Here is a 225,452-nt window from a genome sequence, read left to right as displayed (position 1 = left end):
CAGTATAACACGCTGCTGCTCCGCCGTGAAACGCGCTGTGCGTTTTTTCTTGTCGCTCATGTTTGTGATTGGCCGGCTGCCTCAGACTCCGCCCCTTATACGTGCGCATTCACGGCTCTTGATGAGGCAAACCTGGATCGAATGAGCGAGTTGATAACCAGCGTCGTGATACCGCTTATCCCTGATCACCATGATCTCAATTAGTGTAGCCGGATAGGTCTGAGCAATCGAGGGAAAACTGAGCTTGCTTCATGATGCAGGCCTCTGGTAACTGGCATATGTCAATATTTGTCAGAATAGGGAGGCATGTAAACACCTTATCCCGCCTACAGTTCTCTTTCCATAGTAATATTCAGAATCCTCTGATTCTTTGTGCATACAGGGATATTTTTGTGAATGTGATACTTTCTGTCTAGCGTGTATGTATGTGAGCCTATGAGCATGGCTAAAGTGTGTGTCTGTGTGCATGAACATGTGTTGTGGACAGACAAAATAATTTTCTGCCTTTGGTCTTAGAAATTAAATGTTTATTGTTTGCACTTTAAGGACAACTCATTACCTGAATACACAACCTTTGTTGTTTCATTGTTTACAGTCATAAATTACATAAATACCGTATTTCCCCAATTAATCGCCGGGCCACAAATAGTCGCCTGGTTCTTTTAAACGCCTGGGGTCTGCACGCATTTCGCGTATTAAACGCCCACCCGAATAACCGCCAGGGCGATTATTTGCATCATAATGAGGTAACCCAAAATAAGGCTATTCACCTTATTTTTGCAGAAGTAAACAGTTAGCCGCACAATAACTGTGTGGCACTTCCGTTTTCTGTCAAAATAAGAGCGCTAGCTAACGTTAGAAAAAAAAGGGTGTACCGTAATCTTAAATCGACCGACTGTAAATATGTTGGACGGCAACTGTCATCACAATAATGGCCTGGTGCAGGTCTGTGCAAAAAATAAATAAAGGCCTGCAGTGAATAGCCGCCTGGTTCATTAAACGCCTGGGGTCCAAGTTGATTTTGCGTATTAAACGCCCGGGCGATTAATTGGGGAAATACGGTACATTAATGAGGCACTTTCAACTTAAAAGAAATCTATATTAACTCACCAGTTTGTTAAATTAAATATCATTATGCAAACCACTCTCATGACAAAATAGCTAGCAAATGTGAGTTAAGTCTTTGGGCTCTATCTTCCCGGCGCAGCGCAGGGTGGTGCAGTGAGGCGCACCCCGCGCAGAGCTAGTTTGGACCAGCGCAGCCCGAGGGGCGCACAGTTTGTTATTTTGGCAGACCGAGGTGCACTGAGATGGGAGTGGTGGAGCAGCAGGGGGAGGTGTCGACAGATTCAGCTTGGCGCAGTGACAGTTTCGTGCCAAAAGGCTTCACCGAGGTGCGCTCAAAGCTCGCCATCTGAAACCACATCTACTTTCAGTGCAAGGCAGAGCGGAGCTGATGTAGTGGAAGTTTGGCTGACAGGCAGGCAGTGCACACACGTCACCAAACCTCACAATCAGCACAGACGGTGCCAATCTCCTTTGATCTGACATCAGTTGTGACGGGACAGTCGATATGGAGATAAATTTATGTGGTATAGTGTTTTTTGTCAGTATTTATTGCATTGTTCATGTGCCTGACATTCCATAAACCTGCCTGTGAGGTTTTGGTGACATGTGCACACTGCACGCCGGTCAGCCAAACTTCTACTACACCGGCCCTGCTCCGCCTGCGGCAGTAGACCTCCATGTCAATTGTGTAAACTTTCATTACGCCTTCGCGCAGCGCATTTTAAAGGCGAATCGGCTGTGTCAAACCCACTCCACACCTTCTCTCCTCCCTTGCGCCGGTAGGAGGAACAGCGGAGTAGCTTGCCAAAATTTCTGTGCTGTGCTTCGCCCCCACCTCGCCTGGTCTGCGAAAATAGAGCCCTTTATGCCAAATATGTCTTTCTTTCAAAATGAAACTGATATTTTCCTGCTCTGGCTTCAGAAATAAACGTTACAAATATGAAGTTATATGTGTGTTCTTTTTTGCCATTTGTAATTCTGGATTTACAAATTTTGCACAGTTTCTAAACACTAAGAACTAAGGCCCTATCTTGTGCCACCCGCTACCCGTTGCCACTACCCGCTACCCGTGAATTGTGCATTTAGCAGCTTCCGCTATCCCTAAACGGTATCTTGCACCCACACTATCCGTTATGCCGACTCCGTTATTTGCGCCTGGAGGTGTGTCCGTGGGCGTGTTTCATGCGCTATCCCTAAAGTTGCTATCTTGAAGCACACAGTTTAGGGAAAGCTGATAGCGGGTGGTCCTGACCACCTGCTATCCGCTATTTGGGCTTTTACAAGGGCGCACCCAGGTGCCTTCAATGCACGTCTGTCACGGTGTGACAAGGGCAGTGGGATGTGTCCATAACAGTAGGCCGCTATGGGTTTTCTATTGTGTGAAGGTTTATTTGTTTGTGTGTAGATTTGGTTTGCTGTGAATTATGTTTTTATTGCAGTATTAAGTTGTATGGATTTTTTTTTTGCATGGACTTTTGCATGGACTACCGGGATGCCGTCGGAATGGACTGAGTATATTACTCATATAGACTGTTTAGAGGAAAGACTGTTTTAATTGGACACTTACGCCAGCACGTTTTATTGTTTTATCATAAGCCAGCAGCTGTGCTATATTTTTATTTTGAATATTTTATTTGCCCAATCTACCTTGTCAATAAATTAGTTTACACATAGTTCCACCTCTGCCTCTTGTGTGTGTGTGGTGTGACCCGGGGATTTTACTCAATCAGTACAACCTTGTGACACGTCCACTTGGACACATGTGGCTCCACCTCCCGAATTAACTCGCCTATAATATAATATATAATATATATATATAAAAAGCAGAGGTGGGTAGAGTAGCCATATACAGTACAGGCCAAAAGTTTGGACACACCTTCTCATTCAATGCGTTTTCTTTATTTTAATGACTATTTACATTGTAGATTCTCACTGAAGGCATCAAAACTATGAATGAACACATGTGGAGTTAAGTACTTAACAAAAAAAGGTGAAATAACTGAAAACATGTTTTATATTCTAGTTTCTTCAAAATAGCCACCCTTTGCTCTGATTACTGCTTTGCACACTCTTGGCATTCTCTCGATGAGCTTCAAGAGGTAGTCACCTGAAATGGTTTTCACTTCACAGGTGTGCCTTATCAGGGTTAATTAGTGGAATTTCTTGCTTTATCAGTGGGGTTGGGACCATCAGTTGTGTTGTGCAGAAGTCAGGTTACTACACAGCCGACAGCCCTATTGGACAACTGTTAAAATTCATATTATGGTAAGAACCAATCAGCTAACTAATGAAAAACGAGTGGCCATCATTACTTTAAGAAATGAAGGTCAGTCAGTCCGGAAAATTGCAAAAACTTTAAATGTGTCCCCAAGTGGAGTCGCAAAAACCATCAAGGGCTACAACGAAACTGGCACACATGAGGACCGACCCAGGAAAGGAAGACCAAGAGTCACCTCTGCTTCTGAGGACAAGTTCATCCGAGTCACCAGCCTCAGAAATGGCAAGTTAACAGCAGCTCAGATCAGAGAGCAGATAAATGCCACACAGAGTTCTAGCAGCAGACCCATCTCTAGAACAACTGTTAAGAGGAGACTGCGCGAATCAGGCCTTCATGGTCAAATAGCTGCTAGGAAACCACTGCTAAGGAGAGGCAACAAGCAGAAGAGATTTGTTTGGGCCAAGAAACACAAGGAATGGACATTAGACCAGTGGAAATCTGTGCTTTGGTCTGATGAGTCCAAATTTGAGATCTTTGGTTCCAACCGCCGTGTCTTTGTGAGACGCAGAAAAGGTGAACGGATGGATTCCACATGCCTGGTTCCCACTGTGAAGCATGGAGGAGGAGGTGTGATGGTGTGGGGGTGTTTTGCTGGTGACACTGTTGGGGATTTATTCAAAATTGAAGGCACACTGAACCAGCATGGCTACCACAGCATCCTGCAGCGACATGCCATCCCATCCGGTTTGCGTTTAGTTGGACCATCATTTATTTTTCAACAGGACAATGAGCCCAAACACACCTCCAGGCTGTGTAAGGGCTATTTGACCAAGAAGGAGAGTGATGGAGTGCTGCAGCAGATGACCTGGCCTCCACAGTCACCGGACCTGAACCCAATCCAGATGGTTTGGGGTGAGCTGGACCGCAGAGTGAAGGCAAAGGGGGCCAACAAGTGCTAAACACCTCCGGGAACTCCTTCAAGACTGTTGGAAAACCATTTCAGGTGACTACCTCTTGAAGCTCATGGAGAGAATGCCAAGAGTGTGCAAAGCAGTAATCAGAGCAAAGGGTGGCTATTTTGAAGAAACTAGAATATAAAACATGTTTTCAGTTATTTCACCTTTTTTTGTTAAGTACATAACTCCACATGTGTTCATTCATAGTTTTGATTCCTTCAGTTAGAATCTACAATGTAAATAGTCATGAAAATAAAGAAAACGCATTGAATGAGAAGGTGTGTCCAAACTTTTGGCCTGTACTGTATATACAGTAGTAACCACTATATATACAGTAACCTTTTAATTCACTGTTATATAGTAACCTTTTAATTCACTGTTTAAATGTCTCTTCTGGCATTTATTCCTTATATTCCTTATTAGCGCATATCAAATCAGATAATGTGTGATATGCATGTGTAAACAGAATAATTCAAAGAACTTGTAATTGACTTTTTTTCTTGTCTTTGTGTGTGTAATCAACTAGTGAATTTTTATAGTGATATCTGAAAGTAAAATGTTGAACCCCTTTCCCCTGTGTGTTAAAAACAGTGTTTTTTGGTAATTTGTGGTCATAAATAGGTGATTTTCCAAACTTTCCACCAATGGGATTTCTTTGGACTTTTTTTTCCCTCACTCAGGACAAACTGAGGATACAGAATCAGTTGAGTTTGCTTCACTTACAATTTGTCCTAGGTTTTTTCATAAAATGACTGGACTATAAGTCTTACACAGGCTCTAAACCACTCCAGTGTCTGATGTGTTATATTTTCTCTGATTATTGATCCGCTGAAAACATTACCATCATTACGTCAGTGACGTCCGTCTGCTGCACGGGTGCTGCTACTTCAGTTGGTCAGATCGGCAGAGCAGATGCTTTGCGTAATGCAACAGGTTGTTCAGAGCTTTATCGTTTCTGCTAGCTTGACGTTACATACCGGTACGTCTGCGCTGAATACACCCCTGGTGTCGGCCGGCACCGGCCGTAGCACCGCACGGTGTGCGTGGCCACCCGGTCAGGTCAGGTCTGCCAGATATGACAGGTGCCGCTCCGGCTGTCAGTTGGACGCATTCTGAAGGAGGAAGTTACCTCCTAAACTGTCAAGGTAAATAAACATCCACAGGGTTTTCCCTGCCTTATAATTTCTTAGGCGCACCGCCTAGACGTTTTCACCGACCGCCTAGATCAAATGAACGAGGAAAGGGGGAAAATCTGCAGCTCCTTTAGGAATCTGTTGTTGATGCTAGCTTGGATTGTCTGGAGGGAGTTAGGCGGGCACTGGGCCATATGTCATGAAATACTGACAACGGAATTAACCAATCACTGCAGCGAATAGTTTCTGCTTGAACGCTGAGAGGATGGCTTTCAGCCGCAACACATCCACTGTAGGCTAGGCGGTGGTGGAATGTATGAATCGCCTAGCGCGAAAAACACAAGCGCTCGCAAACCAGTGATCCATTGGCCATTTGGGTGACTTGTGTGAAGCGTGCAGATTAGCCAAATAAAACGGAATCTATTTTTAACGCGGAACAGCAGCGCACTGACATAGATGGTGAAACAAAGTGAAGAGTTGTCACTCGGCTGTATTTTCACTGGCTAACAGCAGCAGACTGGCTTAGCTTGTCTATTCAGAGAAGAGGTATCACTTCAGGTACATTTTTTTCAAAAACTTACTCAAGTTAATGTAACGGAGTAAATGTAACTCGTTACTACCCACATCTGATAAAAAGCCAACTTGCTTTAGCCTCAGTTGAACCCCTGAGAAAATCTACCTCCCCCTCTCCATCGCGGGTTTAGGATTTAGGATAGCGCAGCCTGCCCTTAAAGGCAATGGCACCTGGCACACTGATTGGTTTAACTGGCGTAACGCCCAAAACACGCCTATTCATAATAAAGCGGGTAGCGCAGGTGTTTTAGGGATAGCGGGAGGTGTGCAAGATAGCAACTTTTACGGGGGAACGCCTCTTACGCAATGCTAAATCCTCAAATAACGGGTTTAGGGACTCTGGCACAAGATAGGGCCCAAAATGTGAAAGGCTACAGTGAAATAGTGGCAAAGGGAGGCAGTTATATATTTAATAAGGATTAATTCTCAGTACATATGCAGAATGCAACTGATAGCTATAACAAATATGTAAATAGATGAATAGTAGAGTTACTGCCTTCATCAGTTAAAGGATGGAGCTTGTTGGCAACACTGATACTGGCCTCATTTATTTGATTTATTGGATTAATTTTTTATTTTATTTTTTTTTTTTGGCAGTATTATCCTGAAATGTGTTGTCTGGGCTTATGATAACACCAACAATATGCGATGACTAAACATAAATTCTACATGTATTTTGATGTTTTTTTTTTGTTTTTGTTTTTATTTAGTTTTTTTCATGTATCCTGTATATCTTGGAGTAAAAGAGAATTGTGTTTTCGGTTGTGATTGGTTGAATGTTTTAAAAAGGTGATAAGGTAAATCAGTAATCACTACTCATTTTCTAAACAGGGACTGGGGATATGCTGATGGCTCATTTTTGACAAGATTCTTTAGATGGATTCTATGTAAGCATTTATATTATGTGTGAATGAGGCCAGTGCCCTGTATGAAACTGTCATGTGGAGTAATATCACCATTCTGCTGACTTGTAGCTTGCTCTGCTCCAAAGGCATTTTCCATGTCAACAGGGGGAGTGCTTGGAACCATCCATCTTCCATTCCTCTTCTACCCTCTAAAAGAAACCGTGGGCTAAGTGTCAGATGACAGAAGATCCTGTTCCAATTTGTAGTTGACACTGATGCGCACAATGATTCCAAATTCAACTATTCCTCCATGTTTGTGTTAGAATGTAAAGTGCATGCCATTTCTCATGTTACAGCACATGAAAGGAAGCACACTAGCATATAAATCATATTACTGTCAAAATTTCTGAGCTTCACCAACATTAAGTGTTTGCACTGACTTTCTAAAAATATAAGATGACAGCACTTGTATACTTAGGCATTTATCCCACATGAATTTAATATACAGTCCCATGGTCATCTGTAACCATATACGCAGTGATAAGCCACGGGTTAAAGCACACAGTGTTACAGTGATGTACAAGGCAGAACCTACAACTGCATACACAAGGCCATATTTCCGTTCATTCACCCTCCATTTCTCAGTCCTCAGGGTTTGACTGATGGTGTACAAACACTTCCAACATTCACTGTGTTCACTCACAAGAGAGGGGGTGAGGGGTCAATGGCAAACAGTACATGCAGTCTTGGCTGGCTTGCCATATATGGTAGTTTGCACAGAAATTGGGACTTGAAATATGACACAATGTGAACATGACAGAGCAAGTCTCAATGCTTTTTTATGTTAATATAGAAAGATGTTTTTCATACTGTGTTATCTTTTTGAACAGGAATTGAGTGTTCCACTCAGAGCTTTTTAACACTTCTTTATACCGCCACACTTAGTTGCTTGAAGATATAGCATGTAGCCTGTTTTACAGAGTTCTACCTAGTTTTGTGATGTGGACAGTTTCTATTTTTTTTAATCTGTCTGTCATACCTGCAGTGTGCTGCTGTGAGACAACCTTTGGGGACTGAGTTATTTTCTGTCTGTCTACAGCACCTACTGACCAAGCCAGCTAAAATAAGGAATTACTCTGTAGTTCACAAATGTTTGAGTAATATCAAATCCATTAAGTGGCCAGCAAGTTAAGCATTTGCTGACCCATAGTCTTTGGAGGTGCAGCTCATTCTCCTTGAGAAAGCATACATGCTCCACCTAGTGGCAGCTGATAGCTGCACAGAGCAGCTCCAGATACTTTCAATAGGCGCTTTTGTGGAACTTCCCAGCAACACAGGTTTTTGGATTTTTTAACAGAATTGTGGTAGAACTGTGTTTCAAAGAGTCAAACAAGGAACAGGTCAATGACAGATATTGGGAAACATAGGGGAATTACCTAAAAAATTCCCAGAGTTTCACTTCACATGCAAGTATGTTAGTGTGAGTGTGTGTGAGTGAGGGGGTTATAGGAAGTGATAAGCCACACTGTTTCCCACTGCTTAAGTTTCACAATCTTGGCATCACTTGGATGTTTGATTCGCTCCCAAGAGACAGAATGCTGTGAGAGTAAAGCCAGTAATCCACACAGGGGGGGGAATGAACTTGTCCTCTTTTTATTTTCAGTGTTTTTTTTTTTTTCACTACACCAAAAAAACAACAGATTTTTTTCTCCAGAAGCACTGCTGTATTCCAGAAATACATGAAAATTGTTAGCCAAGACCATGGTAATTTCCTCCATATTTATATGTATAAAGTTTATGTCCATTAAAACCAGATTTCTGGAACTGACATATAACTTTTTGCACCATGTAAAGGTATCCAAGTCTAATCTTTGACTAATAAGAGGATGCTTGATTTGTAGTTGTAGACATTTTATAGCCCTTTATCAAAAGCAGATATCTAAGGGGTTTCACAATACCAATACCCACATAATTAAAACAACACCTCCAGCAAAATCTTGTAAAAAAGGACAAGACTCACAGAGACAGAACCCCATTTTAGGGCAGGAACATAAACTAAATACTTGGGATAAACACAGAATGAAGCCACATCTTGAAACAGTTTATATACACACATGGACATGCACACCAAACTAATTTCTTTAGACCCACTCACATAAACAGACACAACCAATAAAAGACTATGTTTTGTTTTACGAAGGTTATAAATATTGATGCCCTGTAATTCTCAGTACACAATACACCCCTGCACTTCTTTCTCATCACCCACATTTGTCTCTCCTCTATCTCCCCCTAGTTTCTGTTTTTGAAATTGCAGTACAACACAGATGTAATTTATCCCTTTTCTGAGGAACATGCGAATGCATACAAAGAATAACTTGATTGCTTTACATGTATATAAAAGTGTAAACAGCTGCAACAACTCTTTTGACACTGTCCATTGTATCCCTCCTAATGCAGAGCCATTAGTCCATTGTGATCTACTTTCTGCACTTGTGATGCAGCCTGGGTCGAAACAGACACATCCCAAGTGCATTTTGCCAAAATATACTTGAGTTTCATAAATTGCAATGTGAAACTCAAGCATTGTATTTTGATGAATCCTTGTACACAATGTCAAGTTCTCCTAACTCTGACAAGTGGCCTTTCTGAATGGGTGCTGCTTTAGTCCTAATGGCTTACACCTATTAACTTCAGGCACTGTACCATTTTAATCCTCATGAATTTCAGTGCCTCCTCTGACACAGTAGACAGTATAAGACTAATTTACCTTTTTGTGCATAGCTTGTGTTTATGGAGCCGCACTGGATTGGTTTACCTCCTCCTTCACAAACAGAATCTCTTCTATGGAAGTGTACATAGGACAATGCTGTTTGGCATTTCATATTCAAAGACTTACCCTGCTGTACAGTGGACAATATTCAAGTGTTCATTTCAATGTGAAATTAAATTGCAATACAAACAGTATAACTTTATTTTCAAGAGGCCCAACTCTTAGTAATGTCCATGGTGTGGAAATTAAATGTTCAACAAGTATATGTGGGCACAGTGTTCAGGTGTCCACCTTTTGGCCATGAATTGCCAAAGTTACAGTGCCTAATTTCAGACTCATTTTTTTTTCTTGTATTTAATGGCTAAAGCAAGAAAAAAAATCTGAGCTGGTAGACAAAAATATCTGAGAACTTGAGATCCACTGAAACAGGCGGGCATTGTATAGGTAGTTCATCTATCAGACATACTGTACAAATGTTGCTGCCACACTCCTTATCATAGAACAAATGCAGGGTATGATTTGTTTCAAAAACTGGCTTCACATCATGCAGATTCTGGATAAATGTTGACCTCAATTGTCCAGAGTATTCTGTCATAATATAAATTTTGTCTTTCTTTGGCAAAACTTACATTTAAGTTGCATGATGCAAGTCCCATAATTTCAATTCATATGTACAACAAAATGACAGTAGCTGCAAAAGATTCTAACTATACATGGAGGCAACACATCATGTTGTTTGGTTATCCTGTAAAGCAGTTAAGCAGTAAGCTTAACTGCCTTAAAGTTAAGTTAAAGTTAAGTTAAAGTCCTCCTAAACTTAAGTTAAAGTCTTCCTAAAGTCCTCTTAAAGTCTTCTTAAAATTCAGGAATGACACGGGGGAATGTATACACTGTATGGACAAAAGTATTCAGCCACCTACATATTACATGTACAGGAGATCCATAGATAATAGTATGAAGTTGTTCCCTCCTTTGCAGCTATAACAGCTTCCACTCCTCAGGGAAGGTTTTCTACAAGATTTTGGAGTGTGTCTGTGGGAATTTTTGCCCATTCATCCAGAAGAGCATTTATGAGGTCAGACACTGATGTCGGATGAGAGGGCCCGGCTCGCAATCTCCATTCAAAGGTGTTGGATGGGGTTGAGGTCAGGGCTCCGTGCAGCCAGCCAAGCTCTTCCACATGAAACTCACCCAACCATGCCTTTATGAACCTTGCACTGGGGCTCAGTCATGCTAGAACAGAGAAGGGCCTTCCCCAAAGGGTTTCCACAAAGCTGGAAGCATAGAATTCAAAATTAATCCAAAATGTCTTGGTAAGCTGAAGAATTAAGATTTCCCTTCACTTGAAATAAAGGGCCTAGGCCAACTCCAGAAAAAAGAAGCTCAGAGCATTATCCCTTCTTTACCAAACTTTACAGTTTGCAGTAAAATGCAGTCAGGCAGCTAATGTTTTCCTGGCGTTCATCAAACCAAGACTTGTCCATCAGACTGCCAGATAGAGAAGCCTCCTTGAAACATCTTCTGCTGCCCCACTGACCATCTTGATGACCAATGACCTTGATGGCCATCTTGACCCTGTGATGGCCGGCAAGTTCTTGGGCCTGCAGAGGGACTGCCCTGTGAACCATCTGCATCCCTCCTCAATGGGCTTGCACCTCATTCACCACCTGATGCTTTGGCATTCCTCCATTAGTTCAGCGTACTTTGCCTCCTTGCTCTCATTGGCTTCTATGCAGGCTACTGTCTAATGAACAGGGAACATCAAATGTAAACGAATATTAAGAATTTCAACTTGAGTGTCTCCAAATATATAGATTTCTATATCCATTGTATTGTTAGCCTATAAAGCCACCTGGTTGCTTGTTATTCTATTAATAATGATAAAATCAATTCAGTAATAAATAGAACAAAACTATTTTTTCCCCAGACTCCAGTTAAGAGAACACCCAGTGAGTTCATCCTTACACACTCAAAACACATGATAAATCCTATTTTTTCCATCTTCACAACATGTGAAAGATTTAAGTGTGTTGTTCCCTTTCCACACCGTGTCCAAGCTTGTCCACATCGTCACCTGTAGGAATCATTTATTTTCCAGCTCTCTTGACTAGGCCTACACAGAACATCATTTTCGTCTTCACTAATTCAGACATGGAATACAAAACTAAATATAATATACACATTCATTCAACCTTTATTTAATCAGGTAAGTCCCATTGAGATTAAGATCTTATTTTCAGGAGACCTGGGTACATAGGTGCATCCACAAGCAATCAGTATAAAATGTAAAATATTAAGTTGAGAATGATTAAAATAATAACACACAATGCCACATAATAACAGCATAATAAAATACCACAAAAGCAGCACAATAAAATGTCAGGGAATATTATGAAAATCTGGGAATAAAGTCCTTGCCAACAGAAGAAAATAGAAGGGATGACACAGTCCTTGAGACGCACGGTTTGCCCAGTTCTGTCAAAGTCCTCTGCTTTAAAATGACAGCTACAGAGAGCTGTGGTCTCAGTGGACTTAACTTCCTCCTGACAGCTATGGCCCAAGCTTTCCTAGAATCAGGATCTTTCGGGAACCTTTAACAAAAAACAAAGCCATCAGCAAGCCGTAACATTAACGGTAGCTGAATGATGCAGCTAGTGCATTAAGCCAAAGTTAGCAGCAGGGGCAAAAATCCCATTTCATTATTGGGGGGGGGACAACAAACAGCAAAATTTCTGAGAGTAATTGTTGGGGGGGGACATGAAAAAATTGCTGTCTGGCACAACTGTACCACCCTCTTTCTCTGTTACGCTCCTTTGAAACTTGCCGTACAGCGTTGAGCGCTCAGTATGTTCATATGTTTTAAATAATGCTATTAAACGCAATAAAAAGCAATAATCTTTCTTTGCTCACTGTTCTATTTCCACTACAGTCCGTCAAAATAGCTTTACAAGAACTAGAAACTCAAAATAAGCTCTAAAACCAGAGGAAATACCTTGAATAATCCAACTACATCAAACTATTCTTCAAAAAACAGATTTATTGTAGCGTCAACAAAAAACAAAGCAAGATATGGGATCAAATAGTGACATACAGTATATGTTTGAGCTGTACACTGTCCCTTTTAGAGCAAATAAGAAAATGAAATGAAACTATGGCACAAAATAATGCAACTTAAAATGCAAAAAAAAAAAAAAAAAAAAAAAAAAATGGATATCTATCTAGAGACAAATTCAAAATATCAGTAAAATATGAACTATTTCTGACATTAATATCCTGACAGACTTTTTGAAAGAATAAAAAGCTCAGTATTTGCTCCTCCTGTGGTCTGTCCTCTCTCTCCCTCACTGTCCTGCACTCGCTTCAGCTGGTAAACAATCATTAGCTGTTAGCTTAAACAGTGAGCTGAAAGAGGCAGGGGAGTCATAACTTTTTAACACTAAAAAAACACACTGTTTTACATTTATAATTTATGCTGCTAACATTGCTTTCCAGACGTAGCTAATGTTAACACACTCAGCTGAACATTTTTATTAGATGTCAAAATATCACATTCATCACCGGCCCACTTTAGATCACGACCTATTATTATTAAAATCATGTAATTATAACCTTACATGTTAAGCCTACAATAGCGCACTGTTTTGTAAAGCCTTGTAATTCAGTGTATTTTTCTAAAATATTTCCAGTTCAGTGCAAGTAAGGGTTGCTTCACAATGTAGATTTATTTCAGCACATCTCCAACATTATTCTTTATAACACATCCTTTTCAACAATATTAGAATCTATATTCTGTTGAAATACGTGTTCACAAATATCCAAACCTTAAAAATTAAATAAAAGAATAAATAAAAAATATTAAATATTAAATTAAAAAAACAAAAAAATAAAATAAAAAGTGTTGCACTTTCTAATAACACTATCATCTCTTTTTCCATCAAACAGTTCCATCACAACTTATATTTCACAAACATGAGAACATGAGGGCAAATCTCCAACACTATTCTTTACAACATCACAATGTCCTTTTCAGCAATATCAAATATCAAGCAAATTAGTGTTCACAGATATCTAATCCTTATGAATAAAGAATAAAATAATTATTGCACTGTTCTCTGCAAGTTTGTTATTCACAGTACAACATAACTTTCTAATGATGACATTATCTTTTTTCCCCACTGCATAAGAGTAGTTTCAAAGAAACATGGCCAACCCTAAAACATTAAGCCTGAGCAGTGCAGTGGTCTCTGTGACTTTGTTTATTACAGTATCATTGTCCAAGGACATGAGAATTTCTTTCTCAGTGCACATGAGCATGAATGCCTCAAGTTTCTTCTGGGTCAAAGTGCTCCTGAGTCTGTTTTTTATGAATTTCACTGTTGCGAAACTTCTCTCACAGGCTACTTGTGTGATGGACAGTGTTAATAGCAACTTGTAGGCCAGCCCAATCATATGCTAGGCATCAGTTAGCAGATTGTACTGAGAGAGGATGAGATGAACACAAATGACACAGTTTTTACAGGAGGAACAAATTTTGCTCTCTAGTTCAACATCCTGCTGTTCCATGGAAGGATCCTCCTCGCTTCCTTGTGGCTGTCCTGACAGTGTAGCCCTCCAGAGGGGACATCTTTAGTCTGTCCCACTGACATGCAAGGCTGTAGAGTTCACTACATAATGTGCCAGCTGTAGCTCTATTGTCAAACTTAAGCAGACATTTGCTTATTTCTTCCAGAGCTGAGCTGGGGAGTCTATTGTCCCTCACATGAGCAAAGTTTTGAGGGTCTAGACAGGCAAAATCTGAGCAAAGTTTTGCATTGGCAGAAAACCTTCTATGGATACTGTCTGTCACTGTGTCCACAATGACATTGTGAACTTTGACCTTGAAGTCAGTATCAGCTGATCCTTGCTGCTCATCTTCTGCAAGCTCTCCTGGCATTCTTTTCTTTTTTCTGAACATTCTCTCAGGAAGGGCAGTCTGCACTACCAGCTCACACTCTTCCTCCTCTTGCAACTTTCCATTAGCCCACTTCACAAACTCATCAGCTGCACACTTAACTCCTTCAAAGTCCCTAGCACACTCCCTAAGACCCTCCTCTGTCCCCTCAACCAGATGTTGAGCTGTGATGATATCCATTCCCCTTGTCTGTAAGTATTTTGAAAAGGGGGATGTCTGCTCAAAAATGCAAAGGAAAATTTGAGCAGTGAGCACTGTCTCATACCTCAAAAGGCCTTCTATGAATCCCTTTGCCTTGGCCCTCACAGTTGGCTGTTGTGTTCTGTCATCTACAATGGTTTGTAAAGTCATAAGCACTTCAAGAAACAAGGCTCCCTGAGGATTCCCAAAGCACCCAAACACTTTACTTAGTGCCTGATCCTTAGCCCACCACCTGGTTGGTCCTATTGGGCACAGTCGTCTGTGATGCTTGTCCTGACTCATCTCTTCCCACCTCTGCATGCGTTTGTATGACTCTCTTAGGAAAACTGCTATATCATTAAGCAGCGAAAAGAGGGATGCACTTTCCACAACACTGCCTGTTGTGTCTGCCAGTACAAGATTCAAAAGATGTGCATAACACCATATATGAATCTGATTGGGGGACTGCACAGAGAGAAGTGTAGAAAACCCCCGATACTGTCCCTGCATATTGGCTGCACCATCTGTGGAGTTGCCTACACATGTGCCAATATCAATATTAAGCTCCAGGAGAACCTTTTTCAGGAGCTCTGCAAAATGTTGCCGTGTAGATGACTCACAGTCCACCATAGCAATCAATCTTTCATGAATGACATTGGTTACATATCTTAGGATGATGGAGCACTGGTCTTTGCTGCTGATATCTTGTGTGGTGTCAATTTTCAGTCCAAATTGACACCACACAAGATATCAGCAGCAAAGACCAGTGCTTCATCAGTTGGCTGATGACATCCACAACTTTATTGAATGTGTCTTTTGACAGCAGTGTAACTAGAGACCTTCTACCTTTTGCACCAGTTTCATGCTGCTTCTTGCTGTTTTCTATGCAAGTGTTAACATGCTGTTGTAGGCAAGTGTCATATCTTCTCAAAAGTAGAATCAACTCTAAGACATTGCCATGATTAACAGCAATGTTTTCTAGGCTGTAAGCTGCCTCCTCTTTATCTCCCCTGTAGCTAAGGCCACATTTGCCGATAATTTTAATAACATCCACTATGCGCTCCATCACCTGACGTTTCTGTTTCACTTGCTCAGCACGCAATGACATTTGGTTGCCAGCCAACAGGCTTTTCACATCTGCCTTTTGTACATTCAGAAAGTAAGCATCTGCACTATCTCTGTGTGTCTTACTTTTTTTGTGTTCCACTATTCTTTGGTGAATGTGTTTCCAGTCTTTCATGCCTCCCTTTATGAAAGGGCCATCACTAACCACAGGTGCAAATGCCAGACAAACAGAACAGTACAGAGACTGATTTTTTTCACAGTAAGTGAGCCACTTGCGGTTGGTTCCATCTTTGCTATTGAAAACTTTTGGTATAGCAATATTAGTGGTTTGATGAGGATGATAAGAAAAAAATGTATGTATATCCTGTGACTGAGGTCGAGCAAAGTAATCAAAACTAGCAACAGACTCATCTTCATCTGTCTCATTCCTAACTTGTTGTTCAGGGTTCTGCTGCTGAGCTGCTGCCTTTGTAATCAGTCCCTGAGTAGACGCTGCTCTCCCTTTCACACTTCCTCCAGTTTCCCTAGACTTGCCTGCACCTGTATCAACATAAAAAATAATAATCTGTAAGGCTTTAGCACATTTGATATGGAAAACACATTTTGACTTAACCAATTAACATATTTTCAATGCCAAAATATGCAGGCTTATTTCATATTACTTTCATCCTACTCCCTTTCAATTGTGGGCTTTGTGTATTTACTATCTTACTTTTAATGATAAAAAAAAGATAGCGGGTCACTACTATCGTTTGGGCATACAAAGTGGTTATATTCAAGTGGCCCTTTATTTGTTAAAATTCAGAAACTGTAAGGATTACATGCATCCTGGTTGTGGGCATTGTATTTTTGTTGTTGTTGTTGTTTTTTTGTTTGTTTGTTTGTTTGTTTTTTGTTTGTTTGTTTTGTTTTTTTGCTTTGTGTTGTTTTGTGTTTTTTTTTGGTTTGAACATGCATTGGCTGGCCAAATATTTATCAGAAGAAAAACATTTACCATTCACTATGCGAGTCCCATCATGATATCATAAATCAACACAGAAAAACATTTACTATTCACCATACTTGAATATCTGAAACACAGTCAGTAAATGTTAATCTCAATCTAAAAAAAAAGAAAGAAAAAAAAAGAAATGTTGCTTCAAAGATTTTGCTTTTGAAATGAACATCTTCCAAATAAAAGTAGGATAATAAATGAAACTGAAGCTGAAAACTATGCACCTACACATGCCTTTATATTTGGGTTACTTTTTTTCTTAGGCTGTTATATGGATAAAGATTTAGTTCTTCTCTCAAATGTCAAGAGAAGGAATTTTAAATGTCTCTTCCTGGGTGAACATGCTTCTAGTCTCTAGCCTTTGTAGGGTAAATTGGATCCTTTATGACATTTTGCCTCATCCATGAGAGTCAGAGATAGAACCATCAGAGTTTAATTGCTTTTTCATCCAGTTAATTTTACGATTCCTTTAGAACAGTTTAACTGCAATCAGTTTGCACCAAAGAATCCACATGCTATGATACTGCAACACAACTTTCATGTACAGATAAGATGGAAAATTTGTAAGGACACATAAATATTTCATTCCTCTAAAACTGTTGGCCTGGGCCCCCTTGCTATTGTTTAAAGTGGTGATGTGAGAGGAAATGAACAAATAGTGGATGGAATGAAAATGGAGCCATTAAAGCGACTCATGTAACAATAATACTGCATTTGACGATAAACAGACTTCCTGTTCTTGTAATATCTTTTGAAGTGTTTTTACTGTAAAGCATACATTAACATTGTACAATAGTCTAACTGGGTTATAACTGAATCTTTATGGCGTGGGAGCTCTATCTGGTGCCCCCTAAGGGCGAACAGTGGGTACTCGTGATGCAATAAGTAAACTACTGTAATCTCCCAGACTGCAGCTTCACACACATGCACACACACACACACGTTGGTAAATAAGAATGCAACCTGATTTTCATCAGGCTGCCGTTGTTTTTAAGGGATCTAAGCTGTGAAAAAATAAGCTTTTCACAACATGTTTTTTATTTTATTTATTTATTTATTTATTTTTTAACAACTAAATGAATTTTGTACTCGATATTTTGTGATAAAAACTGTTATAAACTTTTGACGTGCCATAGCTGGAACAGTGGACTTGGTACCCAGTAGGTTACAAGCCCTGGTGAAAACGAGCTAATGAAAGAGAACAAACCAATGCCATCAAAATAGCATAATGTCCCTGTCAGGCCGGGACATGCGTGTTTACGCAGAGCACTGAACGCCCACTATCTTGAGATGTTAGAGAGGATTGGCTGCTAAAGATAACAGCTCGTCTATCCGCTCTGTGATTGGCTAGGCTTCTCTTATCCATTACGTTATGCTTACTCCACATACACAGGGAGCTGAAGAGAGGGAATACGTAATGGTTTGATTCCCCGTGCCCTTGCAATGGTCGTCATTCTGACATTACTTGGCGATTTCCTCCACCGGGAGTTGCAATGAAGGTATGCTTATTCATCTGGAATACACGGAGGATGTGAGGTGATGTGACTGCTCGGTTCATTAACGGTGCCGTTAGATTGCAACTTGCGTAGCATCACCAGGATGTGGGGAATACCACCATTCTAATGTGCATTGGATTGTTGCAGTCAGCTGTGATTAAATGATGGAAATACGCCTATATCACGGATATGCCTATTTTATTATATAATGGAGCTTTGTGTGCTCCTCAGGATTAATTGAGCTGTCTGCTAGCGAATACTTTTTTAGGCTTATGAAATGAACGGTATTTCGATGTTTCCTCCTGGCGACAGGGTTAGCCTGTTTCCTGCGTCGCTTGCTGTGACTTGAGCTAATTACAGAGCTGCCTTTAACCTCAGTGTACTGGTCGCTTCACGAGCAGTGCACTATAGCCAATGGTGCGATGCCCATTCATCGTCAGACTTTAATCCGCTCTAATGAGATAGAGGCTGCAGTCAGTGAGCGCCAGGATTTTTCAGATCTGTCTCCTCTAGATCAGGATCACACGCCTACAGGTCCGCCGATGTCAAGATGTGGTGGCCCAGTTCACCTCTGTGGCCCGAACACCACGCAGGGAAGGTGAAATACTGTCTGACATCTGCAGCTCAGAGCTTGATGATAACTGTGATGAAGATGATGATGTCATTTTAGCTCTGGTGTTTAGTTGTGGTGGCAGGAGGCTATTCATTCTAATCATCCCCACCACTGTTCTCATCATAGTCAGTGTTCCAGAGGTTTGTGAGGAAAAAAAACAACTGGCATCACCTCTAATGTTACTGTAGTATTGTGTATTATCAGGCATCTGGCAATGTCAATGAAATAATATGTGCAGCTGTGACTTAAAGAGGATAGTCCTAATTTAGAAAACATTTGAACAATCTTACTCGTGTGTTGTGCAAAATAAGGGTGCTGTGTTGTATTTAAAGTTCATCTTCCTGTGGCACATCATCACTGTGTCCCAGAGAGATGGTTTTATTTTATTGACTAATCTGGGTTTAAATTGAAAAGCAGCTTTTCTGCTTATGAGGAATGGATAGAGTCAGCTGAATTGCACGACCACACATCACAAAATAGGAATGGCAGTATGCGTGATCAGTCCCATTTTTATCAAAGATAGATATTTATCCTTTATATCAAGATGCATGGTTAATTTTGTATATTTCTCTCAGTTTTGCTGTAATATTCAAAATAATGCTGCCATTCCTCCATCCCAACAGTGAATAAGTGTGTAGGTGTAATGCCTCAGTAGCAAGTAGGCTATTCACAAATTAGTGCTGGAATTATGTGATGTAATATGTGTAATTGCAGCTGTTTATGAATGTGAATTTGTCAGTGGGTTATGCTGCTAAATGTTTTGTTATCTAGTCTCAGTTGTCAGTTCACTCCAACTCATGGGTCGTTAGTACTGTAGATACAAATGTGTTCTGCCTATCTCTTAAAACCCTAAAGAAGGCTCTGTCCAAAATGTTGGTCAATAAATAAAGCTAAGAAAATGAGTTGGAATGTTCTGCATTCAAAATTTGTATTGCTGTAACCAAAAAAAAAAAAAAAACAGAATCGCAATCCAAATCACTGGTCTTGATCAGCCATCATTTTCCACCTCTTGAGTACAGTGTGTAAACCTGTTATGTTGTGAACATATTTTATTTCACAGTTTTCTCAGTAGCATTCTTTTCCTGCTGTATAGGATTTTTCCATCTGCACGCATCGGATCTTTCAGTGATGCAAGACACTGAATGAACACCTTTTTTTGTTTGTTTGTTTGTTTTTCTAATAATCTTACTTTCCAGTCTCAAGTTGGAGGAAGTCTTGAACAATCAGACTGTTGAATGCTCACTGTGTGGTCTCTCCACTTTATGCCAGGGAACAATAGGAGAAAAATTCAGGAGCCAAAGAGGAGAACACAAAATGGGAGGGAAAAGTGAAGGGAAGTGAGTGGTTGAATAATGTGTGATAGTGCAGAGCAAAGAGATGTTGTGTTTTTTCATGGGGAGTCTCCAAGAGGATCGTAGCAGTCTTTATGCCATTCTTATGCCATTGACTCATTTATATATTCATGCATGGCTATGCCTTACTTGTAAATGCAGAATCACAGCACTTCAAAATATTGTGGCATTCAGCGAGCAGAGCCTTGTTTTATCTGGGCCTTTTTGGCATTATTTTTTATGAATTCATTTGGTCTTACAGGAGAATCAAGAGTCAAATGGAAAGCACTTGTGAAAAAGCACTGATTTCAGCAGTAAATATGATCAGTAGAGTCATACAGCCCTGACAAACTAATGATAAACGTTAGTCACCTGAAGTCAATCAAACGGTGTTGGGTGGGTGACCAAGAGACACAGAAAACATTCATAACACATTTGAGTGATTGTTGTTAGTGGCGCCTAGAGCAGGAATCAAATGAGGTGTTTTGCTTCTCAGAATGGGTACTGATCAGAAATAGAGCCTTGGCCCATTTTGGATTTTAACTCGTATGATGGCACATGTTTGTATAATGCAATTTTTGAGATGAGAAGAAAACCCCACAGATTTTAAGAATAAGAATAAGAATCCTTTATTGTCACTGTTAACATTGTCGTCAACATTACTGTGAAAATTGGTTTAGCAGCTCTACAGGCGAAAGCAGACATTATATAAATAAAAACAGTGTAATAACAATATATACAGTAATAACTATGTACAGCAGAATGTCAGTAATAACAGTATGTACAGTAGGGTATCAATATATACAGTGTAAAAAATAGATATAATAAATACTGGTTATTAATGATGGTAATTATGAAGATAATGATGATAATTATGAAGATAATGATGATAATTATGAAGTCACATCACAGTACAGTATGTCCACCTGTGACCTGACATACACTATGTCCCTCTTGTGATCACTTCCTTATCTAGTCTTCAAGATCCAATGGCAATGCGAGGTGTGATTGGCACTCCCCCCTGTAGAGTTTACAGTATGTTAATTGAGATGACAGGAATGTTTTGCCACTGGTGTGATGCTAGATAGAGCTGACTTCATGGCAAAACTGCCATTACTCATACTGGTGAATCTAGCAGAAAAGGGGAGAGAAATTTCCTTCTGAGTGACTGGATTCCCACATTTTTTATAATTTATTTATTTATCCTTCATTTTCCTAGGGTAGCTGCTCTTTTCCTACAGTTTCCTGTTCCACATTCACAGTTTCTAACACTCACGTACTGTAGTTTTGAGACTATAAATAATACACATTTAAGTATATGCAAACTTCAATATCAAAATAGTATGAAAGAAAAAGAGCATGTAAAGCCAGCTTTACACTTAATGCCACAGGTGACTAATTCATGTTGTCCATGTGACGTTTTTATTGTACAGCAGTTTTGTAATACACATATAAAGGGGAATACTGTGTGGAACTGAGCTGCTTCTGGCCAAGTTAACTGAAGACATTTTCGAAATAATCACATAGCACCGAAAAAGAAATGGGAGCTGCTACATGCAAACTTACATTTTTATTATGATTATGGGCGCTTTGCATGAAATGCGAAGAACACAGCTTTGGCAGTTATCTTACAAGCAGCAAAGGCTATGTATTTCAAGTGTCTTCTTCTTATCCGCTATGCCTGCCTAAGGAAGAGAAGACTTAAGTTTCAGGAGTTTCAAGAGAGTTTATTGTCATTGTCAGCAATGAAATTGCAATTGCCTGCCATGTCAATAAATCAATCAATAAAAGATCATAGTCTAAAAGCGATGCAACATCAGTAAATAAAAATCCTTTACAAATAGAGCGCATATTTATTTTTTATGCTTATAGGCGTTCACTATAAGAATATAGTGAGCGCCTATAATAACGAAATTTGCCTATGAAGCAGTTCCCATCGATTTTACTTTGTTATTTGTGGGGCTACTTAGCTTGACTGAATGTCTAAAAAATCATCTAAAATATGAATTCACAAATCATGAATAGACATTCAGTTTGCTGAATGAATTCATAATATGAACAGCCGGGGCAAAACTTATTATCTTAACAGCACCAAGATATTATCATAAATATGACTTGGACAGCAGCCTGCATACAAATCAAACTTGACACAGCAAACATTGCAATGCAAAATAATCAAACAAACAAATGAGTGAGAACTGATCATTAGCTCTGACAAGTCAACTGACTGTTTTTCTGCTCAGCATTATGGCTTGCTGACTGCATCAGGGGAAGACCTTCTTCCTCTCAGTGTGACTTCACATATAGTGCTTAGCTCCTAGATTACATAACCTAGTGGCAAAGCAGATGGGTGAGGTGGGATCACAGGCTTTTGTGGTTAGAGCAGCACAATGCCTTATGAAGAGATGTAGCCTGTGCTCGAGAAATCTGTTGTGTCCTGCAGTGAGCCGCCCAGAGCTTACAGTATCCTCATGTCAGCTATTGATTCTCTAGACCCTCAAACAGAAGACATATTCTCTTCCTTGTCCTCCCCCTCCCTTCTCCTCTCATCAGTATGCTCCAAGGAGCTGCGGCTCCGATCACGCCATCTTTGCTCCCTGTCTCTGGCCAGTCTTAAGGTCAACAAACAGGCCATGTGAGATCTTCTGGGCAGGCACACGTTTTACTTTACTGGTTGAGTGCATTGGCTTCAGTTAGTTTGCACTCTTACCAGGTCATACATAGGCTGCAAACATAATATCACCCTTGCAATTCTTCCATTTTCCCATCCTTTGTTCTGTAGTTCTGCATATTGTATTGGTTTTATTACATTGTTGTCATGAAGGAATGCCATGGCATTACTGTAAATAATGAACTTTTTACGTCACCTGCCTTTTTTGACTAAATCATTGATAGAAGCTTTTAGATACTACTTATTTCTAAATTCAGATACATGGAAAGCACTCTCACTAATGTGCTGTACAAATTCCTTCCTTCTCTCTCTCATTCTCTCTGAGCCTTTCTCACTAACAAGAATGAAAATGAGTATCCTATTATGTCAGAGGACAGCAGTTTGAATCAACTTGGTGTCATCATAGATTCCCAAATGATTTTTCCAACAGTTTTTACACAGGAATAATCCAGGATCTGAAAGAATATGTATGGAAGTTGCATCTGATGGGTATACTTATGCTGGCAAATTTTGTGAATAATGTATAATGTGCGTAATGAAGACAGATTTTCTATCAATGATGATGTCAAAGCGAGTTTCTATCAGTGATGTCAAAGCTGATTCACTAATTAACAATAGGGGTGGGACAAAATATTGAAATAAGGATACATCCTGGTACTTACTCTTGTAATACATTATCAATACACACATTTGCTCAGATGCACATTTGAGCTCCCACGAGGCATGTGTGTTCCTGGTCTTTAGGTATTTTATGTATCATGTATCGTTATCATAGGTAAAATTTTGTGATGTTATTGTATCAGTGGTTACCCAGTGATTCCCCTAATTAGCAATCAGAACTTGTTCAGAAGTGTTTAAATCTCTTTCACTTGGTTTTATTGTTTGTGTATGTGTCTCTGTAGGCAGGGGCCTCGTCCATGTGGGCGTCATGCTGCGGGCTGCTGAACGAGGTGATGGGCACGGGCACGGTGCGGGCGCAGCAGCCAGGGTTCGGAGCAGGGGCAGGGCCTTTCCGCTTTGCCCCCAGCGCTGGGTACTCTACCTACCCCCCCACCAGCTCAGGGAGTGCCGGACAGTTATGTAAGGCCTGCGGTCTGGCCTTTTCTGTCTTCAGACGCAAGGTATGGATGACACTGATGTATTGTAAGGTTATAGCACCAACATGTTTCAGCAGTTTGCCTTCATCAGGGTGTCATATCGTGACATTTTATATGGAGAGAAATATGAAACATTCATTTATTTAATGTTGGTGCATTAAAAAAATCTCCACTTTAACAAATAACTTAATTCAATTAAGCATTAAAATCTTGTTTTTCTTCAAATAAGTGAAAAAAATCTGCCAGTGGGATGAGATAATCCTGCTCGTCTCCAGTGCTGTTTCACTTGTTTATTGAATTTTCTGGGAACAAGTATAAATATGCTGAAACAAAGCAGAATATGGCAGATCAGCCCATCAGCATCAAGAAAATGACACTTGATTAAGGACTTGAAGAATAAATATAAAGAATTTTACATGCAAGCAAGCCAGCAAAGTAACAGAATAGCAAGCATAACCGGGCAAGCAGTCAAGTAATCAGACTGAAATGCTAGACAACATACAGCCTTCAGACAAACACATGGGTGACATGACAGAAGAACAAAAAAAGTCAATGATATACATTAAATGGTACAAAAATCCAAAAAGCAAAATTTCGGGGGAATTCTATGTTCCCAATGAAGTGTTTGGTCTAGTGAAAGAGCAGATGAAGCCATATGACAAACTGTGATGGCAGCGGGAAAAGTTGTTTTCAATTGAGACAGATTTCTGTAAATCTGGAAGGAAGGCATGAAATATGAAACACAACGACACACTTCCTAATTCTGGCCCTTCCAGGGTCCCTTGACAAGTCGACATGCCACAGTTTAATGGCACAGCCTATCTGAGCGTCTGGCAGCAGGACATACTGAGCCACTGCTGAAAGCCCTGGAGTGCCCGCTGCTCTCCCAGCTCACGGCTTCACATAGCTCTATCTATATCTATATCCACACACTAGTTGCTGTTCGAATCGCAGGTTGAATCCCTGGATACTCACATTTGTGTGCCAGCATGATATTTTCGCAGCCAAAGAGGAGGCACCAAGGGATTAACGCAAATGATTGAAGAAAGTATCTGTTGCTATGCAAATGTGCTTTTGTTATCCAGAGCGAATTTGCACACGAGTGATAAGACAACATTTTCTGCCACATACAACCTTCTTTCCTGCCCATTCAAACTGTCAGTCTACTGATCTGTGATAAGCCTGTAAAATGTCAGACACCACCAGTGGTTCCAGATAGTACGTTTACTCTTTCCTTCGCGCTTTCTAAGAAAAAAAAAAATAATGAAGCTCACAGGTAATGGACCTTCGTTATACTGGTGCTGATGGATCATTTTACTGCATGCTAAAGCAATGCTAGTCTTGTTGCCACAAGTGGCAGCCCATAATATCTGAGTAGTGCAAGCTTTTGGTGCAGTTTGCACAAAACCAGACAGGCCCTAACTAGTAGTTAAGCATCAGAAGTAACACTGAAGGGAAATGTGTTGTCAGAAAGCATGTATTAAAAGGATACTTAAGCTATAATGCATCATTTTTTGTATCAAGTACTCACCATTTGCTGCCTTCATTCCCTGACAAAGAAAGCTTTACTTGCAAGCCTTCATGGAAGACTCTTGACAGACTCATGTCTGATCCAGTGGGAAAAACTGGATCCATAATTTTATGTGCTTTTACAACAGTAAAATGCTATCAAAAGTTACGTTTAAAAAGCTCACACTCACCATGCAGTATAATCTAAGTCTCCAGTATCCAACTACATGCTCATACAGCTATACTTCTCAAATACATGTATTTTCACCCAAATCTTGAAGCAAAGACCACTCCTGCAAAACGCTCTCATGCACAGTCATGAAGTGTGCATGCAAAAGCACGTTTCACTGGATGAGCAGTTTGGATGGACGTGCTCATGCATGTCTGTATATGGCATGATGAGTGTGTGCTTTTTATGCAGAACTTTTGACTGCATTTTGCTGTTGTAAAATCATAAAATTACATACTTTTTTCCACCTTGGATCAGAGATGCCTAGTGCTTTTGGAATATGAGTTTACCATGAAGGTTTGCGAGTAAAACTTTCTCGGTCAGCAGCATAGCACATGGTAAGTACTTGATCGAAAAATTACAAATGATCTGTGAAGTATCCCTTTAAGGGCTGTTGAAAGTAGTGGCATTAAACAATGATACTGAAAATGAAATGCCTCTAATGAGGGTTCATGTCAGGGGGTGTTGCTTTGTTTCCTATAAACCAAGGGCCTGTAAAGCCCTTTGAAACAGTAAACAGTGATTAAGGGCCCTAAAGAAACTTGGTCTTGATCAATGGGTAAGACTGGCTGCTAGAATCCAATATAAACTGAATGGCTGACACCGTGATCCCACTTCAGCCTGTCTGTCTGTCTCTGCTCTCCCCAACAGCACATCTGCTGTGATTGTAAGAAGAGTTTCTGTGCCCTGTGCTCAGTGCTACAGGAGAACCTGCGCTGTTGCACCACCTGCCACCTGCTACGTGGCACAGCCTTCCAGAGGCCACGGCTCATGCAGCTCCGCGTAAAAGACCTGCGCCAGTACCTGCTGCTGCGCAACATCCCAACAGACACTTGCAGAGAGAAAGAGGACCTGGTCGACCTGGTGCTCTGTCATCAGGGGGCAGGGGAGACCCCAAGACCCTTGATGGAGGAGGAGGAGGAAGAGGAAGAGGACGATGAGGAGGCACATGAGGAGGAGGAGGAGGAGGAAGAAGAGGGAGGAGCTGACACAGACAGTCTGCACTCACCTCCCCACTCGCTGCACACCTCCCCCCACTCTGCTACACGTTCGGCCTCTGAACAGTCGGCCCTGTCTGCCTCTCAGGGAGATGTGCTCAGCCGGAGTGACAGCTCAGGGACAACCAGCCAGGTGTGGCAGCTTCTACACAGAAAACACACAACTGCTATCTACTGCATACTAGGGCTGGGAGAGTATGCTTAGCTCCTGACACCATACTGTCACAATACTTGGGCCAATTCAATATGTTTTGCAGTTTGATATTACCATTTATTTTTAATTATCCTCCAGTTTGTGGTTGTAAAGTTTCCTGAAGCTGTGATTATACTAGAGGTCACAATAGGTCATTTTATACAGTGATGTCAATTTTCAAAGTATGGTCTCACTACATTTTGGGCGCTAACGGGGCCGGTGTGGCTCAGGAGGTAGAGCGGTCGTGCGATAATGGGAGGGTTCCCGGTTCGATCCCGAAGTGTGAAGATACTGAACCCCTCACCGCTCTTATTGGACAGCTTGGCACCTTGCATGGTAGCTTCTGCCACCAGTGTGTGAATGCGAAGCCAACACTGTAAAGCACTTTTAGTGGTCAGTAGACTAGAAAAGCACATAGAAATTCAGTCTGTTTACCACACATGAATCAAATGTGGCTATCTGAACCGACAGCAGTCTCAGCTTTCCAGTCAAACCCAACTGATGCAGCTCCAAGACTGTTTAGGCCCCAGTCTGCACAAACACACCATTTTACAACAGGCCACAAGAACACATGTGGACTGCAGGGTTTGTGACCCAAACTGCATGGGATTAACTTCAGATGGGTGTGTCTGCAAAGTGGAGACTCAATTTGCCAGTTTATCCTTCACCAAAATTTAGCCAAACTTTTTTTCTGACCTCCACTGCATACATGGTCACAGCACCAGGTTCACAGCATTATATGTTCTATGGCCACATACAAACATACCGTATTTCCCCAATTCATCGCCGGGCCGCAAATAGCCACCTGGTTCTTTTAAACGCCTGGGGTCTGCACCCATTTTGTATATTAAACGCCCACCCGAATAACCACCGGGGCGATTATTTGCATCATAATGAGGTAACCCAAAATAAGGCTATTCACCTTATTTTTGCAGAAGTAAACAGTTAGCCACACAATAACTGTGCGGCACTTCCGTTTTCTGTCAAAATAAGAGCGCTAGCTAACGTTAGAAAAAAGGGTGTACCATAATCTTAAATTGCCCGACTGTAAATATGTTGGACAGTAACTGTGATCACAATAATGGCCTGGTGCAAAAATAAATAAAGGCCTGCAGTGAATAGCCACCTGGTTCTTTTAAACACCTGGGGTTCAAGTTGATTTTGTGTATTAAACGCCCGGGCGATTAATTGGGGAAATATGGTACATGCACATGATCTCACTCAAACACATCTGCCTCTCCACTCATTTCCATACGCCTTGCGTTTTTGCCATCCGTCCTCTTCTGTCCAGCATAGTTAATTTCAGCGGTGCTGTTATCAATATGACAGCTATCTGTAAGGTGACGTCCTCCTTTCAGCGTCCTAACTAGCAGTGGGCCTCTCCTGCATGTGTTCAAATGCTTCATTTAAATCAGTAGTAGAGCCTTATATTCTTTTTTGCTGTCTTTGTTTTTTCTGGTGTTGTTTTGCATTTTTTGCACTAACTTGGTCTGGAACTTTGTTCAAACGTTTTACGACTAATTGTCTGCTACATTTCTGTAGATTCATTTTTACTTTCTTCCACATGGAAAAAACGAAGTGCTATAGTGTCGGTCTCACATCCACGTGACAGCTGTAAAGGGATGCATTTGCTGTGTGTACACAGCTCTCAGGCCAACCAGTGACAGGGCTAAAGTCCTTTGCCTTTTTTAGGTCTCTTAGGCTGAGTCTGTTATGTAACACACAAACAGGTTGATAACTCCCCCCGGCATCACAGCTGCAACCAAACACAGAGAAACACAACATTCCTGCTCTCATCTATCTCATCGGGTTTCCAATCGAGTTTATTTCTGAGTTTATTTATAAAAGGTCTAAAGGCACAAATAACCAAAGTGAAGCCCAAAATGTGGACATAAATAAATTACGTTAATACAAAAATCCATTTTACAAGTTTACAATACAATTTTGCCAATTTTCTGTGAGGTAAAGAAAGCTAAATAGTTTCAAATAAAGAGCAAAAGACCGAAGAGCAAACTCCTTGGTTCACTTGCCAGTGTCTGATGGACATCCAGATTTTACCAGACACTTATTTTACCACTTTCATTGTAAATTACATTTACAATGGGCATTTTTTGTGACCATTGTGTGACTTGTTGTCCTTAAATGCTTGTGAAAGCTTTTAATCACAAGAAATCTGACATTGATCTAGAATCACTGATCTGGTTTATCTATCATATTAATATATTAATATTGTTCTCTAGTCATTTTTTGAAAGTCGGTAGGTTTCAGGTTATTTATTTTTTCAGATTATTTCTCACTAATTTTCAGGACATTTTTGATTTTTTGGATTTTTTTTTTTGGCTAATGTTTCAATATTTTTTAAAACAATAATTTGTTAATTGCCCTGTTCCCTATGCTTTTTGGAAAAAATCAATTTGCTCTCGTTTCAAAGTGTTAAAATTGCTTCCAGTTTGAAGTTTTTGTCCCTATCACAAATTAATTTAACGGCCCCTTATCTGAGACGTAAATTTGGCAAAGTGAACACTACATCGTCATGTTTTGCTCTTTTCCTCCCTCACCATTTTGCCATCTTAAATAATCTTTTCTTAGATGTCTCTACTTGTTTTTGTTTACTGTGTTTGTAGCTTCAGCAGGCCTTTTCACGCCAGCCCTGTGTTGCCACAGAACTGCATGCATTATCATTTAACCCACCATCATGTCTGCTGGACTAAAAAATCTACCCTCCACTGCAAAGGTTTACCTTGCAGGTGGCAGGTGCTAATTTACCACGCTGGTCTTAACTTGTAAAACGCTGTAACAAGGAGGTTTGTTGTTGCTTAGATTGTTAATGTTTCGACCCGTGGAATTGAGAAACCATGTATGACAAATCAAGTCATGTTTTTTGAGATTCAGTTGTGTCACCGATACTGATTAACACAAAACTTAGTGTTGTTTTTATTTGTATTATTTCTTTTATTGGTATTAGTTATAAAGTTGAAGCTGTAAGTTGAGTGAATGGGTAAATTATTAAAGTAAAGATGACCTATCTTATTAACCTCAATGAAGAGCGAAACACCAGTTAGGAAATTTTAACTGACATGAATTATCTTCAGTGTGTTGTTTTCCATTCAATCTCAGGAGCATGGGGATACTCCAACAGTGTCGCTGTTGAACCTGGAGCCCACTGAAAATATCATAGAGGTGAGAAATGTCCTTGTTACATCGACCCAACAGAATTTATACTGCAAGTGTTAAGTGTCAAGCTTATTTTGTGCCAAGAGGCTTTCAAGAAATCCAGCACTGCTGTTGAGCTTGTCACCATCGCTTCAATTTCTGTGTGGCCTGCAGGTCAGCCCAGCAACACAGAGGAGGATCAGGGCCTCCCTCTCTGATCTGGACAATGAAGAGGCTATAGAAAACCTCTCTGTCCGCCAGCTCAAAGAGATTCTTGCCAGGAATTTTGTCAATTACTCTGGCTGCTGTGAGAAATGGGAGCTGTTGGAACGAGTGCATCGCCTATACAGAGAAAATGAGCAGAACAGGAAATCTAGTAAGTAACCGGAAATATTGCTGTTGTTTCTGTGACTTCCTGCAGCCCTTTGTAATTCAAAAGTGCGGGACATTATGTAGAAGAGTAACACTTAATTTTTTTTTTTCGTTCTAGTGGAAAATGTGAGCAACAGCATAACTGCAGGTAATTATTCTTGTTTGATTATACTATCATTTTGCCTTGGTGAGATACAGTGCATTGAGAAAGTATTCAGACCCCCTTTACTTTTTCACTTTTGTTATGTTGCAGCCTGATGCTACAATCATTTAAAATTTTTCTCTCATTAATCCACACTCAGTACCGCATAATGACAGAGTGAAAACAGAATTTTAGAAATCGTTGCAAATTTATTAAAAAGGAAAAACTCACATTGACATAAGTATACAGACCCTTTGCAACAACACTTGAAATTTAGCTCAATTTAGCTCCCATTTCTTTTGATCATTGCTGATATGTTTCTACACCTTGATTAGAGTCCACTTGTGGTAAATTAAATAGATTGGACATGATTTGGAAAGGCACACACCTCTCTAGCCTCACAGCTGACAATGCATATCAGAGCAAAAATCAAGACATGAGGTCAAAGGAACTGCCTGCAGAGCTCAGAGAAGGCCCATATCTGGAGAAGGCTACACTGAAGGTTCCCAAGAGCACAGTGGCCTCCATAATTCTCAAATGGGAGAGGTTTGGCAAAACCAGAACTCTTCCAAGAGCTGGTTGCCCAGCCAAACTGAACAATGGTGGGAGAAGGGCCTTAGGTTAAAGGTTACCAAGAACCCAATGGTCACTGTGACTGAGCTCCAGAGATCCTGTGTGGAGATGGGACAAAGTTCCAGAAGGACAACCATCACTGTGGCCTCCACTGATCTGGGCTTTATAGCAGAGTGGCTCTCCTCAGTGCAAAACACATGAAAGCCCACTTGGAGTTTGCAAAAAAGCACCTGAAGGACTCTCAGACTGTGAGCAACAAGATTCTCTGGTCTGATGAAACCAAGATTGAACTGTTTGGCCTCAATGCCAAACATTATGTGTGGAGGAAACCAGGCAGCGCTCATCACCTGCCCAGTACCATCCCAAGAGTGAAGCATGGTGGTGGCAGCATCATGCTGTGGGGCAGTTCTTCAGCAGCAGGGACTGGGAGACTGGTCAGGGTTGAGGGAAAGCTGAATGGAGCAAAGTACAGAGATATCCTCAATGAAAACCTGTTTCACAGACCTCAGGACTTCAGACTGGGCCGAAGGTTCACCTTCCAACATCACAATGACCCTAAGCACATAGAAGACAACACAGGAGTGGCTTAGGGACAACTCTGTCAATGTCCTAGAGCCCAGCCAGAGCCCTGACTTGAACCCTATCCAACATCTCTGGAGAGACCTGAAAATGGCTGTCCACCGACGGTCCCCATTCAAGCTGACCAAGCTTGAGAGGATTTGCAAAGAAGAATGACAGAAAATCCCCCAATCCAGGTGTGCAAAGCTTGTTGCTTCATACCAGGGATGGGCATTTTCAGTGATTTCAATATTCGAGTACTTGAATTACATTATGAACGAGTAATCGGTTACTCACGAATTATATATTTTACCGTAAAAATAAATACGGGAGGTCCGTACTTAACATTGGTTCTGCTAGTGTTTACACGGACCTCCCCGATATGGCCTGTTGTTTACTAACTAGCAGCAGGTTTATGGCTGTCAGAGAACATTCTTACATCATACTTAACCATTTATGTGAATAAACAGCCTACACTAAATAATAAACAGCCAAGTGCAATTCAAATGCATTTATTGAACAACCGCAACAGGTCCTTCAATCACGCTGTTGCAACATTCAGTTGCCAAATGTCACAGAGGTATGGACTTCAGTTCTGTGTTCCTTTAGCATGTAACTCTAAATCAACAGCCTAAATCATAGCAGACTAATCTCCTCCGCCCTGGTATCATCACATTGGTGTGTGTTAACAGGGCTAGCAAAAGATGTGGAGGAGGCTGCTTGTTAGCTGTCTCCACTGTTTTCTCCTTGTGCTTTAAGTGCACGTGGTTAAGCATCAAGCTCGTAGTTCTGTGATATATAAATTTAACGCCACATATCTTGCACTGCATGTTATCCAAACCAACACACTGCGCAGGTGCACGCATAGTAAGACGTTACTCGTCCACAACAAGTACTCGAGTACTCGAGTAATCATACCCACCCCTATATCATACCCAAAAAGAGCCGAGGCTGTAATTTCTGCCAAAGGTGCTTCAACTAAGTATCAAGTAAAGGGTCTGAATACTTATGTCAATGTGATATTTCAGTTTTTTCTTTTTAATAAATTTACAAAAATGTCTACAATTCTGTTTTCACGTTGTTATTATGGGTTACTGAGTGTAGATTAATGGGAGAAAAAAATAATTTAAACTATTGTAGCATCAGGCTGCAACATAACAGAAGTGAAAAAGTGAAGGGGGTCTGAATACTTTCTGAATGCACTGTATATGACCTTGTCTTTTACACATGCATTTATATTTATATGCATGTTCAAATGAATAAATGTTAATATACAAATAAAGTTTGCTACTTGTCATAATGTGGTCCAGTAGCATGTAATACATAAGAACCATGTGGTTGCAATACTAATTTTGTTATCTTCCTTGTACTTAAGACTAATAACATATTTTTGTTTATTACCGCCTATTTTCATATGTAAAACAAGTGGTAGCATATCCTCCACGTCTCTGCAACAGTGGAGTCGGAGGTAAGATGTTTTTATGCAAAGGCATGTGCCATCTCCTCTGCATAGGTACACTGCTCATGCAGTTATCAGACACATGATGCGTTTCATCACCAGTAAAGGCATGTTGCAGCCAATTTACCCACTTGATCCTTCATATCATCATTCTCTCTTGCCTGTTTCAGTTACTTTCTGTCACTGATATCCCTTTTTCAGTGTTTACCACCCTGGTTCATCCTAAATATCCTCTCATTGATGTGTGTCTCCAAGAGCTTTTACCTCTTTAGGACCCCCATCGTTATTTTAGTAGTATTGTATTTCTATCAGGTGTAATCACATTTGCAAGCAAGTGTCCCAGAGACACTGTTGCTAATATAAAAAGCTAGCTCACTTAATATACTAATTGCAGATCTGGAGGGATACCAGACATGCTGCAGCCTTACTGGCTTTTTCCACAGTGCAAGACATGGGCATCATTAGCCAGAATCAGATCAGTCAGTCAATCAGTCATTTATCAGATACTGAACCTCTATATTAGAGGTGCACAAACAGATTGATTTGCGGTACTAAAGAAAATATTTTCATTGTTTTTTGCTGTTCTTTTCTTTGGTTTATTGAACAGAATCTAATTAAGAAAAAAGTGACAAATTAATCAATTCTCAGAAACATATAGCCTAAGTTATGAAATTTTGCTCCACTTCACTGTTTTATTTAAAGGAATATTCCAGTGGTTTTGGCAAAACCGCCTTTTTTCCGTTTTCTCCAGACTGAGACACGATGTTGGATTGGTATCCAACATTGTGGATCACCTCTGTATGTCCAGAGGATCAGTTCCTATGGGTAGCATTTCCTGTTCGCTTAGCATAAAGACTTGAAGTCTATTGGAGTAATTAGCCTGACTCTGTCAAAGTAAAAAAATAAACCTTACAACAACTTCAAAGCTGCCTTATTTCATCAAACATCTTGTCTCAGTCTGGGGAAGCACATTCCCCTCATTATGTGCATGCTTCACCTTCTCTCATTTGGCACTACTGATTCTGTTAAGAGTAGTCTGTGGAGGTTCTCAGTTATCCAGGTCATGGTTATACACACAGAGTTGGACAAGTCCAGTGGCCCTCGATTCAACTCTTTGTGAATCTGTTAAGACTAATAAACATTTGACTAGTTTAACAGTGTAACTGGCCAGTCACTGATTTGTTCACTGATTGAAAGCATGCATTTTATGGTTTAACAGCCCCATGAGTTGAAGCTGCACACCTGGTTAGGCACCATGGGACTGTACAACATCTATACTTGTTCAATACGACATCACTGGCCTCTCTGGCCCACAGTCTTAACAGGGACAAGACAGAGACACTGCAACTGGAAAATAACTTAATAACATGATTTCATCCACAGATGGTGTAAGAGCTCAGCTGGCCTCCGATGACAACCTGTGTCGTATCTGTATGGATGCTGTCATTGACTGTGTCTTGCTGGAATGTGGTCACATGGTAACCTGTACCAAATGTGGAAAGAGGATGAGCGAGTGCCCCATCTGCAGGCAGTATGTGGTGCGGGCTGTGCACGTCTTCAAGTCTTAAAACTCTGTGTGCATGTTGGAGCTGCCTCAGGCATGCACATGCTCAAACCTTGAGTTAACAGTAAGAATGAACGGGCTGTGCATGTCCCCCAGGGCCTAACGAGGCAGCGGGCATGTGCATCCCCCTGTCTTTATGCCTAGCTCGGGCCTCGAAGCCAGACCGTTGCCTATGGCCTACCACAGTTTGTTTTCCCCAACTAACTCTTGCTCCAGCCCCCCCAGCCCCCCAGCCCCCCAGCCCACCCCCCCGGACTCTCAGCTGCACTGGGACACACTCTTTCTTTTGTCTCTCATAACCACAGCCAAACCCCAACACCACTTGCTACTCTGTTTTCCAATCCTTTCCAGTGTTTCTTTCTTTTAATTTAGTTTATATATTGCTGATTTACAAGCAGGGAGAGAAAAGAAGGGGTTAAGTGGTGACCACTGCTCTTTGTGGTGAAGAAGCTGCAGTGGAGTGATGAAAGAGACACTATCCCAGGGGTCAGTGTCGACATGGTTTACACATTCATGCCACGACACACCATGTATGTCCGTCAGTGTTCTTTAGGATGTGCAATATCAGAAAAAACTATACTTCTGTGTGTATGAGGAACTGTCTTTTCATTTATCAGAATAGCGCTAACAGAGTACTTGCACCGTGTCATCTTGTCTTACACACTGCAGGGTATAAGGTGCCAAACTCCATGCCTTCAGTCAGTTGTATTTGGTAAGGTTTCACAAAATATGCATCTCATAACCAGCAAGGGTGATAGTTTACTTGATTTTTTTCAAAGGAACAATAGAAATTAAGTGTTTACATTTAAACCTTTTAACACCCTCACTGTGCAGTCTGATCTGATCATTATTTTGTTGCCCTCTCATCTAAAAATACATGCAGAAATGTAAGGTCATATTGAGAGAGACCATTTATGCAGGTCTGCTGAAGTAACCTACAGTATACCATCATTGTATATCTGTACATCATTTCCATGTCAGATTTTTTCCCTATACATTCTTGATTTTAAATAACTTAAACCAAGCAATTTCTTTCTATTCCCAAAGTCTACAAAGTGTCTTGTTTGCTTGTGTTGTTCATTTATGGTGTTGAAACATATACAGTAGGTTATCAGGTGCTACTTCCTCTGTTCTGAGCTTAATATCAGCATATACCTTTTTGTGATGTTGTTGAGATGTCCTTTATATCCAGTCTACTATGAGAGGGAGATGAAGCAGATTTCCAAACCTGATTTACTTTGACCTGTTTATGCAAATGAAACACTTGTTTTCCTGTCATAAGGTCCAGTTTACTCAAATGTCACTAAAATAATATGTATGCCTGCGGTATGTTAACATAGACAAAACAGCTGATCACTGTTAAGTGAGTCTTATAGATAGCTTATATTGTTCTTTACTGATAACTTGTTATTATTAAATGTATATTTTTCCATTTATTTGGGAGATTGAATTTCTTTAAAATTCTAATTAGTGTGGAGGTGAAATCTGCCATTTTTCAGAATGTATATCCACTGGATTTGGTCAGATGCATTTCTCACTCTCCAGTAAGAAAAAAAAAAAATCCTCTGATCATGTCACATCTCACAATTAAAGCTGAGTCATGATCTTGCTTTCTAGCATTTTTGTCCTAGTCTGCTTGAGATCCAAAACTGGCATTGACACTTGCACTGTAACAAACACTGTCACTCTGTAAGCCTGTTTGTTGATGCTGCTGTTTCTCAAAGATGTCATTCATGGGCAGCTGTATCAGAGTAGGGGGATATCACGAGCACTCATAATCCTGAATCTTTATATTTTGGAATGTTGAACCTTTTTATTTTGGTAAACAAGAGAAAATTATTTATTAGATTCAATAAAATGCAGTACTTTAAACCAGTAAGTAAAACCCTGCTCTTCTTTCTGCAGTGAGTGATATTGAGCATTCAGTTTAATCTTAAGCTATCAATATTGGTTGGCAGTGGCTGGCACATGGTAAATTTCCCCTTATAACTACCGACATGAAAAATATGAAAACTATTGTTAAATATTTGTTTACCAACTCATATATATATATAAAATTACATCATTAGGCATGAAAATTATTGAGTTGTGTTGTACTGACTCTTAGATTTTGTATTTTAGATTTTGTATTGGTATCTGATTTTTTTCACCAAATTGTTGTATTAGTGCCTAAAACTGTCATATGGTGTGACATGAAAGTTATTGTATATCAAATGAAAATGGAGTATAGTTTTCTTGAGTAAATCATTTTATCACAATTCTTTATCCTGCATTTCCTGGTTCAAATCCACTGAATTTTGTATTATTTTTCTAAATTATCATGCAAAATAAGGCATCTATCCTAAATCTTTCACTATATTTTAGATAAATTCTGACAAACTGTTGTAAATCTAAACAAAATGCCTGTGACTCTTGCTAATATTGTTTTCCATGTGTTCCACTGAGATTTTTAGGATTCATCACTAACAAAGCCTTTTTATTGTCATAGTTTTCAGTGTCACACCAAATGACATTGTGTCACACCACAGGATGAACTGCACCACACCACTATTTGTCAATGCAAAACTGCGTATTTTTCAGTTCAAGAAAAATCACACAAAATGTGGAACATTGTGCCACTAAACATTGTACAGCAAATAATTACTGATAACAAATTTAAATTTTCAGTTTTAATTTCAACTGATTTCATTTATTACAACTGTAAATGAGTAAATGTGTTAAAAAGCAACTCAGTCTTTCTTGTTATGTCAGCTGAAGATTTTGTCTGCATGATGAGCTGCAACAACTGTCTGCTACACCCCTCCCCCCACAGACAGACCCTTCCCCCCTCCCCCGACTCTTTCCCCCACTCCTCTCTTTCTCTACCTTTCTTCTTGTCACTGTCTCTGTTCTTTTCTTTTTTCTGTCTGTTCCCTCTCCTACTGTCTCCTCCCCATTCCTCCTCTCATCACTCCTCCTCTCCTTTCCTTTCCTTCTCTCCTTTCCTGTCCTCATGTATTTTCTCATCTTCATGTGAATAAATAAGCCATATTTTAAGAGCATGGCAAACCCACTGCATGGCATAGGTTCTGATATTCTACGGGCAATTTGATGAGATGACAGAAACTACAATCTGATTTGTTTGGCCAGACAAAGGCATTTTTCTTTCAAAGTTGTTGCATACTGTTCACCTGTAGCTCCTCCCCACCACTATGCTCATGATTTGGCCCACATATGGTTTGTCATCATAATTCACGTTAACAAACTATCCCTTAGTGTATATTTCCGGTTCATCTGAATTTATCTCAAGGTCAGGTCCATGAGATGTTCTTACTGGACTTGGAGCTTCAGTGGCTTGACTCAGCACATGGAAGGACAAAAAAAAAAGGACAAAACATACTTTAAACTCAGCTATTAGTGATTATTAGTTATAAAATATAAGTATAGCCTGTTAGCTACAATAAATAATTACTATGTCTGTAGGAAAATACAGTTCAGTGTGTCTGTCACACCATATGATGCAGTGTCACACCATATGAGGTTTCATGCACTTAGCACAACACTGGACCTTGAGGTTATATGCCAGCATGCCAACAGCACACCCACTGCAACATGGGAACTTAGATTTAAATGTAACAGTGACAAAAAGGTCAGTTATTAATTCTGGAACAAGGCTCTTTGGACAGCTGAAATGAAGATGAACTTGTACAGAACGATGGGAAGAGCAAAGTGTGGAGAATGAAAAGAGCAGCTCATGACCCAAAGCAGAGCACATCATCTGTCCAGCATGGAGGAGGTGATGTGACTGCTGATGGCAGTAGCAGGATGAATTTTAATATTTATAGGACTATACTATCTGCTCAGATTCAGCCAAATGCCACAAAACTGGTAGCACAGTGCTTCACAATGACCCAGGGCATACTGTGAAAGCAAGCCAAGAGTTACTGAAAGCAATAAGTGGAATATTCTTTAAGGACAAGTCAGTCCGCAGACCTCAACCAGCTGAGCTGCTTTTCACCTGCTGAAGACCAAACTGAAGGCATAAAGACCCACAAACAAGCAGCAGCTGAAGGAGCTGCAGTAAAGGCTTGGCAGTGTCTCAAGGGGGGAAAGCCAGAATTTGGTGATGTTGTCCATGGGCTCCAGACTTCAGGCAGTCATAGACTGTAAAGGATTTTCCTCCAAATATTGAATATAATCCTTATAATTCTGGTTATGTATGATATACAGTACAGGCCAAAAGTTTGGACACACCTTCTCATTCAATGCGTTTTCTTTATTTTCATGACTATTTACATTGTAGATTCTCACTGAAGGAATCAAAACTATGAATGAACACATGTGGAGTTATGTACTTAACAAAAAAAGGTGAAATAACTGAAAACATGTTTTATATTCTAGTTTCTTCAAAATAGCCACCCTTTGCTCTGATTACTGCTTTGCACACTCTTGGCATTCTCTCCATGAGCTTCAAGAGGTAGTCACCTGAAATGGTTTTCCAACAGTCTTGAAGGAGTTCCCGGAGGTGTTGAGCACTTGTTGGCCCCTTTGCCTTCACTCTGCGGTCCAGCTCACCCCAAACCATCTGGATTGGGTTCAGGTCCGGTGACTGTGGAGGCCAGGTCATCTGCCGCAGCACTCCATCACTCTCCTTCTTGGTCAAATAGCCCTTACACAGCCTGGAGGTGTGTTTGGGCTCATTGTCCTATTGAAAAATAAATGATGGTCCAACTAAACGCAAACCGGATGGGATGGCATGTCGCTGCAGGATGCTGTGGTAGCCATGCTGGTTCAGTGTGCCTTCAATTTTGAATAAATCCCCAACAGTGTCACCAGCAAAACACCCCCACACCATCACACCTCCTCCTCCATGCTTCACAGTGGGAACCAGGCATGTGGAATCCATCCGTTCACCTTTTCTGCGTCTCACAAAGACACGGCGGTTGGAACCAAAGATCTCAAATTTGGACTCATCAGACCAAAGCACAGATTTCCACTGGTCTAATGTCCATTCCTTGTGTTTCTTGGTCCAAACAAATCTCTTCTGCTTGTTGCCTCTCCTTAGCAGTGGTTTCCTAGCAGCTATTTGACCATGAAGGCCTGATTGGCGCAGTCTCCTCTTAACAGTTGTTCTAGAGATGGGTCTGCTGCTAGAACTCTGTGTGGCATTTATCTGGTCTCTGATCTGAGCTGCTGTTAACTTGCCATTTCTGAGGCTGGTGACTCGGATGAACTTGTCCTCAGAAGCAGAGGTGACTCTTGGTCTTCCTTTCCTGGGTCGGTCCTCATGTGTGCCAGTTTTGTTGTAGCGCTTGATGGTTTTTGCGACTCCACTTGGGGACACATTTAAAGTTTTTGCAATTTTCCGGACTGACTGACCTTCATTTCTTAAAGTAATGATGGCCACTCGTTTTTCTTTAGTTAGCTGATTGGTTCTTGCCATAATATGAATTTTAACAGTTGTCCAATAGGGCTGTCGGCTGTGTAGTAACCTGACTTCTGCACAGCACAACTGATGGTCCCAACCCCATTGATAAAGCAAGAAATTCCACTAATTAACCCTGATAAGGCACACCTGTGAAGTGAAAACCATTTCAGGTGACTACCTCTTGAAGCTCATGGAGAGAATGCCAAGAGTGTGCAAAGCAGTAATCAGAGCAAAGGGTGGCTATTTTGAAGAAACTAGAATATAAAACATGTTTTCAGTTATTTCACCTTTTTTTGTTAAGTACATAACTCCACATGTGTTCATTCATAGTTTTGATTCCTTCAGTTAGAATCTACAATGTAAATAGTCATGAAAATAAAGAAAACGCATTGAATGAGAAGGTGTGTCCAAACTTTTGGCCTGTACTGTATATAGTTTGTCCCATTCCTTCTGAGCCTCTGAAAATGGGGTGACAATGTTTTTTTTATTTTCTCTTAAATCTCTTCATATTTTCGGACACTGCTACTGTCACAACCATAACATGTCAACACCGTCACTTTTGGATAAAAAATATTAGATTAGATTATGGAATAAATGTATACTTTTTAAGAAGAGGTCTGATGTAGGTAGCAACAGGGGGTAAACAAGCTGGCTAATGTGAACAACTCATGCTCATCATGTGAACAAGCAGGTTTTTGTCACCACCGCCAGACGTCACCACCGTCAGGTTTTCTGTCTGACGGTGATGACTGAAGTCTGAAAAATGCTTATAACAGTGCTCAGGATTGTTATTTTTTGGACCAAGTAGTTAAATAAAGTTGTTAAGCAAGAAGCCATTGACTTGAGTGGTATACATTTTGGAATTGTATGTTGTAATGAGGCCACTGTCACCACCGTCAGATTAGTGTCACCACCGTCAGAGGCAGTTATATTGGTTTTAAATGAATATGCTTACAATATGTTTCTTTGGTGCTGTTGAATTATTAAAGTATTAGTCTCTTTTAATACAAAAATATGTTTTTCAAATTAAAAAAACATTACGGTGACGGTGTAGACAAAAAGCCTAATAACTGGAAAAACGTATATTTTATGAAAAAAATGCTAAATGAGGAGGTTGCACCGGTACATTGCTGAATAGCCAAGACCTTGGCCTATAATGATATACCTTCAGATTTTGTAATTTAACTCACTTTTTTTTTTTTTTTTTTTTTTTTCAAAATTAAAACCTGTTTTATCCAAATTCCCAAGAATCAGTACACTGGTAAGCGCTGTATTATAATTTTTCTGGCATTTGGCTGAATCTGAGCAGATAGTACAGCCCTATAAACATCAAAATTCATCCTGCTACTTCCATCAGCAGTCACATCATCAACAAACACTAGTGAGCCAGTTCCACTGGCAGCCATACATGCCCATGCCATAACACTGCCTCCACCATGCTGGACAGATGATCATGGGTCATGAGCTGCTCCTTTCATTCTCCACACTTTGCTCTTCCCATCATTCTGGTACAAGTTCATCTTCATTTCAACTGTCCAAAGAACCTTGTTTCAGAATTGGGCAGGCATTTTTAGAATTTTTTTTTTTTTTTTTTTTTTTATTATTTATTTATAGTATTCTCCTTCACCTGCATAGACAACTCTGTGTTGAGGGCTCTGATAAACAGCCACCAAAAGTAAATGCAAACACTTGGAATGAACTCCCTCTGACTGTGTGTGTGTGTGTGTGTGTGTAACTGTATCACCTGGGGGGTTGAGTGTCTTATTCTGCATGTCAGTCATGTCTTTGGCTGTTCTTTATTAAACAAAGAATTCCATATTGTTTATTTGGTGGTGACACAGATGGCCTTTCCCCAATGTGTGAACCCTCCTGCTGCGGCTTGGGAAGTGTTATCTGTGTCCATTTGATTAGAAGGCCTTTGATCCTTTGACTAGCAGTCTTACTGAAGCTCGATGCTAATGGCTAACTGGAACCAAAGCGCTGCTGAGAATGTTTATTCAAAGATGTTTCACAGGCCGTAACTGACGAATGCCAGTCCAGCTCTACATGGGGAGTGAAGGTGTTAGAGACCAAAAAGGTGATAAGGACACCTTATTTCAGCTGCTAGGGAGGAACTGATATGATCGGGAAAGTTCTGTCAGCTTCCTCCAAAATAAACAGAGAGAGAGAGAGAGAGAGAGAGAGAGAGAGAGAGAGAGAGAGAGAGAGAGAGAGAGAGAGAGAGAGAGAGAGAGAGAGAGAGAGAGAGAGAGAGAGAGAGAGAGAGAGAGAGAGAGAGAGAGAGAGAGAGATGTATATGTATAAGTTGCAGATAACCAAAAAAGAACAACATTTAGACAGCTCAGTATTTAAAATCAATTTTAATATCTCAAATGTCATGTAATTCTCCCTAGAGGCTTTACTTTTATATATTATGTACAGTTAGACCATACACATAAATGTACTAAAATATTTCATATTATATCCAGGAGACCTGGTGACATTATAATTTCATTAAAAAAAAATAATATCAAAACATCCCTCCACTGAACTGCATATCCCTATTGATGGGGAATTCCATTGAAATTAATGGTTTTGCAGAGGTTTACCAAAAACTTAACAAGATTTTTTTATTTTTTTATTTTAGTGAATCATGAAAAGGCTGAAGATAAAGAAAATGCGATGCTATTCTTAAAGAAACTTTAGTTCATCTTCTCATACCAGCATTTTCCAAAACTTACAATACTAAGATGATCACTATATGTCTGAGAACAACATGGTGTCTATAGTTTCTTCAAGCAATTTTAATAATATGACCAACTTTGAAAGATGCCTTTTTATTAAAATTCCTTAGAAAAACCTAAGACAACTTCAGCTTAAGACAAGGGTAACCACAGGATTGTACTGTTGCTAAATCTATAGACTGCTGTGTGAGTAGACTCCTTTGCTGCATGCAGAGCTGAAAAGATTCTTCACACAAAGCGCCAGTGATGCTCACATGTAATGTACTTGGAGACTGAGATGTAGCTACAAACTATTAGCAGAATTACACACTGGCTTTGAAAATATCTGCTATTATATATATGTGTGTTGTGTGTTGTGTGTGTGTGTGCATATACATACACACACACATACATATATAAATATACACACACACACACACACACACACACACACACATATATATATGGAGAGAGAGAAAGAGAAAGAGATAGGTAGATAGATATACATACACACATACACAGTTAGGTCCATAAGTATTTGAACAGTGACATGGTATTTATAATTCTGCATCTGTACACCACCAGAATGGATTTGAAATGGAATAATCAAGATGTGATCGAAGTGCAGACTTTGAGCTTTAATTGGAGGAGTGGAAAATTTTTTTTGTCATTAACCGTTTAGGAATTTCAGCCACTTATATACATTGTCACCACATTTTCAGAGGCTCAAAAGTAAATGGACTAGCTATACATAACATACATAAACATAAGGATTATATTCAATGTTTGGAGGAAAATCCTTTACAGTCTATGACTGCCTGAAGTCTGGAGCCCATGGACAACATCACCAAATTCTAAGTTCCTCTCTTGAGCTGCTCTGCCAAGCCTTTACTGCAGCTCCTTCAGCTGCTGCTTGTTTGTGGGTCTTTATGCCTTCAGTTTGGTCTTCAGCAGGTGAAAAGCAGCTCAACTGGTTGAGGTCTGCGGACTAACAAAGCAAAGATTTGGGCTTTTAAAGGCAGTGGTCTTAAACTTTTGATCAGCTGATGAACAGCCTATTTCAGTTTAATGGTTGTTTGCAATAAATTGCTTACCCCCTTTTTTTTTTTTTTGGTCTCAATCCCATTTCTTCTTTTTGCATTTTGAACCTCTACTTAGAACCTTTTTAAGATCCAACAGTGCAAAATGTAAATTCTTGCAATTTCTCAGCTGGTCTTAAATTTTTGATCAGGAGTGTATGCCACTTCTGCCGTCCTACCAGTTTTGTGGCATTTGGCTGAATATGAGCAGATAGTATAGCCCTATAAACATCCGAATTCATCCTGCTACTGCCATCAGCAGTCACATCATCAACAATCAATCAATTCAATTCAATTTTATTTGTATAGTGTTAAATAATAACAAAAGTTATCTCAAGGTGTTTCACAGAAACCCAACAGATATTGGCTAAATCCATGGACCAACATCTCCCCTAAGAGCAAGCACAAAGTGACAGTGGCGAGGAAAAAAAACCCTTTTAACAGGGCCAAAAACTTTGAGTAGAGCCCAGCATTTCATTCTCCACATTTTTCTCCTCCCATCATTCTGGAACAACTTAATATTCTTTTCATCTGTCCAAAGAACCTTTGTATTTGTTTTTTTGCAAAGACTAATCTGGTCTTCCTGTTCTTGAGTAACACCAGTGGTTTGCACCTTGCTGTATACCCTCTATTTATTTTCTCGTAAACATCTCTTGACTGTAGATTTGGACAATGACACGCCTACCTCCTCCAGAGTGTTTTGGACTTCCCTGGACTTTGTGAATGGGTTTTTCTTCACCAGGGAAAGAATTCTTCAGTCATCCACTTTAGTCTTCTGTGGTCTTTCAGGCCTTTTGGTGTTGCTGAGCTCACCAGTGCATTCCCTCTTTTACAGGATATGCTAAACTGTTTATTTGGCTTCTCCTGAAGTTGTTGCTATCTGTCTGATAGATTTTTTTCTTTTTGAACATAATGATGGCCTCCTTCACCTGCATAGACACCTCTCTGGAACGCATCTTGAGGGCTCTGATAAACAGCTAATAAATGCAAATGCAAACACTTGGAATTAACTCGAGACCTTTTATTTTCTTAATTTGTCATGAAATAATGAGGGAAAAGGCCACACCTGGCCATAAAGCTGCTTTAGTCAAGTGTCCAGTTACTTTTGAGCCTCTGAAAATGGGGTGACAATGTATAAAACTGGCTGTAATTCCTAAACAGTTAATGCCATATTTTTGTTCAACCCCTTAAATTAAAGCTGAAAGTCTGCACTTCAATCACGTCTTCATTACTCCATTTCAAATCCACTTTGGTGGTGTGCAAGAGCAAAATTATGAATACTGAATCACTGTCCAAATACTTATGGAGCTAACTGTACAGACACACACACACACATACATATATCTATCTATATGTTTATATCTATCTATCTACCTATCTATAAGATAAGGTAGATTGATCCAGATATAGATCGATCTACCTATCTAAGTATATATATAGATATCTATATAAACACATACACACACACACACACACACACACACACACACACACACACACACCAGTGCAAATAGCTTTTTACTTTTTCCTCTAGGTATTACATCAGAATGGACACAGTAATATAGTATATAGTCCTATAGAAAGGAAAGACCATAGTGCCCATGTCCAGTAAGAAACAGAACACTGAGACTTAAGATAAAATATAAAAACACCCACACAAATACAAGCTATCATTGTACTATACTGGAAAGAAATCCCCATACCTTTGCCTCTCATCAATGAAAAGCTTAGCAGTAATGCAAATTGATTAGAAATGGTACCATACAGTACATGAGTGCATTCAATACGGCACATAAATTTATGTAACACTTTCTGATACAAAAATATTATTCTATAATGCATTACCTTTGCATTGGAACAAAAACATGAGACAGTTTATAACACCAAAATATATAATGCTGAACATAAACAGTCCATCTGAAGAAATAAATAACTTAAACACAGGTGCAAAAATGTAAGTAAAACAACAGCAACGACCAAAACATTTTTGCAATTTTCAGGCAAAAAATGGGATCCAGATTGAGTTGTTGTTTTTTTTTTCTTTTGTTTGTTTGTTGCAAAACATTCCGGCTTGGCTGCACAGATTCCCTTCTCATTACTTCACAGAAGACACTTCTCCTGTTTCTGTTAAGTGGCCCACAGAGACTTGTGAAATACAACATCCAATTAAAAAAACCATGAAGACAGCCATCTGCTGCCTCCATGTGGACAGTAGTATTGCCACTTGTGTAATGTGGCACAGTCTTCAGTGCTCCTCCACCTAACTGAGCTTTTGCAGTAGTTTCTCCTCTGTCAGTCCGAACTGCACACTGACTGACATCTCAGCAATGAACTGTTCACAGCCCTCCTTGCTCACCTGTTTACAGTAGCGCAAGTCTATATGGCATATGCTTCCACAGCGCTTGAAGTAGGTCAGTGACTGGTCTGTGACTCTGTTGCAGACTACAGGGAGAAACAGGGTCAGGAGAAAAAGTGATGCATAACATGTCACCCCTACCAACATAATCTCTTAAATACACAGATTAATCAGTCCTTCAAGTTATTCTAAGACATGAAGACCAAAGGTCTCCTCATGGCAAACAGTATTAACAGGGAGTAAGGGATGAGAAGGAGACAGGAAATGTACAGACTGTTGCACTCACTGGAAAGCTTATGTTTACCTGCCATAATACTCCTTCTATCATTTTCCTATTTCTTCCAACAGCACTAAACTAAACTCTCTGGAAGATGAGAAATATGGGATGTGATTAGATATGGCACTTGTTGAGCATCCTCTTTATTATAAAGGGCAAAATAAGTTTTTTATTTAATCTTATACTCAGATGGGTGACAAATTAAAAAGAGTGAAAGGTAGTCACATTGAGAATAAAACATTTGTCAGGTTCAGCTGGGTGACAAATGAAAGGAAAAACCAACGTAAACTGTTTTAGTATGGTGGTAGGCCACCATGCGACACCAGAACAGTATACTGGAGGGATGGAACAACATTCCTCCAAAAACTATTCCCTTGTTTGGTGTTTTGATGATGGTGGTAGAGAGTGCTATCCAAAGCCGATATATCCACAGGGATCAATAAAGTATTTCTGATTCTGGTTCTGATTCTGAGCACATCAGTCTAAGGTAAATCATATTCACAGTCACCAGATCTCAGTCCAGTTGAACACCTATGGGAGCTTGTGTTTATCGTCAGAGGAAGCATAATGCAGGCAGATTTATACAACTAGTTTGGATGCAACCTAATTTTACTACCATCTACACTGGCACTGTCTGCTCAAAGTAAGCCTCCTACCTGACAAGTTGATGTCCGTGAGTGAGTCTCTGGTTGTCGTGCCTGCAGCGGTCAAAATGTTGACAGACTGGTCAGTGACATGATTGCAATAGCTGAGGTCTAGCTTGGATAAAAAGGGCATGTAGCGGATGATGAGGCGTAGAGAGGTATCTGTGATGTCCAGCCCTGTCAGGCGCAGGTCCACCACGTTACGCAGCTTACTCCTGTTGTCTAGCTGACCTACAGAGAGAAAAAGATTGAGAGAAACAGGAGAAGAGAGCGGGGAGAAATAGAAATGGTCAGTCTATTGAGAAAGACAGAAAGATGACCAAAGTAGATGACCAAGGTTAAAGGTGAATTTGTTTGGTAATTTATTTAATTTTATATTACTGTACTGTAGGGCTGCACAAAATGGACAAGAGAATAACATCTTGATTTTTTTTTTTCAAACTTTTGGATTTTAATCTACCTACCAATACTAACTGATGAGAATCTTTGCAGGATGATCAAGTGACATCATCATCGTGATTTTCGCATGCACTTCTTTCTGGGCATGCATGTTCTGTGTAGATAGGTGAACTGGGGTTTGTTTGACAGTGCACTCAGCAGCTGTTATAAAGTTATACATAATCAAAATCTTGATTTGACAATTCAGTTGTTTTTTGGATAAATTTTAAACATAAAATTGCATTAAGCGATTTATTGCTCCATCCTCATTTAATGAAGACTATCTAGCTATCTCCTGATAAACTGCCAGTTAAGCAACAGCAACTGATAATTCAGAATCATGTAACTTTCCATCATGTAACACAGTGATCACATTCAGAGTTAGGGTATTGTTTTACAGTTACAAAGCTAGACGTGAAAGCAGCTTAAAAGACAGTCAAAATCAAACAGTAGGGAGCACTTCAAGATCTGAGAGGACTTGTAGAAAACTCCCAGATTGGATTGTAAATGACACATACCTAATCTCACTAATTTGTCCTTTTACAAGCCTTTCCTTGTGTTAACCACTGATTATTTTTCAGATTATTTTGATGCAGTGAGAGAAAGGTGGACAGGTACCTGGCCTGTTGTCTGTAGGGGGAGACAACAGGTCCCTCATCTGAGCATCTTTTAGTCCTTCAACCCATTGAATGTCTAAAGTGCGTAGAAGAGGACAGCTAGAGGTGCAAAGGGCAGAGACCGCCACCCAGGAGCATCCTGACAACAGCAGTACACGCAGACCTGTAGCAACAAGGACATGCAGCATGTTAAATGAACATAGTTACAAGAGACAGATTTTTATGTGTGGGATTTTTGGTGTATCTCTGTAAAGAAAAATCTGTTCCAGTGACCACAAACACCTACTGATTATGAACCTTCATGATTCATACACTAGTGCGCATCAACAGTGTCCCTGTTGAAATTGAATGGAACTTAAGATTTGTAGGCATTCACATTTCAGACTCCCTCTATTTGTCTCTAAACAACAGTTGGGGCACAACAGAGAATACACTTTCCGAGATGTCTTGAAAAATATGGAATGTCCACAAAAGCCCTGGTCAATTTCTACCAGGCTACCATAGACCCAAGCCCAGGCCCAGCCACACCAAACTAACATAAAACAAGTCGCTGCAACAAAGGCAGACTGTTGCATTGCAAAATCTGCACTTAAACACACCACAAAGACGACAGCACAAGGGCCAACTGGCATGTCCATTCCACACCAGCATGAGAGGAGATAACTGTCCATACCAGCAGGTGGCAGCAGTCTATATTCATTATTCAAAAAGGCAATCTGGAATACTCAGGAATGAAGATATACAAACTGTAAACAGAGCATTTGCTTACCAATTTCACACTACTCTCAGTCACCACAGGCAGTTTCGTAATTTAGCTCCTCCTCATCCAGAATATGTCTGATAAGAAGTTCCTTCTCGTCCTCTTTCGCTTTCAACAGGTATTTCTGCCTCTGTAACTGTGGAGTCTACATCCAAGATGGCACAGCACCTGCTGCCACCTGCAGATGTCCGCCCCCCAGAGCTGGGTTCTGCTCGAGGTTTTTGACCTTGTTAAAAGGGTTTTTTCCTGGCCACTGTTGCCTTGCGCTTGCTCTCAGGGGAGATGGATTTGGCCAATATCTGTTGGGTTTCTGTGAAGCGTCTTGAGATAACTTTTGTTATGATTTGCCAAACACTGGCTGACAGCCAGCAATCGGCTTGGTCTGACACAACCTTGAGACAACAAACAACTGACAAAGCTTCAAAAAATCATTGGAACTTCACTGCCTCAGCTTCAGGATATTTATTCAACCTGCTCTGGATGGAAGGCCATTAGTATCATGGAGGACAACAGCCACCCAGCACATGGTCTGTTCTTACTCCTTCCCACAGGAAAATACTTACACAATATCAGAGCTTAGGTGGTCAGGCACCTTACATAAATGCTCAGTGATTCTTATCTTGTGTGATTTCTTACTTGTTGTTTTTGTTTTTGATTTATTTATCATATATAGTTTAAAGGCTGGGAGAGCCAGGGCACATGCATTTCATTGTATCTGAATGTACATGGTACTTTTTAAGTGTATATAACAGTAAACGTAAGCTCTGAACCTTGAACCCATGGCAAGCTAAAAATTCTGCAGAATCATCTCAAAACAACATTTAAATGTGGCCTATTTTCTATTTTTCTCTCTTCAAGGGGCTTAACAAACATACACAGATGAAATAACTATGCAAATGTAATTACTATAACTGCACAATCCAGAAAAGAAAATTATAGATATCAAAGAAAAGCATCTCAAGCATTCAGGAGCCCCTGGGGATACAATTATCCATCTAGAGAAGGCATAAAAAGCAAGTACTGAAACTCCAGCTCATAACTGAAAAACTCATACAAAGACAATAGCTCAATTCTAATTTCGAAAACAAACACATGTATTCAATGGATAAATTGCACCTAAAATACCCTAACTGAATGGATACTCTGTTTAAGTTTGCAGTTTTCACAATGCAATACACCATGACACAAAAAAATCACCACTTAGCCTTGTTGCTCAGCTGCTCATAAAAAACACAAATAACAACTGCAAATACACCACACTCGTCATTATGTAATGATATTGAAGGTAAGAAATCTTCTTAAACTGTTAATGCTGGTGGAACTAATTCTGGGATGGACTTAAGTGCAAATCTCAGCCTCACAGCTGAAATGACCCAGCCCATCAGAGCTACAAAAATACAGAGAAAACGCTTGAAATTTACCTCCCATTTCTCTTGATCGTTGCTGAGATGTTTCTACACCTTAATTAGAGTCCACCTGTGGTAAATTAAATTGATTGGACATGATTTGGAAAGGTGCAAACCTCTCTGTAGAAGGCCTCACAGCTGACAATGCATATCAGAGCAAAAACCAAGCCATGAGGTCAAAGGAACTGCCTGCACTGCCCAGAGACAGGATTGTTGCAAGGCACAGATCTGGGGAAGGGTACAAAAAAAATCCTGCTTTACTGAAGGTTCCCAAGAGCACAGTGGCCTCCATAATTCTCAAATGGAAGAGGTTTGGCAAAACCAGAACTCTTCCAAGATTGCCCGGCCAAACTAAGCAATCACAGGAGAAGGGCCTTAGTAAGAAAGGCTATCAAGAACCCGATGGTCACTCTTACTGAGCTCCAGAGATCCTGTGTGGAGAGGGAACAAAGTTCCAGAAGGACAACCATCACTGTGGCTCTCCACCGATCTGGGCTTTATGGCAGAGTGGCTCTCCTCAGTGCAAAACAGATGAAAGCCCGCTTGGAGTTTGCAAAAAAGCACCTGAAGGACTCTCAGACTGTGAAAAACAAGATTCTCTGGTCTGATGAAACCAAGATTGAACTGTTGAAACATTATGTGTGGAGGAAACCAGGCAGCGCTCATCACCTGCCCAGTATCATCCCAGCAGTGAAGCATGGTGGTGGCAGCATCATTCTGTCAGGCTGTTCTTCAGCAGCAGGGACTGGGAGACTGGTCAGGGTTGAGGGAAAGCTGAATGGAGCAAAGTACAGAGATCTCCTCAATGAAAACCTGTTCCACAGCGCTCAGGACCTCAGACTGGGCTGAAGGTTCACCTTCCAACATGACAATGACCCTAAGCACATAGGAGACAACAAAGGAGTGACTTAGGGACAACTCTGTCAATGTCCTAGAGTGGCCCAGCCAGAGCCCTGACTTGAACCCTATCCATCATCTCTGGAGAGACCTGAAAATGGCTGTCCACCGACGGTCCCCATTCAAGCTGACCAAGCTTGAGAGGATTTGCAAAGAAAAATGACAGAAAATCCCCCAATCCAGGTGTGCAAAGCTTGTTGCGTCATACCCAGAAAGACGCAAGGCTGTAATTGCTACCAAAAGTGCTTCAACTAAGTACTGAGTAAAGGGTCTGAATATGTCAATGTGATTTTTCAGTTTTTTTCTTTTTAATAAATTTACAAAAAATTCTAAAATTTTGTTTTCACTTTGTCATTGGGGGTACTGAGTGTAGATTAATGAGAGAAAAAATGAATTTAAACGACTGTAGCATCAGGCTGCAACATAACAAAAAGGGAAAAAGTGAAGGGGGAGTGAAAACTTCCTGAATGCATTGAATATCAGTTGTTTAAAAATTGTACAACTGTTTAAATAGTATAGATCTACATGGAGGAACATCACACCAGTGAAAGAAAGAGACGGGGAAGATGACATGAGACTTTAGGTCATGGATAAGATTAAAACTCTAAAATAATGCTGCTAGTACACAGTCTTATCCTTTCTTTATTGTGATCCTATGAGCACCCACATTTGTAGACATTAGGAGTGTGCGGGGGCACCACTATTTGTATTTGTGTTTATTTTGGGGCAAAATAATTCAGATTCGGATTTGGAAAAAAAGTGGGAGTGGCTTAAACTGTGAGTAATTCCTGCTCATGAAAACTAAACCCACTCTAAGGACTATATATTCTGTAAATCAAAAGAAATATAATATTATTCACATTTTTTGAGCACAGTGACTGTTATTGTCTATTCTTTTGGTCTATCTCCATCCACTACACAGGATGAGATGTAGTTTCTGTGTTAATGCTACCTCAAATTAAAGGGCTGGATGTCAAATATGTCAAAAATAGTATTATCCTTCACAAGTAAACTCAGACTGAAGAAAATTCCTGTTTTATGTAAAGCCAAACTTAAACAAATATGTCCAGAAGGGTAATTTATTTGGCAGAAAGCCATTATTCTTTACTTGCCAAATATGCATTTGGATTTGGGTGCATCTCTAGTTGATGTGCATCAAATAATTCAGTACATTGCAGACTAAATTGTGATTTTTGAATAATTTTTGAAGCTGTTGTACAGTTTGAGATATTTAATTTTTATTGTGAATATTTGCCCTCTTTCACTTGAATGGAGTCATGAAGTGAGCAGAACAGTTTGCTTTTTCAGGTGGTTAACCCCTGACAGAGACAAGAAGAGGGCAAGTCTCAGACATTTTTGGTAGTTTGGTTGGTTGACTTAAGGTATCTGTCCGTTGATCCTGTGAAAAGCCACTTGACCCTGCCAGTGCCAACATCAGTGCCTTGTCATTCAAAAACACATGCTTACAGGCGTATCCATCATTTCTTCCCATTTTCTCTCGCTTTGTCTCTCCACAATCCATTATTTTTGTGTCTCTCCCATAAATCGCTCTGTAGTGACCACTGCAATAACGCATTGCTTGCAGCAAAGCTGTACACATTAGAGCATTCATTACAGGGTGAAAGCAAGAATGGTTTCAGCTGTTTTAGAACCTGGGAAACCCAAATCAACAATTGTTGATTTTTTTCAGCATCCTCCTTTCTCTCTTTCTACAACTGCAGCTCATGCTTAGTTCACATGACGTCTGGCAGAATTTGTTTACCTGGCAGTCTGTTGATGAGCCAGCTGAGCTGTTTCTTGGAGATGTTGGTCCAGCTGAGGTCCAAAGCTACTGGCTGTCTACGGATAATACCACTCAGCATGGGGGGTGTAATGGACTTACAGCGGTTGAGATCAATGTGCTTCCAAAGCCTCTTATCACAGCACCTGGGAAGGCACACAATAGGTTTAATACATGCTTACCGGGGGAGGGGAGCGCTGTATGATGAACTTCTCAAGGCATCTTTAAAGCTCCACAGAGCTTCAGGTTCATGACATCTAACGCTCACCATCTATTCCAGGTCCTGCAGACACGCATGCAGACACAGAGATCCCTGTGGGTTAGGTGACTGAACACTGTCATCCACACCTCCCTGCGCATGATGTGCGTTTCCCCATCATTCAGGAGTAGTCTGTCAGGTGGAGGACTGATGGGTGGGGGTCGGATCACATGGCGCTCCATCTGGATGCATTTTGGTGGTGATCGACAGGGAATTGGGCGGGGACATATAGGAGTAATTGGTGAGCTTCTATTGAATCCCAGAGTTGAGTACTCACGTGGCGTCCCGTTCATCTCCCGCCCCCTGTGGTGCAGCCAGTCACCCAGGTCACCTCTGCCATTATTGAGTGGCCATCTTTGTTTTGGCTCCTCTCCCTCATTCTCAGGCTCAGTTTTTACTGACCTGTGATTCTGATTGCCCAGGCTGTCGTCTGATTTCAAAGGTCGTCTGTTCTGACTGGCCAGAGCCTCCTCAATTTTATTGGGCCTACAGCTCTGATTAGTGGTTGCGTCTTCTGTTCTTAGTGTTTTACTGTTCTGATTATTGAAAGAGTCCTCACTTTTCAGTGGTCGTCGATTGTGATTGGCTGGGCTGTCCTCAATTTTCAATGGTCTGCGGTTCAGGTTGGCCACACAGTCCTCTGAACTGAACTCTTTGCTCAACTCTTTGTTGGGGAAGCGACGGCGTTGCTGGCGAGCCTTAAGCTGGCCGCAGCTCTTTTCCTGGCCATCTCCTGATTCGCTGCTTGGACCAGCTCTGGGAGAGTTGGAAGATGACTGGTCTCTTTCTCTAGCTGCCAATGTTCTCAGCAGTGGATTCAGCAGAACTTTGGCTTTGTCCTCTATAATGCCATCTTTCTCCTTTGTCAATGCATCTTCTTCCTCTTCGTCATCTTCCTCTTGCTCTGCTTCATCATCGTCCTTTTTTTCATTCACATTATTCCTGTCTAGGGGAAACCTGTCTTCCTCTTCCCGATCTTCATGGTCATCTTCGTCATCACCATCATCGTTCTCTGTCTTGATCTGTTGCAGCAGCTTCGAGGTCAAGGGATCATCTGGTTTTGAGAGCTTCTTCTGAGAAGGAACAGAAGGAGCAATTATTTCTTTTTTGCATCTAGTGCCTAGAAGCTTCTCTGAATAATTACTTATTACTTATTACTCATTACTTATTTTCCTTTGTGGTTTCACAGTGCTTTTAGAAGTGAAGGTCATACATGTTTTGAAATTCACTTTGAAACTATTTCTAGAGATCTGTGGTTTGCCATCAACTCCGAGATTACATACTGTTATGCAATCTTACAATAATTGTTCTCATGATTTGGCTGAAATAATAATTTTTATCTTAACTTGTTTAGTTGCTAAGACCATCACAATCTAAAGATTACACATCCAATAAACTGTCTGTCTTCCAAACTCCAGTTCTCCAACTCCGCCAGCATAGCTAAACTGTTTAAACCTTTATAACTCTGGTGTCCCAAGCAATGTCCTCTGTTTTTTAGGGCAGGTCTCAGAGGGGCAAAAATCACTACAAGCCAGCTCCCGAGGGGAAAATTAATTGTTTTGAGGGTCAGATCACTGGCTTGGTCAGATGTCTGGGTGACTATATGCACACTACCTGATTCATTTGGGTGCTCAAAGGTTAATGTATTTTGTGATAATGCAGCCCAAACAGAACTACAAATCTTAAAACACTTTATTTCCAAAGCTACTGAAACTTTTAATGAATCTAGATTCATCCTCACATCACAGGGATTAATCCAGGCATGAGTCCACTCTTGAAACATCTAGAGTTATGCTAAATCGTGTCTGAAGTCTGGCATATTATCTCAAAAAACATCTGTTAACTCTGGCCTTTGGTCCCTGTTAGCTAGGCTAGTTTCTCTTTTGGCTCTTCTTGTGATGTCTGTTCTTTCTGTCTGTTGTTTTCATCTGATGTGTTCTTTGTTTTGTAAAGCGTCCTTGGGTGCTTTGAAAGGCGCTATATAAATCTAAGTTATCATCATTATCGTCATTCTAAAAGTGCTTGCTAACCAGTAATGATGTACCACTCTCCTACTTTATTGCTTTACAGAAAGAACATCCTGGGCTGATTTGTTGGCCTTTTGTGTTTTTTCATGTTCTCTCCATGTATATGTGGTTTACTCTGGGTGACCCAGTTTCCTGTTACATTTCAAAGACATCCAGGTGACTGAGAAAATCTAACATTAGTTAGTTATTAATGGAAATTTGTTATGGAATATAGTTATGAATGGATTAGTTATAAATGGAAGTGTGAGTATGGCTGTCTATGTAGTGTTAACCCTGTAATAGACTGGCTACCTGGGTGTACAATCATCAAAATATTTTTTTTCTCCTCCAAGAGGAGCCAGGCCTCCACTCCTAAAGATCTCAGGGCTCTTCTGCTTTTCTTCACACGTTAAACCAACTGTGATTTCCTATGTTCACTTTTCTTACATTTTTTGTCAGGTCCCTCTTCCATGCCATTTCCAGAGATGCCATTTTCCTTCCTTGACCTATATCCTATCCAGACTTGTCAAATCCCCTGCAAGAAATTTCCAGAAATTTTAAGTTGTTCCCTTGGATTTCCACACTTCTCCATCTCAGCACCCCTAAACCCAACTTCCAGACTAATCAGGCTTCCCGTCCTTTCCTATTTACAGCTTCCAAAGATGCCAGGTCCCCTGTCTGAAACCTAACCCAAGTCAGCAAGCACATCAAACTGAGAGAGGAGAGTTTCCCCTGCGTAACGCCAGTTTAATCCTGTTTCTTACTCTGTCAAGGTTATTTCATCAGTGTGCCTCTTTAGATATCTCTATCAATCCAAGGAGTGCTACCTGCTGAAGATACATGCAGTGTGATCTGTGTCCATAGCAGAGATCAAGGGATACCATAACTCATAATACTCTCTTCATACTCTCTTGGGAATTTCCCAGTTTGGGATCAATAAAGTATACCTACCTACCTACCTTCAAGGGCTGGACTGAGCAACCGAACCTCACTAAATATAATTATTGCTACCAAATTTCAGAAAAGGTGTCCAGTGTGGCCTCTTAACCTTTGAATTGGACTGCATATAGCTAAAACTGAAATACCTACTTTGCACCCCATTGCAACTGTAGTTGCAACCACTATTAGTATTGTCGTTATTGCTATTATCACCACTATACTAGTGGTGATGTTGAACATTGTTCTATGTCCTGCAATGTGCTCCTCCCTCTCCTCTCTCATCTCTCTCTCTGTTCATCTCTCAACCCTTCCAGTTGGAGCAGATGGCCGCCCACCCAGAGACGGGCTCTGCTCGAGGTTTTTGGCCCTGTTAAAAGGGTTTTTTCTTCGCCACCGTCGCGCTGTGCTTGCTCTTGGGGAGAGTTTGGTTGATGGATTTGGCCAATATGTGTTGGGTTTCTGTAAAGTGCCTTGAGAAAACATTTGTAATGATTTGATGTTATACAAATAAAACTGAATTTAATTTAACTGAACTGTAACAAAGACCTCAACTTGTTTCAGTGGCTTTACAATTAATCTAAGTAAATATCCTAAAAACAGTAGCATTCGTTTTGATCCAGTCAGACATTTCTAAATGATTTACGAAACTTTACACAGCCTCCACAATAAATATGTGTGAAAGGAGAATGTATGTATAATAAATGTATATGAGGGCCAGTATGAATTATCTTGTACTGCCCCTCATACACGCACCATGAACACAAGAACAAATAACACTCTCTCACTCACCCACGCACCCACGTACATACGTACGCATGCATGCACGCACACAATTTTATGATGTGTTTGCTCTTTATATGCATTTATGACCAGTGTTCTTTAAAACACTGAAAACGTCTCATCGTTGATATTATGGCACAGTATATATAATTATTTATATTCAAATATAAAATATATTTAAATATACTTTTTCTTCAAGTTTTCAATCTAATGGCATTTTTTAATCTAATTTTGATATCATAATTGAGTCTATTCATTAATTCCTGCATTTAATCTTGACTTGTTTGAGCCATTAAATGGCTCAAGCGAAATACATTTAATCAACACAATGGTTGTTGATGTTGTTCCTCTTAGAAAAAAACTTTTAAATATGCATAATATTGAATGGGTCTTCTAACATTAAAAAAAAAAATCAGTGTTCATATATAGCCTGAATTTGAATTAAAGACTTACCAGTGAACTGGAAATGAAGTATCAGTCTCTAATATAAGTGACTCAGTTTATCAATGATAGTTGCTATTTAATTGCTGTTCATCATACCTCCTTTACTCTCTTTGATTCCCCAGTCTCACATCTTCCACTGTAGTATATTCCACTGTATCTCAGTGGAAAAGACTGTAGTAATTAAACTCTTTAGGGGTCAAGTTTCCAAATATTGAAGAGATTATCAAAGCCCTATGTGTCTTGGCCTTATTCAAGATGACAGGATTACTAACTGATGAGGTTCTTGCCTTCTTTTTAACAACGACAGGTTCATCATTGGTGTCAAACAGTTTCCTTTTCTTCCGCAAAGGGTTGTCCTCAAGTCTTGGCCGGGGCGTGCCATCCAGAGACAGTAAGGGGGGGCGCTTCTTTGGAGGCTCCTCATCTTTCCTCTTAGGGATTTCCTCCCGTTCTGTCTTCCTCTTCACTGCAGATGTCATAGTCAAAGCAGTTACACTGGCTGCAGCCACGCTGGGTGGGTCAGGCTCCTCTTTTATGTCTCGATTCAGCCGTGGTTCTTTCAGTAGCGAGCCAGGAAGGTTAGATGCATACTTAAACCCAGGCCCTCTTTTTTGCTTGAAGGCCAAAAGGTGAGATAAGGGGGAAAAAAAACTTTATATCGTTTGGTCTTAGATTTTGAGATATGCTAATTTTTGATCTTTTCATAAATCAAAAACATTAGAGAAATATCCACACAGATGCTTACTTTCCCTGTTTTTCCTGCATGGTTGCACTTTGGACACTCCCAGCAGTTTGGCAGCTCATCATTTACCACTCCACCAGAGTCTTTCACCTGAACAAGACAGCAGCATCAGAGAGGCTGTTAACTGATGGGAGACAACAATGAAAAGAAACACAATATCTACGGAATAGTTTAAGAATGGCTAAAGAAATGGAAATGAATACAGAATATGGTTTATGTTTGGGAATAGTACACAGGGTTCCTATACGTTTCCTATTTAAAAAACTCAGACTTTCTCAGACCTACATTTCCAGACATCACGGTGGATTTTTTTTTTTTTCAAACCATGTCTACCATCTCAGATTACTGATATGATATGATAGATACATGTTTATCAAGATTCCAAACGTTACATGTGCTAGTGGCTTCATCACTTCTCCGCCTCACATTGGAGGGTTGAACAAACAGTGATGAGACACCAAGTACTGATGATGCTTTCACAAGAACAATGTGCTTTTTCTTTTCCATGGCCCTAGTGATAGCTAACTCGTCCCGAGATGTTAAATGATTTTACACACAGTTTGCAACATGCTTTTTTCTCTCTCTCTCTCTCTCTCTCTTCAGCAAGCGCCTCCATTGATTCAATGGACTGACGCTGGAATTGCTCTGCCCGGCCAATGTCTGCTCCGAATGAGAACCAAGTCAAAATATGTTGCTTGTATGATTTACTATGGCAATTTCTGAATGCTTTAAAAAACAAACAAACAAAAAAAAAAACTATCTTTAAGAAAACTGAAAATTCCACACTTATGAAGACCTGGAAATGATCAAAATCCTTTTCCATACTTTTTAATACTTTTCCAGACAGCATAGGAACCCTGAATACATACTCAGTAGCAAAAATACTTTTATTGAGTAATATACCTTAAGACAATTGGGATGAACAATCTCGTTACAGATGGAGCACTCCATAAGCATGAGATTAAACTTTTCCTCATCGTCCTCCACAGTATCCTCCTTCCCTGCCTCTCCACAGATGAGACACACTGCGGTGTGGGGCAGAACAGGCTGGGAGAAACACAATAAGCTGAACAGGAGGTTGCTGTATCAAATTATGACCATTAGAGACAGGAAGCTCTTATATGGTGGATTAACAAGCCAGCTAGCTTTGACTTCTGTGTGTGTGTGTGTGTGTGTGTGTGTGTGTGAGTAATTGTCTTTTTGGTCTTGATTTGACTCATTTTGATTTCATTTCATTCAACTAATTGACTGATTAGAGCTAATAATCACCCACTCAGTAACCACTGCACTCCTAGGCACCCTGGAAGGGATTTCTTTCCCTTTTTGATATCATAGTCCAGGTGGTAGGCTATAGTTTTCTTGTCTAGTGATCTTTAGGTTTTGTTTACCCTCTGATGTTCTCTCTGACAGTTAAGTATATGCTAAGTTTATCTGATTTGTTGTTGTTGTTTTTTTTACTGTTTCTTCACCTTCACTGCAGTTAGCTTAGAAGTGGTATATATGGTATAGTGTTTTTATTTTATAGTTTTGGTAGCTATTTAGTGTTGCTCACCTTTTGTTCGAGCCTTATTGGAGTAATAAACTACATTTGGAAGTTTTCTCCTGCCTTTTGCCTCTGTGCATCTGGATCCATACTGAACTCTTGTTAAACTGTAGGCCTGTAAAGCCCCTTGAGACTCTGGCAGTGATTAAGGGCTCTAAAAAATTGGACTTAATTCTGCATAACTGAGCAGTATGCAGAGATAGATTAAACAGCATATAAATACTAACAGACAGAGGCTACAATGACTCACACACTATACTATATACACTCCTGATCAAAATCTTAAGACCAGTTGAGAAATTGCAAGAATTTACATTTTGCACTGTTGGATCTTAAGAAGGTTCTAAGTAGAGCTTCAAAATGCAAAAAGAAGAAATGGGAGTGAGACAAAAAAAAATTGAGTAAGCAATTTATTGCAAACAATCATTAAACTGAAATAGGCTGTTCATCAGCTGATCAAAAGTTTAAGACCACAGCCTTTAAAAGCCCAAATCTTGGCAAAAATGTGGATTCAGTGTCATTTTCTGTCAGGTGATCACATGCATTGCACATGCATTGTACCAGATTTAGCCATCAGGCTATTTTGCATCTGTAGTCCATAGAAAATAAAGACACATCTGTGCCAGCCACCACTATAAACATAAACATAAAGGGACGCACTGCTATCTCATTTTTACCTCATTCAACCACACAATTGTTATTGTCCTACATTACATAAAGGCATGTAAGAATCAAATATTGATCTGAGTGAGTAGGAGAAGGTGAAACAGTACAGGAGTCCTATGATTTACTCATTAATATTCCTTAGGACTTAACTTCTAGATATTTCAAAATGATGAGGTGAAGGACCAGTGCATCCCACCTCAAGAGGTTGTCTGAAGAAAGCCCAGGCAGTATGATGTTGCAGAACACTAACTCTCAATCTCGCCCAGGGGATCATTGATTCTTTCTATGTCAACATTACCAACATTTTTCTGGTAGACAAATTAAAAGGGAATTCCACAGAATATGCTCTTCCACTGGCTAGGATAGTGTAGTCTATGTGAATTGGAAACCATGGAGTTGTGATATAATTTGTGGAACTGTGAATAATACTTTTTCATCTATTCATATGCATGTACAGTATGACATCATAGATTAAGAGGCAGGACAACTTCCTCTTCATAGCTACGGAAGGAAACCGTGGGTGTTCAGAATCAAAGGCCCTGTTCTCCACCTGGCATTAAAAGGCATCTGTTCACACCACCCACTAACCTGCGTCTTAACATTGTGTCTGACCTGCCCATTTGTGATTGGATCTCACTTTCCCTCTCTATAAGCAAATAAACATGTTCCTTTCCTGCATTTTTTTCTTTAAGTCATGTCAGTTCAGGCTCAGATTATTCAGGGTTTATATAGGAATCCTCAAGTTGAATTTACTACCTTTTACTACCTTTTTTACTACCTTTCAAATATCTTTTACTACCAACACGGCACATATATTATCCAACTTACTTAAAGGTATAAGTGGTTTTTAACCCTCTGAACCCCAAGCAGTTTTGGGACGTTTTCTGCTCCCCTTACATTTTGGCTCACTGTGGGCTTGTTTTTCACTGCAACTACAAGTGCTGCACCTCTATGGAAACAGCACAGCTGTGGCTATCACCTGAAGCCATTCAAAAATGTCTTTCACACAGTATGAAAGAGTTATAGTGCCATAAATAATAAAAAAATAAAAAGGGCAAACTGATTTTTTTGGATAATTTATTTTACAAAAATCGAGAAAAACTGGAATAAGTGTACACAACATTTTTTCAGGTGCCCACAAGTGTCACTGATCCAGGAAAAAAAAAGTAGGGCTTCACATGATGTATTTTCTGAAATATTAACATTTTTCCAACCTGTATAAGCTTAGGCGTTTTTACTGCCTGGTGCCCTTCCATATTACTACTGTTACCAACACACTGAAATTCAGTGAATTTTTGTAACGCGACTGTTGGGCTCACCTGAATCAATCAAGATGTCTCAGATCCGCTGAAGACCGCAGAATTTTCTGTTTTTTGAATGATCTGGATTGAGTAAACGACTATTTTTTGGCGAATTGTTGAATGAAGCATGTATAATAAAATTATTCGAATGAAAATCGCTTTTTTAGCCTTAGTTTCGTCCTTTTTTCTACCGCTAAACCGAAGTCGGATATGTTGCATTCAGGTACCGTCGGAAAATTCAAATTCCGACGAAAAAATAGGTTTTTAAAGCTTCCAGCTATGATAAACGGTTGAATTTTGGCGATTTTTTAAAAAATACATGTCTTTCCATCCCGCCCGCGGGTTTGGGGTTCAGGGGGTTAAAGGATATAAAGAAAATGCAAAGAGTTTTGAAAACACCAGAGCCAGGGGTGTAAACTAACTTTTTGGCTCACTGGTCAAGGGGACCAGTAGATGAAAAAAATCTACCGGCCAAGCAAATTTTTTTAACCGGCCAAAACAACAAATTGCCTTTTGTTGTCCCATATGCATCTGTTTTAGTACTTTTAATTGAGATAACAGTATTATATTGAAAAACATGTTTAGAGAAGAGGCCAAAGTAAGATTTAAAATACATTTTAATATTTTGTTGTTGTGAACAATTATTTTTATTTACATTAACTCTGTAAATATTACTAACTGTAACTGCAAATATTAATAGAACAAAATAACCTTTATAAATAAAATAAATCTTTTTTTGTAAACAAAATGGCATTTGCAACCAAAAAGGCAGTCATATTTCCCCTCAGACATCCTTAATATGCCAAGGTAACCTAAAACATGGCATCTCTAGTCGTCAGGTCCATCCATGAAGTCAGGCCGCCTGCCTCTGACAGAGCTGGACCATCAGGAGATCTGACAGAGTGTCCCAGTGCGTCGCGTGTCGTCCTTCTGAGCTGGCTAGGCTAACCCTGGGCTAACCTCACAACATGTGACGCGACGTCGGGGGAGCTATTTAAGTGTGACACACAACAAACAGGCAAGGGATTATTTTAGGCGCATTTGGCGAGTGGCGACTGCTAGTTTACAGCACTGCTCAGAGCTGTGAAAACTTACATTTTCCCATTTCAGCAAGTGGCTTGCTCACACATGAGCGCAACATGCGGCAGGTGAACCAATCACGTACACGCTACAGGGTGGCAAATGCAGTCAGGATCACTGATTGGCTATCAACGCCGACACAGGTCCTGGTGTCCTGCTCGCACATATTTTTCGTTTTAATATTTCTTTAATTAAATGAACTGTAAAGAAAAAAACAGCATCAATGGAAAAGTCATAATATATTGAAGGGATGATGAAAAAAATTACTACCAATTAAATTTGTGTTAGTTACCTTTTACTACTTTTTAAGGGCCTTAATTTGGGCTCCTTTTATTTACTACCTTTTACTACCTTTTACAACCCCGTGGATACCCTGTTATTTAATTATTCGAGCGGGTTTGAGAGGCTTGGGTTCGCTGTGGTGTATAAATCAACCTGAACCTGAAGGTGAACCTTGAATGTTTGAATGTGCACGTGGATGGGGACTCTTCACTGTCATGTCTCTGAGGTGTGACAGAAATTACAGACCAGATTAAAAAAAAAAAAAAAAAAAAGAAAAGAAAAGAAAACTAAACCCTGGGGATGGTAAAATGAGCTCATATTCACACTGTCGCCTGTAATATTTCTGTCATAATTACTCAAATCATGTCTTTAGGGGAGCTCATATTAAACGGAGCTAAGCTCCTCCTGTTGTTCCCACCCTCCAGATAGTGTTTTTATTCACTGAACAGCTGCTTTATACCCAACCTGCACTTCAATGTACATTTGGCCTGCCAGCTGACAGTACAGCTGTGCTGGACAGAATCAGGGAGGATATTTTTTCTGTTGGAAAAGTGACGGTCTGGCCAGAGTTGGGGTGTTAGGCTGGACCAGAGCTAAGACAGTGGACGTCAGGTGAGTAGGCGCTGTCTGAGACACGTGTTTATACTTCAAATGCCATACAGACAAAAGCTTCCAAGGCCAACTCCGAATGTGACCTGAGCAATCAGGTGTCAAGACACACTGAGAACACATGCTGTTTACACCTGGACTCAGAAGAGGAAGCTTGTGACAGGATCACTCAGGATGGATGTTAATACCAGGTGGAAACAGGGCCAAAAACTGCAAACAGTGAACTGCATCCTTTCCTTTATTCATAATGTTAAGTTTTGTGACCAAATAGTTACATCCATTATTAATCCATGATTACTGCCCGTGTGTATTTTTTCAAAGAAAATAAATACCAACATTATAAGTGAGGAACTTACTGCAATGCACTGCCTCATGATGCAGGACTGTTTCATCCGGCCTGGCCCACCAAACTTCTTCATGTCTTTACAGAAGTGGCACTCTCCGCATTCTGTACGTAGGCATGCCTCACACTTCCGGCAGCGTGTCCTTCTCCTCCTGGCACCAGAAGTTCCACGACTCACTGACAGTTTGACTGCTGATGCAGGGGAAGCTGCCATCTTAGGTTTTGGCCGGTTAGAAGGCCGAGGCTGAAGGGATGAATAGAGAAGAGTCAAACATCTTACAAGAGAAACCTACAAATGTTTGACCGCGAGGCTTAAAACAGCCAGATCAATCAATTTAGTGAATTCTAATGTGCTAAGTCTGAAGCAACAATGTACTATAATTTTGTTTTCCAAAGGAAGACTTTGATTTCTATGATTAGAGATACCTTGGCATGATTATTCTGTAATTTAAAAAAAAAAAAAAAAAAAAAAAGGTTTTCCATTGCTCTATGTCCATTTACTTCTTACGCCATGTTATGTATCAGGAAAAGGCAGAAGTTCAAATGTCCAATAAAATTATTGAAGTAAATGTTAACTTGTTGTAATAAGGTAAACTTCACTGATATTTCTTTTGTTATTCCTAACTCTGAGTCAACAATTAGTTCCCAAAACAGACCAGTACAAAACCCACACACAAACACGTATCCAGAGTCATAACTCTGCTGTACATTAATACATATTACGCACAGCTGCTAAAGCACAAAACTCTGTGCTTTGTGCACAATACTGTAAACAAACACATCAAAAATAGTCCCCAAGAGGCTGTTTGCCTGACATCTGTTGATGTCAGGCAATTTAACCCTGCCCCCTGCTCTGCTTCTATAACCCAGGTAGAGTGGGAGGGGCATCACATAGGGGACACATGACTAGTTTATTTAATTGAACTGGATTATGGTGAGAAGATGTTTTTGATCTCCATTGTTACTGACCTTGTGCTACATATTCTGTTACATTTTGTATTCTCTCCCTCCTCCCTCTGTTCTCCATGCAGTCAGTGTCACAACACAAACAGGAAGTAGTTTTTATGACATCAAACCCACTTACAGTACCATTTATGACATATCAGACCTTGCCTTAACAATTCAGTGAACTGTTGTGTTGAAATATTGCCAACCCTGCTGTGACAAAAGCAGAGCAGAGATGAGATAAACTACAAGGAATGCAAAAGAACAGCAAAAGTACACAGCTTCAGGACATGAGGATCTGATTTCTGTAGTAACACTGGCAGTGCAGATTTTTCTAGCATCAGCATAGCAACAGCAATGTTCCATTCCTTAACTGAATAGTCTATGACACACAGAGATTTGTAGCCAATGAGAACTGTAATAAGACACTCAAACTAAAAAGAGTGGAGGCTCAATCCTATGCACGTTTTAACAATTTACTATAAAAATGTCCAAGAAGTAAAATGAGAGGCATTCAGTTAACAGGGAGGATTAGAGTGGGATATGTGTGTGTGTGTGTGTGTGTGTGTGTGTGTGTGTGTGTGTGTGTGTGTGTGAATCTGCATCAATCTGAGCGTATCCATTGGGATTACAGACAGGGGGCTTGTGCCAGAAGAACACCAAAATGAGACCAGATATGCAACCACGAAAAACCAAGTGCCAGCTTCTGAGGCCAATCTCTGTCCCAGCTTCTCTGACTCGCAAATAACAACTAATGTTATGTCCACTGGCTGATGGTTCATTTGCTCAAATAAGGTTATCTTAAATAGTCCACAGTCTAAAGGAAAATGTGCCTACCACAAAGAAAGAGGTTCCAGATAGATATCTATATTGTCCTCTTTATCCCTCCCCCTACCTCTCTGCTAAGCAGGCAATCTCCACAGCAAATATCACACTGGGCACAGGGTGGAATGACAGGAGAACAACAGTTAACAACAGTTCCAACAGAGAAACAAAATGCCACTTATTAAAGGAGCTGGTGACCTAGCACTCATTTTTTCCCTTCCATCTCAGGGGGCAAGTAGTAAAATATATTTCTGATAAAATATGTAAGCCATTTTGACAACAATGTCACTGATAACAACACCACAGCTTGCAGCAGTGTGCATGAAAGAATTATGAAAATATGGCAGTGATGCACACTATAAATACACACCTCTCTGTATAGCCCATTTCCTCACATGGGTACAACCGAGTAAGAAAGACATGAGTACAAGTCACTATATTGGAAAAAAGTGATGTAATTATAACGCTGGTCACTACGTTTTGACCAAAAATATAGATTCCATTTCTTGATTGGCAGCAGACACTACTAAGTGTACACCGATATGGCCTTAGAAGCCCTTGTGGAACAATGGAGCACAATGGAAATGTATTACTGTACATAAGGTAAACAGTGTCCCAGAAACAACTGAAAGGCACACAAAGTGAACATCAAATTGTGCTATTTGAAAATGCTCCCATCACTTAATGTGCATTGGGACAGAGAACTTCAACATCAAACAACTGTTCAAAGTATTGTTGTTGTAATTGTTCAAATGCTATTTACAATTGACTTGGGATATTTAGTGGGAACCTCTGATTCAAGAACAAAACTCATGAGTTCCTGGAACGATTATCAAGTCATTTAAAAAATCTGTTATGAAGGACCACTGTTATTGGAAATACTGGAATGCAGTTTTTGCAGGAGTTAAAATGAGCTCAGATGTCACAGATATGAAAAAAGAAGCATGAAATGTGCAACTTATAACTGTACAAATAAAACATGTGGATGGAATGTAAATGAAAAGCCGTGTGTCCTCAGGAAAAGCAACAGGTCTTCTTCAGCAGTGCCAGCTCTTACGGTTGGCTACCCTTCACTTACTGTTGCAATCAGTTCAAAGCTCTGCTGCTTTCATGCAGACCATGCTGTGAAGATGCTGAGATACTTACACTATTTAAAAGGGAATTCTGATGGTATTATGAATTTACCATCAGCCAATGTGGTGGTATTAGCTGCAATAGTGAACCAAGTTGCAGTTCTGTTTTAGCTGCTTTGCACCAAGAGGCAGGAGTGAATAGGCAATGACAATACACAGCAAGTTATCACCCTAATGCACAAAGTTGTTTTTTACTATATTTTAGCCTACGCTATATAGAACAGTTACTCAACAGTCAATTTCTTGCAAGCATTATAAAATGTGCTGAAGAAAAACCTTGACATGACCACAGTATTTTGTGCTTCAAAAGACAAGCTTGATTTAAAGACAGAGTCTTGCTGAGCTGTAAAATCAAGAGCAGGTGTATTTACATGACCTGAAAAAGTAGCTGGGACAAAAATTTTGACATATTGACATTTGTCAATATGTCAAAATGTCAAAATGTCAAAATAATTCATCTGTAGTCAGTGTTTTCCCAATCACAAATTGGGCCAGTCGATTTATATAAGGGCATAAGTGATATGGCTCAGAAGTATAGCTGTGTACGGAATATTAGAGAAGGATGAAAAACAACAACTCAAGAACTCAAACTCAACAAAACATGTTCTTTCCTCTGTAATCTACATACCATCTTGCACTGTGGTGGGACTTATCCTAAACAATATTTTGCAATTGTGTTCCACAACTATACTTTCTCGTGATGAAAATACCGGCCCAGTAATCTAACAGCTTGATTGGTTTACTGTCAGACATATTTAAACATGCTTAAACAAGCACATACCATGAAAGAATGGGGGAGTCATCTTCTATATCTGCTTGTAATTTCTGATTCTTCTGTAATCACCCCTCTGAAACAACCAAGAGCTGCCCTGAGGATGTGAGCTGTATAAACAGAGCCTTCTCCTCTCTTGCTGCATTTACCTGCCAAAACACACCCAAACATCCATACACACACAGAGCATGCAACCCTGTCAATAAACCTAGCAGTGAAGGGCATAAAGGAAAGACCAAGCATGAAAGAAACACTGAATCTATGTATTTCTCTTCAGGTGGCTCCATTTCCTCACTGCCCTTTGATGCTGCACAATCCTCTGTGTCTGGTAGAAACATTCCTCTGGTTGCCTCACTCTGCCCGCCTGCAGAGGTTTAGTGCACTAACCTGCTCAGCATCTGAGTCGTAGTCCTCATCATCTGCGCTCAGCGACATGGCCATGGCTGCTTTTCACACAGTGTCCAGCTCACAGCAAACTGACATGGCTGCAGTCTCTTCTCCTTCTACTACTCCTTCTACTGTGTACCGTACAGCCCTCCCTCCTGCTCCATAGCTCCACAATGCTACAAGCAGATGCAGGAAACACAGAACTGCAGAGAGCACAGGAGCCTGCCTCATGAATATACACATTGGCTCCCTGTGAAAGAGGAGGAGTGCTGGGAGGCAAATGGCCAATAGGAAGCCACGGTGGATATGATACATTATAATATGTGCTAGGGGTGTCAGTCTCCCTCCACTGAGGAGAGCGAGTGCAGAAATTGTGGGGTCATATTCATGAGCAGTATACTGGGGAAGGGAGAGCAGGGCCAGTACAGCCAATAGAGACAGATGGCATCTCATTACAAAAGGCGAACACAAAGAGGTCCTACGACCAGCAGCTGGCCTTTAGAAGGATGAGTGGGGGGCGAGCAGGAGGCTGATTTTCATCAAACCAGTGGAAATCATTTACATATGTTGATATATAACGCATCCCATCCCCTGTTAAGTATTGTCTGGATCTCACACACCTCTTGGATTTGTTTGGAGCATATATTATGAATATAAAGTTAAAATATATAAATATAGGTAGACAGATAGATTGATAGATAGATATATACATACATGCATACACAGATACAATGTTAAATGTTTTTTTTTGTTGTTGTTGTTGTTGTTGTTTTGCTGTTTTTCAATGCAGTGCAAGAATGATGACATTTAAAATGTCCACTTTGCTCATGACCTACAACAGCAGACTGACAAATTTTTCAATTTGTTTTTAGGACTTTTATTTTTTGTAATACAAGTCCTTTATTACCACAGTGTCAACTGATCAGTTGAAGCTGTAAAAAACTAATCTTGCAAAGTGTGCTTTCACATCTGATATAATATTTTGCCTGAATTTGTTGCAATTGAACTCTAGTGCGGTTTAGTTCAGGTGTGAAATCAACCCAATGCAAATAAAAGAAGTGCTGGAGTGATTACAGATTTCATTAACCACATTCACTATTTATGGAATTTCATATTCATTGACAACTTCACACACTAAGTTATTCACCCATTTGCTGAGGTGGACTATTATATGTAGTTGCAACTGAACTTTGCTGAAGTGACTACAAATCTCATTAACCACATTCATGCCAATGCTTAACTTACACATTCACTGATTATTATCTGTAGGTATAACCAAATTTTATATTCAACTTAATAAAAAAAATCACAGTCGGCTTTATCTCCAAATCAAGAGCACACAGATCCCCAAGTTGAGCTCCCTGTCTGTTAAGGCGCTGGAAGGCAGAATATCTTCCAAAAATACTGGACGTCAGATTTTTAATGTGCTTTTCTACATCTGTGAAGGGTGGCTTAAGGTGGGTGAAAAGCATGTGCACACTGAAAAAGTTTGATTTTTGAAAGGGATGTAACCACACATTCTGTTTATGATTTGGTTTGAGACATAATACTGTGTTTGTGATACAATATTAGTATGGTAGTTTGAGAAAAATTGGAAAAAATCCTTTTTTATTTCTAAAGGACAACAAAAACAAAACAAAAATGCAAACCATATACAGGTTATACCATATACTAGGTTTCTTTTTTTTTCTTTTCTCTTTTTAAAAAAAGGCTTTGAGACATTCAAATGCCATTTCAAATCAAATTTGAATAATAACCCCTAACTAATCCTGAAGAGCGAGCCAATCAAACAAAAACGCAAAAGTTTGTATCTGCACATCCAGGGAAATTCTCTCACTACAAACAAAGAAGCACAAAGAGAAATGTCTACATTTTCAAGACTTCTGTGACTTTTTTACTGAAGTAAAATACATGATGTACAGTGACCACCCGTCCCACGTAGCGCGTGTGCGTACAGCGTTTGAAGCACTGGCGGTTCTAGGGAGGGGCCAACAGGGGCCAGTGCCCCCGTAACACTGAGTCTGGACCCCGCTGAATTAGCTGAACTAATGCTTCTTCATAAATTGTTACATGAATGAAGGCTGTATTTTTTCTCATTTCATCTGATTTCACCTGTTGCCTGTTGTGTGTGTGACTTCACATGGGATTTTATAATAAATGTATGACTATACTGCATTGTCTTTGCAAGAGTCGTGCATATCTCATGATGTCAGTCATCTAGATTTCTAAATATAAATGCAGACCGGTGCGCTCCACAATCTCATCCACAATGAAGGGCTGCGGCGGCTGAGGGCTGCACCGTGCGCGCGCTCTGTGAAAGCTGCTTTAGAGCGATGCACCGCTGGAAATGGGAGTCAGTTTTGTTGATCTACGGTGAAAACAGCGAGCTCGAAAAGTTACCAACCAACCGACGAGAGGCAAGATTTTAGAAGCAGGACTTTGTACTAAGTGAGGAGTTGGTCTGTACTAAGGTTACACTGAAAAAAGGATGTCTCCATTGTTTCTGTTTTTTTATACTTGTGTCTCAAATGTGATATTTTGAACCATTCAATTTGGTTACAATGGGTAATCACTAGTTTTATGGAAATACAAAAATCAGATATAATTTTGAGTCTTTGTCTTTTTTGCCCCGGGTTGAATGTGCCCCTCTGACAAAAGCCCTGGCCCCAGCCAGGCCCCTTCAGTGAAATTGGTCTAGAACCGCCACTGGTTTGAAGCCCATTTCATGCGTCCCGCAAATTGAGACCGTGTCCTGCATAATCAATGCTTGCTCTCAAAAAAAAAGCTTGTTCGCCCTATCCCCCCGAGCCCCAGGCAGCCAATGTTAAAAACCTAACATTACTTGACAGTTCTGAGGCCTGTACCATAAAGCTGGGTTTGGGCTTAGCGAGCTAACTTCAGGCTTAACCCTGGGTTTTCTGTACCATAAAGGTGGCTTACTTTTTATCAGGCTACGTTGCCGTGGTAACATATGCTGAACACCTAACCTGCTCCAGAGCAGGTTAAGTTCAGGATAAGAGCTCAGCAGGTAGAAAAGCCCCACCTACTGACCAGTCAGCTCTCTTGGAAAATGGCCCCTTTCTTCTTCTTTTATAAAATTAAAATTAATACATTTTACAATTCTTCTTGTATTTTTTTTTTTAACTCATGACTCCGCACTGCCCAACCAAAAATTGATCTTGTAGACTGATGTAATGATTTTCTAAAAAATGTTTTTGAAAATAAATGAGGGGGATTTAATTCAGAGGGTTAAATAAAAGTCTGATAAAATACACACCAGCCTCTGGGCTCCTTTAGGTTTCCATTAGTTTGCTCATATTTAGTATTTAGGCTGTCTGCCCTGAGAAGTCCACATGAGAGTTGGTGCCAAATGTTTTACAGTCTTTAAGTGACAGTGAAATAATATTTTAACCAGCAGAATAAACACGAGGCGTCAGATGGTCTATAAAATGAAATATCAAAATGAGTTGAATCAAAGTGACAATTCTGACAAAACTCAAACTGAGGGCAGAGGTCCAGAGAGGGTCGCCCCTCACTGTTAGAGAGGGCCAGTTCCTCTGCAGGAGTGTACCGCTGAGTGGGAGACACACAAATGTTAGTGTAGTCAGATCTACTCGTGCCGTCATGGTGGGGAAGTAATATTACAATCACACTAATTTACGCATTGACACAGTCGGCGGATTATTGATTTATATTCCTCATATTTATTTCACATTAATGAGTATGTTTACATGCACACCATATTCCGGTTCGGCTCAATATTCCAGCTAAGGTAAATGCGCTGCAGCAACTGGAATATTCCGTTTACATGTCACTTGGCATGCCCCCGTGTTTCGGCGTATTCCACTCTCTGACGTAATGCGACACTCAGCCGCGGGGGGCAGCAGTACACGTATAGGCGTCTGATCTGCCGGAAATACAGACGAAGAAGTCTTCTTCTTCTTCTGTCGCTAGTTCTATGTTTTCTCCCATCGATATCCTCCATGATATTTAAGTCTTTCATTAACTGAAGGCGGACTGCAGTCTCCTGGCTCTTGCTGCTGTTCGCCCTGCCGTTTTCCCCACTTGCAGGTAACCATAGCAACAAAGACGCCACAGAATTCCTTGCAGGTCAAGCATGCGCAGTCGTGACTGAATATTCCGGTTCGGGGAGTTTTCCGACTAAGGTGTTTACATGCCCCAATATTCCGGTTGGAACAGGAATATTCCAGGGGTCTTATTCGGAATTCCAACCGGAATATGACCTTAATCGGGTTCAGTGTGTGTTTACATGACATGTGCGCAACCGGAATATTGCGAATATTCCGGTTAATACAGGAATAAGGTGTGCATGTAAACGTGCTCATTGTCTGCTCCTCCGTCGTAAAGATGCGGCTCTGGTGGATTTTTCCTTGTCTGCGATTGGTCGCATGCAGCAAACCCCGCCCTTTTTATGTGAGCGTGCACAGATCTAGATTGGAAAAGCCTGGCTTGAATTAGCGAGTTGATAGCCGGCTTTATGGTACCGAAAATCCAGAGTGCGGATGTCTGGTTAAGTGAAGCCAGATAAGTAAGAGAAAGCCCGGCTATGTTAATCCAGCTTTATGGTACAGGCCTCTGGTCCCGACCAGTTATGAGTTAAGTTTAACCCCGCCCGGCTATAAAAGCGGCGCTATCTCACCCAGGTGAAATAACAAAGTAATTTTTGTCCGGTGTTTGGTGACACATATGCGCAATGCAGGTGTACTATTAGTGGTGCACAGACTTCACGTTTGTTAGAAATATTTCGTTGTATCACAGACTTTGTTATAGTAGCCTACTTTTTTAAAGGAAACCCCTTATATTATAACGGTGACTGTCACGGTATCCGAAGGTGATGATTGGACGGGAGCAGCCCGTGGTGATTCAAACGCACTCCAAACGCCACTTATTCCCATTTAGAAAAAAAGATTTAACAAAAAAGGAGCAAACAAACAACAGAAATGGCTCCATAATTCTAGTTCAACTTCAAATGTAACGAACAATTATCTGAAACTACTGACAAGTAGCTCTAAGCAGCGTAAATAGTGGTCAAAATTGTCATGTAACCATGGTAACCACCGCCTGCTCCGTCCGACACTGCTAGACTCACCCACACACACCTTCAGTCACCTGACTTCACCTCAGGCTTTACCTCCAATTCCTAGGCAACACTCCCATAAGGCTACTGAAGTTACATATTTCTAAACTAAAATTCATAATACTGAATGAATATTGCAGCAATTATTTAAAATGGCTATAACAGTGACAGAATCCCCCTTTGTGCTTCCTTTGAAATTAATCGCCAGCTCTCCTCTCTCGCCATATTTGCAGCCGCAGTGTTGCTCTTAGCGTTAATTTTATTTTTGAAATTTTCATAGCTTTCCATGAGGACAAGCTGCTCATCTTGCGTGAAATATGCAGCGCGTGAACGGTCCATTTTTCGCGGAAGTAGAATCATATGAGGCCAAAACGCCCCCTTTTCTGTGAATGCGCACAGAGCACAAAGCTGACAGCCGGACTTAACAAACCTTGATGAGAACCACCGTCGTGATACCACTTAACTTTGACTGGAGCTTTAGGTTTTGTTGAGCCTGATAGTGAACACAAAGCCTGGGGATGTTGAGCCTCCTTCGTAGTACAGCCCCCAGGAGTCCGTTTCACAAAGCAGGTTTAGTGAAAACATCGCGCACTTCCCTTAGTGCACTGTCTGTAAGTACACTTAGCTGACAGTACACTTACCGGCACAGTGCGCGAATTTCGACAGTGAAGGATGTCTCAATTGGCGCACTTCCCGTTGTGTATTTACCGGAAATGAAGATCGCCACAGTCGGCATCAGGCGAGCCGACCGCGGCACCGGCCGCTCACCTGTCAGATCCGGCAGACCTGACCAGGTGGGCGCGGTACCAGCCGGAGCCGCAGCCAGCCCGCCTGATGCCGACCAGAGCCACGGCCGGCTTTGGTTTTCGTGGTAAAGTTATCCAGAAGTAGACGTGTACACATCCTATCTTCAAAATAAAAGCATCACCACTGCTTCTGTACTTTGCACAATCGCTAGCTTGAGAGTTATCCGAAAACGTCGAAGCAATTTTCAAAACAGGCGTTATTTGGACAAACTGACCACATATTTGGAATCTACGTAGTTACTTTCTCGCCTGAAAAAAATTAAAACTTAATAATGTGACATATTAACAGTCGTAAAACGAAAAGTCAACTCAGCTTTTTTAGGGAGCCACTTCCGGTCAGTGGTGCCGTCAGGGTGAGAAGTGTCCATCGTTCCACACTCAACTTTTTGACTGTTTTGAGTGTACATCCGGGTATTTGCAGTGCACTGCATTTTGTTAGTATTTTCAGTGTGAACGCACTTATGCACTCAAAATACTAAGTGTAAGTGCAGAAGTGCGCGATTTGAGACACAACATCTGAGTTTTCCATTTCACAAAGGGAGGTAACTCAAAGCAGAGAAAGAGGGGTAACTCTAGCCTGTTTCACAGAGGGAGGTAACTTAAGCTCTCGGGGCCGGATTCTCTAAAAAGTTCTTACTAATAATCATAAGACGTTTCGTAAGATGAAAAAATCAGAAGTTCATAAGAATGTTCTCAAGTGCTATTCCCCATTATTTTCTTAAGAACTACACATTATCTTGCGAACTTCTTGATTTTTTACACTTGCGAACTTCGCAACTATCTTCCCAGGAAGGGCCAGGGGATCCATCCAGTCTCTCAGAGGTCTTTCTGGATTGCCCTCTTTAGCTGCAACCCACAGCAGTTCCATCTAAAATACTACAAAACAATATCCATTATAGTCTCAATTTTGATTTGATGTTATAAACGTGTTTTCTCAAAAACTGAGATACATAGCCTACTTTGTATTGGACAGCAATGATATTACTAACCTATTAGTCAATAGAATCTAAATATAATTGACACTTGAGTGGTGTCCTCATATAGACTCAGAAACAATAGCCTATATGTGTCTAAATACTGGCTTAGATATTAGGCTGAATTACAGTTTAGATAACGATTATCTCTATGTTAACTTATACTATGTAAAATTATTAAGGTATTAGCCTACTACATTAATCTATGTTATATAATCAAATTTGGCTTTAAATTAATCAAAGATGTTTGAAAAATAGCTTACCTTCACACAGCATGTGGTTAATTAAGACAACCTTTACCTGTCTTAAAGTTACCATACTATTAAAAAAAATAGTAAGATAGCCTAATTTATTTCAAGAATCCCATTTATTCTTAAGAAAAAGCATAAGAATAAAATTGCGAGCATTCTTAAGATCTTTTGTTTGGGTTCTTAAGATATTTTGTTTGTGAATTCAAAAATATCCTGATGTGACAGATCATAGCTATAAACGCAAACACTTAACTATCGTTTATTCAAATCTTTTCAAAGGACTTGAGCACATTCATGACACCCTGAAAAAGAACCAAACTGATTTTGGTGACCCCATGACCTTTCCTGTATCACTGTTATCAACCAAACTCTAGCTAGAGGGACAACACTATAGGCATGTTGTGTAAAACAAGCTGTCATCCATCATTATTGTTTTACAAGTCCAAAAATCCAGTTACTCTCCATTGTTTACAACTCTCAAAAGTTATATTGTGATTTCTGTGTTCTACAAGGTTATATTTAAGATATTCATCAATGGTGGCACCCAGACTATACCTGATCACAGCAGCATGCCATCCCCTCCCCTTTCCTGTCTCTCTTCTGTCACTATCAAATTCAACAGAAATGCCAAAAAAAACAAAAAAAAAAACATCTTTAAAAAAAATAAATAAAAAAAGACATTCATGAAGCTGTAGAGAATGGATTAAGGAAAAAGTACATCATATTGACATGTAGCCTAGCCTGTGGTCCTGTAAAACAACAAAAGTGAAAGTGTCTTCATCAGAAAAACAAATTTTCACTTTAGCTGTTGTTCAAACTAAACTAACTAATGTGGGACCTTGCAGTGTGACAAAATATAATACAGCACAGCTGGAGTTCAATTATTCCTGTGAGCTTGCACACTGAAATATGTTAACACTAACACAATACTGACACTCTGTAGCACAAACAGCTGTGATATAAATGAAACGCAAAAATAATTAATTTCAAAGAACGTATTATTTATGTCGTTAGGCAATGCTGCAGCCTGTTAAGTCAAAAATATGCAAATAAGTACATCTACTGCTTGAGAGAAGGCAATGAGTGAGAAAGAGAAGAGGATTACACCTGAGCCAGACTGGTTACCTCTACCTGGATCTGTGTGGCTCACACACATGTGCTGTCCACACAGACACCTTTGCTGCTGCAATGCTGCAACTGACACCCCTGTCTTTTTACACTGAATTTGTCGCTGATAATGGCCAGTTATAAGTTACTGGCCAAGTCGGAAGATGATAGCAAAACGGGATCAATACCCACTCCAAACTCAAATGAAACATCCCAAATGATGACGAAAAAAAGGAATGCATGATTGTTATCGGATGGATGTGCTACAAACCACTGAAAGTAAATGGTTGCACAGAACTGAAATTGCACTTTCATTACATCTTGTAAAGCCAGCCTTCCCCTGCATGTAGCCTTACAGCGTTTTAAATTTCACTTTGGTGCATAAGAAGGATTAAAGAAAGTCTCACACAGCAGCATATATACTCTCACCTTTATAGTTTTCTTGGGCCAGCACACCACAGGAACACCACTGATTGCTAATTTAGGGTCATCATCTGCATGTTCTTTTAAGAGAACCTGGCCAGCCACAAAGAAAAAGAAAGGCAAGGGGGGATTCTGTCAAATCTGTTGTATAAAATTCTATTTTTTAGTGAAGCTTAATTGCTGTATCTTACCTTCATGTCTTCCAGCAGGCCCTGTGGATCCTCTATACCCTCTGGAACACATTTCTTATTTTCAGGCAGGGCCTCCAGCTTCTCAACCAGGGCCTGGAGTCCTTTCAGTTCAAATTCTGTCAGGTGAGTCCATTTATGATGTGACTCTGAGCCTGGAGAGTCAGAGAGAGTTTTGGGGAAATCTAGAGAGGTGGAAGTGGGAGCACAGCTGTCCTCAGAGTCAATGGTTAAAGCAGCTTTTAAGTGTTGTGGGCTAGGAGAGTCATTGGTTTTGCCCTTGCCACTGTCAGGGGAGCAAGGATCATCCTCAGTAAGTCTCTCTGATTTTTCACTCTGCTCCTCTCTGACCTGCGTCTCACATGAGTCCTCATTCATGTCCTGGCTCCTGGAGTCAGAGGAGGGGCTCTCCGTATTTGTTTTTGCTTCAAAGTCTGAAAGGAAAAAGCGAGGCAAAATAACTATAGCAAAAGTGTTATAGGAAAGGTTAAATTTTGTTCATCTCATGTGCCAATCTCCCTACTAAATTTCTCTTAATTTAGAGGGATGCCATCACCTGGAGAAAGATCTGACAAATACCAACAAACCGCGAGAAGTTAAGGGCCCACTCACATTAGGCCATTCGCGCCATGCCCAAGCACGTTTGACCCCAAAATCTAGATTATTTGACTCGTGTGAGCGCTCCGGTCTGTGCGTGATTAACTGCAAATCACCGCCTCGCGCAATCAATAATCAACCATGTTGTCTGTGTCGTTGTCCGTTGTGCTGCTTCAACTGCGTATAAACAAAAGTTGATTTATGATGACGTCAGGCCATGCGTGTGTCGTATTTCTGCGTGATGACATACGTACCAGAAGCAACCTTGCTTCAGTACGATTGGGCTTGGGGTAATGTGAGTGCAGGCCAGCAGGGGACTGGGGAGGGGGGGCATTCATGCTTCAGCACAATACAGAGCAACTGGGCCTAATGTGAGTGCGTCCTAAGAGTGCCAGGTCCTTAGATGATTCCCAGGATGACAAATGATAGCAAAATGTTAAAATAGGCCTTGTTAACCAAAATGAAAAATTGGCTCTTGCCCCAGCCTATCCAACACTTTTCACTTCACTTTTCACTTTTGTTATGTTGCAACCTGATGCTACAATAGTTTTAATTCATTTTTTCTCTCATTAATCTACACTCGGAACCCCATAATGACAAAGTGAAAACAGAATTTTAGAAATTTTTGTAAATTTATTAAAAAGAAAAACTGAAATATCACATTGACATAAGTATTCAGACCCTTTACTCAGTACTTAGTTGAAACACCTTTGGCAGCAATTACAGCCTTGCGTCTTTCTGGGTATGAAGCAACAAGCTTGGCACACCTGGATTGGGGGATTTTCTGTCATTCTTCTTTGGAAATCCTCTCAAGTGTGGTCAGGTTGGATGGGGACCGTCGGTGGACAGCCATTTTCAGGTCTCTCCAGAGATGATGGATAGGGTTCAAGTCGGGGCTCTGGCTGGGCCACTCTAGGACTTTGGGCCTGTTTCCACCACAGGAACTTGGGGATCATTTTACGGGGCCGGGGCCGTTGGTGCGTGTCTCCACCGCCGGAACCACCCGTAAAGGACAGAGTTCCGGAACTTTTACAGGGTCTAAACAAGTCTCTGCCTTGGAGTAGGTACTCAGAACGGCCCCAAAAAACTCATATGCTTCATATGCATACCTTAACAATAGGACTGCATACAGTCCTATGCCTGAATTAATAGCCTACACCTCTTATTTTTCCCGATTTCCCAAGCATTTATATGGGCTAGGCAAACTTCAATCCACATGATAAAAATTAATCTATGGACCACCAAAGTAACGTTTGACTGTTTAATTAAATCAACTTAACCACGGTTGGAGGGGGTGTGCTCCAGTACAGTACGGGCGCTCATGGTACGGGCGCTCATGCACGAGCACATGCACAGTCATGCACGCAGCGTGCGAACGTGGATACAACGTAAATCATGCCGTCCTCCTGCTTCCGCAAAATAGTTTAATGCGCGCAGCGCGATTAACTGCGAGTCGCGGCATTGCACAATCAATAATCAACTAATAATGATAATCAACCAGATCCAGCACACCTGACCGGATGGAGTGGAAAAATTTACAATAGAAAACAAGTCAGATTTGGCGTGAGATTTCTCTCTCGAGCGTGAGAGCGTGAGATTGAGGCTGAATGCGTGACTGTCACGGCCAATGCGTGAGAGTTGGCAACCCTGCTCTGCCCTCTCAGTGGAGACAGGACAGTTGAGAGGGCCGAGCGAGAGGACGTTTCTGTAGTAGCTCCTGCCCCCCAAATACTACCAGGAACTTCTTTGGTAGAAATGGGCCTACTGACAGAGTTGTCCCTGAGCTACTCCTGTGTTGTCTTGGCTGACCAGTCTCCCAGTCCCTGCTGATGAAGAACTGCCCCACAGCCTGATGCTGCCACCACCATGCTTCACTCTTGGGATGGTATTGGGCAGGTGATGAGCACTGCCTGGTTTCCTGCAGACATAATGTTTGGCATGGAGGCCAAACAGTTCAATCTTGGTTTCATCAGACCAGAGAATCTTGTTGCTCACAGTCTGAGAGTCCTTCAGGTGCTTTTTTGCAAACTCCAAGCGGGCTTTCATGTGTTTTGCACTGAGGAGAGCCACTCTGCTATAAAGCCCAGATCAGTGGAGGCCACAGTGATGGTTGTCCTTCTGGAACTTTGTCCCATCTCCACACAGGATCTCTGGAGCTCAGTCACAGTGCCCGTCAAGTTCTTAGTAACCTTTCTTACTAAGGCCTTTCTCCCACCATTGTTCAGTTTGGCCGGGCAACCAGCTCTTGGAAGATTCCTGATTGTGCCAAACCTCTTCCATTTGAGAATTATGGAGGCCGCTGAGCTCTTGGGAACCTTCAGTAAAGGTAAAGATTTTTTTTTGTAGCCTTCTCCAGATCTGTGCCTTGCAACAATCCTGTCTCTGAGCTCTGCAGGCAGTTCCTTTGAGCTCATGGCTTGGTTTTTGGTCTGATATGCAGTCAGCTGTGAGGCCTTCTATAGAGATGTGTGTGCCTTTCCAAATCATGTCCAATCAATTTAATTTAGCACAGGTGGACTCTAATCAAGATGTAGAAACGTCTCAGCAATGATCAAAAGAAATGGGAGGCACCTGAGCTAAATTTCAAGTCTTGTTGCAAAGGGTCTGTATACTTATGTCAATGTGATATTTCAGGTTTTCTTTTTTTTTTTTAATAAATTTGCAAAAATTTCTAAAATTCTGTTTTCACTTTGTCATTATGGGGTACTGAGTGTAGAATTTAAATGATTGTAGCATCAGGCTGCAACATAAAAAAAGTGAAAAAAGTGAAGGGGGTCTGAATACTTTCTCAATGCACTGTACTTCTTCACCTAACAGCTGGATAAAGATGTTCAAGAACAAAACAGAATTTGACTTGGGGGCCACCAAATCCAAGCCACGCTGACACAATGCCTTCCCTATAACAGTATCCATGGGTTCACATGTAATTTTGGTAAACATCTGCATTACCTCATTTTACTTACCCATCAGCACAGGCTCTCTGCTGAGCTCCTGAGAAAGGTAGGACCGTTTGGTCAGGCAATGCACATATCTCTCCAAGACATACCAGCACATCTCATGATAGAACGGGTAGCGGAACTTGGAATGAACCTGAAAACAGTGAAAGAATTCTGGTCTCACAACGCTATTTGCACCTTAACGCTCTTCAGGATTCACCAACACACACAAACCCACAAATTCACGCTTCTTTGGGCTCAAGCATACCTCACTTACTTTTACATTTGTATTCACTGTCATTTTCTCCATTCCATGATGATGCAAATAATTGTTCTTTGACTACTTCCCTGAGTGTCTCTGTCAATTGGGATCAAGCCTACTCTTCCCCCACAGTATCTTTCATTCTCTTAGACTTAGACTTAGACTTAGACTTCTTTTATTGTCATTGCACAAAAAAACACAGCAGTGAGATTTTGGCAACGAAATGTCGTTGCTTGGCTTCCGGATTACAGCAGAGATGGAATTGTGGGACCGTTTAGGTATATATAAATATAAATATTATACATAAATATAGTCTATATAACTGGTATGATATGGTCTATATAACTAGTGCTAAAAAACAGGAGCTAAATAGTAATGAGTGCAATTTAGAATAGCTAGATAAAACAGAATGTACAACAACAGACTAAACAGTGTAAACAACTGAATAACCAGTATAAATAATAATGAGTGCAATGAGAATAACTAGATAAAAACAGAATGTAAACAACGGACTTAGAGGAGAGATGGTAGAGGAATGTACTGCAGTGCAGGTCAGAGTTCAGGCAGATGGCAGGGAGAACAGCCAGACTCCTACCTTGGTCCTATTCTCTATCTCATAGATGGTGAGCTGCATAGGAATGTTAAAGCTGTGAAGAATGTTGCCTCCAAACACCAGCGTGTCCACAGGAGTGTAGACAGCATGGATCCACCCTTAATCACAGGAAAACAAAAGTAGAGGACAAACTAAATGTACACATACCTGTATATATGATATGTGGGATACAGGGTTCATTTTGACAGCCAATTTTGATTTGATTATGTATTGTAGTTTTAGTCACATTTTAGTGACTTTTGAATTTTGTTAGTTCTAGTCTAGATCAGGATTATCCTCAAGCAATGGGCCGTCCTAATTTTTTTTTCTTGTTGTAGTTATTGTTGGTACTATCACTAGTATCATTATGATTATTATTATGATTATTATTGGTGCTATTATTACTATTGTTGTTGCTATCACTACTGATATTGCAGCTGTTGCTGTTATCACCACTAACATTACTATACAGCTTTTTGTCCAACTTGCATCATACTATGTTTTGCGATGTGCTCTTTCCTCCTGAGGTGATTTTTAACTTCAGTTTGGCTAAACAGTGAAAAAACACTGACAATCATTCATACATCTGGAATTTCAATGAATTTCTGGCCTTCAAGGATGCGTTTTCAACAATCTGATGTTCACAACTTCATCCATGCTGATGATGATCGATGTGTGGCTTTGATCACTTTCAGTCCCTGTGTTTTTTGTGGATATTGCCCTGTTTTTTAATTTTTTTAATTTCAAGGAATTTGATTGTTGCACAGTTACAAAAAAAACTGTTTTGTTATTATTCTGATTTAAATGTCATGGATTTTTGATATGCTTTATAGAACTATATTTCTGATTTTATGATCTGCTAATCCTCCAGTTAATAAGAAAAACTGAAAAAGAACAGATTTTCCAAAAGAGTTGAGAATTCTTAGTCTCAGCAGTTTGTCAATGAAAATGAAAGTTTTATTCCACTAAATCTTTTTTCACTGTAAATTCCTCATGACATTGTTGCTGACCTTGAAACACAGATTGATGTATAATCCTCACTATAGCTTCTTGCATTTTGCATTTAGCTATTGTTTTTGTACTGTACTTTGTATAAAAAGTTTGCCCATATATCTGTTCCCTTCAAAACTGAGGTCAGGGGCTTCATTCATCTATTTCTGGCATTTTTGTCTCTTTTTTATTTGTTGACCAAAACATTATGATATTTCATCATAGTTTTGTTAATAAAGGTTCATTTTTGTTTAGTTTTCATCTAATTTTCATTTGTGAAAAGTTTTAGTCAACGAAATGAACACTGGGGGATAAATGGGGGACAAATGCAGACAAACGCACTCATGTGGTCAGATAAAGGTTCATTTAAATGACAATGGAATCAGCTCACCGGAAGGAATGAAGAAGGTGTATCCTTGCTTGAGCTCTACTCTCTGGCATCCATCAGCTCGGTCTCCCAGGAAGATATCACTTTGCTTGCCTGATAGGACCCAGTCCTCATACAGGGCCAGGTTGTGAGGGGTTGGAGGCACCAGCCAGAACACCTGGACAGAGGAGGAAATTGCTAATAACACTCATGGTTATTACAAATAATGTCAAACCAGTCAGGAGATTTATCCATCCCATTACTTAATAATCCCCTTGCACTCTTTTGTCTCTTTACTGACTTCTGCTGGTCCGTATAATGTCATCACTCTATAGTCCACAGGTATACACAATAACTAGGAGGCAGTTACAGCAGTCACCAGTCCTCCAATTTCCTATTGCATCTGAAAACACCACTCCTCAGACTTACATTGAACATTTGACAGACAAGGAGAATAAACAAACTAATGGGGGGAGAGGGCACATATTTTCTTTGGTGTAAGGAAAAATCTGCATCAGCAGATAAGCATCAGCATCAGCAGGTGCAGCTGCAGGTAGTGCTGGGCGGTATGACCAAAAATGTATATCACGGTATTTTTCAAAATTATATCGGTTTCACGGTATATGACGGTATTTTCTTTTTTCATGCACGACTGGGTGTTAACCACATTTTCTAATGATTTAGAGAAGAATTACTGCGGTAAATTAACTTAGAATGACCTATTTTACTGTCATGAGGACTGAATACTGGATTAATGTCCAGACAACTAGACATTAATGTCCAAGTTGTCCACCCTAGTATTAATACAGGTTTACATGGCAACACAAAATGATGCAAAGAGGTGGCACTCATGATTCTAATGAAGTGAAGGAATCAGAATGCATGACAGTTGCAGTCAAAATACAGAACCTTTTTATTATGCAAATTTAAGGCCACTTGCATTAATATGCATACTGGTTTGACTGATTTAACAATATGTTAAAATATTATTATTATTTTAAAAATGTGAGTTACTTATCAAATAGACCTAACAAATCAGCTACCAATGAATGTGCAGTAGTACGCGTGTGATAACATAGATTGAAAAATAAGCCGAAGTGAGTGCAACTGCAAAAACAGGTATACCGCCCAGCACTAGGTGCAGGTGCAGGTATCCCTGTTTGCCTTTGTGATTGCTTGATCGAGCTTGAGGTAGAGTAGAACAGCCCTACCAAAAATTACGAAGAGGGGGAGAGGGGTAATTCCAAGAAAAAATACATGGATATTCTCTGAGATTAAAGCATTAAATTGAGGACATAAAACTCACAGATTGAGAAATGAGAATGAGAAAAAATTGAAAATTCTGAGATTATAAAGTCACAAATATATGAAAAAAAAAAACTCTTTACTTTTTTTGATCAGGGAACCACATGGCTTTAGTTTGTTGAATCCAATTTTTGGCTCATGGTTCCTTGATCAAAAATTAACATAACGCTGTCTGTCGTGCTACATAATTTATGAGAGAGTATTATAAACTCACTTTCTGTCCCTTGAATACATGATACCAAACCGAAGTTCCTCCAAAATCGATGTGGAAGTCTGTGTAGCAGCCTTTCACACTCATCAGACAATACCTACAGAAAAATTAATGAATAAAAAAAGACGTATTGATCATACGAAGTACATGATGCAGACCTACTGCAAAACATGCCTGCCAGTAGGCCTGCATCACCTCCTCTGGCCTGACAGATTGAGACACCGAAATCAAAATCATAAACAAATAAACAGACATAAAAAGATGTGTTCTGCTTCTGCCAATGGTTCTTGCTCCTAAAAGCTTCTTCTTCTGCTTATTCATTAACTCAGGGATCTATATTGCTGCCAACACAGTCTTGGATGGATATGATATACCTTTGAGAGACAATAAATACGGCACATGTATGTCTTCATTTTTTTTTTTTTTTTTTTAACTATTTACTCTAACAAGCTCTTTAAGATTTTTGATATTGCATGAAACCCCTCATCCTTAAGCCTTGGGCATTTAGGTTATGCTCTCAAAAACAACTCTCAATTGACAATTCTTAACTCAGAATTATCAATGAGTCCTTACCTTTTCTTTGGCCAGCATCTTAGATATTTTAAGATATTTAACAAAATCAATTGAATAGAATAAAATCATATCGAATCACATAAATTCCACCTTGGGATTACAAAAAACTTTAAAATAATGAAAGTAACATTTGCAAAATAGGAGTGGTTTGACATCTGAGGAAAGGGTGTTATGATGAAAACTCAAAGGCTTTGAGCAGCATATTATGTTTTGCAGTTTAACAAAATATGAATATGCTTTAGGCCAGGATGCAAGGTAAAATCTGTGCAATAAAAAAACTGCACTGTATAAGAACCTAACCTAAGAACAGCACTAAGAACCTAAGAATAGTCCAGATATACCATTATAAATTGACTTATTAATCTCCAAATGCAATTTCAAAATAAGTGCACCAACAAAATGCCCTCCACAGCTCTAAATGCCATCTCTGTTGACAATCTAATCTCTAAGACCCGTTACAAAAAAAAAAAAAAAAAAAAAAAAAACAGATAGCAACAGAAATCACTAACAAGAGCTGCTACAGCAGAAAGGATCATTCACAACAGAACAGCTCTCCTCTGGAAATTAACTGAGGAATTATTCCATGATGCTCCATGGGCCATAAATCATCCAGATCCTGAGATGAGAAGACAGGAAACATTAGCTCCACTTATAGAAGGATACCTAACCCTGACTACAGCCTATCAATGGAGGAACATATAGTTCAACAGTATTACTTCATCAAATTACTTCATCCTTTTAAAATGTTTGTGTATCAAAATATTGTGATTTATTCTAGCAAATGCTGGGTAAGCAAGGAGTAAGTTTCTTGGTCTACCATCAGGAGACAGGCTTCCTCCTCTCTTCTACTAATAGACCTAAGGAGATATCTGTATGGCAGCAACTAGAGCAGAACCTGTGATCAAGGTCATAATCAACACTCCAAACACAACGGAGCAGATTATGTGATTTGGCTTGCAGGGGAGAAAATGATAAACCAGAGACAGCTAACTATCAAACATTCTATATTTTTTACCTGTAAAAGCTGTAAAATATACCACTACTCCATAGTGTATAAGTACAAACAGGTTAATGGACTGTCTTTTAGCTGCCTGCTGTGGAGGTCTCTTTTTTTTTTTCAAGTGTTTTAAGTATACACTTGGCTGTTTTTTTTTTTTTTTTTTTTTTTTCATTCATAGTCTGACATGAAGCTCAAAGATAGCATTCTCAGGCAGAGAACACAATGGAAAAAGCAAGTTCTTCCAAAAGAGTCATACCTCTGCACTTTAGGGTACTTCATCTCTGAGATTACATTGGTAGCTTCTGTCTGGCTTTGTTTCAGGTCAGGTGGCCACATGTTGTCTACCCAGTCAACTAGATCAACCTGTGACAGAATACAAGAACTGCACCATTAGCAATGAATTGTTACTCATTTGGTGTTTGGATTTGGCACCAGTTTTGTGACCTTCACATAATCCAGGAGAACATCATGCTGACAGTTACCACAGTGGGCCGCTTGATGAGGTTCTCCAGCTTCGTGTGGCTGAACTCTAAGCTGATGACATTGAAGAGCTTGTCCCGCTGTAACTCTGGTGTCTCATAGTAGCGGACAAACTGAGCCATGCTCATTTCTGAGCCTTTCTGAGTGCTCACATCCATAACATCCACCGATCGACGACTGCCTGCCAGCAAAAGCAGAGCAAAATGAAATTTACCTGATAGCACTTCTGCCTTTATTCCTATATGATTTAATCCACATGCAAGTATTAAAAAAATCGAATGTGTTGGACAAAGTTACATAGACTGACAACATGACATATTTCACCATGAACAACTGCAGTAGTTCAATATACATGTCATTCATCACCTTCAGCCCAAGGTGGAGTAATTACATCCCAATCTTGTTGAGACTTTATTCTTACCTCAGCTGATTTAAAGACAAATGTATTGGAATATTTTTTTTCAGGAAAAAATGAATTTAGGGGGTTGTCACGTTATGATTATTTTAATATTAAAATCATGGGCAAAAATTACAAATTAATAGATGTTAAATGGAGTAGCATTTCCACATACATTAACCATAAGTATCTGAACAACACACAATATTTATAATTTTGCTCGTGCACACCACCACAGTGGATTTGAAATGGAGTAATCAAGATGTGATTGAAGTGCAGACTTTCAGCTTTAATTTAAGGGGTTGAACAAAAATATGGCATTAACATTTTAGGAATTACAGCCGGTTTTATACATTGTCACACCATTTTCAGAGGCTCCGGTCTGGAGTTCATTCCAAGTGTTTGCATTTACTTTTGGTGGCTGTTTATCAGAGCCCTCAACACAGAGTTGTCTATGCAGGTGAAGGAGAATACTTTGCAAAAAAAAAAATTCTAAAAATGCCTGCCCAATTCTGAAACAAGGTTCTTTGGACAGTTGAAATGAAGATGAACTTGTACCAGAATGATGGGAAGAGCAAAGTGTGGAGAATGAAAGGAGCAGCTCATGACCCATGATCATCTGTCCAGCATGGAGGAGGCAGTGTTATGGCATGGGCATGTATGGCTGCAAATGGAACTGGGTCACTAGTGTTTGTTGATGATGTGACTGCTGATGGAAATAGCAGGATGAATTTTGATGTTTATAGGGCTGTACTATCTGCTCAGATTCAGCCAAATGCCAGAAAAATTATAATACAGCGCTTACCAGTGTACTGATTCTTGGGAATTTGGATAAAACAGGTTTTAATTTTGAAAAAAAAAAAAAAAAGAAAAGTGAGTTAAATTACAAAATCTGAAGGTATATCATTATAGGCCAAGGTCTTGGCTGTTCAGCAATGTACCGGTGCAACCTCCTCATTTAGCATTTTTTTCATAAAATATACGTTTTTCCAGTTATTAGGCTTTTTGTCTACACCGTCACCGTAATGTTTTTTTAATTTGAAAAACATATTTTTGTATTAAAAGAGACTAATACCTTAATAACTCAACAGCACCAAAGAAACATATTGTAAGCATATTCATTTAAAACCAATATAACTGCCTCTGACAGTGGTGACACTAATCTGACGGTGGTGACAGTGGCCTCATTAGAACATATAATTCCAAAATTTATACCACTCAAGTCAATGGCTTCTTGCTTAACAACTTTATTTAACTATTTGGTACAAAAAATAAGAATTCTGAGCACTGTTATAAGCATTTTTCAGACTTCAGTCATCACCGTCACACAGAAAACCTGACGGTGGTGACGTCTGACGGTGGTGACAAAAACCTGCTCTTTCACATGATAAGCATGAGTTGTTCATATTAGCCATCTTGTTTACCCCCTGTTGCTACCTACATCAGACCTCTTCTTAAAAAGTATACATTTATTCCATAATCTAATCTAATATTTTTTATCCAAAAGTGACGGTGTTGACATGTTATGGTTGTGACAGTAGCAGTGTCCATAAATATGAAGAGATTTAAGAGAAAATAGCAAAAATACAGGAGCCTGAGTGGTCTTGAAGCATGCAGTAGAGCTGAAGGTTTGAAAAGGGCTCCTCAGGAATGTAATTGACCTTCTAGTTGTAGAGTTTTTTGTTTTGTTTTTTCAAATAAATATCTGATGGTGGTGACGAATATGTGGGACATATTTTGAGCAACCACAAAATAATAGTAAATATTGTTCAAAACCCATCATTTGTAGTTTTTAATACATATTATGATGTACTCTTTCATGTGGTAAATATATTATTCAATGAAATTATTACTTTTGGTTGTTTTAATCAAGTTGATATGATTATCTCCTATCTGAGGACAACTGGTTTTGGAGGCAATGGGCCAACATATAATCATTAAATTAATAAAAATTAAAAATAAACCTATAAAAGAACCTTACAAATGTGCAAAGGACACACTGATTATACCCTTGATTCTTTTTATTCATTAAAATGTTGTAAATTTCCAACAGAAATAGCATTTTTCTTAGTAAGACATGATTTATCCAAATTCCCAAGAATCAATGAGTGCAGATTGATAATGACCCAAAACATACTGCAAAAGCAACCCAAGAGTTACTGAAAGCAAAGAAGTGGAATATTCTTTAATGAACATGTCAGTCCGCAGACCTCAACCAGTTGAGCTGCTTTTCACCTGCTGAAGACCAAATTGAAGGCATAAAGACCCACAAACAAGCAGCAGCTGAAGGAGCTGCAGTAAAGGCTTGGCAGAGCATCTCAAGAGAGGAAACTCAGAATTTGGTGATGTTATTGTCCTCCAGATATATACATACATACATACATATATGTGTGTGTGTGTGTGTGTGTGTGTTTACCCATTCAGTTTACCCATTCCTTTTGAGCCTCTGAAAACAGGGTGACAATGTACAAAACTGGCAGTAATTCCTAAACAGTTACTGCAATATTTTTGCTCAACCCCTTAAATCAAGGCTGAAAGTCTGCGCTTCAATCACATCTTGATTGATTGATTATTTGTGTATGTGTTTGTAGCATTTTCAAAGTACTTACCAACTAAGCCTTTAATTTCACTGACAGTAAATTCTGGATCAGGCATTCTGTGTATATTTAAAAGACAGGGGTGAGTGATATACTTCACTTTTCTTTGGTTGCCAATTTTGAGCAACTAAGCACAAAATGATTTATTATTCAGCAGCTGCTGCTGGTGCTTTATTCCACTCTATATCCATATTCACAGAATATTAGTATATTTCACTTCTATATTTACTGTATACCCTGTATAACTATCTTCATTTACCTGCTGGAGAGATATTCTTTGCATTTGCATAACTGCATTTTGATTTTGTACTCTATTTGGTGCATGTTTATTCCTTACTATGTCTGTGAATGTGAGCTGCAGTACATTTTCCAGCGACAAACAATAAAATATGTGACCTAATCTATCCTATGTAGCAATGAAACTTTAACACCGTTTAACACGGTCAACTGACATGGTGGAGATTTGTCATGACATTTCTTAGAGAATAAATGACCTTTTACCTGATCCCCAGGCCATCTTTCTGTTTGAAAATGAGTGGTTTCCTCAGAGCCTCTCTCTGAACATATTCATAAGTGAATTCTGTAAAGCAGGGAGAACGCTGTAATCATGTGAAGAAAATTTATTTTTTAGGGAATTAATCATGTGAATTCGAATCAAGAGGAAAATGTAATGTATACTACCTTTACCGTCCATCATGTGGACAAAGTTTGCATTATAATTATCACTGGCAAGTTTTTCCTCCAGGTTGAACCCTCTGATGTTTGTGATTTCTTCAACGTCAGACAAATCCTCGTTCTCGTCGTACATTCTCCGGCAGATGGAGCGCTACCATTAAAAAAGCAGAACATATAGCTAGACAACATGACAACAAAACCGCTGAAACACGCGTGGAAAGCAAGTAACGCAAGCTCTTCCAGGCACAATAGCCCCACTCCAGAACACTGTGAGTGGTACAAGATGCTAACCTTGATTATGTGGAGAGCCTAGGTTTGACGAGGTCTGAAAGGCTCTTATGTCTTGCATAGCAGAAAATACTAAATAACGCTTTGACGGATAGCATGAAGTTAGGTGCAGCACAAAAACAGCACATAGCCGATAACGTAATAATTAAATGTTTTCTGGCTCTCGGTGTCCCGTGAATATTAGTGCCCCGTGATATTGATTCCTCTCCGACTTGCACGTTTAACTGTCACAAAATGTAGAGGAAGTTACAAAGTCTAGAATGTGATGTAGACTGCTGTTTTTACACAGCAACGCAACATTCAAGCTCAAATACAGTTGCACAGCGTTCACATTAGCTTAGCTAACTAATTAGCTTGCTGCCAGAGTCGCTTCACAAGCTAGGTACACAACGTTAGATGCTACACACCAGCCTGCGTCCAGATTCAGCACACGTCTCCACGGTGTGGGCCATCGTCAGCTACCAATGTGTCCAGTCACTCACTTTCCTAAAAACAGCACATTTAGTTAAAGAAACACTTAGCATGCTTTCTGCTTCAAAACAAGGGAACCATGTTTGTGTTGTATTACGTCATCGCCACCAAGAGAACCAAAACATTGTTGGACAACGTCATGTTATGTCATCTCACTCCATACAACTGCTTTTAGGGGAGAAAAAAAAAAAAAAAAAAAAAAACAAGATGACATTATCGGGACCAACGTTTGCTCCGCGTCGAGGGCAAAATGCATTACTCTGGCGCCCGTTAACGAAGAATGACTGAATGCACTGTATTTGACACGAAAAAACTGATAAATGAGCCCTCGTACCAAAACGATAATAATTTCCCTTTAATTCATTCTATTAACGTTATTAATTATAGAACATTAACGTGATCTGCGTCACGTGGTGCCTGTCATTGCCCAGTTAACTGAAAGTTTCGATTAAAACAAAATCACGGCTATCAGTGCGTAGTTACTGTGGTAATGACTGTTAACTAAATGTGTTCACACGATTGTCTGCAACCCGACAGTTTATTCTGGCGGATGTTCCATTGCAGGCGCGCAGGCTTGTGGGTAATATAAGGTGCGGACCGTATAGCACACTGAAGACTTGCGGTGGAAAAGAACTTCAAAGGTTTGCCAGTACGTCTGTCCTGCTGCAGTTACCGAGTTTTAGGATTTAAGTATAGCCAGTTGACATGTGAGCGCTCGTTTTAGTGTTCCGCAACAGAATACGTTACGGTATCTACGTCGTTGCTCGCTCGGTCTGTTGAACATACGCGCAATGAGTCTGAACGAGCATTCGTTGCAAGCACTGTCCTGGAGGAAGCTCTACTTGAGTCGAGCTAAACTAAAGGCTTCGAGTCGGACATCAGCTCTGCTTTCTGGATTTGCAATGGTAACGTAGTCAACATTATCTGGATCAGTCACAAGACACGTGTTCTCTCCATGATGAGTGCTGACAGTGTGTAGAATGTCATGTTGTCCTGTTTTTTCCAGGTGGCAATGGTGGAAGTACAGCTGGACACCAATTACCCGTACCCTCCTGGTCTGCTCATTGCCTTCAGTGCCTGCACCACTGTGCTTGTTGCTGTGCACCTTTTTGCTCTGATGGTCAGTACCTGCATTTTGCCCAATATAGAGGCTGTCAGCAACGTCCACAACCTCAACTCTGTGAAGGAGTCTCCACATGAGCGAATGCACCGGCACATTGAACTGGCGTGGGCTTTCTCTACTGTCATTGGAACCTTGCTCTTCCTGGCTGAGGTAGTGTTACTCTGCTGGGTCAAATTTTTACCTGTTAAGCACAACAAGTCCACCAATAGTACAATTTCATCAGGTGTGGCTGCTGCTATCACTTCCACCTCTATTATGGTCCCCTTTGGTTTAGTCTTCATAGTCTTTGCTGTGCATTTCTATCGTTCCCTTGTCAGCCACAAGACTGACAGACAATTTCAAGAACTGGAGGAGCTATCCAATCTCACCAGGTTACAAAATGAGCTGGACCACCGGGGGGAATCTTCTATCATGCAGTCTCCTAGCTCACATTTCCCATAGACGGGCATAGCCTTCTCTGGCCTGTTGGGTTTGCGCCGAGCCAGGACAATATTGGCTTCTCATTTTCACAGGAATGAAGATAACTCACCCAATTGTTGTGAAGGTTAATTTTTGGAAAATATTTGTATTTTGAGAAAACCATATATTTTTAATCAACTGTGAACACACAAATGTGCCATAATGCATGTTACTTGAAATCAGTAGTAAATTTAAAAAAAAAAAAAAAAAAGGTCTTAACTGTCTCATTGCTTAATTTAACACCTACTTTATCGCAGACATCTAACAAATACCATGGAATCATCAGAGCTTGGCCTGATGCATTGGTTACCTGCACACCAGTAGTCCAAAAGGAAATACATTGATTTGTTATTTGCCTCAATGTTTTATGAGTATTTTACTTTTGCTCTTTGTGTATGTTTTATTGTAATGCTTGCTGTTTGCATTTGAGGTTCTGATTTATTGTAATGCATGCTGTCTGCATTTTCTGACTTAACACATGCCAAAACTGTACTAGGATGTTTGCTAACATTTTAAGCATAGGCTGTGGTGTTAAAATAAATACTTTTTACTAAATGGTATTCTGACTTTCAAAATATTTTGGATGTGCTATATCAAAATATACCATATCTGCAGTTACATTTGACTTACAATCACTGACATTGATCATACATAAGTTGTAGACAGAAAAGGAAACTTTGAAGTGAAGGACAAGGTTAAATCCATAACTGTAAGTGTGACAAATAATCAGATTAATGCTTGATAACAAAGTGAGTGAGTGCTGTGTGATAGTCATAGTTATTATAGTCATATTTGAACGAGTAATTCACATCACTTGAGCTTTTTATAGAATTCAGGCATTAAGTGTACAGGTTAATGACAAGTCATTGTGGTTAATACTATGTGAAATTCTGTACATTTTTCATTTTCTAAAGACCAAACAGTCTACTTGTCTCATAATCATCCTGAATTCGCATTTTACTTAGTTGTTATGCACTCTGAAAGTGTCACCCCAGGAGGGCATTTTGAAGCCATGCTAATGCAGCAGACATTCAAAATGAATGTAACTGGGATAGTATTTTTTGTAACAGAATAATTTAGCAATAGGCACATTGAGTTTTTTTTTTTTTGGTAAATGGATATACTTAAGAAAATACTAGACGAGGAAGTGGTTCAGTGTGGAAGTGGTAGTAGTGATGCATTCAGAAGTGGAAGTCAAGGTTGTCACCAGGAGTGACCAAGGGTGCTGCCTTTTCACCACAGGATGCTGTTATGAGTATTTTTGTTGGGGTGCTAGTGAATTAGTGAAGTGCCACTTGTGTATCATTGTGTTGATGTAACAGTTTACAAGGACTATCAGAATTCAAACATCTATCAAATCCGCTGTAACAAAACAATAACAATTAGGCAGATTTTGCTTTGTGCACATGATATGTTGAACTATTTTGATTAGGGATCACTTTTTCCCCAGTAGTCATCGATTTATTGTCGTTACTAGTACAGCCCTATAGTTTTCTTGTACCTTTCACAAGATTTCAGGCAGTCTGGGTTAGTTCACAATGGTACAATACTGCTGCATCATATTGCAGGGTTTGGTGTTGGAATGTAATTCCTGTAAAACTGGACTGCATCCAGAGTTTGGACTCGCTGTTCATCCTCTTAGTCTTCTTTATGAACACCGATCACTGATAAGTAGATTGGGTTTCCTTCAAAACAGCTTGCATATCCAACAAGTGCACCTTGAACAACAAGACATACTCATATTTTAATGTGAATTACTTCATTTGCTTACTATCAAATAGGGAGTAGGGACAGTAATTAGCACAGAAAAGGGGGGGGGTTAATGTCTCTAGCAGTAGCTTCAACCAAAAATGTTACCTTTGGAATTGGATATTTTGTTGGTATTGGTGCCTCATCCCTTCCATGATCAGAGAGAGTTCCACATTTTGCCACTCCATCCACCCAAAGGCCTTCATAAAGCTGGCCCTTGTCCAAATAGTAGAACTTTCCATTTCCATGCTTCTTTCCATCCTTCCAGCCGCCTTCATACCAGTTTTCATTTGCTGTGACAAAAGTCAAAGAATCAAACTCTAACATTTACCACTTACGTCACTAAATTAGAAGTCTAATTTAGACAATAGCTCAAAGCAGATTTTTCTCACCAAGTCGAATGATGCCCTGTCCATGGCTCTTATCCTTCATCCACTCTCCCTCATATATGTCTCCTTTATCATAGTACATTCGTCCCCAGCCATTCCGCTTGTCTTCACTCCACTCCCCCTCATAAACAGCCGAGCTACTGTAGAAGTATGTTCCATACCCCTGTAGCGGTTGAGAGGAATGCCTAACATCAGACACTGTAAATACATTGCGGTACAGTACACGTACAGAACACTATGTCAAATACATACATGCTTCATGCCATTTTTCCATCTACCACAGTACAGTCTTGAGTACTCATTGGTTTTTGGAAGTAGAATGCTGTAGGTGCCATATCCATCACGTTTTCCAAGTTTCCAGTCCCCATCATAAACAGCGCCATCCTTCTTCCAAACTTGAGTTCCTTTTCCTTGATCAAATGAATAACTAAGCATTTTAGCTTTGAATGTGGGCAGTATCCACTGTCATGATCAACCAACATGAACAAATGTCTCAGTAGTGACTGCAGGCTACTACACTCCATCTTACCGTGCTTCTTGTTGTCAAGCCATTCTCCTGTGTATTCATCCCCATTGGCAGAGTACACAGTGTGTCGCAATCCACATCTCTGTGTCTTTATATGCCATAATTGTGACAGTGGTTGACTTTTTTGAGTTTTTAAATATTGCATGGCTGTGGTCAGACTGAACACCTGAAACAGAATTAATATCATGTCAGATCCATGATTGTACAGTTGAGTCTAATGGGATGCGAATTTTGTACACATTCAAGAAATTAACAAGGCGATTTTCCAGGAAGACATTTTTCCTATTATTTTCTGGCTCAAAAACAACATAAACGTGACTTAAACAACGTTATTTAGGTATGACGGTGAAAAAAAAAATGCTCGGCGGGTCATCTCTTTTTTTTATTATTTTATTGCCAAATGGTCACAACTAAAGTTGACATTTGAGAGAGTTGGGCCTGCACAGATTATATGACAACACCGTACACAGATTTGACTTTTAGGATTAAGCTCACTCAAATCGGTGAACTAAGGCAACAAGCATAACAGTCGACAGGCTACCGCACTATGTATTTCGACAGGCTACATCATAAGCTAGTTAACAGTTAAGGCAAACCCTTAAGGGGATGGAAAACACCCAACGTAGAACAGCTGTACCTTAGCAAAGCATCCAAACAGTGTGACTCCCGTAAGCTCACTCCGCTTGTTCCCAAAACTCCCCGAATGAAGAAATAATCCCTTCAGTCACCTAGCTAGCTTTCATTTAACTCAGCATAGAGCACAAGCGTTCCCTGTAACCTAGCAACTGGATTGTGTCTTGTGGTTGGTGCAATGTTGTGCGTAACTTACGTCTCGATGGAGCGATCTTCTAAAGCTGAAGTTGAGTGTATCAGAGAGTTCATTTGGAGTCATCATTTGTTTACAATCTGTGTGGTGTATTTCACCTAACAGGTTGAACTACACAATAAAAAGCTGGTACTCGTATGAGTGTTACAACGTCACTGTGTGTTGCGACAGGCGCATGCTCTACGTAGCCTCGTAGCTCTTCAAAAACGCCTTTCCCTTGTCTGCTTGTTACTAACTGGACAGTCTGTGACAGACACGGGAGAGAGGAGGGACACCTTGTTGACCCATCTCTCTTAGTACATTTGCTACCGCGCCACAATGTCACTGCCGAGGCTGCAAACTGAGTGGGAAGAGACTGACCAAGAATATCAACAATTACAGGTGACTCGTGTGACTACAAGCTAACGTTAGCAAACATGGGGAGAGCTAACTTTCTTACTTAGCTAGCTTTCTGGTCTAACGTTATGCTGAATTTCTATAGCATGTCGATGGATGACACATGCAGCGAACGCGTTGGTGGCTAGTTAACAGTTAGCTGGCTTTTTCATATGCGTCCAACTCGGCCATAAACGCTCCACTGAGGCCAGAGCTGATGTGTTTTAGGAGCGCATCCTGTTTCAGTCAATGGTTGTTAGCTTGCCGTTGAGCTGCCCGGATCATCCGTGTGCGCGCGCGCGTGTATGTCAGCGTTAAGCTAACATTAGCAGCAGGTTGGCTGTGATGCTAGTTCGCACGTTAGGTGGCAAATATGAACATATTGTCTGCATGCATGATCCTGATAATCAGCTACTCGGGGTGTTCGAAGGTGGCGCTGTTAATTTCACGTGTCCATTAGCCTTGATTTGGATGTGGAGTTCTTGGAGTGATTCAATGCATCCTGATCAGAGTATGGCAAGCTAGCTAACGTTAGCCACTTAGCTAACTAGACAACATTGGAGATAGTCATTTTAAGATTTTAAAAAAAGAATGTCTATGTACTAGCTCTGTGGTCTATGGCTTAATTGCACAAGCAGTATTCTGCTAAAGCTAGAAAATTGTGACTTGAAGCTGTGATGTCATCACTATAGAAACTGTGGAGCTGCTCCATAGAGAATGTATTGAGAAAGATGGTGAAGGTGACTGTCTTCATGATCTGGTTCAGAACTGATGGTAGTGCTCTTGGCCAGAGCTCACTTGGATGTAAACTGCAAATCTTTTGGCACCACAAAAATCACTATCCAGTTCATTATCAGTTGTACATTGCAGGTCCTAGGGTTACTCTCTGATTTGTAGCTTGTGAAAGCATGGTTGTTGTTGACCGTATTGATTGAACTGTTCCTAGGCATTTGGAATAGCACGTATTCCTATGAAGCAAAAACAACCAAGCAGTGGTGTGTGTACTTTCACAACATTGGGAGAAAAAATGTGTAAACTGAAGTTACTGAATAACTGAAGTGATCAACAGGCAGTTTTCTTTCCCCTCTACTCCTCTACTTTATTCTGTTATGGATTTGCCAGATAACTAAACACCAGCACAAATGTATGTATACTAAGCTCTCTATGTAACATGGGAGTACTGGCATTTTCAACATTACAACATTTTACAGCACTGTGGACAGAGGTCTGGCCAAGGGAGTCAAGAGTAAGAGTGATAGCTGATCCTTTGTTCATGTAAAAATAGTTATTTAAGACACAACAGTCAGATGCCACAGGTCTTTGATCATGTGATACTTAATCTAAATCTCTGTTTTTCCCCCACATAACAATATCATGGGCTATTTGTGTTGCGGTAGAATATTTAAACAAGGTTTTAGAGCATCTCACTGTCCATTGAATAGATACACATTGTTTGAGACCTTTTTTTTTATAGATACGCCTGCGGCTTTTCAGTGCTGTCCACTGAGGCATTTTGAGGTTGGCCAAAATTTGTGTTGGTCTAGAATGTAGTTTTATCAAAATCTCACAGCTTCAAAGTTGTATTGTCTGTGCAAGATGACAATAATTCCTTTCTACTCAATTTCTTGCTTTATTAATTGCAATCACTTGCTAACCACTATGACTCTGTAATTTTATTTTGGTGCATTTGTCATTGCAGTTTTGTAATTTTGTTGCAATATACATTTCTTTAACAGTTAGCGGACTTTTGTAGCCCAGCAAGTTTTTGTAGTCTCATTTGCTATATTTGTTTGCCCACCAGGAAACTCACAAAGTATATAGACAAAAACTTGAGGAACTAACCAACCTTCAGGCAACATGCAGCAGTGCCATCAGTAAACAGAGAAAATGCCTAAAAGACCTAAGGCACAGCCTGGCGAAGTAAGTACGGTGTAGTCCACAAAGAAGGAGTAGAAACTTAGCTATGTAATTGTGGAAAAGATCATGTTATGTCATAGTGATTTGAATTTGGAAAACAAACCTTGACTGTTTGAAAATTTGTCAGTCATCCATGGTGATGATTGCTAATAGTTAAACAAAATTTCACAAGATATTTTGTAACATTATTAAAGTTGTGTGACTGTGGTGATAACCCTGCTTTCTGGTGACTGGTCCTGCCCACATCAGCTGGTTCATGGAGGGGGGGGGTTCTTGAAGTACAACCCTTTTTTTAAACAATTTTTTAAAATCTTTTTTCTATTACTGAATCAATTTAATGTAAACATATCAGTATCATATGAAACTAGACGACCCAAGGAATCCGTTGGTACCAAACATGCCAGCTAGGTTTTCGGCAAGGGGACTAAATATTGCTCCAAAGTTGGGCTAAATTTTGTCAAGGGAAAACTGGCATATCTTCTTTCAGAGGAGTCCCTTGACCCCTGACCTCCAGATGTCTGAATGAAAATGGGTTCTATGGCCACCCACAGGTCTCCCTTTTGCAGACATACTCACCTTATGCTAATCACATGCAGTTTGGGCCACAAATGAGCAACATTTGATTCATGTGTGATGTTAGCTCCCACAGTAGCCATTTCATTGTGGTGAGACACAAAAACTTGACATCACTGTATAAAATGACCCATTGTGACCCTCATGAAACTTTACAACCACAAACTAGAGAATAATTCAAAAAACAAAAATCACAATAAATGGTAATATGAAATTGCAATACGTACATTTTGTATGTATCATGATAGTATCAGATTGGGAGGTAAACATATTGTCCCCTGTGATTTACTGCACAAATTGCGCTGGATCACGTGGTGTAAAGGTACAGTTTTTGTGAATAAAATTGGGAAGGGTTGCTAGTTTCAGCGGTGTACAGGACGACCTCCTTTACTTGTGTTGCTGCACGCATGTGTCGTTGACTCAGGTGTGCAGAGAGTGTTTGTGTTTTGTAATGATGTGAAACTGAGAAAAGCAAGAGATCGTCTGCATTTGTGAAGCTACAACCAGCAAGTGCTTGGTCTTTTTAGTTGATACATGACTTAAACAGTAAATTGATCATCAAAATTATAATGATTTACTGTCAATTTACTCTTTAAGCTCTAATTGAGAATGCCTCTGTGGGGAAAGTAAATAAGACTAAAAAAAAAATAAAATGATAAAAAACAGCTAGCTACATGTTCTTTATTAATTGCTATTCCCCCTCACTCTGCACTGTATCCCAGCAACTTAGGAGGAAGGAAAGGCTTGGCATGTGGAGAGTGTTATGAATTGTCCATTTTATTATCTCTACATGTGACTTTTTTTTTCTTTTTTTTTTTTTTTGTTATTTCCTTGCAGATGTGTTCAAACATGTGATGAGAAAGAATTAAAACGAGTAACGGACATCCAAATGCAAATCAAAGAGAAAGAAAATGTCTTCTTTGATATGGAAGCATATTTGCCTAAGAAGAATGGGTTAGTACCTCTTGATGTTCCAGATGATCCACAGTGGCTCATTTGCTAAACATGATGGAATGTGCATATTGCTGATTTCTGTCTCTTTTTCAGGTTGTATCTAAATTTGGTCCTTGGCAACGTAAATGTAACACTTCTCAGCAACCAGGCAAAGTGTGTCTTCTTTTCTGAGCCTTCCAAAAGCTTAAACAGATTTAAACACTGGAGTTCTGTCTGTATGTTGTAGCTGCTAACCTTCTCTGTGTCCTCCATTTATTTTGATAGATTTGCCTACAAAGATGAGTACGAGAAGTTCAAGCTTTGTATGACAATAATTCTGATGTTTGGGGCCATAACCTGCCTCTTCTTTCTCAATTATCGGTCAGTTAAGTTCATCCAGTTAAGCATGTTTTTTTTGTTGTCTTCTCTCAAAAACTAAAGTGTGTGTGTGTGTGTGTTGTTTTGTTTCCGGGCTCTGTCCAGTGTCACAGATGAAATCTTCAACTTTTTGCTGGTTTGGTACTACTGCACATTGACCATAAGGGAAAGCATCCTCATGAGCAATGGCTCTAGGTGTGTATTTCATAATCCTTTTGATGTAGTAAGAATTTTAAAGTCATGATCAGTTTGTTCATTTTCAATGCAGACAGTTAAAAAAGGGAAATATTACAGCCACAACATCCATTCCTAGTTATTTCATTTAAATAGAATAGAGTTTTAGTTTTCAAGAAGATCTACCTGATGATGCAAAGTATGTTGTGGTAGCATGTTTGAGGTTTGTTAATTTTTCCTCTGCTCTCTGCACCCTGACACAGGATTAAAGGGTGGTGGGTGTCACACCATTATGTATCCACCTTTCTGTCAGGTGTTATGCTTACCTGGTAAGTAGTTTTTTCTGTCTTTAATCTGTTGACTCATTGTTTCAGAAGTGACATTTCAATGTAATACTTGCTAAGACAGTAAGACACACAACTAGCTGATTCATCTTAGTGAAGTGTTTTAATCCTCTCTCCTCACAGGCCAGAGGGGCCCATGTATCAGATGTTTAGAAGCCAATTTCTAGCTTTCTCCATCTATCAAAGTAAGTGTGCAGTGTTACAGTTTGCTTGCTGTGCCGCCGTTTTATGTCATGGAACTGTGACACAAAAGGAGCACAGATCATTTGAATTACTCTCATGTACCATGCAAATAAATTGTGTAAGATCCAACCATAGGCTTTTTATTTAAAACAAGGTTAAATGTACACATTTGTAAATTCTGTGTTCATACTCCCTGTAGCAAACATAACTTGAAAAGTGCCATCTCAACCCTAAGTTGTAGACTATTAAGGATTTAAACAGATCATTTTTGGTTTGCTACTAAAAGTTTATTATTTTTATGATAAAAGAAGTATTCGACTGTTCTGTGTCAAATGTGTGGAGCTGTGGGTTCACCAGGGGAAAAGGAGTAGCATTACAAAGTGTTTAATTCAACACAGTTTCGATAAGTAGCTAGATTTTGTAATAATTACCAACATGGGGAACTCAAAATGAAAGAAAGGGAGGAGTGAGGTGTTGAGACAAAAATGGTATTTGTGTGCTCAGCAGCCTTGAAACACATTTTGCAACACTAAATCTGCTAGATGATCTCAACACAGAAAGGTACAGTTTCTATAAGAAAGTAACTAATATACAGAGACTGCACATTTCAGTGTATTAAGACCCTTGTCTGGTACATTAGGTGCTGTAAATTTTGACTTGGTACTCGTAACACGTCATTACAAAAATCAACACAAGCGTTTGTGTACATCCTATAATCAAAATCCAACAGACTGGGTGCTTGTGGGAGGTTGGCTTGGGAAACAGGAACAGGCACTTAGAATGAGGATGTTTCTGATAATCGATTTCCCACTGCCAACTCACCAAAAATACACACCTTTTTGGTAAAACAGTTGTGCTGTGAAATGTTTTTGCGTCGAAACAGAGAGGAAAATCACAGCGCCCTCTGGTGGTGGCATTCCATCACTGTATAAAAAAATATTGACATCTACTTAGAGAATTTTGTACAAAATACATGACACTAATACCACTTTCATGTATTGTTTAGTTGTGTTGATTTTAATAATTCATAGCAGACTAAAGAGAAAAAATTTTACAGGGTTGTGCTGCAACCAGCAGCCAGCTAGCCAGCTGCTACAGAAATGTCCTAATATTTCCATACAGCTTCCTTTTCTTCCCCTTCTTACCAAACCTGCGTTCCCATGTGTGAAAGTATTTTAAACTTGGTACACATGTCCAGTGCTTAACAACAGCCACTACAGTCAGTGTGGAGCCAACAGACCTCATGGTAAAGCTATAGTAATCAGTATAATGTAAAAAATCTGAAAATTAGTGTTACATCCTATAGATATCTTACTGTTCCCAGCCAAAATAATGTTTGCCTGGTGCAGATTATTGTGCCGTCACTCTGTTAACAGTAAAAACTATAGAACTAATTAAAAGCTAGGTCCTCCCCACATTTTGAATTCAAATGACTACAAACCTGTCAGACAGCATCTGCAGACTGTCACTGCGCGTTTGAGGACAGACCTGCAAAATGTCACTGAAATGGAGACCTCAAAAAATCCTTGTTTTTTCATATCTTTCTGCTGTTTGATCACTTACAACACTTTATTTAGGAACTGACGTCATTCCTCCAAAACAGGACGTCTTTTTACTACATCGAATTAAACCATCGTGGTCCTTGCATTAACAAATACACAAACATACACACATACAAAAAGTAGCCTGGCAGTGACTTTTGAGATACCAGACTTGATATCAGATTCTTTCCTTCCAATGCTGTTTTGTCCATTATCTAAGACAGTTGACTGCTGTAATCTATATTTCTTTGTAATCTATTTGTTTTCCAGGCTTTGTTCAGTTCCTCCAGTATTACTACCAGAGTGGCTGCTTGTACAGGTTGCGAGCTTTGGGAGAGAGAAATCAGCTGGATCTCACAGTGGGTAAGTTGGATGCTATTTCTGGTTGTAGTCATTTTGATCCTTTGAACTCTTGAGACATCTGCAACACCATGTCTGGAAAAAATAGGGGAAAGGTGAGGTGTGGAGAAAGTTGTTACACATCAGTGTCTGAGTTACAGATGTTCGAATGACTTGAGTATGACTTTGTTGAATTAAGTCCCTACACACCACTTGCTAGTTGTTTCACACAGAAAGCGGATGATTTCACACAGTCATATTCACACAGCCTGTGTCAGTTTATGCCAAGATCACTGTCACAATACATGTGCAAAGGTAATCTTCTCACACTCACCGCCTTTTTAGATGAATAAAATACTTAATTGAATACAATGTAGATATTTTCCCACGGACATTGTTCAGGCTTTGAATTTTTTCTCACTCTAAACCCTGCATGTGTGTTTCTGCAGAGGGATTTCAGTCCTGGATGTGGAGAGGCCTCACTTTTCTTTTGCCATTCCTCTTTTTTGGCCATGTAAGTTAAACTGGACTGCACTTCCTTTCTTCTGTAATTTTTCTTCTACTTCTTACTAATTAGCTTTGCACGTCATGCAGAAGTTAAAGTCCTTGGATGAGGGCAGCACAAGTTTGTATCATACAGCTTGTGTGTGTGTGTGTGTGTGTGTGTGTGTGTGTGTGTGCGTGTGTGTGTGTGTGTGGTATCAGACATAAATAAGGACAAAATAACACAAAACGCAATTGGTTTGTACTAAATATATTATGAATGATCTGAAATTGCATTTAGTTAAAGTTTTACTCAGACACTAAGAACAACATTGAAAACAAATGAAAGAGGTCAAAAAGATAACACTTAATCATGATAGGGCACATAAGGAACTATGAATAACTAGCACAAGCACAATACAAAAGAACAAACACTTCAGATAACAAATTGTAGCGTGTGTATTACAGGGGTGAGAGGGAATGTGCTTTGGCGGGTGGGAGGGCGTGTTGGCAGAGCAGGGTTGAAAAGTGAGCTGAGCATCAGGAGAGAAATGATTGCAGAGTCAAAGTGTGCAGTTACATGATGAAATGTGTCGGCTTTTTGTCCTTTACAGTTCTGGCAGCTGTACAACTCAGTGACCCTGTTTCGCTTGGCAGGACATGACGACTGTAAGGAGTGGCAGGTAAATATCGCTGGCCCAATGCAGAAACATCATCATCATGCTGTTACTTAATGTGCACAATGTCTTTTACATTCTACACTGTAGTCCTAAGTAGCGGTGCAACGGATCATCGTTGATCCGTGATCCGTACGGATCCCTCTCCACGGTTCAGCATGCACATGGTCCGCGGATTGGTTGATAAAAAAAAAAGTTGTGCGCGTTCACGTGAAGGGCGCATGTGCAGTCCACACTGGTCAAGCGCTGCAGGATTCATGGCTAGCGGAGGAGCAGAGGAACTTGAAAAGCCTCCTGCATCATTTAAGTCACATGTATGGGAGCATTTTGGCTTCCCTGTAACATACGATGATGGTGGAAAACAGTGGCGGTTCTGCCTATGTTGCCGCCCTAGGCGAAATTACTGGCTTGCGCCCTTCCATGTTACTACTCCTACCGCGGCGCCAGTCGGCCGCGGCACCGGCCACTCACCTGTCATCCAGCAGACCTGACCGGGTGGGCGCGGTACTGGCCGGTGCCACGGCCGGCCCACCTGATGCCGACCGGTGCCGCAGGCCGGTAGCTTTTTTATTCAAACAAGATTTTGTCCATATAAAAAGGGTCTTGAAAAAGAGGGGTCGTCTTAAAATCAGGGCCGTTTTTTATGCGGGTCAATCTAGAAAACTGGCGATTTTTTTTTTTTTTTTTTTTTGGAGGGCGCCCCCAAGTAGATTGCGCCCTGGGCGGTTGCCCACATTGCCCATAGCAAAAACTGTCCCTGGTGGACAAAACCATTATGGTGTGTAGGCACTGTGGCACGTGAAATTAGAAGGTATCATACCTTAAATTGCACTTTAAGTTGTTTTTATACAATTTAAAATTTTAATTAAACATTGGATGGACATTTTTAATTGAATGTTTGTATTTAATGGGCAAAAGTGTGTTACAAAATAAATGGAGGACAAAGTTATATTTGTCGTCTTTTTTTTTTTTTTTTTTTTGCTGATCCGAAAAATGATCTGATCCGTGCACACAAGACGATCCGATCCAATCCGTGAGTTTTTTGATCCGTTGCACCCTTAGTCCTAAGAACGGTCAAAACAATAACATTGATTTAGATTAATATGAGCAAATTACAAGAAGTACATAGATCATCGTCACTTTTGATGAAGTCTCTTGGTCCATTGGTCTACAGGTACACTACAGAATAATTTTTATTTTTCACACCATCATTCAAAAAGGTTTTTGCAACCCAAATGTGTATATGACTTGGAAAAAAAATCTGACACTGATTTCTGTGAGGTTCTCATTAGGTTATCTAGTTTCCTATGATACAGTATCTTCACTTTAGCTTTAAAGTCCCCATGAAATGACCTCACATGACTTCTACCTTCTGTAAAACAGAGTATCTTAAATAGTGACATCATCATCCACTAGTGGCTGTTAAAATTTCAACCAATAAAAACTTCTCAAATCTTTAAACATCCTCTCTCATCCATCTGTCTGTTCAAATAAAACTTTTCCTGCCAAATTGATATCATATTGGTTTACACTTGTAAACCCTGCACTATATCCCGTCCAAACATCCTGTGTCAGCAGGAAATACATCAAATCAAGAAAGTAAGAGTCCATTTCATGGTCTCTGTAAAACGTACCCGGTTACAACCTCTGAAGACTGAAGCTTGGCTGAGGTCAGAGTTGAGGAGGGTAGCTCATGATGGGCCACCAGAAATGTATCTGAGGGCTTTGAGAATGTCTGATTTAACAACCACTCACTATCAAAGACAGGTGACAGTTAAGATCTAAGGGAATAGGTTTCTGACAAAAATGAAAAAGGATATATAACCTTTAAAATGGAAAGACATGTTATAGTCCAAACTAGACTGCAATGAAAACTTTAGCTTTCTGCAACTTGTCATGCTGACTGTTGATACATCAGACTCTTGTATTGCTGAACAAATAAATCAACTGATTTGAAGGGTAAACTCAGTCAAATTAATTGAAATGTCTTATGTATTCTTGTATTCATAAGAATGGAAAAGGAACAGTATGGACATTTTATAATGTGCTGTTAAAATGATTAGTTGGCTTTGTTCCTGTCCTTGATCTGAGGAGACCAATTCAGTTGAGCCGTCTGCTGCAGTACAGCTCCATCCTTCTCAAAACGCATTTGTATGTCAGGAATCGTCTTTATTACCTGCTGATTTATTCAGTTGCCATTTGAGCAAATTTTATATTACGCTTTTGGGTTCAAGTGGTCTTACATTTCTCTCTCTCTTTTTTTTTTTTTTTTTTTTTACATCAAATAAAATTTACCTCTGCCTTTCTTCAAACAATAATGAAGTAAATATATATTACTTCACTTATATGGTAAATATATACAGTACAGGCCAAAAGTTTGGACACACCTTCTCTTTCAATGCGTTTTCTTTATTTTCATGACTATTTACATTGTAGATTCTAACTGAAGGAATCAAAACTATGAATGAACACATGTGGAGTTATGTACTTAACAAAAAAAGGTGAAATAACTGAAAACATGTTTTATATTCTAGTTTCTTCAAAATAGACACCCTTTGCTCTGATTACTGCTTTGCACACTCTTGGCATTCTCTCCATGAGCTTCAAGAGGTAGTCACCTGAAATGGTTTTCACTTCACAGGTGTGCCTTATCAGGGTTAATTAGTGGAATTTCTTGCTTTATCAATGGGGTTGGGACCATCAGTTGTGTTGTGCAGAAGTCAGGTTACTACACAGCCGACAGCCCTATGGGACAACTGTTAAAATTCATATTATGGCAAGAACCAATCAGCTAACTAAAGAAAAACCAGTGGCCATCATTACTTTAAGAAATGAAGGTCAGTCAGTCCGGAAAATTGCAAAAACTTTAAATGTGTCCCCAAGTGGAGTCGCAAAAACCATCAAGCGCTACAACGAAACTGGCACACATGAGGACCGACCCAGGAAAGGAAGACCAAGAGTGACCTCTGCTTCTGAGGACAAGTTCATCCGAGTCACCAGCCTCAGAAATGGCAAGTTAACAGCAGCTCAGATCAGAGACCAGATAAATGCCACACAGAGTTCTAGCAGCAGACCCATCTCTAGAACAACTGTTAAGAGGAGACTGCGCCAATCAGGCCTTCATGGTCAAATAGCTGCTAGGAAACCACTGCTAAGGAGGGGCAACAAGCAGAAGAGATTTGTTTGGGCCAAGAAACACAAGGAATGGACATTAGACCAGTGGAAATCTGTGCTTTGGTCTGATGAGTCCAAATTTGAGATCTTTGGTTCCAACCGCCGTGTCTTTGTGAGACGCAGAAAAGGTGAACGGATGGATTCCACATGCCTGGTTCCCACTGTGAAGCATGGAGGAGGAGGTGTGATGGTGTGGGGGTGTTTTGCTGGTGACACTGTTGGGGATTTATTCAAAATTGAAGGCACACTGAACCAGCATGGCTACCACAGCATCCTGCAGCGACATGCCATCCCATCCGGTTTGCGTTTAGTTGGACCATCATTTATTTTTCAACAGGACAATGAGCCCAAACACACCTCCAGGCTGTGTAAGGGCTATTTGACCAAGAAGGAGAGTGATGGAGTGCTGCGGCAGATGACCTGGCCTCCACAGTCACCGGACCTGAACCCAATCCAGATGGTTTGGGGTGAGCTGGACCGCAGAGTGAAGACAAAGGGGCCAACAAGTGCTAAACACCTCTGGGAACTCCTTCAAGACTGTTGGAAAACCATTTCAGGTGACTACCTCTTGAAGCTCATCGAGAGAATGCCAAGAGTGTGCAAAGCAGTAATCAGAGCAAAGGGTGGCTATTTTGAAGAAACTAGAATATAAAACATGTTTTCAGTTATTTCACCTTTTTTTGTTAAGTACATAACTCCACATGTGTTCATTCATAGTTTTGATTCCTTCAGTGAGAATCTACAATGTAAATAGTCATGAAAATAGTGTCAAACAGTGTGTCCAAACTTTTGGCCTGTACTGTATTTAAGAAATTATGGCAGTAAACACCAATGGAAAAATGTAGTCCTCTGATAATTATGTTAAGCTTAATGTAGGAAGCTCGCCATCTGTCCCTACAACACTTCTTCTAGCCCTTTTGCATTTCAAAATCTAGAGATAGTTGTGGTTACAGAAATCAAGAAAATTTCTTGAAACAGTAAAATTTTTCTTTTTTCCTTTTAGGTATTTATGCTGGCACTGACATTTCTTGTCCTGTTCCTGGGGAATTTTCTCACCACGGTAAAAGTTGTTCACCAAAAATTTCAGAAAAACCAAGAGAAAGTACAGAAGAATGACTGAGAAAGAGCTTTAGAAGACCACTCAAGTTTTCCAGACGGCCAGTAACTTTGAAGCAAACGATGACACGTACAGTTGTTTAACAGACTGACCACTTTAAGACAGTGCCAGGAGAACATAAAGCTGAGCCCACTGTTTCTCTCAGGCTTTGATGGCAGCAGCAACATCTAGCCAAAGTATTTGTTGAACAGGCTTTTGCTTTCTTATGACTTCATGTTGTCGTTGCTGCACACCCAACTTTTACACAAAGTTGTATTCACCCGACAGATGAACCACTGGAATCCTTAAGTCTGTCACTCTATTCTGTAGATGGAAAGTGACAGAGTGTGTTTTATTTGGGTGTTTATGTTTGTGTCAGTGCATGAATCTGTACAAGAGCCTCTTGTTCAAATGATATGCAACATCGGGTAGGTAGCATCGATTCATCAGAACAGTAGAGTTTGCCTTTGAAGACTGAAGTCTGTCATGTAGATACTTCATACTTCTGTGAAGTAGTAGTGGTCAACCTGTCTCTCTGGGTGGAACAAATTTGACTACATACAGTATGGCACAGCGTTCCATTATTTGTATAGTCCAGCTTTTTATATATGTTGTGCTTAACTCCCTGTTGCGCTTTTTGCAGTGTTCCTTTTTTTTTTTTTTTTTTTTTTTTACTCATCTTGACAATATCAGATGTGGATCCATAAATTTTAATACACTAAATCACACACACAAAGAAACCAGACAGCTTTTTGCCCACCACTGTGGTTCCAGCAACACTGGTAGTTCCTTCAGGTGGTCGTCACAAAGCCATAGATTTTTGGTACTATCCAAAGTGTGATCATGGTTATTTCTCAAAGCCCAGCTAACTGTTGAAAGGAAATCTTCATTTCTAATTCTTAGCAGGAGTTATACTGTATATCACAGCATTGCTCAGTTGTCATTTTCCTGATGCTAACAAATCATAATTTGAATGTGGGTTGTTTTTCTTACTGGTGGTCAAAGAAATGTTGAAATCCAGTTTAAACTTAAAATGCATATACAGAGATTACTGTGCTGAGAACAGCTGTTCCCATCATGTAAGGTTTGTTAAAAATGTATCAAGATCAAAATGCTGCTATTGGCACTGGTATTTCAAGACTATTCAGAAAGATGACAAATGTGCTGGATTGTTATTTTTGTAATTGCCACCAATAAACATCATTAATTTTTTGTATCAGTTAATTATGGCCAAATCTTGAGCTTTTGCTCCAGTTGGTTTTAGTTTTATCTGTTTTGTGCACCATACTTGTTCTGTAATATTAGACGAGGATATTTTTGTGTTGAACAAGAACTCAGATGGTCTCAAATGAGTGAGTCTGAATAGCTAGAGTAGTGGCAGGTCTCTAATGCCTTACTCTCTCTGTAGCCTGTCACATCTAAAATGTCTAATTTGTTTGTTCCAAAGACAGTGTTAGATGTGTCCTATTTCAGAATGCATTCTGCTCCTTTAAGAGAAACACTGTATTTATGTCACTTTTATTGGGTGCAGTTGAAGCATGTTGAGTTCCAGACCAAAATGTAACATTTGATGAGAGCTGCCACAATGCACACAAGAACTTGAATTCCTCATTTATATAATGTAGCTTATCTTGAAATGTTCTCATGTTCATCAGAATTCATCTCAAGGCTGTAACTGGTGCCTGAACATGATCAGTAAGGAGACAATTGACAATTTTGCATTTTATATGTATGTGTGTATGTATGTGTAATACACACACACACACACACACACACACATATATATTACACACACACACACATACATATGAGTGTGTGTGTGTGTGTGTGTGTGTATGTATGTATGTATGTATGTGTATATATATATGTATATATATATATACACACACACATACATATATACATATATGTGTGTGTGTGTGTGTGTGTGTGTGTGTGTGTATGTATGTGTGTGTGTATAAAATAAAACACCTAAAGAAAGATGCGGGCGTTTTCTGTGCTTCTTATGTGTGAGATAGTAAAAAAAAAAAAAAAAAAAAATGAATATACAAAAACTTGGTGTTTATTTTAATTCTGTGCCTTGAGTTTGGTGATAAACGTGCAGCTGCCTTAGACACATTATGGGATTCAACACTAGTGGGCACTGTTGGTAAAGATAAGAGACCTGCTACATGCTGGCACAGCTTCAAGGAGGAACTCTTGACCAGTGTATTCTGTTTACCAAATCTCATGGTGTGTCACTGTTTTACTGTGTTACCTTCAAATTAATATTAATATGAATTAATATTTTGAGGCTATTGTGACAGTGAAAATATGTCACTGGAGGAAAACCAGCGTTGCTGTGGTGGCATTTCTTTAATTAACATTTGCTAAATGCTGCTAAGGACTGCTACATATAAAATTTATTTTTTGACTTGCCACATCCAAATTCTAACCAACTTAAAACCCGTTCAACAAATCTGTCTCCTTTGAAAGGTCTTCATTTAGCACATCATTGGAAATGCTCTCAACCTATTCAAACAAATACCCTGTTCAGTAACACTGGATTGCAAGCAGTACAGACAGTCTAAACTATGAAAACCTACTAATTAAGAACATTTTTAAAACAATTTTGAAGTAAAAATTAAAATGGAAACAGAAGCCATCATGTTTTGTATCGTTAAGCAAAAATACTACTTGGATGTAAAATATCCTATATTAAAATTATAAGAATAATTTTCTTTTGATAAGACTATACTTGAGAGGTACAGAAGCTCGCTGCTGCAACATCAGCTGTTCATTGTTCATGTATAATTGTCCAGGTCTTCCCTGTCACCAGCATCACCCCTGTTGTGACTGTGAAGCAGAGAAGAGATGTGATGATTCAGGGCCTCGAAAAAACAACATCATGAGGACTGATCAGAGTGCTTTGTGAACCTGTGCATGTGCGGCTCTTGTCTCTGATTCCGGCATCCAGAGGAACTTCATTCTCTCAGTGTTCCAATCTGTTGCAAAATTAAATCTCCAGGTGGAACTCGCCTTAAATGAGTACGAGTGGGAATGTCAGGCTTCTGTCCTTGTTGACTTTTGACTTCACAGCACGACGCAGTTCCTTTTCCTCTTGCAGTGTTTTTGTCTACGGTTGGCTGCCAAGGCTTTCTTTGTGGCCTCTCTGAAAATGTCTTCCACGTTCTCCTGATACTTGGCTGAACACTCTAGATACAGCTCAGCATTCATCTGTTGCCGGGTCTCCTCACCCTGCATCCACAACCAGTCATCATTACATCAGAGTAAGGAAACATGTACCAGTTATCTCTAACTTGAAAATCATGTCATTTATTGCATTTATTACAATTAAATTAGGTTGTATCTGTTCTGGACATTGTAAAATCAAGTTAAAAATGTATATTTCCATTCATGAATAAAGCATCTCCACACTTCTTATTTAGCTACCTGTGTGTAAGTGATGGGGGCCAGATTCATGGCCTTGAGTTTCCTTGTGCACTCTTTATCCTTCCTGAGATCGGTCTTGCAGCCAATCAGGATGATTGGGACATCCCGACAGAAATGCTTCACCTCTGGGAACCACTGGATAAAAAGGTAAGCATACAAGTGTCTCACATATAGTGTCATTAACCATGTGCTGTAGCATTACATTGTCAGTGTGACTTTTTCACTCTGCTTTTGTTTGCAGACAATGACATTTCCCTGAGCTCAGTGAGAGGAAGAATCCAAGTCCAATCCTAGAGAGGTTTTAAGGCATACCTGCTGACATGAGGTCAACGTTCACATGTAGACGGCATCACACTGACTTAATGTTAGCTAAAATAATGTACACCAACATATCCACCTCTCACAAGCCAGTCTCTAGCGATCAGTTATCAAGTTAATGTTGTGTTTGAACATGCAAACTGAAACTATGACCAAAAAGTGCACAGGTTCTTTCTTTCACTGTGCCTTGTAGGATTAAAAAAACTTGGTACCTTATTAACACAATAAATCTGTGATTACCTTTATTGAGACATTCTCAAAACTGGTGGGATTGGTCACATCATAACAGATTAAAACCAGATTGGCTTCCTGGTAGGAGAGAGGCCTTAACCGGTCATAGTCATCTTGTCCTGAAGGAATATATCGTAACACATTAATTGTGAGATTTGCATATGAATGCAAAGAGTCAAATGATCATTTTGTGCTGGAAACAGACAGAAGGCCTGTTTAGTCTGCTTTGGATGCAACAGTCTGAAGCTCTAGATGCAGAATACAGTGTTGGAGTAGATGTATTACACCACATCCTGGTGTTAGTTTCCTTTTCCGCTACAATGAGGGGCCATGCTGCAACAGACTAAGATAAGGTGCTAACTCATAGTGCCAAGGAAACAAAATGACTCTACTCATTATAGTTTGCCAAAATAGGATCTTGATTTTCCCTCTAGCACTTCCAGCTCTGCTATTGTTCAATGTCTGAGAGACAACTAACTCAGCTGTTTGAAATCATAGGCAACAATACAAATGCTGATGAGACTACTCGGAGGCATAGCCATGACTTATGTAACAGGAAATTACAGGAAAATGGCCATTAAATTCACACAAAATGTGAAAATAAATAGCAAGAAAACTACCAATGAAAAAAGCACAAGAAAACAAAACAAAACAAAAAAGAAATCATACAATTAAAAAAAAATGACCAGAAACTATGTATATAATCTGATTGGCTGTGTTCAGATGCCTTTTACAAGAAAAGAAAAATAAATTTTAAATAAATAAATTGATAGATTTAAAAGGGACGAGGCGGGGCAGTGGGTGAACGTTTTAATAACTGAACTCTAACAATATGTAGGTACATTTAAGCATGCTGGATTAGGGTGTTTTGTTTGATTTTGTGCTTTGCCTTTTGTATCCACTGGTTTTTAAAATCCAATGTGGATTTGAATCTGCCATTTGCCTCTGATGTGAATTGTTAAATGCTTTGTTAGTACCTCATAATGTATAAACCACTGGGTGGCTCCTAAAGAGCAATGACGCACGCATGTTAACCGCAGTGTTTTTTCTTTACATTGGTGTTTTACCACATCCTGTCAGAGGTGTCTACAGCCACTGTGCATGACAATTTCAGAACAAGGAGATAAAGTACGAGCCCACAGTAGATCTGGCTGTACTGAACACTGTAGGAGACATCAAATTATTTTCTCCTGTAATCACATCACTGATGACTCATTATATTCTTTATTTATCAGAAAGTATACTCCATATTGAACAAGATTCCTGTCAAATTACATCCAAGCAATATAGTCTGGGTTAACTGAGCCTGACTCACAGGGTGTGCTCCAAAGCTTCATGTATTTCCTCATACCTGCTTATTGTGAAATAACTGAGACTTGAAACTGAAATGTTGATGTTCATCATGGCTGTGTGCTGGACTTTTACCTGCAGTATCATACAGGTTGAGCTTGATCTCTTTCCCTCCATGACAGATAGTGTTGACATATTTTTCAAACACTGATGGGGCATAATTCTGTTTCAGACAAACAAAAGAAAAGAGTTCCATTCACTGATATGGCTACATATTGATTTTCTGTAAAAGTATACTGTTGTTCTGTAAGATTTTAATGTATACTAGTATATTAAATTTATACAATTGTATTAAGAAATACTGTATAATATTTGAAAATTGAGCCCACATTTATTGAGTTCAAAATGTAACACTAGAACTTTTTTCACTGTCACAGATAGAAACATCTACCTAGCAGTGCTAATAAATTCAGATATCAAAATATACATGACATCCAAGTTCCTCTTACCTCTGGAAAATCTCCCTTGGCATAAACCATCAGAAGAGAAGTTTTCCCACAGCCTCCATCTCCCACTATGACAATTTTAAGTTCTTCTCCCTTTTTTGTGGTACCATTAACAGTGCCACGACAGTTTTGTGTCATGTCTCCTCCAAGCAATCCAATAAATGCCAAAAAGAATACAAGGCTAGAGTTCCTCCCTCCAGAGTTAGATTAAATACATGGCAAAACCTGATGAATTAACTAGGGAACAGCTGAGCTCATTCACAGACAGTGTCGAGAGAGAGGAACAGACAAGCCTCATGTTTTACCAGGTATCTGATTCTCTTCACCGCTTCCTGTTCCTGTCACACTAGAACTGGCTCCAATTGACCTGCAACACTTCTGTCCTGTCCCCGCATCAGTTCCCTCACTGAGAGCATCTCTGTGTTCACACACAGCAGCTGAGTTGCACATGTAGAACAACTGAGTCTGGCCGCTTTTACTTCCTTTAATACAGGCTTGCCTGTTTCACTTCTGGGCGGGTACATAGTTTGAAGTACTACTTCTATTTACTTTTACAGAGGTGTCTATGTGTGTACATGCATGTGCATGTACATCTGTGTTTGTGTGTGTTGCGTGTGTATGTGATAACATTCAATTAAATAATTTACATCCTCATGGATTAAGATATTTGACCCACTATACATGAACAACTATCAGATAATTATGATAGATTCTCATCTGTGATTTCATGAAGTTGCAGCTGCTCCACTGAACATGAATGAGACTGACAATGTGTTGGCACAGTGTTTGTTGAGCCTTTTATATTCAAAAGACAAAAGAGCTGTATATTTTTTCTGGGCTGAAACAGAAAATAGTGCCTTTGATAACATAACTGCAGCCCACAGGAAGTTTTTACTGCACTCAGGTAACACCTGCTTTTACAAGTCATTTTAAATTTTTTAATTTATTTATTTATTATCAGGCATGGATGATTAAATAGCTTTAGATTATCATTATTGTTATAGCAGTAGCAATTAGTATTACTGATAATGAGTTTTAGACTCATTGAAGAGCAAATGCACCCAGTGCCTGAATCAATGACAGATGAGAGGCAGACATATAAAATATTTTAGTCCACGGCTTCCATCTTGTCCAAAATGGAAGTCAGTCTTATCTAGACAAACCCGTAACTAACCAGCTGGAAAAATCACATCACTGAAAAGGCTTCCCTACATAACCCACAATATTCTCAGTAGATGGCCACCAGCTGTTTTTGGTTTAAATCTTAACAGTGGTATGATGTTGCAAATTGAAGTTATTTTTGTTGCAAAATTTTTTAAAACTTCCCATATTATTCTGTTTCAGTGTTAATATTGTAAACGCTGTCCAGTATTTCCAGTGAAAGATGGTGTATCCCACATTATTTCTCCTCCACTGATCAGCCAAACATCAGATGTTCTCTCCTCTCCTGACCAGTGGTTTCCTTGTCATGGGAGCGGTTAAACTTCCCTTGTCAGCAATAAACTAAATGTGCAAAATCAAGGGGCTGGAGGCTGTGCTCAGGGGCCTGACACCTAACCTTGATCTGGATGTACTGCACACTTCATTGCTGCTGACAGTGAGTATGTAAACCAGACAATCTGCCTGATGGAAAAACAATGACATTTAAAATGAATCTCCCCTTGACTTTCACCTGTGTTGAGTCGTCTCTCCTGCAGCTGATGAATCCTTGATGGTGAGAACAATCTGATTTAAATCAGTGCTTTGCGATACTGAATTATCAGTTGGTATAGTTGGAATCTGATCCTCTCAAACCAGTCAAACTGTTGCATAGCTAAACTGAATATACAGATTCAAAGTTAGGATCCAGTGAAGAATGCATCATTTCAGTGAATGGTGGTGGGAACTGGTACATAGAAATGCTACAAAGTGAGCAACCTATCCCTTTAAGAGAAGTTGACACTGCCCTTTGCATTAGCTATTTTAAGTTAGAAGCACTATCAGGCTACTGAGCATTTATAAATGATTTAGCTATCCTTCCAGTATGTAGCCTCAGCACTTCGACAGCAATTTTAACTTACATGTTTGTCTTTGACAGAAATTTAAAAACAGCTATGCATTTGCAGCTTGATTCTGCACACTATCATCTAGCAGTATGAATTATGTTCAAGCCTGAAAATAAATGTTAACTGAATACAATGTAAGGTAATATAAATGTAAGCTTTTAAATTACCTTATCTCACATGCGACAAAATCCTCAGTTTGACTAGGCCTAAAAACCGTTTCAGAATTAGCATGTAATCCCCCGGAGGTAAATAAATAAACGAATGAATAAATGAATGAATGAGTGAAAAAGTCCAAAATAACTAAACACGATTTTCTCTAAATTCGACACAACAGCAACAACAGAACATTTATTTGAATGCAGTCTATTTTATTGACACATCTCAGGAACACAGACAAAGGGTAAAAGTCAAGTAAACGAAGTGATTACACAATCTACATTGCGAAATAAGATATCCATGCAAACAGCCTATTTAAGAGCAAAAAATAATGAAAAGTCGTTATTTTAAATAATATGAATACAGCATGGAGTACTTGCATGAAAAACGCCCAGTCCTTGAATAGGCGATTACAAAACCCACAAATGATCAAAAATGCCAAAGATGCCTGATTTGAATTACTCGGTATTTCTACAAACAGAATGGACTAAATGAATGAAGATACAAAGTTAGAAAGAAAAAAAAAACAGATTTCCTCTTTTGAACTGCCTGGCTAAATCTGTCTCGATGGAAATCGCATTGATGCCGTTTCCATGCAGCACAGTCCATCTGATGAAAACAGGAGACAGATACTCAATCAGTATGGATGGTATGGCCTGCAAAATAATGCTTAGAATTACTAATAAAAAATAGAATTGTTTGACTTACGGGGAAAAACAATTAAATGTTGAATACATGGACCATATAAAATACTAAGATGTCCTTAAAGTGTGCAATAATATATCGCTTTGCCTAACCTTTTCATTCAGTACACTAAGTAAAAAGCATTCTTAAATAACATCGCCGGGTAAAGGACGACATGCGCCTGAGACAGCTGAACAGAGGCCAGTTCACTAATCCCCATTGTGTGGAACATTCTGGTCTGCCTGTGCGTAATGCTGGCGCAACCCAGGGGAGTGTTGTGCAAAGGCCTATAAATAACCTAGTCAGTGGCTTTGGGAAAACCTAGCACCATCTAGAATGTGATCGCTATGCGTAGTAAACGGTCTTCAAAATTGCCTGATTTTTCATAGACGCTTACACTGCATGAAGGGGAGTCGCTTCATGGTTAATAGAATACTGTGAGCCTCATGACCAACTACAGAGGAATGCGAACACTTGCCGCGCTCGGAATGGATAACAAGAAAAACAGGCCTCTGACACTGTATGCCTTTATCAGAGGAAAAGTCTTGTTGCTGTGAACTGAACAGCTCCATGAGCTCACAATGACGCGCTTGGTCGTGTCGTGACAGTCACTTTAGTGTAGCTGCAAGCACATTTTGAACTCTGTGCGGAAACCCAAAAAAAATACACGAATGGTGATATGGTCCGGGGCAATGAGGGCAAACAGTAATGTAGTCCCAAAAATGAGTGCGCCCTGTGGACACACCTGAAAACCCTTTACACGCGAGATTAAGACACTCTCACCCCTGTTTGCCACTCTCTTCTCCCCCCTCCACCAACAAGATGGACAGCACTTTGTTTGCAGGCGATAAATCTTCTCCTCAGCACTTGGAAACACAGCGAATCACGAGCCTGTTGCCTTGAAAGTAGTGCAGAGAGCACACGGAAGCCCCGAGCCCTCTGGCTCCCGAGACAAACAGCACAGCGCTGCTGCAGGATTCCTGATGACCTTATATGGCTGTGTGGGGGCGCAGCGCGCTCGGGCTCTCGTGGCAATCGGCCAGACCTCTCAGATTACTGCCGTTGCCACGACGAGTCAGCCCTGCAGCCAGGCGACGGTTCTCAACACGCCACGTAACGTTCCCGTTCTTAACGCAATCCTTAACAGTTTTACACACACACACATATACATAAAATCTATATGCTTTTAAAAGCACACACCCCGTTTAGTTAAAGCATCTTGGTTCCGGGATATATTATTTCTGATAAAATTTCAGAGAACCACCAAGACCTATCCCGGAAACAGCTCTCATCGAACGACCGAGCCTCACCCAGTTATGGCGCAGCAACATTTTACAGCACACTGCCTCCTTTGTCTGCAAAAGAAGCCATTTTGAAACAGAAGAGCAGAAGTCCTATTGAGCAAGTGTAGCTTAGACCTCAAAAGGTTTCTTTGAAGAAAGGGAGGCAGTGAAGTTCACGCATTATTTCTCCCCATAAGATGTTAAAGCTCGATTAAGACTCTGGTGGATTACATATTTTGAATGCCTCACTGTAAGTTTCTAGTTACAATACCAATAAAAAAAATAATAAATATGGGTTACAGTTAATATATTTTACAAGAGTTATGGTTTTGTTGGTAACGTTTAAATTACGCTTAATCGTGTAAATGTCCTCTGAGACATACTTACATAATACTTACACTGGAACTGGCCAATTTAGTGAAACAGCTCAAAATCCATTCCCTCTCAAAACAACCTCTCCTGGTAGTTTGTCATGTTGTGTGCGCTCACATTGACATGTCGAAATAGACGACGTTACATTTGACTGCATTCCTGTCTTCAGGGAAAGAGAAGAGGTTGTTTGCATATTGCCCACACAGATGATGCTTGAAGATGTTCAGCATACTCGCTGCTTAAGAGGCAAAGCCTACCACTGATCAAAAGTTTTCAAAAGAACTATCTGTCGTGCTAATGGATTCCTTCCTTTTCAGGAGATGCATTCCCACCTATTGTTATTGCCCTTATTAGAGGATCCGAAGATGGAGCTGAAAACATTCCTCCTGCCCCTGCGTTTAGGCCTGTTAAATGCATTTCATCAAAGTGCTGAGGTAAATATTTTCACCAGAGTTTTCCCTCCATCTGTTTCCTCTAAGAGTTGATAGACTGTTTTTGAGCCGTTGTAGACACTCTGAAAAGACTGCCACGCTGGAGTTGTCCACAAAATTTAAATATGCCCTTGAAGGAAGGTCAGGCGAAGCGTTTGGTTCTTAAATGGCAAATGGAGAGCCTACACCTAAACGTGACTGAAGCTACTCAACACTTTCACGTTACACAGGTACAATTTGAGCCGTTTCACCAAGGACAGATTATCACAATGTAGGGTATTATACTTTGCTGTTGTGGAGGAAAAACAATAGTGTTTAAGGTATCACCCTAACAAAGGGGTTATCAATCAAGAGAAAAAAAATCAGGCAACACTAACTACTTTACAAAGGGCCATTAGTAGCCCATGCCATGGCCTGCTCAGTCATCTGAGCAGTGCTACATTGATATTCTTAGACCAGCATGCCAGTGAACATATTGTATGAGTTGGCAGCCAGATACCAATATATAATCAAGTTCATGATAGATCAATAGATAATAAACTGACAGAAAACACTTTTAATAACAGTAACTGCATGCCTCAGTTCTACATAGCTTAATTACCAAAATTGTTAAATTATTATAAAAGAAGTTAACTTACTCATTGCTAATCATATCCTATAAGGCCATAAAGTGCAATGCCAACAATATGCCATTACACATTTTGTTAATTTCACTGTGTTGTTTTCTCTAATTAACACCTCCAAAACTATAAGCTGTTTATTCACAACATTTGGTTTCTTTTTTACTTCAGAAACAGAAATACTATTATATGGGTGTGCCATGACCTAGTTAAGACAAAGATGGATTCCAGGCAGAGGAAAAAAGGTTCAAAATGTCAAAGGGATTACATCCAGTATTTTTTCTTCCTTCTTCTCAATCCTTTAAAGGAGGAATCATAGTTTTATCATAGTCCGTGAGAGATGAGGAAATCAAGTATAAGATCCCTTTTGGAACAAAGGAAACCCATATAGGCCATTGAGTCCTGTTTCAGGAAAATGGCTGCCGAGAGCGCTCAGCCCCCTCTCTCTGCTCTGTGTTGAAGGATTCCTGAGCCGTGCCTCTAATAGTAGAAAGCTGAAATGCTGCTGCGCTCTGATTGGCCGCCCGAGCTGCTACTGTTAACCAGCCAATTGCCCGAGCACTGCAAAATATCATGCAATGTCAAACAAAACCCAGTTGTTTTGCAATATCCACCACAGAAAAAAAATCTTTCAGCCTTAATATTGCATAAAAGAAGGTGCTCCATGGTTGTCTGGAATATAAAAATGTGGCTGCAAAATGCTGAAGGCAATAGAGTCGCTCCGGATTAAACCAGAAGTGAGAAAAAGAGTCGGATGCGATCGAAGTGACTGCTGGATCATTAGACTTTCTATCGAAATCGCTCGGCATTTTTTGACTTTCAAGTGAAAAATCCAATTCCTGTAACTATCCCAGACATTTCCCATTGGCAGTCCACATTAGCGTCTGAACAGCGGAGTCCCACCGCAGCGATCAGCTGTTTGTATATGTTTTCTAAGAATGTCCTAATATGTTTGGATTGGGAGACACCACAGAAACAGTGCAAAGAATAACAAATAATGCGGCCTATTAGGTTTAATTAGTACCAGTTGAGAAAATATTGCCCCCTGTGTCTCTATCTTGTGTTTGCCAATTGGGTAAATTAAAGCGGCAGATTCAACACTAAAAGTAATCTCAGTATGACGCCAGGAGACTATCACAAGCCCAACATTGTTTTCACATGTGTAATTACGCGTAATTGTTACAGTCGTTTAGCAGTACTACCGTTGTCTTCAGTGTTGTAGCTCCAGTCAAAAGAGCAGAGGAAGGTAAATAACTTTGTAACGAAAGTGCTGCTAGCTGAGGAGCAGGCCAGGCTCAGCGGTGTATTGTGGGAGAGACAGAAGCTACAAGACTGGAGGCACACAATATGTGTTGGCTCTCGCCTAAAAGGAGGCAGTATTCTTCAAGCTAAATCATGTAATGTAAGCGGCGAAAGGAGGACGATTTTGTTTTCTCATCAATAAAAAAACGTTCGAGCGGACAAATCATGTCCAAGCCGGGGGAGAGAAACAGATTGAACGAAGACCATGGCAGAAAGCAGAGTTCAAGTAAGCTTGTTCTTTTTTCTTTCTCCAGCCTAATGCCTGTTTCGGTAACTGGGATAAGCTCGGTCCCATTTTGCTCGTAGTTGACTAGCCTATCACCCAGTAAGCAAAGTCAAGCATCTGTAATGTATCGGTATCTTGTGTTGGGTGTTTATGCTGATAGCGGGACCGTGTTTTGTCTCGTGGTTGCTTTTTATCGGTGCCTGTCGTTGTTTCAGGTTTGGCGAACGGCATGGATAGTCATCCCGTCTGCAGTTCGGGGGAGAAACGAAGTCACCATTGGAGAAGTTACAAGTTGATTATTGACCCAGCACTGAGAAGGGGATCGCACAAACTGTATCGCTACGATGGACAGACTTACAGCATGCCCGTAAGTGGATCGTTTACATCCGCCTTTGATGCGGCGAATCGCTACAATTGTAACCGAGTAACCGACCTCCATGATAGGTTACAATGTGTGCTGTTATGGGGCTGACTGGACGCGACGGGTTTGTTTCTGCATCTTGCACGGCGTGTCACATGTGTTCATTTCAGTAAGCGCACGCCACCGGACGCCGTGTGAGCAAACTACTTTGCAACAAGTTATTGCCTCCAAGTTTTGAATGGGAAGGATAACATTGTTGTCCCCCCTCCCTTACAGAACCCTGGGATGCCACCGGTGGACACCGTCCGGGACCCGAGAATCGGCCGTCTCTGGACTAAATATAAAGAGACGGACCTGCCTGTGCCGAAATTTAAGGTAAATACTCCGACAAAGCACGCCGGTCCCGTCAGAAAGTATCCTGCTCTCAAGTTTTTCGGGGACTGTCAAACGCGAGGATCGCCAGACACACCCCCTCGCAGGGTCTTCAAGATATCGCATGATAATGTGATTATGTTGAAGGGTTATCCGCCAAAATAATCTGCCCTGCACTAATACAGAAAATAATTTTGGGCTTTTTATCGAGTCTTGCACAATTACGGTAATATGGAACTGACCGGATTCACATGTTGTATGTAAATTGGCTTTCACTTTATCCAGCTGTCAGTCGTGACCCCATATAGTTGCCTATAATGATAATTGACCTGAAGCCACATCTCACATAACCTCGTCCCTTCTCTTCTTAGATCGATGAGTGTTACATCGGCCGTGTGCCTCCAAAGGAGGTGACGTTCGCGAGGTTGAACGACAACATCAGAGAAGGCTTTCTGACAGACATGTGCAAAAAATTTGGAGACATCGAAGAAGTGGAGATTCTGTACAATCCGAAAAACAAGAAGCACTTGGGAATTGCCAAAGTTGTTTTTGAGAGCGTGAAATCCGCTAAGCTGGCTGTGCAGACGCTGCACAACACATCTGTCATGGGAAACATTATCCACGTGGAGCTCGACCCTAAAGGTAAATAAATACTACTCCTCTTTCAGAAGTAAATACATATAACCTAAACATATGCATATTATAGTGTGTTACGTCCCACAGGAACAATAATAAGTAATGTAGTATTTGTGAAATCACCAGGAGGGCAGCAGTCACGTGTTTAAAATTTATGAGCGTTGCTTGGTAACCTCTGATAATTGAATTTCATTGAGAGCTAGTCTGCTCCTACCAGCCAATGAGAAGGAGATGTTGTGTTATGACTCCCACAGTGTAATTTCACATCTATAAACAAATACAAACCAATCTCTCAGATTCCTCTCTGCAGTAGGGAGTTTTGAGTCACATTTAATACTACCATCTGAACTTTTAAACATGCCAGCATCTTTCAGTGCTGCCAAAAACTACAATTTTATGCTATCTTGATATTAATCTAAACCATATGCATGCATAAAGCTTAGCCTCTGTATTTTGATATTATTTTTTTCCTGGCACTTGATTTTGTGTGCATTAAAACAAAACCCAAACAATTTACTAAATGTTCAGTGTCAGTCTTTATTGATTTCCACTGGCTGCTGTGTTTTAAAAAGAAGTGGGTTCGTCCTGATCTCCCTGACACATTTTTTCTTTGTTATGACATCCTATAATAGTTTGTGTAGATTCTCTTAAAGAGGCAGCCTCTCTTTTAAAAGTGAAGTTCATGAGCATTGTGTTTTTGTGTGGAATATGCAAAATCTGTAAGAACATCTTTACAGATGTATTATTACGACTGCATTGTGTACATCAAGTGCATACAGTGTTCTAACTTTCCATAACTAGACTCATAATACTGAAAACACACTATAACTATTTGTAACTATTTATATTGTGTGGTTGGAATCTTCTAGTTTACAGTTTGTATATAGATAAAAAGATGTGTGTTAGTCCCATAGTTTCCATTATAATTGTAAATAGTTTTATTTTGAGAGGACACAGATGCATAAATGCATGTTTCTCTTCTACAAATGTGTATTTTTGGTGTCTGCTCATATTTGTTTAATAATCACATTTTTTAAAAAAAATCACACTAGATTGGTTTTGATTCTGCCTGTTGGTAGTAGGGCTGCTTTTATAAACTTGGCATCAGACACAGTCTTATATCTCATATTTTCCATCCATTCAGGTGAAAATCGCCTTAGGTATTTCCAGCTCCTTATGAATGGCAGCTACACTCCCTGGACTCTGCCTGTAGGTGGAGAGGAGGCCAGAGAAGTTTCCCCTCGCATCCTGGCAGAAGCCCTACTGGTAAAACCTCCACTAACAGCATGCCAACGAATTTAATAAACTGGAAAAAGTGTTTTTGGTGATCATCTGTATATGGATATATAATTTCTTACTGTCTGTCTTTACACTTGAAAAGTCTGTTTGGTTGTGTGACTTTGTTCTCTTTGTGCCGTAAATATTGTTAGTGAATGATAGTTTTATATTGAACAAGCAAACTTGCCAATCAAAGCGGACATCCTTATCTCTAATCCAGTTTATCAGTGCAATAAGTGGTAAAATAGGGCAGAGGGAAGAATGTTATCCAGCCTCTTGCCTGCCTGCACAGTGATGTCACAAAGCCTTTGAAACATGCACTTCGAGCTGTGGCCTTGTAAACTGTAGTATACATGGACTTAGATTCTGTTGTTTTCCATGAGTTGCCTCTTTAGTGATCCTCTGTAGTCAAAGCCTTGAAATGTAACTGCTGAACTATGGCTATGCTGCCTTGAGCTAGCCTGATCCTGTGTGTTTCCTTCTAGGCCTGTGAGCCCATCCGCAGGTTGTCTGAGAGCAGTGTGTCTGCTGTGGGAGGCACAGCGCCGCCCAGCAGCACCACCACCCCACAGTCCCTGGACACGGCCTACTCCAGCCTAAGGCAGGACACACCCCAGTCCCAGGGAACCCCTCACACCCCACGCCAGACAGGCACCCCCTTCTCTCAAGACTCCAACTACTCCAGCAGGCAGTCTACACCTGCCTACCAGTCTGGCCGGTCTGAAAGCTCTGGGGTCTATAAGTCTCGCAGACATGAGAGCAAGTTCCAGGACGCCTATAATCGCAGACCAGAGCGGCCTCAGTACCGCAGCACCATGTATCGAAATACAAGCTCTGAGCAAGCTCCCTTTAAACAGCACCAACTCACCCCACCTGAGCCTCCACCCTCCGCCTCCTCCTTTACTTACACAGCACCTCCCCCTGCCACAGCCAGCTTAAAGTCGGCCTTCTCCGCTTACCAGGCCCCCATGCCCCCTGCGTTTCCCCCCTCAGAGCCAGCCTTCCATCACCCTGCCCAGAGGGAGGACGAGTACCTCAGGCCACCTCAGCCACCTCTGGCCGCTGCCACTGACTTCTTGCCTGTCAAGGACAGGCCGGAAACTCCACCAATCCCAGAGCCTCCTCCAGAGCCTTTGCCCCATCCAACGACCCCTCCTCCTCAAACGCCGGAGCACTGCCCATCACCTGGCTCACCCACACTGGATTCAGAGCGAAATAGCCTGGATTCCCGTATTGAAATGCTCCTTAAGGAGAAAAGGACAAAACTGCTGCCCTTCTTGGCGGAGCGTGACTCGGACACTGAGGTGCGAATGGAGGGAAGCCCAATATCCTCCTCATCCTCTCAGTTATCCCCAATTCCTCCTTTCACCTGCGGCTCTCACGGTGGCCAGCAAAATTCCCGTCCCTCCAGCACAGGCCTGGAGGACATCAGTCCAACACCACTGCCAGACTCGGATGATGAAGAACCGATTCCTGGAACAGCCTCCCTTCTCAAGAAAGTCAGCTCTCCTGTCCATGAGAAGATGAACATCAGTGACCTCAAAGATGGTCACTTTAGAAGCCACACTCCCACTGATAAAATAGATATGGTAAGACAAAGCACCTGCCACATTTTCTTTGTAGTATTTGTTGGAAGTAGAAAATGTGGGGTCACCCGGTAGCTCACCAGTTAACAGCATGTACCGTGTGTTAAGGCTGAGTCGCGATCACAGGGTCCCGGGTTCAAATCTGACCTCAGGCCATTTGCTGAATGTCATCTCCTATCACTCCCCTGCCTTTTCCGCCTCTCTCTACTACTAAAAAAGTCTAAACAAAAAAAGGAAATTGGGCATTCACAAGAACGGTGATTGAGATTTGGGGAATTAACTTAAAAAACAGTAAAGTCACAGCACCCTTCAGTGCCCTTAGCAAATGTAGCTCAAATCCATTCTAATGCACTGATGTCCTTGATTAACCTGTAGTAGGCCTGTAATGATATTTTACTTACAACCCTGTAACAGTTACCTAGGGGCCACAGGAAGTGAGAACCAGCTTCATTGGGAGGTGGTTGTAAGCATATAGGTTTCCCTTTTGTTTCATTCTTTTCATTCAACCATGTAAAGGAAATTCTGGTGTCACAGCAAAGTGTGTATGAAAGAGTTGTTGAGCTGAAAACAAAGTTAGGGTCCTCTTGAGATAAAAGGTCCTTTTTAACACAGTTAACAGGTGTTCTGTTGTTTGCTTTTTTTTTTCAAAGAAAGAAAATGATATCAAATTTTTCTGACTTAGTTTTTGAGATTTTCTCTCAGAGGTAGCTTCCCTGTTTTAGACTCAGCTCTTGTCTGTTTAAAGAGGTGGGCCAAAAATTCTTTGCACATTGGGCTCTGAATGTGCATGAAAGCTGTAAAATTCCTTGTCAGTTTAAGTAAAACATTCTTTTTAAAAATATATAATGAATAGTGCGTATTAGACCTGGTTGTATTTGTATTACTAGTAGCATAACAAGTTACTCTCCATGTTTATTGCCAGTCTACTACTACTTGGCCGGTGACGCGGTTGTATTTGTATACCTTGTGCCGTCCTTTGAAAGGAGGAATAAGAGCCCTTCTGCTGCTGGGGAATTGAACACTTTCATTTCCTCTTTCTAACACTCACAGCACATGTTAGCATGGAGGAAAACACAGTCTGGCTGTTGGCCCCATTCAGCCACACACTTCCTGGTTTTGCTGAGCCTGACAGTCAGGATTGGCCAGAGCGTTCCATGTCTCACATTTCAATTTATCACAAAGCAAACACTGCTAACTGGTCATTTGGGTAAAGACACCACTCCCATGCTGAGTATACTCTGCTTGGTTTCTTTTCTGTACTGGTTGTTACAGACATCCTTTTGTACGGAAAACATTTGAGAAGAGAATTCATTGCAGTTAGGTTTAATGTTCTGGCTTTATCATGACCTATTTTGCTTTCATAATTATTTGGTATCTGTACAAACAGCTGTGTTTGAAATCATGCTGCCAAAAGGTCAGTTGTGTTTGACTACAGTAGTGCATATACTAAACTTTGAACTTGGATCAGCCTTTAAATGATTTGCTACTCTTGTTTTGAATGATTAACATGTAATGATATGTTGCAAAATAGTAACAGAGTGGACATTGGTTTTACAAATTCAGGCCAGTTGTCTTTTTGTGAATGTTTTGAAACAAAAGGGAGACTGGTTGTATTTGTGACAGTATTGTATGGAGGAGGGAAACATTGACTTGGCAGATCTTCAAGTGTTTCTTACCCAGTAAAATCCCATAACCAGTGTCCCTTCTCACACAGGGGCATCAGTCATCTGGAGAAGACATGGAAATCTCTGATGATGAGATGCCTGGAACCCCGATCACTAGTGGAGATTGTGCCAAGGGCATTGTTGTAAACTCTGCAGTGTCCCCAATGCCTCAGACCATTCCCATCCCTCCTCCAGGCTTCCCTCCTCTGCCCCCGCAGCCTGGCTTCCCCATCCCACCTCCCCACCTCCCTCCTCACTCTGCCGTCACAGGCCCCCCTCATCACCTGGCTGGCCCTCCTGGAGTCCCTCCACATATGATGCCACCTTTGAGTCCTTATCCTGGCATGATGCCACTGGTGCAGATGGACCTGATGAACTGCCTACCTCAGTGGGGTAGTGTTCACATGTCCTTCCAGATGCAGACACAGATGCTGAGTCGTATGGCACAGACCAGAGGACCCTATCCGTACCACCATTTTATGGGCGGTGGTACGTCTGTGCCATTTGGGGGACCCTATGCTCCTCTTTCCATGAGTGCTACGCCAGCTGGCAGTGCGGGGGGACCCGGACAACCGTGGCCCCATCCCAGCATGCCAAAGTTCAACCCCGCTGTTCCTCCCCCTGGATACGAGGCTAAAAAAGAGGACCCCCATAAGGCCACAGTGGACGGAGTGCTCATGGTCATAGTCAAAGAGCTTAAGGCCATCATGAAGAGGGACCTCAACCGAAAAATGGTGGAAGTGGTAGCTTTTAGGGCATTTGATGACTGGTGGGACAAGAAGGAACGCTCAGCGAAGGTTTGTTATCCATTTTACCACTTTCTACATCATCAGAGTTCCTGTCCAAACACATTCATGTGGGAAAAGTATTACATCATACTAACTAGTAACTGTGTTTCTAAGTTATTCCGAATGTCATATACATTGGAACAGGCAATGTTCTAGTTTCTTTGAAGGCGATATGCCTAAAAATACTACCCAATTAAAGTACACCAAATGGTGGAAATACACCAAACAGTTATGTGTTTTCATTTAGATTTGGACTATATTACAGAGTTGAACAGTATTTGGGATGTTATCCCCCCATCTTTGATCTGTGCAATGAATTGAATATGTTGATTAACCAGGTTGTAGTTTTCCCATTTAAATTGTCAAAGCATAAATATCAATAATAATAATAATCAAACAATCAAAGGTTTTCAGCAGGATAGCATGGTGCCTATTGTCATTTAGGTTTTAAGATTTTTAAAAACTAGAACAGGTAGGGACTATGCTTGCTGAGCCCATCCACAGCAACGAGGCAAAACTAGATTACTAGTTTCCTAAAAGAAATTGTAACATTGTAGATTTGTTCTGCTCCATCAGTAAGCAATGTTTACCAGAGCCACTAGGAGGCCCCACTGTTTTATTACTGGAAAGACTCTGAGTGTGATACTAGGTCTGGCAAAAATGATAAAAATTGTTTCTCTATTCAGTGTTATTATTTCAATATTATTTCATTCTGCAGTCCAGCCTACTTTCATGAGTTTCTTTTATAATTTAAATATATTTTTTCTAATGTTATAAGGCTTACTTGATGATTTGGGCAGTTAATTAAAGGTGATGCAAACATCTTGACAAGCATCCAAATGGTAGCTTTTGGCTGCTGTAAGATATAAACAAATGCTGAAGAGGAGAAACACTTTAATTTTAAGTAGCGTGTTTAATTATGACAGGTCGCAGATAAATCTGGCCATGAATATATGCACACCAAGAGTGTATTTGGTCATTTTTGTGAATTGATTCATCATATGGATGACTCAAATTTCTGTGGTAATTTTTTTTTTTTCACAGAGCATTTCCAAAGTTTGCTTTAGGGAAACTTAATTCTGTTCTGTGCTTTTCAGGCGTCCTTGACTCCAGTGAAGGGTGCCGAGGGAAAAGAAGAGGAAAAACCCAAACCCAAAGAAACCATGGGCTCAAGTCTGCTAGAGAACTGGAACAAGGGTGAGGGACTGGGCTACGAAGGCATGGGTCTGGGTTTGCGAGGTGCCATCCGCCTGCCCTCCTTCAAGGTAAGCCTTGAGATTTGCTGGCCTTCCTGTAAACATGGGTTAGGAGAAGAATATATGCGTTCTCAACCAATTGGATTGCATATTGGTGTTTTGTTTTGCGATAAGGTGAAAAGGAAGGATCCTCCTGAAGCTGCAGCTACAGGGGACAACAAGCGGGCCCGGCCATCCACTCCTGTAGACGATGAGCTGGAAGATGAAGGTAACTCAGCACTACTAATGTCAAGCACATGGGGATACTCTCCCCATATGTGTTGCACAATTGCCAATTCCTCATTTTTCTCCTGGTTCTTTTTACTCAGAGCGTGATCGAGATCCAACTGAGCTACCCTTGGATGATTCCAAAATTGATGGTGACAGCACATCGGCAAAGCGAAGACACTCGCGGCCCCTTGAACTGGACAGTGAGGGGGAGGAGGATGTTGAGACTTCTGAAAAGGAGGAGTCACTGTCTGACAGGGAGGAGGAGCCTGATGAAACTGAGGCCATGGACAGGCTGTCTTCAAGCAAAGTGAGCTGTGACCAAATTACTAGATGACGTATGGTTGTTGTGTGTGTGTGTGTGTGTGTGTGTGTGTGTGTGTGTGTGTGGTGTGTGTGTGTGTGTGTGTGTGTGTGTGTGTGTGTGTGTGTGTGTGTGTGTGTGTGTGTGTGTGTATCATGCATGGAATTTTGTCTTCACTTTGAATTGTGTTTTTAGTATCTTCATAACATATATCTATGTATGTTGTTTCTACTTTTGTGTGCACCGTGCTTGCTTCAGTGAAACAGCACATTCCGTTTTTCTCTTCTGCTAAATTTATTCTTGGGCCAAAAATGAGCCGTCTAAACACTTTTACATTGTTAAGGTCACTGACACCGTTCAAACGGAGACATTTTCAGCATGTTTTGGAATGGGGTGCTCCTGCTCAGATTTTTGATCCAATCTATAACTCTATCACATTTCTTTTTAAAAGTCAATTCATTGGCCCTATTAAATCTGTTTATTTTCAGCCAAGCAGCAAGTGTTATTACTATTTCTATACTTTCAGCTAGAAATTTCATTCAACTTATAAAATTTTCAGCTTACTGAGGATATTATTGGTGTTATTTATTCTTTTTGGAAATCTTTAATACTTATTTATTTATTTTACATGATTTCACTTTTTCTCTTTTTATTTATATGAGCAGAATGTTCAAGCTCAAGCTTTTTTGGGAGTTGTTGTAGTCTTTCAAACTTTAAGCTCGAAGCTTCATCCCAGCACATGCTTCTACAGCTGCCCAGAAACACCTTAGTAACTACCTTAGCACTACTGCTACTGGTTTTTCTCTAAAGATATTGATTAAATATGGGCCATTAAATAACAACTGGGCTAAGCTTCAATAATCAAACTACTAAGCTGCAAGTACTTCTTCAGTTACTGAACCTACTGCTTGAAATGCTTCAGTTGCTGCTAGCCTTTCCAGCTGAAGCAAACACGTATCTTGTCATCAGAAAATTTAGCCTTTTCTAGTTTGAATATTTAATTGTCTCTTCAGGAGAGTGGAGATGAGGATGAGGATGAAGAGGCAGACTCATCCAGTCAGAGTGACAGTGATTCATCTGATACGTCTGAGGGTATGTTAAAAACTTCTTGATATAAACAGCCGTTTGGTTATTCATATTGAAGCTGTTAACAATAATTGTCGTTCTCCCCACCCCCCACCCCCACCACCAATCAAGTAATGTCAGAAGCTGAGAGTTCAACATCGTCCAAGGTAGGCTCCGACTCCTCAGGAGAGAGTGAAGACTCCTCTGACTATGAGTCAAGCTCAGAGGAAGAAGAGGAGGAGGAGCAGGATATGGCCATAGAGGTGGAGGTTGAAGGCAAAGAGGACGAGGTTCAGACCTCTTCATCTTCGTCATCCTCTTCATCTTCATCAGAAGATGAAGACAGGGTAGAGATGGAGATGAAGGCACCCAGCACCCCTGCAGGTCCTGCCCCAGAGGATGGTGAGGAGCAGACACCAAGGGAGCAGCTGAGCGGCCAGCCCAAACTCAGATCTCCGAGCTCTGGGGATGAGGGAGCTGACACGGGGCAGAGCAGCACAGAGGACCTGAAACCACCGTCGCCTAAAGGAGTCCTGGGTAGGCACACCACATGCTAGTTATTTAGCAGACATAATATTTTCCATCATATTCATGTTTTATTTACTAACCTTGCTTGACTTACTTGACTTTCCACTCACCTTGCCTGTTAAAATGAGACATTGAGTGCATGATAGTAACTTAATTTTATTGTTCAAACAAAAAAAAATAGAATAAAAAAAATGTTAATTAGTTCTCCACAGCAAAAGTGTTTTTTTTTTTTTTTTTTTTTTTTTTTTAAATTTTGATCAAGGTAAATAAAAACATTGTTACATAGTGCAGGAATTTAAATATTTTAGTGATGAAAAAGTCAGTAGGTCTTACATTTGACATCAAGTGGGAACCCTGTAATTGCTGATGTGTATTTTGAAGTCGTGATGTCAGTGGTGAAAGAGGATTCTGAACAGTGTCTTTGATTGTCTTTTTAGTGGAAGAGCCAGACATCCCTGTAGATGGTAGCACTTCTTTAGTAAAGTCTGGGCCTCAGGAGCATGTTCCCTGCCTCCGGCCGCCCACCCCCACAGGCTCCCTGTCTGAGAATGACCAGGACATACAAGCAAAGAATGAAGTTGTGCATGAGGAAGTCCCCTGCACCCCTGCTCTGGCTTCATCCCACCTGGATCCAGAAACCCCTGTTTCCAAATCCCTCTCTCCATCTTACATGCAAATTCCTCTCCCCCCTCACCCAACTATGGAGGGTCGCTCCCTTCTTCCCCCCCCTGGTCCTCTGCCCGACCTCCCCCAGCGGGCCAGACTACCCACAGATGAGGACATCCCCCGCACCCCTGGTAGAGACCTGATGGACCGAGCCCGGGGTCTGGGCAAGTCGCAGAGCACAGATATGGTCCCCATCACACCTGGAAGTGATGCCCCGCTAACATGCAGCAGCCTGTTGCTTAGCTCCCCTCACATCCCTGGTAGCCCCTTCTCCTACCCTGCCCAGTCTCCAGTACTAAGTGCAGGTGTTCCCCGCACCCCCGGCAAAGATCTGACGTTCACCCCTGTCTTCCCAGACCCCACAGCCCTGACTGTTCACAGGAAGTCATCCCCTGAGTGCCTGGATGATAGGCCAGTTTTTAAGGAGCCGCCCATCAGCACTCTACCCAGCCAGGCCGCATCAGCTGAGGCACAGGACTCATCCTGCCTCCCCGAAGATCTCCCCACTGTCCTGTCCATAGATGGCTCTGTGCTACCCGACTCTGCCCCACCTAAGAGGAAGCCTGGTCGGCCCAAGGGCAAAAAGACCCTTGCTGTCCCCCCACCTCCTGAGTGTGCGGAGCTTTCATCCACCCCAACGGCTCTTCCTCATGATCCCCATGTCAGAGATGTTACAGAAGAAGCTATGTCTGCCATGTCCCCAGACGTCTCCATCCACCCCAGCTTGGACTTCAGGGAAGGAGAAGTGGAGCCTCAGACCGTCCTGCCTGCAGAAGACGGCTTCCTGCCCTACGACAAAGCAGCGCCTGTGGCTGGTAAGCCTGTTCGGAGGCAACGCCGATGTTGGGAGGAGATCCTTCTGGGCAGCTTGTCCCCTGTCACCACACCTCCCTGGCCCACTTTCAGCCGGCGCTCCGATTTTGAAGAGATGACCATCCTGTATGACATCTGGAATGAGGGCATAGATGAAGAGGACATCCGCCTTCTGCAGATCACGTATGACAAGATGCTCCAGCAGGATAATGGGAATGACTGGCTCAACGACACACTGTGGGTCAACCACCCTCATATCCTTTACTGCTGAGCCTCTGCTTGTAGAGGCACACCTCTTTTTACTCTACAGATCACATCTAATTAATTGGCTTTCTTAAACAATCGCACCAGTGATTTTGCTTGCATAGTCCAATATCTAAAAAATGTATGTACTTAACATTTCTGCTAATCTTCTCCCAAAGCAAGCAGTGATATTTTAGAACCATTCTGGAATAATTTTTCCTACCTTTTATCTAGGCATTGGATTCCATTCATTCAAGAACAGTATGAAAATTTCATGGACTTCAACCTTTCTTCACACCAGTATTACATCACTGCAATAACGTCCACATTCGTTTTCCAAACAGCACCAGCACTGTTGTGTCTTGATGACTTGAAATCGGGGTGGAGTGAAACGGTCTCTCCACCAGAAAATAGCCCCAGCAGAAACGTTGACACAGCCAATTATCAGTTTCATGGTTTATGAATTGTGACGACTTTTGTCAGCCACAGAAGCAGAACATCATAAGGTGGGCATTTCAACCAAAAATTCAAATTTGAAAATCAACGTATTTTGATTACATGTTGTGAAATACTACGTGCCCCCACATGATGGGAAAAAAAATGGTTTGTTGCCATGCAAAATGTGGGTAATTTGTTGTAAATGGAGCAAACACTCTATATCACTGGTGTGGTCTTTTGAGTAGTCTCACTTTGTGCTTATTGAATCCTAAGCACCCTCTGCTGGCCATCATCGGTTACTGCTTGTCTGTATATTAGTGTTGGAGTCAAGGAGCCTAGACCAGCTCACATAGCCAATTACCTGTTTTAGCTTCAAAGTTGTTTTGACAGCTTTCATCCAGAGGTTCCTAGCCATTCCTTGACTTCCCTGCACCTACCAACATCCCGGGAGTGAAGCGAAAGAGGAGAGATGATGGAATGAGGGATCATATGACCGGCTGTGCACGTAGCGAGGGATACTACAAGATCGATAAGAAGGACAAGATCAAGTATCTTCAGAGCACACGGCTGCAGTCAGAGGAGCCACCGGTGGACACACAGGTGGGCTCCAGTTTGCACATTGGAGGGCTGGAGGTAGTAGTAGGAGATATTGGATAGCATGAGTATGAAATCATGTTTTAACAGTATTGTAAAAATGATAGAAATCTGTGTATAAATGTAAAGTGTATAGGACAAAATAGATTTAAAATCAGCAGCAATAAGGCAATAAGCAAAATGTGATGTTAAAAATAATGTGTGATGACAGCAAGGTAATGTGCACTGAGATACAAATCAAATGACTGTTGTGGAAGTGCTACATGTTAGTAGTGTGTGTGTGTGTGTGTGTATTGATCTCTCTCTCTCTCTCTCTCTCTCTGTCTCTCTCTCTCTCTCTCTCTCTCTCTGTCTCTCTCTCTCTCTCTCTTTAGGGTATGAGTATCCCTGCACAAGTTCATGCCTCCACCAGAGCCGGCTCTGAGCGCCGGTCAGAACAGCGCCGCCTGCTGTCCTCTTTCGCTTGTGACAGTGACCTACTCAAGTTCAACCAGCTGAAGGTAAACAAACTCAAAAAAAAAAAAAAAAAAAAACATGTCATAACAACATGAGAGTGACAGATGCAGCAGACAGCAGCCAGTCAGTCTCCAGTACGACACAGTAATTGTGATTCATTGGCGTTCACCTGAGCGGTGCTCCTGCTGTGGAGGTGGCTGGATAAAGTGCAGAACAAGTGATGCAGACATATACAGTTCCTCCAGCTCACATGCTTATTATGTGCAGAGTCCAGTGCATGTGTGAAAGGGGCCTCTATGTTTTAGTAATGTAGTGTATACAGTTGTCAACACAAAAAAGAAATTGCAATTACAGTATGAAGGACATGTCATCAGATACAGTTTTTGTGATAATGGATGTTTGTTTATGTCACTGCGGATACAGAACTGCTGTTATTGATATGTCATTGGCCACCTTCAGTCTTTGCTAGAATGTTTTCTCTAATGGCAGGATAAGTATATCACCAAATAATTGAAAATGTCACTACTGACTAATCCGATTCCAAAAGGGGGTCATTGGTGTTTTTGTAAATGTTTAATGTTTCTGGTTTCCTCAGGCTCCAGAAGCTGTTGTCCTTTCATGCACAACACACATCTACATATACAGACAACAAACAACGATTTCAATGTGACATGTTTCTTTTTCCATTCTGTTCCCAGTTCCGTAAGAAGAAGATTCGATTCTGCAAGTCGCACATCCATGATTGGGGTCTGTTTGCCATGGAGCCCATTGCTGCTGATGAAATGGTAATCGAGTATGTGGGGCAGAACATCAGACAGGTGAGAGATGCTTGCGCTGCTCAGAGTGGGTTTTCTGTCACATTGGTTTACACAGGTACTACTTTTTTTTTTACTAGGACTAACTCCTACTTTTTGGCTTGGTTTGGGTTCTGGGTTGAAAAAAAAAAAAACAGTGTCTGAACACAGCAAGAGGGTTTCACAGTAATACTACTACAGTGTCACGTTGCTGAGAAAAACATAATATTGCAATTAGTGATTCCTTAAACCAGGCTCTTGTGTGGTGTATCACCATAATATTGGAACAGCCACCACAAAACAAATAGCTGTACAGATGTGGAATTGATCTAAATGAATGACTTTTGCTTTGTGGTGCCATCACACTATGTTCTCTGTCACAGCCGACTAATGCACTCAGCTGGTGTCTGTGTTGGTGAACAGTAACAGATGTTTAAACTGCCCAATACTCAGAGAACATGACGGCAGTGCAAATGGCAGCGATATGGGCCTGTTTTCCATGAGTTTCCACTGGACACACTGATGCCACTGTATAAAGGACAAGGAATGGTTTTAACCCATGACAGACTGGGATATATTTTAATTTAAAATATCTAGTAGTGTAATCAATTGTGTTTTAGAAGATTCTGCATGAAGGACCTTGTTGCTCCACCATCCACCAATAATTGATGTTGATTTTTTTGTGCTCTCTTGTGTCTTTCATGAGTTAATTAATTACCTGTAGCAGCAACAGTCTTGCTTGTTTACATCAGTGTGTACATCAAAAAAAGTTCAATACATTTATAAATGTCCTAAATTGACAGTAAGACAACAGTTAGGTAATATATGAAGTATGATAATAATGAATAATATGGACCTTGGGCTGATTGTGGACACACATGCCAGAGAGGCCCAGGCAGTAGAAGCATATTAATGTTGCTGGTCCTGTAACAAATGACCATTTTGTGTGCCCAGGTGATCGCGGACATGCGTGAAAAGCGTTACGAGGAGGAGGGCATTGGCAGCAGCTACATGTTCCGTGTCGACCACGACACCATCATCGATGCCACCAAGTGTGGTAACTTTGCCCGCTTCATCAACCATAGCTGCAATGTAAGACAATCACAAAATGTCCCTTATCCAACAGTGTGATTCATATCAAATCATCCTCCTGAACTCTATGAGGTCCAGAGATCGGATCATTCAGTGTTAGCACAACTGCCCTGTTTAGCACAAGCAGGCATAAGCAAACTCTTAAAGAGCTCCAAGCCAACCATACTCAAAATGTGTTTGTGTCTTTTGGTTTTTCTCTTAGCCCAACTGCTATGCGAAGGTCATTACGGTGGAGTCTCAAAAGAAGATTGTGATCTACTCCAGACAGCCCATCAACGTCAATGAGGAGATCACGTACGACTACAAGTTCCCCATCGAGGACGAGAAGATCCCCTGTTTGTGTGGGGCAGAAAACTGTAGGGGAACGCTAAACTAACGCTGGCGTCCACTCAAGGAGAACATCTTCCAGGATTTAAGAGTGCTGTCCCCAGACCACATTTTACATTTCCCAGAAATGCACACAGACTCCACGCCAAAAACCCACAAGAGAAGGAACTCTCCAGGAAACTTTTTTTTTTTTTTTTTTTTTTTTTTTCGGTTTTCTGGAACTGAATAGGATTTTTCTGGGGGTAAAAACCTGGCAAGTCACCTGGATACAGCTACCTGTAAAGGGACACTTCTCTTTCTCACACACACACACACACACACACACACACACACACATTCAAAGTTGTTTACGATTTCTGGTGCTCTTGAAAAGAAAAAACTACTTTTTATGTCTGCCAGTGACCCAGAATTTACAAAACACTGACTTGCTGGTGCAGCACTTCCTTTCTTCCTGTCAAGTGGTAACTCAGCATGGTTCCCTCCATAGCTCGTCCTGGTTTGTACAGTTTGAACTACTCTCATTTTTCTCATAAGCTTCATGTACACCTCATGTGGTACGAAACCCCTGACACACACTCACATGTTCAGCTTCTTAATACTGTTGACACGCACAAGTTCACTATAACAAAAAAAAAAAAAAAGGCCTCTCTGTGGGAGAGGACGTGTGTACCCCCCAAGCAGATGGCAAACTACACTATTCTCATCCAGCAGCAGTGACAGGAGACAAAGTGGACTGAAACTGCTCCTTGTTGCCCCCCCACCCCCCCACCCGCACCAAAAACTGATTTAAATTGAAACAACAAAATGGTTAATCCTGCCACAGATTTAAATATTGGGATATCATACCTGCTTTCACCAGCCAATAATGTGGATCATGCTGCTTCCTATTAGTTTATGCAAGGTTCAAGTTTCTAGTTGTGCAAAATGGTATTAATGGAATTTCCAGTGTTTTCCATTTTTGTTTAGATTTTTCTTGTTTTGTTTCTTCAAAGACACTATGTGTGTATGAATGATTGAGAATGTCTTTGTCCTTGTCTGGCTCGTGAGTGAGAGTATTTATCAGTATACCTTGGTTTATGCGGATGTGAGTGTGGCGCCCCCTGTGGGCCTCAGTGGTGAAGGCTGACCAGTCACCCACAACTCCCAAAAGTGAGTTTCAAGTCGATTCCTGTCTGCATCCACTGGACACTGTCTGCAAATGTTCATTACATGACAAAGTTGTCACTTTTGGAAAAAATTCTGAGGGCCAAGATAGTCGGCAGAAAAAAAAAATACATTGTATTATTTTAAAGTGCCATATGAATGTGTAAACCTTGTCAGCTCACCTGAATGGATAAAACCGATTTTTTCATGGAGCTGTCATTTGCAGCTGCGTTAACGTGCATGCACAAAGAATTGCTGCCTATTTTCACCAAAATGGGTGTTAATGTTTTGGTTTCCTTCACCTGTAGTGTGTTGAAGTAGGACTCTTAACTCTGCCAGTGTTGATTCTACCTATGAGAGACAAGTGTTTCTACCGCTCATCAGACCTCCTGTCAGTAGTTCCCGCCCTCATCTGTGTGAAATATAGATTGTGTTTCTTTGACTAAATCCATGAAGAAGAAAACTCTTTCCTGTCTGTGAATGCACTAGAGGCTTGCACTTCTGCTCTATGCCCTCTCTAGCCAATCAGTTTTCTTAAGACCAAGTCACTCATCACTTGTCATTCAGTTGGATTAATTATGGAGAATTTTTTCACCACTGATGTTTATATTGTACATCATTACTTAAAGAAGATCTAAAGCTTTTTTTTTTTTTTTTTTTTTTTTAATCACAGGGGTAATAACTTTTGAGATGCATCTCCTCTTTTTTTTTTAACAAAAGACTGAGTATTTAAAAAAAAATCAGGGATCTGTAAAAGGAATCTGAGGGTTGAAGGGTTGTTTATTTAAAGAAAAGGTTGATTGTGTACAGGAAATGTCTCCACCTCCCTTTGAAAGATTGTTTCTTGTAGAAACGTCTTCATTTTCTGCCTATTTGCTTCGTAATCGTAAAATATGTAAATACTTTAACTGTGAATACTATATAAATATATATATATACATATATATATATATTTTGTTCTTGGGATTTGCTACATAAATACAGCTCAAAGGTCTATGTAACATATGAGGTGAGCGCTGAGCTGGTAGCAATAATTTCAGCTTGTGTCAAGCTTTGTTTTTTATTTTCTGTTGTAAATTCTATGAAAAGCTGTTTGCGGTGTGGAGAAAAAACAAAGGTGCAGAATTGGCATGGGAAGAGGATGGAGTTATCAGCCTGTTTCTCATGTCTATTTATTATACAACAAATGTGTGAAAAAGGAAAAAATGGAAAATAAAGGCAATTTTGCATACAACCATAAACAGTGTTTTTTTTTTGTTTGTTTGATTAATGTTTTTTTTTTTTTTCATTAAGAATGGAACAAAAAAGTCAAAAAGACGTCAAATCAGTAACTCATTGGAATGATAGTTTTGTATTTCATGGCAAAACACGAGTCGCTGATCATGCAGCATCACATTACAAGGGGCTGAGGAAACCCAGCCGTGATGTCAGCACTGGTCATGTGACTCAGCTGCATGATCATGAAGAGACTTGAGAGTGTGGCCACAGCAGCACGCCATGCAGGGAGGAGCTCTCTGACTGCTCACTCTACATGTCAGCATTCACTCAGCTCAATGCTTTTGACCTGTTAAAGGCATGCGAGACGTCTAAACAGCTTTTTACCACTCTTGGGAATTTACAACGACCTCCCTCCTTCATGTGAACCCCGACCAGGGATCTCAAACCATGTTCCATGTTTTGAAAGTTTGATTTTTTTTTTTTTTTCATTTCAGCCAAACACTACAGCAGGTGCAGGCTCAGTAGCAACCCAACCCAGGATTACATTCACATACTCAACAGAGAGAGAGAGAGACAGAGTGGCCTCTGTGTGTGTGTGTGTGTGTGTGTGTGTGTGTGTGTGTGTCCGCCGCAGCCACAAGGCCGTAACAGGAGCAGGATGGTGTGGCAAGAAGTGGACAGGATGGGAGGGGCAAGCAAGGACAGGCAGTGTGGACAGCATGGGACCCTGTTCAGTGTGTGTGTGTGTGTGTGTGTGTGTGCAATATCAGACAGCAGTGCAGGGCCGTGACGCCCAGCACCTCGGGCCCCACCCTCCTCAGCATGGGGCCAACACAACCACATAACCAATCAGAGATTTTTTGTTTTGTTTTGTTTTTTCGAGTTCCTATTCAACCGAATCAAACCTGTGAAAATTCACTTTTCTTTAAATAACAGGTGATGAGGAAATTAATGAAAATTGTAGCAAATAATTAGTAAAACATTACAAGAAAATGACCTGAAAATGACCCAAAAATGTGTTAAAAATGTATAAGAACATCATCAGATAATTAGCAAAACATTTGTAAGAAATTATCAGAAAATGAGTGAGAAAAATGACCAGAGGATTATTTTCAAAAACTAGTAAAATATAAGAAAACTATATTGATAATTATTATAATTGTATATTTAAAAATATATAACAAGAAAAATTACCGTAAAATTACTGCAACAATTTGAAGAGAATAAATATCACACAATTACCACAAAATTACTCAAAAATGTGTAAAAAAAACAAACAAACAAACAAAACAGAACAAAATAAACAAGAAAAAAAAAAAAAAAACAAGAAACAAAACAAAACAAAACAAAAACCAGACAGCCCCAGTATGCAGGTTTTTGCTCCAAGCAAGAACTCCAGAGAAAAACCTGCAGACCAGCACTGGAGACACATCACTCCCAACCAAGCAATGTGATTGGTCAGATGTAAACTCCAGCCCCACTTTACTGGTTGCTATGCAAACTGTTGTAACCATGGAGTTACTGTGTGGTATTTCTTGTTTTCTCCGGTCTTTCTTTCTTTTTTTTATGCTGCACGTTCACTGTGACACTGTGACCAAGTGACAAATTCAGGTCAGCCAGTCCAAACCGAGACACTTCACCTAAGAAATCCTTTTCTTTGTTTATTCTTTACTGAGCAGCATTCATTTAAAAGATGAAATTCAAATGTTAATGGTTAGACTGATTAAAATTATTCATTTAATTGTACACCTGATCAGTGTGTGTTGAGTTATGACATCAGCAGCTGACACTGCAACAAGGTGCTGCTGTTTATCTGAAGATTTGACTGTTCATTCACCTGACTTTTCCTTTGCATTCAACCTTTAATAACTCCAAACTTAGAGCTAGCATGGAAGGAACAACACATGAGATCATTTTTACAGTTGAGTGGCAGTGATAACAGACGAGTTGCAAGGTACAGTGATTTTTTACTTAGGGTGACTGCTACATGATTCAAAGTGGTTACACTCAGTGCTGCAAGATTGGTTTGGAAAGCCTTTTAAAATGATACCAGAAAGATATTTAGGTTGATGATGTCACAAAACTATGCAGGTAGTTATTAAAGACTATAGATGTGCCAACTTTAAAGTCCAGCTCCACTCAAAATGTGTTTTTTAATGTTTCTGTCCCCTAAAATAGCTGACATTTTTAATGAGTGCAAGATTTAGGGCTAAGATTTATTGATGATCAGAGATTATTTTTAGGGGCTTAATATATGGCTACAGGGGGATTCTAATTTTGGTGTTGGACCTGTATTCATATGGGTTTCAACATGGGTACAGGCTGATATATCAACATGTTTGACCAGTTGTACTATTATGATTTTTTTTAATATATATGTTTTAACTTTACTGGACTTGCAGCAGTGAAGGGAGATGGGGAAGGTCAGGAGGAAGACTGGGAAGACACACGATCAAGGTCCTGGTCTAGACCCAGACCCAGAGCGTCATGCTTCCCTGGCTTGTTTAGAGCTACCAGGACATTCAAAATGTTGTTCATGCTGATGTTGAATCTGCACACCTTATCTAGGAATTTTCAACAGTGAAAAGAAGGGAAAAGTGAACATGAAAGAAGCAGAAAAAATGGAAACAAAAGAAATGAGCAGAGTGGCCAGGTGCCACCCTTTGATATGTTACGCTGCTGTCAGGAAAATAGATGAAGAACTTTGAAGAGATGTCCTTAAGAAACAAGAGGGAAGAGGTGAAAAGAGGAAGCGAGTGAATGGTCATGTTTTTCTGTCTATGTGACCTAGGACCTGACAAAATGTCATATTTATCAACAGAATACAGGAAACGTTATGATCAATTCAGATGGAAGAAACAGAAAATGTTCATTTGAATATTGGCAGGAAAGGGAGGCCTCCTTTCACGGTGTCTGCTGTCTTTGCACTTCCTCTGCTCTTGTCTTCTGTCTACACACTGTTGGTGCAGAAATTGTTTGTTCCTGTTTATTCTTGTGTTTGTTTACTATTGTGAGGAAACTTTTCTCAACAGTAAAAGTGCAGTCAGTTGTTGAATGAAAGCCCTAATCCTACAGAATCAATCACCACACACAAAGAACATTATGCCAGGCTTACAACTAATGTTAGTTATTCTTCTTTGATTTTTGTCACTGGCATTTTCAATTTTTATTTTTATTTTCTGAAACAAAAGGCCTATATTTTCATTCATTTTCATTCATTCCAATCTTGTGATGATGAAATCAGCTGAGGAAGCTGAATGAATATGACAAATGAGCCTATTTTTGACTTGCAACCACAGCAGGCTTATGTGTCGTCCTTACTTGTGATTACGTTGACATATTTTCAACTTTAAAATGTTCATCCCCTCCTAAACAGCTAAATGGGATGGGAAAGATTTTACGATAAGCCATCAATGAATCGATTAGATCCAGATTTTTGCTATCATAAAATATAGTTTAATGGCTCCACTGCCAAATTCACACAGTACTTTATACAGTTAGTAATGAGAACTATCCATATCACATTTGTATCTCAATGCAGTCATAAAGTTAAATAATCCTTCAACATGGCAGGGTACAATCACAAAAAAACAAAACAAAAACAAAAAAAAAAACAAAAAAAAACACACATTTCATGACAGGAGCAGGACGACTACACTGCAAAAAGTCAAAATCTTACCAAGAGTATTTGTCTTATTTCAAGTAAAAATATCTTATTTCTAGTCAAAATATCTCATTACACTTAAAATAAGACATGATCACCTCAGAAGTAACTTGTCTTTAGACAATTTTCACTTGTTTCAAGTGAAAATTTACTTGAAACAAGTGAAAATTTGCTAGAAACAAGAAACATATTCTGCCAATGGAACAAGCAAATTTTTACTTGTGACACAAGTGAACAAGCAAATTCTTACTTGTGACACAAGTGAACAAGCAAATTTTTACTTGTGACACAAGTGAACAAGCAAATTTTTACTTGTGACACAAGTGAACAAGCAAATTTTTTACTAGTGACACAAGTGAACAAGTAAAATTTGCTTGTTCCATTGGCAGAATATGTTTCTTGTTTCAGGCTAATTTTAACTTGTTCCAAGTAAATTTTCACTTGAAACAAGTGAAAATTGTCTAAAAACAAGTTACTTCTGAGCTGATCATGTCTTATTTTAAGTGTAATGAGATATTTTGACTAGAAATAAGACATTTTTGACTTGAAATAAGACAAATACTCTTGGTAAGATTTGGACTTTTTGCAGTGTAGATCCCTGTCACTATCACTTGCAGCGCTACATTTCATGTCACATTTCTCTACTGATGAAGGTCTAACACCAAAATGTTGCATTAAATGTATCACTGCAAGTAAGACAGAGGGCCAGAGTTGATTTGGAACTTTTGAAGGTACAAGTATGAATAATTTAGTAGCAATCTAACGCAGGACTCTTCTTCACAGTGTTTTTTTTTTTTTTTTTTTTTTAACATTTATCCTGTGTTAGAGCTCTTTTTTTTTTTTTTTTATAGCCCTCAGTCTTTTGGCGTGTCTGCAGTCTCTCAGATTCGAACAGGAAACACAGTCTGGAGCTTATATGAACAAAATCTCTTTGAATAAGACGCTTCACAGGAATGCTGATTCGGGGGAATGAAGGAAGCACAAAACTGAATGAAGTGTTGCATGCACTGTTTGGCTCTGAGGTGGAATTGGGTGGAACACAGCACTAAAGTCCGTAGATGAGGCCTCCAAGCAGAGTGATTTGAAAGACGTGCGTCGGCAGAGCTGAGCTGAGGGGGGGAGCAGCCCTCCCCAGCAGGAGCTTGGCGTCTCTGGATGCGTAGACAGAGCGGCTGAAGGTCGGATGGATGTGTCGGAAGTTGTTGTGCAGAGGTTTCTCGTCTTCCTCACCTTCCTCTGTGGAGTACATTTCTGAGGCAAACTGCTCGAGCTGAGAAAGAAACAAAACAAAACATGTTCTCATGGCAATCAGCTCACATGAAACCATCACAGAGCATGTTTTCATCAGAATGTACAAAAATATGATTTGCATTTAGTCGGGATAACCATATTTTTGCCTTTTGCGTGAAAGATCAGTGTTGCTGGGTTAATGACCTACTTGTGACCAGGATGCATAGATGGGCACCTCATACAGAGTCCATATGACCACTGGAGAACATGGAGGGGTGGTGAGGCTGCCGTGGTAACGGTAATACTGGCTCATGTTGTGCTCTGGCAAAAGGCTGATCAGTGGAAATGGCTTGACGGAGGTTGCTTGGCCTTGTGGAGGGATGCAAAGCCATAATGAGAACACAGGTTTGTAAGTGCCAGAAGACAGCAGCCAGGTGGGATTATTTGTGTTTTTCCAACCTTTATAAGCGACAGAGGAGAGTTTCCGTGTTATGTGTCCCAAGTGTACATTGTCTGCATAAACAACCTGCAAGACATATGGAAGGGAATGATGAGAAGGGGTTTGTCTGAATGTACCACAAATGCATGAAATAAACTAGTGATTCTAAACTTACATCAACAAAGAATCCAAGAACAGCAAGGCCTGTTGGATCCTCCAAGGCAGCTGACACATTTGGATGAATAGACTTCATGTTGACTATGTGCATCTGGAGGGGAACACATGGGAAAACGACAAGATGACACAGATGATGAGTGCACTACACTCTGTCCGTCCTGCTGTCCATCCAGAGGACAAATCTGTCCTAGTGACAGTGTGGAGCTGTCTACTGACCATACTCTACCTCCATTGGATATCTGCGTCTGTCCACAGTGTGCTCGGAGCCGTTGGTGGACAGGCTTCCCCAGTGGAAATGCAGCTGGATGGTGTGGTACACCCCCGGGAGGCCTCCGCCACTCACCGACATGCCACTGCCCACCTGCAGAACAACTGCCCACAGGCATTCACACACCATAAAGACCTGAATCCACCTCACAAATCCAGCGTCACAGCATGGCATGCACAGTCCTCTCACCAGAGTGGCCGTTGTTTTTCAGCGTCCAGTGGCCTGTCTGAACAGTATCAAAGCCCTCGAGATGTAACGCTCCCAGTGATTCATTTCTGCTCATCTGATAGTCCAGATTGATTGGAGAGTGATGCTCTTCAAGCAGTGGGTGGCAGGACGGGAACGTGTCGCCCCATGCGTAAGGATCTGACGGTGCCACATAAACAACATTTTGCAGTGAAGGCCAAATACATCATCTTGTTACAGTGATCAGTGATGACGCTCATTTTCAAACCGTCAGTGTCAGGTTCAAACTGTCACCGGAGTCATTCATAGCTCAGCACTTACCACAATGATGCTCGTTATAACAGAAGTCATCTGAAATATAAAAGTTACATTTAGTGTTGTTGCTATTTGCATGGTACTAAATTAGTTTGAATCCGTGTGTTTTAACAAAAAACACTGGATTAACCCTCCTGTTATGTTCAAATTTACTAACATATTTAATGTTTGGGGTCAGTTTGACCCCAGCAGTTTAAACCTCCACTAAATTATTATAACTAAAATTGATACCAAAGTTTGTGTGTCAGATACTTTATGTTTCTTTGTTGACGACCTAAATAGCCCTTTAAATCAAACATAACCCCCCACCCACCCCCACTTATACACCCAGTATTCCTATTACGCCACTATGGAAAAATATGCAAATCACCATAAAATATCACTGATTGACCTGCAATTGTAAAGAAATATTAATTTTTGGTGTTTTAATGGCTTCATATTATTCCTCAGTACAGATTTTTGTTATTTATAACCGATGCAGGACAGGACATTGAAAACATATCATCATGTGAATTTCATGTTTACCCGGTAGTACCTATTACATTAGGAAAAGTCATTAAATATGAAGCAAAAAAAAAATGAAGTTTCTCATTTATTTAGAGACATTAAACACTGAATGGGGTCAAAATGACCCCAAACATAATAGGAGGGTTAAAATACAATTGTTTGCCCTGTGGTTCTCGAGTAAGATACTTACCTGAATAAGAGCTGTGAATGGTAATCATCAGGAGAGTGGCTGTCAAAATCATCTTGGGATCCCGGAGGCTGACAGAAGCCAGGCGACTCGCTGGATGAGGTAGACTCAGTGTCAGAGCTGATGCCAGGCTTAAATAGGAGTGGAGGTGAATACGTGAGGGGTTTTTTCTGCTCTGATCAGCACACTGTGTCATTGCCAGTCGAGTGGACTTTTCTGTTCAACAGGCTCATTGATGCAAGGACAGCTTCACCCCCCTCCACCCCCCAACCCCCCCCCCCCCAACTCCATCACAACACAGATGCCCAATGATAAGTGATAGTGCCCATTCATCTCATGGGAAAATGGGAGGCTGTGTAAGACGATTTAGAAGGTAATGTAATCTAGTTAGAAGATACGGTTAAGATACAGCGGCACTAAAAATACATTCCCCCCCTCGGACTTTGTGCACATTCTCCTGTTCAACTCATTTCATCACCTTTTGGGAGCAAGTATTGATTCTGCACCTTTAAGTAGTTTTTCAAGTTCATTCTCATCATGCAACACAGTAAAATTAAATATGGCCAAATCTCCATCTCTCACATAAATAGATGGGATGTATTATAATGTGCCTGCTTTGCAATGCAAAGAGGAAATATATATTATAATCCACCATACTTATTTTTTACTTTCAAACTGCAGTAACTTGGGTCAAACAATATTCGGAGTTCATCAGAAAATGAAAATGTACCGAAAGGCATGAGATCGGCTAGATTCATTTAAAATACATAAATAAAAACCCTGCAAAGTTGGTATGATTAATATTTGTTATGAAATATTGAACATATTTTTCCTTAAAACCGCTTAATCCAAAAAAGGGTAATTGATGGGGGATTACTTTTCAGAAATTTGATCAAAACGTAATATTTACAACACAAGAAAATGTGGGAAGAGGTTGTAGCTGCTGTAATATTTTCAACTGGTGCTTCGAGCAGGAGCCTCAGTCCTCAGTGAGGGGAAAAAGATCATTTCACCTTTCCTCAGTGACGCTCCATAAAGTCACAGAGTCTCTGATGGCTCTTCACTCTGCCAGCCTACATGGCATTAGAGTTGCATCTCTCCAATCCAGGAACGAATTAATGTGATTCTGTCACTACATGGCCCGTGTGAACAAAGCCCCTTTATTTACCAACAATGGTTTCCATAAGGGTATCAGTATCTGCTGGAGTCACCGCCTTATGAGTCATTGTGAAGTACATCCACTTTCTATAAATAATTTCAGCCTTTTGATTGCAGTGGAGAGGATTTATCTAACAACCTCCAGGAGTCTCCATTTCTTCAGACACTTGTCTTAGTGTTGGGGATTTCCCACATCCAACCTTAATCCTCGTTGACATTTGGTCAATGCAGGCTGAGGAATTTCCTCAGAGAACTCACAGAGCCAGTGAATGTCGCACTTGATGAGGTGCATAGGGTTCAACATACAAAGCTCATTACCAGACTATACTTTCAACCGCCACTGACACAGTACTTATCCTTCATGGTGCAATTTATTTGGCATTTGATTAGATGTACATCTACCTCAGAAAAATACCCCACCCCCCCAACTCCCACCCCGCAAATGAAATGAAGCATTTTACAATTTAAAAGCAATGAAATAAAAGACAATGAAATGTAGCATTTGACATATTATACATAAAACATTTTAAAATCTAATAAAATTTGTTGTCACACCACCATAGTCTATCACAAAACTACAGTGTAAATGCAGCAGTTTGGGTTGTGGCTGTGGGCAAGTTTTCAATGGAGATATTAAACGAGAGCCGAGTATCTCAGAACTGTGCCTGAACCGAAATGACAAACTGAAATGCAAAAGTGTTTCCATTTGAAGAAAAGAAATCTCTAAGCATGCCCGCAGATTAAAAACATGCATCATAGGTCCAAACCCAGGTTGAAAAAACAAAAAACAAAAAACAAAAAAAAAAAACGTAACCAACTTGATCCAAAAAATACAATCCAAAACCAGAACACCGTCTCCTATACACACATGCACACATTACTTTCACAATTTATGAAAACATCATTTTGTTGGATAATCCACTGTGGATTGTCAATGCCAAAAACAAAATAATAATAATAATAATAATAATAAAGAATAAAATAAGCCGAAAGAACAGCACAAAAAGATTAAAAAAAAAAATGTAATGCTACATACATTCAAACAGAGGACGCTCAGTCGTGCACACATTCATTCATTTGGACAGACAGACACACGGCTGCTTTTCTCAAGGCAGATCACAAGCAGTTTGAATGCTGGTGGCGATGTATGCTAGATTCCCATCGAGTTGGTGATGTGGGCTCTGCGTCACTGCTGGTCCTGACTGCAGGGGGGCGCTATACGTTTGACTACAGGCCGATCAACCTCCGAGGAGCCTTTGTGCTTTGCTTTCACAGGCCAGGAAACATAAGCTTTCAACTCCTTTGGCCTTTTAGCTCCACAGGGAAACGAGCAGGAAAAAGAAATGGATTGTCATATTGGGGTCTAAATCGCTCCAAATATATCATTTACAGGTTTCTCCTTGCCTTTTTTACATTTTCTCTTTCTGAAATGGTAAGTCATTTCCATGAACAAGAAAGGTAGCAGACCTATCAACACCGAAACAGAAAAAGTATACTGCTAAATCAGGTACAATATTCAGTATAGTCAAATGAGCCTCAGCAAGCGAGGTCAAATTTAAAATAACAGATGTACTGCATGAAGATTCATACACAAAAAACAATGCATCATGGATTTAGGGGCAGCATCCAAATGTGACAAGTTTCTTCTCTTTTTCAGCTTTTTCAGTTACCGATGCATGATAGGTTAAAAGTGTTCAGCAATATCAGTGAAGCAAATGACCCAAAAAAGGATATGGTAATCAAGGGATGGGCGTGCAAAATACCAAGCTTTGAATTAATCATGGTTCAGTTAGCAAATACACAACTACCCTGCAAAATGTGGCTATAGAAAGTATATTACTGATGGCAAATTCAACATTTACCTCGAATAAGCCGGTTACTTCAAATTTCATTCAGGGATATAATCCCTGCTCAAAAATATACACTTGAAAAGCATCTTCACTTTCACCTGATCAGTGGGGAGTTGACAGACTGTTTTATGATGGGATATGAACAATCAATGCCTTACAGCCTGCCGTCATAAAGATCAGCAGCGCAACACAATACCTGACTCAAATATTTAGTGTTACAAAAAAATCCACTGTTTGTTTCTTTTATCATTTCATGAACATTCTCTGATATATAATGTTGTTTCAGCATTACCTAGTAAAAAGAAACACGATAGAGGAGGAAGCTGCAACAAACACTAACCGTACCTTACTGCAAGAATGCTGCAGCTTTCAAAAGTACAAAACATTTTTGACGGCAAATATGTTCTATGAACCTGGAAGACAGCTTGATGCTTTAGACGACTAAGAAAGAGAAGTTATGATTCATTTTCTTCAGTGGGGAGAAATGAAACTCATTGCAACAGGCAGGGCTAATGAGCACGATATTTGTAGCCTGGAAACTGAAGGTCCAATATCTATATCCATTTCAACAATGGTACGATGCCAACAAAAAGCAGAAGGAAGGAAAGCTGGCCTGAACGATTCTCTCACTATTTGCCTTGTGTTGGACTCTGACAGACAAGTACAACAAATTCAACAGGCAAGACCTGGGTGGGGGGGGGGTATTTACATCAGGGCATCCTGACTGGAGAGCTAGATCTGAGACATTTCAAAAGCTTTGCTCAGTAAACACTAAAAGCAAAAGTGCAGCCTTCTCGGTTTTTTGTAGTGTTATTCTTCACTGTACAGAAAGAGTCATGTCCGCTCCCTCAGACGCCAGTGTCTTCTCCACCAGTTGGCAGGAAAAAATAGACAAAAACCAAAACAGTCTGTCGTACTATTACTGTCTCCAAAGGCCAGCGTGGAGAAGGGGTGTGTCTCCTTTCAACGTGAAGCCTCAAGGAAAACACTGTTCCATCCTCTGATAAAGCCGAAGATGTACAAACTGTTGCAGGTGAATCCTTATCTGTCACATTATCTTCATTGCAGCCAACATCTTCCCTAAAAGCTAGAGCAATCTGCTGCCCCCCCCTCCCAGAGTGACAGCTGGAGCAGCATGACCTCCCTTAGCCAGCAGGTGTGTCCCAGTGCAGCTCCGTCCTGTCTGTCTGCAGTCCTATACCACAGTGCTCAGGGAGGAGCCACTGCTGCATTCTGCTGGCATGGAGTCGGGGGCGTGGCCATCCGTGGGAGAGTCAGGCCCCACCAGGAGCGTGCTGCTATCTATGGAATCTTCCCTCTCCTGAGATGATGGCATCGTGTCTGGCACGGGACACGAGCTGTCCGGGACGTCTGCCTGGAGCCCGTCTACCACGGCGTTCATCTGGCTCGGCATCATTGAAACCCCGTTGTGCCCTGCAGGGATCGAGAGAGGAAGAGCAGTCAGACACTTAGCGGCATTCCAAGAGAGCACGTCTGCTGTGCATAACAGGATGCAGAAATGATAGTGCTGTGTGACTGAGTACACCGTGTGCCTACCCAGGTCCACGTAGAGGAGGCTGTCTGGGTCGATGGAGGCTTCATATGGAGGCGGGGGGTCATCAGGGTGTTGGATGTCGGGGTATTTATAAGCGGCATATGGTGGAGGAGGCTCTTGGAAGTGGAAAGCGCCTCCCTCTCCGTCGTCAGACAAGTGCAGGGGAGTGAGGCCGGTGCCGAAAGCATCCGGGCCGTAGTCAAAGCCCGGGACTCGTCTTCCAAGGTTGAAGTGGTGCACTGAGCATCGAAAGCACAAAGACACAGAGGATGATGTCAAACAGCCATGCTGAGTGGCTTTTAGAAAACATGCCAAAAATGCTGCCTTTCTTATTATTATTTTTTTAAATAATTAAATATTAGCAGAGAGAAGACTTCATGCAAACCAGAATGAGATTTACAGTACACAGAATGTAATAGAGCAGGAGCTCTGACAGTACAATGCAGCGCACAAGACTTTTTAAAAGAGAGATTTTTTGTTCTTTTTCTGAGACACCTACTGAAGATTGGTGGGGATCAGGGTTGTTGTTGGAATTTTATTGTTCAAGCTCCAATTAGGTCTGGGTGATATGAACACCAAATAAATAAAATATGTATATATAAGTTTTGAGTCATGTAGGTATGATAATGGAACACTTTAGTAAGCTCATGCAGCCTTGAAAAGCAGGAAAAGACAACACTTATGTGACATCATGATATCACAATATCCAAAATCCCAGAGGACACCTAGCCTCATATCACCATGTTGATACATTATCAATATATTGCCCAGCGTCTTATTTTTCAGGTGCCAATATGAACCAATGAGGCTGGCACAGGTTAGCTTGCTACTAATGTCACTTCAGTCAAAACATTAGCCCACTGCTATACTTCTGTTGGCTAAATACATAATTACCTCTTCAGTATATAAGCTACATCTCAAGCAGTCTGAGCTTATTTTTGAGTCTTTATTTTTGAGTCTCTATTTTGAGTCTTTCAGTATAAGAGCACAGGCACAACAAAGGTAAGTCACTGTAATTCACCACAATGCTTTCAGTAGATAACATTACATCTTGTTTCAAAGAGAAACACCAGGTTTTAGCTCCAGCTTGTGCACCACAGTATTCAGAATTATTCTAAATGAAAATTCACTTTACCTGAGCTGCCCATTACATAACATTATACAAGAAACCCTGCTCTCTGTACAATGACAAAGCCTCCTTGCATAATAGCTGACTCAACCAAATGATTTTTATGGTAAAATAATGGTTAGAGTAATTCTCCAACAGGCCTTATACTCACAGTTTCCTCCAATGAGTGTCTCGATGCGTTCACGTCGCCGCTGACGGAGTCTGTGCACCATGAAGAGCAGCAGGGAGAGGATGAGGAAGGAGGAGATACAGCTAACAATGAGTCTCATCCCACTGGCCATGGAGTCAAACAGACTGTTTCCATCTAGGAAAAAAAAGATATGGTGTCCTTTTATTCCAGTTGCATATAGCACTTAAAGGAAGCTAAGCCAGAACACTGACATTATGTGGATTTCTGCTCAGATCTGGGTCCAAACTTAATTTGATCTGGCCTTGGTGCACATGGAATATTTTCATGGATTTGGCTCTACTGTACTTTTTTGTGTAATGCTGCAAACCCAAACTGCTTTCTGCTCAGGGAGACTCCTGTGCACACTCCAATCAGTTAGTGGGTTAACTGACTGGTAGCTGCCCAGCAAGTTCAATTTGTCAAATCCAAACTGTATGTCATGCAACTTAGTTATTGTAATATGAAGTAAAAAGTCACTAGAATCAAATTTCCTTGGTTCGCCAGGTAAGTACATTGCTGCTACACAGCATTTTGACACAACCTGGCCACAGACTTGTCCAGTGTTATTATCAATGATTGGATGTGTCATGTGTGATGTGTCAAAAAAAAAAAAAAAAAAAAATTATCAAAAATAAAACCAACTAAAAACAACATATAAAATAAATTAGAATACAGTTACCATAAAACAATGATACGCAAAAACACAAAACAAAAAACAAACAAACCAAAAAGAAAACAGAAATGAAGTGAATGTGTTTGACAGGTTGAAATCAAATATTTATAATAAAAGGCGATGCATGGGCTCCTTCAAATGTCAAGAATCGATTCGATTCCGAATCACAAGATTCCGAATCGATTATCACGATTCGATCCGTTATTGCCGATTCGATTCGATCCGATATTGATTTGGTTAGTTTTATTAAAAAGCATTTTGAGCTGTTACTGAATTACATGCCTGTCTAGTTATGCAACACATTAATACTTGTATTATATTGTGTCATTTGACAACAAATTAATACAGGTATTGATAATTAAAATGGCTGTAAGACTGGCAAAAATGGCTAGGACCAACTTTTGTATTCCAGAAGAGATATGATGCTCAAACACTTGGTATGTAGTGTTAGTGTATGTTTATGAGTTGTATAACATAATAAATTATCTTGCAGGAGGAGATGTTTACCAGTAAGCGTGACTCAAATAATTTAACAATATGTTAAATAATTATTTGTTTTAAAAATGTAAATTACTTATCAAACAGACCTAACTATTCCACTACCAATAAATGAGCATTAGTATGCATGTGATAACACAGATAAGTTAAAAAAAAAAAAAAAAAAGCCAAAGTGATACCTCTTCTCTGAATAGACAAGCTAAGCCAGTGTGCCGCTGTTAGTCAGTGAAAATAGAGCGGAGTGGCAACCACTGGAGAGGTTGTGCCACCCAGATTTGCTTCCCTCCATGTAATTTTCCCTAGACATACGTTCATATTCCACACAAAAACAGTATTGATATATATATATATATATATTAAAAGATTGATCTTTGTGTGTACAGATCGATCCATGGGAATTTAAATGAAGATCGATTCAAAATCGGAGGATCGATCTTTTCAACACAGGTCTAGTGAATGATACTTTTTTTTTTTTTTTTTTAACTTATTTAAAAATCCTAAAGATAATTACTTGACTATTTGTCAACTAGAGTGTAAGATATCCTTGAACAACAGCACCAGTTAATTGAACAGCAGTTCATTAGGACTTCCTGTGTAATCTGTTTACACAGCAGTGTATTTGTGAGAAGCTCCATCTTGCGGGGCTCTATAAATACTCACGGTTTTGATACGAGGGCTGGTCAAACGTGGTGGTTCTTTATCTCTAGGGAGGTCCGTATGGCAAAAAGTGAAAAACATTTGACTAATGTGACACAGTGTTGTAAGTGGTGTGATGTGCTGGTACCTGGGTCTAGACAGGTGAACTTGCAGCACTCCTTTGGATCTTTGCGGAACTGCTGGCAGCCCTGCGGACGCTCACACAGCGCCGCTACACACATCTCTGGCTCACCATCATGACACGTGCAGCTCAGACAAGGGTCATCCCCTTTGGGGGTGAAGTAGTAGCCCTCGTTCACAACATTGTCTTTGATGTCCACACACGTTTGCCCTGTTGGGGAAATAAAAGGTCTGAGACAAAAACTAACACAATCTATCAAAAGAATGGCACAAGATCAATTACTGCCCAGTGATTCTGGATGGAGGGAGGAAATGAGCACATACTCCTCTTGCAAAGAAAGGGGAATTTCTTGTAGCAGTTCTCTGCATGCCAGCTGTGAAGGCCGCGCTCATTCATGCTCTTGATCTGAAAGCGCTGCAGCTGGGCACAGAAAACATTGTCCTGGGTGGGAGATGCCTCACCAAAGTTTGTGAGGCCCTCTGGTGGCAGAAACACCTGCATTGACCCTATTGAGAGACACAAGAGGAACAAACGTTACAGTGAGGGCAGGTGGTGAAAAGACAAAGTATCAGAAGTAATCATTTAATGTCTAAAATCAACACTTTATAGATGGTACTGCTGATTTTCAGTAAAGAACAGACAAAATCAAGTGTTAAAATACCTTTATATGCAACCTCCCAGCGGCCCTCTAGTGAGTGGTTTTGATTGGTGATCACATACTGGTAGCCCACCCAAAACCTAAGAAAGTTAAATCATATTAGAAATTCCTGTCCAATATATTGCATTACTCCACTGTGACAAATTAGCTATTTCATATTGCATATAGCAATTTTAAACCACAATCAAGTACACGTTGAACCTTTTTGAAGCCACTAGATGGCAGGCTACCAATGACTCAGCACTAACACTCACCCTGCCTCCAGTGGACAAATATTTAGGCTCCATGAGAGGGAAGCAAGAAGCTACAAACTTGAAAAAGTGGGCTTGTGACTGAAAGGTCATCAGTTTGACCCTTCATACTCTGACACTGTACTGAGTGGCTCCCTCTTGTTCAGCTGAACTGGGCTTGATAATATTAAGTTAGAGTGTGTATACTCAGCCAAGTATTTCCTGTGTAAATAGAGGACAAATAAAAGTGGTGGAGTGAGTGGTGGAGTGAGTGGTGGATAGAGACACAAGTGTGTGAACATGGGGTTTGTGCAGCAGTGAGACTTTGTTAACCCTCTCAGGGATGTCAACAACACCAGAACTGAAGCAGTTGCTATCAATACCAATACACTTCCATGTTTCACAATACCATTGCAAACACAAGAAACACACCCCTCCATTTCAAAACTCTGTATAACGATTAAACCAAACAAACCTTATTTGTTTCTAATGTTTCATGTATTTAAACACATGAACCAACAAAATACTCATTTTTAATTACAGGAACTGTATGAAATGTCTTGATGTAATAAAAACAATATGATTATGTGCTCTCAGTTTGATTTACAGCCCTGTTAACTGACTATAACTTTAAATGTTTCAACACGGGATAAAGTTGTGTCAATACTGATCATAAAAACATGGGGATTTATATGATCTTCAAAAGGCTGATATCAACTTGGTACCTAAATATCGATGCTAGTGATATCCCTTCATCCAGCAACCTCATCACAGGTACCACTTACATCACATGGTATTTACTTGTAAATGCTCTTAAGAAAAAAAAAAAAATCACTAAATTCCAGTAATACAATACACAAAATAATGCCCTTTCAGACATTTAGGCTGGGTTGCACCAAATTTTTAGACCAATTTAATTTTTAGCTCTAAACCTAGATTATTTAATCCCTGCTCCACCAAAACTATGATCCGGTATTAACTCTAAACTTAACCTTGAAGAGGCTTGATTTCTTTCAAAAACATGGGAAAAAGGCGATAAGCAAATTATCAAGAAATAACATGAAAATTAGTAGGAAATCAGAAAAATGTTCCAATACCATTACTTGAAAATAACTAGAAAGTTAGTGAAAAAATAAATAAGACACATAAATGAAATTACCAAAAAAGAAAAATTATTTGGAAATTAGCAACAACATTACCAAAAAACAAAAATTACAAGAACACTATAATTTATAATTATTAAAATTCAATGTTTAAATGTCAGATCAGTAATGCTGGGACAACATCAGATTTCTTGTAATTAAGTGTTTGTGAAAGGCATCTGAACGCAACTCTAATTATTTTCTATTGGTTTAAACCACTAACCTTGGATTTACAAACCCAGGGTTAGTTTTTAATAGTGCATCAGAGTTCTGTATCATTTTAAATCTAATTTATTCATTTTACACCTGGTTTTGCTAAATTCTGATTAGACCTAATCTTAAATCAAATGAATCCTTATTGGTGCAACCCGGCCCAGGGCTCAGACAGACAACTTTGAAAACATCTTAACCAAAAATAGTGTGCAGATGTCACTCACTTGCACTGGTCTCTGCGCTCACACACTTTGTCGTCAAAGTCCACCTCAATCTTCAGGATGAACTGCAGCTCCTCGTTGGTGACGAAGGTGGCCAGCGAGCCGTTGACTTTCTGACAGGTATCCACGGCCTGCCAGTAGTTCTCATTCCTCAGGTAGACTTTGTAGCAGCTGGCAGTCTTCTCATAGTGGTGCCACCCACTGGGGCACTTCTCTATAGATCGGGAGGGGGCGGAGAGTTACGCTGTGGTTCATATAAACTAGGTAAACAAAAGCAAGTGAATCCTTAACTATACCCATCACTTTTTAGTCAACTAAACAAACTATGAGAGAGTGATGTGAGATACTCACTATTGAAGCGAACAGGCTGGGCCACACCGATGACATCCTCCACCTGATCGAAGCCATTGCCAAAACGAAACCTTTCCTCCTTCATAGCTGTAAAAACAACACACAGACTCAACATGGGGACCTCTCACCTTTTTTTTTGTTATTATTTATTTATTTTGATCATTTTTTATTATTTGGTTATTAAAAGTCCCCATGAACTGACCACACATGATGTCTACTTCCTGTAAAACAGTATTGTAAAAAGTGACACTATCCTGCACTAGTAGGCGTAAATTAAAATTTCAACCAATAAAACCTTCACAAATTTTTAAAGATTGTATGGGAGAGTGTTTCTCTCCCATACTGATGTCCTGCTGGTTTTCACTTGTGAATGTGCCAGTCCTGCGTCCAGCCCACACATCTCATTTCAACAGGAACTACATAAAATCAAGAAAGTGAGTCCATTTCATGGGGTGTGTAACCTTGTTTTAGGTAATATTTTAATTCATCACACTGATTGAAATCAAAACTTGAGCACTTTATTGGTGTACATATTAATTTATATCTGTAAACTCCATTAAAAGCCTGTGATGTAATTCATATCCTGGTGCTGTCAGACTGCATCCTGTGGCTATCCATTCTATAAGCTAATTGCATAAACCTCTTCCTCATGTCTGATAGCCTGGCAGAATTAAGAAAGCCTGCAGCTTAACATGGAGTGGGATATTGCCAGTGCTGCTTATTTGCGACCGTGTCTGGCCAGTGCAAGTGTTTCAGTGTGTTTGTTAAAAACAGACATAAACGGGCTGCATTTTCAATAAGCTAAATATTCCCATGTAGTTATTATACGATCAATCATGCTTGGCTCTAAAGCACAGATAGATACAAACTGTCATTCATTTACAGTAGTGACTTCCCTAAACTGAATAATAAATAGTAATAATAAATCAGATGACAGTAAATTATCACACTGACTAATGCTGCAGCTTTTTCAGGTACAAAACTCCCTCCCCTCTTATTTTCATTGTACATTGCTGACTGTAGTGTAATGAAACTCTATGTCACCTCCAGAAGGTTTATAATGTCTCTGCTGGTGTGGGTTGTTTTGGGTCAGATGCACGACACTTGATCATTTGTCAGTGTGTTGTGACATCCATCTACACCTCAAAAATACAAAAAAATACAAAAATCAAGGAAGTTGACACAAATTTCCAGAAGAGGAAAGCAGAAGTGAAGCCTGTCTTTATTAATGCATAAACAGTGGAGATAGAGTTTCTTTTTGGATTGGACAGTCCACCCAGAGCAAAACATGGACTGTAGACTGAAGAGCCCTGTTTCTATATAAGACAAGCAGCACTCCTCTTTCTCAGGAAACTGAAATCACCTGATGTCAGAACAAATCTGTGAGCATAGACCAGATTTTATGTCATGTAATCAAAGGCTGGACAATTTGCCCTGCCTCAGCTGTTCACAGAATGCTTCAGGACAGGGGCTTTCAAACTCTTTCATGTCCTGGACCCCCCAAGACCCCAAGCCAAAACAGTCACATAAACCAAATAACGCCAGCAGAACTCCTGCTGTATGGAGGTCACATGGTGTACTCAATCCTTTCAATAATTCCCATTATGCAGTCAGAGATCTGGGGATAAGGTCTCTCTAGATTTAAAAAAAAAAAAAAAAAAAAAAAAAAGGGGGTGGAGGGGTTGGGGGGGGGGGGGCGGATTTGGGATTTTAGTCAACAGCTTACCACTGCACCATCTACGTAGTGACTAAGAGATCATGAAACCAGGGAAGCAGCTACTCTGAATCAGCTTGGTCGCTCTCTGAAACTGTCCTGGGCTCTCATTCCTACAATCTTTGACCCACTGCTGTGGATAAAGCGGTACCATAACAACTGGATGCTCTGATGGCTTCAAAACATACACACAAACACACACAAATGTGTATATATATATATATATATATATATATATACATACATACACATTTCTTTATTTATTTTTTCTGCTAATCTCCTGAAGTAGGCAGTCATATTTTAGAACTCAAATATAAGTTCTCCTACCTTTTATTCAACCATCTGATTCCACTCATTCTGGCACAATATGAAAATGAACTTTCAGCGACTTCACACTTTCCTCATGCCAACAATTGTCTACATTAGTTTTCCTAAAAGCAGCAGCACTGTTGTGTTTTGAGCACTTGAAATGAAGTCAAACAGTCTCTCCGTTGGAAAACAGTCTCCAGGGAAAGGGGAAAAAACATTCAAAATCACTGGTATTGTCCTTTAAGTGTTAGCTGCAAATTCAAGTCCCTCTCCCTACTTACTATACAACCCTCTATATGCTGCTATTTTTCCCAGTCAATCAATCATGTTCTGGGCGGTGGGTGACTGAGACACCGAGGTGTAAAAAGGCTTAAATGAGCTGTACTCACGGGGGCAGTCCATCTCATCACTCTTGTCCTCACATGCTGTCCAGCCGTCACACTGCCAGGACATTGGGATACACTGCATCTTCCCACTGCGGCAGGCAAACTGCCCAGGGCTGCAGCGCTGCTCTGAAATACAACAGAGAGTTTGCAGACATATGAAAACACCTTATGTCAACTAGAACAACTCATTGCAGGTCAGAGACGTGGACAACTGTTTTCATGGTTATGCTCACCTGACAGATGATGACTGAATGTAAATTTATAGATTGAAAAGTTGTGTTTGTAACTGATAAACTGATCAAGCGAAAAAAGATGCATCAACCCTTGTTTTGAGCACATAGCAAGTCACAGTTTTACAGTCAGCAGCACGGTTGGAATTTAACAATTCTGATTCTGCTTTTTGATTCTGGTTCTTAACAATTCCTGATTCCAGTTCTTTGAGGGGGCAGAGTCAAAATAGGTCACTTGTTTATTTCACACAAAAAAACATAATAAAAAAGAATAATAAAAATAAAATGAATGTATTGTTGCATACAGTTCAATTTGGTTTTTGTCATTAAGGATGAATGATTTGATAATAAATCCATTCCTGTGGGCCACTGAAATGATAACACGGCAAAACCAACTCATTTTTGCAGCTCATGTGGGTGTTAATGAGAGAGAAGTAGGAATGTCTGTGCATGGTGCTTCGTGCACTTGTGTAACTGCAATCAAACCCAAACCAAATAACATAATGTAACATAAATATACAAAACTCACACCTTTACTCGACTGTGATGAGGTGCTGGTTGTATTTAGCTCAGGAGAGAGGGAGGGGGGCGAGGCAGGAGAGGGAGACCGACACAACACATCCAACACGGTACACTTGTTGATTTGTACACCATGCAGGTGAAGGTGTTTAGATATGTTAGTGGGTCATCCTCCCTTACATCAAATGAGCTCAGCACAGGTGTTGCCCTGTGCTGTTGACCCAGCATTTTTCACAGTCAAATAATACAATAACACATTTGAGCGGCGGCTGCTGCAGTCCACGATTCAACCCACCCAACTCTTGCAGGTGGATACTCCGCTAGCCGCTACGGGAACTGAAACTAAAGGCCCGTTTCCACCAAAATGTTCCTGGTAGTATTTGGGGGCAGGAGCTGCTACAGGAACGTCCTCTCACTCAGCCCTCTCACCTGCCGTGTCTCCACTGAGAGGGCCGAGTAGGAGGAAGGTTCCTGTAAAGTTACCGGGCGGTTGCATGACCATGACCGGAGCATCAAAATGCGGGTTGTTAAAAAAGCCTGTTGTTAGCGTTAGCTAACGTCCGCTAAAACTAACGTTAGCGTCCCTAAAAATGCCGGCTAAAAAGTGTGTTGTTAGCGTTAGCTAATGTTCCCTAAAGCTAACGTTAGCGCCCCTAAAAATGCCGGCTAAAAGTGTGTTTTTAACGTTAGCTAGCACGTTAGCGTTAGCTTGGTAGTGTTGGCCGTGTTGCTAGGGACGCCTGCTTTCTGTTGACATCACATCTGCCCCTTTTCCACCAGAGAGAACCTGGTGCTAGTTCGGAGCTGGTGCTAGAGCCGGTGCTTAACTGGTGCCAACGAAGAACCAGCTTGCTTTTCCACCAGCCAAGAGCCAAGTGGAGCCAAGTCAGAGCCACGTCATGACGTCATCGTAAAACGTGATGACGTGGGTGCGCGAGACGCTTGCTCAGAATCACAATAACCATCATGAATGAATGAATGAATGATACTTTATTAATCATTTGCAGGAAATGACATTGTCACGGCAGCTTCATCACTTCAACACAGATCAAACTGCACACTCATACAATCCAGCGGCTGCAGCGCCTCTGTCTCTGTCCGCCCGTCCTGTCCTGAAGCCGCTGAAACTGATCAGTGAGTCGGGGATGATGTTCGTGAGCCGCGTCTCAGTCAAGCATATAATGCTGCTTTCCCGATACAGTTTCTGGCCCCGGGTGGAGCAGGATCTGGATTTATTAGCGATGCAAATACTGCTTGTGTCTTTACAAGCCTACATTTCAATACAGAGGCGAAAAACACAATTATTGCCGGCTACCTGTCGGATTCGTGATCGGAACGAATGACAGCTATGTTTGGTTATAAAATGGGTGCTTCTCATCCTTAAATGTAATTTGCTGAGCCGCGTTCCATGCCGTTGTAAAATCAGTATAACCCGCGGCTTCGCAGGGATTATTGTTTATGTTTATAGCGTTCGCAGTTCCTGTTTTGTTTTGTAACCCCGCCCACCAATGACGTGATGGGTCGCGTCATCGGTTCGTTCTCTGGCTCCTGTTTAGCCCCTGCTCGGAGTCGGTGCTTGCCTAGCACCAGTTTGGAACCAGTTTGGCACCAGTTTGGCCCCTGCTTGGGTGGTGGAAAACCAAAAAACTGGTGCTAAGTCAGGCACCGGCTCCAAACCAGCCCTGGTGGAAAAGGGGTAATCGCGTCATGAGTAAACCCAGGAGTTTTTTTTACACCGAGGAAGGCCCGTTTTAGCTCCTGTAAAGGTTCCGGAACCTTCGGGGTAGTTCCAGTGGTGGAGACACGCGACAACGGCCACGGCCCCGTAAAATTACCCCGAAGTTCCGGCAGTGGAAACGGGCCTTAAGTGAAATTTGTTTAATTTGTTCAATAGGAATTGATCACGGGAACTGAAATAAAATATCTTAACAATTCCTGTGGATTGAAATTGTAGAAACGGTTCCAACTTAGAAGCAATTTTTGATTCCTATCCCTACTCAGCAGATAGTGGGCCCTTTCAGTATTTCAGTGCTGCAGTATAATTTGTCACCATAGCCTGTTCACTAAGTCAATATACTGAGAGAGCAACAGCGAGAAAATATTGGTTAAAGCTACAAAAACCTGTTGAAAAAAAAAACAAACTATTTTGACCTGCTGGCTACCCAATATAAAAGGAGAGAGAAAAAAAAGATAAAACTTAGATATTGCCCCCCCCCTTTTTTTTTTAATAGTTTCATCACCTGCAACGTACTTGGATGCTACAATCACAAAAGTTTTCAAGAGTGGAATCAGAGATCATGTCTTTGAGAGGCTGAGTGGCTTGCAATTTTGTAATACAGTGGTCCCTCGCTATAACACGGTTCACCTTTCGCGGCCTCGCAGTTTCGCGGATTTTTTTAGTGCAATTTTGCATGCTTTTTTTTTTTTTTTTACAGCGCATTGTGTTGTGCATCCTGATTGGCTAAGGGACTGCAGACCATTGTTAATCAATCTCCTCCGTGCCGGGAGCTTTTGATCTTTGGTTTCATTCTATAATACTGGACTTATTTTTCTACAAAGGTTTGAACTTTGAGAGTTTAAACAAGAGGGAAAGTGAGAAAATGTTAATGCCTGTCTGAGAAAAGTGTATAAAGTGTGTAGTGAGGGGTTTTACAGCCTTAAAACATCTAGAATAATTGTAAAAAATAGAGCTGACTACTTCGCGGATTTCGCCTATTGCGGATTATTTTTAGAACATAACTCCCGCGATAAACGAGGGACCACTGTACACTGAAACAGTGTGTGTGTGTCTATGTATGTACGTGTGTGTGTGTATATATATGTATGTGTGTAGAGAGCATAGGATTCAAATTCATTTGTCTGGTGGCAGAGATCTCACCATGTAGCACTTCTGTTCAGTATAAGCCTATACTACATGTACACTAGTTATTTTAAAACTACACTAAAACCATCTGAGAAAGTCATTTCCTAAGTTGTGTCACAAGAACCAGGCCTTTCAAAGTGAAAAATAATGTATAAAAGAAAATGTATAAACATGTCTTACAAATCACAGTTTGACTACAACAGCAAATGGAAAGAGCTGGGCTCAGACCCACAGATGGCATGTATACACCTCCTGTAGGCTTTTTGTCTGTTTATATCTCTCAGTTGCAGTGTCTGTGTTAAGTGGGTCAATGCCTCCACACCATATGTGATTAACATAAGACATGCCACTGCATTACAGTTGCCTGTGTTACGCCATTTGTGTGACAGAAGAGCTTATCTATTAGCAGTTTCACACAGGGTCCACTAATATTATTTATTTATTGGATATGACAATGATATTGATCATGAAAGAGCAAATTTGATGATTTGTTTTAAAAGTTAGTTTTGTAAAAGCAAGACAAAGCATAGCAAAAAATGACCCCATGGCTGTTTCACCACAAATGGCTAACACATTTGTCTTAAAGAAGCTAAATTATGACTAGACCTCAGTGACACATTTTTCATAAATGAAAACAGACAAATATCAGTGGAATGCATGTTGGAAGAAATACATAGTTAATATGCTACAGACTGACCAGTCTGAAACTGGTTTTAAAACCACAGAGACGTCTTTTTACTGTAATGAGAGCTGATAAATGAAAAGATATAAAGATGATGAAACAGCTGTTTCAATGAATATCTTTTGACAGAGTTTTCATTAGTTCCCTCTGTTACAAGAACAGTTACGGTCAGCAGTGGTTCAAACTGAGGGATGGCATTTATTCTAACAAAAACATCAGAGAGCCACTACACTACAAGACATACTGCTTACCTGACAATAATCTTGCCAGAGCTAGCCGCGGACCTGAAACAAATAGAAACAATACGATGAACTATCCTTCATCTTATTAACTCCTGTTTTAGGAATCTTTAACTGCACTCAGACCTGTATTGAGTGAAAGCAGGGTGATAAAAAAGGACATTTGGCCTCTCTGCACTGCTCAGTATGGCTACCAAGGGATTCAGTCTTTGTACTGTCAACATTTCACAGATCACTCACCAGTTGCTTGCCCAATTGTGGATACATTAAACCATCTGTTCTTTGAATACAGGTGGTCATGTTTACCTATGATGGCCCTGGACCACCCACTCATGCGTCAAATATGGCAGCTCTAGTTTTGCCAAGAAAGCAGGCCTAACTCTTGGGTCAAAGCTATTTCAAGACTGTGATTGTTGTTCCATCTGTGTACCAACCACCTTAGCTGACATTAATCCCAACAATTCAAGCTTTTAGGCTTTGATGAGGCCACAACCTACAGTGGGCTATGGTTGACCTTTATTTTAAAACAACACACTTTATTTTAAACAATAAAGCAAATGTGGGCATATGGCTTGAACAACTACAAAGTATATGGCTGACTTCACAAGACATCTAGCACAGCAAACAATAAATAATGCTGGGTGGACTGAGATGCATTACAGCCCAGCCTCAGCTGAGACTTCATTTTTGTTATGGATCCCATTGAGCATTAATGCATGACAACCTGATGAATAAGACATTGAAAACTGTGCAGCCTAAATTTGTTAGAAATGATTATGGATGTTAATGAACTCCATGAATGTATACAGGATAGTTGTCCTTTTTAGAACTGATATGGTTACAAAGTATAAGTTCAAAGGTATTTTTTGGCCTTGAAACAGTGAAAACTCAAAATTTTGACTTAAAAGTGAACCTTCATATCCTTTACATAACCAGTAAGACAAAAGCAGTAAACGTTCCTGAGATTCAAAATCCTGAATCACAGTGGTGAGATGTTTTCCATACATCTTCTCCTGATGCTTATGTCAATATCTGACCACCAGTTTCTGGGATATCACACAACACGCAATTTAAATAACATTGAAGTGCCCCCCTTTGGCCACCAAGGGGGCGCTCCTAAGATGCCAAATCCCCAAACACAGCAGTGAGATACATCATGCCCCCAAGATATGTCAAAATCTGACCAGCAGTGTCTGAGATATTGCACACCACACAGACAAACAATTTAGCAAACATTATAGCTCCCCCCTTTAGCCATTCAGTGCCATTTTGAAAATGCAGTAATGGAGCAATAACAAGAACTAACCCTGACCCTTGGCCAGTCTTGGTCCTATCTAGGCTAAAAGCATGATGAATAATCTGGACTGGGCCTTGTAAACACACTGCACCATGTTTGGCTGCAGGTTCTACGATGGCTACAGGGGCATTATTTTATAAATGTCGCCCTCCATGTCATGCCTGTTCCAAGTTTTTAGCAAGCCTTTGTTTACAAGCCAAATTCTGCATGTGGCAACATATAACCAAGAACTAAATGCTTAATGTATGGCCATACATTTTGATGCAAGAAAAAGAAACAAAACATGGGTGCTTTTTGTCTTTCAATATAGGCCGGGGTGCTTGCCATCTCATTAGGAAACTGTTCACATTACATGAGGAAGCAAAGCTTGGTGTGATCCATAAAAATGAGGAATCACACACTATTCAATTCGGTCGTTCAAAAATATTTTCCTATGTGTCCACAATGCTGGACTCCTCTAAATACAGTTACAAAGTAGGTGTTATTATTTGTTGCTACATGTCATAAAAACTACAGGATATCATCACTGAAGAGTTTTGTTGAAACCTCTTTCACTTAATATGTAATTTCATACTTTATTTGTGGATGTTGCCATTTTATGGAAATTAAATTATAATGAGTGGAACAAGAAATGTTTTTTTCCCCTATACGCTTAATTTCCATTGTCTGTTCGAAATGTTACTCTCACATTTCAGAATTCTGCTATCACCAAAGTCACACTAGAGATGGGAGATAAAACAATCTTGATATTATCACAATAAAATTTATGACAAAAGTGATGACAAAGTGTTTTTCAGTTTCAGTAAAACAATACTTGCAATCTGTTTCCTCAATCATTGAAGAAAAATGCAATAAAAAACAACCACCTGTACACAGAAAAAGCAAAAATGCAATCACACAGCAGAAATAGCCAGGGGTACAGATAACCTTAAAACCTATCTGTCCACATTTCTGCTGCTGACAAAACATTCAACTGAAATGCCTAAATATTGTATTTTGTGTTGAAATGAACATCAAACCAAGTCTTGCATTTCACTGGTTTCAAAGTGACCAGTTTAAACAAACGGCTCCATGTTGAAAATTAAGTTTCAACTTCATTTGCACAGATGCACATTAAAGGTCCTATGAGGTATGCTTGTTCCCTGCCTTCAGATATTTGAACTGGAGCTGTTCTGTCATGTACATGTTGCAGTCACTGTGCAGATTAAAACACTGACAAATATGGTAAAGGTAATTACAATGGTATTTTTTTCTTCTTCAGTTACAGATATTGTCACATCACAGCTGATTACCTAACAATATAGAGCATATCACAGAATCACCTGTATGGTGATACCATACCATTATCGTGCATAAAATATTGCGATAATATTGTATTTTGAGTTACCCAGTGACTCCCACCGCTACCTATTTTTTTGGAGTCCAAGCAGCAAAGCTGGAACCCTATTATATATTTAAGGATTTTTTTCTTATTATTGTGCCCTATATGTATCTGGGTCTCAGAAACTAGCCTATAACAGCTTCAGTTCCCAAACCTGGCAGACAGGTTGGAAATCTCACCCACTACTTTGACAAAAAAAGTTATACTGATTGAATAACAAATTTTACATTTTGGCCTATAGCCTCTGAATCATCTAAGAAACAAAATTCTTTCCTTCCTGGGCTCTGTGGGTCCAGGCAAATCCATTCATATGAGCTGCGCTCATGTGTGCCTTGAGAGTTTTCCACTTGTTTGAATTTTAGCCAAATCTGTTGTTTTTTTGCTCCTCCTCCTTCAAATTTTGATATATTACTAAAAAATGTCATATCTCTTGAACAGCTTTTGCTTTTGTAACCACGTCATGTAGATGTGTAAATATGATGTCTGAGTGACCATGACAAGTTTAAATGGCCATAACTCATGAAGTGTTAATCCTATTCATTTGAAATTTTACATGCTTTCATTTATGATCTCTGACGGGATGTCCTCATACTCCAAAAAAATATTGCCACCATCAGCCAATTAGCTTTCAGCAGCACTTAGTCATATACATGTGGCAACTGCCTATCAACAAACAAGCAACCATCCATTCTTATTCTTCTTCCACTCCTCCTGAGATTCTAATTTGATATCATTCATCTAAAGGCGTGGACCCTGTCATTGCCGCTTGTGGTTATATTCAAATTTGCTTCCCAACAGACTATCCACAGAACTCAGGATGCAGCTGTCCTGTTGGGTTTATATCGCAGGTTGTGTAGGTGAGCTTAAATAAGCGGCCCCAGACATCACTGCCATGAGGAAGAAGTATTAATCACTGCTGCCTCTCTTTTATCTTTTTCGAGCATCACCTCTTACATGTGTTGAGCTTTGTGTGTGTGTGCATGTGCAGCAGCCCAATGGGGACGTATTTGTATTTTTCATGGTCTATGGCAGGGGTACTGAATCATATGCCATAGAGGGTCGAGTGTCTGCAGGTTTTAGTTCTAGAAACTACAGCATAGGGCTGGGCGATATATCGATATAAAAATCATATCGATATATTTTTAAATGTGATATGGAATCAGACTATATCGCATATATCGATATAGTTCAAATTTGCGCTGTGATCCTTGCTCTGCTGCGCTGCTGACCCGGAGCTCTCTGCGCTGCTCTGCGCAGAGAATCAGTCTGTCGTGCACAGAGGAGGGGCGGGGCAGGAACAAACACTCCGGCACTCTCGGAGTAATTTCATGGCGCTGGGGCCGTTGTCGCGTGTCTCCACGGCAGAAACTACCCCGAAGGAGAGAGTTCCTGAACTTTTACAGGGGCTAAAAACGGCCCTGCCTCGGGGTAGGGACTCTGAGCAGCCCCGAAAAACCCCCGGGTGGGGCTTGGGATTTACTCTCGGCGCGATGTGGTGTCAACAGAAAGCAAACAGCCGGGCGCTAGGCGTCCCTAGCAACACGGCCAACACTACCAAGCTAACGCTAACGTGCTAGCTAACGTTAGCTAACACTAACAACACACTTTTAACCAGCATTTTTAGGGGCGCTAACGTTAGTTTTACCGGACGTTAGCTAACGCTAACAACAGGCTTTTTTAACAACACGCATTTTGATGCCCCGGTCATGGTCGCGCAACCGCCCGGTAACTTTACAGGAACCTTCCTCCTACTCGGCCCTCTCAGTGGAGACACGGCAGGTGAGAGGGCCGAGCGAGAGGACGTTCCTGTAGCAGCTCCTGCCCCCCAGATACTACCAGGAACACTGCAGAAGCCCCAGCCACAAGCCATCCACAACCCAAAAAAGCTCCAGCCCCGTCATGTCATATTTGGCTCTGAACATTTGCTCTCACATTGCGGAAAAAATATCGGGATATATATCGTATATCGATATTCAGCCAAAATATATCGGGGTATGACTTTTGGTCCATATCGCCCAGCCCTACTACAGCAGTAGTTTTGCTGATTGGTTTGTCTTCCTCTGGCTGAATGTTTATCAGTAAATAACCTGATGCAGTCTTTGGCTGGAATGACAACCTGAGGAATCTCTGTGACACATGGTTAAAAATACATCATCTTTGGGGGCTCACCTGGTAGAGCACGTACCACATTTCAAGGCAGAGTCCATAGCACAGCAGCTTGGGTTTGATTTCAGCCCAGGCCTCTTGCTGCATATCATCCCTCCTCTCTCCCCTGCCTATCTTGTCTCTTACTACGGCCATTGACCAATTAAGCAGAAATGCCAAAAAAGTCATCTTTAAAAAAAATAATAATAATAAAAAAAATTGGTATACAGACACATTGGCTGCCACTGTAGCTCTGTTGGGTAGCCATTTTCCAAAGATGTAGTTTTTTTTTTTTAACTCCATCAAAATGTATGTGTCTTCCTATTCTTGAGCATGCTATTTCATGCTATTTCCCTTCACTAAACAGGCGCACAGTACCTATACACACACATACACACACACACTTCAATATACATACATGGACTCAGATATCAATTATTAAGACTTGCTAACTTGCCTTGTGATTTCAAGCAGTTGCCAAAGCAGGATGAGTCACTACAGGGTGCCTTTAAGCAAGCAGTTTCAGTGGAAGACAGTGAAGCAGCCAGAGACTCTGACAGGAAGGCTATATCCTCAGGGAGAGCTTGCTTTATCATAAATCTGGGAAGTTTGTGACAGAGAGGATAGTTGTACCCCAAGTTCACAGGGAACAGTTGCTGAAGCTGGGCCACAACATTCCAACGGGTCAGTCCTGGGTCAGCAAAAAAGGGCAGAGCCTAAACCAGTGTGCTCACCTATGTCCTAAGGATGAGAGAGAAGATGGAGGAAGCAACAAAGATGGTGATGAAGTAGATGGAGAGTGCAGTGTGGCCAGCAAACCTGTGCAAGTCTACCAGAGAGAGGTCCTTTGCACCAGGTCAGCAGGTACTTTTGCTTCTACCAACAGCTGAGAACAAGTTGCTGGCAAAATGGTAGGGTCCATACACCACTGTCAAGGAGCTGAGCTCTAACACCTATAAAATTGAGATGTCCAAGAAAGGAAACCCAAGGAAGACATTTCACATCAGTCTGCTGAAGGAGTGGAAGACCCTGGAACCTCCACCCTGTCAGCAGTTGCATGTCTGGGCTGTGAAAGAGGACAATGATGTGGAGGGTGAGCGTACACCTACAAGCTCTCTGGAGCTGGGCGTGATAGAGCCATCCACCAGCAAGTGGAGCGACCCAGTAGTGCTGGTAATCAAGAAGGATGGAAGCATCCGTTTCTGCATTGACTTCAGAAAGGTAAATGCACAATCTGAATTTGGTGCTTATACATTTCCGAGGCTGATGAACAAGGTCATCTCGTGGCAGGAGCATCTCACCCATCTGAAGGAGGTTCTACAGATGGTTAAGCAGGCTGGCATGACAATCAACCCCAAGAAGTGTGCTTGGTTACCAACCACAGGGAGGCAGATCAAACCCTTTCTGGGCTTGGTGGGGTGGTATTGGTAGTTCATCAGGGACTTCTCTGCCAGAGCTGCACCACTGTCTGATCTCACCAATAGAGCCAAGACCAAGACTGTCTGGAGAGAGGAACAGGAGAGGGTGTTCCAGGACTTGAAAGAGGGTCTGTGCCAGGAGCCTGTGCAGACAGATGCATCCCACAGAGGGATCAGTGGGGTGCTTCTGCAAGGGGAAGGAGAGGGCAAGAAACTGGCGGCCTACATCAGTAGTAAACTTTTCCCCCGGGACACCAGATACTTGGCCGTGGAGCTAGAGTGCTTGGCCATCAAGTGGGCAATTGACTCTTTCAAGTATTATCTGCTGGGAAGGGAGTTCACACTTGAAACCAAACACAGAGCGCTACAGTGGCTAAAGTCAATGAGCACGTTTACATGCACACCTTATTCCTGTATTAACCGGAATATTCGCAATATTCTGGTTGCGCACATGTCATGTAAACACGCACCGAACCCGATTAAGGTCATATTCCGGTTGGAGAAATTTCCGAATAATTCCGAACCTGAATATGGTGTGCATGTAAACGTAGTCAGGGAAAGACACTAACAGCCACGTCAAAAGATGGTTTCTGTCCCTGCAGCCCTACTAGTTCTGCATTCACCACGTGTCAGGGAAGCAGAACACAGTGACTTCCTGTCTCACAGCAAGAACTGCAAGCCCTCTGAAGGGGAGGGAAATGTGAGGGAGCTGCAGGCATCCCCTCACTAAACAGGTGCACAGTTCCTATACACACACTCCCAGATACATACATGCACTCGGATATCAATTATTAAGATAAGTTATGGTGTAGTTTTTTTTATGTGTTAATCTGCTAAAGATGGATCCTATTTCGTGCACTGATACATTAATTGGGTTTATTTCCAGATGTTTTCTTTTTTATTATTATTATTTTGTCGGCATTTTCTGCTTTATTTCACAGTTACAGTAGAGATAGATAGGAAGGGCAGGGGAAAGAGGGGGGATGACATGCAGCAAAGGATCTGAGGTCGGATTCGAACCCCGGTCGCTGTGATCGGGACTAAGCCCTGGTGCATGGTGCACACTCTTTACCGGTGAGCCACTGGTGCACCCAGTGTTGCTGATGCGGCCCTGGTGTGTTAAATCAGCCTCACTGGGGAAAACCAAGTGGACTGAAGAAAAGGGGTAAACTGGAAATGAGCTGGGTTATGTTGGATTATTGTTTGACTGTTAAAAGATATAGTAAATTAGTGTGAGTAAAACGTAGCCTAAATATGTTTATATGGTCTTTGGGAGAAGGGTGTAATGGTAAAGAGTACCTCCTGTAAATAATGTATGTAGTAGTTGTGGACACCACCCATTCTTGTGTTGCCAATGGTAGATGTTGGGGGATTTATATAGTGTGTGTATGTCAGTGTGTTTTGGGCTGGTTGGGGATACAGGGGAACCTAGCTATGTCTCTCCCCGCTGTTTTGCATGTATCTGTTTGACATGATAAGTATTCAGTAAAAGACAGAGCTCTGCCAGAATTCATATATTATGTTTTTTGCTACCGGTTGTACTTCTCAGTAGCCACTGCCATCCAAAACTTGGAGCCTCTTAGCCCTCCATGGCACCAGTTTGACACGTGTTTTAGATTTACTATTTTGCTAAATTGTTGCTATGGTGTTCTGGCTGGTTGATAGGGTGTTGCTATGGTTTTCCTGATGTTTGCTTGGGAGTTGTAAGGTGGTTGCTAGGGTGTTCAGGGCGGTTGCTAGGGTCCTCAAAGTGATTGCTAGGGTGATCTGGGTGGTTGCTGAGTGCTGCTAGGTGATTGCAAAGGTGTTCCTGATGGCTACTTAGGCGTTGCTAGGTGGTTGCTAGGCACTTGTTAAGATGTATGGGGTGATTGCTGAGATGTAGAGGCAGCGGTGCTAGTGGCCACCGAGTCAGAGAAGGAGACATACGGAGCCGCGTGTGTATCTCTAGCCCTGCCTAAGTCAGTGAGAGGGGACCTGCTTTCTAACTACCTCTTCTGAACATTCCCACATAATCACACTTAAACTGCAATTGCCAAAAAAAAAAAAAAAAAAAAAAAAATCGGCAAACTGAACCACTTAGAAAACAGATCTCCCACTTGTCCTAGACAAGGCACATGCTTTTTGTATTTTGTGCGTGCCTGTAGCACAAAATGAGTGCAACATAGAGCCTGGCATGAATTCACCAATTAATTTGTACAAGGCAAAAAATCGCTTTTTAAACGGACTTGCAAAAAATGGTAAGTCAGAATGCTTAGAAAAGTAATAGCACACTTCTCGCAATTGGCCTGCACGTTTTCCGTGTTTGGTGTATGGGGATAACGCCAAAACTGTGGGTGGAGTTACGCACTGAAATTTGGTGGAATAATCATCATACAAGAGAATAAAATGTGTGTGCCTAAAGGCAAGCACATAATAAACCAGAAGAAGCCTCTTAATATGAACTTGACATCTTGCCCAGTACCAAATCTCCACATGGTAACAGCAAAGGGAGCATTTTCTGTATTATTTTTTTTTTCTCTTGGTGGGAGTCACCCACTTGGCTTGAGCAAAACAACTTGGCTAGAGTTTCTCCCATCCAAGCATTTGAGAAGATCTCAGTAGGCAAAATATTGATATGTATTTTCTTCTTGATGCTGAAAGGTATTCCAAAGAAGGGCTATGCGTGCATTTGCATCTGGGCCTGATACAGGCGTCCTTTCAACTGAGATTACTCATCTCAAATCATTTCATTGTTTGCTGCAAGGAAACACTGGATTTTGTGTGTGTGCGTTGAGCAACACTGGAAGATTTCACCCTGCAACTGCTGTTAGCTACAGTATCATTAGTGGAAATGCTAATAGGACTGATAACTGCGTATGAAAGCAAACAGGCATTTTTATTTTTTTAAAAACATATGTAAGAAACTATCCCAGGGTGTTGTTAAATCATGCATCATGTCTCAAGTGTGCTAGATGCAGCTGTGACAGCACAATCTTCCCCTGGGGATAAAGAAAACACCTTTCTAGCTCGACCTATCTAGGCCACAAATCACAGAAACGTGGTTCAGGGCGCTTGTGTGGTCTTTAAAGAATGGCACTGCTATTTCGATGTTACCAAACCAGCTTGGTTTATGCAGTAATAGATGAGTCAACGAGAAGCAGGCTTTTGATGCAGGGGCATGAATCTCTGACATGCGTTTCAAACTGGAGGAACACGGCTAAAAGAAGCTACCAGATATAGTGGGGGGTGAACCCACCGTGACTGTTGGACCCACGTCTTTATATACCTTATAGGGTTAGGATTAGTCATCCTTATGATTTTTTTTCGGTGTAAATCGTTAAAAGTAGCAACAAACTGAAGTTGTTGTGGGTAACAGTCGCTTGAAACAGAGCACACAAATAAACTGACGTTTTCCTTGATACACTGTTGGCCGTTGTTTATAGTGACTGATTGATGGTTGCTTTATGATGATTAGCTACCAACTGAAGGTTACTTTACCCAGCTTTGTGTTCACCACTCCGTTACCGACACCAGCAGGAGCCGCACCGACCAGAATTAACGTGCCAAAGGTTTAAAAGGAAATTGAGTCCCCCGGTTCAACCTGCGGGCCTTAGCGGTCTGCAGCTTCTTCAAATCTCAAATCTTTCTTCCCGTTTTAAGTGGAGTTCCTGGGAAATGCATGCAAAAGGGAAACAAGTCGAGTTTGTTGACGACATTGATTTACCTGTCCGTGGCGGGTCCGTTAACGTGAGGACGAAGAGAAGAGAGAGGAGGACGAAACTGCTGCTGTCAGCCTTTGGCAACATTTATCCTCCATTCATAGTAACTCTATTCAGAAAATAAAAAATATACAGAGGATCTGCTGCAACGCCGTCGCCCACTTCGGTCCTATAAGCGCCAAAAAGAGTATGTAGCCATTCTCACACACTCGGTAGCCGAACAGAATGGAGTGTGTGAATCGTAGTAACGTTAACGCCAGACAGCGACATTAAGATTATAGTTAATCTCTCCGACAAGCTAGCTAACATTAGCTCGCTCGGTTTAACGTTACGTCGTTCGTCGTCCTGGACAGTGGAACAGCACTGAACCAAGATGGCCGCGTCCTCCCATCACAACAATCCCAAACATGCAACACAGGCTATCAGCTGGAGGAGGGCCGGGGCGGAGTTTAGCGGATTACACTCAGTGTGACACACCGTAACGGCTGTGGACTCATTGAGATATTATATGATGGATCCATCGAACATCGAGTGTTACCGTGGAAGACACACTCAGGAGGCTCTGGCGCAAATCATATAGCCTACCACATGGGTTTTCCCTCTATTTTCCAACTTCAGCACATCTTAAGACTTGGTATGAAGTAGGCTGCGAGTGTACTGGTCAATAAATGGTCAAGTTTGGTGGCCCAAATCTGCGTTCACTCCAATTCAGCAAATAATTATCAAGGAGTTCTGAAGCCGAATCATTTATTAAGTTTTGTTTTGGTAACGGGAGTCATTTGCCAGATTTATTGAGGATTTTTGATCCCTGGGAAGCCATTCATGAATACAGATGTGTTCATTTCCCCGTAGGCAGGTCTGTGGACTAATTCGTTTGATTAGCATATTTTACATCTGTGGTATGCATGATCCTGTGCATTACTGTGATGATGGGCCTACAGGGTTGGACCCTTTTGACCCTATAAAGTAGCCTATATCAATTACCTTTCACTTCTGCTCTAGAGAAAATGCGGTATACTTTGCCCATATTCTAGATCAGATGTCACAGCCTATGCTTAATCCACAGGTTTCAGACTTCACATACAAATGTGGGAATTCAAATTCTTGAGGGGAAATAGCCATTCCAGGTTTAAAACCAGTTCCAGCTTTACAGCTGACAAGGGACATATGCTGTGTATGTACTGTGTGGGGAATATTAAGTTTGTGACATAAAGAGCAAGTGTTTCATAGTGATTAGGGACAAATTCTTTATGCCACATTTGTGACCATGACTAGGTGAATCTAGGTTTTAACAATAATGTGAAATGGTGAGCATTAACCCTCCAAGATGTTAACCCACTACATGTCAGTCAGAAGTTATTCAAAGAACTGTAAATGCAGTCAAACATATTCAGAGCCTGGATGTGATCCAGACACTGAAATGTGAAAGAATACTATGAGACTTTTTTTTTTTTTTTTCTTTTTTCTTACTGAGACATCTTTGCAACTAAGTCAGAAAGAGAGTTCTGTGACCCACCTCCTGGTAACATCCGTGGTTATTAAAACACCAGCCTACAAATGTCTCCAATGTGAAGACAGCATGCACCATGCTGAACCTTGTTGTACCCTCTTATGTTCCAACAAGCAAAGACTATTTCTTGTTGCAGTCAAAAACTAAAGCACAGTCAGGACTAACAGTGTGATTCACATCTGAGGCTTGCTCCACAAAAGTGAAAACATAAGCACCTATTGTAATGAGAAGTGGCTTATATGGCAAGTCAGAGTCTAACTCTGGATTATATATTTTTGTAAACGGGGCTACACAGTATTATGAACATCACCTTAAGTTGTTCACAGAGGCTCTAAATGCAATGTTCCACTTTAATTATTATACAAATCACACCCCAGTAGAATTCAGATACTGAATTACAAAAAAAGAGAGAAATTAAAAACAGCATAGCAAACCAGTTCAAGATTTATCTTCACACAACTGTCTTACTAGGGCCCCATGAGTTCCTTTTTGAGGATATCTTGAAATGAAACAAACAATACCAAAGAAAAGTAAAGATGAGAAAACTGTTGTAGCAATAATAAAAACATAATTTTCAGTAAAAAAAAAAAAATTGAAACGTGGCCAAAATGTAGAAAAACACTGTCACCAACACTATAAATCTACAAATAAATTAACACTGTAAATCAGTATGTGCTGGTAGACATGTGACTCTGCTGCATATACAGCTTTTGCATCACAAGTGTTACACCCCTACTATTTCATGAAAGCATAGACAACTAAATAGGTTGGTTAGTGTGGAAATATTTGTATAAAAATCAACGAAAATCTGGGGGAAGTAGGAGGAAAAAAATGCCTCAAAACTTCAAAGATTTCATAGGGCATATTTTAATCAGCGCAATATTAACAAAGCCTGATTGAATTTTCACTTTGCTGTTCATCTTTCTATTAAATGTACTGTTCTACCCAAACTTGCTTATTTGTAGAGATCTCAAAAAGTTTTTTTTACTCAGTTAAGTCCATTCTGTACAATCCCAACAGTCTTCTCTAAGAACAGGTTCAATCTTTTTAGAAAAAGTCTGAGGCTTTACGTCTCTTGGGAAGCTGCAGTAAGTTGTCCGTGAGGGAGGCAAGGTCCTGAGAGCTTGGAGTTTTGGCCTTGTTTGGCGTTGGTGTTCCTGAAGGTGTGGATGGGTCACCAAAGGGAGTCTTGCAGCCAGTGGCTCTGTGTGAGGGTGACGGGGTGTAGCTTGCCCTTAATGCTTTGTCTGTGTATTTACTAGATGTCCGATTTACAAGCCTCTGCAGGGCCGGTGTGAGAGCTGGGCTCAGGCCTTTAGGGGTCAGACTGCAAGACAAATGTTAAGGTCATTTAATTCATTGAATGAGAGAAGCTGAAGCATTTCAACACATCTACAACAACCAATAATGTGCAGAACTAGAGGCCTATTTAAATTTCAGAGCAAAACATTGTGGATTTGAACACAAATATATATATATATATATATTTTTTTTTTTTTTTTTTTTTTTTAAATCCCAACATAATAATTGCACTACATCCACACAAAATGTTTCAAACATACATTTGACAAAATAATTGGTATGTGGGAAGATATGCAACTCTTTTGTGTACTTCCCTCCATGCATGGAACCCAATCAGTTTTACACTTACTGTGCTTCCAGCATCCTGAGCCAGCTGTTTGGTTAATCAGAGTGGCTCCTCTTAACGTATACAGCCTCACACAGCCTTATAAGTGCATTAAAGCTGGTGATACCGGTGAAATAAAAATCAGCTGTGGCAACATTATAAATAAAAGGATTGAAGGAGTTTCAGTGCCACATCTCTAAACACAAACTGACATATAACACAAAAGGAGTGCAAACTAATATTGGAGAGGTGCTGACCACAGTACAAAAACATGGACATGAATGAAAGATGCAAGTTTACCATGGGGGTGTGACAAATTGAACTGTTCATCTGAAATTTACAAGTATGGATGAAGAAAAATCACTAGGCTATGTGTCTCCACTCACTGGATGTAGTTTGAACTGCAATAATTCAGCTGCTCTTCGGGCTTTTAACAACAGTTTAGCAACAGTTCTGTGATTACTTTGAACAAATAAGCCCATAGAGGACATTTAGATGACATAAAAGTTCTGGCAGCAGTAGTGGAGGTCCTCATCTCTTGGGCCACAGTGGCTGTAAACAGCAGCTTCTGTTTCTAAAACAATACAACTTGGCAATCCTAAGAGAACCAAATACACATTTTATTGCTGTGTTTGAATGGGAACACTATTCTGATAGTGATCAGTTTTGTGTTAAATAATGTTAGTTTGGTAGCTATCATTTTGGTCTGCTGACCATTACAGTTTTGTTGTAAACATCTGATTTGAGGCTAACACATTTATGGCTGTGTTCACAAAGCAACAGTAAGGGACCCAATTCTGATTTTTTTTCTTTTTTTATTATTGGTCTCAGCTTTCCAGTCATACCAAATTTATGCCACTACAAGACTGTTTAGACTCCACTTTGAAGTGATATTTAGCCCACTTGTCAACAACCTAGCACGACATGCTTGACAATCAATTCCTTAGGTTGTTTACTTATGATACCTTTACATATGATACCTTTCATAAGATAGTATCTTCACTTTTGCTTTAAAACCAGGCCGTCGGAATGTTAAGGGGTTAAGTGGCTTAAACAGGAATTGAAAATGCCAGATTCAATGTTTTTTTTTTTTTTTTTTGCTGTTCACACTGGCATATAAAAATCAGATCCATCACATTTGAGGAAAAATAGATCTAGGCCACTTTTTACTGGCTGTCTGAAGTCAAGTCAAGTCAATTTTATTTGTATAGCCCAATATCACAAATTACAAATTTGTCTCAAGGGGCTTTATAGGGATACAACATCCTCTGTCCTTAGACCCTCACATAAACTATTACTAAGAAGCTAGTTTAAGGAATGGCTCGTAGCTGCATTTTAACATTAACACTGGTTGCTTTGCCACAGTAGTCTGCTGGCCAGGTAGCTAAGTGTGTGATGGGGTTAATTAGCTGACGCTACTACAAATCCTAGGCCCAGAATTACATTAGTAAATCTGGTACTAATATGTTTTCAGTGTTCAAAGTCAGAATTAAGCCTTGTAATTGGTGCAAGACAATCTTCTTGAACAATCAGGGGTATTGGTTTTGCAATTGCTCAAAGTATGAATGTTTTAGATTTTGGCCAGTCATTTCATTCCATCACCATTCTAGGAAATGAAAACTCACTGCTAGTGGTTAGCTTAGCCAGGGAGGAGGGACTAACTTTGAATGTTGTGTTTACAAACTGAAACCAACAAATATTCTTCATTCTGCCTTTAAAGACTTAACTTAAACTTGCCCTTTTAGGAAAGCAGCTGATCCAGTGAGCTAATATTCTAGTAGTACATATCATCAAAACACAGTTTCAGTTAACCATCATTATCTGTAATTTACCTTGCCAGATTCTCCGTGACCTTTCTCAATGCCTCCTGTTTCTTTGCACGATTTTTGGCAGCAGCTTCATTGGCCATCTTTAAACCCAATCTCTCTCTTCTCCCAGGTTCTGGAATCTTTCAATGGAAAAAAAAAGTCAAGTTTTAAGCCTCTACAACACGACAGATCATTTTAAATGAAAGTTCATCAAATCAATCCTTACCACTACAGATGTATTACCTTAAATGAAGGGCCATGGTTCCTCTCAACATATGGAGTGTCTGAGCCATCCAGGCGAAATGGGGTGCTCTCGATCTCACCCCAGGTCATCAGAGGGGATTCAGAAACACCTGAGGGGACAAAGTTAGATTAATGACATCTTCTCCATAAGTACAAAATAGGGCTATTGAACCAGTTGTTTAAGGCAACATATTTTCAGCAATTCTAAAACTAATTCTAATTCTAAAACACAATTAAAAAGACCCACACACCGGGAGCAGGGGATGGCGTTCCTTCAAAGCCATATCCATTCACTGTTGGGGATTCATGTGGGATGAGTTCTTTCCCGTCGGGGCCCACTTTACCTAGTTTGAACTGAGCAGTAAACATGGTACATCAGCTATAGCACTCATGAGTTATTAACATCATTTAAGTTTTCAGTTTGAACATTTTACAGCTCACTTTTTTGAAAATTAAATCCCTATATTTCCAGACATTTTTAAAAGACAAAATGTTGATGTTGAAGTCACTTTTCCTGAAGCTTTTGATAACATGAGGGAACTGATTCACAGTAAATACATGTACAATAAGTACTAACACAAACAACCATTGTGTAACACTGTACATCGTATCTAAACTCAGAAAAGGTTCCTATAATTTACCTGTGCATTCAAGGCTGCAGCCTGCTGAATCTGGCTTTTGTTGAGAGCTTTGCTGAATGGATCTCCAACAAAGCGAGTATTCTTGTGAACTACCTCTCTTGGCTTCTTAAAAACAGCATCGTCATCTTTAACACCTATTGTAAAAAGAATCATGAATGTGTCAGTTTTCTATAGCCCACTTTAATCAGACGTATTATGTCCTTTTTGAACACTGCCCTTAACAGGCATGAGTACAAAATGATGCAAGTGCAAATGTCCTTACCCTCTGGATAATACATCAAGGCATTCTTTGCTTTGTACTCCCAGGTCTCCAGTCCAGCTTTCACGGAGTCAAGCTCCTTTTTCTCTGTTGATGGCAAGGCAAGGTTTTCCTCGTGACGCTAGAAAATATCACAAGTCTTTGATTCTGTTCAATACAGGTATTTGTATGAAATTTTTGTTACAATTTTGAGTTAGTATGTACCTGTTTGTATTCAGCCTCAGCCTCATATAACCACGCATTCTTGAGCTTTTCCTTGTCTTCTGCCAAAACCATTATCTGCTCAAACGATGCATTATCCTCACTGGTATTTTTAGCCAGAAAATGATCCAGACTGGGCAGCTCTTTCTCCTCCTTGTTGCTATCCTTGTTCTCTGTAAATACACAATCAACAGAATATGGATGGAAATGTTAAGTCTCTTTTTTTTTTTTGCTTAACTATTTCTAGATTACCCGCTATAGTCAGTGCAATATTACCCAGTTAATCCATTCATAAGAGGAACAAATGGAGTAGTCAATGTGAAATGAGCTGATCAAGTTTTATTTGTTTTGTTTTAATGATTAGATACCGTATTTCCCCAATTCATCGCCGGGCCGCAAATAGCCGCCTGGTTCTTTCAAACGCCTGGGGTCTGCACCCATTTTGCGTATTAAACGCCCACCCAAATAACCGGCTGGGCGATTATTTGCATTGTATTGAGGTAACCCAAAATAAGGCTATTCACCTTATTTCTGCAGAAGTAAACAGTTAGCCACACAATAACTGTGCGGCACTTCCGTTTTCTGTCAAAATAAGAGAGCTAGCTAACGTTAGAAAAAAGGGTGCACCGTAATCTTAAATCGACCAACTGTAAATATGTTGGACAGTAACTGGGCGAATAATTGGGGAAACACGGTAAACAAATGACTTTACAGATTTTCATTCCAATTTATTTTATGTAGCAGCAAGAAATCATCAGCCATGTCATTTAGAATTATGTTTTTTCTTAAGCTTGCATGCTTTCTCTCTCTTTTTCAAATAAAAATGACTTTGCTGATAGCTTGCTCTTAATGGTTTCACAGATTTAGAATGGGTACTAACTTAAAGGTGGAGTCAGCGATTCTGGACAAAGATTGTTGATATCTGAAATTGCCAAATTCAGGGAATATCTCCTCATGGTCTGCTAGCTGTATGTTCTGTGTGGGCGCTGAATAAAAAAATTCTGGTGTTTGTACACATCCCTGGCTCTGTAAATGGGAAACAAAAAATGTGGCCGGGACCAGGCCACTCAACACTATTTCAGCCAGTCAGCAACAGGGGGAGTTGGTGCTAGTGCACAGGACAAGGGGAGGAGGAGATATTGGAAAGGAGCCGCTGCAAGCAAGAGGGGCGGTAAATCTGGCTGTTAATTTGAAATATCAGAATTGCTGACTCTGCCTTAAATGGGCAAGGTAAAACTTAGACCCTACTGCAAAACTAGTTAAAAATCAATAAGACATACTGTATGAGTGGGTTAAGTGGAATGTATCTCTCCCTAGAGAGATACAATCCATATGTGTGTATTTTTACTTGTGGACACAATTTAATTGATTTGAGACTCTGAATTTATCTCCATTACCTAGTTTGTTTGTTTTTTCTCCCTCAAACACATATTTAATGACTTCTCACTGGGCGCTTTAAGGTACTATTTTGGGGAGAGTGAGATACTTACCCCCATCCATACCTTTGCTGCCAGTTATGTGTCTGCCATGAGTGGATGAAGGAGATCTTGAATGACCTTCTGGTGTTTCAAAGCTAGCAGGTGTCACATCTTATAACATGAGGGGTGAAAAGAAGAAGGGATTTTAAGTACATTCAAAATCTCTTCATGGCAACTAGACCAAATATCACTGATTTTTGGGAATTTGGATAAATCATGTCCCACTAAGAAAAATGCTATTTCTGTTGGAAATTTACAACATTTTAATGAATAAAAAGAATCAAGGGCATAATCAGGGGGTCCTTTGCACATTTGTAAGGTTCTTTTATAGGTTTATTTTTGTCCTCAGATAGGAGATAATCATTTCAACTTGATTAAAACAACCAAAAGTAATAATTTCATTGAATATCTTTACCACATGAAAGAGTACATCATATTAAAAACTACAAACAATGAGTTTTGAACAATATTTACTATTATTTTGTGGTTGCTCAAAATGTGTCCCACATATTCGTCACCACCATCAGATATTTATTTGAAAAACAAAAAAACAAAAAAACAAAAATCTCTACAAATACAAGGCCAATTACATTCCTGAGGAGCCCTTTCCAAACCTTCAGCTCTACTGCATGCTTCAAGACCGCTCAGGCTCCTGGAAGTTTGCTATTTTCTCTTAAATCTCTTCATATTTTCGGACACTGCTACTGTCACAACCATAGCATGTCAACACCGTCACTTTTGTATAAAAAATATTAGATTAGATTATGGAATAATTGTATACTTTTTAAGAAGAGGTCTGATGCAGGTAGCAACAGGGAGGAAACAAGCTGGCTAATGTGAACAACTCATGCTCATCATGTGAACAAGCAGGTTTTTGTCACCACCGTCAGACGTCACCACCGTCAGGTTTTCTGTCTGACGGTGATGACTGAAGTCTGAAAAATGCTTATAACAGTGCTCAGGATTCTTATTTTTTTTTGTACCAAATAGTTAAATAAAGTTGTTAAGCAAGAAGCCATTGACTTGAGTGGTATAAATTTTGGAATTGTATGTTGTAATGAGGCTACTGTCACCACCGTCAGAGGCAGTTATATTGGTTTTAAATGAATACGCTTACAATATGTTTCTTTGGTGCTGTTGAGTTATTAAAGTAATAGTCTATTTTAATACAAAAATATGTTTTTCAAATAAAAAAAAAAAAACATTACAGTGACGGTGTTGACAAAAACAAAGTAGCCTAATAACTGGAAAAACGCCTATTTTATGAAAAAAATGCAAAATGAGGAGGTTGCACTGGTACATTGATGAACAGCCAAGACCTTGGCCTATAATGATATACCTTCAGATTTTGTAATTTAACACACTTTTTTTTTTTTTCAAAATTAAAACCTGTTTTATCCAAATTCCCAAGAATCAGTGATATCTGACCAAGAGTAGGTTATATGTGGCTTAAAACTAAATTGTCATCAGTTTATCTTGCAATGAGGGAAAGCAGCAAAATCAACCTTGGATAATCCTCTCCTTTCTAACTAAGAGATCAAAGACACAATATACAGTATTACAATAAAATCATCTTACTCACAAGGTGCGGAAGATCGTGGTGTAGATTTTGTCAAAGATGAGCCGTATCGGATGGATATTTCTCTCATTCTCTCAAGGTCACCATTTTCCTCTGCTTCAAGATAGTCTTTCTGTGCTTGCAATTTTGTGACATCTGGGAAGAAATCCCTCTGGATGATCTTCTCCAAACTCTGTAAAATATCCGCCAGTAGAGGTACGTTAATGTCACATTGCAAGTTGTAATCACTTGAGGTCATTCTGATTTGTTAAAGAAGAAAACTCTACTTCGAACAAGTCAGACTTTCACTTAATTATTTCACCTTATAGCAGGCAATGTACCAATATTATATTGATATCATGATAGACATAGATGAAGTAGGGTTCAACTTCTTGCTATCCAAAGGCACCCAGGTGGCCCTCATTGGCTTAACTCAAGGATCATTTACAGCAAAATTTCATTTTACATGTATGAAAATAATCTTTCAAATAGCATAATGTTACATCCACACCAATGATGCAGATGATGAAACCAAGGAGCACTTCTACAACCAACTGCATCACATACTCCAGACCAAGAAAGGAAAGGCAGGGAATTTTTCCTTCATAGAGAAATCGGAAGCGGCTGCCTCTAGGTCCCAGCATGGTTAAACAAACATCTTTGCACTCACAGTAGTAACCACCTTTCTGTACAGTAGAATTTTCTAATTTGATTGCAACAATGGCACAATCCAGCTTCCTCCAGCATGTGTAGGAAATTAAGTTTTTCTACAACCCACAGTTGTGGGTGGTCGCTATAATTTACTTGCTAAAGACTAATTTGGCAACTGGAGAGTGTTACCTTTGAACTCTGCACAAACAGAGACACACACACATAAACATACGCACATACTTCCCACTTATTATGTCACTGCACACACACTAACTTGCCTCGCCTCACTCCTCTCTATCTCTGTGGCTATAAGTGGTTTTCCACACAAATTACCTGGTACTTTTCCCAGGGACTACTTTTCAAGGAAGTAAAAGGTTCCTTCAGCCTGTTGTTGTCTGTGCTTCCACCATGGTCTAAAGATCCGTGAAGATTAGGCAAATGAATCCTCTGATGTATGAAACAGCGATGGCTGTTTTCCATGCCATTTTTTACAGTTGTGAACCATCAGACAATTTAACCTATTCTAACTCTTGCTTGTTGACAGATTACATCAGCCTCTGACACGTTTTTTTATAGTATTTTTTTCCTATGTATCTGCTTTGTGTCCGGTCAATGTTCTTTGTCAACAGTGTGTTTTATAAATTCACCCAAAATCGCAACGCACATACTGGATTTTTCATCTGAGATCAGAGCGAATGCAGCCAAGATATGATTAGGCCCTGCAGTATGCAAAGAGGGCAAGAGAGCAGCAGTGGTCGAGCAAGCTAGACAGTGAATGAAGAGAAGGAGTTGAAGTAGTGAGAACAAAGGTTTTGTATCACCACAACACGAGAGGTTCTTCATCACACAGTCGTAACTACGCCCCAAACATTTTAGACTGATAGGTACAGTAGTATGCGAGACTAGCTGCAGACAGACACACACACCAGACCACGTCTGACTGAGATAATTATCACCATCATACTCAACAAACTACAAACATTCATCAACTGACACCTCAGGTCAAAACAAATCAATCACCAAACAGGCATTAACATTGAACCCACAGGAGAAACAAAGGAAGATGTGGAACTACAAGGAGAAGAAGCATGGGACAAGAGATTGGGGCTGAATCGACAGGCACAAGATTGAAGAGGATGAAGGGCTTTTGTTGATGTTACATGTTCCTTAGGGAATACAAAGGCCTACGTGAATATAAGAGTAGATACTATCTATGATGTTAAATGTGGTAATACTGATTGTTGTCTTTTCGTCGTTTTAAAGGCTGTATTACAGTTAAATGGTGCAAATTTCCTCAACTCATTAGACTGCTGTAGCCGCTCTCTGCCTCCACCTGCGCGGCCATCAAATCCACATCTTTAATCGCTGTTCACGTGCAGGTCCTACGCTAACTCCTGTAACGACAAGGTACGACTAATGTATTGACCACCACCCTCGCGTGATCAGTGCGTCAACCTTAGCAACACATAGCGTGCTCACCAGCACAGTTGACTTAGCCTGTAAACGAAGTAGCTAGATTGAACTGTCACTTTTAATAAGGGTTACTCCATTTGCCTCCGTCTGTTAGCATGCGATCAGCCCCCTGACGGAAGACAGCCTCCCCTCTCGGTCCAAATTGTAAACAAGTTATCACGCGGTTAAAGTTACCTCTATGTACTCGTCTTCGTCAAGGACCTTTCGCTTCAGGCTCTCCGTCTCCGTCTGCTCGGGTGGTTGTCGGAGAGCGACTGTGGTGACCGCTGAAGGAACCAGAGTCCCAGACAACGATTTTCTCACACTGGCACTTCCCTCCATTGCTGAGCCACGGTACGCTAGCTTATGGTATTAGCTTTTTACCTAGCTAGCTAGCTAACGATAACCGACAAAAATCGACAAAATGTTAAAATACAACTTTTGAACTTAACAAATGAGTGAAAACGGCATTACAGCTACATCTCTTATCTTGGCCGACTAATTAATCTTGGGATAACGACAGCATAACGTCGCTTTAAGTCAACTTTATGTCACCATCTACGCCACGGATGTTTTTTTTTTTTTTTTTTTTTTTTTTTTTAACTTGTATCCTAATCAGACCCATGGAGAGACATGGCTCTGTTTTACCCAATAGCGTACTTCCTCTTCTTCTTCTCCTTCTATTTTATAGGCGGGTTGCAACCATTTGAGGAGCATTACCGCCACCAACTGAGGTAAAGTGAAACAAGTCTTGACTCTTTCAGTTGGTCAAGTGTGTAAATATAGAGGGAATATGCAGTGTTCCCAGATTTATAACCAAAAATACAAATTAAGACAAATTCAGACAGTCAGTTTTTCTATTCATAGTGACAACAAATGTTACTGCACACATGCATACAATAATTTAAATTGCCATTATTATTGCTGTTGTTGTCGTTGTTGTTGTTATTATTGTAATTATTATTATTAGTCGTAGTAGTAGTATTGATATTATTATTATTGTTGTTGTTGTTGCTGTTACTGTTGTTATTGTTGTTTTTGCTATTTTTATTTTTGTTATTATCATTATTAACCAAAAAAGTAGTCTCAGATATATTTTGATAGACCTTCTTAAGACCATTCTTGCGATTATTTTTTAGCATGAAGAATGACCAGGTCTAGCCCTTGGCAGAGGAGACATTGTATCTCACCAGGCCATTCCTGGATAAATAAAGGGTAGATAAATAAATTGTAAATTTGAAAACTTTAATTGACCGATAGGCCTACTGTTATTATTGATTAATAAATAGACTGTGTGATGTAGTCTCTCTCTTGCTGTTGTATATAGTACTAGTATACTACTAGTACTACTACAACTACTAACAATAACAATAATACTGATGAAAATAATAATAAAAATGACATCAAGAAAGAGGGGATATACTACTTTAACCAATGGTTTCCAATGTGGTGTTGAGGGCAACACTTAGGGTCTTTTAGAGGGACCCCTGGCTCCCCAACAATTACTTTATTTGACTGTTATTTAATTCACTAGAAGTAAGCAGTCCCCTCCACCATCTAACAATAGAGAATAGACTACTTGAAGATATTTTACCAGTCTCTGCCTGCCCAAGATACTGCTCCTGAACCTGCATGGAGGTGAATGTGCCAAATGATGTAATTTTTCAATCAAAGCAAGATATTGTTTTAAAATTGTAATTGAAGGTTTTAACTCTTACTTAATTAGTTGTGATAAGCTTTTGGAATATCCTTATGGCTTGAGGATGGAAAATAAAGTTCCTGTATCTCCATGTTTCATGTTTTAAAATAAAAACAAATCAGGCCCATTTAAAAAAAACTTTATTTGTTCTCAAAGGACACTTGTTTTATGACCTGTACCAACTGAAAGCCACCATTTACAGTTTCTCAATATCTTTAATATTCTGGATTGGCAGTAACATGCTGTGAGTCCCTGTGTCAAATACTTAGTCGCTCGGTTTCATAATTACCAAAATTGTCTCCAAATCCTGTTTCTTGAAACTGATAAAAAAAAGGCTCCACATTTGTTTATTAATTGACTAAGGATTGCGCTGACTGTAATGGTTGATGGTAATCACTATTCATCAGACAAAAAGTCATCAGAAATGAGGTTTCTGAAAAAATCCCAAGATCAAATTTGTCCAGCATCCCTGGCATTTCTCCCTGTTTCTATAAATCTCTCTCTCTCTCTCTCTCTCGCTCTCTGTCTCTCTCTCTCTCACACACACACCACACACACAGACACAGACACACACTCTCTTCTCTGTCTTAATTCTGTAGTCCATATACAAGTTTCAGTTTTCGATGTCTCCCACACCGAATGTTAGTCGTTTTTGACGCCTCCACTTTGCTCTTCGGTTTTTAAACCAAACCTATTAGTAATAAAAAGAGAAGGTATATTATTTTGTGATTGTTTCAAGCCTGCATGCATTCACATTTCTATATACAACTAGCTTTTATTAACAGATTTATAAATCCAAATACTTGTGTCAAAACAGGTAAATAATGAAAACATCAGAGATGGCTATCAGCTGTTTCCATGCTTATCCAAATGAGTACAAAAGTTGCACAGACAAAACCATGTGCACCATCTACCACCTCTGACACTAATACAATGCTTAGCTGAAACAGAGTTTGACATGCATTCAATTTAAACCTCTCCTTGTCACTATGACAATAATTTGAGATGCTGATGTTGGCCTTTACCAAGCACAGTCATGAAGCAGTAACAGTCTTACCTCTACCCGTTCTTCTCGTAAATGAGTGCGCTGTGCTAGCTTTTCCCTCGTGTTCACATCTGGATACTGATTCTGGAGGAAGAGCTCCTCCAGAGCGTCCAGCTGGTCCTCGGTGAAAATAGTGCGGTGACGTCTGGTGCGTCTCTGGACCTGACTGACTGCCTGCTCCTCTCTGCGACTGTCTCCCAGCCTGCACGGCTCCGAGAGCATTCCTGCAGACCATCCATACTGACAACCTGTGTGGTAGAGTAGAACAGCTGTTACTTGCAACAACATGTACTAACAGTGCTAACTCTGCTCATAAATAACTGATAATGGATAGTTTTGGCCTTACTGTCATGAATAAAGTCAGTCTGGAACACGTCTCCACAGCGAGAGCAGTAGCAGCAGCACAAGCAAGTGTGAGGAGTGGACTCAGTCTGGCCTCCAGCAGGACTCCCTGACCTCCCCGCCTTCTCCTTTAATCCACCACCACTTGCTCCAAATGCCCGGCTCTCCCCATTACCATTGGGGTATTTGTTCAGTATATTTTCAATAGTGAATGGGAACTTTTCTCTCTCCATCTTAATAAATCCATCCATCTCCAAAAAAAACTCCAGTGTAACACAAACAGTGATGGTCACAACACTTTTTGTTCGAGCTCGGCTTCTCCTCTCCTTCTCCTCTCTGTATATCTCGGCGTGTCTGGCCCTTATAGTGAAACTGGGCGGAGGAAAAAAAATAGTAAAACTATAATCCCCCCTATGGACCAGACACATAAAACGGTTGAAACTTAATTCCTAGCTAATCTGGGCAGTTTGTGAAGAGGTTAGAGAGGACGGCAGATTCAGTTAATCTTGCCTCATTCCTTTCTCCAAAAGAAATCAGATTTCACTGCATAAAATGAGAAGTGGAGAGCTCCTAAGATCCTTATTGTTGTGGTTTTAGAGTAAAGGGGATTGCCTGGTATTAGAAACCTGGATTTAAAGATGAACGCTTTGGTGTGGCCAAAGACTTGTATATGCGGAATTTGAGGATTAGCTCTTAAATTTATTTCTTAATGTCACTTTCCTATTTAGCTTTATCAACAAATTATCAAGTGCAAATTTGTAAGATATTCACCAAATTAAACAAGTCAAGGTAACTCTGACTGATAATATTGATTGATAATAACAATGCATACTGTTTACTCAAGCCAGTTAGCCAGTTACAGATTAAGGAGCCTGCACCTTGCAATACCTTTGGTGTCAAAGTGAAATGAGCAGTGATGCTAATAGATTTATTTTTACTCCCTTAAGAATGGTCAAGAACATTTCTCAGTCGGGGTCTGTTCATGTTGGTATTCACAATCATGCATAGTGTGTCTTATCTGCGTGATGCAGTCTTTGAGTCTTGACTTTCTGACAATGTGCACAGTCGAGGTAAAGCCATTACAGGTTAAATTCATCCCCCACCAAATCCTGTGATTTCATACAAGGCAATACACCTTTTTTTCTAGAGAATTAATGGATTTTCACAATCTGTCTTAAGCTCCTCTTATAAGGGCTTTTGAAAACAGATAACAATAAACACCATCCCATCCTTTTCACTTGGATTTAATAGCGACCAGATTGTTGATGTATAGTTTGCTGAGCGTTTGAGATCACTATCTGCAGTTATTGTGGCTGTCAATAGAAGGAATTGTACCACATCCACATTGGTTCAAATGGTTAAAAATTCATTACTGAGGATTAGAATGAAAGAGGTTCATTTTGTTGTTGTAAGAGCAATATTTAGTACAAGAAGTAAAGAAAATAAACCATATCTGCCCTGCAGAGCCACACAGCTCTTTTAATATCCCCCAAAACTGCAAAGCTTTTTGGGGGACTGCAATGTTTGATTCAAACACATTTAACCTTGAAACCTCATCAAAAGCAAAATGTTATAATCAGTAGACATTGTTTGCACTGCCTTGGAAATGGTGCTAATCAAAACTACATTAGTTTACAAAGCCCCTCAATGCGGTTGATAGTGCACTTTGAATACAGCAAAATGATGGAGTTTCAATATATTTGAATGTAGATAAATTCCGTGTCTCAGTTCTTGCAGTGGCTGATTGAACATCAAGTTCCAAAGTCAAATATAAAGGATGATGGTCATAAATATGTTTGATGCATTCTTGAATACATTTTCCTCTAATGATGATTAGCCTCAGCCTTCCTAATGTATGAATTGTGACAGTGATTGTGTATAAATGAATGAATGAATGTTGTTTTGTGGAGGTGTAGGTAGTGATTATCTACACATGTTCAGAAGTTGGCAAGAAGAGTCTAAAGTGGTTAAATGAAAGTTAACATAGCCCGACTCTTTGGCTAGACCAGCAGTTCTCAACCTGGGTTCCAAGGACCCCCAGGGGTCCTTGAGGGGATTCCATCCCCAAAAATGAGGCATATTTTAATTTCACTATTATTTAATTGACTAGAAGTTAGGTGTAGACAGGGCTTATCAAAACAGAGCTAGATGTTAGCCCAGTGAGAGAATCCTCCTCACTGTTAGTCTACAGTCTACAGTATAGACAGTTTGAAAATAACTAAGTCTGATCAGATGGGGATACCAGAGGCTACATCATATCAAATACAAGTCTATGGTCTGATGTGTATCAATTTGACAAAGGATGAGAGTCACTGGGCTACACAGTGATTCGGATTAAGATGATCAGATGTATCAGAATGTTTTCTGTAACTGATTATGTCAGTATGAAATGATGGCAGTTGGCCAAGAGCAAGCAAGCAATGCACCAGGAAAAGATTGTACATTTCATGACCATTCCTCTTGTTAGAAATGAGTGCAGTGTAACAGGACCGAGTTCCCTGAAGTGATGATTCCTCCGTCACTGTACAGCACTCAGGGTCAGCACAGGAACATTTCACACTGCTGTGGTCCATCAGCTCTGAATACTTTGATCTACACACCTGGCATGTTGATAATGATGTTACTAACACTATTACTACTGCTGCTACTAATAATTATCTAACCATGGTGTATAGAGTGCTTATCAAACCAGTGCCCATGGAACTCTCTCTGTACAGAGAGTGATATTATAGTACACCTTGCTAAGTCTCTTTATGTTTTGTTTTTTTTTTTTTTTTTTGCTTTGTCACTCATATGTAAGAGAGTTGTGAGTATTTATTCAGTGTTTATATGATGGGGACAAATATATATAAAGTGAACATTTCATAAACATTCTGATGCCATTTATCATAAAATTGATAGCTTAAGCTAATTTGAAATATTTGTTGCTAGTTGGGTCTTAAAACAGTTACACATAAAACAGTCACAGGATGTCATTCCTTCCTGTGATCATCAGACTTTTAAACACCTCCTGTGGAGGGCCAGATAGCCTGGGTTAATGGACTGAATAACTGCATACTAATTAAACCCTGTTTATTTAACCCTTTAATTGTACAATAGTTTATATCTGTAGGACTTAACAACAGTTCAACAGTGCAATATCCCTGTTTATATATGGTGTATATAGGTATACCTGTATTTATTGGTGAAATTTTTTTGTAGGAGTACTGCACATATTTATTCAGAATACACATACTTTTTAGAACTAGGCTTAGTGTACAAGTGGGATTAACTCACATTTATATATAATGCATTTTTACCACAAATTTTCAATGCACACATTTTTTATTTCTTATAATTTCACTTATGCTTATATTCCTCTCTTGAGAATTTGAGCAACTGTATCTGACTGACCCATTTTCCCCTTTGGGATCAATAAAGTATTTCTGAGTCTCATTCTGAACATCAGAAATTAATGCAGAGCACAGGATAAATCTAAAGTGCAACTTAAAGATGTGCAAAAGCATTATGTCCCCTCCTGCATTCAGACTCCCAGCTCAAGGACCTAGTGTCTATTTGAGTAGGTTTTAAGACACAATGCCTTCAGGCTTTGTGAACTTAGGTGGAAAGAGCGTAAATAAACATGAGTTCAAATCACTTGATCTCTTCATTCCTATTATCCACATATGCTTACTGAAATACCTGCTCAGCGGCTGAATTAACATAATGCAACAGGCCCTGACCTTATTTGTTTTCCTAACTAGCCCCGGGGAGGAAAAGAGCAGCACCTGGGAGTTAATGAATCAACGAGCGCCCCCGTCTGACAAAACAGTGCAATGGCCATCGGTGAATGCAAGCGACAAAGAGCGGCAGCGTGTAACTCGCGATACCAGATACTGGGCGGAAAAGGCGGGAGAGGATTGCCGCTTCCGCGTCCGCGCAGCACAGCCAAAACACCAAGGCAACATGGACGATAAGTTAATATTGTCCGTATTTAATTTCCCAGAGCTGTACAATGTCACTTTGCCTAATTATCGTTGCACGGAAAGTCGAACAAATGCTTGGAGAAACATCAGTGCCTTAGTTGGAGTCCCATGTGAGTCTTTGATTTTATTTTCGCATAAGTTTACGACGAGTTATTATTTGCCTAGCTAATGGCCGGCGTGTACAATTTTAATATCGAGAGGTTAGAAACGCGGGGTGTTTGGTTTGGGGGTCTTCCCGTCAGGTCTCAGGCAGCAACGTTTGCGGCGGCGGCGGCGGCTTGTGATGTGTGCTGCAGCGTAGCATTTTTATGCGCGCGAGGAGCACGAAAGCGCTCGGTGTCGTAGCCGCGCGCACCGTGCTAGCGGTAGCAAGTGCAGCTCGCACGCCGTAGGCCGCGCTGCACAGAAAGGCAGCGGCTCCGGCGCCGCCAGCCGCCAGCCGCCTGCCGTCCGCCTCCACAGCGCAGGATGCGAGGCACTCGGCGCGGTGGAGACTGCATCTCTGAGCCACAACTTCGGCGCTGTTTAGTTCACACTGTAGAGAGCAGGCGGAAGGACTTTAGCCGTGCAGTGTAGCGGTATTATGTTGAAGTGGAGGGAAACCCTGACATCAAGGCTCCCAACCCCTTTGATAGCCGGTGAACTGAGTCATTACGGACAGTGACGTGGCTGTGAATAAAAAAAAAAAACATATCAGCTTTGACCTACAGACAGTCGATGATCATCATCTTAAGTCAAACCACCTGCGGAAATAAATAAATAGATAGATAGATAATATACGCATTCACGACAGCATAATTAAGACAAGACAGGCTACTTATTATGGTTCATTTTTAACAAGATATGTCTATCTGTATAAAAGGTCAATTAACTGCTCTGTATATACAAAATGTCAGTTGACGTGGGTTTACTAATCACCACATCCCCAGTTGATCTCATGAATACCTTTACCCGTTAGGCCAAGGAGGAGAGGCCGAGAGTCGTGGGTTTTCATCCCTGCCCAACACTGGACCTAGTGATTTCACTGACAAGCATGAGAGGAAGAACTAACAAGTAAAAATGGCTGGTGTGGTGTATGGATTGAATCATCCGTAGATTTACTTACAGCCCTCCATGGCACATGGAGTGCTGTATAAAATAAAGTATTGTAATAAAGTTATTACTGTGATCATGCACCATTTAAAAACAATATTGACATGCACATGGAGAAAAAAAAATACAAACAGCCTGTCTCCTGCAGTTCTGTAATTATATATAAATTATTCTCCATTCACAGAATATTCCTGGCAGACACCAGCATTTTTCAGCAAGCGATTTGTTGCTCCCCCTTATACTCTTATTTTTCTTTTCTAGCTGAGGAGTGCAAAAGAAAATGGAAGAATCTGAGAGACAGGTATTTGAAAGAAGTCCGAATGGAGATCAAGAGCAAGCAGCAAGGAGAGATGATCCCAAGTCGATGGAAATACAGACAACTTCTGAATTTTCTCGCACCCTTTACAGGATCAAGAAATGGGACGACAGAGAATGGCAACAACGAAGAAGACCATGAGAATCCTGACAATGAATCTGGTAACACGGAGGGAGAAACCACTGCAGCTGAGGGCAAAACACAGCAAGCCGCTGTGAAGATCCCTGCAAATCAAGGTGACTCAAAAACCCCGGTAGCATTTCTGACCCAACTGCCTCCGATGTCTCAAGACACACAGCTTGCCCAGCTGGCTGTCTTGACCAAGATCCCACCAGGTTCAAAGATCAGCCCGACTGGCAAACCTGGAAGGAAACGGCGTATGCTGAGAGATGCACTGTCTTTGCCTTGTTCCCAAACTACACTGATCCCAGCAAAGAGGCAGGCAAAAGACTCTTCACTTCCCAATAGGCCCCGTGACGAAGATGAACTCTTTCTGCTAAGTTTCGTCCCTGCTTTGAAGCGGCTCGCACCCCAAAAAAGATGTGAAACAAAAATAAGAATCCAGCAGATCATGTATGAAGCAGAGTTCAATGTTTCACAGCCGGAGCCTCAAGAGAAACCGCCAGAAACACAGGACTAGGCCAAATTGACTTTTTTGTATTCTATTCTTTGATAATGTTAGACAAATGTTTTATAAAACTTCCTCCACAAAGATGACCAAAAAATACAGTATATTTTTTTCTTTTTTTACAGTACGTCTGACAATTTGAACACAGGTAACTAAGTTAAAATCACAAAATGTATCTCTACTCACTCACCTACTTTTGTGTGGAAATGTTTCTTTCGTTCTCCACATTTGTTTTTCAGGAAATGACTTGCAGTATCAGTCAGATGGCACATTAGTTACAAATGTAAGGCTTATGAGAAAATGAAGGCCAGAAAGATTTATACCCCGAGGCAAAGAGACTGTGATTAACATCTTTATTTACATAGCATTTCTGTCAATAGAGTGAATTCACATTTAGAAAACTGGTTAATGTTAAATCAATAATCTGCATTTGAACTCTTCCATATTCTACAGTATTTTACATATAATTGCAGTGTCAAACAATCCAACTCAGCAAAATTAAACATTACACAATTTGGGAGAGAACACTGTCAGAAATCAGTCATTCAGCTTATTATGTGCATCATCACATCTTGTCTGTCTCATCTACAATAAAGAGGCAGTGTGACCATTTTTTATGATTGCAAACTTCAATATTCATGACTTCACATGACATGCATAGCATTTTTGGTAAATTCATCATTTGGTGATGACTGTTTCAACTTTAAAGATTTTTGTAACTGTAAATATATTTTTCTAATGTATTGATGTATTGGTGAAAATAGAGACAACGTGGGGTGAAGACATGCTGGTATTCAGTATGGGGGATTATTTGCAACAAATAAAACACCAGCAAAGTGAATATCCCATCTGTAACTGCAAAGCAATTTCTAGGGTTGTATTTCACTTTGGCAGATCATTTTCAGTCTTTAGAGTCAGTTAATTCTCAGTTTTCTTCATTTTCATTCCCTTGCATTTTCTGGCAAAAACCTAAATCTCATGAGCATACTTCTAACACATAGTAATATTGCAGTGATGGTGTCATTTTTTGTGTCAAGGGATGTAGTTTACAAGCTAAATGAACAATACCTGTAGCTCACAGCCTTGATTTGTTTACATGCAGACCGCGCTTTAGAGTGTAAGCGATTGTGTTGCTTGTCCCTGATGCAAGATACATAGAAGTGCAGATGACGGTGTTCACTCTGTAATTTAACCATGCGGAGACCTAAACATTTTCCATTACTGCCTATTGTGCTGTGGTTCACTTGTGTAAAGAAACTCAGGTCAGCAGCTGAATGTTCATGGTTTCCTTTTGCAGTAAACTCGTAATATTTTACCAAAAGTGAAACACTGCTTCAAGGCTTGAAATGTGTGAACATGTAAATCAGACATCAGTGACAGGATAACTGCTACTGAATCATCTTTTAATCCTTTTGATGTTGACAAATATTTGTACACAACTGTGCATGTGCCAATTATCTGTAATGATGGAAAATCAGGTATATTTGGCTGCATAACCGATTCCAGCCCAGGTTTATAAAACAGTATTAAAATGTGGCTATAAATAAAATCTGGGGTCTAGTTTAGACACTAGAAAAAAATACATTTTTAACAGGAAAAAGATGCTTGTGTGCAGAGTATGGAGGGACTCAAGCTGTAGGACCCAATACAGAAAACAGGAGCAATGAGATATAAATTTTTTATATCTCATTAGAAGCTTATGGGTATAATAGTAAAACTATCATTCACACAGTGGAAGTCCAGTGACTGTGTAATCAAGTTGAGTATTCTGCAACAGAAATTTAACACAAAACAGTATAGGTGATGTGAAAAAATAGAGATGTGTTAGAATCACATCTGAATGGAAACTATAGCCTAAAACATGGACAGGATTTGGACAGTCCAAGTGTTGAATGTTCAACTCAATGACCACTGAAGATCTTCATTAGGGTTTTTGTAGTATAACATGCCTTTCAACGTACTAATAGTATCAAAACAACAGTCAAAAGCAGATAATTGTGTTAAAAGTGCAACTGAAGTCGATGAGGACCACCAGTGCACTCCAGCTGAACAATCAGCCGTCCAGTTGTGCAGGAAAAAATTCAGCAATAAAGAGAAAAATATTTATGTGGGCAGAGTACTGAAAAGACGTCACAGCACACATGCCCCTGTGTGTGTCTAAAGTATGAAGTACAGTAGTTTGGAATAAGTTTCAACAACAACAATAATAATAATGATGATGATGATGATGATGATGATGATGACAAACGCCGCAAGTGAATAATAAGAAATAAGTAGGGAAAAAAGCATTTAACTTAATTAAATTCTTCCTCATTTGTCCAATTAGTGTGTTTTGCAAAGCAATCACACTAACTGATCATGATAAAAAGCATCAATATGTTGTATATTGCAGCTACAACTTACTTATTCGATTATTATCACAGAAGCCTTTTTCTTCGACAGACATGCATCATTTCAATCTCACGTGGCTTTGTTTCTATCCTTGCTGTGACTTAAGACATTTGGTGAGCTGCCACATGATGTCACTGACAGCATTACACATGTGGAAACAAATGAAAGGCAGTGAAGTAACCAGCATCCAGTTAGAAATGTGTAAAAATATAACGGTGTAAAATGCACAGATGTTCCTCTCACAATAAAAATGCAAGCATAGCTTAGATTAACTTTTTTTCTACGAAATTTTTAAAAACCCTGTTATGCTCTTCTTGTCCTCTCAATTACCAACCTTACTACACATCGTGTTTAAAATTCCTTGTCTCAGAAAACTGTAACCCAGGACCTTCTCGCTGCGATTCAACAGCATTACCTGATGTGCCACCATGCTGCCCTATGCTTGTTGTGGTATGTGAATTTTCGGGACCAAGTTTTTGCTTTAAGACGCTGAGTTTCTCCAAGTGGTGAAAGAGGAGACACATTATCTACAGTATAATGAAGCATAGAAAAAAAAGAAAAAAGCTCAATTACAACATCAAAAATGTAGAGAGGCAGAAACAAGTAGATGCAAACAGCGATGATGTATCATAGTGTCTAATCTCTGACAGTCAAATCCTTTCTTTTGGGTCATTAACACAAGGCTTTGTTTTGGTTGTTTGGGCATTTAAGCAATTAGCAGCCAGAACATAATCAGCAGAGCGACAAACAGGAAAAGTCGAGAAAGAAACTGCTCGTCCATGTGCTGTGGTGTCCCAGGGGCAGCTGTGTTTGTAGGGGGAGGGGGGTGTCATTATTTAATAACAGAGAATATTTGATACCTCCATAAACAAAGATGCAGTCTATTCATGGCACAATAGAGCTCACTGTGTAAAACATCAATACCTGGTGGAGGTCTTCCATCGTTGATGTTAAAAGCTGTAGCAAAAATACCAAAAGGAAAGGCACCAATTCCAAAGGACATTTGGAAGCCCCCATCTCCAAAGCCAAATCCTTGAAATCCCTGTAAAATATTTTATTCTTACATGAACATATTATCTCTTGTATACATTTTTTCAATATTTAGCCATGTCTTCATAAATGTGTGAGGGAAAAGCAGTGAACATGAGATATGACAGAATAGCCACTGAAATTTCTTGTCATTCTCAAGAGAGGCTGCTCCACCTGCTGCCACTGAGGAAGAGAAGCTGCCAGAGAGGTGTCAGCATCTAATAGGTCCCAGTGGGGAGGCTCCTTTTGTTAATGAATAAAGTACAAATCTGCTCTACAGCAACAGCATCATCCAGTGTAATAGTTTCATCATGAAGGGATAATGCAACTCAAAATCTGACATTGCAAAGAGCCTTTCCCAATACGTGCCTTACAATATAGCACAGATGGAGATTTAAATGTACTGATCTGGCACAATGTAAGGTCATATAGATTGTTATTATTAGATTACTATTAGTAGAAGTGGGACACAGTACTTACACCACGATTTTCTGGCTCAGGCCTTTGCCCTTGTGGTCGAGGAGGTGTTCGTTCTCTACAACACAAAACACATTTCGTCATTGTTTAAGACCAAATTGTGTTAGGTTTCATTTCTTTTCAGGCTATGACAAAATACAAATGCTATTTATTACTGATGATGAATAGTTAAAAATCCTGAAATTTATATTCACAACAACACACAGGTTTTGATATTGAAACTTTTAGGATAGCAATATGAGCAAAATAAAAAATGATATTTATATTTGGTACAAAAAAGTCAGCTCTGTGAAATAATGCATTCCAAAAGGTGCATGGAATATATTCTCCACTGGAATTTCACAGTCATAAACAATCATGAGTAGGCTGCAACCAAAAATTAAAGACAGCAATGTTAAGTTTGACAAATGGCACCCACCTTGGGTCCTGCTGGCCTGTGCTCCCCCGCCCATATAAAGGGATGACTTTGTCTCGACTGATGCCAGCTTTGCACACTGGACACACTTGTCTGTTGGGTCTGGTCTCCAACCACTGCTTGGACATTCACAAATGTTAAAGAACTTCCTTTGTTTGCATCAGCTGTAATGCATCAGAGAAAATACACTGTTTGAAAATGGTGGAAAAGGGAGAAAACAAAAGCCTCTCTACTTACCTGATGTAAGCATGGCCAACTGACAGAGAGACAAAGGGAAGATGAGAGATCAGGTGTTGAATGAAGAAAGACAATACTTAATGAGATCAACATTACATGCATCCTGAAAAAACATGCTATACATAATTGATGTATAATGTAGTATCAGACATTTAAACTGAGACCTTTTTAAAACAACTAACACATTTTAAGTGTGATTTTTGGGCAAACATCTTTCTTACTCAAATAAGCACTGCAGTTAAAACTAAGCACTACATTATTTGGTCCAGTGCAGAGCAGTTAGGTTTTTTAGGTAGGAATATGGTAAATGATTCTATAAACTGTTTCTATATGACAGTTTCATTTAGGTTAGATAGCAACATGCTACTGTAATAATAATAATAAAAAAAAAAAAAAAAAAAAAAAAAAAAAAAAACCTGATGTTTTTCCATAAAACATCAGGATTTACTTTTATCATTTCTCACTCAAATTAAATATGCCAGGTTGATAAAGTCTGTGTCTTCTCTTTAGAATTTCACTTCTCTGAGTAAGATTAACTTTTATCAATGATGGGAAACATTAATAAATCATTTGACAGTTACTCTTGAAATCCGACAAGAGGCCAGACCTGTGCTGAACAGGCAAATTTATGATGAAATAACAAGAGGTGGGTAATCACTAAAGGTGTCGTGATATGATACTGTCACAATACTTAAGTCACAATATGACTGTATTGTGATTTTAAGCATTTTGCAATATGTTGAGTATTGTGATATATTGTGATTTTTTTTTTACTTCTCTTCAACTGCAAATTATGTTCCTGAGAAAAAACTGTCAACATGTGTTTTATCTTATGAGATGGATTTCATTCTGTTTTATCTCACTTCAATTGTTGTTATTGCAGCAAAATGGGACAGTGACAAACTCATAAAAACCTGTTATCAGTCTTGGCAATACAAAATTAATATTTGGCATCCGTGTATCACTCCAATTTGCCACACAAAATATCGCGATACTATCCTGTATCAATTTTTTTTTTTTTTTTTTTTTACCCACCCCTAGAAATGACCAGGTTGTCAGATTCAGAATATCAGCAAGGTGGGGTACACATACTGCAATACTGTGCTATACTATGTCTTTTAAATCTCTCACTTTTAGCGCATTTGGGCTTTTTATTTTCCTGAGTATACAGACTGCAGGCAACAACTTCAATAGTGGCATAAGAAATGTACAAGCTGGCCGTGGTTTTGACTTTGTGTGATCATGACTTGGACAGACAGTTCTTGTTGTGGTGTTGACTACAGTGCCCTGGACTAAAAGACACTTTCACATTAGCGCACTGCAGTAAGCCTAAGCAATACAGTGATAATGAATGACTTGTACCAGAAGAGGTGTCCACACAGGCTGATCACAGCATCCTTGGAGGTGTCCAGACAGATGTTACACTCGAAGGTACTGTCTTGACTGCCGCTGTCACCCCCAGTTGCACTGCTGGAGCCGGGGTTCAAGTTCTCAGTGGTGGCGGAGCCTGAGGCTGGAGGGGCAGCGTTCGCCATTAGCCTGAGTTCAAGTAAGATTCACAACACAAGAAGCATAGGCAAGGGGTGCCCGCCGGACACACTCCAGTCCTTCAAAACATACACACGGACGTCCGGTGGATGCAACGTGTCGCCACACGGGGAAGTGATGAGAGGATCAAAAAAGGAGTCTGCCAAAATTCCTCCGACTCTGAGTTCAAACCAAACAAATAGCAAATGTTAGCTAGCTCTCGTCTGAGCTAGAGTCACCGCGCTACTTGAAGCTAACGCTAGCAAGCAGAGGCTGGGCAAAACCGGCTATTTCGCTGTTGGTCGCTTCACAAAATAAAGCGACAGACAACAGTACCTCAGCTGACAGTAGTCCAAAGCGTTCCCGGTGAAGCAGGTGGTATCCTGACGAGAGAGTCCTACTTTATGTCGAGAAACTGTGAAATGAGATTATTACAGTTGGTTGCGTCACCGGGTCCGCTGCGTTACCCGGTAGTTGGAGCAGTGGGCGTGACCTGTGTCCAGAGAGTTCTACATCAAGCTAAACCATGCAAACCACCTACCTTTATTCACTGGTTGATTGATTGACAAAATTTGCAAGTTCAGTAGATTAGTGTCATCGAAGCCACACAAGCCACCAGAGGGCTTCTGTCTTCACAAATGGGCAAATTCAGTAGTTCAGATACACAGAATTTGAATTGATAGAACGGTCACTCCCATTAAAATCTACCTTATCGATTGGTTCATTTGGCTGGTGCTCTGGCAATGGCTGCCACAGAATGAGTGAAAATAGTTTATCATAGAAGTCTGTTGCTTTTGATGCGAGAACACAGAACAGTTACACACGCAGTAATTAAACAGATGGAAAAAAATGCTTCTTTGTCCAGTCACCAAAAGGCTTTTAAATATTCACTTTTCAGCTTAAACATGTTCAACAAGTTTTACTGGATATGCACTACGCAATACTTAAAACTGAATACCAGAAATCCCTTGGAGGAGGGTACCTAGACTCAGAGAATCTCTAAAGTAGTATCGTAGACAGGCTCTGACTTAGGCCTATTTTGTCTAGCCAAGCCGAGACACCATATATGGTGGCCGGGTAGGGTCATGTTTGCCTCCTCGTCCTTTTGTGAATGGACTATTTTAGCATTATAGCGCCTCCTGGTGTGTGGCTGCCGCTGAGGGCTGCTGTAAGGCAAAATGACATTATATAGTCTGTTCAAAAACAGGAGGCGATGAAATGAGATATATTTTCTGCTTTTGAGCGGTGCTACAATACATTTGAAGAGGGGCAAGCTGAAAACATGTACAAGTAATTTTTCGTTGTCCATGAACTTTGTGAATAGTCTAACAATGTCCTCATTTTTTCATTAACATTCTAATCATTTACTATCCATGTATGTATGAATGTATGTATGTGTGTGTGTGTGTGTGTGTGTGTGTGTGTGTGTGTGTGTGTGTATCTATATATATCTATATATCTATATCTATCTATCTATCTATCTATCTATCTATCTATCTATCTATCTATCTATATCTATGTCTATATACACTATATTGCCAAAAGTATTCGCTCATCTATCCAAATCATTGAATTCAGGTGTTCCAATCACTTCCATGACCACAGGTGTATAAAATCAAGCACCTAGGCATGCAGACTACTTCTACAAACATTTGTGAAAGAATGGGTCGCTCTCAGGAGCTCAGTGAGTTCCAGCATGGTGCTGTAATAGTAATGTAATAGGATGCCACCTGTGCAGTAAGTCCAGTTGTGAAACTTCCTCGCTACTAAATATTCCACAATCAACTGTTAGTGGTACTATAACAAAGTAGAAGCGATTGGGAACGACAGCAACTCAGCCACAGAGTGGTAGGCCACATAACATCACAGAGCGGGGTCAGCAGATGCTGAGACGCATAGTGCGCAGAGGACGCCAACTTTCTGCAGAGTCAATAGCTTGAGACCTTTAAACTTCATGTGATCTTCAGATTAGCTCAAGAGCAGTGCGTAGAGAGCTTCATGGAATGGGTTTCCATGGCCGAGCAGCTGCATCCAAGCCTTACATCACCAAGCACAATGCAAAGCGTCGGATGCAGCGGTGTAAAGCACACCGCCACTGGACTCTAGAGCAGTGGACATGTGTTCTCTGCAGTGACGAGTCACGCTTCTCCGTCTGGCAATCTGATGGACGAGTCTGGGTTTGGTGGTTGCCAAGAGAACGGTACTTGTCTGACTGCATTGTGCCAAGTGTAAAGTTTGGTGGAGGGGGGATTATGGTGTGGGGTTGTTTTTCAGACGTTGGGCTCGGCCCCTTAGTTCCAGTGAAAGGAACTCTTAATGCTTCAGCATACAAAGACATTTTGGACAATTTCATGCTCCCAACTTTGTGGGAACAGTTTGGAGATGGCCCTTCCTGTTCCAACACGACTGCGCACCAGTGCACAAAGCAAGGTCCATAAAGACATGGATAAGCGAGTTTGGTGTGGAAGAACTTGACTGGCCTGCACAGAGTCCTGACCTCAACCCGAGAGAACACCTTTGGGATGAATTAGAGCGGAGACTGCGAGCCAGGCCTTCTTGTCCAACATCAGTGTTTGACCTCACAAATGCACTTCTGGAAGAATGGTCAAAAATTCCCATAAACACACTCCTAAACCTTGTGGAAAGCCTTCCTAGAAGAGTTGAAGCTGTTATAGCTGCAAAGGATGGGCCCACATCATATTAAATCCTATGGTTTAAGAATGGGATGTCACTCATGTTCATATGTGTGTGAAGGCAGCCGAGCGAATACTTTTGGCAATATAGTGTATATCTATATATATATAGATATAGATATAGATAGATAGATATATAGATATATATCTATATATCTATCTATATCTATATCTATATATCTATATCTATCTATATATATTTATTTATCTATCTATCTATCTATCTATCTATCTATATATACATATATAGATATAGATATAGATAGATATAGATATAGATATATAGATTTAAATTTTTTTTTAAGGCTTTTTAAGGCTTAAATCATTTACAATTTGTACTTGTTTCCTCTTCTAAACTGTTTCAATTTAGATAATAGTAGTGCAATGATATTACAAAATAAATCTCTGTAATGGTGCAATGATTTAGAACAAAGGTCATACATTGGAGATAGGTCATCATCTCTTTTGGTTATTTCACCACCACATATGTGGTACTTGAAAGAACATTTGTCTTTATGGGTTAACCATTCAGGTCTGTGTAATATGTTCTATCATCTAATGTTTGAGTTGCTGACTCAAAGTTGTTGACTCAGGGGAACTAAAATGACATGCAAGGAACTTTCACTTCCTAAAATTCTGACAAACAGAAAAAGGAACCATTATCTAACCCCTACCTCTATTATTTTATGTGCTTTATTGCAGTGAATAACATAATCTCTATAGTCTGGACAGAACATACTTGTATCCTCACTTCCATAAACAGTGACACGATTTGAAGTGACACAAATAAGTCGAATAATCTCCAGTTTCTGATATAAATGCCCCTCCTGCTGCCCTCCATGGGACTCAGTAGATGCCACCTGGACACACACTGGCTTCAGCGTTCAGCCCCAATCATCTGACAGCTCTTCCTAAATTGCCACAGACAGTAATGTGACTGTTTCACTTCCACCTTGTTGGCTAACACATCTCATAAAGAAAGGGCACCATGCTCTACAAGGAACCAGTCTTTCTCAAAGTGTGCCACATGAATGATGAATTATTATGATATCAGCTTCCAACAGTAACCAAGCAGTTTTTGATTTGCCTTAAATTCTCGGTGCTATCTGTGATTTTTGAATGTGACATAATTTATTGCACTGTGTATCTTTTAGTGTCCACCATTAATTTGTTGTGTTAATAAACAATGAATTGCTATGGCATCAGAGAAATCGATGTTTATTAAAGGCTCACCCACTACATCTTCTCATATGAGCACACAGTCCAAAAATAACTTAAAATAACTTATTGGAATTGAGAATTATAATGAAAAACACTGGGCCAAGCAGATGTATTAACATACACATTTTTAAAATACGTTTCTAGTACAATATTGTAATGATTGTTGTGCAAAATTTTTACATTGTTACATGCTACTATAGGTTAATTCTGTCATGTTACATCTATTTATAGCAATGAAATACACCTGGTCATCCATAACAATATTTATACATTTCATTCACAGATTTCCATTGACTTGGACTTTGAGGGATTCAGACCACCTGTGCGACAATCATCTGCCATTGCATTCTCTATCCTTGACATAAAAGACCGCTTTAGGGTCTGCTGGAAGTCATTACCAATAAACACATACAGAACTGGGTTGATGAAGCTGTTTGCTGCAGCCAGAGTGCCTCCCACCTGCAGTCCAATTTGAATTATTTCCAGGCTGTGCTTACTGATGTCTATCTCCAGCAAAACAAAGGTTTGGTAGGGAACCCAGCAGATGAAAAACGACAAGATGAGTGCAGCCATGACCTTGTAAGGCTTTGTGGACTTGATGGTTAAACTTCTCAGCTTCACACACAGCACTGAGCAGCAGAAGACAATCAGTAGGAAAGGGATCAGAAAGCCACAGATGAATCGCGTCAGTGCCACTGCCTTGTGGTTCGAAACTGACATGTATTCAGTGTAGCACTGTGTGACAGACCCGTGGATTTTTGTTTGTCTGTAGACCAGTGCAGGCAAGGTTAAGATGGCAGAGAGGACCCACATAAGGACCACAACTGTAGATGCTGTCTGTACTTTCCGGTGGTTCTGTGACCATACAGGAAACGAAATTATGATGCAGCGGTCAGCGCTAATCAGAACCAAGAGAAAAACACTGCTGTACATGTTGAGAAACAGAGCCGAAGACATGAGCTTGCATAGCACCAGCCCAAAAGGCCAATGTGAGGTGACCATGTAAACTATCTCCAAGGGCAGGCAGGCACAGAACAAGAAGTCTGAGATGGCCAGGCTGATGTACCAGGCAGTGTTGACCGTTCTTTTCATTTTCCAGCCACAGATCCAGATGACCACACCGTTTCCTCCAAGCCCAATAACACATATGATAATTTTGATTGCCACGAGTGTGTCAGTCAAAAAGGACTTAGTGGCAGTGAAAGCTTCTGGTTCATCTGAAGAGGAGCTGAAATCGGTTTTGTTGTCTGGAACGTAATCCTCATAATCAACATAGTCCTCCAAGCCTTCCATGCCTACAACTCCTGAAACAAAATACACTGGTTTACAAACACAGAAGCATATAATAACACAACACAAGGTTAATAAGAAAAGATTTTTGAGTGTAACACATTGAAAAATAAATTATAATAATTATAAGATTGTCCTTAGAGCACTCACCTTGTGTGACTGTGAGGAAGCAGTTCTTGTAGAAAGTCCCCTTTCTGAGAGCAACTTCTCCCTTCTGTTTCCTGGGCAGAGTCTCTAAAACCTTTATGAAATCAATTTGTCATGACAGGACAAACCATTTACCATGTCATGGAACAACTGAAAAGCTAGCTGTCATGGAGATGATTCATAATTCCAACCCAACAACAGCAAGACAAAAAGCCTGTACAGTGTTGTCACACAATTTTGATAAGAATTATGCTCAGAGCAGAGACACACAGTCATAGGAGAATGGCTGTGTGCACTGAGTGGAAATGACCAAAAGCCTTATAGCTTGTTATCTGTCTTTCTGCCATCCAACAATAGCTCTGTTTTTATCACCTGTTACCCACTGAGGAATAAGATACTGGTGAGAGCTAGTTGCCAAATAGTTCAAGCCAGGGGACAGGTTTTGAAAATCAAGAGGTCATGCAGGGGCCATTGGATAAAATGAGCCATAACTGACTTCTTTCCTTGTCAAATGTATGTATCCCAATCATTTGTTAATTATTCTGCAGTTATTCTGCACATATCCTTTGGGATTTGATTGGCTTTTTAGGTGGGGGGCCACCATCAATGTCCGAATTTCACGCACGCACGCACGCACGCACGCACGCACGCACGCACGCACGCACGCACGCACGCACGCACAAACACACACACACCATCCTTCTCTGTTCTCTGTCTTTCCAAATAATGTCCAATCAATTTAATTTAGCACAGGTGGACTCTCATCAAGGTGTAGAAACATCTTAGCAAGCATCAAGAGAAATGGGAGGCACCTGAGCTAAATTTCAAGTTGCAAAGGGTCTGAATACTTATGTCAGTGTGATATGTTATTATGTCAGAATTTCTAAAATTCAGTTTTCACTCTATCATTATGGAGTACTGAGTGTAGAATAATGAGAGGAAAAATTAATTTAAACGATTGTAGCATCAGACTACAACATCACAAAAGTGAAAAAAGTGAAGGGGGTCCGAATACTTCCTGAATGCTCTCTCTCTCTCTCTCTCTCTCTCTCCCTCTCTCTCTTTATAGGCCATTAAAATACCCATAAAATGAATGAAATATCTTCAGAGCCATCATTATGCTCTATAAACCATAGAATAGAGCCATCATATGGAGATTTAGGTCATATTCCTCAGAAAAAACAAGCTAGGCCTATTTCACTGTCAGTGTCACACAATCATGTTCCTTCACAGAAGAAGCCAAATTACTTGTGTAATCACTGTCAGGTGTGACTGTGGTTAAATTGATGATGATGCAAGAGTGTTAGGACACAGCTGTGTGACTCTTTTGAATGTAAAAGGCATGTACTGCTCCTTAAGTGATTGGTAACACCAGGGTTTTGTCACTGAGGTCACAACACCAATTGGTCTAAATCCAAAGCCTCTAGAAGTAGTCTTGAAGCACATGTTGTTCTTTGAACATGGCTAAGGTGAAGAAGGAGCTAACAAGAGAGCAACGGGCTCGAATAAAGGCCCTTTTTGATGCTGGCTGGAGTTTCCGCCGCATAGCCAAGGATTTGAGATGCAGTCCAAGTATTGTAAAGTACACTTTAGACTGCTTTGATGCCACCAATTCACACCAGAACCGAAAGGGGAGAGGTGGAAAAAAGAAACTTTCAGACAGGTGAAGCATCTCAAAATTCTCAGTCTTAAGGACTGGAGAAAGACCTCACGAGAACTGTGTTATTAGATCAACACCACATTGACTAATGGTGCAAGAACTGGGTGTCAGAAACTGGGAGAAGAAGGACCTGTTGGCAGAATAGCAGCAAAGAAACCATTACTGAAAGAGAAAAATAGAGTGAAACGCCTGAAATTTGCAAAAGAACACAAGAAATGGACAGAGGAAGATTGGTATAAAGTGCTGAGTCCAAGTTTGAACAGTTTGGCAACAAGCGAAGAGTGTATGTTTGACGGAGGGAGGGGGAAAGATATAAACATGAGTGTCTCTTGCCAACAGTTAAACACGGAGGGGGTAGTATTATGGTGTGGGGTGCCATGTCAGCCTCACGAACAGGTGACTTAGTGAAAATGAATGGCATCATGGATAAGAAAGTGTACCACAACATTCTGGTGAGGCACGGAGTACCATCTGGGAGTCGTCTTATTGGGCCTGGATTTAATTTCCAAGAGGACAATGACCCTAAACATTCTTCTAACAACTGCCGGAACTACCTGTGACAGAAGGAATCTGCTGGAACATTGAAAATGATGGACTGGCCCCCTCAAAGTCTGGACCTCAACCTGACTGAGCAAATTTGGGGCGAGTTGGACAATAAACTGGACAGATCTGTTGTACATTCAAAGGAAAGCCTATGGCTTGAGTTGCAGAAGGCATGGGATAACATTAGTGTTGAGGTTCTCAGGAACTATACTGACACAGTGCCAGAGAGATATGCTGCTGTAATTACTGCAAAAGGTGGACATACCAAATATTAAAGTTAAAAGTAGATAAAAACAGTAAGACTCACTTCGTCTGATATTTGTTGTGCTCAGAGCAACCATCTGTGTGTTTCATGAACATTATGAAATGGAATCATTTTTTGGAAGCAACAAAAATGTCAATATTTTCACATCTGTCAGGTGTCCTAATAATCATGGCCACCACTCTATCTATCTATCTATCTATCTATCTAGAGATATATAGATTGTATTTAGATATATTCTATTTTCGTTAGACTGTTACATGGTTTAGTTTGCTGCCCCCTGACGTTAGCATCACATAGCTGACCCACTCTCGTAATGCTTTGCTTATACAACCCACGCACGCGCACTTCTCTCTCCCTGTTGCTGTTTTAGCCCCTCCCCCTCACGGTGACGTTTATTTGGTCCAGGAGGTTCGAGCCTAATCTCCAGTTTCACAGTGCGTCATTAGCTTGGTGAACATGGCGGGGACAGTAGTGAAGACGTGCATCAGCCCTCTTGCTTTTCTCAACAGGAGGCTCTCTGCTCCGGAGTTCATAACCCAGTGCTGCTATCACAAGAAGGTACATTGTCTGTTGTATTCTCAGACAGGAGACTGCATTTTCAGGCTAACAGCAGCCTGTCGTTTTGCTAGTCCGCCGTGTGATAGTTAATGTCAACATAACTTTAATATCAATTTTACGAGGAGCTAATATTGCTACAATTGGTTATGTTATCTAGGTTAGTCAGAGGAACATGGTAACCAAATAACCATAACCAAATGTGTCACATTATCTGAGTGCAAAGAGAAAGAGGGACAGGGGCGGGGGTCTTGATGAGAAAGAGGCAGATAGTGGCTTATGAAACAGCAGCCCTTACAAAAACAACCATAACATTTGTCGCATAAGTTACCATTTAGCAAGCCAAAGACTTGAATTACGCCACTAATCTGTTCTCATCAGGTTAGTGCCACAGCCTTAATACTTGAACTTGAACTTAATAAGCTTTGGGATTGTCTGTGTGGCAAGCAGTCATGGCATTGATACGTTGTTATTGTGTAGCTGTTTCATCCTCACTGCAATATCAAGAATCTGACATAATATTCATATTTAGAGGTTTGAGTCTCTTATATTGCTCAACTGTGGCCATCTGATGCAATATGTAGTCAGTGGTTTACTTTGAAGCCTTTGAAGACAGGTAAAGTTACTTTATGTTTGCAAATGTATGTATATTCTCTTTATATCTGGATTCGTACAAATTGTATGGAAGTTTGTGAAAACATTTTGTGGGAGAGAAGAAATGAAGTAATAATGGACTATGCTGTGATCACTTTAAGGTCACATTTGGGTGGAGCAAAGTCTGAGCCACCGAGCATCAAAAAATTGTTACACCAGCTGGAAAAACTGTTATGTACTTGATATGTTTTTAGACATGTAACCCTCAAAGCTCCTAAAATAATACATCACACCAGCATGAAGTGACCGTCGGACTACAATTTTCATTTCAGTGCTCAAACTGGCAAGACTAAAGTCAGGTTTTTTATTTATCTCTGCCCTTTTTGGACCCGTTTGGCATTGTGATATAAGCTTAGCTCTTTTCTGTTGTTTTCAGAATGACTCAGCAGGAACTTGGGCAGGAGGAGGATGCAGAGGGAATTAACTATTGTGGACAAGGAGATCCTGTCCAAATCTATTTAACTCCGCTTCCCTTATGTAATGAAGAAAATGCATACTTGCATAACAGCAACATACAAGACCCCCTGGGTTCAAACCCATATTTTTTATTTTATCAGAATGCAGGAAGCACTCTAGGTCGTGATCTCATCGTATTTATTCAGTATTATTGGATGTTTTAACTCACGTAAATATACTGGTGTTTGCTCTCCTCAAGGTGGTGGATCATTATGAGAACCCACGAAATGTCGGCTCCCTGGATAAAAACTCCAAGAATGTTGGGACAGGCTTGGTGGGCGCTCCAGCATGTGGAGATGTAATGAAGCTTCAGGTATGTTTGTCACTACAAACACTACAACTGTGTTTGAAAACATCACACCGCCCTGATATAATTTATTTGTTGTATTACATTATACTCTTGATGCTCAGCATTGTGATAAGACTTCAATTGCTGATTAATTTGGAGTGTTATACTAAACTTCCTTTGTTGTTTTCCAAGAAAAAAATAACAATTTGGCATTTTCCATGAATAGCCATTTTAATGATTTTGTCAAAAAACAAATAATAGTTTCTAGTTTTCAGAAATGAAATCAGTCACTTGTAAAATTATCTGATTATGAGAGGTAGTCAATTCAGATGAGTAAAAATGTTAATCTTACAGATTGAGGTGGATGACCAGGGCAAGATTTTGGATGCCAGGTTCAAGACATTTGGCTGTGGCTCTGCCATTGCCTCAAGCTCCCTGGCCACAGAGTGGGTGAAGGGCATGACGGTGAGTCAACATTCACACATAGTACACTGATTAAGTTAACTTATCATATACCTTTCCTGTTGAATGCCCATTGAATTGTTTCAATGCCCTGCTTATTTCTGATACGTAGTATTGTTGTGGGGTTAATGACACTATGTGGTTCTCTGTTCAGGTTGATGAAGCCCTGATGATAAAGAACACTGATATTGCCAAAGAGCTCAGTCTTCCACCGGTTAAACTGCACTGCTCCAGTAAGATTTTTCAAAATAAATATTTGTAATGTCTGATAAAGAAAAAAAACTTTTTATCTGATTTTTGCATATATTTCTGTACACATTTATTGTATTTTTAATTCTTCCTACCAGTGCTCGCAGAGGATGCGATCAAGGCTGCCCTGGCTGACTACCGTCTGAAACAGCAGGATGACCAGCAGGAGGCAGTGAAGGCTAGCAATTAGAGACATCATTTGTCTTGCAGCACTGGGCATCTTTGTTTTGCTTTCTACTGCCAAGGGAGGAGATGGAGTAGTCCTGGATCACCACCTCACTTTCCTGTATTATTAATCAGGCACCCTTATTGAGCTGATGACTTATACATCAACTCATCTTATAGCACAGTGTTGACACCAGGCCTCTGTAGTTGTCTGTGATGGTCCAGCCCTATTTAATTAGCCTGTCACGTAAACGCACAATGTAAGCACTGACTGGGTGACTGGTACAGAGTGAAGCCTTATTTTCAACATCGTGGAAGATGATTGATGAAGATGATATATGATTTTGCTCTTTGAGATTTATTAATTGCTGCAGTGGAAATATTGATCAAAGTGAAGGCTGTCTCAGTATCCTGTTCACACCCTCTGCACTGCTCTTTTGAGATGCACAAGTGGTTTTAAACCATGAAAGGGTCCACTGGATTGATTGTTGTTACATTTTAGAAATGCTTCCTGCATGCTTTCTGCCTGAAATAAAACGATCCTGAATCATATTTTATTTATTGACTGATTGATTTATTTGACTTTCTGTAATGAGTGAAATACTTTGAACAATCTGCACAGTAAATTAAAATACTGTATTTCTGCTGATAGAATATTTATTTTAATTTTAATTACCCCCTCAATTTTACTAATCCAGCACTTTCTTGTGTGTAAACCAAAATGAAATATTGATTTTACTGTCACAGACTATTTACATTTATTGTCAGTTTACACCTTTAATATTGGCCATTTACACCCAATTTAACTATTTGTTCATATCTGCCATTAGCAACTTAACTGTACTATAACTGAAATATTGATCTGCACAGCTTAAAGCTTGGTAGTTAAAGATGAAAGCTCAGTGTATTACACAAAGGTACACAAAACCGTTTAGTCTTTGGGACAACAACATACAATGGAGTTTACTGCAGTTGTCCTTTGTTGGTGCTTTTTAGACCACAACATATCTTTGGCCAAACAAATTTCCGAGGCACTCAAAAACCCTCACATACAATAAGAAGTAGTCTTTGTGCCAGATGGTAAAGATGACACTATGAGTGGTGCACATACAATGATCTCACTTTGTCATGATATGCTCAGAGTAACTTTACAGGCTTTGTCTAAGGCATTATGGATTTGCTACATGTATAACATTTACTGCAATGCTTCAGACACTCCAGTCACACATCTTAAATAAAAATACTGTATCACACAAAATTGACAATTTTGTATGAAATGCAGAATCATTTGCTGTATTTGCCTTTGGGAATTTGTGGAACACTTTGGCAAGGTTTGACAGGTTGCCTCTTGTGGATTCAGATTGCTCAGAATAGTAAGTCAGAAGGCAGTTTTCTCCCCTGTGACCAGCTGAAGTGTTGCTGAATCACTGTGAATGTGCTGTGATGTGAACCTGTCGTCCTGCGGGGCTGCTGAGAGACCTGGGCCAGATGGAGGCCGGTCTGAATCATCCTCTGGACACGCCTGCTCTGGAGGGATCAGAGGAGGCTTTGGGCTGCTGCTCACAGCTGCTTGGTTGTCAGAGAGCTGACACAGCTCCTTCTGCTCAAGATGATGTGGCAGCTCCTTTTCTAGGATACTGCCACTTGTTTTGGGGCTGTCCTCAGGACCGTGCTTTGCTGTTTTTTGACTGGGGTCGTTTCCTTCTTGCAGATCAAGGGATTTGTTTGGTGTCCGCAGGCTCTTGGTAGCCCTCATGATCTCTGCCTGGAGCTGCTTACAAGAGTCCACTGGCTCACTTTCCTGGCCATGAAGGGGTTTCTCTGGCACTTCACTGAAGGGCTTAGCACCCCCAGTCTTGTCCCTCTGGTCCACATACATTTTTGATGGAAAGGAAGAAGGGTAGTAGGCATTGACTTTCCGCCTGTGGCTCATGAAGACCAGGCCGCAGATAGTAAAGAATGTAACGAGGATGAGAGTGCATCCAACGATAATGAAGAGCAGGTTCTTCTGCAGGAATTCCACAACCTGATTCAGGAAGACAGTATCCACATGCGTGTGGCCACCAGGTGTGGTTTGATACTCAGAGGAAAGGTGGCTGGTGGCCGCTGGCGAAGGGGAAGGGACCAAGTTGCCAGTATCTTCCCCATCTGCACTTCCCTCCTGTGAAACCTGTAAAGGCAGGGGTGTGGCAAAACTGCTGCTGATGCTAAATACAGCAAACAGGCTGATCAGATGGAGCGCCATCAAGAGCATCGTTCTCCACAGAATCTGCAAGGAATGATGTATTTTGTTAGGGAATTGTCAGTGATTTGTGCTTATGCATTTGGATGTCACACACCATCTTGTAAATAAACCTTTTGTAAAATATATCCAGATAAACCATTTGTAAAACAATATTTGTGACTTTAGAGTTTCTACAAGTTAAGTTTTTCACAGCATGATCCATTTTTTAAGTTTCACATGTTTGTATGGCCCATTATATACACTGCAAAAACTCAATATCTTACCAAGATTATTTGTCTTATTTCAAGTCAAAAATGCCTTATTTCTAGTCAAAATATCTCATTACACTTAAAATAAGACATGATCACCTCAGAAGTAACTTGTTTTTAGACAAAAATTCACTTGAAACAAGTGAAAATTTGCTTGTTTCATTGGCAAAATTTGCCAGTGGAAAAAGTGAAAATTCACTTGAAATAAGTGAAAATTAGCTAGAAACAAGAAACAAATTTTGCCAATGAAACAAGCAAATTTTCACTTGTTTCAAGTGAATTTTCACTTGAAACAAGAGACAATTGTCTAAAAACAAGTTACTTCTGAGGTGATCATGTCTTATTTTAAGTGTAATGAGATATTTTGACTAGTAATAAGACATTTTTGACTTGAAATAAGACAATAAGACAAATAATCTTAACATCATGCCGGAGGACTGCGGTTGTAAACTAGCCTCTGGCTAACACTGGCGCATTTACAGTAATGTCAATCAATGTGCATTGTCCTCTCTAAATAGATAAATAAAAAAAATAAAAAAAGTAAGATTTTGAGGTTTTGCAGTGTAAAAGCAATGTGTTTGGTTACAAAGACCTTGTCTGAAATATACTGAGCCCTGCGTAAAGTTAAGTAGACTGGCTTCATTCTAACTGTTCCCTTAAATCAATGACCCCAAACTACATTTGGATTACAGCGTGTCGGCTGAACACACATGCTGTTGCTGATGTCCACCTATTGTGCCAGAGTCAAAGAAAAGACAATTGATACTTAAAAATATAGAGGACAATGCAGTTATACCCTGCTTTGCTTTCATTGGTCAAAAAGTTTATCACTGTAACACTTTTCATCCTTCTTTTGCTCCATCTGTGTGCAAGCTGGGCCACATGGACACATGCACAGTGCTCATCTGGAAAGGGCGATGGGAGTTTATTTAAATGAATCACCCATTCGCCGAAGACTGCACATGCACTGTTAAACATGCCTGTGCAGTGAGACACATAAACATACACACTAAGCAGCTATACACACACATCCAGTGGATCTCCACCATGAGTGATTTGCTGAGTGGAAGCTCTTGGAAGATGAGCCCATGAGCTAAGAGAGATCCCAAAACAAATGCTGTTTTTTATTAGTGTCTTATTTATTGTTGTACCTCTGTATTTTGTTCAGTGAGCCTCTTAACAGACAGAAATTACACGCAGTACTCATAACCATGAGCATAGCTTCCTGGACAGATGGAGATTTTTGACAGTGGAAGGAAAAATAAAACTGTGATCTACATTTTGTATTTGGTGCAATTTAAACTGAGCTGTCCTTTCATCCTGAAGCTACAGATGCTGACCTGAAAGCACCACGACGCTGTCACATCAGCCCGACCACCTCTGAGTTATCATGTGAGGCAACATGACGGCCTGTGAAGCGAATGTGTTAGGAAAAAATACACCATGAGATCAGACTTTGAAAAGTTTGAAAAGTCAAAACTCACCAACCCAACTCTGGCGGTCACACACAGAAGAGGAGTCTCCCGGGGAGCTGTGTTTGGTTGAGGATGAGTGAAAACAGCCGGAGGAATGAAGTGAGGGCGAGCAGGAGAGACGACTGGTGCCTGGTGAACAACGCCACTTCTACAGTTTCATATTTCAGGCCGGAGGTTTGTCTGGATGGTCCAAAAAGACGTTGTTACACGAGGACAAATCCCTCCTTCTCCCTCTCCTCTGTTCTCCTCCCCCTCTGTCTCTCAGTTTCCCTGAGAGTGGCTGTGCTGTGGCCTGCACACAGATTGTTCTTGTTAGGTAGGAGTTTATAATGTGCAGTGGGGGCAGGGGACTTTCCTCTGCTCTCCTGTGCCAGTGCTGGACGTGCAAGGTCCGAGACAATGCACACACATAAGAGTGAAACAATATTCTCTAACTTATACATGATATACCCAGTTTCCCCTTGGAGATCAATAAAGTATTTCTCATTCTGATTCTGATTGTGATTCTGATATTAACAGACAAAGATCTAAATGTGATTGCCCTTTTGTTTTCATCACAGCACTGCAAAAACTCAAAATCTTACCAAGATTATTTGTCTTATTTCAAGTCAAAAATGTCTTATTTCTAGTCAAAATATCTCATTACACTTAAAATAAGACATGATCAGCTCAGAAGTAACTTGTTTTTAGACAATTGTCTCTTGTTTCAAGTGAAAATTTGCTTGAAACAAATGAAAATTTGCTTGTTTCATTGGCAAAATTTGTTTCTTGTTTCTAGCTAATTTTCACTTATTTCAAGTGAATTTTCACTTTTTCCACTGGCAAATTTTGCCAATGAAACAAGCAAATTTTCACTTGTTTCAAGTGAATTTTCACTTGAAACAAGTGAAAATTGTCTAAAAATAATTTACTTCTGAGGTGATCATGTCTTATTTTAAGTGTAATGAGATATTTTGACTAGAAATAAGACATTTTTGACTTGAAATAAGACAAATAATCTTGGTAAGATTTTGAGTTTTTGCAGTGAAGAGAAACACTGGTCCACTAAAAGATGGAACATGGTGGTTTGAATGAGTGTGTCTCTGTTTAATTTAGACACATAATTCAACAATAGCCTTGTACACAGGATTTCACACACTCCACCATATGACCTCACATTCACATCCAACATGTAGGCGACTTCTGTAGTGAGGATTTGAAAGGATGGAGCCTCAGGCCCACCGTCTAGCTCCGCCTCGTACCTCTCAGCGTCTGACACTGATGCAGACCTGCTGTGATTAAAAAAAGAGTCCTGTGGTAAGACTGACCAGCTAACACAGGAAGGGGTTAATGGCTCCTGTGGGGACACAACATCCGTAACAGCCCAGAGCAAGGGGATGGAGCCGGGCACACGCTGAACACTGTTAGAAACAATGTGGAGGGTGTTCTTGTCAAAAGGCATGCCTTTAAAGACGCACAGTGTGTGTGACCACTTTAGGGAAAGAGTGGGAAAGAGTGTGCATGTGCATGTGTTTGTGACTGTGTGTGTGTGTGTGTGTGTGTGAGAGAGAGAGAGAGAGAGGGGGAGAGAGAGAGAGAATGCGTGTTTGGCGAGTCTACTATATTTGTGATTAATCACGATGAGTGTAGCTTTATATGGTCACTGAGGCAGTGAGATGAGATCATGCACGCTCTGTGTTTACATTTTAGCTCTGTTGATATTTGTGAGTGTTTCATCTGCACATCACTGAACTTAAAAAAAAAAAACAGTTGGAAAGCTTGGCTACATATGAGCATTCAGGGCTCTTTCCTTTTCACAAGAGGAAGTGAATATCGGACTAAATCCAGGCTAAAAGAAAAGCCTTTCATAAAGTCAGACATCTGGGGGACCAGGCTGGGGTCCATGTGCACATTTTTATTGAGACTATTTACAGCAACAAGAGGACACAGAACAACCTTGGATTGTGAGGGGGGTTCTCTCTCTGAAGAAGTGTATCTCAACAAATCCCCTTAACACAGAGAACAGAATAGAACAGAGTAGAATAAAATACAAAATCCATATTCACAAAGAAGCTTGTCACATTCCACATTCCTCATTAGACGTATCATCTTAGACATATTCAACAGGAGGTTTGCTGATTTACACAGTACATGTCTTTAACATTTAGATAAAGACCAAATAAATACAAGGCAGAAACCGTATTAGGACAAAGAGATAAAGTTACAAAAAGTTCACCGATAAGCAAAATACTGAATTCATTGCTATGTACAAGAATGGTGTTCATATACTGAAAAGTGTCTGCACTGCAAAAACTCAAAATCTTACCAAGATTATTTGTCTTATTTCAAGTAAAAATGTCTTATTCCTAGTCAAAATATCTCATTACACTTAAAATAAGACATGATCAGCTCAGAAGTAACTTGTTTTTAGACGATTTTCACTTGAGATGAGATATTTTGACTAGAAATAAGACATTTTTACTTGAAATAAGACAAATAATCTTGGTAAGATTTTGACTTTTTGCAGTGTGTGAAGGACTGTCAGCCCTTGAAAATACAATCCTTCCTGTCTCCTGTTGCTAAGTGAAATACCATCAGGTTTCAGCTCAGGCTCCTCTTCTTTTTTTCTGTTTTTTAAAAAAATGTCTTTGATCACTCTTCCCATCCTGACTTAAATTCACCATCTATCCTTCAAGAGTGGCAATATTCAAATTCTTGAAAAAAAAAAAAAAAGAAGGAGTTTTTACTTTGTTTAACATATGCATTTGATGACCCGGCTTCTGCTTGTGGTTTCTGTCCCTCTTCCCCCACAGGAATCGAGTGTGCAGCGAGGCAAAACCACCAGCATCAAAGAGGAAGCATGAATCTACACAAGAAGCAGCGAGTCGTGACATCCAATCGGAGTGATCATGAAAGCATATCTAACATAACAAGATGAAAATGACGCTGATGATAACTCCGTCTAAACGCGGTCACTGTCTGGAAGGAAGCTGCTGAGAGTGAGGTTATCTCCTCCGTCCTCATCGCTGTCTCCCTCGGTGCTGGGCAGCAGGACTCCATTACTGATTGGATGGTAGCGGCTTGGATGGGGGCAGCTCCTGTCAGACAGCAGGGCAGAAATACACACCATCTCAGTCCCCTGCTGGGAATCCCTCACGCTGTAGTGGTACTTCCTTGATGACAGTTTGGTGCAGAGGATAATGGTTGTAACCATGAAGAACGTGGCCATCCCAGCCAGCGCGGCGATGGCAATGAGGCACTTGCTCACCACCGAGTCCCGACCCGTTTCCTTCGGAGGCGCTGTGGTTGTCGTCGAGGGTGATTTAGTTGTCATTTCTGGCAACCTCTTGGGAATTCTATGGATCACACCTCCCCCGGATGAAGTGTTGGACGTAGCCGTGGTAGAGACGTTTTCAGAAATGTTTGAGATGGTAGTATGGTAGGTGGTAGGCGGAGACCCAGTGGGGGAGCCAGGTGTTGTTGCATTGGAGAGGTCTGAAGGGGAGACCGGTGTGCTGGTGGGAGAAATGGGCTGGAAGGTGCTGGAAGAGTGCTGAGGATGGGTGGCGAACGACACATTTCTGGTGGCAGGTCCTGATGTGGGGCTGTGATGGAACATCCCTGTGGTAAGGCCAGCTGTTGTACTGGTTGGTGTTACAGCTGTGGTACTGTTGACTCCTTGGGGGGAGAATTGAATCGGAGTAGAATTTGGAGTGGTGGAGGAAAATGTGGGTGTGACATCAGACGTAAAGGTAGTCTTGCCCTGCAATGAAGAAACAGCCTCTGTTGAAGAGACTGTGACGGGCGTGTCAGCTGAAGTTGTGGCTGTGTGTTGTTGTGATGGATGCCCGGTGGGTTTCTCTGGTTCCGTGACATTCTCAGTGTGGGGATGCTGTGTTGCAGCTGTCTGCGCTGGAGGGACTGTGGAAACATGACCCTGTGTCAGAGCCGAGCTGGTTGTAGTTCTTACTGAAGTGCTCCTGGTATCTGCATCAGGACTGGGACTCTGGGCGCTCCTGGTGGAGGAGGACACAATGCTCTCAGGGGTTGTAGGAGCACTGATTCCTTCAGGTTTTGCAGAGGGACCCGGCGTCTCTGTGAGTGTTCTTTCTGGGTGTGTGGGCTGGGGCTGCTGGTCTGCGTCACCATGCTGTGGATTTGTGGTTGGACTGCTGGTGGTGCCTTTCTCCGTCGTGAACTGAGCAGCGATTGTAGAGTTGGCACTGTCTGCACTTGGAGGGGATGCAGTGGCACTCCTGGACTCCACAGAGAGCATGAACGATATGCTCCACAGCAAGGCCGGATACGTCTTCATGTTGACCAACATCAGGGCTGACTGAAAGCTCTGAAATCACAGTTCAATTCAGAGTTACTGGTGCTTGTCATGACAGCGGCATTCTGACCACAAGCAGGAATCTGTTCACATACAATGGGGTGCTTACAACTACAATCAATTTTCAATGGTGTTTGCAATAGGAGATGTGGTGAAGAGACACACATGGGGGAAATCATTGTGCCTTGTGACTGTTAGTGGCCATGTCAGCAGCATCTCATGATAAAACAGTCATCTTTCCCCACAAGTATTGCTTGAATCTTCATGCAAAATAACAATGTGGGTTTTATTTTTCTGTTTGACAAGACAGATTAAACTGTAACAAAGATTTTTCTGTTATGTAAAGGTTAGGGTTAGGCTTAGGGTTAGGGTTTCAAGTTAAGGGTTAGGGTTAGGGTTAGGGTTAGGGTTATAATTCAACAATATATATAAAAACCTAGATACACTGTGTTTTTCAACCTTTGAAAAATAAACACAATGGAACATCACACTTTTAGAGAGCCTTTTAAAAAGTTACATAATTTCATTCATATTACAGAGGGAAATTCCCAAAGCTGGCACATTCGACCAGATCTTGAATGTGGTTGAATCTCGCCGTCTTACCTTACTGACGGAGTAGCTGATGGATGGATGAGGGCGTTAAAGCTGAATTCAGCTCCTTTCAGTGACTCTGAGGGAACACACTGCGAGCAATGACACGTGATTACAGAACCACTTGAACAAGAAATAGGAAATGTTAAGCAACAGTATGATCGTGTTTTCGGATAAGTCAGACATGGCGAGATACTTCTCTCAGAAAGGCATGGTTTCAGTGTGCAGCAGCAAGGAAGTACAACAGTATGGTAGCACTGTGCCCGTTCACAGTGAGGAGAAATGAAAATGGACGGTTGCTCATTTCCAGTAAGCTCAAATAGGTAGGCTGCAACTTATTTGTAATCACTGAGTAGATAATGAAGCCATACATAGTCTCAAATACAACATTTTATCCATTAGCTTTTCTGTATATTTCCCTTTTAGCAAAACCAAATATCTCACCTCACTGATGAAGACGGAAGAGAGCTCATAAGATATGAAGCTGGATCTATGCTGCTGTATGGGACATGCGTGCATTGTGTGCCTTGATGTGCTGATTACTACCTTACACGAAGGAGCAGGAAGTACTCAGAGTTCTGTAAAAGTGCTCACTACTCTCTGACGAGTCAGCTTCATAGATGAACTTCATTATGAGCCTCAGTCCTGTATGCCATGTGGGTAAAAGCAAGAACTTAAAGGCAATGCTGGCAGGTCACAATTAAACTAGATCAGCTATAGAAAATGATGACAAGTTCACTGCAAATGTAATACTATATGCAGAAACAAGCTGAAGACCCAGGAGGACAAGTTAATAAAGCATGATAAATAGTGTTTATGGGATGCCTAATGCTTGGTGTCGCTGATGTATCTCGTCATAATGAATGGTGTGCAAATTCAGTCAGTTTGGGCCAGACACACACATCAAGACTCTGTGAGGAAATAGAACTGTTTTTCAGTTTTGAAAAATTGCCACGGTGACAGTTGCCACTTCCTCTGCTGGTGAGTCATACTGAGCTGTAGCTGTGAAAAAAAAGTGTCAAACTAAAAATAAACAATAAAACTTAAATTAAACAAATCAAACAAGTAAAACTGTCACACATCACTGAATGTGATATTTTGCAAACAGCCATGGTGCAAATGTTTCATTGTTTATGTATCACAAAGTCACAAAATGCTGCAGCTATAAGCTAAGTAAGTGCAGAGATTTTCATTTTTATTTTTGGTTTTCACTGCAGCTTCAGCACACAGTGGAATCTACCTCATCAAAAGAAAAAAGAAAAAAAGAAAAAAAAAAGAAATGCATAATGAGAATCCCTTACTTGTCACATAATAGGCCTACTAATTAATTACTTACAGTTTTTTCCTTCCATCTTTTTTCCCTACACACATCTGAGACAGGAAACAATTACATGGTTCATAACTTTGAAGTTTGATGTGTTGCAGGGAAGTACTGATTTCTTTGTGTTCACTGTGACATGACAGAGCTGCTAGAGGGAGCACAGTCATGCAGCTCATGCATGTCTGCTCTAATGCTTATGGACTCACTTCCTGTTTTATTTTGTTAAGTCTAGTTTCATCCTTATTTTTTGATGTCATTTCCTTCAAATGTCCTGCCTTGCAATCAGCCACACCCGCAGTCGGTTTCCAATCAGCCGTTCAGTACACACACCTCCACTGTCCCACTGGTAGGTCTGCCAGGTTGTCTTTGTTTTGCAACAAGCTTTCCAGCCTTTTTCTAGTGCGTTGCCCTTGTGTTTTTGACCTCTGCTTTGACTTTTGGATTCTGATTTTTTTTTTTTTTTTTGACTTTTGGATTGTACCTGTATATTGAATGGGAGCCTGAGCCTTTTCTGTACTGTGACCTCTCTAGCTGACCTCCTGCCTGACTTTGAGTGAGGTTTGATTTTACGCCTGCTCCTCTCTGTGTGATCCCTGCTCTTGAGTCTTCTTCTGACCACCAGATGTTACATCTGTGCTCTCTCAGAAAATAAAGCCCATAATTGTACTTTTAGGGGTCCAGCATCTTGTCTCTGGGGTAGCACCCTCTAAGGTGCGGCTTTTGTACCCTCGACATTGGGAACTTATTTGTCCCCCTGTGGTTTGTAGTTTATAGAGTCTTTTTCCTATATTATAATTATTGACTAGAGAATTTTATTTTTCATATCCACAAATCTAAAACTTACACTACTCACAAAAAGTTAGGGATATTTGGCTTTCGGGTGAAATTTACGGAAGTTGTAAAAAGTTCACGCTACAGTAATATTATATCATGAAAGCAGGGCATTTAAGTAGAAGCATACACTGGTGATTTCCTCATCTCAAACAATTTCTTGAAACAAAAGCCAACAACAGCGGTGGATATACCACAACAAAAAATGTCATTGTCTCAATAACTTGTCATGTGCCCTTGAGCATCAATTACAGCTTGACAACGACGTCTCATGCTGTTCACAAGTCGACTTATTGTCTGCTGAGGCATGGCATCCCACTCTTCTTGAAGGGCGGCCCTCAGGACATTGAGGTTCTGGGGTACAGAGCTCCGAGCCTCTACACAGCGACTCAGCTGATCCCATAGGTTTTCTATGGGATTCAGATCTGGAGAAAGTGCAGGCCACTACATTTGAGGTACTCCAGTCTCCAGCAGCCGTTCCCTAATGATACGACCTCGATGAGCTGGAGCATTGTCGTCCATGAAGATGAAATTAGGCCTGTGTTGTTCATGCAGGGGCACAATGACTGGATTAATGATGTTATTCAGGTAGTATGGCCTTGTCACTGTACCATTAGGGCAGTTCTGTATTGACTAGACACACGTGCCCACACAGTAACACCACCACCACCAAAGGCTCGTCTGGTGACAACAGTGGCTGATGCATAGCGCTCTCCTTGACGTCTCCAACATCGTTGGTGGCCATCATTTCTGCTCAACATGAATCGTCTTTCATCAGAGAACAGCACTGAGGCCCACTGGTCCCTCGTTCAGCGTAAATGCTCCCTGGCCCATGCAAGACGATGACACCTGTGCCTGGTGGTGTGGTCAGGTACCCTTGCAGGTCGTCTAGCACGCAGACCATGCTGATGTAAACGGTTTCAAATGGTCTGACGTGACACTTGGGTGCCTCTCACCTCCCTTAAATGTGCCTGGAGTTGAGTGGCATTCATCATCCGGTTCCGCAGGGCGCTGTTCACAATGAAGCGGTCATCAGTGTGGGATGTGGCCAAAGGACGTCCACTTCTATGCCTTTCTGTGACTCTTCCAGTCTCTCTGTATCTCTGTTGCAACCTGCTGATGACACTCTGTGACACTCTAAGCTCAGTAGCCACTTCCATCTGAGAACATCCTGTTTGAAGCCTCGCAATGGCGAGGTGCTGCTGATCAATTGTTAGGTGTCGTCTTGGTCTCATGATGTCAAAATGTGAACAGCATGATGAGGAGGAATGTTTAAATACCAATTCTAATTGAACCAGGAAATTTATTGGTCGATTCATGGATCAAACACCTGATGTGAATTTTGCCGTTAAACTCCTTGTTAGAGAACAGCAACTTGTGCAAAAAGTACTGAAACACTGAACAGTTGGACATGTGCATTCAAAAGTTTACAGAAGGTCACATTAAGTTCACCTGTAAAGGTTAGAATGCATTTTAGGTTCATCCTGAAATTTCACCCGAAAGCCGAATATCCCTAACTTTTTGTGAGTAGTGTATTTCATTTCAATCCTACTCAACCATAGCCTACAAATTAAATTAACAGTACCTTAATTTATTGTATTTGGCCTACCAAACACTATCTCATGATATTGTACCTTAACATTTAGAGGAAACTGTACACATGTACCTTTTACTGCTTGGGAGCATATGTACCTTTTTGACTCTGAAAGGTTACCTTGAGGGCCAGTTATTAGCTCGAGGGGGAATATTTGTGTAGATTGTACCTTGGAGAACAGAGATGGACTCCTATTGTAGCCCTGCTTCTGACAGTGGAGCAGTCGTAACCCCTGCCCATTTGTAGTTTCTCAAATGTAACAGGTAACAAGTGGGAGGATCTCCAGTAGGCTCTCTGGTGGTAGTCAGTCAGTACTGTGGCTGAGAAAAACAGTGAACAATGGAGGAGAAGACTGTCTAACAGCAGCATGCAAAAGAACATGAACTATTGACCCAGGAAGTGAATGCAATGACATGCCAAATGTGTGTCAAAGGTAAAGGCCCCATATTATTACAATTCAAATTGTCTGTTACTTATGATCAAATATGTTTATTGAAAACATTGCTATAATGTGATTTTGGTTGACTGGTTAAAGTTGATGCAGTTTCAGTTTATTCTTATTTTACTCTTATTCATTTATTCTTTTTTTTTTTTTTTTTTAAAGGTGCTTTTAGATTAACTGCAGTAAATGCATCACAAGTCCAATCAGGCCAGTTTCCATCACTTGAAGTGCAGAGCCTGCACTGAGCAGATTTACTGCGACTATTACACAGTGTGTGTGTGTGTGTGTGTGTGTGTGTGTGTGTGTGTGTGTGTGTGTACTTTACACGATACTGCTGGGTCATGAGTGCTTCCGGCACAGGAAGTGTATATGAGTGTAAAAAAAGAAAGAAAGAAAGAAAAAAGAAATGACTGGGTGTGAACAGAGCTACATAATTAAAATGCCACTTCATGTGAATCACATCATGAATTATTGTGTTTATGTAATGAATAATCCCAAAATGTCTAGTTACTACAGCTTGCATGGGTTTTTAGCATACCACTTTCTCCTGATGCAGCTTTGCTAGCATTAGTGCTACCCTATACTTCCAGCTGGATTCCAACAGTGTTGCTACCTGATCGATAGATAGATAGATCGATAGATAGATAGATAGATAGATAGATACTTTATTGATCCCAACCAGGGAAATCCTGATTCTGACGAAAACCGAGTGTTGGCTCATATTTTGTAGGCTATTGGTCAATATAATAGTCTTATCAAATAAACTTTTAGAAATTCTAAATGCTGTATTATTTGATCAAAGTGGGTTGATTTTGATTTTTGAGGCATGGACATGTGGTCAAACGTTTGTGTATAGTGCAACCTGAACCATCCTCTGGTAACAGTCCACTAACTCATCATGTCGGGGAGTACCATGTGAGTATTTGGTTTTGAACATAGCAGTGGTCTCTTGCTCTTACTGTCACTTTCACTATGGTAACTGCTCGCTCCACATGCATGTAAAAAAAAACATACAGCTACATGCAAACAGGCTCAATGCTTCTAGCAGGCTGACAGTTGGGCAAACCAAAAAGTAATTTACAACAATTCCTAAGAAAACACCTCATGCAATATTAGAATATCAGACAGTGTGGAATATCCCTTCAGTGATAACCACCCCATTTGTAATCAGTTTAGGTCAATTATCCCAGTAATTTAATCCTCCAGAAAATGATTTTAATAAAAAATGTTAACCAAGTTTATGTGTCAGATACTTTATGTCTTGTTGACCTAAATAAACCTTTACATAAAACATAGGTTCACCCCCCCTTATACATTAAAGTTCCTTTGGGAATCATGTTTTAACCTCCCAAATGTCACATTGACTCTCAGTGGCTCGAACACTGCTGCAGGTGTGGTTATGTTTGGTGAGTGCCCTGAAGCAGAGGGACCTTTCTGAGGATTGTAAGTGGCATGCTGTAGTTCCTTAGTGCCATCTGAAACAACTACAGCAAATGTGAGTAACATGTTGATGTGCTGTATGTGTCTGATGGGTTTTATACAGCTACAACAGCCTTCACTCAGACTGACCCCAAAGAAACACTGATACATATAGAATGTGTACAGGACATTGAAAACATAAAATCATGTTCATTTTATGTTTAACCATTTGGCCCTATCAAATTAGGAAAAGTCATTAAGTATGAAGCAAAAATTGATGTTGATCATGTAGTTGGACGTGTGAAACACTGAATGGGGTCAAACAGACTCCAATAGCAGGAGGGTTACGTAAAATATAAGTAAGGGTAAGGCCAAACACCAACTGAGAGCTAGAATGGACATCCCACATCAAAAATGAAAAGTTTGTAATGTTATTTGTTGTACAACCTTAAAACCTACATGAACTGACTTGCCCATATTTCCTCATTGAAACAGCTGCTGCCCTGCTCAGTGCGACCCCATGTGTTCAGCAAGCAAAACACACTTC

The 225,452-nt window shown here is 40.4% G+C and overlaps 16 protein-coding genes and 2 long non-coding RNA genes across 32 annotated transcripts; 5 read left to right on the top strand and 13 right to left on the bottom strand.

The window, feature by feature from the left end:
- Nucleotides 1–9,402: 9,402 nt before the first annotated feature.
- LOC115368980 (uncharacterized) lies at nt 9,403–25,542 on the bottom strand. Its single transcript, XR_003929093.1, has 3 exons — nt 25,492–25,542; nt 14,920–14,931; nt 9,403–9,416 (listed from the first exon to the last, which is right to left on the bottom strand). It is a non-coding gene; the product is annotated as an uncharacterized LOC115368980 (long non-coding RNA).
- Nucleotides 18,137–37,442, top strand: rnf34b (ring finger protein 34b). Of its 2 annotated transcripts, XM_030065456.1 has the most exons (8): nt 18,137–18,255; nt 23,770–23,988; nt 26,354–26,833; nt 30,011–30,073; nt 30,221–30,422; nt 30,537–30,566; nt 33,118–33,159; nt 34,534–37,442. In XM_030065456.1, the coding sequence occupies exons 1-8, from the start codon at nt 18,250–18,252 to the stop codon at nt 34,716–34,718; spliced, it is 1,227 nt and encodes a 408-aa protein (XP_029921316.1). In that variant the 5' UTR covers nt 18,137–18,249; the 3' UTR covers nt 34,719–37,442. The 2 variants fall into 2 exon arrangements, with proteins under 2 accessions (XP_029921316.1, XP_029921318.1); XM_030065458.1 differs by lacking the exon at nt 33,118–33,159.
- A 7,965-nt stretch (nt 37,443–45,407) lies between these two features.
- kdm2bb (lysine (K)-specific demethylase 2Bb) lies at nt 45,408–90,893 on the bottom strand. Of its 5 annotated transcripts, XM_030065954.1 has the most exons (22): nt 90,819–90,892; nt 90,658–90,736; nt 89,969–90,113; nt 89,789–89,867; nt 89,300–89,346; nt 86,296–86,474; nt 86,070–86,176; nt 84,244–84,337; nt 82,749–82,902; nt 81,371–81,486; nt 80,541–80,667; nt 76,984–77,414; nt 76,799–76,885; nt 64,085–64,315; nt 59,151–59,294; nt 58,251–58,337; nt 57,793–58,119; nt 53,346–54,409; nt 53,060–53,223; nt 48,236–48,397; nt 47,192–47,410; nt 45,408–46,344 (listed from the first exon to the last, which is right to left on the bottom strand). In XM_030065954.1, exons 2-22 carry the CDS (start codon nt 90,700–90,702, stop codon nt 46,163–46,165), a joined length of 4,191 nt encoding a protein of 1,396 aa, XP_029921814.1. In that variant the 5' UTR covers nt 90,703–90,736; nt 90,819–90,892; the 3' UTR covers nt 45,408–46,162. The 5 variants fall into 5 exon arrangements, with proteins under 5 accessions (XP_029921814.1, XP_029921815.1, XP_029921816.1 ...); XM_030065957.1 differs by lacking the exon at nt 45,408–46,344 and adding an exon at nt 47,644–47,732 and having other exon boundaries at nt 47,294–47,410; nt 90,658–90,893; XM_030065955.1 differs by lacking the exon at nt 48,236–48,397 and having other exon boundaries at nt 90,658–90,893.
- Nucleotides 90,894–91,256: 363 nt separating this feature from the next.
- On the top strand, nt 91,257–92,601 carry orai1b (ORAI calcium release-activated calcium modulator 1b). Its single transcript, XM_030065963.1, has 2 exons — nt 91,257–91,626; nt 91,728–92,601. The coding sequence occupies exons 1-2, from the start codon at nt 91,513–91,515 to the stop codon at nt 92,283–92,285; spliced, it is 672 nt and encodes a 223-aa protein (XP_029921823.1). The 5' UTR covers nt 91,257–91,512; the 3' UTR covers nt 92,286–92,601.
- A 766-nt stretch (nt 92,602–93,367) lies between these two features.
- morn3 (MORN repeat containing 3) lies at nt 93,368–95,932 on the bottom strand. 2 transcript variants are annotated; one of them, XM_030065961.1, is made up of 6 exons: nt 95,797–95,932; nt 94,971–95,133; nt 94,694–94,851; nt 94,445–94,604; nt 94,161–94,345; nt 93,368–94,021 (listed from the first exon to the last, which is right to left on the bottom strand). In XM_030065961.1, the coding sequence occupies exons 1-6, from the start codon at nt 95,860–95,862 to the stop codon at nt 93,965–93,967; spliced, it is 789 nt and encodes a 262-aa protein (XP_029921821.1). In that variant the 5' UTR covers nt 95,863–95,932; the 3' UTR covers nt 93,368–93,964. The 2 variants fall into 2 exon arrangements, with proteins under 2 accessions (XP_029921821.1, XP_029921822.1); XM_030065962.1 differs by lacking the exon at nt 95,797–95,932 and adding an exon at nt 95,605–95,723.
- A 107-nt stretch (nt 95,933–96,039) lies between these two features.
- Nucleotides 96,040–109,204, top strand: tmem120b (transmembrane protein 120B). 3 transcript variants are annotated; one of them, XR_003929157.1, is made up of 13 exons: nt 96,040–96,174; nt 97,970–98,088; nt 99,496–99,612; nt 99,706–99,765; nt 99,877–99,972; nt 100,075–100,164; nt 100,407–100,472; nt 100,611–100,672; nt 102,482–102,574; nt 103,000–103,064; nt 103,648–103,716; nt 107,888–109,064; nt 109,133–109,204. XR_003929157.1 is itself a non-coding variant. In XM_030065960.1 (12 exons), exons 1-12 carry the CDS (start codon nt 96,112–96,114, stop codon nt 108,002–108,004), a joined length of 933 nt encoding a protein of 310 aa, XP_029921820.1. In that variant the 5' UTR covers nt 96,040–96,111; the 3' UTR covers nt 108,005–109,204. The 3 variants fall into 3 exon arrangements, 2 of the variants coding, with proteins under 2 accessions (XP_029921820.1, XP_029921819.1); XM_030065960.1 differs by having other exon boundaries at nt 107,972–109,204; XM_030065959.1 differs by having other exon boundaries at nt 107,888–109,204.
- Nucleotides 109,205–110,645: 1,441 nt separating this feature from the next.
- rhof (ras homolog family member F) lies at nt 110,646–114,215 on the bottom strand. The gene is made up of 5 exons (XM_030065964.1): nt 113,761–114,215; nt 113,387–113,474; nt 111,971–112,080; nt 111,413–111,547; nt 110,646–111,217 (listed from the first exon to the last, which is right to left on the bottom strand). Exons 1-5 carry the CDS (start codon nt 113,893–113,895, stop codon nt 111,053–111,055), a joined length of 633 nt encoding a protein of 210 aa, XP_029921824.1. The 5' UTR covers nt 113,896–114,215; the 3' UTR covers nt 110,646–111,052.
- A 1,934-nt stretch (nt 114,216–116,149) lies between these two features.
- Nucleotides 116,150–120,161, bottom strand: LOC115368533 (uncharacterized). The gene is made up of 2 exons (XR_003929043.1): nt 118,324–120,161; nt 116,150–116,614 (listed from the first exon to the last, which is right to left on the bottom strand). It is a non-coding gene; the product is annotated as an uncharacterized LOC115368533 (long non-coding RNA).
- On the top strand, nt 118,107–138,728 carry setd1ba (SET domain containing 1B, histone lysine methyltransferase a). 3 transcript variants are annotated; one of them, XM_030064665.1, is made up of 19 exons: nt 118,107–118,175; nt 118,615–118,731; nt 121,092–121,243; nt 121,514–121,612; nt 121,981–122,251; nt 123,390–123,511; nt 124,009–125,112; nt 126,824–127,570; nt 128,659–128,826; nt 128,932–129,025; nt 129,126–129,334; nt 130,342–130,420; nt 130,526–130,930; nt 131,359–132,654; nt 133,515–133,681; nt 134,050–134,175; nt 134,830–134,949; nt 135,880–136,017; nt 136,220–136,393. In XM_030064665.1, the coding sequence occupies exons 3-19, from the start codon at nt 121,106–121,108 to the stop codon at nt 136,391–136,393; spliced, it is 5,457 nt and encodes a 1,818-aa protein (XP_029920525.1). In that variant the 5' UTR covers nt 118,107–118,175; nt 118,615–118,731; nt 121,092–121,105. The 3 variants fall into 3 exon arrangements, with proteins under 3 accessions (XP_029920525.1, XP_029920523.1, XP_029920526.1); XM_030064663.1 differs by lacking the exons at nt 118,107–118,175; nt 118,615–118,731 and adding an exon at nt 120,571–120,876 and having other exon boundaries at nt 136,220–138,728; XM_030064666.1 differs by lacking the exons at nt 118,107–118,175; nt 118,615–118,731 and adding an exon at nt 120,571–120,876 and having other exon boundaries at nt 131,944–132,654.
- Nucleotides 138,729–143,414: 4,686 nt separating this feature from the next.
- car15 (carbonic anhydrase 15) lies at nt 143,415–145,733 on the bottom strand. Its single transcript, XM_030065382.1, has 8 exons — nt 145,682–145,733; nt 144,991–145,020; nt 144,673–144,849; nt 144,442–144,587; nt 144,214–144,306; nt 144,059–144,125; nt 143,808–143,968; nt 143,415–143,639 (listed from the first exon to the last, which is right to left on the bottom strand). Exons 1-8 carry the CDS (start codon nt 145,731–145,733, stop codon nt 143,415–143,417), a joined length of 951 nt encoding a protein of 316 aa, XP_029921242.1.
- Nucleotides 145,734–147,191: 1,458 nt separating this feature from the next.
- Nucleotides 147,192–173,593, bottom strand: dgcr2 (DiGeorge syndrome critical region gene 2). 2 transcript variants are annotated; one of them, XM_030065377.1, is made up of 11 exons: nt 173,193–173,593; nt 163,258–163,290; nt 158,716–158,838; nt 156,304–156,390; nt 155,956–156,166; nt 154,150–154,226; nt 153,812–153,994; nt 153,495–153,698; nt 151,522–151,674; nt 150,244–150,480; nt 147,192–150,120 (listed from the first exon to the last, which is right to left on the bottom strand). In XM_030065377.1, the coding sequence occupies exons 1-11, from the start codon at nt 173,272–173,274 to the stop codon at nt 149,882–149,884; spliced, it is 1,629 nt and encodes a 542-aa protein (XP_029921237.1). In that variant the 5' UTR covers nt 173,275–173,593; the 3' UTR covers nt 147,192–149,881. The 2 variants fall into 2 exon arrangements, with proteins under 2 accessions (XP_029921237.1, XP_029921238.1); XM_030065378.1 differs by lacking the exon at nt 163,258–163,290.
- A 632-nt stretch (nt 173,594–174,225) lies between these two features.
- On the bottom strand, nt 174,226–185,256 carry ess2 (ess-2 splicing factor homolog). 2 transcript variants are annotated; one of them, XM_030065380.1, is made up of 10 exons: nt 184,811–185,256; nt 182,537–182,705; nt 180,979–181,065; nt 179,480–179,649; nt 179,279–179,396; nt 179,017–179,150; nt 178,627–178,729; nt 178,376–178,485; nt 178,157–178,272; nt 174,226–176,024 (listed from the first exon to the last, which is right to left on the bottom strand). In XM_030065380.1, exons 1-10 carry the CDS (start codon nt 184,955–184,957, stop codon nt 175,745–175,747), a joined length of 1,434 nt encoding a protein of 477 aa, XP_029921240.1. In that variant the 5' UTR covers nt 184,958–185,256; the 3' UTR covers nt 174,226–175,744. The 2 variants fall into 2 exon arrangements, with proteins under 2 accessions (XP_029921240.1, XP_029921239.1); XM_030065379.1 differs by having other exon boundaries at nt 180,967–181,065; nt 184,811–185,253.
- Nucleotides 185,257–186,559: 1,303 nt separating this feature from the next.
- Nucleotides 186,560–188,129, bottom strand: LOC115368936 (homeobox protein goosecoid-2). The gene is given in 6 exon segments (XM_030065383.1): nt 186,560–187,005; nt 187,372–187,607; nt 187,706–187,999; nt 188,002–188,047; nt 188,050–188,085; nt 188,088–188,129. Coding segments are annotated over 6 exon segments (732 nt in total). The 3' UTR covers nt 186,560–186,927.
- A 3,435-nt stretch (nt 188,130–191,564) lies between these two features.
- Nucleotides 191,565–194,543, top strand: LOC115368933 (transcription factor Adf-1-like). The gene is made up of 2 exons (XM_030065381.1): nt 191,565–191,776; nt 193,020–194,543. Exons 1-2 carry the CDS (start codon nt 191,647–191,649, stop codon nt 193,712–193,714), a joined length of 825 nt encoding a protein of 274 aa, XP_029921241.1. The 5' UTR covers nt 191,565–191,646; the 3' UTR covers nt 193,715–194,543.
- rnf185 (ring finger protein 185) lies at nt 194,039–200,289 on the bottom strand. Of its 3 annotated transcripts, none has more exons than XR_003929091.1 (7): nt 199,614–200,289; nt 198,252–198,270; nt 198,018–198,130; nt 197,603–197,657; nt 197,018–197,135; nt 196,719–196,897; nt 194,039–196,668 (listed from the first exon to the last, which is right to left on the bottom strand). XR_003929091.1 is itself a non-coding variant. In XM_030065385.1 (7 exons), exons 2-7 carry the CDS (start codon nt 199,784–199,786, stop codon nt 196,800–196,802), a joined length of 576 nt encoding a protein of 191 aa, XP_029921245.1. In that variant the 5' UTR covers nt 199,787–199,958; nt 200,115–200,289; the 3' UTR covers nt 194,039–196,799. The 3 variants fall into 3 exon arrangements, 2 of the variants coding, with proteins under 2 accessions (XP_029921245.1, XP_029921244.1); XM_030065385.1 differs by having other exon boundaries at nt 194,039–196,897; nt 199,614–199,958; nt 200,115–200,289; XM_030065384.1 differs by having other exon boundaries at nt 194,039–196,897.
- A 3,420-nt stretch (nt 200,290–203,709) lies between these two features.
- Nucleotides 203,710–205,473, bottom strand: LOC115369013 (chemokine-like receptor 1). Its single transcript, XM_030065507.1, has 2 exons — nt 205,133–205,473; nt 203,710–204,996 (listed from the first exon to the last, which is right to left on the bottom strand). Exon 2 carries the CDS (start codon nt 204,983–204,985, stop codon nt 203,966–203,968), a length of 1,020 nt encoding a protein of 339 aa, XP_029921367.1. The 5' UTR covers nt 204,986–204,996; nt 205,133–205,473; the 3' UTR covers nt 203,710–203,965.
- A 5,311-nt stretch (nt 205,474–210,784) lies between these two features.
- On the bottom strand, nt 210,785–212,781 carry tmem119b (transmembrane protein 119b). Its single transcript, XM_030065421.1, has one exon. It carries the CDS (start codon nt 212,679–212,681, stop codon nt 211,806–211,808), a length of 876 nt encoding a protein of 291 aa, XP_029921281.1. The 5' UTR covers nt 212,682–212,781; the 3' UTR covers nt 210,785–211,805.
- Nucleotides 212,782–216,904: 4,123 nt separating this feature from the next.
- LOC115369033 (mucin-2-like) lies at nt 216,905–219,814 on the bottom strand. The gene is made up of 3 exons (XM_030065533.1): nt 219,743–219,814; nt 219,311–219,390; nt 216,905–218,719 (listed from the first exon to the last, which is right to left on the bottom strand). The coding sequence occupies exon 3, from the start codon at nt 218,699–218,701 to the stop codon at nt 217,337–217,339; it is 1,365 nt and encodes a 454-aa protein (XP_029921393.1). The 5' UTR covers nt 218,702–218,719; nt 219,311–219,390; nt 219,743–219,814; the 3' UTR covers nt 216,905–217,336.
- Between the last annotated feature and the right edge of the window lie 5,638 nt (nt 219,815–225,452).

This window comes from Myripristis murdjan, chromosome 12, assembly GCF_902150065.1.
Source record: "Myripristis murdjan chromosome 12, fMyrMur1.1, whole genome shotgun sequence".
Classification (NCBI taxonomy): domain Eukaryota; kingdom Metazoa; phylum Chordata; class Actinopteri; order Holocentriformes; family Holocentridae; genus Myripristis; species Myripristis murdjan.
Note: the sequence above shows the minus strand (reverse complement) of the source record. Positions and strands in the feature narration are given on the sequence as shown.

Excerpts from the sequence above, each read along its gene's own strand:
- dgcr2 (XM_030065377.1), bottom strand. The coding sequence starts at position 173,274 with ATGTTGCCAAAGGCTGACAGCAGCAGTTTCGTCCTCCTCTCTCTTCTC. Across the intron at positions 153,995-154,149 it reads CTGGGAGGTTGCATATAAAG|GGTCAATGCAGGTGTTTCTG; the intron begins GTATTTTAACAC and ends GTCTCTCAATAG. Across the intron at positions 153,699-153,811 it reads CCCCTTTCTTTGCAAGAGGA|GGCAAACGTGTGTGGACATC; the intron begins GTATGTGCTCAT and ends TTTCCCCAACAG.
- rnf34b (XM_030065456.1), top strand. Across the intron at positions 23,989-26,353 it reads TTTCTGTCTTCAGACGCAAG|CACATCTGCTGTGATTGTAA; the intron begins GTATGGATGACA and ends TCTCCCCAACAG. Across the intron at positions 30,567-33,117 it reads GAGCAACAGCATAACTGCAG|TGGTAGCATATCCTCCACGT; the intron begins GTAATTATTCTT and ends ATGTAAAACAAG.
- orai1b (XM_030065963.1), top strand. The coding sequence starts at position 91,513 with ATGAGTCTGAACGAGCATTCGTTGCAAGCACTGTCCTGGAGGAAGCTC. Across the intron at positions 91,627-91,727 it reads TGCTTTCTGGATTTGCAATG|GTGGCAATGGTGGAAGTACA; the intron begins GTAACGTAGTCA and ends TGTTTTTTCCAG.
- car15 (XM_030065382.1), bottom strand. The coding sequence starts at position 145,733 with ATGATTTTGACAGCCACTCTCCTGATGATTACCATTCACAGCTCTTAT. Across the intron at positions 144,126-144,213 it reads TTCTTGGATTCTTTGTTGAT|GTTGTTTATGCAGACAATGT; the intron begins GTAAGTTTAGAA and ends TATGTCTTGCAG. Across the intron at positions 143,969-144,058 it reads CTCCTCTGTCGCTTATAAAG|GCCAAGCAACCTCCGTCAAG; the intron begins GTTGGAAAAACA and ends TCCCTCCACAAG.
- LOC115369013 (XM_030065507.1), bottom strand. The coding sequence starts at position 204,985 with ATGGAAGGCTTGGAGGACTATGTTGATTATGAGGATTACGTTCCAGAC.
- morn3 (XM_030065961.1), bottom strand. The coding sequence starts at position 95,862 with ATGATGACTCCAAATGAACTCTCTGATACACTCAACTTCAGCTTTAGA. Across the intron at positions 95,134-95,796 it reads GAAGATCGCTCCATCGAGAC|GTGTTCAGTCTGACCACAGC; the intron begins GTAAGTTACGCA and ends ATTCTGTTTCAG. Across the intron at positions 94,022-94,160 it reads CAAAATATCCAATTCCAAAG|GTGCACTTGTTGGATATGCA; the intron begins GTAACATTTTTG and ends TTGTTGTTCAAG.
- tmem119b (XM_030065421.1), bottom strand. The coding sequence starts at position 212,681 with ATGCTCTTGATGGCGCTCCATCTGATCAGCCTGTTTGCTGTATTTAGC.
- LOC115368933 (XM_030065381.1), top strand. The coding sequence starts at position 191,647 with ATGGACGATAAGTTAATATTGTCCGTATTTAATTTCCCAGAGCTGTAC. Across the intron at positions 191,777-193,019 it reads TGCCTTAGTTGGAGTCCCAT|CTGAGGAGTGCAAAAGAAAA; the intron begins GTGAGTCTTTGA and ends TTTCTTTTCTAG.
- kdm2bb (XM_030065954.1), bottom strand. The coding sequence starts at position 90,702 with ATGGCCCACACCGTGGAGACGTGTGCTGAATCTGGACGCAGGCTG. Across the intron at positions 86,475-89,299 it reads TGAAATTAAAGGCTTAGTTG|GCAGTCGTCGATCGGTGGAT; the intron begins GTAAGTACTTTG and ends TTTTGCTGGCAG. Across the intron at positions 54,410-57,792 it reads CTGTCGTTGTTAAAAAGAAG|AAGAAGCTCTCAAAACCAGA; the intron begins GCAAGAACCTCA and ends GTTCCTTCTCAG.
- setd1ba (XM_030064663.1), top strand. The coding sequence starts at position 120,816 with ATGTCCAAGCCGGGGGAGAGAAACAGATTGAACGAAGACCATGGCAGA. Across the intron at positions 130,931-131,358 it reads GTCGCCTAAAGGAGTCCTGG|TGGAAGAGCCAGACATCCCT; the intron begins GTAGGCACACCA and ends TTGTCTTTTTAG. Across the intron at positions 133,682-134,049 it reads AGCCACCGGTGGACACACAG|GGTATGAGTATCCCTGCACA; the intron begins GTGGGCTCCAGT and ends CTCTCTCTTTAG.
- rnf185 (XM_030065384.1), bottom strand. The coding sequence starts at position 199,786 with ATGGCGAACGCTGCCCCTCCAGCCTCAGGCTCCGCCACCACTGAGAAC. Across the intron at positions 197,658-198,017 it reads ACAGGCCAGCAGGACCCAAG|AGAACGAACACCTCCTCGAC; the intron begins GTGGGTGCCATT and ends TTTGTGTTGTAG. Across the intron at positions 197,136-197,602 it reads CTGAGCCAGAAAATCGTGGT|GGATTTCAAGGATTTGGCTT; the intron begins GTAAGTACTGTG and ends AATATTTTACAG.
- ess2 (XM_030065379.1), bottom strand. The coding sequence starts at position 184,957 with ATGGAGGGAAGTGCCAGTGTGAGAAAATCGTTGTCTGGGACTCTGGTT. Across the intron at positions 179,397-179,479 it reads CTGAGGCTGAATACAAACAG|CGTCACGAGGAAAACCTTGC; the intron begins GTACATACTAAC and ends GATATTTTCTAG. Across the intron at positions 178,730-179,016 it reads CTGCAGCCTTGAATGCACAG|TTCAAACTAGGTAAAGTGGG; the intron begins GTAAATTATAGG and ends TTTACTGCTCAG.
- rhof (XM_030065964.1), bottom strand. The coding sequence starts at position 113,895 with ATGACACAAAACTGTCGTGGCACTGTTAATGGTACCACAAAAAAGGGA. Across the intron at positions 113,475-113,760 it reads CCAAGGGAGATTTTCCAGAG|AATTATGCCCCATCAGTGTT; the intron begins GTAAGAGGAACT and ends TGTCTGAAACAG. Across the intron at positions 112,081-113,386 it reads CAACCTGTATGATACTGCAG|GACAAGATGACTATGACCGG; the intron begins GTAAAAGTCCAG and ends ATATTCCTTCAG.
- LOC115369033 (XM_030065533.1), bottom strand. The coding sequence starts at position 218,701 with ATGTTGGTCAACATGAAGACGTATCCGGCCTTGCTGTGGAGCATATCG.
- tmem120b (XM_030065959.1), top strand. The coding sequence starts at position 96,112 with ATGTCACTGCCGAGGCTGCAAACTGAGTGGGAAGAGACTGACCAAGAA. Across the intron at positions 100,673-102,481 it reads AGCTTTCTCCATCTATCAAA|GCTTTGTTCAGTTCCTCCAG; the intron begins GTAAGTGTGCAG and ends TTTGTTTTCCAG. Across the intron at positions 103,717-107,887 it reads ACGACTGTAAGGAGTGGCAG|GTATTTATGCTGGCACTGAC; the intron begins GTAAATATCGCT and ends TTTTCCTTTTAG.